General features: G+C 37.5%; 12 protein-coding genes across 20 annotated transcripts; 8 read left to right on the top strand and 4 right to left on the bottom strand.

The window, feature by feature from the left end:
- Positions 1-2,661: 2,661 nt before the first annotated feature.
- Positions 2,662-31,147, top strand: LOC306853692 (endoplasmic reticulum-Golgi intermediate compartment protein 1). 3 transcript variants are annotated; one of them, XR_013782762.1, is made up of 11 exons: positions 2,662-2,796; positions 8,534-8,595; positions 10,365-10,437; positions 11,053-11,147; positions 13,596-13,720; positions 13,941-14,045; positions 14,132-14,192; positions 23,317-23,417; positions 28,591-28,713; positions 28,798-29,416; positions 29,737-31,136. XR_013782762.1 is itself a non-coding variant. In XM_079391286.1 (10 exons), exons 1-10 carry the CDS (start codon positions 2,777-2,779, stop codon positions 28,903-28,905), a joined length of 873 nt encoding a protein of 290 aa, XP_079247412.1. In that variant the 5' UTR covers positions 2,662-2,776; the 3' UTR covers positions 28,906-31,147. The 3 variants fall into 3 exon arrangements, 1 of the variants encoding a protein (XP_079247412.1); XR_013782763.1 differs by having other exon boundaries at positions 28,798-29,533; positions 29,737-30,925; XM_079391286.1 differs by having other exon boundaries at positions 28,798-31,147.
- On the bottom strand, positions 30,949-93,727 carry LOC306853691 (vascular endothelial growth factor receptor 3). Of its 3 annotated transcripts, XM_079391285.1 has the most exons (35): positions 93,612-93,727; positions 92,539-92,842; positions 90,546-90,641; positions 90,227-90,460; positions 89,883-89,902; positions 89,495-89,601; positions 68,511-68,607; positions 66,919-67,193; positions 60,487-60,614; positions 58,984-59,158; positions 56,575-56,717; positions 55,615-55,786; positions 55,397-55,514; positions 54,600-54,775; positions 53,697-53,862; positions 50,441-50,567; positions 49,682-49,790; positions 47,758-48,099; positions 46,685-46,831; positions 40,671-40,802; positions 39,937-40,043; positions 39,486-39,621; positions 38,683-38,787; positions 38,474-38,587; positions 38,046-38,134; positions 37,816-37,933; positions 36,985-37,085; positions 36,582-36,704; positions 35,179-35,290; positions 34,647-34,746; positions 34,419-34,524; positions 33,711-33,823; positions 32,014-32,134; positions 31,840-31,925; positions 30,949-31,584 (listed from the first exon to the last, which is right to left on the bottom strand). In XM_079391285.1, the coding sequence occupies exons 2-35, from the start codon at positions 92,809-92,811 to the stop codon at positions 31,374-31,376; spliced, it is 4,779 nt and encodes a 1,592-aa protein (XP_079247411.1). In that variant the 5' UTR covers positions 92,812-92,842; positions 93,612-93,727; the 3' UTR covers positions 30,949-31,373. The 3 variants fall into 3 exon arrangements, with proteins under 3 accessions (XP_079247411.1, XP_079247410.1, XP_079247409.1); XM_079391284.1 differs by lacking the exons at positions 89,495-89,601; positions 89,883-89,902; positions 90,227-90,460; ... (1 more) ...; positions 92,539-92,842; positions 93,612-93,727 and adding an exon at positions 81,540-82,507; XM_079391283.1 differs by lacking the exons at positions 40,671-40,802; positions 89,495-89,601; positions 89,883-89,902; ... (2 more) ...; positions 92,539-92,842; positions 93,612-93,727 and adding an exon at positions 81,540-81,865 and having other exon boundaries at positions 31,133-31,584.
- A 1,441-nt stretch (positions 93,728-95,168) lies between these two features.
- LOC306853478 (neuropeptide Y receptor type 2-like) lies at positions 95,169-100,105 on the top strand (the record flags this gene model as incomplete). The annotated part of the gene is made up of 2 exons (XM_079390928.1): positions 95,169-95,291; positions 98,964-100,105. Exon 2 carries the CDS (start codon positions 98,975-98,977, stop codon positions 100,103-100,105), a length of 1,131 nt encoding a protein of 376 aa, XP_079247054.1. The 5' UTR covers positions 95,169-95,291; positions 98,964-98,974.
- A 7,364-nt stretch (positions 100,106-107,469) lies between these two features.
- Positions 107,470-110,751, top strand: LOC306853630 (PRELI domain-containing protein 1, mitochondrial-like). Of its 4 annotated transcripts, none has more exons than XM_079391177.1 (7): positions 107,487-107,810; positions 108,257-108,407; positions 108,522-108,643; positions 108,786-109,011; positions 109,379-109,492; positions 109,761-109,839; positions 109,941-110,751. In XM_079391177.1, the coding sequence occupies exons 3-7, from the start codon at positions 108,552-108,554 to the stop codon at positions 110,060-110,062; spliced, it is 633 nt and encodes a 210-aa protein (XP_079247303.1). In that variant the 5' UTR covers positions 107,487-107,810; positions 108,257-108,407; positions 108,522-108,551; the 3' UTR covers positions 110,063-110,751. The 4 variants fall into 4 exon arrangements, with proteins under 4 accessions (XP_079247302.1, XP_079247303.1, XP_079247305.1 ...); XM_079391179.1 differs by having other exon boundaries at positions 107,697-107,957; XM_079391178.1 differs by having other exon boundaries at positions 107,720-107,810; positions 108,275-108,407.
- Positions 110,752-111,018: 267 nt separating this feature from the next.
- Positions 111,019-116,553, bottom strand: LOC306853629 (max dimerization protein 3). Its single transcript, XM_079391175.1, has 6 exons — positions 116,379-116,553; positions 115,639-115,741; positions 114,583-114,612; positions 114,047-114,161; positions 112,749-112,914; positions 111,019-112,455 (listed from the first exon to the last, which is right to left on the bottom strand). Exons 1-6 carry the CDS (start codon positions 116,446-116,448, stop codon positions 112,340-112,342), a joined length of 600 nt encoding a protein of 199 aa, XP_079247301.1. The 5' UTR covers positions 116,449-116,553; the 3' UTR covers positions 111,019-112,339.
- A 1,011-nt stretch (positions 116,554-117,564) lies between these two features.
- LOC306853555 (E3 ubiquitin-protein ligase RNF103-like) lies at positions 117,565-122,488 on the top strand. The gene is made up of 4 exons (XM_079391056.1): positions 117,565-118,197; positions 118,295-118,437; positions 119,473-119,588; positions 120,211-122,488. The coding sequence occupies exons 1-4, from the start codon at positions 117,972-117,974 to the stop codon at positions 121,712-121,714; spliced, it is 1,989 nt and encodes a 662-aa protein (XP_079247182.1). The 5' UTR covers positions 117,565-117,971; the 3' UTR covers positions 121,715-122,488.
- A 754-nt stretch (positions 122,489-123,242) lies between these two features.
- LOC306853477 (MICOS complex subunit MIC60-like) lies at positions 123,243-136,181 on the top strand. Of its 2 annotated transcripts, XM_079390926.1 has the most exons (14): positions 123,243-123,458; positions 124,474-124,547; positions 124,781-124,973; positions 125,117-125,270; positions 127,369-127,473; positions 128,119-128,226; positions 128,406-128,539; positions 130,129-130,232; positions 130,781-130,916; positions 131,091-131,220; positions 133,016-133,239; positions 133,702-133,833; positions 134,517-134,646; positions 135,125-136,181. In XM_079390926.1, the coding sequence occupies exons 1-14, from the start codon at positions 123,417-123,419 to the stop codon at positions 135,730-135,732; spliced, it is 2,274 nt and encodes a 757-aa protein (XP_079247052.1). In that variant the 5' UTR covers positions 123,243-123,416; the 3' UTR covers positions 135,733-136,181. The 2 variants fall into 2 exon arrangements, with proteins under 2 accessions (XP_079247052.1, XP_079247053.1); XM_079390927.1 differs by lacking the exon at positions 127,369-127,473 and having other exon boundaries at positions 123,268-123,458.
- A 1,530-nt stretch (positions 136,182-137,711) lies between these two features.
- On the bottom strand, positions 137,712-144,680 carry LOC306853446 (small ribosomal subunit protein mS39-like). Its single transcript, XM_079390867.1, has 24 exons — positions 144,545-144,680; positions 144,335-144,387; positions 144,185-144,215; positions 144,027-144,072; positions 143,865-143,933; positions 143,511-143,615; positions 143,306-143,429; positions 143,102-143,211; positions 142,608-142,684; positions 141,993-142,080; positions 141,851-141,911; positions 141,681-141,763; positions 141,465-141,609; positions 141,307-141,357; positions 141,091-141,180; positions 140,335-140,363; positions 140,133-140,239; positions 139,668-139,746; positions 139,487-139,577; positions 139,124-139,209; positions 138,742-138,890; positions 138,611-138,652; positions 138,240-138,401; positions 137,712-138,140 (listed from the first exon to the last, which is right to left on the bottom strand). The coding sequence occupies exons 1-24, from the start codon at positions 144,649-144,651 to the stop codon at positions 138,095-138,097; spliced, it is 2,031 nt and encodes a 676-aa protein (XP_079246993.1). The 5' UTR covers positions 144,652-144,680; the 3' UTR covers positions 137,712-138,094.
- A 496-nt stretch (positions 144,681-145,176) lies between these two features.
- Positions 145,177-165,732, top strand: LOC306853097 (DNA-directed RNA polymerase I subunit RPA1-like). Its single transcript, XM_079390283.1, has 34 exons — positions 145,177-145,344; positions 145,647-145,851; positions 146,156-146,305; positions 146,429-146,536; positions 146,652-146,737; positions 146,826-146,911; positions 147,940-148,020; positions 148,112-148,217; positions 148,351-148,513; positions 149,368-149,544; positions 149,645-149,767; positions 150,248-150,475; positions 151,466-151,720; positions 151,812-152,003; positions 152,155-152,304; positions 152,664-152,847; positions 152,936-153,018; positions 154,073-154,231; positions 154,371-154,469; positions 155,701-155,853; positions 155,988-156,070; positions 156,165-156,330; positions 156,720-156,944; positions 157,114-157,328; positions 158,081-158,248; positions 158,402-158,537; positions 159,457-159,617; positions 159,711-159,840; positions 159,924-160,031; positions 161,269-161,532; positions 164,255-164,455; positions 164,909-165,026; positions 165,108-165,272; positions 165,396-165,732. The coding sequence occupies exons 1-34, from the start codon at positions 145,268-145,270 to the stop codon at positions 165,491-165,493; spliced, it is 5,103 nt and encodes a 1,700-aa protein (XP_079246409.1). The 5' UTR covers positions 145,177-145,267; the 3' UTR covers positions 165,494-165,732.
- A 1,032-nt stretch (positions 165,733-166,764) lies between these two features.
- LOC306853678 (pre-mRNA-processing factor 19) lies at positions 166,765-177,692 on the top strand. Its single transcript, XM_079391264.1, has 16 exons — positions 166,765-166,958; positions 167,361-167,510; positions 167,597-167,673; positions 167,751-167,892; positions 167,973-168,046; positions 168,693-168,758; positions 168,839-168,880; positions 168,988-169,062; positions 169,959-170,034; positions 170,234-170,343; positions 170,429-170,584; positions 171,822-171,891; positions 174,753-174,926; positions 175,694-175,776; positions 175,886-175,991; positions 176,187-177,692. The coding sequence occupies exons 1-16, from the start codon at positions 166,940-166,942 to the stop codon at positions 176,282-176,284; spliced, it is 1,518 nt and encodes a 505-aa protein (XP_079247390.1). The 5' UTR covers positions 166,765-166,939; the 3' UTR covers positions 176,285-177,692.
- A 132-nt stretch (positions 177,693-177,824) lies between these two features.
- LOC306853677 (protocadherin-12-like) lies at positions 177,825-189,609 on the bottom strand. Its single transcript, XM_079391263.1, has 4 exons — positions 186,169-189,609; positions 184,869-184,960; positions 183,723-183,856; positions 177,825-178,932 (listed from the first exon to the last, which is right to left on the bottom strand). Exons 1-4 carry the CDS (start codon positions 189,064-189,066, stop codon positions 178,544-178,546), a joined length of 3,513 nt encoding a protein of 1,170 aa, XP_079247389.1. The 5' UTR covers positions 189,067-189,609; the 3' UTR covers positions 177,825-178,543.
- Positions 189,610-195,638: 6,029 nt separating this feature from the next.
- On the top strand, positions 195,639-198,230 carry LOC306853226 (intelectin-like). Its single transcript, XM_079390479.1, has 7 exons — positions 195,639-195,739; positions 196,027-196,173; positions 196,572-196,819; positions 196,906-197,064; positions 197,587-197,707; positions 197,799-197,902; positions 198,001-198,230. Exons 1-7 carry the CDS (start codon positions 195,688-195,690, stop codon positions 198,115-198,117), a joined length of 948 nt encoding a protein of 315 aa, XP_079246605.1. The 5' UTR covers positions 195,639-195,687; the 3' UTR covers positions 198,118-198,230.
- The last annotated feature ends 18,286 nt before the right edge of the window (positions 198,231-216,516 follow it).

The raw sequence follows: 216,516 nt of genomic DNA, 5'->3' as shown, positions 1-216,516 counted from the left end.
TAGTGAACCTGTCATTGTACTCATAAAAGTTTATACTTTGTTTTTATTGTACAGGAGTACATGGTGTGCAATGCCGCGAGAGCAAAGGGAAACCATAAAAGTTAATCACTGTATAGAAACTTGAGGTCTAGTAAATTTCCATCAGCTTGAAACACAAACCAAGCTCAGGTATATGAGGCCATGGTGTAGGACATCTATATTTTCAAGATAATCAACATGTTTCGACCAAAAAGTCAGTGTACTTGGTAACTAGTTTGTCAGAGTTTGGATATTTCACAAGGTAAATTCATTAGAAGTAATAGTCTTTTTTTTCCTGTAATGTGGTGTTTTGTTTTGCTGGTTAACCACCATACCACATTCCTCACAGCAATGAGGATAAATGTGTTGCTATGGAATCGGAGAGCAGTGTGTGCAAGTTTGTTCAGTGGGTCGTTTTCTTTTATCAAAAATATGCAAATCAAATGCTTTTATATCAGTGAATATATGCTTTAATTAAAAGACTCGTCATAGCAGGGAAGTGGCATGAACACTGATGCTTTGTGATCCTTCTAATCCTGTATATTTCAGCATCTACTCACTACTTTAATTTGATAATATTCTATTTCAATGTGACAGCCACAATACTTTACAAGAAGCAAAGTGACATACGTAGGTTATGATGTCAGCACTGCATTTCTGAAACTTGAGTCAGAACTTGTGGAGGATTTCTGAAAACATTTCTGGGGTTGTCGTACAGAAAAAAAACAAGTAACATTATTACTGTTAAAAAACTGATGAGTCAGCCACAAGATGAGACTGTAATGCCCCAGGAAGAACATTGTGTACTGCATCGAAAAGTGACAAACTAGTTTGCATGCATGAGAATGGCACAGCATTGTTCATACTAACTTTGAAAATGTTTTCTGATATATACTTTACATAAACAATTATTATTTATATCTATAATCTGAAAATCATAATATTACATTAAAAAAATACATTAACATTTAAGATTAGCCTGCTCTCTTCTACAAAAAGACACAGACAGACAAGAAAGAATGAGACTCAATTCATCAAAAATAAAAATGAAGCACTTTAAATTCTGTGAATCAAATCTTAAGAACAGGAACGTGAGCTATGTAAAATCATGTAAAACATATATTTCAGGGATTACTCACACTTGCATGTTCTGATTGTTAGAAAGGGAAGTGAAATTGGCATTTCCTTGGTGTAGCAAATAGAATATACCAATGTCATCACAGACCATTTACGGACAGAGGTGCCTCTGGGCAACAGTTGTTAGGCCTGGGAAAATACTCTGTATGTCCTTTTGCCTCTTTTACATAAACCATTAATAGTATTTTTTTTTTCTCGCAGATTCTGTATTAATATCTGACAACTGAAATTTCTAGAATTCACCCAGAAATGACATAGTGAAACACACTGCATGATGCACCACATCATTCAGACGCAACTACTACATAGTTGGGTAAATATGTACAATGTATACCGTATAAAAACGGTAAGATTTAATTGTGTCATATTAACTGTTAAATCTAAGGATCTTGTAATATCTCTGTGTTTGATTTTTACTTGTTCAGCTCTTCAATATTTCATTGGCTAGAAATCGCTCTTTGTATATGCAATTTCTATAACATATTTATAAAATGCATCTCTAGTAATTACAAACAAAAATATTCATTATGTGAAAACTCTTGTGAAGAACCTTATATGCAATTCCTCAAAGTTTAGGTAAGATACAGTGCAGTATCACTGGAACACTGGAGTTTATTTCCAATAATGAATAATGAATAATTTTCGTGTGTAATTTTGGGATAACCCTAACCCTACACTACTTGATACTGTTTGTGATCAGACTCTGTTCCCATTCTGAAATATGCAATTTCTTCCTTTTAAGCCATTGCTGTTGATTCACCCATTTGTCTAGAATCACTGTTATATTGTATGAAACTTGTGTTTCAGCTCACAGACAGTATGTTGTAACAGAACAAGGCTGTAGGTTATACTTTTTGACATCAATTGCAAAAATAACTTGTTTTATGTAGACATGACAGTGTAAACTGACTAATTATCTAAGCCTATTATTATTAAATGAAGATCAGTTTTCAGACAAGTTCCAATAGGTTCTCATTATGACACACCTTTATTCTCAGATTACACTGACACAGATACTGGAAGAACACGACAGAGCCACATTTGCGTTTTTGTTGTTGTAAAAATAGTCGAGGACTGTTGGACCACATAAACGGAAGCAAAAGCAGTTAAATAAACTTGGACCTGAACTATGTGGCCTTTTGAAGGTGTTTTTTGATGATTAAGGCCCTTGTATTATATTACTGTATTATTTATTTTTCTGTATTTTTTTTTTTTATTTCTTGGTTTTCCTGTTATGTTTATTTTGTTTATCTGTATTTTTTGTTATGCTGCTATTTGGACTTTTTTGAATTTTATTAAGAATTTTCTGACTGTTGTTAATTGGTGTTTTTGTATGTTTAAGCAATAATAATAAAAAAAACTCCCCTTGAATAATTAAAAAAATAAAAATAAACTTGGACCTGAATCACCATAGGCAACGCGTTAAGTTTGCATGCCACAACCGGAAACAGAATCACGCTGCTCGCTCCCCTCCGACCAATAGTATTGTGCAAAGCGTCCTAAGCGGATGTCACATCCGGTCTGAACAGCCGGCAGGATTGAAGGAAGAATCTGGAGTATCCCCCTACTTGTGTCGTTTATCTTTAAACACTTTTAACTTGATTTTATTCGTGCAGAGACAATGACTTTCGATGTGCGGAGGTGAGTAGAGGTTTGAAGCGAGTTGGTCGTGGGCATGTGTTTTTTTCTTTAGAGCATGAATCAAATACGTCCACCATAGACACAATGCAAGTGTTTCAAAACCTAGTGAGCTACCTACCTAGTATATTTTTTATTTATTGAACGTTCGGAATGCGTCTGTCATGCTGTCTAAGCGGACAGCGATTCCTTAAACTACAACAGATTGCCCAGTTTGTATTGGGAAAACACTTTTACAAACATTTAATTTTTGTCTGAATGTTCTGCAAACCTCATTTAAGAGCACCAGACCGCTCTTGATAAATATTAATGAAAAACTGAGCAGGATGCTCTCTGCATGCAGCATTTGATTTAGGTGCAGGGGGAAAGTTGTAGATGTGCATGTCTCCTTATTTAGTAGCATCCTAAATTAGTGTTCAAAAGACACATCAAAAGTTGTGTTCTAAGCACGAATTAGGTCAATTTAGCATAAGAAATGACGTTTAATATTGATGTTGCGTAGTTGTCCACTTGTCTGAATGGTTCTTTGTTTTTTAAGCAAGCTAAATTCCTGCTCATACTGGTTACACTGCATGGTTATGCAAATACAAAACAGGACCCACAACATGTGAAAATGACAATCATATGTCACATCATGAGTTCTGCTGCTATTTGGAAACCAAAGAATTTTCTATGAAAGAACATATTCACATTGAATCTGTAACTGTATAGGTTGGTGGCTTGTATAACTTTGGTTGTACATTTGCAGAGACACATTAGGCACTGTCTGCTATTATCCACACTGAATCAATAAAACATGTCTGTAGATCGGAATGCACACAGTACTTGCTTTTTCTTGTATTTTTAATGTAATTATTATTATTCATGACAGAAAGTTTGTGTTGTGCTATGTGGCTTGACAATGATTGACTGATTAATTGGTTGAAGACTTATTTCTAGAAATGATGTACCATTCAAAACTTTGTGGTGTGTAGGTTTTAAAAAAAGAAAAGAGAAATTCTTCTCAAAACTAAAAAAAAAATACTCTTATGTTTAAACTAATTTATTGTTGTGATTAAAAACTGAATTTTCAGCATTATTACCCCAATGATCCTTCAAATTTCATTCTAATGTGCTGATTTGCTGCTCAAGAAATATTTCTTATTATTATCTGTGTTGCTATTATCAGCCGTGATTGATTTTTCAGGTTTCTGTGATGAATCGAACATTAAAAGAACAGCATTTATTTGAAACAGACATGTTTTGTGACATTTTAAGTTACTGTAACTTTTAATCGATTTCATGCATCCTTGCAGAATAAAAGTATTAATTTGTTTACAACAAATTCTTACTGACTCCAAACTTTTGAATAGGTGTGTGTTAAATTTAAACACACTAATTTACTAGTTTAATAGTGTTTTTGCCAGAAGCTGCAATGTAATCCAACTTAATGACTCGCAGGTATTGATGCCGTAATTCGATGTGAAATTTATTATTATATAGTCCCCAAATAAAGTAACAAAAGTAGTTATAAAAATAGAAGAACATCACTATAAAGATCTTGTTTGTCTTGAGACTCAGTGTCAGATGACTGTAGACAGATTGTGAATGAAATGAACTGTAAATATCGGTGGAAGCAGGCGCTAGCATAGTTCCTGTCTTAGTTTGCACTGAAAGTTTTGAGTCTGTTTTGGATCATTTTTTCCCCCATCTATTTAGATGTTTAACGTCCAGCATTTTGGTCTTTGGCTTGCGTTAATGGTGTAAAACAGTGACAGTTACACACAGAATGTGCATATTTTGGGCTGCGGGTGTTGTGCTATTGCATAATAGCACAACATTCAAGATTTTTATTTGTCACATACACAATTATACAGAGTATAACAGCAGTGAAACCTACATTTCACTGCTGGTTATATTCTGTATAATTGTGTATGTGACAAATAAGAATCTTGAATAATACTTAGGTGCTAAGGCATCAACACAACCTTATTTCCTTGTTTCCAATCTTGCTTCCTTTTAGCTCATCTGTAGACTAATCTATTACCCCAATGAAAGTGACAAAGAGGCCTGAAATAAAACCATTAGCTCTTTATATAGCAGACATCACTTCCTCTTTAACAACACACAGAGAATGAGCTGTTTGCCTGAGAATAGACTTATAAACCTCCTGCTGTGGAACACACAATTATACCACAGTTCATTCCAGTCAGCTGATTTTACTATTATACAACTGGCTTGTACACCTGCAACAGCTAATCAATAAAATCAATAATAATTGATTAACAACAACATATTTCATAATGACTTAATCTTGTCTGCGAGTGCTTGTGTGAGTTCAGTGAACAAGCATTGGTGTGTTCACAAAAAACAGACGGAGCACAATAGAACAGAAGTGCAATAATTCCATCTAGTTCTTGGATGTTTGGTGGACAACTTTGAGCCGGATAGGGATAATGGCTTAAAATGAAATAAGTTTCAACAGTTAATCATTGTGGCTTTTTCACCCAGCTAATAAATAAAAGAAATAAAGAAAATTGTTAGTTACTCTATTAAATTTAACGGCACTTAAATGTTTTACTGTTTGTGTTTACTACACAGGCCATAATTGACCCAGCTTTGGAATTGTTTTCATAGACAGAACAAAAATAATATAAAAATTGATTACATGATTGTGATATTGCAAAATGAATCATAATACTGTGTCTGATGTTGCAGTTATGAGGGACATCATTACAGTTTAACGTGTGGATTGGAGTCAAATTTATTTTATTGTATAGTTCACATGTATGCTGGAAATGTGTTGCTGCAATTTTAACTTTCCACTCTAAAGGTCATTGCACACTGAGTCCGAAATTTTCACACGATGTTGTGTCAATCACGTTTACACACTGCCAATGAAACTTTCTCATCTTAAAAAAGTTCGGATCAGGTTCGATTTTCTGCACGAGGAATTCAAAAAAACGGACAAACGCAAGTGAAAATTTCAGACTTAGTGTGCAATGACCTTAAGTCCATCCATTTAGGAATTCTTCATCATTTTAGTTTTCATCGTTAATTTTTATTCAAATTGGCACAATGTATATTTGTCTGCAAAACACTTTTAGTAGAAGCCTTAAGATAAAATGTTTTTCAAGACGATGAAATGGTAAATTCAGTACATTTTTGACTGTTAACTTATTTACACTATCCATTTAGAATTCAGTGTAAATATTCTGGTCTTAAATAACTAACAATTGCACAGTATTATTTGATAAAAATGTTCCTTTGTTGCTGTGTTACAGTCTTGTGCCTGTTCATATTGGCACGTTTGAGCCCTTCGGCGTGTGCTGACGATTTGAATCTCAGAGCAGCTGTGGGTGTTTGTCGCTGTTGTAATTCAGGAAATAAGAAATATCTCTTCAACAGCCTCGGGGAACGTGTAAATTGTGTCTGTTTTTTTTGTGTGTGTACTGAAAACACTTGTGTGTTGTTGCATTTTTTCCTTACATATTTTCTGCTTTACAAGTAAAGAGATAAACAGACTGAAAAGGTTTTGACATTGCTATTAGCTGTAGTTTGAGTTTAGACTTTTCTGTGCATTTTCAAAATCCCTGTTTTCAGTTGTGGTGATATCTGCTTTTGAGATAATCCAACCCGATCTAATAAGAAAATGTAACTCTCTTACCTGGTGGTTAATTTGTATGAATTCATACAATGATGTTCAGGATAGTGCATGTACCAGCAATTCTTGTCCTGTGTGTGGTATTTGGTCCAGAAAGTTCATTAGCCCTAAATGAATGAATGAGTGACTACAGACAGAATTATATTAAACTACAGTTAATGAAAGTGCTGTTCATTTAATTAACTATATGATATCAGAAAATCATACTAGTATGTGTGTGAGCAGTCTCATACAGTGACTCTATAAATGTTTTTAACACAGAATATGATTTTTTTTTTTTTTTTTCATTAGACACAAATTATAAAATCTTCTTTGGGGCCTACTTTGGTATATTCATCAGTCTTGCTTACCAAATCGGGTCTTACACAGTAAATGAAGACATCAACTAGGGATGTCAGTGGTTTAGGAACAGCGCGTCCTTCTCCTGAGTTTCACACAATGGGGTTCCCTTCAACATCCTCTGAGCTCTTCTTTCAGAACACAGTGAACTATATGGTTCCTGTCTCGGGAGGAGGGGTATAGCAGAGAAACCCAGGGTGTTTGGTTTAACAGGAAGTCAGCCCCACTCCCCCCTCCAGCATTGCGTTATCTTGGGTCATTTCACTGCGAGAAATGTTCACAGATGTAAGTCTTTTTGAGGGCAGGCGGCGTAAAGGGTTGGACCAGAGTGTTGATGTAGTTGTGAAAGGTTTCAAAGCCGAAAAAGGGCACAAGACTGGATAGTTTTGCTTTGGAGCAAACACGGTTTGAGAGCTCCTTAAAAAGTCAGGGACTGGACGCATTCCTAAAGGGTGTAATATTACGCATGGACTCGTGGAGAGTTTGCTTCTTTCTTGGTGTCGTCTCAAACGAACCGAGGATTGTTGTTTCTTTTGTTAATAAACATAACTTTGACAATTTGTTGTTTGGTAACTGTCTGCTTATTTAATAGAATTGCAAATATTGCTTCATTGCTCTGTATTGTATTCAAAGAAGGGCCACTAGTTTTTAAGGCATTTTAAGAGCATGCTGTACTTTTGATAACAAATGTAGATGTGCAGTACAGGGGAAATGCATATTACCTGAAGAATAAATCTTATAAGTACGCTGCAAAAAATCGTATTCTTGACCAGTGTCTAGACAAATCATAAATGATGCATTCTTCAATACTGTAAAGAGGTTTTGTTATATTTGTTAACTTGATTATATTTTTTATATTTTTTATTAATTTGTTATATTTTTTGTTATGAGTGTTTTCGTATCAATAACAAATGTCAGTCATGACCTCAACACAGAAAATTATGGAATGTGAAATATTTTTTTGGTGAAGCGGCATATAATTATCATGAAAATAATGTCACAATAAAAAAAAAAAAAAAATTTTTTTGCCCCAAATCTCGATTGTCTGAACATTTGACTAATTTTTATTTATTTAAAATATTGTATGATTTAATTGCTTCCCTAATGGGGGCTGAAATATCACCTTGATTGTTTCTTATTGAGACTGACTATTTTGTCTTGTTTGGTTTGTAGGTATTTTTTCACTTGTTTCAGGCTAAACCAAACTAAATTTAAGTTAAAAGGGGAGAAGTCAAATGACAGTAATGCAGCGAAAACCAAAACAGCAAACTGCAAGTAAATATATCTCATTTTAAAGATGTCTAAAGATTTACAAATTTAGTGTAGCCTGAAGGGCCCTTTTTTAAGCAAGTTTTTAGGTGTGTAGTTTTGAAATGTTCTTTGTTTGCCTTCCCTGACATTCACTCTGGTTTCAGTGATTGACGTGTGTTTAGTCAGTGCTGACAGCCTTTGCTCTGACCTCAGCCACACTGTTGTATGAAGAAATTTGTTGGTGAGGAAGGTTGTGATTGTAAAGCAGGAATGCAGAGGAAGAGGTGTAACTCAAGAAGCGGGGGTGGCTCTAGACTGTTGCGTCTGGGCCGGTGTTCCATGGACAGAGGCCCATAGTTCACATACCTAAACTGCTCCGTAATGCCTTAAACTACGCTGGGAACACAATGTGCTTTCACATGAACTCTTCCCAGGAGTCTGCAATATTTACCTTTCTTTTTTTTTGTCCCCCTTCTCTCTTTTTTCTTCTCTTTCTTTTCCTTCCAGGTTCGATATCTACAGGAAAGTGCCCAAAGATCTTACCCAGCCCACGTATACTGGAGCTTTCAGTGAGTGCAAAAGTTTATAATGTTAATTTGCCATCATAGACCCTCATCCACTCCTGTCAACCAATAGCTTGCTTCATCTGGCACTGACTTTTACTCCCTGTTGCTACTCTGCCACTTTATTTGTGTGCTTCCTTTTTTGTGTGCTCATATCCACATTCCTCCTTTGATCCACAATTGTATTTTTCCAAACCAATTTGCTTAGTCAGTTTTAGTTTCCTAACTCTGCATGGCTCATCGTTCCCTCATGATTCGGAAGTTTGTATGTTTGTAATGCTAGGTGTTTTCGTTTGACTCATGATGAGATGATATGTAGGACTATGTCATCTACACTCATTACTGTGGCTCTTTCCATTGTTGTTTTGGCCTCAGGTGAATTACTTAACGCTTAGTCATGTTTTCAGAAACCTGTGTAGACCAACCCTAAACTCAACCTAAATATTTTGTTCCTAATCGGTTCTGTGATGAAGTTCTCATGTACCCAGGGTAAATATCTATGATTTGTAAGTTGGGTGGTTGTATTAAAGGGATAGTTCACCCATAAATGAAAATTGTCATCATTTACTCCAAAACCTGTATGAGTTTAATTTATTCTGTGGAACATTAAAGAAGATATTTGAAAGAATGGTTAACCAAAGATACTATTAAATATCTTCTGTTGTGTTCAGCAGAAGAAAGAAATTCATACAGGTTTGGAATAACTTGAGTGAGTAAATAGCGAGCTATCCCTTTAAGAGGTTTTCATAATGAACGTCTACTAAGAAAACATCATCTGTTTGATTTTATGGCTTTTTACCGTTTTTCCTTCATAGTTAACAATATAGTTCCTTATAGTCAACAGGAAAAAAAATCAAGATAACTGCATCTGTCTGGTTTTTTTGACTGTTTTTAAAATGTTCTGTATGAAACCAATGAGCAAAACAAAAATCAATGATCTACAAAGATAACAGCTTCTGTTTCATTTAATCAACTTTTCTGGCTTTCTGTTGATTTGACAAAAATATATAAAATAGGAAGGGAAATAGACAATAAACTAAAATCAGTATTCAGTGACGCATCATTTGTATGATTTAATCCATCCTGTTTTTAAAGAAGATAACGTCATCTAATTGAATCAACTCATTTTAGAGCTTTTCAGTGCAGTTATAAATATATCAGTACAGTTGACCAAAAGAAAAAGGAGTCATTTACACGTAATAATAAAATCATCAAAGTGTTAATAATTCTTTCCCAGTATTATCTTCATTAAAGTGGAACAAGTGATATAACCTGTAATGAAGCTGAATCCGTGAGCTATGTGTCATAGCTACACGCCTTACTGTTTGTGTTTTAGCTAAACATTAGCTTAGTAAACTGGAACAAACCAGACTCAGAGTATGACGTGTCAGCCACAAAGTCAGGTGACCACAGTGTCACTGGAGACTGTCTCCATGTAAATATGCACTAGCTTCTGCAGCCAGCCGCTCAGTTTGACTCATTTGGTCACATGTTGAACTTGGTAACAATTATGTTAACAAGAGCCATAAAGTCAAGCACATTTATTCGCCTGATAAACACCCTATGTAATGGCCCTTTGACTTTTAATATATGCTTGACATGTTGTCAGACATAATTTAAAGTAATGAAATCACAGGACCATTTCTGAAAATGAGTTACTTTCAGCAAACACTGACTTAAAAGGTTACTTTGAAAATACCTTCACACAATATAACTCCAGTTTTGTTATAGAAACAGCTCACTAATGTTTTCTTGACCTTTTCTTTTCCCCTCAGTTTCAATATGCTGCTGCGTCTTCATGTTGTTCCTCTTTCTCTCAGAATTGACGGGATTCATCGCTACAGAAATGTACGTATGAATGTTCTCATGAAGACATCAGTCAAACATAGTATTAAATAAAAATAGAAATAATATATATTTAATTGAGTTTACACAGACACTGACAAGCATGTTATGTTGAATGTCTTTAATTTCTGAATTAAATTGTCAATTAATTGGTTTATAATCAAAAATCGTAATGATAGGACAAAAGTCTAGTTTAAAATCTGACGATGGTATCATGAATACAACCTCAAGAACAGGTCAGGATATTTTTGAATCCAAAATGATATTAGTGTACATTGATTTTAGTGCGATGGTTAGACCATATGACATTCTTAGAGTTAGTAAAAATGTTTTGGTTTGTTTAACATGGTAGCATGGCTGTTTTTATCAGAAAATGCAATCACACTGTTGTAACTAAAGTGACAGATCAGTTTCAGACAGGACGTAGACATTGGTGCCTGTTTGTCAACTGCTTTCAAGTGTTCACCATGGGAAGTGAGGAAGAAAAAATTGCACTCGCTGCAGTTTTGTCATTTTACTGTCAAGCTTGCATAATTTTTAGCAGATGACCTTTACAGATGTCTAATGCTTGTCAGTACTATATTTAAAGTTTGTGTTTTCATATATGTGTGTTTACAGAGTAAATGAACTGTATGTGGATGACCCCGATAAGGACAGTGGGGGGAAGATAGATGTGAGTTTAAACATCAGTTTGCCAAACTTACACTGTGATTGTGAGTATATACATAAAATACATAAACACTTTTCTGAATGATGTTTTTTCAATCCACATGTGTATCACATCATCCTTTGTTGACATGTTATGAGTGTTAGCAATGACATTACTGTTAGTATGGGATCTTAATTCATTTAGCAGAGCTCCTGACGTACATCGTGATTGGAAACCATGCACAATGGCGACCTCCCACACAGTTTACCATCACTTGAAAGTCTCAGTTTGAGACATGTCTCACAGAAGGATTATGATAGACCTATCCGTCAGTCAAACCCAATCTTTTGAAACTCACCGGGAAAATGTATGGTCATACTTGAGCAAGCGTATGAGGAAATACTGTTGCATATTTGGTAATGCTGTGTATAAGTATTTGCCAAATAATCCCTAATATGTCATGTTTGCATAAATGAGTCACATGCCTTATTTAACTAGTGATCAACTATTAAGTCACCACTGGGATATTGTGACAATAGTTGATCACTAGTTATTTAGATTAAGGCTGGGCAGTGTATCAAATGACTATAAAATGAGGAAACGTTTAACTGAAAATGGTGACAAATTCTCCAGTGTGGTAATTGATTATATGCAGATTTTTACTGTAGTTTAGATGCATTCAATATGTAAATAGTTACTAAATATTTTGTAAATAATACAATAATATGTAAATAATTACCATTTAGTATCATTGAGCGACGTGTCCAGTGATGAGTTTTGCCAAGCATAACCAATATCTCTTGCTGTTTTTTGACCAAATTAAAATCATGTTGAATTTCATTTGGAAAGTGACTTAAAGATTGTGTTTCTAAATGTCAGCTCCCTCAGAGGAATTGTGGTCACCTCTGATGTCATTTTCGGGCAGATCCTCAAATGTTTGCAAAGACATTTGCAACTGGCTGTTTCACGCACATTACACAGAGCCCAAACTATGTTCAGAACAACATCTTGGGCCGTTCTCATTGGTGAGAAACAGAGGTTATGCCTATTATGGAAGATGCATTTTCTTTTAAATGAGGCACTTCTGACTGAAACCCAAGTTTTCGGATTTTGTTATGAGTCATGGAGACAAGCCTCACTGTGATCTCAGTAATGACCTCATTTAATGTACTCCGTGTTTTCAAACAACTATAAGAAGTACCGGTAGATGTCAAGTTTTACCTTTTCTGAAGAACGCGGTTGGCTGTTTCCCTTGAAAAAGTTGGCTTCATGATGCTAAGGGTGGTTCTTAGGGGATTGATAAGCATGTAATGAATTCTTGAGAGGTTTCTAAGGTGTTGTGGTTGGTTGCTAGGTGGTTAATGCTGGCACTCTGAAGTCAGATGTAAGTCTCTAAATAGGACTTGAGTTATTACTTCATTGCAAATCAATGGGCTTTTTAGTTCATGCTCATTTTATTATCTACCAGATGAAATGTTTATTTGGTTAGAATAATAAGAGCAATAATAGTACGTTGCGAATGAATCAGTAGTCATTAAACATTAAAATTTGTTCAATAATAACTGATACTTTACACATGCCATATGACATGCCACATCATGTTATCCTCAGAAAGGATTTTTTTTTAAACAAAAGTACATGTGGTCTTTCCACGTTGTTACTCTTACCGTGCTAAATTAATTATTTCTAGAGGCATACACATTGTTCCCTTGAAGTAGCAACATGACTTTCGGCACTTGTGTGCTTCTGTGGAAAATGCGGATGCTTTTTCCTTCATGCGCTAAGAAAACGTTGCAAGACTTTTACTGTTCTGGGATTGCAACAGATTGTGCTTAAAAAGGCAATTAAATGTTTCCATTCACACATTTACTCTAATGAGTGGAGATTGCGTGTTTGAAGATTACTGGAATCTAATCCAAAAAAAAAAAAAGATGTGGTTTAAAGCTTTAACTGTCCAAACAGTAATAAGTGACCTGAGCAACGTCAGTAGTTTAGCTCAGTGGAAATAATCAAACACTGAAAAGCATTTAATGGAATCATTCTTCCTTTCATTTGCTGGCTGGCCTTTATTTTTTAGTACTTTGAGATCATGAATAGTAATTATACCTGTCTTCACAAGGGTAAGGTATAATATGTTGCCCTAACAACACCATAGTGTCAGAAGATCTGCTACATCACACTACTGAGGTTTTTTATTTCTTAGCTGTGAAAAGTCAAATAAACAGTTGTGTATAATGATTCCACTGAACTCATAAACATGCTGCATACGTTTGAAGATATTTGTTTGGGATAGTTCACCTAAAAAATTACTTTCCCAGGTACTCTGTCAAGTTCCAAAAAACACCAAGAACAGTTGAGAAAAGGAATATTTTTTCAATTATTATATATTTTTTATTGTTATTGAAAAAGTGTCCTTTTATACAATGTAAATGAAAGTGTTTCAAGATCTCTGTCCTCACCATTTGTCTGTATTTTTCTATTTTCTGTTGTCTATATATTTGTTTACACATAGTGGTGGGCTTGGACATTCAGGATGAGATGGGGCGGCATGAAGTGGGCCACATAGAGAATTCAATGAAAGTGCCTCTAAACAATGGTCACGGGTGCCGCTTTGAAGGGGAGTTCAGTATTAATAAAGTAAGAGACGCTTGACATCAGTTGCGTTCTTTTCTGCTTGTTGGGAGTTGAATGTTTCTTGTGGAACTTCTCATAAGTCTAGAAGCTATCAGGGGTGTCATTAGTGTCCTTGTAGATTCACATGCTAACAGAAGGAAAAAACATTTTTGTCTTCAAATTAAAAGCCTTCTCTCAAGTGAAAGGAGATTGTACTATCCGATGTCTGTATGATTTTCTGTAGGTTCCAGGAAACTTTCATGTGTCAACACATAGTGCGACTGCTCAGCCTCAGAGCCCTGATATGACCCACATCATCCACAAACTCGCCTTTGGGGAGAAGCTTCAGGTCGGTGGTCCACATGCAGTCAATAAGAAATATAGACAATGTAAAAATAAACATGTAGAAATCATTGTCATACCACGCAATTGCAGGTGCAGCATGTCCAGGGGGCTTTTAATGCATTGGGCGGAGCCAACAGACTTCAGTCCAATGGTATGTCTTTTAGTGAGCTTTCTACATTTCTAGCGCTTACTCTATAGCATACGTAAGCAAAGGAAATGTTAAAAAAGTATTTTTGTGTGTGTGGGTATATATATATATATATATATATATATATATATATATATATATATATATATATATATATATGTGTGCACACACACATAGTTTTTTTTGTATGTATAATATATAATATTTTTGTATACTTGGCGTACATGCAAATGAAATGTATGTATGATAGTGTGTGTATGTGTATATGTATATAAATATATATAATAGTGTTTCATATGTACAATACAGTGATTTTGAATATGCCTCTTCAGTGATGAGTGTATTTAATTTGTGTCAGAAATGTCAGGGTGATGTAACCGCCCTGGTATCTATCCTAATGAGGAAGCCTCATTATGGTGGTAACACTTTATAAAAAGGTCACATTATTTCATAATGTTAGTTTAGTTAATGCATTTACTAACAATGCACAATACATTCATTATTAATCACAAGTACTTATTAACTTAAGTACTAACATTACATTTGCAATATATAATGCTAAAAATACAACTGTTCATTGTTATTTCATGTTAGGCCATGTTCCTTAAATAATATTAACAGATACAGCTTTAGTAATGTATTGTAAAGGTTGATATTAACCGCTTTAGAAGTATTTTCCATTGTTAGTTTATGCTATCTAGTATAGTTAACTGATGTTAACAAATAAAACCTTATTGTTAAGTGTTACCATACTAGTTTATTTATTTTTTGTAAAAAATACTGTAACAGAAAAGTGGCCTAGCACGAAGCGAGATGAAAAAGTTGCAGAGTAAGTTTTGAGTTGACAAAACCCGATAAAGCCAACCAGGTTTAGGTCAGGATCAGCAGGCTCACAAAGCTCGATATAAACGTTCTCTGACAACTCTTGAGTTTGAACCTGAAAGCGTGACACGTGCAGCAAACAGCCAATCACACGAAACGTGGAAAGCATCAGCAACGCGTCAGTTTGATTCACTTCTCGCGAGAGTTAGCAATTCACTTTTCTGCTGAAGATTAAGAGATGTCGTTATTAAAAATGTAATAATTTAAATGCATTTACAAGGCAGGAATAAACACTTCTGCAGCAGCAAAAGTTTGGCAGCAGAAAGAAAATATGACTACGCAAAGGAATCAAATGAATTTATTTATATATATATATATATTAGTTTCACACAGAGCTTAAAAGGAAAACATAAGTTTAGTCATTTTAAAAGTTGGATATATTAAAGCTTATCTATATATTTAATTTAAATACAAAGCTTAAAATTAATTGCCACTTTATATAATAATTAAATTAATATATTATATGAATTATAAATAATTACAATTAATATAAAATGTTGCTGCAAAAGTTGGGGCTATTCTGTCTCTAAAATTCTTTGACAGTAAACTGCCTTAATTTGGAGCGTGAGATATGGGGAGTGGCTTCACTGCATCAGATATATGTCGCTTTGCTCACAGCTGATTAGTCCAGTTTGGGTTTGCGATCTCTAACCCAGAATAAAACCTGCTCCGGAGCAGGGTAGCTGTGTAGTGTAAATTACCATGGCAAGAAAACCCGCTCAAAACCAACCAATCTTCTTGAGCCCGAAAACTCAGAGTCTGCTCAAACTAAACGTGAACTTACCCGGGTAAAAACTTAAACCAGCTTTGTGCTACAGGCCACTGCTTCACTGGCTGGTGATATTTGAAAAACTTTTGTCTGCCAAATAAAAGTCATATGGCGCAACCAAAAAAGTCATGAGGTGCAATCAACATGCTGTAAAAAACATAAAACATAAAAAAGGAAATGATATCATATAGAGGACCCTCATGACTGTGTATAAATGGCAATAAATCTTCTATCTGACAAGGCAGGATTAGAGGGACAGTCCGAATGCTCAATCTCTTTAAGGTCGAGTTCTAATTGGCTACCAATGTTTGTGATTCATCAGCTGGAAAAAAACAAACAAAGATATTGATCCTCTGTGCTGTAGTGTGGATTTTGCTATTCAGATAGAAGTAGAACAATAATTATAACATTATAGTTAAAGTTATCTTCCTTGGTGTGAACAGTACCAAAAAATGTATCAAATCTTTTACCCCAGATAGTGCTAAGAATCCTTAAGCCATGTTTTTTGAGTATCATACATGTCTGTCCAGTTCCTTGCTAGGCTACCTGCTATAGCTCAGCAATCTCCCCACTGGAAGGGTGTCAGGACAAGGATGGCAGATACAACTCGAATCTCTTTCGTCAACTTTTATTGTGCACACATTACAATAATCTCCCACATTGATAGGTTTTGTTAGTCAGAATTGTTAGATCAGTTAGATCAGCGGTATCAACTAGATCAGTGGTATCAAGTCATCCCCATCCTGACCATCAACTCAAAACGAAACCTAAAACGTAATACGTTAGCACTCTGTATCCAACTAAGTATATACAGACACACAGAATGGTGGTTAGGAATAATAATAAACAATCCTGTAACCTAGCAAGATTACATCATACATGAAATATAACCTAAATTTTGTCTGCTTTTAGAATAAGGCGATAAATCTAAACAATTACCCCCCAGAACATTATAACAATTTTTACCAACTGGAAAGTTCTACACCTCCCACTTAGTCTACTGATTCTAGAATCCAAGTAGGCTACCATAACTCAATGGTTAAACCTCTAAATATGAACGTTCTATGTCACAATATGAGTAAGTATCTCTTTGAGGTCCATCACCAACATACATTGTCCTCGATAGCATTTTAGCCTCTTTCACCAAAGCACACCACCAGTCTCCAGGAGGAGGTAGTGGGGAGGGTGTTGATCCTTTACCGAAACGCACCATGGTGGGGATCCTTTACTGCTCCTCCACCGGAAGTAGAACCACAAACCTCCTAACAGCTCTGTGGAGGATGGTGTAGGGATAGTTCTCCATACTTTGGTTTCTCTTGGGCTGCCCATCGAAAACTGGACAACTTCGACATGCTTTCACCCTCACATCTCGTACTACGCCTTTCACATCAGGGCATGCCTCGACGACTCGACCCAGCTTGAACTGGCCTCTCAGTGCGTTCTGGTCAGCTAACCACACTAGGTCCCCTGCCGCAACGTTTCTAGCAGGCGCGTGCCACTTCTGACGGATATATAGGCCTGGACCTGCCAGCTGGCTCCATCGCTCCCAGAACTTGTCAACCTCGATCTGGATTGCTCTTAGACGCACGGTTGGGTAAGTTGGGTACTCAAACCCTTGAGAGTCCCCACTGGGTCCTGCCGAGTAGAAGAGAGTTGGGAGTAACGACTTCCACGGTTTCATCTTGTACCTGGGCTCTGGCACCGATTGGTCTCTCATTTGACAAGTTAGCAGCCAGGTACAGAAGAGTCTGGAACTCCAGTGCTGTCAGGTTTTCTTCTTTGCCAACACTGATTAATGCTCTCTTGAGTACGCGAACTGGCTCCTTGGCTTGAGCTCTGGTAAGGACTGCTGAAAAAACCTTTCTCTGGAGTCTACTCACTATCTCTCTAGCATCAGCTGCTACTTCTGAAGCGGACATTATGGGCCAATCCTTGACTGGACTAGACAGAAACTTGGGACCTTTCTGCCACACAGAGTTCTCACCCAGCAGTTCGGGAGAGCACCCCCTCGTGACCAGGTCCAGCCTTCTGAATCTCTCCGACTCGGTTCGCAAAGAATGTCTGGAATCTGTAGCTCTCTTTTTGGATGGCTCCCAGCACCGTCTGACTGTCGATGAAGTGGAACCACTTCTCTACGTCCAATCGCCCATGCTTCAATACGTATCCCTTCAGACGAGTAGCAAAGACAGCCCCACATAACTCAGCTTTGACTGCGTCACCTTTCTGGTTGAGTTGGGTTAATTTGGCCTTCGACTCTACCAGCCGACTGACCACACCATCTGACGTCTCCCATCGCAAATACAGTACGGCGCTGTAGGACTCACAGCTCCCGTCAGAAAACATAATTCCCCAGGGTTTATCCCTCCTGTCAGAGGGTGTGAGGCTTCTGCGGAACGTGATCTTACTTAGATGAGCGTACTCCTTGAACAGCTCAATTGCCTTTCTCCTGAGCTCGTCAGACAGAGGTTTATCCCAGGTGTCTTTAGTCAGCTTACCAGCTTCTTGGAAGGCTCTTCTAACAAGGAACACTCCTTTCTGTTTCACAGGTGTTACCAAACCGATTGGGTCATACAGCCCAGCAATCTGGCTCAGTAGAACACGACGTGTCAGTGGGTTTGGTGTCTTTACTTCCACTTCTCCTTCTGTGAGGTCAGCCTCAGTTCTCATCTTCTTCTTTCTTCTGGAGAAGTTGATGGAGACCATCACAAAGAGTTTGTCCTCCTGCACGAGGTAACCAACCCCCAGGGCTTTGTTATCTTCCTCCCTTAGCTGGTTGGGCAACGTCAAAGTCACAGGCTTAGACTCTATCCCGTCCCGCCTCCCACTTTGGCCGGACCGGACCCAAGGCTTGAGGTAAAAGCCTCCTGCTTTCAGTATATACTCCACTCCCACTAGAATCCCATTCAGACTGTGTAGATCATTGTGGGATGTGAGGAGGTCATCGACGTAGGAGTCCTCTTTGATGACCCTTCTTTCCTCTTCCATATCAGAGAACTGGGGCAACATTGCTGTCTCTCGCATGGCAACTTGGGCAATGCACCCAGCCAGTTTTTCCCCCATGTTCACTCTCACGACCGCATAATCCTCAATTTCATCCTCCGATGAGTCCCTCCACAGGAATCGATGTACATGAACCTCTTGTTCTTCCAACCATATTGAATTATACATTTTGGTGATGTCTCCGATAGCCGCATGTACTCCTTCCCGAAATCTGAGGAGCACCGCCCTGATGGGATTTAGGATATCTGGGCCTTTGAGCAAAATGCTATTCATGCTCACCCCTTTGTACTCCTGGCTGCTATTCCAGACGAGGCGCACTGGCGTAGTCACCGAGTGCGGATTTGGAGCAGTTAGGTGGCTCACCCACCACACAGCACCATCCCAGCTGTCCATCACATCCTTAGTTAGCTTAACAGCCGCTCCCCTCTCTACCATCTCGTGGACTTGCTCCATGTAAGTCTTTTTCCACAGGGAGTCTTTCAGGAGCCGCTTCTCAGCCCTCAGGAATGTTGTCTCCACAGCCTTTCGGTTGTTGGGAAGAGAGGCTAGGTTTTCCTTCCAGGGGTACTTCGCATCACAATGTGGCTGGTCACTGTGGGCATCTCCCTCTCTGTAGGTTAGACCTGCCTTTTATTATCTCTAGCTCTTTCTCCTCAGCAAGAGACATCTCCTTTCCCCCCGGTGTGCACTTACCACAGCGACATCCTCCACAGGTAGGGTTACAGGCAGCACCGATGCTATCCCATTTTAGCCACTCAAGGACCTCTTTATTGCATGCTGCTGTCGTTCGAACTTTCACACTGCTTTCTTGCCTTAAATGGCTTCCTGGCCTTTTCACAAAGTATTCCTCAACTTTGACGGCTACTGTCCTCATTGCGTGAGCGAAGTGCGTCTTCGACTGCCATAAGATCACCTTCACTTCTTCAAAGAGGTTTGGATGCGCACCACTCACGATCTTGCCCAGAGGACCATCCCACAACACCAAGTCGCCGACCCTTTGCAACCTTTGCGGTGCTAAACGGCCTTCCCGAGTACTGATCAATAAATCGATCTTCCGTGGACGGGCCAGTTCACCCGGCTTAGCTTCCGGGAAAAACTGCTCTAATCGCTTCAAACTCACCACATGATCCACTTTGGCAATGTCGGCCATCCCGTAGCAGATCATCTCATGGAGCTTCAGGGTTCCTCGTGATGTCCACACTTTTATTTTCACGAGATACCTTTTTGTCTCAACTTTCACTTTCATCGAGCCAACCCCATGCACGACAAGAATGATTGGCTCACCTGTCAGTCCGAGTCTTTCTGCAGCTTGGTGTGTAATGTAATTCGTGTCAGAAGCAAGATCGACCAAAGCTCCAAGGCTGTCTCCTCTCTTTAACGTGACAGATACAAGCATCATAAGAACCGGATGTTCTTTCAAACCACTCTGTTCTATCAGACCCTTGCCAGAATACACTGTCGACGAAGCCTTGTTAGTACAGGCTCTACGGACAGCCTCCAATTGGTGAGGAGTCAGTCCCAACTCAGCGAACACAGTCTCTTGCTCCTCTGTCGGACCACAAGATTCCCGCTTTTCCTCTGCTTTGTTTTCCCTCTTAGCAGCGTCCTTCTTCGTTGATGCCTTAGGGCAGAGGAAATAGTGGTGATCCGCTGTTTTGTCGCCTTTACTACACTCTTCTTTATGACAGAGGAACCTTGGAGTGCAGCTATCATTGATTTCATGTACAACCAGGCACTTTGAACATACTTTTGCCTTTTTCACCTGAGCTTTCTTCTCTGACAGACTGGCCTTCCTGAAAGTTTTACAGCGAAACAGTTTACCTCCATGTTCTTCATCCCCACACATAGCACATGGTATCTGCTTGGAATCTCTTTTGACTTCCCTTGATGTAGTCTTAGTGAACGACTTCCTCCCTCTCCACCTGTCACCTGGTTTCTCCCGGTAGCTCGGTCTCTCAGGAGCATTAGCAGGTGATGCTTGCTGGGCAGCAACTGCTCCAACCTCACGAGTAACGATTTTTGTTCTTCCAGGAACATCAAAAGTCTGTCGAAACGGTTTCCTGGGTGGACATTGTTAACAGGGTTTCCCACGCACATGAGCCACTCTCTTTTCATAAAATCCGGGAGTTTACTCTCCAAAGACCGAATCACCAGTAGATTCTGTACAGCGTCCGCGCACCCCAGGTCTGTGAGGTCCATTGCAGCTCTCTCCACTGCAAGAATCAACTCTAACATCTCTCGTGGCTGGTGGTTCTTTACAGCAGGCCGTGATTGAAGTTCCAACACGATCTCCTCAGCCGTTTGTGCTTTGTCACCATAACGGTTCTCTAATTGCCTGAAGATATTGCTTACATCTCTGCAACGCAACAGTCTGAGTCCACTTTTCACAGACTCATTAATACTATCCAGCAAGTGAAGTTTCTTGCATTCCCTCGACCCCGTAGGTTCCGCTTGCGCCTGGATACTTCACTGGTCTAATCCACTGAGAGCTATTATCTCCACCGGCGTATGAACCAGGGCTTCTATATGGCATGCTATTACCTCGTCCCATGCTGAGATCGACGGGTAGCGCAGTACGAACACTAGACAGTTGTGGTGTGCTGCCAAGGGTTGGAGGTAGAGCGAAACTGACACCAAGTCCACCATCACACTGTCTGGACTGCAGGGTGGGCTGTAAAGTCTGTTGGGGTCTACAGTTGGTAGCTGACTCATACCTGCTCTGAGGTCGACCAGTGACTGTAGCACCTTGAGCAGCATAAGTCGGGATGTTTACTTTGCCTGTGGCCATGAATGAAGAAGAGCTTGTGACATAAACATTTCCCTGCCCATTAATGGACGGATTGACAACAGCAGACTGGTCGTTAACAGGTGGAGAATCAATAGTAAGGGTTACTGGTTGGGTTAAGATGACGTTATCTTCAGCTGTAAGACTGTCGATAGCGTTGTGATATGCTTGCTCACCGACCGCGACATCGCTCCCATCGTCTTCATCCTTTTCCTCGTCACCTCTGTCGCCATCTCCATCGTCTTTTAGTTCTGTACTATTCCTCTTCATGACCTCATTTTCACGTCGGTATGTCCATCCATCCATCCATCCATCAGTTGCTTCCTATCCTCTCTCAATGATAAAAAGAGCATCCATCTGTCTTTTCCATGAGGCCGATAGTCTCTCCAAGTGTACACAGCCTCCCTGAGTTCACAGAGTTTCCTATTTAATTTACCACTTTCAACTCCTTGCTGTGCCCATGGCACTACTTTCTTTTCCCCGAGCACCTCAGCCCGAGCAAACGCAGACTTGAACTGTTTTACAAGATCGTCTATGTCCGGTGCTGCAAACTTGGACCACAGTAACTCCATGCTCTTACTCTCAGCTTCAAGGAACCTTTGCTCACAGGCTTCCCTTCTCGCTAGGGCATCCCGCTATTCGCTGTTGTCATCAGTAGGATCTATCTGGCTCTGTGCGTCTACGTGTTCTTTTGTGTCTTGTTAGCAGGTGTTCTTTTGTGTCTTGCACTGAGGAGAGGCTTCCATCGGGCCATAAAAGCCCCGACTGGTAGAGGGCTGCAGTGACTTTCTACAACTTTCTCCCATCTCCCGACTGCATCTCTGGAGGTCAGCCACAGTGATCTTTGGGTTCTTCTTTACCTCTCTCACCAAGGCTCTTCTCCCCCGATAGCTCAGTTTGGCCGGACGGCCAGCTCTAAGAAGGGTTCTGGTCATCCCAAACGTCATCCATTTAAGGATTATGGATACCACTGTGCTCTTAGGAACCTTAAGTACAGCAGAAATGTTTTTGTAACCTTGGCCAGATCTGTGCCACAATTCTGTCTCTGAGCTCTTCAGGCAGTTCCTTTGACCTCATGATTCTCATTTGCTCTGACATGCACTGTGAGCTGTAAGGTCTTATATAGACAGGTGTGTGGCTTTCCTAATCAAGTCCAGTCAGTATAATCAAACACAGTTGGACTCAAATGAAGGTGTAGAACCATCTCAAGGATGATCCGAAGAAATGGACAGCACCTGAGTTAAATATACGAGTGTCACAGCAAAGGGTCTGAATACTTAGGACCATGTGATAGTTCAGTTTTTCTTTTTTAATAAATCTTCAAAAATGTCAACAATTCTGTCAATTCATGTTTTTCTGTCAATATGGGGTGCTGTGTGTACATTAATGAGGAAAAAAAATGAACTTAAATGATTTTAGCATGGCTGCAATATAACAAAGAGTGAAAAATTTAAGGGGGTCTGAATACTTTCCGTGCCCACTGTAACTGAGAGACATCGAAGTGCAATGCTTATGAGCGTCCAACCGAACACAAGTCACACAGATTGTATTACAAAACAGCACATAAATATATCATAGTAACAGGAGAAAGAACTACGTCACTCAAATTAAATAAGCCATCATCCTGTTTGTTTATCTGTATCTGTGTATAAATTCTTGAGAAATAAAGCCATGTGTTTCTTTTTCTTCAGCTTTAGCATCACACGATTACATACTCAAGATCGTCCCTACAGTTTATGAGGACCTGGGAGGGAAGCAGAGATTTTCCTACCAGTACACCGTGGCAAACAAGGTAATCTGAGACCGGCGCAGCCACGTTACTGAGAAGCTTGCGTGAAGTTGCGAGTCTAAATATATGAATGCACTTTGCTGATGGCTCTCTATTATTAAGTACCATCAACCGTTTATCACCTCTAAAGACACTTAGCGGGTGTTTGCAGTGACAGCTGGCGGCATTATGTGTGTACGTGACCAGAAGGTCATGTACTGTGAGTTAATATGTAGTCAGGTTGTTCTTATTCAGAGGGTGTAAAAAGTACTCAAAGTATGAATGTAGTGTCAAACCTTTGTTCTGACTCTGCAAGGCTCTAGGAGACACCGTGTGTGAAACAGAAAGTCTGAAAGTGTTCAGCAGCAACTGATTTAATATTCATATGAGTATGTATAGTTGATTATGGAGTTTTTGTCAACGCTGGTCAAATTCGGTATTATTATACGTATTGCTTGTAGGCCAAAGACTGCTTTTTAATGAGTAATGGTGCGGCCATAATTGTGGCCAAATTCCATTTTACATTTAAATGGCTTACATTGGTTTTAAACTGGAGATTTGACTTGACTATGAGTGTTTTATCCTTACTCAATTAGGCTGCTTATAATTTTTCTTTTTTCCTGTGGGTTTTACATACATTTGTTTTTGTATTTTTTTTTTAGGTCTCAATATTTGAACCTAAATAATTATTCATTGAAACCAAATAAAAAGTAATTTATTCATTTCTGTCTTATTAAATTGACACCTGATTTCAGGGGTCACCACTTCTTCACTTATATGTATTTTCTGATTTCACATAAAATTCTGTATTATTTATAATAAGTAATATAAAGGAAAACAACACAACTGTATGCATTTATATTATACAAGCAAAAGCCTGTCTTGCGAAGTTAAAATGTAAGTTATAATATATAATTTTTCTTCTAAGGTTGTGAAATTGATTTCTGAAGTCTTTTCAGTAATTTTCAGTACTGCTACTTACATTATCCAGTAGGCCTACAAAAGAATATCTGAATATAAATACATAACCTGAAATGCATATGTTTGCTTTAGGAGGGGTTTGAGTTTTGGCATAGTGCAACAGTGCTTACTTTTTGAGAGACCTTGGTTCCCTGAGTATTCTTCCCATTATTTTTTGCTATAGGGATTTCTTCAAAGAGTTTTATTTATTTATTTTACTTTTTGAAAGAGTTATAAGCCATAAACCCAAGCCAGCCAGCTACGAAGTGAATCAGTTTTACAAACTTTAATTTGAAGCAAACAATTATTTGAAAATCGGACATAGAGTTGTGTTCAAAATAATAGCAGTCCAACATCACTAACCAGATCAATCACTGTTTTTGGTAGAAATTACATTTCTACATGGCAAATATTTTACTAGTAGGTGTGGTAGAATAATAGAAAACCATCAGACCCAACAGTCACGACATGCTGTTGATTCTGTGTAATTGACTCATTAATTGAAAAGGGCGTGTTCAAAATAATAGCAGTGTGGAGTTTAATTAGAGGTAAATAATTCAGAAAAAAACTGGTGTCAAACAAGTGGCCCTTATTTAAGGACAAAGGCAACAAATGTTGTACTGTGCATTTCTCTCTGAAAATCTGAGTAAAATGGGTCGTTCTAGACATTGTTCAACTGAATAGCGTACTTTGATTAAATACTTGGTTAGAGAGGGGAAAACAGATAAAGAAGTGCAGAAAATTATAGGCTGCTCAGCTAAAATATCAAATGCTTTAAAATGGCAACCAAAACCAGAAAGATGTGGAAGAAAATGGAAAACTACTGTTCGAATGGATCGAAGAATAGCCAAAATGGCAAAAACTCAGCCAATGATCCAGGGTGATCAAAGAAAGTCTAAAGTTACTGTGAGTACTGTAACAATTAGAAGACGCCTATGTGAAGCCAAGCTATCGGCAAGAAGCCCCCGCAAAGTCCCGTTGCTGAAAAAATGAATTTTTCCTGGTTCGTTTCTCATTCAACAAAGGTCAGGCAGGAGAGCAACATCTCCAAATCACTAACATAAACACACTGTGTCGAATAGCTGAACTGCCACAAATATATCAGCACCTGTACAATCGCTCGCAGGGAGACTTTAAAGATTCAGAGAAAACATTTAATTCCTAGAAAGAAATCGCAATGAAGCTTGGTGTGGACAACCCGGAGTTATGCAAAAAGCGACATAGAGAAACATCAGGTGCAAGTTTTCCAAAGCCATGAAAAGAATGAAATGAAAGCGTAAAGATATAAGGTAGCAAGTACCAAATGCATGTTTCAAATAAATGTTACACCATACCCTGTAAAAAAAAAAAAAAAAGGTTGAGCCAACTTAAAATTGGAAGGCAACCAGCTTATTTTTGTAGGAGATTCTCAACTTTTTGTTGTATAAATTTAAAACAACAAGTTGAGAACTCAAAAATCTGCTGAAGCTGGTTTGCCTTCAAATTTTAAGTTGGCTCAACTTTTTTTTTTTTTTGTGTACTGCTGTTGTTCTTTCAATAAGCGAATTTGAAAGGTATACAGTAAATGAAATGCTATAACATATAATAACAAAACTCAAATTATTAAAAATTATTAAAAAAAATACCTGTGAGTCTGTGCGTCTCTTAAAAGTGTTCGGCAGCAATGTCTCTACTTATAGTGAAGCTTAAAGTTAATTTTCTTCACGAACAGCACCGTTGTTGTTACCTCACTTGTGAGAAGTCATGTAGTTTTTAAGTTGTTAAACTATGTTACTGATAAAATTATCAGAGTAGCGCTAACAACATTAGCGCTTATGTTAACATGCAAACTGTGCATCTGTGAGGGAGAGAGACCGGGAGAGATGGGCTATGTGCTTCCATACATAATAAAGCATTATTTTGTGGCAAAAACATGGATATAATCTGTCGATTGTATCCTTTTGTTTACTATATTTATTTGTTTGGCCAGTGTCGTTGTGGGTTTTTGGTTCTTTTGCTGTTGTAGGCTGTAAGGACCTTTGAAATAACGCAAATCATTTGGCGAAGTGATATGGACATGTAATGCGGTGCCTGGAACTACATTCGCCGTGCGTTTCCCTGAAAATAATTGCACGCCTTAGAACGTTCGTCAGCCAATCAGATTCAAGCATTCAACAGCCCCGTAGTATTAAAAAAAAAAATCTGGAATGTTGAAAACAGTATACCGTCTCTGTCTTTTCAAACTTCTTTTTTGCCCCCAAACGAAAACTAAGTTTGTTCGAAGAACAAAGAACACATTGACTGGCCTAAAGAGAAATGGCGCAATATTTTGTGGACTGATGAAGCAAGATTGTTCTTTTTGGGTCTAGGTGCCGCAGACAGTTTGTCAGACGATCCCCAAACACTGAATTCAATACAATGTGAAGACAGTGAAGCATGGTGGCACAAGCATCGTGATATGGGTATGTTTCTCATACCATGTGTTGGGCCTATTTATCGCATTCCAGTGATCGTGGATCAGTTTGAGTACATTAAACTACTTAAAGAGGGTTTGTTGCCTTATGCCGAAGAGAAAATGCCCTTGAAATGGGTGTTTCAACAAGACAACGACACCAAACACACCAGTAAGCCAGCAGCATTTACAAAATTAACATTATGGAGTGGCCAGCCCAATCTCTAGACCAGTGCTTCTCAAACCTGTCCTGGAGGCCCCCTGCCCTGCACATTTTGTATGTCTCCCTTATCAGACACACCCAATTCATGTCTTGCAGTCTCTACTAACGAGGTGATGAGTTGAATCAAGTGTTATAGGGAGACATACAAAATGCACAGGGCTAGGGGTCCTCCAGGACAGGTTTGTGAAGCACTGCTCTAGACCTTAATCCAATAGAAAACTTGTAGGGTGACATCAAAAAAGCTGTTTCTGAGGCAAAACCAAGAAATGGAGAGGAATTGTGGTCTGTAGTGCAATCGTCCAGGGCTGGAATACCTGTTCTCTATGCAACACAGATGTGAAGCAGTTCTCAGAAACCATGGCTATACAACTAAATATTAGTTCAGTGATTCACAGCAAAGGTAAATCTTCAAGCATTTTTCAGTTTATACAGGAAATGTTTGACTTTGTAAAGAAAAATGCAGACACTGCTATTTTTGTGAACAGCCTAATATTCCTTTTTCTTCACTTTCTGTAAAGTAATAACAAATTTGCTAAATTTTTCTTCATGTTTTGATTTATAATTGAATGTGCAATGTTCCCAATGCATTTGTGTGTATTGAAGTAAAAGTTATTATAAGGATTTCGAGCTTTACTTGCTTTTTTAAACACACTTCTATTATTTTGAACACAACTGTACTCTACTTAACTTTGAGGAAGAAGAAATGCAACCCCATGAAGCTTATTAACATGACATAATCAAATGAAAAACAATTGAGTAATATTAAATGTGGAAAAAAAAAAAAAAAATTATATATATATATATATATATATATATATATATATATGTATATATATATGCATATTAAAACAATATATTTTATGTTTATTGCAAAATCTGCATATTCAAATATTTAAGTAGTTTGCAAGAGTAGGGAGAGGGAGTGGGTGTAGCTCTTTTGGCATGGTTTGATCATTTCAGGTCTCTGATTGGTGTAGTTCTCTGCAGAATCATGGGTAATGTAGGAATTCCACTGTAAAAATCTGTTCCCCTATAAAGAAAATGAATTTCCACCTCTTGAATATGAAGAACACATGTATTCAGTTTAAAATTACTGGAATATAGTGCACTGACAGTCCAGTATACTAATGATTTTTGGCATAAAAGAAAAATGGATAATTTTGACCCACACAATGTAATTTTGGCTATTGCTACAAATATTCCCCAGCGATTTAAGACTGGTTTTGTGGTCCAGGGTCACATATATACTATTGTAATGTCAAAGAGTTGATCTTTTATTACGCATGAAAATGGAAAAAGCTTGTTAACACTTTAGTTCAGGGACCAATTCTCGCTATTAACTAGTTTCTTATTGGCTTGTAAATTACTAGCATTTTGGCTGTTTATTAGCGTTTATAAAGCACATGTTAATGTCTTATTCTGCATGACTCTATTTTAGATCACTTAATCTGCCCCATACCTACACTAAACAACTAACTTACTATTAATGAGCAGCAAATTAGGAGTTTATTCGTCGTTAATAGTTAATCAATAGTGAGAATTAGTCCCCAAACTAAAGTTCTATTTGTTGGGTGGTTTTCTAGGAGTATGTGGCATACAGTCATACGGGACGCATCATCCCAGCGATATGGTTTCGCTATGACCTGAGTCCAATCACAGTGAAATACACAGAGAGGAGGCAGCCGTTCTACCGCTTCATCACTACTGTAAGTCGCTCTCTGTGTTTCTCTCTTTCTCTCTCTGTCTCTCGCTTCCTAATGATATATATATATTGACTCTGTCTCGGTCAGATTTGCGCTATCATCGGTGGGACGTTCACGGTGGCTGGCATCATTGACTCCTGCATATTCACGGCCTCTGAAGCCTGGAAGAAAATCCAGATTGGGAAAATGTCATGAGTACTCATAACTACGTACAATGCCTTTTATTTATGCCAGCCAAACCTCTGCACACCCATCATTACACCCTGTTATTATGACCCACATTAACTGGAAAACAGTTAAATTCTCTGTGTGCTCATTTGGATAGACTGGTTTTCATCTCTAAACATTTAATACAATGAATTAAAGGCATTTCATTTGGGGCATGTAGGTGTTTTCCTTACTTCGCTGCCATATTAATTCGCCCACAACTTTCATAGATGTGGAACCTGTCTCACTCATTGGAAGGATGCCAGGGTTTTCTCTTTCAAATACATGTGACTGAGATGTGCAAGTGTATAGTGTTACATACAAGGCATAGTTTCACTTTGATCGGTTATAGTGAAAGAGTTTAAATAGAAAATAATCCTTAAAGAGAAATAATCACTCAATTGATTCAATGTGTACCTTCGTAGGGACTGAGCTTTTTACCAAGTCCTGCTTGATATGATTGGGTTAACCTCATGAAACCCATCAAAGAGCATGTTTTGTTTGATTTTTGGGGTCATATTGCCCCGCGAAATGGGCAAAAATTATTTTTGCATCGAGATTTATTTTCATGACAGTTAAACCCATTTCTCCCGATTCTCATTATGCAAATAATTTTGTATTAATTATACCCCCGGTTTCACAGACAAGGCTGAAGCTAGTCCCAGACTAAAATGCATGTCTGAGCTGTCTCAACTGAAAATATCTTGTGTCATTGTTCTGTGTCAAGATGCACACCTTAATGTTTTCTTCTAAGGCATTTTTGTAAAAGTTGCTTAAATATCTTAATTTAATTAAGGCCTAATCCTGGCTTAAGCTAAGCCTTGTTTGTGAAACCGGGCCATGGTGAGTTTGCACATCAGGGAAGTATTTGTTTTTTTGCCTTTTATATGTGCAGATTTAAATTATTTTACTGTATTTTTACAGAATTGTATTACACTAATGGGAATTATCATTGAGAACTATGTCCAGATGCATTATGGTAATAAGAGTTTGAGGTAAAATGTGATTAATTATCATGAAAATGTCAAGCCAAACTATTTTAATGTTTCTAAAATCGGATTGATTTTCTTATTTCTTTTGATTTGGGGGTGGACTGTGAGCTTTACATATTTCATGAGATGAACCTGTATGTTTTTAAAGAAGCGGATGCTGGTCGTATTTTTTTAATTATGTAATATGTATTCCCAGATTGTCTTTCCATGTTACATTTTGGTTATCTTGCACTCTGATTTCATTCTGGTTGTAGACCTGTATTTTATTTTGAATGTTTGATTGTAGGGAATTTATGAATGTCTTCTTTTTTAACTAAAAGACTCTTGAAGGAATTTTTTTTTGTTTATTTCCGTGTCTCTAAAGGTACTTTGTGGCTTAACGGTACTTTTATTTCCTCAGTCCATAATGGTTAACCTTTTATTGTTTTGAAGATTAGGCTGGAAACGTGTTGTTTACGTCTTGTCAAGCGTTCCCTCTCGACTCAACACTGCTGTAAAGAAGCTGAATAATTTCCTGTCAGTGTTTTGACCATGCTCTAAAATCTGGTCGCAGTGGTTACACAGGACTGTTCTGCATGAAATCAAGCTACGCGTCAAATGCGTCGTTGCCACAAGTTGACATGGCAACAGAAGTGTATTTTCACTACATTTAATGTGAACAGAAACCACAACCTACGTTTCAGCTTCGTGGCTCAAACTACTTGGATATGTCATGATCTTTTAGAACCTTTAAAGTTAACTTTTTAGTCAAACTTTATTCAAACAAACCATGACTGTTGAGTTTCCGTGCTCGTTTCAGCAGATATAATTTAGCCCTACTTAATCAAATGGACGTCATCATCTGGGCTGCGCCACTTTATATTCTGTCTTTGTTTACCATGGTTCGAATAAACCACAGTGACTGCTGGTTTCATTGTTTGTTTGTTTGTTTGTCTTTTCAAAATTCAGGTTAGTTTTTGTTTTAAGGTGTACCATAATGTTGAAAAGAAATCAAAATAAACGTTATGGAGCCATTCAACACAAGACTTGTTTCTTAATTAGGTTATTAAATGAGTGCTTTGAGTTTATTGTCTTTAATAATAATGTCTCCTGATAAAAAAATATAATACATGTTTCCATAAAATTATTTTTAAAATATAACCATATAATTGTTTTATGCAGTTTTGTCAAATTTATAAAAATATTTAACATCAAATGTCACTTAAACAATGAAAAATAAAAATCAGTCAAAAGATGATATATTCCTTTATTTTTTTCTCCATTCTGGTTCTTTTCTCTCATTTTTGTACAAATAAGAAGTTTACTCTTTATGTAAAGATATATGTAATGCGATAAAATACTTTTTGTTTGAAATTGACATAATGGTGCCACCCAGTGGCTGCTAAGAGAACTTTACCAAGCTAGACTTCAGTGCAGTTAGTTGTGAGGGGTCGGGGCCTGGTTACGACTGGCCAATCGGTGCTGTTACAGGTTGGAGGTTGCCGGGCAGGCTCCCTGGTATATGGCCTGATCCGACGAGGAGAAGAAGTCGCTGATGCCCTCCTCCGACAGCTGGCCGTACTCGTTGTTGTAGAAGGTTTGGCCTGAGAGTTGGCTGAAGAAGGGTGGGCGCAGTGTGCTGCTGCTGATGGACGGAGAACTGATGAGGCGCTCTGTGCTGCGGCCTGCCGATGGACTACAGGCCGATGTGAGAGTTCACACAATGACAAAATAATTAATGAAACTCTAGAGTATGAAAACTGATCAATTATAAACGGAGTAAGCAAAGTCATTTTTCTTATGTTAAATCAGGGGTTCCCAAACACTGCACATTTTCATTGTCTGGCACACCCATTTCAGGTCTTAGAGTTGCTACTACTAGACATGCAAAATGTGCAGTGTTGGGGAACGCCTGTGTTAAATGGTGTGCAGAATTTTCAGTATCACCTACTTTTTCAACATGGCCTCTCTGTGCTTGTGTTCAAACCTCTCGAGCTCATCTGATGCCAAAACCATCCCACTGTCTGTCTGGCTGTCCTACAGGCACACAAAAATGTATGAAACAAAATACATTAACATCTTTAGCTTATAAAGACTATACATATACTGGAGGTCTTCGTCGTACATGATGTGTCTTGTGTGATGTCATTTCCAGAGGAAGTTCCTCAAAGGTCTTCACTCGTGAGTGACACGTGCTGGAGGGTCCGACCATGATGCAGCCAGCGAAAGGCACACAGTTGTAATATCTGGTCAGAGAGAAGCATTTATATTCAATAAAGAACAGTGGAAAGTCCATTTAGGTGGCTGTGTCTATAATATTTTGGTCTTGAGAGGCCAAGAAATTCTTTAATGTAAATACATGAGGTTTTTTTTCTGTTTCATTGTCCGTTGTGTAAAAATCTAAGTCTGACTGATTAGAAAGACAATAGCACATCTCTCCTTGATAAGACACATTTATCATAGACATAATGTTTTTCATACTAAGGGTTATAGGCTCATTTGAATTCTTAATCCAGCATACTACAAGACAGTACTAATATTACTTTAACCCTGTTAAACCTACTCTATCATATTTGAGGTACATGAATTTCTAAGGCCTCTAAATTCTTAACATGATCAACTTGAAAACCTGTTGTGCACAATATATTACATGCCTTCTGTCGTTGATAGTTTATACTTGGCAAGTAGAAGCTAGTACTAATAAGCTAATACTAAAAATGCCCCACTTCATGCCCCTTTTTCCTGTAAAATCTTTACTGATTTTATAAAGCAAAGGAAAGAATAATTTTTTATCATTAGTACAATTTCAAGAAGAACACTTACTGATCTGAACTTAATTATACAAAGTAACAAAAACTAGTTTCACCTTAATTTTTTCTGGTTCTTCTGTAGTTCTGTGGTGTAAATTATTATTGTACTATTGCACTACATAATATTTTGTTAAATATTTAGGTCAGGTAAATTTTAGAACTTCTATCATTATAATGTATATAAATATAATTATGAAAAATTGGTTTAGTACAGAAAAGTTTTTGTACTGTTTTGCATGGTCTTTTTTTTAAAGATATTTTGCTTTCACAAAGATGGGAACATTCTAGAAGTTTCTGTAACATTCTGTACTATATTCTGTAAAAATCTAGTGCTTTCTGAATCATTCCAGAACATTGTGGCACTAGTCATAATAGACAAAAATCCTCCAGCGTACATTTCTGAAGTTTTGGATGAGTCTATTTTGGTAACGGGTATATAGAGTGACAACTTGTTGTTAGCTCAGTGTTATGCATGTACCATGTCATTTTTATGCATGAGTAATACTATGCTGTAAGAGTAATAATATCTGTAAGAAGTCTGCTATAGAGCTACAAAGATCTCATTGATTTACCTTCCAAAATATCAGAATTTCGTAAATATCAGCAAGTTACCCGAATTGCATTTTTTCTTTATTTTTTTGGGTGAATAAAATTGAGGTGTTTTATCCTCATTGAGTATGAGCTCCATATTCTCTTGTATCATACTATATGAGCCATAAAAGAATGATGTATCAGTATATATTTATAAAAAAAAAAAAAACAAGTTCAGTCCTGGAGGGCTGGTGTCCTGCAGAGTTTAGCTCCAACCCTAATCAAACACACCTGAAGCAGCTAATCAAGGTCTTACTTGGTATACTAGAAACTTCCATGCAGGTGTGTTGAGGCAAGCTGGAGCTAAACTCTGCAGGACACCGGCCCTCCAGGATCAAGTTTGATGACCCCTGCTTTACAGAGTTAAGAACATTATAAGTCTACATAAGGCCCCCAACACTGATATAAAATGTGTATGTACCGAGTGGACATTGTGTTGCAGGCGAGTCTGATCTCCTCTTGTGATGGTGGTCTAGAGGAAGCTTGTGAGAAGCCATCATCCTCTGAGCTCTGAGACACATTGAACGGGATTTCCTAAAATAAAATAAAAAACCTATTTCACATAATCACTACAATATACACCGTTAGCCATTCTATCAATTTTATAACCAGCTGAGTTGATATATAAAGAAGGTAGTGTGTAATACGCCAATATTATTACTGAATCTACAGAAACATTTGTGACCCTGGACCACAAAACCAGACTTAAGTGTCAATTTTTTTAAATTACGATTTATATATCATCTGAAAGCTGAATAAAAAAAGCTTTCCATTGATGTATGGTTTGTTAGGATCGGACAATATTTGGCCGAGATACAACTATTTGAAAATCTGGAATCTGAGAGTGCAAAAAAAAATCAAAATATTAAGAAAATCGCCTTTAAAGTTCTTAGCAAGGCATATTACTAATCAAAAATGAAGTTTCGATATATTTACGGTAAGAAATTTACAAAATATCTTCATGGAACATCTTTAATCTTAATATCCTAATGATTTTTAGCATAAAAGAAAAATCAATAATTTTGATCCATACGATGTATTTTTGGATATTGCTACAAATATACCCCAGCGACTTAAGACTGTTTTTGTGGTCCAGGGTCACATATGTTTTTTTTGTTTTTTTTCTCACGGGTAGACTGTTTTCCTGAAGTAGATCTCCAAGTATCTCCACCAGAGCTGGAAACATGGGTCTCTCCCTGGGCTCGCCCTGCCAGCAGGCCAGCATGATGCCATATCTAGCAGAACACGGGTCACACGTCAGAGCGCTCAGAGTTTCATCTCAGTATGCTATCATCAGTCTGACTAGCAGCTTGGAGTTGATCAAACACACAGACAGAGTCATCAGGCCAATGCTCACATTTCAGGGGATGCGTTGTCTGGTGCCCTCATCCTGGTACCGTCTTTGAGTCGCTTGCAGAAATCTTCATCGATCTGGATGCCTGGGTATGGAGACGCTCCTAATGGGACATGATACAATCAAGTCTGTGATCAAAGACTTTATACAAGTTTAAGAAAATTTGAACAGAACAGAACAGAATTCATTTGTAGGGTGACACTTTATTTTAAGGACCAATAATTGAACAATTCAAAAAACGTTTCTTGGGCAGCATATCAGCTTATTAGAATGATTTCTGAGGGATCAGGTGACCGTGAAGAATTAAATAATGACTGCAGAAAATTCAGGGGGTTCCATCAAAAGAAGAACTTATATTTTAAAATGTATAAAATAGAAATCAGTTTAAAGTACTACTGTATTTTTTTATGAAGTAAATGCAGCCTCGGTGAGCATAAGAGACTTTCAAAAACAAGAAAATAATTATTACACCATATATATGAGCAGAAAAGGGTTTGAGGAATTGCCAGTGCTCAGGTATCAGGTAGACTCTTACCTAGTGAGAAAATCTCCCAGAGCAGCACTCCAAATGACCATACATCACTCTGAGTGGTGTAAACCTTATCAAAGATGCTCTCTGGAGCCATCCACTTCAGCGGCAGTCTAGCCTGCAAAGACAGATAACATTTCACCTATAATAGTGCCTGTAGGAAAATACACTCTTATGATCCTGGAGCTGATATGATTTGCAGTAGGTCAACCATTCATCAATGCCTCTCAAGGGTACTCTCATAAACCTTCCCTTTCTGCTTCATTATGTTTATGCCATGCAGTAACATGTTCATCTTTTGCTTCGGTATTTAATTTTTTCAAATGATATTTATTATGTATTCAATGTTGCCCCAACATTTCTGACAATTTTCAATAGATTGCTGATATCTTTATATCATGACGCAAAGGCCAGAGAAGTCATTTTTAACCACTGGCCTTTACTGAAATGCATTCATACTGAATCTCATGTGGGGTCACATTTCGCATGTCCAGGTCACATTTTACATAAAAATCAAAATGAAATATAAATAAATGAATAAGAAAACAAACACATCTTGAAGACCTTTTCAAAAAATTTTTGTGAGAATGTTATTTCTGTCAGGATCACTATCGTCAAAGATGATTGAAAATCAGCACATAGTTTGGATTGGTGGTATGGTTCTGTTCTGGGCAAGAGCTCCCTAGCATGGATGAGAGCAGGGAGAGCAGCGATAACCCCCCAGGGTAAACAGAACAGAACCAACAAAAGTATTGCAGATTCGTTAAAGTTCAGTAATTTATTAAATGCTGTACTACAAATACTATAATTATATGTCAAATTAGTGCTGTCAAACGATTAATCATTGAAAAAATGAAATTGATCACGATTAATCGCATCCAAAATAAAAGTTTTCGTTTACATAATATGTGTGTGTACGGTTTATTTATGTATATATATATATATACACACACACACACACACACACACACATACAGTATATATTTTGAAAATATTTACATGTATATACATTTATATTATATTTTAAATTATATATAAATATATTTAATATATAAACAAAACATTTTTCTTAAATATATACATGCATGTGTTTGTATTTATTTATACATAATAAATATACACAGTACACACGCTTATATTTTGTAAACAAAAACTTTTATTTTGGATGTGATAAATCGCGATTTGACAGCACTAATATAAATATTTAAAATATATTATTTTGTATTCTTTTTAAAATACTTTTTACAATATTGAAAATTGAGGAAGTATTTGCATCGAATAAAATTTCCTTTTTTATTTTGGAGTGAAATGTGACCTGGACTTTGTCTTCACAGTTTTCATGAGATGCATACTACAATACTACAAAAGAGAACTTTTGATTATGCTTTTATTTAATGGGTTTCTCTTACATTGCCTTTGCGCACATAGTCAGGGTCTTTGTAGATGTCCCGTGCTAAACCAAAGTCACAGATCTTCACCACGTTGTTCTCGGACAGGAGGATGTTGCGGGCCGCCAGGTCACGATGAATGCACTGTCAGAAAAAAATTCAAGATTACTATATCTATACTTTATTTCACAATAGATGAGCAGATCTAAAATATTTGCTACTTTCTCATCATCAAATATGTGTTTTGTTTTATTATAAGATTTTATTTTTTTGGTATTTGTCCCCATTTGTAAAAATCTGTATTCAGCATAACTTTCCTCCGTTCGATGAGCATAGACAGCTCTAGAAGAGATCTAAAGTTCACCTATTAATAACCTACAACATGCTAAATGTGAGGTCGAGCTTGAATACGTTTGACATGTACCTTACGAGACGCCAGAAACTCCATCCCTCGAGCAACCTGAAAGCTGTAGCAAATCAAATCCTCTATCGTGAGTGGAGTCTTCCAGAGATCATCCACTGCAACTGGGGAAAGAAAAACAAAAGAAAATATCAGAAAAAGCTTAAATGCATTATATAAGAATTTCAATCGGAAAACTGTCAGGAAGACAATTCAATAAAAAGGCTGTTATATAGGCTGTTGTGGGTGATTGCTTGGGTATTGCTATGAAATCGCTCTGTGGTTCTGAGCATGTTGCTATGCTATTATACAGACACTTCATATTTAATGGTATTTGATGATTTGTTAATTACACGTCATGAACTAAACTTTCAACAAAACATTTGCAGCTGGTTTATAACAGGCGTATTGTATGCATTTTTGGGCTGAGGTCTCTTTGCACCAGCAGGTGTCACCAGTTTGTGGCATTTCGAATGCTTCAAAACAGAGAATCATTTTGGGAAGCAGTTGGCTCATTTGATTTAAAGCTTTATTTCACTGTTCAAGTGCTTTGTTGTTACACTGTAAAAAAGAAAAGAAAAGTTGAGCCAACTTAAAATTTTAAGGCAACCAGCTTCAGCAGATTTTTGAGTTCTCTCTCAACTTATTTTTGTAGGAGGAGTATAAACTTAAAACTAAAAAGCTGACTCAACTTTTCTTTTTTTTTTTTTATGCCCCCTGAAGTTGTATTCACAGTCATTCTGATAGCACGTAAAGGCAGCTTTATTATCCACAGGGTAAACATCTGTACATATTCAATATATAATCTTCACATATCTATAGACATTCTGCTCTTTGATTTCTGAGTACTCTTACCACGAGACTGCACTGGAGGGTTGATGTTGGAAGTGGTGGATGGCTGAGGTTCATTCTGGCTGACCTGACCCGCTTCTATCATTCGTCGCACCTGACTCTGGGTTTTAGGAGAACGATCCTGCAAACACAAACACGTTACACCACAACACATATCAGTTATTATTGATTGTAGTGCTGTTGTGAGAGGTTGCATATATGTACTATATCATCATGTTATTTATTTCTCTCACCCTGTACGGTAAGAAGAACTCTCTTTTGGCACGCAGGAAGTTGGAGAGATTTCCATATTTACAATATTCCACTATAACCATGAGAGGACCTGACAATCAGAGATGTTAAACAGAGATGGTAAGTAAGAAGGATGCTGCAGACAAACAGGTTTATGCCAATATTGAGTTACAAGGATACAATCAAACAGTGTTTAAAAGGTTATGGCTTTTTCATAAAATACTGCCATATTGCCCATGTCAACAAAAAAAAAGTAAGTGCATTTTATAAGTGGTATCATTCTGCCGGAACATAAACTTTACATGCTGCAGTGATATACACAACAGCTGAGGATGTAATATTTCTATACGTAGTATTTTATCAAATGAATTGTATTGACCAATTAGCATCCAGGAACAAAGGTATCTATTTTATAATGGTACGTTCATACCATTGGGTTTGGTACATGCTCCAAGAAGGTTGACCACATTGAGATGGTTTCCAATATGAATGAGGATCTTCAGTTCTGACATCAGAGCTTTGTGTTCACTGGCTGTGGCTCCCTCTGTGATATACACACATGCCATTAAGTATATATATATATATATGAAAGTCAATGGACATTTTTGTATCAACTATAGTTTTTCGGTAAGATTGAACCTTTCAACATTTTCACTGCCACTGTATTTGAACAGGCTTTCTTGTCATGCCCAAAGATTGAAGCTTCGATCACTTTCCCAAAAGCTCCATGCCCAAGCACCTTCCCTGCATGAACAAAGAATAAATACATAGCATGCAAGATTAGAGCAAAGACTCTGCTGCTAAAGAAAATAGCATGTTCAAATTTAAGTTCGCTCTTCACAAGAATTACAAATGATAATACAAATATTTATGTCTTAAATTCTTCACTTTCAAACATTCAAATCCTTGAGCTTTTATTTTGGTAAAATGCTATAAACGTCTGTCCACAAAAATGTCGAGAATTATGCAATTGTAAATGTAAAAAAGGGAACCTAGCACACATTACATTCCCGAATCCATGTTAAACTCACAGAGATGGAGTGAGAAGCAGCATTTACTGTGAACTGAGCCACTTTGAAAACGTTATCATCGGCTGTCCACATGTAAATGAGCACAGTGACACAGACTATATACTTCTTTACTTAAACAACAGATATTTAGATATTTCACTGTTTTATTTTGAATACCTGAGCAGCCCCAGTTCTATATTTTAATGTTACATTTGTTTAAAAAAAAAATCTGCTTTTGATCAACTCACAAACCCTCACAAATCCCCCTTAATCATATCATTCCTCACAAGGATTCCTGAGTACGGATCAAGCCTAATGCTGAATTAAAATTCCTAGACCATTTACTTCTGGGATCCAAGCCATGAATGTGCTTCATTTGGACCAATTAAAGCCTGTATCAGAGTTTTTAAAATTCACTATCTGTGAAAGTACCGAGGCGCAGTCTGTCTTGGGATATCTCCCACTGGCTGGAGTCGTAGGGCAGGTATTCACACTGCTCCTCAAGCGGCACTTCCCCCGGGTCCATGATGATTGACAGATAGCCTGTCTTGATATCTGCTGGGTTCACCTGCAGGACAACATCATAACAATTACTGATGGATGATACCGCAGCCTATGAGAACGCAGAAACAGCCCAAGGCGGCTGCGCTCCACATCGTCTCGTAGAATTGCTGACTCCACTACTCTTGTTCAGCGCTGAAGTGCTGATATGGTTTGCACTAATGTTGCACTGAAGGCAAGGCATTGTTGATGTAAGTACATATTATTACTGAAAAGGACATCATGTGCAGATTTCAATAATGTTCCTTGAATCACTATGTTCATGAGTAGAGATGCATTGAAGTGTTATGTTTGTATGTAAAAGGAAACACTTTGTACTGACTCGCTTGACGTTGCAGAAGATAACAAGGAGAAGGACCCAGAAAAAGATGGCGATGACTCCCGTCCCGATGAGAATCACTATTTCTACATTGGTCTTGTCATCAGAGCCTGGCAGACAAAACATGTTATTGTAGTAATGCTTATCATTATAACCAAATATGAAAGTTCACATCTTCTAAACTCATTTAACTTTAATACATGTTGTAGATTCAGTTTGTAGAAGTTTGTTTTGCAAAAATCAAAAGTTTATAATTGCGTGACAAATATGATTTTTGTTTTGACAATTTGCTGCTTGTTTTTTTCTCATATTGTATATTTAAAAAATTATTATATTTTATATACAAATACTAATATGCTGTCATATAACACATTTCATTATGTATACAATGGTAAAGACAAGATGCATGAAGGTTAGAAAGGAGCTATGTCTGTTAGGGTAAGGGTTTGGGGTCGTCACAGCAAACACATCTTCATGAAGGGACAAAAGAAAAATAATAATGTTTTAGTTAGGGTAGAGTAAGGGTGTAGTGATTAAAATTAGCTTGAGAATATTTAAGAACAGACATCAGTGTGTGAAGCACTCACTATGATATAAAAACAAAAGTGTTAATGTATATGGCGTGTTCTCGTCTGTGTATGTATAAGCTTGAACCTGTTGTATATGTTTCACTAAATAATGTCAACTGAAGGGCAAGTATACTACAGCGCCACCTAACGCAAATAAGAGGCTCTCACCGATGACTGACACAGTGGCGGAGGACTGAACGCAGCCCCTCAGGTTGCAGGCCGTGCAGGTGTACAGACCGGCGTCTTCCTCTCGCACTCGCTGAATGCTGAGAGTCCGATTGGAGTCCTGCAGGAGGATCCCTGAACACATCCACAAAACTGTCAAACACACAATCTGCCAGCCAGCCATGGCTTTAAGGCTCAGCATCCTGTTATGGCTTTCTTGCCTTATGTTTTTCGGTTACACTTTAGAATAGGGAACACTTATTTACTATTAACTACGACTTTTCCCTAAAAAAAAATCCTAATTTGCTGCTTATTAATAGTTAGTAAGGTAGTTGTTAAATTTAGGTTTTGGGTAGGATTAGGGTTGTAAAATAAGGTCATGTAGAATAAGGCATTAATATGTGCTTAATTACCAGAGCCGATCCTCCCTATACGCAGAATACGCAAGCCACGTAGGGCCCCCAAAACACCAGGGGGCTCCCTTGCTCTCAAAGTAGATTTCATTTGAGTTTCGTTTTTGAATTTGGCCAGCGGTTGTGAAAACATTAATGATCATTTATTTTTCCAAACTAGGTGGTTTTAAATTTCTTATTAATCTGTAACTATAACATCATGAAAATCCCTGTCAAATTATCTCTTTTTCATAAGCAAATGTTGTTGGCTTGGTCCCTCATTTTTAAACACAATTTTACACCTCATTCGTATCTAATCTGGAATAACAAGAATCTACTGTATAAACACAAATCTCTCCCTTTTTTTTTAATTGGTTTAAAAATGGTAATTATTTTTGTATCTCAACTTTTCAGTCAAAATGGTTCAATCTGAGTTTTTAGCTAAGCATGGAATTCCTGTCCGAAAGAGTTTGCAATTGTTGCTGATGCAGTGCCACATGAGTTCTCCTGCTTTTTAGAGGTCTTTGTTTTCCAGTCTCATGTCACTCAGTGGATCTTTGTAAAACATTTGTTGGAAAACAGTGCCTTTCGTCATCCAAGTAAAAAAAAACAATAAGAAAATGAGAGTTTTGTTTCAGATGGAGTCTATTTCTGTGCCTTATTTAATCTCTTATTGGAATGGTTTAGTAAGTGATATTCCCTGGAAGTAAGTTTGGTCATTACCTCACAAATATTTAATTACTAACAAAACGAGAGAAATTGCATTTAAGTTGATAAATTCATAGAATTTACCCGGATAAGTGCTCTCTTAAAAGACTTAAGAATGATATTAATACCAACTGTTCTTTCTGTTTAGAAAACAATGAAATATCTTTACATTTATTCTGGAATTGCTCTTACACAACATCATGTTGGCGTGACATTCTTGACTTTATCAAAAGTTATGTGAATCCTAATTTTGAGTTTACTTATAGCAATGTCATTTTTGGCTTTCATGAATGTGAAAAAAAGTGATGCTTATTTTATAAACCTTATTTTCCTGTTAGCTAAATATCATATTCATAAATGTAAATTTTCTAAATGCACACCTCATTTTGTAAGATTCAAACTTGAATTGTAAATGTATTTTAAATCTATTGAATTCTCTACGAACTTGAAAGCAATAAGAGCAGTGGACTTCGCACTTCCTCTGGACTGTTGTTGTGATTTGACGATGACTATTGTTATTGTTTTTTAGTTTTTTTTCATGCATTCAATAAAAAAAAAAAAAGATAATTTATTTTAATGTGGTGCGTTGTCGCCCTTTCTACGTCAAAATCTGTCAAATCATGTAACGTGAATGTCGTAAAGTATCTTGCTCGAGACTAAAAATACGAGTTGAAAGCATAGCGAGCCGCGGAAGAGATACTGTTTCTCAAACACTTTCCGCGAGCGCGATTTGAGACAGCGTGAACATGGGCAAATGCGTTTCATCCATTTGTTCATAACCACTCGTAGCCGCGCATACCCCCTTTTTGTGTAGGGCCCCCAGAAGCCTAGGATCGGCTCTGTTAAGTACTGCTAATAAATGGCTAATATTCTAGTAATATGCATGCTAATAAGCAACTAGTTAAGAGACCCTAAAATAAAGTGTTACCAAAATATTTTCATGGAACATGACCTTTACTTGATATCCTAATAATTTTTGGCATAAAAGAAAAATCAATCATTTTGACGCATACAATGTTTTTTTGGCTATTGCTACAAATATACCCCAGCGACTTAAGACTGGTTTTGTGGTCCAGGGTCACATATTAATGTCTTATTCTGCATGACCATATTTTAGATCAATTGATCTAATAAAGAAATTTGTTCAAGGAAAACTCTTAGTTAATAATGAATATGTATTTCCTATTCTAGAGTCTTACCAAAAGTTTATAATTCTTAAAAAAAAACTATCTTTAAGTTTAAAAATCTAAATAAATTTAGAACCTTTTGTATAATGGAAGGTTCCACGGATGTTTGAGGTTCTTGATGGAACAATAAAGAACTTTTAATTTTAAAACTGTGGTGTAAAAATGCGCTTGGATCTTAGTCCACCTTACCAACTTTGCTGTCCTCTGTTCTTTGTTAAATGACTCAAAATCAAATAAAATTTGTGATCCAAGACATCTTATGGGATGTCTACAATTTAATACAATTTAAATCACTCACAGCCATTATAGGCAGATTATACCATTTGGCTGGTATTGGGTGTTCATTACTCTTATTTATATCACAATATAATCCTCACTTTTCTGTCATTTTAATGTGTTGTAATAAAATCGAAGTTCAGCTCAGGTTTAATTTGTGACAGTAAACTGACCTTTTTTCTAGTACTGTTTATTTATGTATTCATGCATTCATATTCACTTCAAAACAGTATGTTTAAGTTCTGATAATACATTTAAAATATAGTCACAAGCAGCAATTCTCAGGGTCCAAGCACCCATGTGGAGTCAAATTTATCTTATGTGTTTTTTAATGCAAAGTCCATCACATATTTTCACTGATAGTTTGATGAAACTGATTGCAGTCACACACTGGTGTCAAAAGGGTCAACAGACTTCCAAAGGAAATTACAGTTAGAGTGAAATTAAAGGGGTCATATGATGCGATTTCAAGTTTTTCTTTGTCTTTGGAGTGTTAAAAGTTACAACTCGTCCACGCCTTCCTAAAACACCTGATTCAAACACGTCCCCACATGTCTACGTCACTGTGTTGGAAGATTTGCATAACACCGCCCAAATGTTTATGCAAAGAAAGAAGGCGTAACCTCTCGCTGTAGTATTGTTGCCGCTGCCTCGATGTCGTGGAGACGCTGTGTGTTTCCAAATGTGTTAAGGGGCGTAACATTTCTGTCACACGCTTGCGGTATTCGGCCAATCACAATGCAATGTTTGTACAAATCGATGCGTTTCAGAAAGGCGGGGCAGAGAGGAGCAACGATAATGTAAAATATGTGGAAAATAATGTGTTTTTTGAACCTTAAACAGCGTAAACATTGCATTACACTAAATGCACAAAATAATGTTACTTTTAGCATCATCATATGACCCCTTTAATTTTTCCTGTCAAAACATATGTAATTAGGCGATATGTGGTGTATTAAATGACACAATTGCGTGTTATAGAATGTCATATAGGTTATCAAGCAGATGTTGACTTGTGCACTATGCTTGCATGTTATTTTAGCTTGCAAAAAGGATTTTAATCATACATTTGTACAAATTATAATGTAGTAATACTGTGATGAAAAAATACTACAGAACAAATTGTCATATTACTGAAAACTACGCATTAGAAAAAACAAATAAACTGAACAGTTCTAGGGCTGCAGATGCTGTTTATATAATAATGTGCTCATGAGAATGTTGTTCATACCACAGTACTAAATAATTGTGTCTTTAAAGAAATGTATATATTATCTTCAAAGAGACAAATAAAAGTGTTTCTTCATTTTAAATGTACAGAAAGATTGGGATATATAAGTTATAATAACACTGAATGATCTATGAGCATTTTATAGATTTCAAGTATATAAAACTATATCACCACTGTGCCATAATTCTACAAATACACTGGTTCTGAGCATTTATTTATCATTGAAACTAATGGAAACTTTGGATAACTTTTTGTCATGGGTGTCTGGGGATGATGTGTGCTATGTTTCATGCCAATCAAAAGGGGTTTGAAAACTGAAATATGGAACTGAAATATTTTTTTATGGCCTAAATCAAGAATTTATAGGAAGCAGGAATTTTGAATCTTGCCCTTTCTATGACACACTTACTGCAGTTTGTAGCAGGAAAAAACAACCCACCAACCCATAATGATCAGATACTTGCTATAGGCGCAGTGCTGAAATTTTAATTAGATCTGTATTGGATCTATAAAATCTATCTAGAAAAACATCTGTGGCTTTGCTATGAACTGAATTAGCTGAGGAAAAAAAGTTTAACTCATATTCCAGTCACACAATGACCTTCTGCTAATAGCTCTTGAACTCAGTTTGTTCCCGATATAATATCCTCCCCATAACACCTATCAACAAACAGCACTGTACATGCACTGCATGTGAATTCACTTACAGCCCACAAGCAACCCACATACATTCCCAGAGCTGTCTTTTTCTGTTCATGATATGCTATTATACCGCATTCCAGAGGGCCATTCAACTTCCAATCCAAAATATCTCCAGTACATTACCATGACTTGAGTGCTTTTTCCAGCATCAGAATTCAATTTTATTGTGTGTTAGTATGTGCTCATGAATAAGTGTGTTCCTATTCAAATGTGCTAAGCTAGAGGGGATTGCTGTGGTGAGTATAATGTAATCTGTAATGGAATTGTTTTGGAATAGCACATTTATGTTAATTTGAAGGGGGCTGAACAACATGCAGAGAAATGGAGACGAAATCAAACTTGACGTATACAGTGTAAATTTAAAGCAGACAATGGTATATCTATATAATGTAATACCTTAAATCTATACATATTACTTAACATATCCTGTCAAACTCACAATTTGCACATTATTACTACCGAACCTCAGTAGGAGTTTACGCAAATGAAACTGGATTTTTATATTTTCTCTGAGATTCTAAACTCACTGCTGCAGTGGTGTCCTGGGTGGTTGCCAGGTCATAGATATGTGATTGCTAGGGTGTTTAGTGCATCACCATGCAGCTGTAATGTTTGGCTTGGTAGCAAGGGTGATGTCAGGTGATTGCAAGGGCATTGCTATGTGGCTGCTTAAGTACAGGAAGTATTTTAGTAAGGACTATTTTTTGGCACATGGCTATGCAGTTGCCAGAATGTTCTAGGTGGTTGCTAGGATTTTCTGTGTGGTTGCCAGGTGGTTTTAGGTTCTGTTGTTATATAATTACTAGGGTTTTATGGGTGAATGCTAAATGTTTTCTACACTGTAAAATGTGGTAACCAGTAATCGTTACCTTAAAAACCTATTTCTACCTGATTTAACTCATAAAATGAGTTTTGTTGGTATATACTGTATCTAATGTGGTATTTATTTAGTGTGATTTAGTGATAAATTCTATTTTTGAAACTTGAATTAAACCAGTTAATATGGATGTGACTGGGTGGCTGCTTATGGCCTAATTCTAAAGAATTCAAAATCAATGTCTCTATGGGTCCCACTTTATATTAGATGTCTTTAACTACTGTGTAATTACAGCAAAAAAAAAAAAAAATATATATATATATAATTTTAATTAATGCAAATGCATTATATATTGCAATATATATTGTTTGGTACAATGTGTTTATTGTGTTCATGTTGTATTGCAAAACACTTTTGCTGCTGTTGAGGGGGGATACAGTTAAGGTTAGAGACAGGTGTCATAGTACAGTTAGGTTTATGGTTGGTTATGGGGTAAGGTAACAGTATAATTATAGATGTAATTACACATATTAATTACAGGTGTACATGCAGGTTTTTTTTTTATATAAGGACAAAGTAAAAACATGTATGTACACAGTAAGTACACTGTTTAAAATGATTAATTTAAATGTTAGGACATAGTAGTTAAAGACACATATAACACCCCTAATAAGTGTGCTGAAGGACAGCCATGGATGACTAACCTGATATCTGATGGAGGGGTTGGTTATCTTTAAACCAGGACAGCTGGGGAGAGGGTGTGCCCTCGACATCGCACTCCATCTGCAGCGACTCGCTCACATTCACCGTCTGATTGGTGGGGTTGTTACGGTATCGAGGTGCCTCCAGTGCTGGAACAGACACAGGAAAATAGAGAATATGCTTTTAGTTTTGGTTAGATCTTCACTGATAAAGCACTTGTAGTGACAGTGACATATAGACACATTATACACACACGGGACATTTTAGCTATTGGGCAATAACAGTTCACGCATGAATAAAAGAGGTGTATCAGTTTCAAAATGTACAAGTGGACAGTGTCTAATTTATAAATAGCTCTGTTCCAAAACTCAGTGGGATAATATATATTTTTAGGAATCCTGAAAATTTCATTCAATAATAATAAGTATTGGTCCCACTTTATATTAGGTGGCCTTAACTACTGTGTACTTACATTAAAATGAATCATCTGATACAATGCACTTATTGAGTACATATTGTGTACATGTTTTTACATTGTACTTATATTTTTAAAAATACCTAAATGTAATTACATCTGTAATTAATTTCTGTAATTACATTTATAATTACACTGTTGAGCCATCCCTTACACCTTAACCCACCCTTAAACCTACCCATACCACCAAACCTGTCCCTAACCTTATCCGTATCCCACCTCAATATCAGCAGAAGTGTTTTGCAATACAATATGAGCACAATAAGTACATTGTACTTATTTTTTGATGCAAGTACATAGTAGTTAAGGCCACCTAATATAAAGTGTGATATTTTAGATTTTAGTGGAATATTCAGTAATTAGCTTAGCAACACTAATGCCAAACTCCATTGGAATCTTGTGTAAGAATTAGAGTCTCTGTGATTTACACAAGTATAGTCTGTAATACAAGTGAGTAACTACTTAGAGCATTCCAGTCACTTTCAAGTTTAGGCTGCTACCTTAAAAGTCAGCTTTGTATGTAAGTAGCAAACAGTAAGCTGACAGCAGGAATGTCCCTGGACTTATAAATAATAAAACTGATAATTGATTGACCTTCACCTTTGACTGGGATGTACTTGCGATGGCAATGTTTCTCCCCACTGCGCCGGTTCTGCACCTCACACACGTAGTTTCCCTCGTCCTGCAGCTGGATGTTGGTAATGGTGAGCTCCAGTACCCAGTTGTTGCTGGTGGTCTGGAATGAAAGCTCCCCCCCCAGAGACTCGGTGTATTGGTGCAAACTCTTGCAGTCCAGCTCTGGAGGAACAGCCTGCGGGTCCAGACGGTACCACCGCAGGTTCTCATAGGTGTAATTATCGGCATTACACTTCAGCCGTACCAGGTCCTGCTCGAGAGGATCTTCAGAGGGCTCCATCTCTATCCCAAATCCCTCTGGGATAGCTGAATAGGAAATGAATGTGAATAATAAGAAAAATAATGGCACGCATCTCCTGGATAAAACACAACTTAGCGTATTCATGTCTCTTTCTGTAGACTGTAAAAATGACAATTTTTAATGATTTTTAAATCATTTTAATGGTAAATAACTGTAATACTACAGTAAAAACCTGTTAAGTGGATGCACAACAGCATTGGCGCTATGTATTGTGATTATTTTTGTGATTTCATGTGCAAGAAAAGCTGTCAGTTTTGCTGCCAGATCTCGATTACCGCATTGTATTATTGTATTTAATATAAAACTAATGCATAAAAGTGTAAAACTGATGTGTATGTGTGTGTGTGGCAACATCTCTACTCCTGAATGAACACCTGCCATGGTGTTTCTCATTCATCATCTCTGATACATTAGATTGCATACCCAGTGAAAGTATGGAAGCCTGGAACCACAATGTGAAAAAAAGAAGAAAAATTAAGTTGGGGTGGAAATAATGTCTTAGATCATTCCCGAGCCTAAGTCCTGAGATTTTTTCTCTTTCTCTCTTTCTGAATTTCTTTTTCTCTCCAAAAAAACCTTTTTTTTTTCCTCTCTTCAAAAACTTTTTTCTCTCCTAACTTTTGTTTTTCCTTGAATTTATCCTTAAATAATGCATTTACCAAAATGTATGTTACAGTAAATTGCCTGGAGATGAGTGCTGTAGTTCTAGGTATAAAGTGCTTTCTTCCAGACCTGAACGGCTACAACATGACTCTAAAAATGGTTCTTTCAGTTGCCTCTTCCTGCATAGACTTTGTCCTTGAGCTGGACTTTGAACATAGATCAGACTATATTCGGAAGGTGCCTTCCTCTATCACCAAACATCAGGAAATGCTCTGGTCTCTTGTCAGGTGTTCTCCTATAACTCAGCAGGCATTATAGGAGAGACTCAGAGCTATTATCTTGGGGTGTCATTAATTTTGGCCAATTTGTATTAGAGAAAGCATTTATTTCATAATGAGATTTTCCCCCTTCTTCAATTGTTTTACTTCAATAAAAGGTTGGGTATTTGTGAATGTTTTGAATAAAAGATCAACAGGATTAACAACCCAGATGTATTTTCACAGGCTTCTTTGTTTATATTTCTATTATACTATTCTATTCTGTCTAATTTATTTATTTATTTTTAATTAATAAAAAAAACACCTTGCAATGTGCTCTGTGCTAGACTAACTGAGACTGGTCACAGCACTTGTATATTGTTGCTCTCTTGTTGGTCTGATTGCTTCTACTTTGGAAGTCGCTTTGGATAAAAGCGTCTGCTAAATGACTAAATATAAATGTAAAATGTAAATATTTATAAAGTGTGTTAATAATTCAGAACACAACTGTATTAGTATTTACCTCAGCTCATGGATACACTTAGATTCATATGTTTTTCTTTTTAACACCTATGTTTTAAAGGTGGTTGTGAGTATATTACAAGGGTAAAATAAACGCTTCAAGAACTGTCAATTTTGATTTCATGGTGATTTAAGCATGCGCTATTGTGATGTTATTGAAAATCCATACAGTTTTGTTTGGCACAAAAGTGTTGCTGAAACTCACTGGTCACGTAAAAATAGATCAATCGTTCATCTCTTCCCACTTTGTTCTCTGCTGAGCACTTGTACATAGCCGACACATTGGCGCTCTGAATAACCAAACGGCTGACAGTCTGTGGAAACAACAGAAGCAATTTCAAAGACTGAATTGTTTTAATTTGGATCACAGGCAAAATAAATCATTGTTAAAGGGATAGTTCACCCCAAAATGAAATGTCTTCATTATTTACTTGTGTTGTTGTTTCAAACCTGTATAGATAGCCTATATAGAAAACCTTCCGTGGAACACAAAAGAAGTTGTTTTGAAAAACAAGTCAGTGAGATTCAATGCCTTTTTGTGCTCAGAAGAAAGATGTTCAGAATGAAATACAGTAAGAGTAAATAAATGATGATTTTTACATTTTGGTGAACTATCCCTTTAAGCTGTATACTGTATTACTCTCTCTTTCCCCTGCCACTATTCCCAGGGTCACGTACAGGAAATGACCTCACAGGTGTGACAGAAAACAGGAAGAGAGTGCTGTGTTAATGTGTGTTTATTCCCTCTCCATCCAGGAAGCAAGAACTGGAAGATGGGTTTAAATATTTCGAAAGTGGAAATTGTAACGCATTCGCACCACCACCTCCCTCACCCTAGATGTCAAGTTTTGGATATCTGGTGTCACATAAAACACTCAGGGTTCAGGTTGCGGGCACATAAATTTGGTTCAGACATTTATGGGAAATTTTCAGGAAATAAGAATAATTCAAACAGGAAGTGAACCTTTTCTTTCCCGTCCACCATCTCAGTCAAAGTTTCAATACTCTCGATAGGATTGACAGCGTGTTCAGGATCCAAACCTATCCAGTTTTGACAGATGGGAATCTTGTCTCGTTGACCCCTTCGACCCCTGTGAAAATGAAAACACAACTATGAAGGCCATAGGACAGATATGGACAAAATGTCTGTGGACAAAACATCAGTCTCACTGCATTTATAAATTACTCCCTAACGTGTGTGTGGGAAAGAGAAAGAGAAAGAGGGAGGGAGAGCGGGAACATCAGATGCAGGATGCGCACATTGACAGTTCCCACACCAGGAAGAGCTTTTAGATGCATCTGCCTTCCTGTGTATGATGAGAGCTAAGCAAGGAACGACAAACGAAGGCCACACATGAGCGTTAGCCTTTGATTCATTTAACAGAATTAACACAATGGGTCTGTTGCAAAACCCAGTAAGCTGTCTACCTAGAAAGCATTTTAAGGGATCATATACAGACATCCTGACAAAAGACTTGGTTGAAAATGGTATTGAATCAGATCATATTACAGGGGGCCCCCAATCTGACCAGGGCCCTTAGAATCATCCCAACCTCTTCAACTGTACACACGCTATAAGGCAGCATTGTATCTATCCTTTCCAAACAAGGCAATCCTACAACACACTGCAATAAGCTCAGTGAAAAAAAATAGAAGAATCTTACAAATTGGCAAGAGATAAATATAGTAATAGTAGATAGAAGAAAAAAATATATAAACAGTTTAATTAAAATAAAAAATAAAAAATGATTAGATTTGTGTGTGCTCAGAATGCACTGCACTGATCTTAATCAAAAATATGTATCCAAGGTATATATATTGGAATTTAATCAAATATGGCCAGTTCACAATATTTAAAAAAAAACGTTTCTTGACTTGTCTTCCTATCTTGGATTTTTTTTTTTTCACTGAGCTTGTTGCAATGCATTCTGGGATTGTCTTCTCTGCCAGGGATACTTGCAGTGCTGTCTTAAAAATGTATCTTAAAAAACAGCATATTTATAATATCTCCTGACCTCTTCACAATCTTCTATGATTTTATTCATTCAGCTTGCAGCAATGCATTATGGGATTGTATTTTTGGTAACACTTTAGTATAGGGACCATTTCTTACTATGAACTAATTGCTTATTAGCATGCCTATTATTAACATACTCTATTGGCTGTTTTTATTAGTACTTATAAAGCACATCTTCTGCATGACCATTTTCTACATCCCTAATCCTACCTTAACACCTAAACCTACTTACTACCTTACAAACTATTAATAAGCAGCAAATTATGAGTTTATTGAGGCAAAAGTCATAGTTAATGGTTTGTTAATAGCGAGAATTGGACCTTAAAATAAAGCGTGATCGTATTTTTCATTAAAGATACGTATATTGCTAACTATATTAATGATAAAAGATAACTATTAGGGCTGCACAATTAATCGAATTTCTAATCGCAATTACAATTACGAATGTCACAATTAGGTAATTGTTCAAAGCAGCAATTAATCGTTCAGAATCCACATATGTTACTCCGTGTGCTTAAGTGTTTTCTTTTCTTTCTACATGTTATCTTAAGGGTTTTTGCATTGTTTTAATTTTAGTTTTAGTATAGCTTTATAATACCATGGATATTTTTACTTTTTTATTTAAAGAAGAAACCAATCCAATATATAGTTCACATTTGAGGCTTAATATAGAAGTTTTTCAGTTAGATTGTTTTCAGTTTGTTTATTTTCATCTAAAAATATGGCATGCAGTTGCTGCAATCAATGGTATAAACATCATTCAATGTAAATTGTGATGATCGTAATTAATAATCGCAATTACAATTTCAAGGGAATAATCGACAATTATGATTTTTGTCATAATCGTGCAGCCCTAATAACTATATTATTATGTTTACACTAACAGATGAAACATTTCTGTTCATTATAAGTGCACACAGCAGTTTTATTTGCCCTAAATGTTCAAGCTCTTAAAAGAGTAGATTCTGACTGGCTGTCAATGTTTGAAAATCATTCTGTAAGCGATTCCAGTGATATCGTTCCTCTGTGTCATTAATGTTATAGTTGTGGTGTGGACTTTGCTATTCTCATAGAATTAGAATGGTTATTTACACATAAATTCCTGAACCTACCCTTTAGCACCAAGCACGATAACTTTCCACTCACGCAAAGTCAGCACGAGTAATGTAGCACTGATTAAAAAAACTGCCTTCGGCACAGATTGCATAGCCAACTTGTACTGAAACCCCATCATGGCAGCGGTGAATTACCCATATAATGCATATAACTGTCTAGGTAGGCAGCTCACTTGGTTTTGGAACGGTGCTAATATCTACAGCCTTAGAGTGGAACTCACAGCCTGATATCGAGAAATAATAACTGCTGATAAATATATAATGCACTCTGAGTGCTGGTTTGAGTGTGATCAGGGACTCTAGGCCTCAGCTGTGTAGAAGTGATGTAAAAGCAGATGGGAATTGTGGTTCGCCTCCGGCTCTCTCTGGACCTGTCTGAATGATGCAGCTGCCGCCCGTAGCTCTATCCCTCCAACCCGGACTCTAGAAGCAACTCAAACCACAGAGAAGATCCAAGCAGTCCTCTTTCAGGGCCAGAGGATGCTTAAATGCCTCTGTCTCTGTGCTTCCTGTTGTTTAGACGACAGGCCTCTGTCCTTCACACTGTGCTCTCTCCATACTATAAATATCCCTAACGCCCTCCTAACCTCCCCACCTTCCCCAGCTGCCTTATCTCCAGTCAACAAGGAAGAAAAGCTGCCACCGCGCCGCCCGCTCAGCCTTTACTGCAGAAAAAATAAACAAGGCTTCTGAAAACACGGGAAAGAGTGTCTCTGACCAGTAAGAGACTGTGGGCATGTCGCCAAAAGCGACAAAGACTATCCACTCTGAACTCAATGTGAACTGCAAGCACTGGCGTTTAACATTCACTGGTGATTTTGACAGCTTCGCCAGATCAACTAATACTCCCATTGATCCAGTGCTGACACTGGGAGCGCAATCCCTTCAGAGCAGCAATATCCTGAGACTTGAGATATTTGGAGAACCTCTTAACCTCTCAACAGTCACTTTGGAAGAAAGCGTCTGCTGAATGCATAAATGCAAATGTAAATTCTCAGCCCAACGACATTAATTCTTGACCGGCAGAGGTTTTCAACATTATTCAGAAAGTGTGTCAGATGTGACGAGTCGATCCCCTGGTTTCTTACAAGGTTCTGCGGGTGCTGTTGAGACCGCAGGGGCTCCACGGCCTCCACTGCCAGGTGATGGTTGCAGGAGGGATCCCGGTGGCAGTGCAGGTAAGCGTCTGTCGACTGCTCCTCCTGTAGGGGTTAGTAGGTGCTGCTGCCTCCTTCTCATGGATCTGAGGAGGAACTGCACATGCAAAGCGAGAAATTTAAGACATATATCATTATTACACTTTCGAATAATTAACATTAACTGAATTACATTAGTTGACAAGAACTAATAATACAACATTGATCAATTAAGCATTTATTAATAATAGTTAATGTTAATTTCAACATTTACTACACATTATTAATTTACTAATACATTATTAAAATCAAAAGTTGGGTAACACTTTAGTATAGGGACCAATCGTCACTATTAACTAGTTGCTTATTAGCATGCATATTACCAGCATATTGGCTATTTATTAGTACTTATAAAGCATACATTCTGAAAAGTTCTAAATTATATTCCAAAGCAAATGTTCTAAAAACTTCTAAAAAACGATATTATAAAAAGCATATATATATATATATATATATATATATATATATATATGTATCTATAGAGGGACCACTGCCATGATTCCGTCTTAAACTTTTAGTCAATTATTTTTAGATTCCACCTGCCATCCTTATGATAGTGCAGAAAAAGAAAACTGCACATACAAGACGATTTTCATGCTTTTTTTTTTCATTTTCATTTATTTGATGAATGATGACCTCTAGCATTTGTACTGCAACTAATCTTTCTGTTTCTAGCTTAGATTTTTAACCACCAAGGTACACCAACCCTGTTTTTTTTTGTTTAAATAATGGATTAACCCAATACAAAATTGCAGATATTTCATATAAACATCTATTACACATTAAGAGCATTACCATTGACTATGAGAGTAATGTTTAGTCTTTTCTCCAGGGCTGCACGTGTGTTTTTCAGGATCAGTGTGTATTCTCCAGCATCCTGCTTACACACGTCTCTGATCTCCAGAGCATGCTGCTGGACCCTAAACCGACTGAACTCTGGCCGTCTGGTGATCAGTCTGCCATTCTTATACCTGCACACATACAGATCATTTAAAACATAATACTGTCTGGTTAAATATATGCACATTCATGACTATTTTTAAAGATGAAATGTGCCCATGATGACATTTTGTTTCCAAAACAGGACATTTAACATGAAGAAAAATATAGGACGGCACTTGATTTTATCCATTAATAACTTATTGAATGGTAAAAATGTCAGTAACACTTTAGCATAGGGACCAATTCTTACTATTAACTAGTTGCTTATTAACATGCCTATTATTAACTTAGCTGTTTATTAGTACTTATAAAGCACATATTCTGCATGACCATATTCTACATCCCTAATACTACCCAATACCTAAAATTAACAACTACCTTACTTAGTATTAATAAGCAGAAAATTAGGACTTTACTGAGGCAAAGGTCATAGTTAATGGTTTGTTATCAGCGAGAATTGAACCTTAAAATAAAGTGTGACTGAAATGTCTCTATGGGGCTTGGTGTTGTCAGGCAAAGCTGTTTCTGATGCAGAGCATGGCAATTTATTTTGATGACAGATTACATGATATAAAAATACATTCAGATTATATGGCAAGCACAGAATTCACAAGTTGCTCATGCATGATTGCAAAAGCTTGACTTTTTACCATTGTGTTTCTGGTAAGGGGTATGCTGACACTTTCACAGGCAGCCGGGCAGATTTTTGTCCCTCTTTTGCCTCTATAACTGATCCATTCCTGTAGTCCAAGCTGATGAAAGGCTTCTCTGTGGAGTTATGGAAGAAGAGCTGTTACATTAGCAGTAACGTGCTGTTTGTGTTTAACTACATATGTATAATAGTACAGGCATAGTTATTTTTACATACCGTGAACTAAGACTACAGTAGTAAGATCTTGCTTCACCTCCACACTACTGGCAGAGCAGGTGTAGTAACCGCTATCATCCACATTAACGCTTCTGATTGTGAGGATACTAGAGACTTCCGTGGCTTTGTCCAGGATGTTACGCACAGACTGTAAACTCGTCAGCCTATTCTCCTGTCCACACAGTGTAAATCTGATTAGTGGCCTTTTATGTTCTTGTTGTGTGCACTTGGTATTTGCAACGTCACCAATTAAAATACTACATACTACCACATAACTAGTGTTTCCCTCATTTTGAAAGGTCACTAGCTACAGAACGACTATACCACAGTCATAGATTAATGTGAGTTATGCTGGCACAGTGAGGTCTATGCAAAATACAAGAAGTATATTAGAAATATAAGTAATATAAGATACGAATATATACAATTATTAGAAATTGGAGGCCTGTTTTTGTTAACATTGAGATTTTTTGCACTGTGCCAATATTTATGGCAATTAAGCATTTTATTTTTAATGCATAAAAAATGTAGTAAAAGAGTAATAAAATTAGGCTTTATTTCATTTAAGCAAAAAATACGTAATAGGCTAAATGTGACCTGAACATGAATTGCATGATTCCAGTACACAAGAGATGCAGGAAACTAACTAAGGCTGATGAAGAAATGAAATCCTGGACTATTGAGACAGTGGAAATAATAACTGGATAGATGTACTGAATGAGTGGCCACAGATAAGCACATGCGTGTGGAAGAATGATGAACAAGACAGTTTGCATATGTTAGCAGAGATTTATTACTAGAGAACGCAATCACGCCAAAGCCACTGCATTTTTGTTCACAGGCCGATACCATTGCAAATGAATTAGTTAAAGGTAATTTATTCTGAATTGGACAGGTCATGTTCTTTCTTGTAGCTGATGATAGTGATAACTGTAATATGCAGTGTGGCCTGGTAATTACCTTTTGGCCCGGGTAGTCCCAGTGGAATTCCACACCGGTGTTGAACTCGACCAGCGCCGTGCAGTTGAGCTCCAGACCCTCCCCCTGCATGAGCTCCACGGGCGAGTCCTCAGGAAACAGCTTGAGCTCATAAAACTTCAGTCCTGTTGGGTGTTGCAAACATGGACTTGTCAGCACTTTTCAAGTTCTTGGAGCCATGGATGAAGTGTTTGTATCATTGCTGTCTCCACCATGATATTAGGGCGTTGTGGGAGGTTGCTATGTGGTTGCTAGATGCTCTGGACAGTTTTTAAAGTACCGCTGTACAGAAACACTTACTGTAAGTGAGATTTTTGGGATAGACTTTGTTTTAAGGTGTCCTTTTTAAAGTTAATTTACATAAATAAGTACTAAGTAATATTAATGAACAACACGCACTTACTATAAGGTTAGTGTTAAGGTTTGGGTTTGGTCTAAAGTTAATTGCTTGTAATTATGCATTGTACTTTACTGTTATTAGTGTAGTAACAAGGACTCTAAAATAAAGTGTTTTTTGGCAATTGTTGTCATCCTCTATGTGAAAATGGCATCTGACTATTTAAAAAAATGAGTTAACATTTTATTTTAAGGTGTCCTTGTTACACCTTACAGGTACTTAATAAATTATGCATAATTACATGCAAGTAACCCTAAGCCTAAACCTAATCAAAACCCTAACCATATAGTAAGTACATGTAGTTAATTAATATTACTCAGTACTTAAATGTATAATTACACTGTAATTACACTTTAAAATAAAGTGTTACCAAAATATGATTACAAATGTTAAAACATGATCTGATCCACATTCTTTACAAGTGACTTTATCAACAAACACCAATCACACTTTCTTGGCAAATTTTGAAATATTGTGAAATTACAGGATCTGGCATTGACTGATGTGTTTCAATGCAAGGTCTTCTTTACTGTGGTCCTTTCTGTGTGTGTGATCAGCGTGATTAGTAATAACCTCATTAATCTAAATTAAACCCAACTGTGACTTTTTGGGTTGTTGGTAATTTGCAAGTTTTAATGGCCCAAATAAAGCAAGTGAAGCAAACAAAGCCATTAGGTGAATTTTATTAGATATGCTAATGTAATATTTATTGTGGGAAGTCGTGGCCTAATGGTTAGAGAGTCGGACTTGTAATCCGAAGGTTGCGGGTTCGAGTCTCCGGCCGGCAGGAATTGTAGGTGGGGGGAGTGAATGTCCAGCGCTCTCTCCACCCTCAATACCACGACTGAGGTGCCCTTGAGCAAGGCACCGAACCCCCAACTGCTCCCCGGGCGCTGCAGCATAAAATGGCTGCCCACTGCTCCGGGTGTGTGTTCACGGTGTGTGTGTGTTCACTGCTGTGTATGTGCACTTTGGATGGGTTAAATGCAGAGCACGAATTCCGAGTATGGATCACCATACTTGGCTGAATGTCACTTCACTCATGTCACTCACTCATGTCACTTCACTCACTCACTCATTCAGGAGGTCAGCTGGTATGCTCTGCTGACTCTACATCACCACTAAGCAAAGTTTTCATTAGTCCCTCTTGAGTAAAAAGGCTATTGATTTTGGCCAGTGTTTTGTATGACCCTCACTTTAGATCGAAAAAAGAAGGACAATGACTTCATTTAGCAGTGTAATGATAAAGCATTTCTGAGAGGTCCCTCAACAGGATGAGAGAAGATCACAGCCAACTCCAGAACCAGCGTACAGTATGGAAAGAAAATCTATTCAACTATCTGGACAAATCCTGCTTTCAATGTGATATCAAATCATCATATTATACTTCAATCAATATACTTCACAACATTCTACATGACATTTAACCAAGGAAAGCATGTTCCTAGATCAGAAACCTCTGTGGGTTCTGGAACAACATTCCTATTAACCAATCACAGCCTTAAACATAATGCAACGGGCAGCAGCGGTTGAGAATGCTGTTTCCACCCCTAACCACAACCGTAAAATACAAAGATGGAAACTGGAATGTGATTGTTGACACTGATTGTTTGATGGATGAATGTTTGTTATTCATGTCGCTCGGCTAGTATCTGCCAAATGGTTTAAATCTAAAACATAAATGATCCTTCTTGGCAATATCACCATTTTGTAAAACAGAATATTCAATTTACTCAATAGCATCTTGATCTATTATTTGTTATTATAGCTATGACCATTACTAATGTGAACTATTAAATTACTGTGTTAGATTTTAGAAGGGCTTCATTACCTACAACTACTTAAAACAGTATGTGTCCACTCGGCAGCATTAACCAAAGTTAAGTTTTTGCTTCTTGAAGAAAGATTCTGAAGAACAGGAATGTACAGTATATGAAAAAACTAAACAGTTTTGATATAAAGGGCATCTATTCTATTGAATATTTAATACTTACCTATTGCCTGCACAATAAATATAGATGATCTGTGCTCGTTGTTGTGGACTGAGGTGGAGCAGAAGAAGCCGAAGAAAGTGGAACTGTTCTTAAAGATGTAGCTGGGAACCAACCAGCCCCTTTTATTATTCCAGGTGATCTCATTGCCTTCAAGAAGCAATGGAGCCTGCTCTACCTGTACCAACAACAACAAACATTCAGCTCAAACATTATCTGAAAGTTTGGAAAAGAAAAAAATTATTCTTTGTATCTTTGAAAAATAAGTTGCATGGTTTTTGAAAAAAATAAGGTGTGGTCACAACAGAGAAATTTTGCAGACAAAAAAGATCCACTTTTTATTGTCAATACCATAGATATGTATGAAGCACAGCTCACACAGAAGTCACTTTTTGACCAAGTAGCTTTCTGGTGGTTAACGCAATGAATTCACAGGACCAATTTAAAAATGAGCAAACACTGCATTGAAAATATGTTTTAGCCTTATGTGAAACTTGCAATCTCGTGGATTCTTGGAGTCATGGATTCACATGACTGGATTTTGCCCATGAAACTTTGCAGAGCAAATGCAACTACACAAACTAACTAACTACTTTAAATAGAAATCTGCCTAAGGCAGAAATCTAGAGACTAAATGGGGCACAATTCAAGTCTATTCAAGTCACACTTACTGCATCTAATTTGCTTTACATTGAAAATTCTGTCATTGTCTTTCCCACCTCATGCCACTCAAAACTCCCCACTGAACCAAATGTCAAAGCTGCTCCTGTCCATGCAATCAAATTCATGGTTATCATAGTGGTCAAAGTCTAGTCATGGTCTGAAAAAAATTAAAACAATTCTGAAGATATTTGAAAATATTATTATTATTATTATTTTGGAATACTTAAATATTATTTGATTTATTGGAAATATTAAGGTGTTGTGAGATATCACACCCGTCTATGTGACAGCCACAGGCTCTGTTTACAAAAGAAAGAGTCGAGGGATCAGGATTAGCACTTTTTAGAAAATGAGCCAGTTACATATATTTTGCATATGTGCAATTGCTGACATTGGTTTGCCTGATATGCAGAGAGGGTGTATGGCTGATGCTAACAAAATGGTTTAAATGCTAACAAAAGGCTTAAATCAGTTACAGCACTTTTAAAGATGTCTAAAGAAGTTTATTTTAACAAAGTATAAACAGGCCCGTATCTTTCTGCCCCATTTCAACACTACAGACTTTTCCCAGTAAACCCAGCCCATAAAGTATGATTATCTGGAGAACAACCAAGTTGCTAAAATTCTGGAGAAAAAAAACAACATTTATTTAAATTACTGTTCATTTCCTTTGGCTTGGAAAGCTTTGTCACCTGAGTCAGTTAAAGGCTGAAGTTACACTGCATATACAGTAACTGTAATTATCCTGGGTTAAATCTCTAAAATAATACATAAACAAACAAGTCCCCTAATCCATTTTTGCAAAAACAAAGAGATCAGGTGAGTTGCTGTTGGAGGACCTACCGAGAAGAGAGAGACTTTCAGGTCAGGATCTGAAACCAGGCATGGCACTTCAATGTGAGTTTGAGAATCCGTTATGAAGATGGTCTCCATGTCGTTCTCATTTCTCTTGATGAATGGATGCTGTGGGTCTGTTTGTTTGAAGAAAAGTGAAATTAGTTTAGTTGTCCATATTTTTCTTAAGTAAAACCTGCCCCAGGAAGTACATTACAACTTTTAGGGCCCTCCGGATTTACAGATTTACCACAAGTTTTGAAAGCAGAAATTTGAAGCTTCTATTTTTTAAACGCTTTTACTTGAATTCTTTATGAAAAAATGTTTGGAGTTTGAGCTGTAATGTAGGTGGATCAACTTCTGGTTATGGACATAATTTCAGTGGGCAAGGGTTCTAACACTCGTAACGTTTAAGGTTAGAATCATACATAAACAAATATGCAAATGCAAGAAAGCAGTCTCAGGCAACACTGCTCTGGTGATAAACGTCCATACTCAAGGGGTGAGAGAGTTTGTCAATCTAAAAAAAGATAGTGACTTTAACTGGTTGAGCAAGATTGTCTTCAGATTGTTGCTCCATCATTATAGTATCTGACCTGAAATAGAAAAAGGACAGTAGAAAGAAACTGTGTATGCTAATGCTTGCTATAGATCCCTTTGCTGTAATGCTGAGAATGCTGCAAGCGCCTGCAATGCGTTATAAATTGTGGCCTGACACCAGCTGCGCTTGTGAAGCTAGAGGCGTTTGTATTCACAGACTTGCATAGAGTAGATGGTAATACTTCAAATTATACTAAATTACACTTGCTTCCTAGACTAATGTACTGTATGTGTGTGACTGAACACACATTTTTCAAAATGATTTTCTGTGCCAATCAACAGCATGTCACAGACCTTGTTGATAAAGCATTAAAGTATTTAACTCAGAATAAAGCCAAGACATCACATTCCACCTCAAGTTCTTTGACTGAATATACACAGTTTTAGTCTGTGAATGATCTGAAATATCTAAGAGTGCAAATTTTTATGACACCGCTCTATCAACAGTCTCTAGAACGCTCCTTAAACCACTCAATAACAGCCTTTTGTCTTGGTCAGCATGCATATGTGTGGGACGCTAAACAAACCTCTCCAGATTTCCCTTTCAGCTGGAGGTCACAGCGCCATTTCTAAGCCTTTCTTTGTACATCACCTGGTGATGCCTGCATCTCTAAAGCCACCATTATTCCAATGAGTGTGATTTTTCCTCACGTAGCTTAAAGCAATCACTCCAAGCTGTCGGAGTCCAAACAAAAGGATTGTATCTTGAGGTTTATGTTTCTGCCCCGCGGTGGTCGGCATGTACAGATGTAATAGGAAAAATATACAACTCCTGCACAGTTATGGTGCATCACCATAAATCATCTTCAGGAGGTGAATTGCTTTTTTGAGGGTGAAGAGACTGGGAGGCACTGGAGGGCATGACATATAGCTATAATGCCGACAACTCCAAGAGGCAGCGGGACCTATAAGCAGTTAACTGAAGCCACATGCCGCGAAATGCCATTCTGCTTTACGGTCACTGCTAATTTATAGCTGTGATTTCAGCTGGCTCTGATCAACCCCCTGGTAAGATCTGTGGAAACTGTTTCGGCATCTTGTCAGGAGAAATCACACATTTCACAAGAGTGAGTGACTCAGCTGACTCTTTGATCAACTGGTCGAAAACCAATTGCTTACAAATACAGAGCTGGATTGTGTCAGGAAGATCAAAAATCCACCTGTGAATAGTTAAAGAAACACATTAAACATCAATTCTTTCATACATCATTCCAAACCTGCACTCTATTGATATTTTCTGTAGTAGAGAAAAATAAATATATTTTTAATATCACTGTAAAAAGTGATATTGACTTAACTTAAAAAAATTGAGGAAACCCGTTAACCTTAAAATGATTAAGTAAATAAAAAATAAATAAAAAAAGTTGACAATTCACTTAATTAATTTTTTTTTATTATAATATACGTAATTGTAATGGGTGCATTCCTTTAAGAAAACGTGATTACGTAGTGGTTACGGGGTTAAGGGCACATGTTGGGTTCTGTGAGTGTGTTCACCACTTTAAGCGAGAATAAAGTGATTCTGTTGCTCTGTCAAGACAAGTGTGTTCATTAGAAATCATTACAGTAATAATTTTAAGGTAACGGGTTTCCTCAATTTTTTTAAGTTAAGTCAACTTATCACTTTTAAAACAAACTGTAACTCTTTAGTTTGGGCAACAGTTCTTACTATTAACTAGTTGCTTACTAGCAGCATATTATTCATATATTTGTTGTTTATAAGTACTTATTACACAGATCTGTGGAATACTCGATTCTGATTGGTCAGTCACCACATTCCAAGGTATGTTTTTCCCCGGTAACAACTGGTTAAAACTAATAACACAGGCTCATCCGGGTCACTGCAGTCAGCACTATTTGCTTACTGGGAACATTTTTGCTTCATGGAAGCTTTGTGTTTGGTTGACTAATAAAATATAAAAATTTATTGATTATAAACAAATATTATAATCAATATTCTCTGTACAAATATTTAATCATGCCATCCTTGGTATTGCGGACTCACTTTCTCGTTTTATACAAACGCAGCTGCTGTCATTTTGTGACGATTGTTTTGCACACTGTATGGATTGAAAGATATCTAACAAACTGTTAAGAAAGTTTCATCTTAAATCATTATCTTTTATCGCCATAATTATTCATGTGGTGAAATTCTGTGTAATAAGTAGTACAGCTGTACCATATTTCCTAATGTCCTTGTAGTTTGAACTTGCCACTTGCTACCACCTGCTTTCTTCAAAGAAGCTTTGCGTTCAAATATTTCAACTCAAACCAATATTTTGTGTCTAATTATTTAGTTTGTGAACAAGTGAGATAATGTACATCCAGACAGTTGTTATCGTAAAATAAAGCCCTTCAGTCTAATATGTTTGTCAAGCTTTGCTCTGCTATAACAACCGGCTGGATGCACATTATCGCTTCCTTATAAAGTACATATTAATATCTTATACTGCATCACCATATTCTACATCCCTTTAATCCTACCCCATAAACTTACCAACTACCTTACTACCTATTAATAATCAGCAAATTAGGAGTTTATTGAGGCAAAATTCATAGTTAATAGTTAATATAGTGAGAATCAAAGAAACTTCTCAAAGTGCTTTACATTAAAAACAACTTTAATAATACAAGCAATAAAAAAGGCCAACCTAAAAAAATCGTTTTAAGATAACATTTAAAAGTATCAAGTGACAATGTCTGTCAAGCTCCAAAATGGCCATAAAGCCTGTCTACTGAAGTCATACACTAGTTTTGTGCAATGCACAGTCCAAAATATAAGTTGTTCTTCAATGATACAATGTTGTTTTGGCATTAATGATGCCCAACTAATCCAAAACAAAGCAACCAGCGTGCTCTTCCAGCTAATCCAGGCGTGCCAACAAACTGTTTTAAAATGTGAACACAGGATAAATGTGAACTTCACTGGATTGTGGGCACTACATTTACAGTCTGTCCAGTTTTTGTTTTTTTTGGTCACCATAACTTGCTGCTTTTGTGGTTGAACTATTCCTTTAATTCAGGCTTCAATGTTGTCTGCTGGAGTGTTTAGATTAAAAACATGGGCAGTTTCATAAAGTTAGTAGGCCTGGATTCAAAAACCTTTTCCAATAAAAAGGTACCAGTGAAATGACTGAGTGTTGAATAAAATATTTTTTTCTGATAAGGCCAATTCATTTATTAAATCAAGCTTGACACAAATATATTAAACTATAGCTGAACTCTTATCCACAATACTGAGGAGATAATAGGAAAACCAAACATGTTTTAAGCGTGTTCATGTGTAATCGTCTCTGACCTTTTGAAGAGGGCTGATGTTTTGAATGAGACGTTTATGATGTCTTTGTCTGTTACCCAAAGAAAATACAAACTTTAGACAAAGATAGCCTGGCCAAGCATTCTTTGAAGGGAGTCAAATAAAAATTGGATTTGTGATTTGGTTTGCCTCAGGAAAATGCCACAAAAGGGACCAGACACTGATATTCAACTAAATTGAACTACTTTCAAAGGTTATGTATTTACACAAATAAGCTAAAGAACAAAGAAGAATTGCAATCCATTTGTTACAAACTTTAACATTAACTGCAGCCTCATTATAACAACAACATTTAAACTCCATTTGAGTCCTCATAGCTTCCTACTGGTATCAATTACTTACAGTACATAATTTACATTACTGTAATGACTGAGCTGTTCTCAGTGTAATGCATGTGCTGAAATGCATATAAAGTAGTGTGATTTTAGAATAAAGTACATTTGTCCTTGCACTTCCATAACATTTCCTCCCTTTAGAAATAACTTTAATGATATCATACAGTGCATACAGAAGTGATATTACTATGTTTTGTTCACACTATCTTTATCAGTATTTCATTATGTTTATGTTTAGTAACTTTAGAAGTACATATCAGCTTATTCTACTAACCCTAAACATAACCTTATGTAAGTCTACTAATAGTCTAATGAGAGTTAGTTGACATGTAGTGGCATAAAGTAACATAATGTTACTTGTAGTTAGTAGAATGTCTAAAGTGGACTATTGAAATAAAGTGTAACCTATTCAGAAATGTATCCGCATTGATACAAAACGTGATTTTACAGTGGGGGAAAAAATACTTTGATCCCCTGCTGATTTTGTACATTTGCCCACTGACAAAGAAATGATCAGTCTATAATTTTAATGGTAGGTTTATTTGAACAGTGAGAGACAGAATAACAACAACAAAATAAAAAAAAACACATTTCTAAAAAGTTAAATTGATTTGCATTTCAATGAGTCAAATAAGTAGTTGATCCCCTATCAATCTGCAAGATTTCTGGTTCCCAGGTGTCTTTTATACTGAGATTAGGAGCACTATTTTAAAGGGAGTGCTCTTAATCTCAGTTTGTTACCTGTATAAAAGACACCTGTCCACAGAAGCAATCAATCAATCAGATTCCAAACCATGACCAAGACCAAAGAGCTGCCCAAGGATGTCAAGGACAAGATTGTAGACCTACACAAGACTGGAATGGACTACAAGACCATCGCCAAGCAGCTTGGTGAGAAGGTGACATCAGTTGGTGCGATTATTCGCAAATGGAATAAACCCTCGGACTGGGGCTCCATGCAAGATCTCACCTCGTGGAGTTTCAATGATCATGAGAACGGTGAGGAATCAGTCCAAAACTACACGGGAGGATCTTGTCAATGATCTCAAGGCAGCTGGGACCATAGTCACCAAGAAAACAATTGGTAACACACTACGCCGTGAAGGACTGAAATCCTGCAGCGCCCGCAAGGTCCCCCTGCTCAAGAAAGCACATGTACAGGCCCGTCTGAAGTTTGCCAGTGAACATCTGAATGATTCAGAGGAGAACTGGGTGAAAGTGTTGTGGTCAGATGAGACCAAAATCCAGCTCTTTGGCATCAACTCAACTCGCCGTGTTTGCAGGAGGAGGAATGCTGCCTATGACCTCAAGAACACCATCCCCACCGTCAAACATGTAGGTGGAAACATTATGCTTTGGGGGTGTTTTTCTGCTAAGGGGACAGGACAACTGCACCACATCAAAGGGACGATGGACGGGGCCATGTACCGTCAGGGCCAGGGCATTGAAAATGGGTCGTGGATGGGTATTCCAGCATGACCATGACCCAAAACACATGGCCAAGGCAACAAAGGAGTGGCTCAAGAAGAAGCACATTAAGGTCCTGGAGTGGCCTAGCCAGTCTCCAGACCTTAATCCCATCTTAATCCAATAGAAAATCTGTGGAGGGAGCTGAAGGTTCGAGTTGCCAAACGTCAGCCTCGAAAACCTTAATGACCTGGAGAGGATTTGCAAAGAGGAGTGAGACAAAATCCCTCCTGAGGTTTGTGCAAACCTGGTGGCCGTCCACAAGAAAAGTCTGACCTTTGCCAACAAGGGTTTTGCCACCAAGTACTAAATCATGTTTTGCGAAGGGGTCAAATACTTATTTGACTCATTAAAATGCAAATCAATTTATAACTTTTTTTAAATGCGTTTTTCTGGATTTTTTTGTTGTTATTCTGTCTCTCGCTGTTCAAATAAACCTACCATTAAAATTATAGACTGATCATTTCTTTGTCAGTGGGCAAACGTACAAAATCAGCAGGGGATCAAAGTATTTTTTCCCCACTGTATATATTACAGCTATATATACAGGCATGTACATACATTTTTGGATTACAAAAGTTCTTTTGGTCACACACCACTTATATGATACAACCTGTATATATATCACAGCTCACCAAAACTGAATGATACAACCAGAATTTATTCTAATAAAACTAATAAATTTTAATCCCAGTAAGAAGTTAGTTTGTTTACAGATCTCACCTCGTACAAAGACAAAAATGCTGGCTGCCGTGGTTCCATCGATGATAGCTTTGATGTCCTGGTAGAAGCAGCGGTAGTATCCCGAGTCATTGGCCTGGGTGTTGGTAAGTATTAAGGTCTTACAGTAAGGTTTCCCAGGCTCCCCTTGACACTCCTTCACCCTGACTGCTCTGTGGCCCGGGGTGTCAACGGGTGACTGCTGATCCTGGCGATCAGTAAACTCTACTTTACTTAGAGACACTTCAGGCCAGCTCCAGTCCAAAATCCGCTGTCCCCTGGTGGAATGGGTCAGATAATCACATTAAACTCAGTGCCATTGCAAATGTTTCACCAAAAACATTGCCCCATAATACACAACCACATGGTATCTGAGAGCTATATAAATTCTGATTGAAAAAGTGGTTTATACTCCAAATGTTCACCTTATAAACAAGACTGACTATCTCTGATTAGATAAAGTTTGAGTCTCCTCTTCCAGGCCTCTTCTTTAGTGTAAATCTGTGCAGATTTCTCATAAGCCGAAAAAATTGAGAAAAGTAACTGCACACCTTTCTCAATATGACATTAAGGTTTGTTGCACAAACGAAGCAGGATGGCTTGCACGGCATAATGTAATACTTAGAGGAGGTTAGAGGAGGGTGGTTGTTTAAATCCTCAATTCTAGGGTTTTAGAAATAATAATAGTAATGCTGTCTTGATTGTTAGCAAAAAAGTTTGTTGAGGAACATAATATGCATGTCTTGAAACCTGTGATCAAGTTTTTTAGATGGCAAAGGAAAAGGCAATGACATTTAAACTGATGTGTTCCTCAATCAGATAACGGAAAACAGTCATTTCTGAATGCCAGCCATGAGTTTGCGTAATACTGTTCATCGATCACACTGTGCGGTGGCCCAAAAATATGCTTTCCTCTCAAAGGTATATGTTTGTAACTGTTGAAAAAACTATTTATTCTGGGAATTCTTGGCAAGAAATGTCGGCAAATTTTGAAGGGATTAGAGCTAGATATATTGGATCGTCTCCCTGCATGTTCATACCACATTTATTTCTAAACTTAACCATCCAATCACTTCCAAATTCAACATTTGCCTTGTTTTTGTAATAGCTCACAGGCTTATCTGATTATTCAATCGAAAATGACCAAATCTGTCTTGATTGTTTATTTAACTAGACATTTTATCCCATTTGGCACCAAGAAGTAATTTAACCTAGATGCAGTAGGGCAGTCAATGTTTCATGTGTCCATGGACTTTTTTTTAATCAACACCAATATTATCAGAAATAATGTAGTCTATATATATATATATATATATATATATATATATATATATATATATATATATATAAATATATAAAGGTTCATTTTAGGTTCTGTAACTAGTCACAATCTTACCGTAACTAATTTAAATACCTCTCTGGTGTGACTAATTAATTTGTAAAAGTACAAATCTTTCATATTTAATATGAGCTGCATGCATAATAATTATTAGAAAAAATAGTTTAAAGTTGTTTATGACAGAACATGTTAAAAAGTTTAAGAAAGAGTTTAGTATTTAAGGTTGAGTACCCAATAAAGGATCATTTGATTGTACCTGCATGTAATGGTCAATGTGTCGTTGGTGTTAATCACGAGCTGGTCTTTGGTGTTGTCAAGGGTGGGTGGACTCATAGAAAACCCAGTCACCAGACCTACAGGAAGAGAAGAGCATCATCATGAGAAACAGTCAAATTCCCTTTATGTTCCAGGCACTAATAATCACACCAGACAGATGCTTGGATGTCGTTTCACCATGCGGTGAACCTCTAACATGAGGTCGAGTCAATTGTGTCCTTTGGGTTTTTAGTCCAATATAATTTACATTGCAGTTTCATTTAAAGTTTACACAATTTCTGTATTAAAAGCATATGGAATACATGCCACACTTCATGAGTTCAGTGACAACTCACTGAGTTTAAGGAAAACATTAACAAAATGTTGTGGGCAGAGAGGGTCCATTGTCAGTAGCGAAGAATCACAGCTCACAAAGAAATCACTTTCAAACCAAGCAGCTTTCTGTTGGTCAGTGCAATGAAGTCACATGACCAATTTGAAACTGGTGAAAATTCCTAATTGTGTAGAATTTTGCTATTGAAATTACTTGGGTTTCGTGTTTTGTAATATTTGTTTTACTTTGTTTTTGTACTGTCACTTATTTTCTCCTCTGAATATTTTTGAAGATGCATTGCCTCCCTGGACAAAATGCACCATGTATCATCGTTTACCTGAGACTGACTTTCCCATCATTAGGTGTTTCATTAGATTACCCAGACAACCATCAACAGATGTGCTTTATCATTTATTACAGAACTTTTTTACTATAAGTTCCTTGAGGACATTAAAAGGTCCTTAATCTGGTTTGTGTTTCACTGACAGTGGGACAGAAAGGTCAAAAGGTCATTGTGCACATGTTAATTGGTCTAGGAGTGCTGATGGTTTAAATGTCTTCTTTTGCTCTCAGAGGGCACAGGCGTATGAACATGCCAAGAGGAGTTATGAGACGCACCTGGATCTAATTAACACCAAAGGATGACAAGCAGAAACACTGAGCATCAAAACTAGCCTCCAGATCACTACACAAATCACATCAACAAGTGTTATTTTATATGACAAGTTTATTAGAAGGAGACTTCAGTGGAAATGAATACACAATATCCCGTCAGAAGAAATACAACCATATATGCAACTGAATATAGAGTCTGAAATTTGTATTTTCCTAATGTGATATATTTCTGAGTATGCAGGATATTTGTTTATTTCTGACAAGGTTTTAGAAAGGCTGAATTACCACGGTTCACTAAAAACAATACTGTAACAAGATACTGATATATGACATTGTGTATTAATTAATTAATTAATTAATTAATTTCTTTATTTGTTTTTGCACATTGTTTAATGTTTAGGTTTAGGTGTAGGGCAATAGCACATACAGTTTGGACAGTATAAAAACCATTACGCCTATGGGATGTCCCCACTTTTACAAAAACAAATGTGTGTGTGTGTGTGTGTGTAGTATAGTAAGGCTGTATATAATATGATAAATGATTTTGTTCTGTTTCAGTCAGATTGAGCTGTCACAGCTATGGCAGAGATTTACATATAGTACAAGACAGGGAGAGTGAGGCACAGTTCAAGTGACATCTCCTCTTTTTCTTTAGACTAGCAGAGCAATATGCTTTTCATGCCTGTCCCTGTGACTCCATAGACACCATAAGCACACATGTCAATCACAAGGAATATTTCTGGACCAGTGCATTTCATGTGCACAATCCATCTGTTTCAGACGCATCCGGCTTCAAACGCAACAATAGAATTTTATAAATATTTGATGGCGAGTCAATGACCTGTTTACAGTTGAACATGAACATCCTGTTGGCTTTTCTACAGCAATATTTTCAGCCCTGAAGATTTATTGTGGGCTATATCACCAGTTAGTGGATAATGTGAAATATAAGAGCTCACATTTATTATTGTTTTTTTGTTTGTTTTGTTTTGTTTTTTCTAAAATCCTATGTGCATTACATCTGCTTTGGTCTTAACTACCAGTTTGAGTGCAATATAATCTAGCTGATTCCCAGCCCAGTAGCCAGAAGGAGAAAAAACAAACATTAATTATTTTGTGAGCTTTAATAAGGTGATTTTTGTTCTGCAGAATTTGAACAGTGGTTGAGCCAATGATTTAAGAATTCAAAGTAAATAACATCCAATAGTAGGTACAGCATTAATTAAACTTACAGTCACAACCAAAAAATGGTCAATAAAAGTGTATCTATTTATTTTATTATTATTATTTATATATTTTTTTATTTTATTTTTATTAAATTTTAACAATTGTGCCCCTTCTAGCACTCAGGCTCTCTGTAGAAAAGCCAGCGCTGCAGTCACAGACCCCAACTTCTCACCCTTAGTCCTCTAATAAATATTAGATGTTTCCAACAACTGTACATCACAGTTGTACTATAGGATTTTCTAATACTGTAGTTAACGTAGAGAAATCTGAAAACAGAAAATGTGCATTATGCTCTGCTTAGGCTGTCTTTACAATTTAGAACCAAAACACTTATAACAATTTGCCAATTTTTCATCCAAAAAGTACAAATCTGTTTAGTAGCAACATCTGTAACCTGAACCTTTGTTTTCAGAACAACAACATTTACGATTATGACTGCATAAACATGACAAGACTTCAGCAAACAAGTAGGCGAAACCGAAGTGAATGATAGGGATCCTCAAATACTAAGAAGGATTGTCCAAATAACACAGAACTACTGCTGCAAAAGTAACAGCAAACCTTATATTCACCTTAAAGGCCCTGTTTCCTTAAAAGATTGACTACAGAGAAATTCACAAAGTCAAAAAAGAGCTGTAACTTTAATCACAGTCACCAATGCTAAAATATGAAAAAGATGAATTCATTATAAAACCTGGAGTGTTGGATCACCAAAATGACCTCCAACATCTGCCCGACTTGAATATTTTCAAACCATTATGGATAGTTTTGGAAAGAAGAGTGAGAAGTCAGTTCCCTTCTTCAACATCTCTAAAGTGACAGATGTTCTGATAGACAACATTCTACAGAAGACCATTTAAAAGCTGTATGAATCTACTCTTAGAAGGTTGAAAGCTGTCGTCACACATCGCACGTCACTGTTTTTAGGTCCAAATGCTCCCACATATCCCATTCATGAAAAAGCATGATCCTATTGTTTATCTCCATACTGAAATCTCAGTTGGCCAGACAGTCATTAATCTTTTCTGAAACATTAAAAATCGGTGTCCAGGATGTGACAAGCCTGGAGACTGCTGCGTACACTATGAGTTGTTAAAAACTTAGGTATGATATACGATGAATAATGTTCATAAATTGTTACTGAGATAGCATTTTCACTTGAAACTAGTAGCAGCTTGGACCCAGAAACAATATTATTGGAACATTGATACGTTGTGACTTAACAGATGTTCACATTAGTTTGTCCAGTTTGTCCTGAATGTTTACATTATATAACTTTAAGGGTTATTACTTTGAAACAAAACTTTGATTTATATATTCATATATTTAGATATGCATGTTTAACAACTAAATTATTTACTAAAGAAAGTCTTTGTAAAAAATGAGACTGACTAATGAATAATTCAAACTGAGAGATTGACATTACAACCCCAGGATAGAAAAAAAAACTTCTAATGGAAACTGCAAATAGGAAAATTAGGAAGCGATACAAACAAACATCAGAATAAAGTCTTGATCTCCTGACACAAAGCCAAACATACATTTGAATGCATTTTTTGTTTGAATGAATATGGACTAAGGCCGATATTATCAGAATCAGAATCAGAATGAGCTTTATTCGCCAAGTATGTTTACACATACGAGGAAATGATGCAGAAAAAGTAAGCATTTTGCTAAACACGTCAAGTTCTGTCTAACTTGTGGTTTAAATATGATCTATCGCCACATGGTTTGCTCACTTTGAACAAGAAAGATTGAGTTGCCTACATGCTGACTTGAAAAGATTTATGACAAACATTAAGCAGCTCACAGTGTGAGTGGTCACTCCTCATCCACAGCGTTTCTCATTTACTCTCCCCAGATGTGATGATGACACGGAAAAAAAAAAGATCCAAACTAGCAGTACTGTGCTCAATGGACCTTGTTTTAACTGTCCACTGCACACAGCAAAAACATTTGTAAGGATGTTTGACTTGTGCAAGCGTATTTTCTGCCAAAACATAGCCCATAGACACAGCTGGACAGCACCAAGGAATGAGCCGAATCAGAAACACTTGGAAGGTATCTGATAGCAGACCTACACGGACCTTACAGATATTAGGGCAGTATTTTTAAATCATCCAGTGTAAACTGAAGATTCAATGATAAATTGGCATGACACGGTGATGTGTGCCAGATCTCTTCCATATGGATATACATTTCTTTCACAAGGATGCTGTGTGTAGCAGTCGTCTGGGGTGCTGACTGTTAACCTGTCAGCGTGATATATGACTTGAGTAATACATAAGCAGTTAGCAGGGGTTAAGTCCTCGGCAGAGACAGTTGAGGGCACATACTGTATCACTTGTTTGTAATTCAAAGCACACTGCAACAGATACCGAATGTGTGCAGTGTTTAGATACCTCTTATTGTTTTGGGTTTTTTCAACTGGAGGCAAAATAAATTCCTGCATTGAATTCTCCACAGTGGCCCTGATCATGTCAACCAAGATGGAATTTCGGACCATGGAATTTAGAATGTAATGGTTCTGCTGTTCAGAGCTAGTTGGATGTGAGCATAGTATAAGTAATGATATTCCCTGAGCTACTGGGAATGATTGGGAAAGGTAGGGTGGGTGGTCAACTGATCATACAACAACTGACTAATTGATTAATGTTGACTATGTATTTTTTAATGAATTTATTATAATAATTATTTGTTTAATAACTGAAAAACAGTTTAAAACCAGCTGTAAGAGTATAGCTAGACCAAGCTGGTTAGATTTTAAGCCAACCAACTAAAACACATTAAACCAGGTTATGCTGGTCCCCTCCCTGTTTACCGTGGCGATGAGATTCATAGCAGACTGTCGTCACTCAATGGCTGGATGTCTAAGTGGTGCCCGCAGAATAACATAGGTTTTATAGACAATTGGACGAGTTTTTGGGGCAGACCTGACCTGTTGAAAAGAGATGGTGTTCATCCCTCTTGGGGTGGTGCCACTCTTCTCTCTAGAAATATGGCACATAGTCTTATAGTTCGTACTTGACTAACTGGGGCCCAGGTCAGGAAGCAGACAGACTGGTTTTTCTACAGAGAAACAATTGATAAAGCTTGGCTTACTGAATATCAGGTCCCTTTATACAAGAGCACTTTTTGTAAATGATTTGATCAATGATCATAACCTAGATTTGCTTTGTTTGACAGAAACATGGCTAAAACCAGATGAATACATTACTTTAAATGAGTTTACCCCTAAGATTACTGCTATAAAAATGAGCCGCGTCCAAAAGGTAAAGGGCGAGGTGTTGCTACAATTTATAGCAATATTCTCAGTATTTCTCAGAGCGCAGGCTTTAAATATAACTCGTTTGAAGTTATGGTGCTGCGTATAACATTATCTAGAGAAACACGTGTTAGTGATAAATCCCCTGTGATGTTTGTACTGGCTACTGTATACAGGCCACCAGGGCACCACACAGACTTTATTAAAAAATTTGCTGATTTTCTATCTGAGTTAGTACTGGCTGCAGATAAAGTCTTCATTGTTGGTGATTTTAATATCCATGTCGATAATGAAAAAGATGCATTAGGATCAGTATTGATAGACATTCTGAACTCTATTGGGTTAGACAACACATTTCAGGACCTACTCATTGTCGAAATCATACTCTAGATTTAATACTGTCACATAGAATTGATGTTAGTGGTGTTGAAATTCTGCAGCAAAGCGATGATATCTCAGATCACTATCTAGTCTTGTGTAAACTCCATATATCTAAAACTGTCAATTCTACTCCTTGTTACAAGTATGGTAGAACCATCACCTCTACCACAAAAGACTGCTTTGTAAGTAATCTTCCTGATTTATCTAAATTCCTCAGCATATCCAACAGCGCAGAAAAACTTGATGATGTAACAGAAACTATGGACTCTCTCTTTTCTAGCACTTTAGATACAGTTGCTCCTTTACGCTTAAGGAAGATCAAAGAAAACAGTCCGACTCCGTGGTATAATGAGCACACTCGCACCTTAAAGAGAGCAGCCTGGAAAATGGAGCGCAGATGGAGGAAAACAAAACTAGAGGTATTTCGTATAGCCTGGCGGGAAAATACCCTATCCTACAGAAAAGCATTAAAAACTGCTAGATCTGATTACTTTTTGTCTCTTCTAGAAGAAAACAAACAAAACCCCCGGTATTTATTCAATACAGTCACTAAATTAACGAAAAATAAAGCATCAACAGGTATTGGCATTCCCCAAGAGTACAGCAGTAATGACTTTATGAACTACTTTACTTCCAAAATCGATACTATCAGAGATAAAATTGTAATCATGTAGCCATCAGCTACAGTATCGCATCAGATCCCCTGAGGAACAATTCCACTCATTCTCTACTATAGGAGAGGAAGAATTGTATAAACTTGTTAAATCATCATTAACCCTATTCCATCTAAACTACTAAAAGAGCTGCTTCCAGAAGTCATAGGTCCTCTTTTGGCTATTATTAATTCATCATTGTCATTAGGATATGTCCCCAAAACCTTCAAATTGGCTGTAATTAAGCCTCTCATTAAAAAAACACAACTTGACCTCAAAGATCTAGTTAATTACAGACCGATCTCAAATCTCCCTTTTCTGTCAAAGATACTAGAAAAGGTAGTATCCTCACAATTATATTCCTTCTTAGAGAAAAATGGTATCTGTGAGGAATTCCAGTCAGGATTTAGACCGTATCATAGTACTGAGACTGCTCTCATTAGAGTTACAAATGACCTGCTTCTATCATCTGATCGTGGTTGTATCTCTTTATTAGTGCTACTGGATCTTAGCGCTGCGTTCGACACTATCGACCCCAACATTCTTTTGAATAGACTAGAACACTTTGTTGGCATTAGTGGAAGTTCATTAGCATGGTTCAAATCATACTTATCTGACTGCCATCAATTCATAGCAGTGAATGAAGAGATATCATATCGATCACAAGTGCAGTATGGAGTACATCAAGGCTCAGTACTAGGGCCGTTACTTTTCACGCTTTACATGTTACCCTTGTAAGAGATATTATCAGGAGACATAGTGTTAGCTTTCACTGTTATGCTGATGATACTCAGTTCTATATTTCTTCACGGCCCGGTGAAACACACCAAATTGAGAAACTAATGGAATGAATGCATAGTCGATATAAAACTGGATGACGAGTAACTTCTTACTGCTAAATTCTGAAAAAACAGAGGTGTTAATTATCGGACCTAAGAACCCCACATGTAATAACCTAGAACACTATCTAACACTTGACTGCTGCTCTTTCAATTCTTCTTCATCAGTTAGGAACCTAGGTGTGCTGTTTGATAGCAATCTTTCATTTGAAAGCCATGTTTCTAGCATCTGTAAAACTGCGTTTTTCCATCTCAAAAACATATCTAAATTGCGACCTATGCCCTCAACGTCAAATGCAGAAATGCTAATTCATGCGTTTATGACCTCAAGATTAGACTATTGTAATGCTTTATTGGGTGGTTGTTCTGTACACTTGATCAACAAAGTGAAGTGAAGTGACATTCAGCCAAGTATGGTGACCCATACTCGGAATTCGTACTCTGCATTTAACCCATCCAACGTGCACACACACAACAGTGAACACACACACACCTTGAACATACACCCGGAGCAGTGGGCAGCCATTTTATGCTGCAGCGCCCGGGGAGCAGTTGGGGGTTCGGTGCCTTGCTCAAGGGCACCTCAGTCGTGGTATTGAGGGTGGAGAGAGCGCTGGACATTCACTCCCCCCACCTACAATTCCTGCCGGCCGGAGACTCGAACCAGCAACCTTTGAATTACAAGTCCGACTCTCTAACCATTAGGCCACGACTTCCCCACTACAGCTGGTCCAAAATGCAGCAGCTAGAGTTCTTACTAGAACCAGGAAGTACGACCATATTAGCCCGGTTCTGTCAACACTGCACTGGCTCCCTATCAAACATCGTATAGATTTTAAAATCTTGTTAACTAGATAAAGCCCTGAATGGCTTAGCTCCTCAGTACCTGAGCGAGCTCTTATAGTCCTCCACGTCTGCTGCGTTCTCAAAACTCTGGCCGTTTGATAATACCTAGAATATCAAAATCAACTGCAGGCGGCAGATCCTTTTCCTATTTAGCACCCAAACTCTGGAACAATCTACCTAACACTGTTCAGGAGGCAGACACACTCTGTCAGTTTAAATATAGATTAAAGACACATTTCTTTAACCTGGCTTACACATAACACACTACTACACTTCTATTATTCAAATCCGTTAAAGGATTGTTAGGCTGCATTGATTAGATCAACCGGAACCGGGAACACTCCTCATAACACACGATGTACTCGTTACATCGTAAGAAGAATGTCATCTACGCTAATATTTGTCTGTTTCTCAGTACGTGTCCGGATCAGATGGTGGATCGGCGCCGGGAGATGATGTCTGATCGTCGGCGGAGGCCAGACACCTGGATTAGCCCCCGGGACATATCCCCAGTGAAGACCTCGACTAAAAATAAACAAAATAACTAAAAATATAATAAAATACATAACTACATAATACTATTATTGTTAGAAATTGCAACAATATAAAAATATAAATATAATACATTTATACATTAAAAATTTTAATTAAATCAATAATTAAACAATACATAAACAATAATATCCTGGCCAGAGGAGAACTGGCCCCCCGACTGAGCCTGGTTTCTCCCAAGGTTTTTTTCTCCATTCTGTCACAGAGGGAGTTTTGGTTCCTTGCCGCTGTCGCCTCTGGCTTGCTCAGTTGGGGACACTTGATTTCTAGCGATTATCGTCAATTTGATTTCATAGACACTATTTAAACTAAACTGAGCTAGACAATGACATCACTGAATTCAATAATGAAATGCCTTTAACTGAAAATTGAGTGTTTAATCTTATTATTATACATTACTGACACTCTATCCTCCAATATGATACTGTTAAGTGCTTTGACACAATCTGTATTGTTAAAAGCGCTATATAAATAAAGGTGACTTGACTTGACTTGACTAAAGAGTTAATGCTCTATTGAGATTAACTGGAATGAGCCAAAAGGAAAATGTTAATAGTGCTGTTACATCTGGGTAGATCTGAGCACAGCAAATCTAGGGGAGTCACATGCTAGATTACATAGGTCTCTCACTGCTGTCAACTGAAAAGCACAATTGTACTCTAGATATAGATATGTGGTTTGCAGAATATTCTGTTTCCTGAGAAAAGTGAGACCTTGGTGTCTCCATTAGTGACAGTTAAGCAACTCTGAATGTGAGCTGCTGGGTATTTTGGGAAGTTGTATGCCTGTGGAAAACAGATAAATCGTGCACTCAGGAGCAAAGAGCAGTTTGGAGCATGCATGCTGGATTGTTATTCACTATGGGACATATAACAGTGAGAAATAAAGCCTTCAAAGTTAGTCATGTGGCAAAAGTCTTTTCCCTTTTGCTCTGAGGACGGAAACATGGGGCCTTTGATAGGCAAATGCATTTTTTGTCTTATCCAGTAAATTTCCTGTTTTTCTGCTTGACTTTTCATTTCACAATTTCCTTTAGTGAAACATAACAGTGAAATGTTAAATTTGTTGTTCTATCTATCTATCTATCTATCTATCTATCTATCTATCTATCTATCTATCTATCTATCTATCTATCTATCTATCTATCTATCTATCTATCTATCTATCATTCTGTCTATTATCAGTGGGGTCAGATCACATCATCCCAATCAGACAGCGGGGCACAGGGCCTGAAATAGCTGTATGTCCGTCCTACAACTGGAGGGCAGCTAGGCCACGGAACAGACCTCCTCCCTGGACTGAGGAGTCAGCATCCCACTGCTCCCCGTGGAGGACGTCGGTCAAGCCCCGGGAGGGGATGTGCATGCACATTAAAGCATGAGTGAAGGAGAAAAAGCTGGATGCAATTCCACTGTCCTCTACAGCCAAGGCCAGGGACACGCTTTGATTCCGCTGTCACCCGTCGGGAGAGGATGAGATCCAAAAATGTGACTGTATGTCCTTTCATGCATGTCTATCTGTCTACTTGTGGCCTTCCTATTTCCTGGCTGGGATTTGGGGTGAGGTCAGGATGTTGTGGGAGGGGAGACATCTGTGTGGGTTTCCTACATGTCACTTTCTCATCCCTTACTAGTATTTCCTGTACCTGTGGAGGCTGCGAACAGGACGCTGTCCTCTTTCCACTGCATCGTTGCATTTTCTGTCATCACTGTCATTCAGAAATGATATTCCCCATTTAGATCTATGGGAAGAACCGTTTCTACCAATACTAAAACAGTAGGAGTCCTTGGTATGAACCAGTATTCAGCTCAGCTGAAAGTACAATCAAATTAGCCAAGATCTTTAGGGTTGTCACAGATTCCACGTGGGCCAGTGTCATTAGCTAACTGCAGCTATATTATAAATCTGCTGATTCAATGATGCAGACACAGAAATGGGTATCATGATATTAAGCATGCGAATATGGAATCACTTAGTGCCAAGGATACACTGGCAGTCCGTTTTCCCATGAAATCTCACTGACCTCCAATGGCAGACCATGCCATATCACTGACCAGAGAAACCTAACACTTCATAGTGCACCATGAAATATTGCCCTAGGCTATGGAGCTCACACCAATTATGGTGACTCTGCGCTTAAATAAGCTTCACATTTTCCTCCACTGAGGCCCCTCAAGAAGGGTCTCAATTTAAAGTGAAAACACAGTATATAACCTGATGACAAGCCCTTTAAACACAAACCAAGAAACAGACTGAAAGTCTGTCAGAGAATTCAGCTTGTATAGTAAGTGATTTAACAGAAGAGATAACATGAAAAAAAATAATGAAAAAGAGAAAATAATCTATGCAGCTCTTAAACCGAAAGAAAATATACTATTAATAAATAATAGTAAAAGGGATGCTGTTTATGTATTTATTTTTATTTCTCTGCTCCCATAGCCAGGAAGATCAGAATATTGGGAAAACATTGAGATTTCAAACCTCAATCTCCATACACAGTAAGGCAATTAGCAATTAGCACCGCTAATGTGAAACACATTGCTAAAAGTCTTGACATAAAAACATTTAAAATCCTATTCAGAGTTTGAAATATGGTTTTACAATTACAGCTTTAAAGAGTTCTGCAGTCATCTTTTATATTAAGAACATCCTGGAGAGCTGACAGATATTTGGAGTTTAATCAGTGGAATCTCTAGACGGTAATTACTTTCTATTATATGAAACACTACAGAGTCAGAGTTGGGGCCAACAAATTTCTCATGCTGTTACATAATAAACCTGTATGTGACACATACATCCTAATGCAAATGACAAGTCTTCAAATGTAACTGATTGATAAAAGGCTATATCAATTTTGCTCTTTAAAGTCAACAAAAAATAAAACGCAGGTTACATGGAAAGCTACGCTGCTTAAAAGGATTTTAGCAGTTTGGACTTTAGCACAGACACAGCACATGTTATGACAAAGCAGTCAAACACAGGGTCACCAATCTGTCATATGGTTTTCATTTGTGCAATGTTTTAATGCAGTCATCTATAAGTGGGGCTCTTATAGCTGTAGATTCCTAGAATTTAGAGAAAGCTCATCCTTCTGCCAAAGTCTTCACCCGAGGTGCTGTTATTTGATGTGTAACCGGCCAACACACTGGATGAGTTTTCCACCCTTCCCGATCTCACTATATGACACCTGCACTCACTAAGGCTCTTGATCTCTTTATTGGGGGATTCACAGCAAAGTGAACCTTTCTTTCTACCACTACTATGAAACACAGAGTTTTGAAACCTGTGCAGAGAATAGCGAGTTTTTGTTGTCTCAAACGGCTCACTATTATGATTGGCTGATACCTTACCCCCTGACTGAGGGTCTGGTTTCAGAGGTGTTCTGTTGGAATAAAACTGTGTACATAAGAAATACCACAGCAAAAAAAAAAATAATATGCAGGATATTGATAACCAGGAAATGCCATGAAGATTAAAGTCAAAATAAAAACATGATCTTGTATCTGTAAGAAGGCACAAAAGAGATAAAGCAATTATCATTGCTCAAAAATAACAGTTTAAAAACATATCCAATGACTCCTTCAAAGTTTCTTTAAAACTGTCTTCTACCAAAACTGCAGCCTGTTTAGCATTAAACTGGAACTGGATCTCATCAAGACCAATTAACAAAAGCCATTGACCAGGCAAGAATAAAGACAAGGCTCCCTCTAGTGATATATCATACACTTTTGACAAAGATAAATGTAATCAAAACTGCAGACACTCCAATGATTGTGAATAACAGAAGCAATGCATTCAAATTGGAATGAATTATGCATAGCCCAACTAATTACTAGTTATGGTCAATTAAAAAAGCAACGAAAACATTACCATAATTAATTAAATTGATTGAATGAATCGTCAATACATGATTTCTGTAAATTATTGTGTACATTTTTACTTGTAGATTTAATCGGCATTAATAAGAGTTTTGTACGAAGTGAATTTAAGGATAATGATGAACAATAATCAGGAAAGAACTGATAACACAAGAAAACTTTGGCAGGAGTAATACAAAACTGAACCAATATTTAACAGCATTAACAAGAAGCGACAAACTATGAAAAGTTTCAGACATTAGTTACATTGATTAGAACGCGACCAAATTTAAACGGTCACTTTATAACTAACTTTTCGCGCGCTCTCAGTTTTGACAGCTTCGTTAATCATAATGTGACCGTTCCACTTTTCCTGCGCTTTTTTTAAACGCAAACTTTCAAATTTTCCGCGTTCTATTATAAGGACAGATTTCGAAGTGTTTACGAAAATGCGTTCTCACCTGAGAAGAAGGGAATCCCAATCCAAATCCGACAGAAAAACGTAAAATCTCTCTTCATTTCCAGGTTTCCAGTCCTCCGGGGTTTTAGATATTCTAGCAAACCCGCGTGTTTTCTGATGTAATTTAATAAAGCGAGCAGAAGCACCTCAGATTCAGGTGAAACCCAAAGAAGCGTCTCTGAAAGAGGATGTGCCACGGGAATAAAACGCTCTTTTTCCTGTTGAAATGAGAATCCTGAAGTTCTGAATGGATTTACAATCATTTCCTTTTCCTCTGACTCACTCATCTGCCGCTTTTCGTTCATAAACGCCCGTGTCCTCCTCAGTGATATTACTCCCCCAGTCTGAAGTGTCACATAAAGTGTCTGGCCCCTGTGCTTTAAAGTTTAAACTGACAATGCATTTGCACACAGCACATATATCCTTCCTAGGACCAGCAGTTCATTTGTGTCCACTGTAGGGGACATTTGTTACTATCACTGACAGCAAAATGCCACTGACTTAAATCTTAAAATCCTGAAATTTTTGACACACCAGTTGATTGAGGGTGTCTAAATATAAATGGTTGGTCTCATGAGTATATTTGCAGTGATCTGAATAGGTAACATCTCAAATGTGAATTGCCCCTATAGGTCCAGGTGTGATATGATCCAAACCATGAATAAGATAAGATCACGATAAATGGGACATTATCCAACAGAACTTCACATCCCATCTGACTATTTAAAAAACATAGCCTACTCAGATCATTTCCACTTCAAGGTTTCAAACATAATCCACGAAAGCATTACACAGTGTCATTATGCATCACCTGGATTGTTTTAAATTATTTAAATTAAATTAACAGCATTTTTTAAATGTAAGGCACCATCTGAAACAATAACTAAATGAAGCAGCAGGCGTGTGATAAAACATAACCAGGGACGGGCAGCAATCAGACCTACAGCATGGACTAAAATTCCAGAAAGTGAGAAATGCAGTCAGTATTTTTGAGTGCATATGGCAAACCTTTTTAACATTTAATTCTTAAAATGTATTATTTTCATACTAGTGCTTATTTTTTAGATACTAGTATCTATTCCATTAGGTATGAGCAGGCCTACTTGTTCATTTGTTATTAGTGCTTATTCTAGGTACTAGAACTTTTTCAAAATATTGGTACTTACTACTTTTTAGACTGAAGATGTCCTGAACTTAATAGGTAATAGTACTTTTTATATTTACATTTCAGCTCAGTATGCTAATGGAACATTGACTATTAGCTGAATGAGATTTTAAGTAGGCTGATTTTTCGGAGAGAGGGATTCTTATTTGACATGCTTTGCATTCTCAGATGCAGATTAATATTCATTACTTTTTTATTTTTAAGATGCAAGCTCCTGTGGTGGATGTCCTGGTTATTGCGGTTGTCTGGCTGGTGTGCATGATCTGGTTTCTGGATCTACTTGTCAGCCGATAATCAAAAGGGTCACATACAAACAAACAAATAAATAGTAAACATATATTTTTCCTTGTGTTTTCATGCTATCCTATTAGCAAGATAAGCTAACATACAAAGCCATTTACAAACAATCAGCTCCATTCAATATGTTAATATATTGTACCATGTGAACTCTGATTGGACAGTTGAAAGGTACTCATGTTTATGTAATGATTAATCCTTAATGTTACCCAGTACTTAAACTTAACTACTACTTAACTAACTATAAGCAGCAAATTAGGAGTTTATTGAGGCCAAAGATGTAGTTAATGATTAGTTAATAGTGAGAATTGATCCTCAAACTAAAGTGTGACTGAACTTATAACACTAGTGTCTTTTGTAATTTGTAAAATGTGTTACTAGCAATAGAATAGGTACTCACCACTATTGAAATAAGTAGTGTCTACGAAATAAGTAGTGTCTACTTAATAGGTACTAGCATCTACTGAATGAGTGCCTGTCTCTAACAAATAAGAACTCCTATTTAATGAATAAGCTCTAGCACTTTTTAAAAAGGCACTACCTAGAGAATAAGCACTAGTACTCAGCTAATGAATAGTACAAGTACCAAATGGAATAGATACTATCTAAAAAAAAAAGGTACTAGTATGAAAATGGGAACCAGTATGTTCTAAGGATTAAATGTTAAAATGGCTTGCCATAGTGTGCATGTGTTTTCCCAGGCATGTTTCATGTTTGAGTTGGCTCTTGAAACATTCATTAGAATGAATGTTATGAAGGGGCGGGGGATTCTCAAGTCATAATGTTACCTGGCACATGTACAAACACTACGCCACTTGCTTATGAACTAACTGAGTTTTTAACAGCCAAAAATAAATAATCAAATGAAAGCATTTATAACTGGCAGCTGGGAGTCTGGGTTAGCTTTATCAGTCAAGCTTAATTATACATACATAAAAAAAGTCACATTATAATTACTGCATTCCATTATTGCAAGTAATCCCTTCAGCAGAACACTCAACTCTGCATCACTCCAGAGGGATTGTTCTTGCAGTTTAAGTGTTGTAAAATGTTTTGCATGGGAAAATATGCTAAATAAATAAGACTTGATTTCTCTTTGAGTGCAGATTGTGTGCACTGGAACAGGTTGCAATTAGTAGTTATGACTCATTGATTTTAACTGCGGTTGTTAGCTGGCGGGTAGCAATCCAAAAATAGATGACAGGTCTGTTATGATTGTCTGACTGGCAGCAGGGAAGAGGTAGGATAGCAAAATCAACATGCTTTTCAACTTTTTGTCACCGAAATGAAAGTCTGTGTGTCCAATCAAACTCTGTATTATTTTGGCATGAATCCACCTGTCACTTGGTGGAAGCTAGACAAATTAGAAAAATGCCAATATGTCGAATAGACTGCTTAAAATCTGGGAACAAAATGTGAAGTAAAATGATGATCCAGACTAAATAAAATATAGGTTATGGGTTTGGTAGTGTTGGATTGGCACTTGAGGTCCAATGGAAATCTGGTCACACTTAAGTTTGGGCATCAGTTCTCACTATTAACTAACTAGTAACTACAACTTTTGCCTCAATAAGCTCTCAATTTGCTGCATATTATTATTATTATTCATTTGAAAGTATGTGACCCTCTGGCTGTAATAAACAAAGAAACATATAGTATATATATATATACTGTATATATATATATATATATATATATAAAACAGTAGCAGAGCAATAACTAAAAGCTTTAACATTATTATTGTATACTAGTAGTAGTTTGTACAGATTAACCTACCAAAGAGAGCTATAAAAGTACTGACATTTATTATTATAATTATAATTATTATTATTATTGATCTTTTCCGGTATGCAGCATGAAAGGCGCAGAATTTCCTCTTGCCGTGTTCTCTAGAGTCCAGCTCAAGGACAAGACCTTGAAGTGCCATGATTTCTTCTTCCACATCCTGGGGTCAGGAAACACATTACTCGGCTCTCCCGCTCATCAGAAGGAAATGAGACTGTGTCACTCACCACCAGGAATTAACAACACTGCCAAGAACTAGTTACAACAAAATGAATGGCTTGCATACATTTGCAAACATTACAACAGTTATGAGCTCTGTGTTCAGACGTCGCGTTTCAGAAAAACGAATCGGATGAACTGTAGAGCTTCAGTTCAAACTAATTCTATTAATGCTAAATGCTTTCCTTGCACTTTTCCGTTTTTGTGGGACACTATTTGTGGACCAATGAAAATGAAACTTTCAGTAACCCATGATAATGTTGTGAAGTGAGAGGCTGTATTTGAGCCTAAGCCACTAGTATGGTAAATTTCATGTTAAATCTTGCAACATTTATCCAAGTTGAAAAGATTTAACTTGTTATCTTTATTATACACTCGTATATGTTCAGCACATAGATGAAAACATTAGCACAAACATGTCCAACTTCAGAAATGAAGGCATTGAGGGCTGAAGCAGCAGCCCTGTGTCAAACACACTGGACAAAGTCAGGAGGCTGGAATGTTAATAGGCTGTTTAAATCATGGCTGTTCTGTGTTTAAAGGCAACCTGACTCTGCGGAGGAGGGCTGAGCATTGACTCTTTTTCCAGCAGCCAAACCCCAGTCCCAAGGCGGCAATAATGTAGTTTGAGGGCACCCGGACTCTTATTCTGTTTGTGTGACCCCTTGCAGGAGGCAGGAGGAAAGAGGATGTTGATGCACTTGCCTGCTCCGACAGATAATGGCAGCCCCATCCTTGCTGTTTTCTGCATCCGGGATGCCACCCCAGGTGCTCTCCCCCACTGGAAAGTCAGACTTTATAACCGGACTGTTTCGTTTACCTTTTAAATGTAAATATGAGAGGTAATTGAGCAGATATTGCATTGTGGTATTTTTTACATGCTGTGTAAGTCATATGCATTCATCAGAAATAAAATATCAAAATTACTGTGATATAACAGAACAGGGTGCTTGTTTTTGTCCATTTAACAGGAAGGAAGAGCTAGACATAAATCAAAACTAAACATCTTCCTGCCCTGCCACTAAGCCTCGACACAATGATGGACAGAGCAAACTAACACATGCTCACATTTATTGAATACCGAGAAAACAAACACTGACTACTGATGTAGCAGGAATTAGAAGCATGCTCAATTTTTTAATGATGAAAGTGAAAACAACTGGACAACCCTCTGATAAGAACAAAGTATTTTAATTCATTTCCAAGTAATATCTATAATTACTTTGCATATCTACAAAGGCAATGATGAAAAGAATATTGTGCAATATGCATGTCAAAGAGTGCTGTTGTAATTTTTTAGAATCACATTAAAAACCTGCACTGATTTAAACCATATAGTATTTATTTACCATTTCTTCAGTATTTGTAATTAACTAAAAAAAAGGAAAGAACCGTAGGTGAAAGGGTAAAGAATTTTGTCCATATTTGTGATAAATATAAAATAAAGATTCTATAGAATTTGATCTAAAACAGATTCTATAATTAAAATAAAATAAAGGTTTATCCGAGGGTAACATGGCAATGTTGTTACTGTCATCAAATAACAACAGTTATACTTGTAAAATCTAATCTGTGTGATCAACAGACATCTGGTACAAAAATCAATTAAGAATTTTGTATGGTCCCTTTTGTCTCTTTGATGAAAAACAAACAAAATAAATTCACCACAGTATGATTGATTAGCATTATGAGAGCAGCACAACTTTAATGTATCAAAAGTGATGCCAAATATGAAAAACCTCAGACTAATACAGACTTGTGAACACAGTTCAGGTTACTAGAGTGTCTACAGGCTTTGTTTTACATCTCTGATGGACACTCAAAGGGGAAGTGGAGGATGCGGATGGCTTGGGCTTTCTGACCGCGTTCACTGAGGCACGTGCTAAAAAAGGGGAATGCTTTTCCTCGTGGCCCGCTGGAGAAGAAACACAGCAGCGCCATGTTATCTGCATTATAAAAAGACACTTTCTTTTCCTCACAGTCCAGGAAAACCCCAATCCTGCAAGGTGGGGTCATCACAGTCAGTGGCGTCCAGGGCTGCGTGCCGGCCGAGTACTGGCTGCCATTGCGCAGCCGGAGGGTCCAGTACCCATTCTCAGGGCACAGCTTGACTCTTACCTGACGATTCACTGATTCCAGAGCAACACCCAGGTCCCATTTAGGATTGTTACTTACATCCACCTCCCAGTAATGCCTGCCTGACTGGAAGCCTTCTGTTGCAAGAATGTTGACACACTGAAGGAAGCGTTTGGCATCACATGTGTAACTGGTCATTTTGTCGCTCTCGATGACTTGGGTTTTGTTCCTGGAAAGCTGTAGACTGGGATGAGCTGTGTCTTCATCAAATATCAACGGTGCTGGGCCTGGGAATAAAAGACACACTATCATAAACGGCATTGACTGCAAAACCTTGGGTTTTGAGAACCATTTTAATTTAAAAAAATAAATGCTTGAATCGATGAAAGGGTTTTTCATGATGTTCAGATCTGTTACTGGTTCTTGATTGCCTACATTCTTCTGCGTGTGCGAGAAAACTGTTTCAGCCGAGTAACGAATGCAATTTAGTTGCCCTCGCTGCTTGAATGCAACACAAAACATACAGCATGATCCAAACTGTGAACAATGACTCTGAAATAAAAGGTATCTTTTCCATGTTTTTGCCCTAACCAGCACTGGTTATCTCTACCCATGTTTTTACAATATTTAAACTGTCTGAATATCATTTTTGCATGACTTTAATAGCCATAATGAAAGCAAAAATGTATAATTTACCTCAGATCTTCAGTTCAGAATTTTTTTTTTAACTATTCAAACTATGAATTTTATGTGAACAAGTGTATTCCCTGACAAAGATCAGTATCAGTCAGGGATAATGTATTTTGAATAATGTTAAAATGGATGGCATCATTTTTATTAATTTGATTATGTTCTTTTTACCATTTCACTGTGAGTGTGAAACAGCACTCTTCTTATTGGCTTTTTTTATTTGTTTTGATTGGTTGATTTTATCTTGTAGTCGGGTCATGTCTGGTGTAGACACGCAAACTGCTTGTCACTGGAACATTATCACATCGCATCTGACATGAGGTGCGTTCCAAATTGCGTACTTATGCACTATTCTATGACGTTTTATAGTATAAATGTGTTCACACTGAAAATTACAAAAAGAAAAAGTGCACTTTAAATACCCGGATGATGCACTTAAATAGCCGAAAAAATTAAGTGTGGAATGTTGAACACTTATTGCACTCAACTGTTGAACCTTTAATTATGTAGCGAAGGGGGAGGGGATATCAGACTCCGATTATTAATGACAAAACATAATTCATATATTACATGGTTGAGTACATAGTGTATAGTGTGTCATTTTGGATGCAGCTATGGTGTTAGGAGCCCAATCTTTTAAAAAAAACGTCAAAAGAACTCACAAATCAGTCTTGAACTGATTTATTGTTTTTTATATCAGTCTAACCACTCATTTAATTGGCTGTAATGGTTCTTCACTTTTTCATTGAACCTCAAGTCATTAGTTATCATGTCAAACTTGATGAGCTCCAACTATTTTATGTAAGGAATAACCGAAGACATATTTCTTACTGAAATTTGACTATCATACTGTACAGGGACATATCAAAGTGCTTGTGCCTTATAAATAGCCAATAACCTTTAGTTTGTGTGATTTGTCTTTAAAGCTAACAGATATTGACTAAAAGCCAAAATAAAAATCCAACTTTAATGAAATGAACCAGTGGAACTGGTATACATATATGTGTGCTATGAAGACATGTGCTAGACGGTATGAAACGTAACAGTCCCTGTGTTTTTATACTATGTGTAAGTTTTAAACCCTGATGTGCAACATGGAAGTGAAATACAATGAAATCAGTAGAATAGACGACTGCAGTTTTTCATCATTTCCTGATAAGGGTGTAACCCTACATTTCTATATAAACTAAAATTTGTGAAGAACTGCTAAAACTGACATCCAAATCATGGTCTAACATGAGCCCACTGCGCCATTCGACAAATCACCGAATCCTTTGCTGCCCCAAGGGGGGCTATTCGTACTGTCACTGTGGCAATAACACCATCTGTTACAGAGGAAAATGAATACCTTGAGCTATTTCTCTACTTTAATACCTCCTATATTGGCTTTGCTTTTTTTAAAACAAATAATGCAAATACAAATATTAAAGATCATGTAGTGACCACCCGGTTTCACAGACGGGGCTTAGAGTAACCCAGGATTAGATCAACGTTCAATTAGGACATTTAGGCATTTTTTATGAACGTGCTTAGAAAAAAAACATTATTGGTGTGCATCTTGAGACAAATCAAAGGCACTGGCATGTTTTAAGATCAGCCAGTGCAAGTTTCTTTCAGCTCAGACTTGCATTTTAGTCTAGGACTAGGCTTAAGCCTTGTCTGTGAAACCGGGAGACAGTGTTTAATGGATAAAGTATTGTGGCAAAATGTAATTGACAAATTACCTGGACTCAAATGTTGAAACATTTTTCGCCACACAGTGTATTGAAGAGGAGCAATGCGTTTACTTCTGAAAGTATTCAGGTTGATATTCAGCTCATGCAGAGGTGATCTGGAGCCATAGAGACATCAAGATTTGAATAATAAAGACATTAAAAGTTTGGTAGAGATAAATGATTACTTTTATCATTAATAACTTTTATTTTCAAATAGTTGAATAAAACAGTTAAATAGTTCCAGTAGTTTATACTATGGTACCGAAACTGGTACCAAAAACTGTGAAATTTTAGTGGTTCAGACTAATAAAGAGTCATAAAAGGAACATTATCAGATATCTACAAGGTGGTAAATACCGGTAATAATAATAAAAATAGCTTTTTAATTGCTTCTCACCTGGAATTCAATTCTGGAAGCTGTGGAAGGAGAAAATGGAATAGACCAGGTTATTTCATTGACTCAACTACAGAAGCTAGCAAGAACACAGAAAAAGCAAACCATCTGTCTGATAATTAACAGCACATGCTCAAATCACTGTAGAATTGATTTTTTCTACAGTTCTGCTGTTGTGTGAAATATATATGAGACTGTGGCTGTAGCTACACTTCAGTAATAACTCATTCTGACAACCAGCACTCTAGATTCTTGTGTAAATATGACATTAATATTCCAAATATTAGTTCTTTGACAAATGGATATGCAGCAGCAGCATTACAAATGGAAACAGTCATTATAATCACCTCTACAAGTACTGATTGGTCTGTGCTGCTGGCAGTCTGTCGTAGCATGTTGATGTTCTGCTCCACGTCTCTGATGGCCACCTGTAGGGCCTCCAGATGTCGCTCCAGCCTCTGCAGCATTTCCTCTTGCTCCCTCTTCAACTGCTCCAACATGGCTTCCTCCTCCACCCGCAGGAAGTGATGCAGAGCCTGGAAGTCGCTGTGCACTCGCCCCTGCAGCTCAGATCCCATTTTCTGAGGGTAGGAAAGGGAGAGTTGTGTGATTCTGTTTAGCAGGAAGTGCCACATTGTGATCTTTCCCTTTTGAAGGTAGACCCACTTTTATTTTCTCCATCTTGTCTTTGTCTTCACGCATCATAGTGGCGTAGGCCTCTTTGATGGAGAATTCCGATTCTAGATGCTCCTTTAATTGCTTCTAGAAAAGAGCAATTGGTAAACAGACACAGTATTAAAGAAAAGTATTAAAGTATTAAAGTTTGCCTTAAGGTCCTTGCACACTGAGTCCGAAATCTTCGTATATGTTTTTTCATATTCGTCATCCTTTTCTATCAAAATGCTTGTTACAGATGCGAAAGCGCAGAAAATCGAACCTGATCCGAATTTTTTTACGACGGACGAAAGTTTCGGAGGCAGTGTGTAAACATGATTGACACAAAGTGAGGTTGTATTTATTTTTAAACGTACAAAAAATTTGGACGAAAATTTCAGACTCAGTGTGCAAAGACGTTAGTCAGCACAGTCCATTTACTGACAAGAGACTAGAGCTTTCCAAAATCACATTTTAACTGGCTTCAAGCAATTCCCAGGATTCAGTATCTACAGAGTCAACAATAAAAAATAAACATTAAAAATGTAAAGTGGAGTTGCAAAACCAGCATGTTAGAGTATAAAAACATTTAATGTCCTAGAATTTTTCTTTTTATCTGAAGAGCACAGTTTATTGAAGTAAGTGGGTCGTCTGAAAAACAAAAACACTCTAAAATCATTTCTCAGTGTGATCAGACTCCGTAATGTGCAGTGAAGTGAAGCGAACCATTTGAAACAGATTCCATAGATTCGCATCCTCGTGCAATAACACTGGGTCTTTAATGATCCAATTATGATTTATTGTGAGGTACTGATTCATATCATTCATGTATAATATTATGAGGTCACTGGTTTATCTGAGATAAAGTTGGAGCAAAATCAAGTGAACAAAACAGGTAAGCAGGTAAACCTACCATAACTGAACTTTACTTTTCATACAAACAGCTTTAGGTTTTGTTTTCTTGTACATTCGTGTTTGTTTAATACTTAATGATAAGTGATTGTTGCAGATCCGTAGTTTTCTTTTAATTTAATTTTAGTAGACCTGTAATTTTAAGGTTATTTTTAAGATGTTGTGATGTAACAATTTCCTTTGTGGGATCAATAAAGTAAATCTAAATCAATAAAGTTTATTTAAGTATAATAAAGTATATCTAAATGTGAAAGTTTTTACCTGTAACTCAGTAAACGTCATTAAATATTTTCAAAATATGGTTTTCTCTTTATTGTTAGTTAGTACATGCCTGATACAACCTAATAATCACTGTAGTAATGAAGAGCTAATCGCTAAGAACTAATCAAATCTTGGAAACTCCAAATTTCCACTATTTTTCTGTGTTTTCAACAACAAGTCACAAACTGGCTCAGCACTGCTGTACATTTAATTCAGATTAATGGCATGTAGACACAAAGATGAACTGTGGTTGGCCTCTTCATGACAATGGAGGGCGTGGACAAGATTGTATGCTGACAGAAAACCTAAATTCCACAAATCTCATAACTGGCTGTGTTATAAAACATAAACAATTAACAAACAGGTGAACTCATGTTTATATTGTATGTAAACCATATTGCTTAAGGTGGTATAAAACATCCTGTATAACATGTCTGAAATGCTTCATTATGAAATTACATATTATAATAAAGCAACAAAATTATAGGAAGGCTACGGAAATAAAACAAGGACCAGCAGCAGATGATACAAAACCCATTTGTGGTGTGTTGGAAATTTACAAGTCACACGACTAAGGCTTGTGATTTTTGAAAAGAAAAACCATGAGGCTTTACAGACCTTTATATCTCAACAAATGAGGAAGGACATTTTCATTTAATGAAAAACAGAACTTGCCATTTAATGCTGACATTGCTCATATGTTCTATTCCTTACTTCTCCTGATGTAGGGCAAAATAAACAGTTGATAAAACTGAAAGACACGCTGCACAAGACACACAAGGTTTACTAAGCTACAGACTTGCCTTTTCCTGACTGTGGAAAGACAACTCACCTCCAGATACTTGACAGATGCAGATGTGGAGCTGGCCCTGACCTTCTCCACAAGGCCAGCTACTAAGTAGTTGGTCTGAAAGCATTTGTTGGGAAACACTTGTCTGCACTGAGGACAGGACACAGGAGCCCTAACTGTCTTCCAGTATGACACGATGCATCTTCTGCAGAAGTGATGCATGCAGCCCAGCATCACAGGGTCTTTGAAGAGCTCAAAGCAGATGGCACATGTCAGATCATCTCTGAGACTCATCTTATGCTTGTTGGTCGCCATATGGAGCAGATTTTCTGTTTCACTTCCGCTTCTGGCACAGTACATGTAATAATGAAAATGAAAAGTGATAACCTGTTCTCATCACTACTCAGTACTTTAAAATGCCCTAAAGGTAAAACAGGTTTGCATATAAAGATTAAAAAAACAACAAATCTGGTGCCTTTTGCAAAAAATGCCCAAGGGTAACCATATTTTGTCAAAATACTATTGTTAATTTCTTATTCTTGCTTATGGGATCTGCATCATGGTACAGTGATGGGCTCAGATCTAGCATGTGAATTATGATATATTTACCATGGTTCTGTCATATTCATGTATTGTACTATGGCACATGGTATTAATGACACACGAAGTCCAATAACCCATGGTTAATGTTTGACGACTGTCAGCAGTTTTACTGTAGTAACTTCCGTGATTAGGAAGAAAATATAAAGTTATTATTGTGATTCCTTGTTGTTGTATTCTGTGCTAGTTAATTTACTTCCGAAACAAATCAATGCATTTATCAGATTCATCGAGAATTTTACGACAGCTTTTCACCATTCACAATAGCTACTAAACGTAAACCTTTTCTTTTTATAATATCAAAATCTATTTTATTAAAGCAAATGCACAAACATAGCATTATCTTACACGTAAAAAAGTCTCAGAATGTGTAGTTGCGCTAGTAGAGAGCGTGTAAACATTAGCTTGCGAGTTAGCTACACAGCTAAACACAGCAACAACACGAATAACACCGAAAATAAAGACGCATAGATTAAACGCGTCATGTTATTTCATAAATAAACAATATAACTTACCTTTTCTGTTTTGGTTTGGTTTCCCGTGGAGTCCCAGACTCAGAGAGACTGTGAATCTCTTTATTCCTGTCTGTGAGTTCTTCAGTTTCTGAAAAGTGCTTTCGGTTTACTTCTATTATAGTGACTCTTATTCAGCACAATGTTTTCCTTTTAAACACATGATTGAACAGAAACATGGATTAACAAATACAAACCCAGAGTTATCCATCTTTTGGGGAAAAAGTTGCATGTTTTGTGCATTCAACTAAAAGCCTTGCAGTAATAATATTTTATATTATTCTTGAATTGAACAGATAATGCCCAGGTGCTACGTACTTACATGAAATGTAGAGGGTTTTTCTCTCTCTCTTAACATACCACACTATTTTCACAATACTCCCACTGAAGGAGACCAGATGTTTTTTATCACAAGATCTGTCAATAATAACTTGAGTCAAAAGTCCAGTACACCAAAGCTTATTTTTAAAGAAGTTGTTGTTAAATATCTATTTTTAAAACACTAAACTAGAATCATTCTGAATTCTGTCCCTCAATGTAATGTCCCACAAATTTCAATATTGCCATATTTTTATAGCTGTTAGATGAAGAACACAATAGGACACTGAATACGATTTCATCTGAAAGGTTGAACTTTGTTCTCAAGATTAGAGTAGTTTTCATAAGGGCAAGTATCCATAAAGGGCAAGGTGTCACATTTTTGTCATTAGTTGTTACATTTCGTTCCTCTTTTTTCTTTTCTTTACCATGTGTTTACTAAAGTAAAAAGTGAGACAGCTAGACTGACTTTAATGAATGTCTTAGAATATTTCGAAGATGTTATTAGCAAAAGATTACATGTTACATGCATTTAAGAAAGGAGATGCAAGTTTGAAAAGAGATAGCTAAATGAACATTCTCCTTGTGCTATTGAAACCTTATGGGCTGTCCATGTCATTTCACATCAGTAAATGCACATCACTCATGACTGTAACAGCTGTAACACATCTGGGTGCATGTTTTTTTTTATAGCAGTATCTCAGGTGTGACTGAGCTCTCCATACAAACCCCTGCAGAAGCAAGCACCTGACTCACTCACCCAAGGCCAATATGAAACGGTGCATTTACACAAAATTTCCCCCTCAGAAACAAAATACTTAGGACTCTAGAAGAAATCATAGCCATCAATTACTGCAATGCATTTGTTCAGTTATTCCCTAGTCAGAGTGATTGTCTCCCTAAAAGGGCCAGGGGGACGTTATAATTAGAAGTTTACTGTGTGACATTCATACTGAAATAGAGCTATGGATGTCATCCCAATTAAACTGTCAAGCAATGTTCCGCAGATCTTAATTCATATCACAATCATATCTCATTTGATTTGATCTGTGTACAGAACAGCGTCACATTGCATAGACAGATCCCTCCACTAGAGCAGTTCCTCCCACAGCCTGCATGCATTCATGCACCTAAAGTTCACTTGCCTACAGCTGGTGGTTTGCTTTAAAAAAGAAAAGTGCATTTATTTTCCCTCTCATGGATATACATTTAGTACGCTATGCTTCTGTGTTTTTTCTGAGGATGAAGCTGATCCTGAAAGGGACAATAGCGTGAAGCTGTCGCGTGCAGTGGGGATGCGCGAACTTTACCGCGCGTGCTGCGCTATCATCCCGGTTATTATAGGGGTGATGTCTGACAAATAAGGTGAGTGGATTGTTCTCCGTTTTTAGGTGTCCTGTAATATTCAATAGGATGGAGAAATACGTGTTTTCAATTAAATATGGCACGTGGCAGGTGTCTCTATCAAGGTTGTGCACATCAGAATATTAATTCGAATTTGCTTTTAATTCAAAGAAATTCATGTAAAAGCTTTAAGTACATTTTTAAATAATACATTAAATTTTCAGTGTGAATTACCATCGACATATGAGATATTGCAAGCAATATTATGATATTAATACATGAGATGCCACCATATGTTTTGTGTAAGAAATTACCATACATTTTAAGCAACATTTCATTTTCCAGACTTACCTCAAGGCGATTAAAATATAGCCATCAGTATACAGTATACGTAAATAAATTCACATTTGATGTCAGTATTTATTAAATGTTGCACAGTTGACATATTTAATGAAACATTAAGTTTTTTTAACATATTTAATGTTACATGTTTGATGAAATATGAATAGCCTATTAACGTAATATTTAATATATTAATATAATAAAAAATAAAACGTATATTAAATATATTGCATTTTTGCAATGCAGCATGCCATAATATATATATATATATATAAATATATATATATATATATATATATATATTTGGCTGTGTTAACTGTTTTAACATTATCTAGTTTAGAGAAATACAGAATGACTAATGTATTTTGAAAAATCAGAGAATAGACATCATTACTCAAAATGAATGAAGTGAATTTCTTTGCAATGCATTTCAGTAAATTTCTCTTCCTGTCATTCCAATTCAACATTCTGTGGGACGTGGCCAATTCAATTCAAACTCCAACTCATGAACTGAAAGGGAGCCAGTTCCTAAATTCTGAACTTTATAAGCCTTTTTGCAGTTGATTGTTGAGATATCTTATGTGTTTCCAAAACCCCAGAGTATCTAGGATAGTCTTTATTATTTGCATTATGTACAGTTCCTCCAATGTTGTTTTTAGTTGCAGAGATGCAGTCATAAAGCATTTGATTACATCAGTTGGACGAGTATCTGGTACACTTAGAGCAGTCCTCATGATCAGTTAGCACATCATTAATGGGGCTTCCAAGAGCTCTTGATGTGCAGGAAGAGCATCCCCAGCAGAACGTCATAATGACAGTAAAGCTGAATCATGGGGGACGTTTGAGGGAGACAATCAACAGACCCTGTAGCCTTTTATTTGTGTTGATTCCTCTTTACACGTACACACACAAACAAGAGAGCAGTCAACAACAACAAAAAAAAGTAGTGGCAATTCTGGGCTGAAGTGTTTTTCCATTGGTTTCCATCTCAAAATGCAGTTTTCGAGCTTGATATTCATTAACGTAACACTTTGTATTATATGAAACACAGAATGCCTTCTGGAAAGAGTCCATACAAATGCAGAGAGAAAACAACATTCCTATTTCTAGTCTTGATCTATTAGAAGTAAGTGAATGGACTGTCATATTCTGCACATAGTCGATGACTTGTCCAAATGAATGAACATTGAAAGGAAAGGCCATGTGTCTTAAGGGATATAACCTTTTGATGAATAGCGTCTTACATGTGTCTCTGGAGGACAAACTCAAAAAATCTGCAGAAAGTGAACAGAAATAACAAAAGCACATCCTATTGTAAATTAACAATGTCCTCTTTTGTCACTTGAAGTCAACACGAAATTAAGATTGACCTTGTTTTCTTATTACATGTTCACAGTGCATGTTCTGTAATATTACTCAATAGCCACACAACTCTTTAGGCTGTATTTTAGCCTTTATTTTGGCTTTTTCAAGTTGATTTTAAAGTGTTAAAGCCTGGTGCCAAATTGGTTATATTATAAATCCAAGCAGAAAAAGACATTTATTTTTATGGCCAAAACCCTTTTGTACACACCTTCAAAGCTCTTAGCTGCTCAGTAAAAAATGGAGGCAATACTTTTTGTAAGAAACAATAGAAATATGCCCATCAGCTAAAAACAATGTTACAACCTAGTTTGCTTTTTTTAATTCAATGCACCCTGAAAGATTGAGTGTCCTGCAAAAACTGTGTCATCTTTGGTGGAGGGAAGACCGTATTAGAGCAGTGTTTTTGTTTTCAATTACTGAATGACCTAAGATGCCAAAGTCTTTATTGGCAATTTTCCTTTTCCCTTGAGCAAAAGGCTGTCCATAGAGTTTGTCGTATAATCAGCTTAAATGACAATATAGGCACTTCTAAATCTGCTCATGAGCTCAAATCGTTCTTATAAATAAAGCTCTGCATCGTCTTGCTTTGAGGAGCCTGTAAATTGGATTTTAATGAAGCTCTATCCATCTCTTATGAGCAAGAGAGGGCCTCGTTAACCTTTTTGTAATTAAATATGGTTCAGTATTCTGGTAGCAAAATCATGATGATAGCTAAGTATTAAATGGATATTATATTAGTCGTTTTTCAATAATAGCTTTAATTGAACATGATAAAAAGTAATAACATAGATGTCTGTGTTTGTGTAAAATGTGTGCGTCTCAAATACAATTCCATTTTTCAGGCTAATGATATCGTTATCTAACTCTCAGTTATATGCCTTGCAGTGCTGTAATGATATATTATGATTTACTTCCTTCAGTAGATGCGTATGCTACATATTTCATCAGGTGTGCATGTCTCATCCAGAGCATGCATCACTCACTTCTACTCCAACTGAGCATACAAAAAGAAAAGAAGACATCATTCAGCTTCCCTGCTGAGAATGAGATCTCTGGCGTACATTTATAATTGAACATGTGCAATGAAATGTGAACCACTGAAAGGAGTAGAATAACAGCTGGCATATATGTACCAATATATAATGACATAAAATATAATGGTACAAATAACATACTATTCATATACTGACTAAACATCGCCTTCACACAGGTTGCTTAAAAATGGCTATAATGAAAAGGCTAACTCCATCGCCCACCATTGTTTGGTTGACCCAGACACAATTACAAAAGAAACCCATATAACAACAGAAACAGTGCTGTGGATACTTAATTTGGCATTTGACGCATCAGGACCAGAGTTTGAAATTCCAGTCCCATTCTTCTCTCTTTTTCTATCATATATAGAAAATATTAGAAAAGTGGAAATAGCATGCCTAACCTGCCTTAACAGGCATTAACATTGGCTGTGTTGTTGTTAAGTCAACAACTAAATCAGAGGTGTCAAACTCCTGGAGAGCCACAGCCCTGCAGAGTTTAGTTCCAACCCTGCTCCAACACACAAACCATGTATTTTTCAAACAAGCCTGAAGGAAATGATTAGCTGGATCAGGTATGTTTAATAGGGGTTGGAGCTAAACTCTGCAGGGCTCTGGCCCTCCAGGAATTGAGTTTGACACCCCTGTACTAAATAATATGTTGTTATCTTCCACAATTTGCAGTAAGTTCAACTAGCTTCTAGTACTATTTCCACTTAGAGCATGGATATTATTGCTATTTTCACATGGCCTCAGCCAAATTTAATGTATTTTCTTGTGGTATTGTTATTTTATTACAATTTAAATTCAGAAATCAAAAACAAATTCTTCAGAAGAGGTACATTCAAATGAGCAGATGGTATGCATCTTTTGAATAGCAAAATTAAAATTGCCATGTCGGTGCCAACTGTTTGTACTGTAAGAAGCAAAAATGTTCTTGTCTGTTTGACAGGTTGGTGTTGTATGTCCTTGGTTAAAATGGGCCAATCAGATCTAGCCAATGGAACGGAGGACACGGTCTATGATGGAAGTGAAGAGACCAGCCTGGGAAACGACAGCATGAACACTTACAAACCAGCTTTTGTGGATGACGTCACCAAGCAACTGAGTGTCCAAATATCTCTCATCTTTGCATATTCACTCATAATCCTGCTAGGATTTGTGGGTAACACCCTGGTGATTTACATGATCATTCTGTACAGAAACATGCGCACAGTCACCAACTTCTTCATTGCGAACCTGGCCTTGGCTGACCTGATGGTGGACACAGTCTGTTTGCCTTTCACGCTGGTTTACACGTTGTTGGACGAATGGAAATTTGGAGCAGTGATGTGTCATATGGTGCCTTACAGTCAAGCTCTCAGCGTCCACGTGTCCATTCTCACCCTAACGGTCATTGCTCTAGAGCGCTACAGGTGTATCGTCTTCCACCTTGGCCAGCGCCTCAACAGGTGTACCAGCTTCATCATCATCGGCCTGACCTGGGCATTTGCTGCTATACTGGCTGGCCCGCTGGCTATTTTCCGAGAGTATCGCCATGAGGAAATCCCATACATTGACTTGCGGATCGCAGTTTGCTCTGAGAAATGGCCTAACGCCACCAATCGGGATGCTGTCATCTACAGTTTATCGATGATTCTCCTGCAGTATGTGGTCCCTTTGGCGATCATCAGCTACACTTATGTGTGCATCTGGATCAAACTGAAGAACCACGTCAGCCCTTCCAACCGCAGCGACGGCATTGGCCGCCGGAAGAAGACCACGAAGATGCTGGCGCTGGTGGTCGTGGTCTTCGCTGTTTGCTGGCTTCCCTTCCATATATTTCAGCTGGCTAGCGATCTCGACTTGATTCTCAAGTTCAAAGAATACAAACTCATTTACACCTTGTTTCACATCGTGGCGATGTGCTCTACTTTTGTCAACCCATTGCTCTACGGCTGGATGAACCAAAATTACAGGAATGGCTTTCTCATGTTCTTCCGCTGTGAACACAAGCCGGACACCATCTACCCTGATGGGTCCTTCAGGACTCGATCTTTGAGGGGGATGATTGTGAATGGCTACAATGATGGTCAGCCCGCAACTGCTGTCTAATCATGAAGACGGAGTCTTCCTCTGTCAGGAGGAGCCTGCTTAATGCACAGTATATACAGTAGGGTTCAATGGAGCTAAAGGTGCATTGGGGTAAAATAATAAGATAATAATTGGGGTAAGATCATAAATAGATGACTGACTTTTCCCTTTGATGACATGACGTGGTTGAGTAATCACCATATTTATAATGAAAGCATGACATAATAAAATATAATATTTATTGTTACTGCTGAAAACCATATTAAATTATTATGAGGATCTCTTTCAAGAATCATTTATTTATTTATTTAGTCATTTAGCAGACGCTTTTATCCAAAGCGACTTACAAATGAGGCCATAAGAAGCAATCAAAACCAATAAAAGAGCAACAATGTGCAAGTGCTATTACAAGTCTTGGTTAGCCTAACGTAGTACAGATAATTATTATTATTATTATTCATTTTTTTTTTATTTTTTTTTAAATAAAAAGACATATAGATAAAATAAAATTAGAATAGAGAGTGCTAAAGTTAGAGGGTCAAGTAAAGATGGAACAGATGAGTTTTTAGCCGTTTCTTGAAGATGGGTAAGGATTCGGCTACTCGGATTGAGTTGGGCAGGTCATTCCACCAGATGGGAACAGTTAATGAAAAAGTCTGTGAAAGTGTTTTTGTGTGTCTTTGGGATGGTACAATAATGTGTCGTTCACTTGAAGAACGCAAGCTTCTAGAGGGCATATAAGTCTGAAGTAATGAATTTAGGTAAAGGGGTGCAGAGCCAGTGGTGGTTCTGTAGGCAAACATTAATGCCTTGAATTTAATGCGAGCAGCTATTGGTAGCCAGTGCAAATTGATGAACCGAGGCGTGACATGCGTTCTTTTCAGCTCATTAAAGATTAATCTTGCAGCGGCATTTTGGATTAATTGTAGAGGTTTAATAGAATTGGCTGGAAGACCTGCCAAGAGAGCATTGCAATAGTCAAGTCTGGACAGAACAAGAGCCTGAACAAGGAGTTGTGTTGCATGTTCCGAGAGAAAGGGCCTGATCTTCTTAATATTGTATAATGCAAACCTGCAGGACCGGGCAGTTTTAGCAATGTGGTCTGAGAAATTCAGCTTATCATCAATCACAACTCCAAGGTTTTTGACTGTTTTTGAAAGAGTTATGGTAGAGGAGCTTAACTGGAAGGTGAGATTGTGATGAAGCGATGGGTTAGCTGACATAACAAGCAGTTCTGTCTTAGCTAGGTTGAGTTGAAGGTGATGGTCCATCATCCAGCAAGAAATGTCTGTTAGACACGCTGAGATGCGAGCAGCTATCGTTGGATCATCAGGATGGAATGAGAGGTAGAGTTGAGTGTCATCAGCATAGCAGTGATATGAAAAGCCATGTTTCTGAATGACAGAACCTAGTGATGCCATGAAGACAGAAAAGAGAATTGGTCCAAGAACTGAGCCCTGAGGCACCCCAGTAGCTAGATGTTGAGACTTGGATACCTCACCTCTCCAAGATACTTTGAAGGACCTATCAGAGAGGTAAGACTCAAACCACTGGAGATCTGATGGTTGACCGTATCAAAAGCAGCAGACAGATCTAGCAAGATAAGTAATGAAGATCTGGAAGCCGCTCTTGCAAGTCTTAGGGCTTCAACAACAGAAAGCAAGGCAGTTTCGGTCGAATGTCCACTTCTGAAGCCAGATTGGTTACTGTCCAGGAGGTTGTTCTGTGTGAGAATTAACATATTAAACTAGCATTATATTTATTGAACAAAAATACATTTTATTTATCAAAACATAGTACAAGTATTGATCGTTTTAAACAAGTATTAACATGTGAAATGCAAAATATTACTTCAGCTAAAGTATTTGTATCATTACTGGTTGCTTTTGCCCCATGCTGGTGAGCCTTTTACTCCAAGTGGAGAAAAAAACCCTCATGCATTTGCATTATGTTTAAACAAAACAAAACTTTTTCATGATTTATTTTACCACAAAAATGTGTTGCTCCATAAATGAGCAATAAAACTGATTTTTTTCTGCAATCATACATTATGGGAGTAGAGAAAAGCAGATTTTCCTTATGGTGTGCCTTTAGCCCTGTGTGGACACAAGTGGTGTCCATTTATTATCAGCCTTGTGCAAAACTCTTATTGATAATGTGAGGAGACAGCCTGGATGCTGCTGATAGGCATTCAGCTCTGGAAACACTTTAGAGCCAATCACCTAAGCTGTAAATGGCATGTGATTGATCACACTTAGGATTTGGAGAAAGCGATTCATTGGCTTTCCCATAAATCTGGCATTTGCACGGAGGGCACAGGACCTACTGGAAGGACATTATTTTAAATCTGCCATCATTGCTCATGGGGCCACAGAACTTTTTGAGTCAAATCACCAGAGCCATAAACATCATGCGACTCATGTCAAGTCAAGTCACCTTTATTTATATAGCGCATTATACAATACAGATTGTCAAAGCAGCTTCACAGTATTAAACAGGAAAACAGTCAGTTTCCCAGTTAAAACACTCAGCTTTCCAGTTAAAGTCAGTATCTGTCATTCATTGACGTCATTGTCCAGCTAAGTTCAGTTCAAATCACTCAGAGGCCATATGAAATGGTCTCATGACAACTCTGATTGGCAGATAGCGGAACAAAGGGGGCACATAATTGCATACCCTTCACTAGTAACTATTTTGAGCTGTTACATAAAGTCCGATTCATGCTTTGAGAGCCCTTCAAAACAGAATCTTGCACTGGTGAAATACTGGTGATATATTGGTGAAATATGTTGTTTTTTTTATGTTTTCAGAGTACACAGCAAATGTGAAATTGCCATTGCTTTGTAGAAATCTGGTGCCAAAGCTGACTGATCCTACCATGATCGTGGTTAAAAATGTGTTCATACATTGCATTACATGGGATACAGTATCCACATAGTGTGCTCTGTTTTATTTTGCACATTTTGGCAGATGTTGTTCTAGGTGTTAATGTACAAGCATACAGGAAATTAGCATAATATGCATATGCATAGGTTGTGTCTCAATCAGCTCTATAGTTACCGAACTCATAAATCAGCACTGGTAAGGACTCTGGTTCCATACTCATTAGGACAATGGTACTCAATTTCTTTCGACATGACTACGTACAACGTAACATACATTGGCGTAGAGCATAACCACTGGTATGAATGAACAACTGGCGGGACCCATATTGTATTGATATTATTTTTTATATTTTATATACATGTACTTACAACATTTCAGCTGAATATATAATGCTATATGTGTTCATTTGATATGTGTTTATGCTGAAATATACAAAAAAAATGGAATGCCATTAAAGTTACTGAGTTGATTGTGCATTTTATGTTTGACGCTTCAAAAATGTTAGGGTTAGGGAGGTAGGGTAAGGGAGCATAGTGAGCATGATGCTCCCTGGTTTTCGCGGTGCATTGTGGGGGGTTTTCAGGGTGCAAAATTTTGAATGCACTGGAAGGATTTCAAGATGGTCCTCACTGCAGAACACAAGATCCAGGGGGCGTGGTTGATCTAGATCCAACTCCTCCCACCTTACATATACCTAAACCTACCCGTCTCCACATCCTGATCCCTAAACCCACCCATCTCCACCCCCTAGATGTGGATCCAACCCTGTCCCCTGGATCTTTGTTCTGCAGTGAGGAGCTACAGAGGATTTTGCGATTGAGACAGCCCTTCAAATTGGCAGACTCCCTGATCAGTGCTCTGACTATTGAACTATAGGGAGCTGATTGAAACGCACCAATACTATACACTACATGAATGGCAAGACTAGCATAACAGCATTTAGAACATAATGTTTTTGTAAAGCACTCTAAGCATTGATATGCAATCAGTGAATTGTCCATCTCAACATTTAACTAATGAATGTCTTTGTTATTCAGTTATATTAACAGTTTGGTTGGTTGTGAGTTAAAATATTCAAGTAAATTGTATGACTTTGATGAATTCAATTTTGTGATTTGTCAAAGATGGAAATATCTTGCACGTGTGGTTTTGTGTGAACTTGCATAAGGCCGAAACATCAAGTAAATAAACTGCTGTATGCTACTGATTGTATTTATACTGTATGGTTTGAAGGTTTTAATGTACTTTGTATGCAAAGAATTAATGTAATTTATGGAATCATGTTCTTGGCATATTTAATATCTATGCTGTGAGATGAAATAAAAAGTCTTCATTGAATATCACTTATTTTACAAATAGGATGTGTGAGAAAACTAAAATGCAGTGGAGGAAGTGAGTGAAAGGAAAATAAAACTATATCTGTATTTTTTTTCTGTTCGTTGCCTTATCAAATTGAAAAGTATTTCGTGAAAGACAAAACCATGGCAACACAACATATAACAAAAAAGATTTAAAACGATTTGCTTCACAGCAACATTTGGATGAAGTGATTATGAAAACAAAACAATAAATCCACATTGCAGCTGCTGCATTATTCATCTCCGCTACACTACTCAGGCTGTAATCACTTTTTTCTTCTGTGTGTTACACAAAGAGCATAAGGGGGGAGAAACTTCAGAGAATATAATAAACCATGGCACAAACCTCTCGTTCTACATTCAGTAAGCCATTAGATGAAGATCTGCACACAGATGAATAAAACAGATACCAGACAACGGTTCTTAGTGTGTTTATAACATTCATTTGTCTTATCTGGGGTTTATTTAGTTATTTTAATATTATGGGGTGTTTTTTGGAAATATGGCTATTTAAAAAAGCTATTTTTCCAGGAGAGTAAATAGGAAACTAAATGACTAAATTTGCTCTAAAAACAGCAATGAACAAATCCTGTGTGCAAATGGGGGTTTGCTAGTGTGTACTAGCAACTAATTGTAATCTGTATAATGTGTAAGTTTTGTTTTTCACCAAAACAAAGCATAGATATTGTGCAGCTGAATGACTTATTTGATAAGAAATAAGGTACACAGACCAATGTTTGGCTGTTATTTTTCTGTCAAGCTTAGAATAAATCTAATCAGTTTCTGTCCTCTGTTGGACAGAAGGTATTTTTCCAGAATCAAGATGAAGAAATCATCTAAAGAAACTGAAACATAGGTCAAATTGAAAAATAATTTTACAAACCAATCAAACACAAGTTTTTCTCTCATTATGTATTATTTAAAAAATTACATTTCAAAGCAAAATTTCTAATTTAGGAATTTAGGATTTATTATTTTATGCAGAAAATATTTATTGTTTAACAGCATAATCTATACTAAATTAAATAACGAATGACATCCTTTTAGGAAAAGTAAATACATTACACCTTTAGGCTAAACAAGAGAATAAACAGCTAAATGAACAAGATAAATAGTAAAAAATAAATAAATAAAAAGTTTATCTTTTGAATCACCCTGACAGAAGATGGAACACAAACAAATGATTAAACAGAGAAAATTATACATCATGTTATATAACATATTAATATGGGTCTGCATACATAAACAAAATCTTCTATTGCAAATAAACATAATCCATTGACACATGGATCTATTCCATATAACATTTATTGTGTTTTACGGTTCTATATCTATACACTCTTGCGAGGACTGTGGTGGCATATTGCAGTGACGCTTTCAGAAGGAAATGCTATGTCATTTTGATATTAAACCTTTGGCATTTCTCAGTTAGAGAGCTCAAAACAGACCAAAGAGACATCTTTTAATAAAATGAATGCGTGTTTCAGTAAAAATTGAGAAAAGGTGTTTTAAAAACAATCAATGTAAGGAAAGCAGAGTGGTTTCATCTGGTGGGAGAAATAAAGAAAATCATATGTAAATAATATTATGGTCTAGGGCTGTGTTTTCGCAAGTTGATTATATGAGTATTTTCAGACTTTTAGGTTTGGCCATTTTTTATATTTAGACATTATCAGAAACTACTTTGTAGATTGTACCCCCCAAAATTTCAAATTGCCTGTTCATTTCCTACGGCAGTCATTTTTGACCATGAAGATGGCAGGTGTGACTATTTTTTATATTTTTTATAATTTTATATTTTGCCTAATCATGTCCAATGTTTTTAACTGTGTGTGAAATTCGCTGTGTTGTGGGGCCAAATGTCCCTACAAGGATAGTAAAACCAGATTTTTTTTTTTGATGTTATGAGGACAAAATTTCGACCCCCATGAGGATAGAACGTCCTCATAAACCCCAACAATGTAGCCTGTGTGTGTGTGTGTGTGTGTGTGTGAGTATTCCCTACATTATGGGGACCAAATGTGACCCTGGAGCACAAACCAGTCTTAAGTCGCTGGGGTATATTTGTAGTAATAGCCAAAAAATATATTGTATGCATCAAAATGATCCATTTTTCTTTTATGCCAAAATCATTAGAAAATTAAGTAAAGATCATGTTCCATGAAGATATTTTGTAAATTTCCTACCATAAATATATCAAAACTTAATTTTTTATCAGTAATATGCATTGCTAAGAACTTCACTTGGACAACTTTAAAGGAGATTTTCTAAAAGTATTTTGATTATTTTGCTCCCTCAGATTCCAGATTTTCAAATAGGTGTATCTCGGCCAAATATTGTCCTATCCTAACATCCTAACATAATTTCGAAAAATTTACATTTATGACTGGTTTTGTCATACACTTTTGACTCAAAGATAATAATACCATTAATATTTGACCTTGTGGGGTCTTATTTTGACCACTATGAGGAAAACAGCTTATAAATACTGAATGAAGCTTTTTGAAAACCTAAAATAGAATAAAATGTGTGAGGGGTATGGTTTAGGGTTAGTGTTAGAGTAAGGAGATACAGTTTGTACAGTATAAAAACCATTATGCCCATGGGGGGTCCCCCTAAAACATGGTACCCTGTGTGTGTGTGTGTGTGTGTGTGTGTGTAGTTGCTGCCACAAAAGTCAGCAAGTTCTGTACCATTCTGATAATATAAACACTTAACAAATTCAAACTTTTTGGCCTAGATGACCTCCAAAAGGGTTGTATATGATAGGCCTATTCAAGGTGACCAGATTTATGAAATGGAAATGGGGGCATTTACATGTCAAAACATAATTTAAATCTCACTTCTCACTTATTTCTAACTTATTTGTATTAATTAAAAAGGGAGAGAATACATTTTAGAACGTTTTTGTTGTTTAATTGTTGTGGGTTCCTTGTTTTGTTATTGATATAGAGTGCTTTTTTGGGGGGTAAATTGTATTTAAACCTAGTTAGGTTCCGTTTGTGATCCTAACTAGGTTAAACTTATTCACCAAAAATCACTCTATGATAATGCTCCAGGTCCACGAGCTCCAGGTCCACGAGTCCAGGTCACGCTCTTCACTGTTAACTTAATTTAGCGGCGCAGCTCCCTCTGTCGGTCACAATAATTACTACAGAGTGCTCTGTAAGCGACGGCAGGCTACTAAGGTCGTTTTGCAGTGCATTTGTGGACTGTTTTGGACGTGCTGCAAAAAAATGGGACATTTTCATGGACAGATCGCGGGCAGGACACCAAAAACATAATATTAATAATATTATGGTTAGGGTAAGCTACATAAACCAGTGCAGTAACGTGCGTGGTCTTCCGGAAGTGGCGTAAGTGACCATGACCTTCCTCGCTTTAGTCACGTACAGTCATGTAGACGAGACACACGGATGGTCGCGAAATGTAGGAGTAGAGAAAAATCACTTCGCAAAGCGCCCCATAATCAGTTTACGCTGGTAAGTCCTCATTCATGTTAATTATAGTTTTCGTTCATTCATTCATTCAGAAAGAGAGTAGACATGTGATAGCCGCGAGCTAACGTTAGCAACACGAGCAGATGTGCATGACATTCATCCAACGCTTCGGGTTTAGCTGAAGTAAAGGTGAGAGGCATAGCTTACATTTGTAATACTTGTGACCACTACTGCTTCTAAAATATTAATAATAAAATGATCTAGTCATATATAGCCGTGCAACTTGTAATTCTATGGCTGTCTAGGATTTTTAGGCACCATCTTGTTAAACCCCAGCGTTTTTGGGCATCATATCGTCAAAATCTAGTCAGTTGCCTACTATTTCGGGCATAATAGTCTCAACACATAGTAAGCATGTTGTCTTGATGGCTGATTTGAACGTTGTGGTCTCAAAGTGAAATTCTTATCTGGATCTGTTTTCTGAACAGCTTTTGTTAACATTATAGTCTGAAAACCAGAGGGCTGTCATAGTATAAAAACCTGCAAAAGATTTTGGGCACGACTAGCATATTCCAGGTCAGCTGACATGTAGGTGTGCAGCTCATGCTTTTTCTTATCTGTCAGTCCATTGCTAAAGTTGTAAGTACTCATTACATTAAGTCTTATTCATTATATCACAATTAAGGCTCTGTCTTCCAAGATATTATGTAATTTAGCTTGTATTCTAGTTGCTGTTTTTGTGCTTTGTTACAGTTTTTAGCACAGGCAGGTTGAGAGGGAACAATGGTGAAGTATTTCAGCTGTGCAGGCTTTCTGAAGAGCTCATGGGACCAAGTGTTTTTGGCTTTCTGGCAGAGATACCCCAACCCCTACAGGTACTACAAATATGTATATTTGTCTTTTAAGATACCCTCCTGCAGCTCCCACAGTCTTTTTTCTATATTCTTATAGGCTACTTTTAATTTTATAACCACTTTATATTTGATTTTATATCATTTCTGTATTTGTATTCCTCAGTAATCATGTTTTAACCGAAGACATCATATTTCGGGAAGTCACTCCGGACAACTGTCTGATTTCCAGACGTCTCTTGACCAAAACGAGCAGAGCTCCTCGCTGGGCGGAGAAGTATCTGCCTGCTCACATGGCACAGAAGGCTTACATCATTGAGGACTCTGTAGTGGATCCTCAGGGCAGGACCATGACCACTCTCACCTGGAACATCAGCCACGCACGTGTGATGGTGGGCCGCCATCCCTCCTCCTGTCTCACAGAGCTGACAAGAACATGTCAGAGTGATACTGCACCCCAAAATCTATAAAACATAAGGATTTATATTTTTCACAAAAATAGCATGATGTTGGATTGCACTAATTAAAAAAAAAATAATGCATGGCATTAACGGTGCTTGCATTTTAATGCATTGTATTTTCAGGGCTTGCATTTTTAGTGCAATTCAACATGCTTTTTGTTTCAAATACAGTTGCCATTATTTTACTTCTAGTTATTTTGTATGATTTCCTGGACTGCTGTGACTGTAATGATTAATTATCAACTGGCCTGACTAGACATGAACTATGAGAGGTTAACTATGTGTTTTCTGTGTGTAGAGTGTTGAAGAGCGTTGTGTGTACAGAGTGAACCCTGACAACAACAGCTGGACCGAGATCAAGAGAGAGGCCTGGATTTCTTCCAACCTGTACGGTCTCTCTAGAGCTATTCAGGTCAGTGGATGACAGGATGTCTAAACAACAAGTGGTTATGTTGATCTCAAAGAAAGTTTTATTACAGTAGTGTGTGTGTGATCTGTTTAAATACATTTGAATAATATTCTGCAGCCTGGATCATTGCGTTGATGCAGAAGATCATGCGGGGTGTTTATAGCTAACAGCTGTTTAGTCTGCAGTTACATTACCTCACTGGAACTTCCACAACACTTGGCAGCAAGGAGTGTTTTTCAAAGCGCTTTACATCTTTCTATCCCATTTTCAGGAATTTGGTCTTGCCCGGTTTAAGAGCAGCGTTACAAAGACCATGAAAGGCTTTGAGTACATCCTGGCCAAGATGCAAGGTAAGATGCCAGCTGGAGTTCAAGCATGCAGTAGCAGCTTAATGGTTTAATTCATTTTGTTGTAAACCTGGTCGGCTAAGCTGGATCTCATTACTGCACAGGTGAACTGCCCACACGCACTCTGGCAGAAACCGCAACTGTGAAGGCACGTGAAACCGCACACGCCGCCAAGGAGAAGGCCAAAGATTTAGCCTCTCAAGCTCAAAAGAAGCAGTATGTATGATGAGTGCAGACGCCTGGAGGCGGCGCAGTGTCCCAACTCCTCCCAGCACTTCTGAAAAGGGCCGTGCCATTCCATCTCACAGCGCACAGCCGTGAACATGAGATGCATTTAGCCAGGAGCTGAGATGATCAAGCTGTGCCTGTCTGGATTCTCAGAATGCATTTAGTGAAGCCCATGTGCTCTTCGACTGAAATTCTCCAGTAAACTTTATTTAATACAGCACCATCCTCCACCTGCTCCTGATTTTACATGAAATGTTTGCATTTTTTTGATTGCTAATTTAATTTCTCTGATTGTTGATGTATTTCAAACATGGCCTCTGAATCTTCATATTCACACTTACTGAGGTCTGTAGTCTGCCTTGTTTAGCAATGTGATTTGTTCCTTCAAATTGAAGTTCTATCTGCATTGATGGGTCCACGGTTCCAGCAGTCATTGCCTGCTTCATATCTAGAGTTCTGCAGAGGAGTCTGATCTTTGGCACGTGAGAGCATATGCCAGAAAGGTTTGCAGCAGATGGATGGCAGTGTCCAATTACAAGTGTGAAAGTTGTAAAAAAATGTGTAATGTTGAGTGTCTGAAAGAAGAAATGCATTAATTTAATGAAATGGTATGATAGAATATGTAATGTTTTATAGCTCTTAATTGTTTGTGATCAAAAGGTATTACCAATAAATATTTTCTATCTGAGATTGTCTCTTGTCATTTCATTTGCATGCTGATCACTGTTTAATAGGAGATAACACCATTTTAAGCAGATCAAGAAAATCTCATACCACTTATATTTTCTAGAGAAATTAAACCAAGCATGGCATTTAAATAGGCCCACGTTCTCACTAGTTCTGATGTGACTGAATATTAGGCTGTTGGGTCAAAATGTCTAGACTAAAATATTACAATCAAGCTACCGAGTTGCAAATAAATAACGTATACAAAATCATAGTGACAAGTAAGATTAAATACATAAAATATTTATTTGTACAAAAGGCTTATGTTGGTAAAAAATAATAAAATGCTACATATGAATACAAGGAGAGACATAAATACAAAGGTGTTCCTGATCCAATGACATACGAATAGTTCATAAGGCATTTGGTGTTCAGAACTGTATATACAGTGTACACTTTGTTGTGTACATTAACACAATTACTGTACAAACATCTAAAAACAAAGGCATGTTCATAATAGTTTGCATAAAAGCCTGATATGAGCAGATACTGAACAGTTTGCAAATACAGCCCATGTATTTTGTCAATACTACCAACATACTGAATTGCAGTCTAAAAGGTATGCATAAAAATAAAAGTAAAAATTCACATGAGGAGACTAACACACCGTTGGGGAAAATGGATTAAACTGCTGAAAATCCACTCTACAAAAATAACAATTTATAAAGAAAACGCTTAACTATGTTCTGTTTTTCAGGCTTCTTGCTTAGGCCTCAACATAATAGCTTGTTGGGTGTTTTAATAGCACCAACTTTGATTCTCTGGAGTGAACCAAAGCACAGGACCAAAACAAAGTAAAGAAATACATAAAAATGAAATGTCACGATGATGCTGATAGCTGTTCAATTACAATCATTTCAAACCCAACTGTACCTTTAACCAGTAGCAAATGATAAACGCATGGCTGTAAAGGAAAGCATTCTTTCCCTATGAATTGCAGCACCACAACCTTTGAATTAGCCTCCCCAGGTTTCAAATAGGAAAAAATGTAAAATTAAATTATTAAAAGTGAAAAAAAATAAATGCATTGACATAATCTGCAATTTCACACATTAGCAAACTTGAAAGAAATAACACACCTAAAGAGACATCACAAGTGCTCATGCGTATGCTTTGTGCAATGTATCAAAACTCAACTTTTAATACAGAATTAAATAAGCTGGATATTAAACATAAGTGCAAGCCATGTGTACTGCAGGCTGACCCTAAAGTTAAGCTCATTAGCCAGATAGAAGACGACTAACGGGAACAATGTGATCATAACTAATCCAGGAAAAACAATCATTCTGTGGAAATAAAGCATCACCAAAATTGTTACACTTGAATCTCACGAGTGTATAGCATACTAGAGCACCATAATGGCATTAGTGTAAAGAATACACTGCACAAAATAAATTCCAGTCATGCTTAGAAGTTGTTTGCGGCTGATGGTTTCAGTGTGGCAGCAACATAAGGCTGTTCTGTGATGACGATGGTAAAGCCCATCAAACGTTTTCAGAGTCCCCCATCCACTTTATACCGTTCTGTGATGTTTGTAGATCTGTGACAGTCATAACCAGGTGTGATCAGAGGTAGAATAACTGTGGTCCACCCCAGCATGTGATGAGCCCAGACCATCTGACTCCAGAGTCCACACCATGCTCTCCACATCAATCTCAACGTCCTCTGCAATTTTCAAGCAAATATGATCAATAACAATATTTACTCTACCACCCATTACATAAGGCTTGCAAACAAAAACTCTGTATTAACCCTGTAAAGCCTGACATATAATAAATGAAAGATATTAAAAATTTAAGTTTATTAAAGTTTTCATTTAAAAAGTATTTGCATGTGTGTTTATGATCAGTTAGTAACTGATCATAATAATAACAGAACTATTATTAAAGCTCATATTAAGCTCATAGAAACCCTAACACTATTTAGATATATTAACATCTCGGCCGTCTGATGATCACCTCTCTCAGAGTCGGATCGCTCAGAGGACACAGCCGAGCCAAGGCTGTCGTTACGCATTCTCTCTGAACCGCCCTGCAGTTTCTCCAGCCGTGTGCGCAGTTCTCTCTGCTCCCAGCGCAGACGACCCTTCAGCAGCTCTGCACGCTCATCCTGTTGCTGCAGCTTCTGCAAGCGCACATGAAGATCCACCTTTAAACCTTCTGCTGTGCATCTCATCAAATCTTACTGAATCACCAGGATCACAACGACTTGCTTCACATCTCTCTGATTGATTGATTAATTAGGTTAGCTCCTTTCTTTGCTGACAGACAAAAACATTTGTAAACCATTTACAGTAAATGTCGCAATTTATGCATTGAACATGCAAGCATTTTTCTAAAATTGGACACCAAATGGCGGCATCTTGTGGGTGCTGCAAGAATTGCATGTAAGGCTGCCATTATAGCACTGCATATGAGGGAAATCAACAGTATTCATGCAGTAACTTGCTTTGATTTGAATAAACGTTATTCAATCTAACAGCCATTCATACATAAATGAGATGTGTTACATAAATGCTTGATATAGTTTAAGTTATTAAGACACAAACAAACTCACTAACACAGTAGAAATCAAATCCAACAAAATCCCGAAGATGTAACTTTACATTAATAAAGCAAAAGGGCCTTGAATGCATGTTGAGAATAAAACTGTTTAATTGAGATCTATGTATAATGTCTATGCTTAGCATTATTTTCATAAAGCTGACATTCAATGGGTTAATGCTCAGGGATGTTCCACCAGAATGACCACTGTATATATATTTTTTAACCAGATCCATCAAAAGTCCCTATATTATATGAACTATATTTCCCATTTATTTAACTAATAATCATCATTTACTTACTTAAAACTCTGTGGAAATTAATTTGCTGTCTCCTTTTTTGCCTAAAAGCATAGAATTTCAAAAGGCAAAATACACATATTACACAATAAACGTTTAATCATTTGTTGGGTAACAAACACTAAGAGTGTTGATGAGATGTGCATGCCATTTGCTGCCAGATACTCTAAAACACTAAACATAGCCCTGTCAGCAGGTGTTTCACAACCTATTCTAGACTGCAACAAAAACACAAATTCTGATAGCATGCCTTTTTATTTTGAATTTCCAGACCTTTCCATACATTACTCTGTTGAAATAGTTCTTTATTCTATAGACTAATAAACAACAAATAATCTGATCTCTATTTATTTATTTTTACTTCTGTATTATCACCAATCTTAATATTTTGGTAATATGGTCAATCTTGCTCACCTTGATGTGCAGCTGTGCTTGTCTGAGCAGACTGAGGGTTGTGTTTCTAGCTGAATCCGAGGACAGAGGAACCTGCTGCTTCAGCTGCTCCAGACAATGTTTTAACTGAGCTCTCCTACAATCACAAACACATGCAGCAACATAACATTTAACTACATGCAAAACCACAAAGACACACTTTATCTCACTCCAGCTTAAATTTGTAAAAGCATGAATTATACAACCTAGTACTGAAATTTGATTGGCTAAACAGAGTTCCAATAGCACTGGGACTTTTCCCCATGTTGTTAATGTTCATGCATTACAGACCAGAGTATGTGAGCATAGCATTTTAAAGCTTGATGCTTTTTTAATTTGGCAAAATCTGTCTAAACATTACTCAACAGCAATGGTTTATTGAACTGTTACAGAAAGCAATATCACACTCCAACACTGATGGAACTGAATTACTGAAAAACTGTACTAATATGTAGAACAATAGCACAACTGCAATATTGCAGAATTGAAGGACAGAACGCAAAATAAAACTTAGTTACCTGTGTTTCTCCAACTCATTGTGAACAGACCTAAAACAAAGAACAAATAGCTTTATTTAGCCATAATATTTGTTTGTATTAAATTCTTACTCATTTTTTTTTTGCATATGATCTGTGTGGATAAGCATTTTGTAGACATTACCATCTAGTTAAAAGTACTTAATATAATCAATTCAGCTCTTAATATTTGGGGACACTTAATATTTGGCAATATTATTGACTTGATTACAGACACTACTGATGAGAACTGGGGGCGGCATAAAGTGTTTAGACTAGTCTTAAAAAGTTAGTCATCTAATTTTTTTTTTCCTTCAAGACTGGTCATAACTTTTTTAATTTGGTTATGAAAAGGTAGACTACCCCTTGGGAACTGCTAGTTGGTCAAACTAGCTCTTAAGACACACCCTGCATCCCAGTGTGCACACTATCCACCCTATCTGCCCTAAATAGTATTGAAAATGACTAATATCACATAGAATTGAGGATGGATAGTATGCAGATTGGGACGCAGGCACAGTCTATGCAACTGGCTCCTGGACTGAGCTGGATGATGGCATCACTGTTTTCTCCAGAGCTGCTTCATAGAAAAAAAATTAACTCATTCCATAACTGATGAACGTTAAGTCAAGTCATCTTTATTTATATAGCGCTTTTAACAATACAGATTGTGTCAAAGCAACTTTCCAATATCAAAATAGGAAAATAGTGTCAATAATGTAAAATGACTAGATTAAACACTCAATTCTCAGTTAAAGGCATTTCATTAACATTACAGTTATTAAACAGAACTGAATCAAGAATGAACTGACTTTAACTGAAAAATTGACAGTTTACTATAGTGTGTAAATAATGATCATTTTTGGATGAACTAACACTTCAAGCAGTCTAAATGGAAGCAAATGCCTTTCATTCATTTGCATAAAAAACATCAAAATCGTTGTAGAATAAAATTAAATATGTTCTGAATAACAAGAATCTCGTTAATCAGTGTTTTAGAAGATGAACAGAGTTGTACAAAAGAAGAGGACATCATTTGTCTGTGCACCTTACACTCACCTGCTGTTCCCAGGAGAATGACTCTTTGATTTCTGCTTTTTTCTCTTATCTGTATCTCCTTTACTGTAGAATGGAAGCACTGAGGCATAACCGTGCTCGGCCTCTGAAAATATAGAATCCATAACATGAGTGATTAATAGCCCAGCCTACTTCCTTTTACATACGGTCCTCATATACAAGCTGATCAAATAATTATTTTGGACATCTACAGAAACATCGGACTTATGACCGTTGCCTGATTACAAATCTATAAAGACAGTCAAATATTATGATTCTACTATCCCGGATACAGGAAATATCTGCCATATGTCAGCATCTCATCAAATCAGCTGTATGCGAGACCGCTTTCTGGTTTTGGCGCCATCGAACGATTTGACTATTTTGAAATCAATGAGTTCCACTGTAACAATGTATCCGGTGGTTTACTCTGAAGCGATGGAACTGTAGCAGAATAACGGCAGCGCTGCTACATTTTCAAATCTATGACGATTTCGCGCCTTTGTGTACAATACAGAACTGAAATGTAGGTCACCGAGGCAAACACAATAATATCAACAACAAACGCTCTGTTTACCACTCTACAAATACACAAACAAACCTCTGCAAAGAAGAAAACACACCCAGTGCCCACATGAGGAAATAAATAGTGTAAACATTAATGAATGTGTGCAAAACAGCAGCAGACTGTCCGAAACCGCTTCGGTTTCAGTACAAAGTGAAAGAAATAACGCGTCTAATACCTCTTTCCCTCCGCTCCAAATATTCAGCTGCCTGCAGAAGCACTTGAATGTTGCATATGTTTACCTCCATTTCTGACAAACAATGTTATTTTGAAAGCGCCAAGAGCGACAGTGATCTGTTGAAGTGTAGAGGAGAGTTACTGATCCTGCTCGCCGCGTCAGACGCGTCAGACGCATCAGGCCACGCCCTCCTCCGCGCCGACGCGACCGCTCCCTTCAGCAGACACAAAAACAACTCGCGTTATACTAGCATTTGCGCTTACCCATTGATGGGAGCTTTAATTAAAGACGAGGACAACTTACACTATATGAGATTTAAATATGATTTTATCCAAGCCTATAAAGTGAGTTCAATTAATCGAAACTTATTGGACCTGGACAAAATGCGGACTTTTATTTTGTGACACTTTTTGATTCTCATGAACATTACCAAAACAGGCACAAAACGTTCAAAACTGTAGACGTATTTTAAACAATTATATTTTAATAAGAACATTAATTTACTGAATACAGATTTAAACATATTTAATTAACTATGGAATTCTGATATGTCATATGTTTGATGGTTGGCAAATTTACAAAACAAATATACTGCACTTAAGTCTTCAATTGCTAAAATGCAGATTCATTAACATATTCATTATAATACAATATTTTACATATAACGATAAATCCACCATGATAGTAATACCTTGATATTTTTATCATGTGCACTTGAGCTTAGAATAAAGGTGCTGCAAACAGATGAGTTTCAAAATATTGAATTTGACAAGTGAGATTATATATATATATAATTATATAATGATATATATAATAAATTTATATATCATAGAGATATATATTTTTATTTTATTTTGTGACACTTTTATTGATGCAAATAAAACAGGTAACGTATTCAAATAAGTCTCTCATGACAATTCAAAATACACAATTTAATAAAAATCATAAATATAAGTACTAAAACAATGTAATTAAAAGTATGTAAATTAAAAACCTGCAAAAGGAAACCATTAAACAAAAGCAGGTACAAAGCTCTTAATTCGCTTTCTTTAATAACTATATAAAAAATATATTTGAACGAACAGATATTAATAAAACATAATATTAATATTAACACTGAATACATCTTTACGAGGCCTGCACGCGCCTTTTTCACTTTAGAACTCATTTTTGCACCGGAAGTAACAGTGTGACGTCAGTTTGTTATGTGCACCAGCTGATCATCAGCCAGAGCCTACAGAAAACACTACTCATACGCAGAAATATTACTGTTCTCGAGAATCGCAAACGCAAATCGTTTTTGTAGTATTTGGAGGGAAGCGCGACGGTGCAGTAAATGAAGACAGTCGCGCGAGCTCTTGAGGGACAAAACACACTGGCCTGCTGCTGAAGGACCCTTCTCTGAAGCTGTTGTTTTGACGCTCTGCCTCCATAATTATATAATACGATGGAAACGATTTTTATCTGCTTAAGAAGTCGTTTGTTGGACGGTTTCGCTGGAGACATATAAAAAACGCCAGTGCCACATCATAACACTGTACTTTCAATGCAAATCAGCTAGAGCACAACGACAGCTCTTCCGTCTGCGAGAAAATGTGGTGGAAACTCTTCTTTTTGCTCCTGTATTTTTTCATGTTGTTCATCCTGGCTCGGTTTTTTGAAGCCATCGTCTGGTATGAGACGGGGATTTTCGCCACCCAGCTGGTGGATCCGGTGACATTGAGTTTCAAGAAACTCAAAACCATTCTGGAGTGTCGTGGTCTGGGATACTCCGGCCTGGCAGAGAAGAGGGATGTGAGGGAACTGGTGGAAAACTCGGGTAATTGTCTCCAAACAAGCTGTTCACTTTCATTGACACGTGTACGCTGATGTAAACATTCAGTTTGATTATGATCATGCAATGTTTGCTTTTGAAGGGGAGCTGATGCAAGGAGAGCTCTACTCCGCTCTCAAGAATGAGAAGGAGCAAGTGGGATCTGACTCAAGCACCACTTTCAATGGAGAAATGCACTTCTATGAATTAGTGGAAGACACTAAAGATGGCATCTGGCTAGTTCAGGTTAGTATTAATCCTATATCAATCTAAATGTGAATGTCAAACCTGTGATAAACTCTTATATTAATGACATGTGGCAGATGGGATATATGTGACACCGGACCACAAAACCAGTCATAAGTGTCAATTTTTCTAAATTGATTCATATCATCTGAAAGCTGAATAAATAAGCATTGATGTATGGTTTGTTAGGATAATATTTGACTGAGATACGGCTATTTGAAAATCTGGAATCTTAGGTTGCAAAAAAATTTAAATATTGAGAAAGTCGCCTTTAAAGTTGTCCAAATTAAGTTCTTTGCAATGCATATTACTAATCAAAAATTAACTTTTAATATATTTACAAAATATCTTCATGGAACATGATCTTTACTTAATATTCTAATGATTTTTGGCATAAAAAACACATTCAATGTATTTTGGACTATTGCTACAAATATACCCCAGCGACTTAAGACTGGTTTTGTGGTCACAGATGTCATGAAAATAAGTTATATGAAACATCCTAGTGTAAGAATTTTTTTTTTTTTTTTTTACAAATTTAAAATCTAGGTATGACCAAGTTGTTTTTACTGAAGTTGTTGTCTCTTAGGTCATACAAGATTTATACATGGATATTTATTAAAAGATGAAGAACCACCATCATGCCTTACTTGCCAAACTAAAATGACTGTGAAACGTATTGTACGGTTTTTAATGTAAATAGACAATGGTTTTATTCAGAGGTGTGTCTAACTGATTTATTTAAAAATGTATCACACACATTAAGATGTCTGCTTGTGTAAGCATAGAACCCAACAGGATTTAGTATCAGTTGCTGCAGCAAAATGATCCATTATCATTATTAGTCATTATCCTGAATTTATGCATCCTAAATGTATTGTACACAAAATAGACATGTGTAGTACTTTTGGAGACACATGTTTTTGTTTACATAATATATATATATATATATATATATATATATATATATATATATATATATATATATTAAATACTTTTACTTGTTATAAAAATACTTCATTTTCTACTTCTTAGGTAATAGCCCAAGATAGAAATCCACTGTTGAGCACTGCCAACTGGGGCAAAATGGTACAGAAAGTTTCTCAGTTTGGCATTCGAACAGGCACTTTCAACTGCTCAAGTGACTCGAGGTAAGAAAGAGTCATCTTATGTTCAGCAGTACACTTATAACAACTGAAAGTAGGCTGATATTCACATTCCTGTGAGCTGATCAACCAAGAATGGCATGTTTGAAATGTGCTGTATGGTAAACAGCTGACCCAAATGTGTTTTTTTTTTTTTTAAATATATTTTATTATAAATGTTATATCATTCTCCATATACATTTCTAAAAAAATAATAATAATTACATTATATTCATTAAATTACATCATATATTCAGGGTCTGCAGAGGTTCTCTTTGTAATATAATTTAATAATTCATTTCTTTTCATTGAAAAAAAAATCCTACATTTACACCACCCTCACTTTTATGTAATGGACAAAAGTTTTTCAAATAGGAATTATAATTCCAATCCAAATAGCTTCACTAATTAATGTTTAAATAAGCAATTAAGAGATTTTGCAAAATGCTAAATTTAATCAGATGTTCTTTCTTCATTCTGACCTCATTTTTTCTTTTACTTTAAACCACTCAAGAAATATGTAAACAAATTTAAATGAATGAATTAAAAATATTTCAAATCAAATTCAAACCATAGAAGATGTATCACTGTCTAAAAAAAAAAAATTGTTTTCATTCTCCATTGTCAGGTATTGCCATAAACGGGGCTGGATGAAGTCCACCCTCATCATGTCTGTCCCACAGACCAATGCATCCAAAGGGAAGGTCATGTTGAAGGAGTACAATGGCAGACGCATCGAAACAGAGCACATCTTTAAATGGATGACTGCGCACGTTGCTTCGCGCATTAAAACCATACATTTCTCTGAGCAATTAATGGATGACTGGTATCAGATGGAAAAGCAACCAGTGAAGATGTTCTTGTTCGCCAGATTGCTTCAGCCCCCGGCGTTTTTCTCCGCTCTCAGCATCAAATTCACGGGGCGCATCGAGTTCATCTTTGTCGATGTGCGCAACTGGGACAACACCACCTGTCTGGACGAGATCGGAGTGCAGCAAATGCCCTCATACATCCTCAAAACACCAGAAGGCATCTACAGATACGGCAATAGCACCGGGGAATTCATTTCCTTGCATGCCATGGATGCATTTCTTCGGTCCGTACAACCAGAAGTCAATGACTTGTTCATTTTAAGCTTGGTTATGGTCAATCTGATGGCTTGGATGGACCTATTCATTACACAGGGAGCCACCATAAAACGCTTTGTGGTTTTAATCAGTACACTAGGGACTTATAATTCCTTACTCATCATTTCCTGGCTGCCCATCCTTGGTTTTCTTCAGCTTCCATACCTGGATAACTTTTATGAGTACAGCCTGAAATTTTTGCGTTACGCAGACACCACTACTATTGCCTCTTGGGTCCGGGCCGACTGGACCTTCTATTCTTCTCATCCAGCTCTCTTCCTCAGCACTTATCTAGCCCATGGCCTTCTCATCGACTACTTTGAGAAGAAAAGAAGATGTAGCCACGAAGACCAAAATGCAAACAACCTAGAATGGTTGTCAAGTCTCTGGGATTGGTACACCAGCTACTTAGTACATCCCATTGCCTCGTTCCAGAACTTTGATTCAGACTGGGACGATGATCCCAATTTCCTTTTGGAAAGATTGGCATTCCCAGACCTCTGGCTTCGCCCACTTGTTCCAATAGACTACATCAAGAACCTGCCCACCTGGAAATTCAGACTCGCTCAGTCTGAGGGGCCCAAGCGAGTGGACCGTGACAACCGACAAAAAGCTATGACGAACCTAAATGGCGGCTCCAGCAGGGACCAGGAAGTGCATCACTGCAGTTCACAAGTTCTTCACGATAATAATGACGGATGTTCGACTGCAACGAAGTCAGAAGAGTCGTGGTCTGGTGGAGAGGAACAGGACACTGATTGGTCTCATTGGCCTTGTGGCATGCTACACTGCACCGAGTGTGTTGTATGTCTCGAGAACTTTGAAACAGATGGCCTTGTAATGGGTTTACCGTGCGGTCATGTTTTCCACCAGAAGTGCATCGTGGTCTGGCTAGCTGGTGGGCGGCACTGCTGCCCTGTGTGCCGGTGGCCATCGTACAAGAAAAGACCCACAAGACAACATGCAGCTGAACAGCTTGAACCGGAACAGCCCTTGTCCAGTTAGTTTACGTCTTGCATCCTGCACTTATTTAAAAAAAAAGAAAAGAAAAAAAACGACAACTTGATGTGTTCATCTTTAGTCTTTAGATTCATAACATTGGCTCCTGGGTTTTTGTTGGTGCTTTTAACTTGCACAGTTATTAATTAAATTCATACTTCCCAATATTTTTTCAATCTTTTTTTTAATGGGAAAAACTTGGTTTGGGTCATATACCTTGTACTTAGATAAAAAATAATAGATTTTAAATGCTAAATTATACAAATGATAATATATTGAATGGTAAATTCAATGCATTTGGTTGAAAAATGTCTGTTGTAGCACTCATCATACATCTCGATCAGACAGAAGAGAATCCATTTGTTCCTGTACTTGAGAATTACATCTTGTGTTCAGTGTGTCTCCAGATGTGAATTATCTGTCATAAATTGAGCTACACTGCTAAGTCATTGGGGAATTGAAGACTTAATATAAAGGATTAACTGTCTGAGCATGTCATTATGATTTTTATTTTTTTAAGAAGAATATCTTTACATAAAACTGCCCCTGTGCACAACTGAAAATGGCTTAGGCATTGACATGCAATTCTTAATAGCTCAATCTGCAATTTAAGTTATTGTCTTGTTGGAGCATGTTAGTTTGGTTATTTCTGAACAGCATTTTGCCAATAACACTAATAAAGAATTTACCCCCTTGACTTTAGCTGTTTGTCAGAGTTTAAAAGTGATATGGGAACTTAAACCTGTAATTGCCTTCAATTCAATAAAGTCCATTATTTTCACCAGTGGTACATGTGAATCACTAACATTTTAAACCAAAAGGGAAAGTAAACATGAGTTACCCCACACATAATCAACACAAAAGAAGTTATTACATGTTAAAGATGCAGGAGTCTTCCTTGCACTTTCGCCATTATTTATTATTGTTATATTGCTTTATTGATTATTATTACTGTTATTGATTTTTCTTTTATGCCAAAAATCATTAGGGTATTAAGTAAAAATCATATTGCATGAAGATATGTAGTAAATTTCCTGTTGTAAAAAGAAAAGACCATTAAGACTGGTTTTGTGGTCCAGCAGGGTCACATCTATTTTTTCATATTACAGCAACGCGAATGTGGCTACAGTATTTTGCATAATTTGCGGGAAATGTGCTTATTTGTGCTGAAAATAAATTATTTGAGAAAAAAAATTATTTGAGATATGCACAATATATTTTTACTTTCGATTTATGGGGGGGTTTGAGGGAAAATCGATCTCACGTGACATTTGCCTTAACATTTACCACTGTCATCGAAATAAAAATTAATATTAATACAATTAATACAATAAAATAACATGACGAGAAAAATTAACACGACACATTAGTAACCTCAGCAGCTCTGTCTCAACCATGCTTTCTATTATTTGAGCAAAAAAAAAAAGTATTAATAGAAGAATAAGGATCATTGCATAAGAGTGTACAAGGACCAAATCAATGAAAGAAATCATTTTAAAACCGAAAATGTATTTTCTATGAATTTGTGACGTATGTATCACGTTGGGCGTGCGTACCGCGCGTGCGTTGCGTTGCTCTGTCACTGCGTGCACCAGCGCTGGAGCTAATCTACACTGCTGTCGAGGTTGATCACATTTATAATGTTTTGCTGAAACCGGTGGCATTTCTGTAGTCTTAAATTCAACACCCATAATCAGAAGAGGCAAGCATGCTGCGCGTCTGTTGGAAAGGGGCTCACGCAGCAGCGCGGGTGAGTTTTATTCTGCTGGATCTGTCTGTCATTCAGTGACCCACAGCGAGGCCCGACGTTTCTTACGCGTATCGTAAAATTACGGATTATAATAGGCACTGTTGTGTTTGTTTAATTAACCGGTGATTATGTTCAACTAAACTTCTTAATGAGTGGATAGTTTCATTTGTTGAGGATTGTTATTTGCAGTTTAAGTGGTACACCAGGATAGTATGCCGCTTTACGTCAACGACGTACGTGTGGTCGAAAGGGGCGGTCACAGTGTGATTGGCAGATTCTTCGAACCAATCATATTTCACATTTAAGAGAGTGACGCCTCCCTCCACAAATAAAAATCCAGCATGTGCGCCTGCGTAAAAATGGGCGGGCTGTGCATGATTCATATTTTCTGTCACCCGGATAACCAACCTAGCTAACTGCTGTCTGAAAATCTTTTATTTTAATGTATTCACCTTTATTTATATTTAATAGTATTTAACTGAAATCTTGCTCACGTAAAACATTGCATCAAAGAGCTACACCCTGTGCACCCCGTGAACGATGTATTGGTTTTGTTCAATGGAAGGACGTGACCTTGCCGGTGAAAGTTCAGAAAGTTTCCTCACAAACACTGCCTTCATGTCTGCTGTGGTGCTAATGAATAATCCATGCTATGAATAACAGCTGCTACACTTTAAACCGTCTTATTATAGGCACTGACTACTGTTTAACTAATGTTTAGGGTCATTCATTCATTGTTGTTTATTGTGTTTTACTGGATGCTTGATCCACAGTGATGATAATCATGTTTTTTTGTTTTTTAAAGTCACAAAAAGTGCTACAATGGAAACCTGTTTTCGCTGAACAGTATTTACATCTGAAATGAATGGCTGTTTATTATTGATTAATGTAAAACAGTGGTTGTGGTCAGTGTAAAAAGAAAGTATCACTTTTATTACTGTAGCTTGTGATGCATTGCAGTCTGTTTTTCTGTAATGCACATGTGATGATGATTTGTTTGTTTGTTTCTCTGCAGCAATGTGTGTGTGGGAAAGTGAAGGCCCAGCCGTTGCAGCACTGCCACAGATACACCACGGCTGGAGGCTCTGGGTACGGCATCAAACTGTGAATTTAACCTTAAACACACATGCTTACAATCATATTGCTGATTTGTTTATTTACAAAAGGTGTGTTTTTGCATCATTTTGTTTTACCACATAATGCATTAGACATCATTAAATGAATGTTAGGTTGACCTTGGTCTGGTGTGTGTGGAAGAAAATAAAAAACCCTGTCAAATCACACTCGACTGCATCTTATATTTGGATCTTTTTATTCTGCAGATCTACTGCTGGGAAAATAGTGGCGGCTAGCCTTTTAACAGTCGGTGGTGGTGTTGGCGGTACAATCCTTTATGCCAAATGGGACCCGAAGTTTCGTTCAAATATAGAGAAGAGCGTTCCGTACTCAGATCAACTGTTTGAGATGGCACTTGGGCTGCCCCCTCCTCCACTTGTCCCTTTACAGAAGAAACCAGTAAGAGTTACAATCACTTTCACTTTTCCTTTGTCTGTCTTTGATTCTTTGACCAGATTCATCCATGCAGCTGTCTGTGCTTCTGTTATACAGATGTATGCCTTCAGTGATGTCAAGTAATTTAAGATTTTTTTTATATATAGGGAAAGATCGAACCCCTGCAAATCTCTTCATTGTCAGAAGCATCTAAGGAGTCCAAGCAGCCTAAAGCTAAAGCCAAGAAGTCTGATCCAGCACCTGTGGAGGCTCCACCTGCTGTAGAGGAAGCACCGGCACCAACCCCACAGACACTCAAAGGTGAGTGAGACTCACAAACATCTTCACATGCATTCAGATATCAGATGTTCAACGGCTACACTTCACAGTTGCAGACATATTAGTGAAATTTCACGTGCAAAAAAAGATGCATTGTCTGTTGTCAGTAGTGTAGTGATGTTTGAAGCACAGCTTACACGGACATTTTTCTGAACGACAGAAATTGTGACTGCACCTCAAGGCTCTCAGATCTGTATATAATACATGAGCGTTAAAATTAAAAAACAACTTCTTGTACTACTGACCTTCATAGAAATTTAGTAGGTAAACGTTTAAGGGACTGGTGTTGTCACAAAGACAGTTTTTTTTATTTTTGTCATAGTTTTATTTTCAGATCTAATGTGAAACAAAACATATATTGTATATTTAGCTGTCTTAATTATTAATATCAGATCAAATCTAAAAATAATGTACATTCTTGCAATTATTTTGCAATAAGAGAAGGTAAATGCTCCAAAAAAAGAGCCCCAAATTTTTTCAAAAGATTCTGCTGATTTCCTAACATTGAAAAGGATTTTCTCAGGGGTGCGATATGAAATGAGTTTGTTGATCCAATGTTTTCTAGATGGAGAATGAGTCGACTTCCAATTAACTAATATACATTTTTTCTGAATGATGATACTTTTTATGATGAGACAAATCTAATAATTCAGTATCCCGTAATATCCAAACTCTTGGATAAGACAGACACATTTAATCAAGAATGATAATTTTTCCAAGAACACACGTGATCCTAACCTTGTCCGGATGCCATTGTATTAGAACTGTTTTAGTTAGTTGATCTTCATGGAAGTAGTGTTACCTCTTTACATGGATTAAGGCCTGTTCACGCCAGAATGAAACACAACACACTCAGGAACTTGATAATGCAAATTTTACTCGCTTTAATGCACTGATATAAGATTATAATCAATTGTAGCATTATGCCAATAATTGAGGTATATTATTAGCAATAATATTTCAGATGTTGTAATAAAATGTTTCTGTATCTGTAAAATTAAAAAAAAAATGTTCAACACATTTCATGTGATTTTTATTTATTTATTTATTTTCATCTGATTGGTATTGGTCCTCTTTTTTGGTTTTATTATTATTGTTTTATATGATTATGTTGAAGACTTTATTGTCAGCTACAGTTACAGCTTTCTACCTGTCTGGACACAAGCACCAAAACCTATTGGTTATTTTTTATTTTTTTAAACATTGTAAAAAAAACAACATCCTAATGCATTGGTTAAATTAAAAGTGTTGTTTAGTGGTCCACTAATACAGTTTTTCATCATAATACTATCATTCATAATAATAATGTAATACCACATTGTAAATATTAATACATATTAATTTGTCTTTGACATGTAGGTCGGTTTGACATTTGTCGGTAGATTTTCAGAACCAACACATCTCTTAAGCATCCGACTGGTCGTGGTTATCAACCACTGCTAAGTTAAAAATAATTCACTATCAGTCGAGCCCGTATATCTGTCTGTCATAAGTCTTAGTCAGATAGTATTTGCTCTTGGTCTGAATCAGCCTCTGTCCTAACATTACAGTCAATTATGAAACCAAATAAAAACTGGAGATAGTTAAAAAGTATCAGTATAGTTTGAATGTGTGTAATATGAATGAAATCTGGACTTACTTTTGTACATCTGCCATGTTATCATTGTCATGTGACATACCAGCATCAGTTGCATTGATACACTGCAATTCATGACTCCTCTACCATGGCCCGATGGGATGGTAAAGTGATCTCGCCGTAAGTAGTAGGTCATCTGGGTGCTTTTTACTTGCTGTTAATTCAGACATACTTCTCAGTTCATATACCAGCTGATTCATTTTTCACCTACTCTATAGTAGGGAAGTATGAATATTCAGACACCGAATGCATCATTTCACTGTTGAAGCAGATACACAACCATCAGGTGAATGTCTAATCATATCCTGAACCTATATATGCAAATGATCAAAGGATCACAGGCAGTACTAGTTAATTTACTGTAAGTTGCATCACTTTTGATCACTGATGCACTGTGGCTGATCTGTGATCTATATTTCTCATGGAGTCCTACTGTTGTTGCAGAAGCCTCAGCAGAGGCAGCTCATATTATTTCGGCTATCAGCGAGGTGCCGTCTGTGCCCGCTCCGGGTACAAGTGACGAAAGCCCACCTGGCCACACGGCGGCAGGTCAGCACTGGATCCTTCACACAGCCTTCTGCTTCTAACAACTGATCCAGAGCCTGTTTGCCTTCATCACATCAGTTGTTGTGCAGATGGCATCTGTGTCTCTTCCTCTTTGCATGCTCTCAAAATTCACACCCTCTGGTTCCCTGTCCATGCTTTCTGCACAGTTTTATCATGTGACCCACGCTAACATGTTCTGTTCATTGTGTGTTTGTTGAGTTCTTTACTAACAAAGTGTTGCTAATCAGTACTCTTTCCCAATATCTAACAAATTGTGTATCCTCATTTGTAATGATCTGTGCCAAATATGCTAGATTGCTAGTCTGATGAGAATATCAGAGAAATATATCAGGCCATGCGTCAGTTTGGCTTGTTCAAAACTGATTGTGATCATTGACCACTAAGTTTGGTTTCTTTCTTTTTTTTTACGTATTCACTAAAAAAAGACCTGATCAGTCGATCATTGTTCACAGATGATGTTGTTTACGTTGTGCATGCAACCAGCGAAGACAATGCACTACAAAGGCATATTTATCGTTTCACATCGCCCAGTGTTTGTTTTGGTTCAGACGGCAAACTTACAGCTCAAGTAAAATATAATATTATTTCCCATGGCGCTGGAATAGCTCAGTGTGTTTGTGTGTGTAGGTAAAGACAGCAAGGATCATCATGAGCCTGCACTGAAGGAGAGGCCAGCGGAGGAAGTGTCAGCTCGACTGACTCAACAGGATAAAGCTGAGCAGGATGCTTTAGCAGGTGGGTGACCACACAATTTGCACATGAAACAGTTAATATAGAACCACTCTACAGGTTTATAGGTTGCCTTATCCTAATTAGGCTCTCGATGTTTTCCCCAAGAAGTTCCGGTCTCATTTTTTTTTTTAAGTGCATAACAACATGTATTTGTATGTACTGTGAGTGTTTGTGTGTCTCAGCTCTGACTGCTGGACTGGAGGAAAGTCTAGGCAGCTCCGCTAAGATCACCCTGCAGGCCATCGGAGCCCAAGAGGCTGCACTGACAGCCATCGCTGCACATACAAACAAACTCAAAGAAGCCATGGACTCACAGGTGAACACAAACACACACAATCATTTGAACCTCCACTATGCTGATGAGTTAAATCCGGTGTATTAGATAAGAGAGAGACATCCAAAATATGCAGTGGTGGTAGGCTTCAGTTTTGGGATACACTGCTGTAGCAATGTGCTAAAACACCTTAGCACCAGCAACCACCAAGAATGCTCTAGCATTGGCATGGTGACCTCTGACATTTTGGAGGGCAGGTGCTCAAGTAAAAAAAAAAGGCACCGCACTGCAATTACACTGCAATTACAGTTGCAATTTTCTGAGATTGGATTAAATATAACATTTTGAATATATAAATATGAAATGCTGTAAAAAAAAAAAACCTCTATATAAAACTATTATTTATGAAACTTAAACTGACAGTAGGTGGCGGGAAGGCTTAATGTGAATCACAGAATCATTCATTCAACCAATTAATTTATATCAGCTGATTCATTCAAGGAAAAAATGCCACTCTGTTGCTGAGAAACGCAACACTTCTGCTCTGTTTGGAGCTATTTAGTTGGTGAATCTGAGCAAAAACAGTCAAAATTTACAATTTTGTTTCTAAAATTGTCAGTTAATTTAGTTAATTTATTGTTTATTGAACATTGTATACAATGAATGTTGGATTTACAATCGTGCTGATATTCAGGAAAATGGCACTCTTGCTTGTTTGATGCTGCTTAACTATATTATGTTATAAACATAAAAACAAAAACTCCTAAAATGGGTAATTTATGTCTTAAAGGAACACTCCACTTTTTTTTGGAAATAGGGTCATTTTACAACTCCCCAAGAGTTAAAAGCTAGCTGGGGACTACTTTCAGGCGCTGCGTAATATCATTGCGCCTGCTGCACCCACGGTACGGCAACAAAGTTCCTTGATTATTACGCCGGAACAAGAGTATAGTTCCTAGCCATATGAGCCTAGAAAATCGCAACTTTTCATTTTCCGTCGGTCTTAGTGCATGATGTAACTACAGAAGCCTCGAGCTTTAAATAGGAAAATTATCCAAACTCTTTAGTCATTTTTGTGCGAGATGTTAATGGTCTAATCCGATTCAAAGATCTATGCTAAGCTAAAAGTGCTACTGCCAGACCCGGAGATAAGCTGAATGTATTCAAAAATGGTAAAACTCAACTGTTTAACTCTTGGGAAGTTGTAAAATGAGCCTATTTCCAAAAAAAGTGGAGTGTTCCTTTAAGCAATTGAGGTGCTTTTATTATTTTGGCTGACATTTCTGACCTTGCACGATGGTATTTTATGTCGATGCCAGACTAGCTTGCTTGTTGTTAAGTGTAATGGAGAGCTGTTGCCTAAGTTAGGCAGGCTGTATTTAGTTGTTTTAATAATGGTTTAAATCCACAGCATTGACAAACTGCCAAAGTTTAGGGCAAACACAACTGTTACTGAGCCATCACCAATGATGACTGGTCAGGGAGGCATGGATGAAAGAAGTGCAGGTGTTCTAGCACCTCTTGTCTGTTTGTGCACGTGCCTGAACTTATTGCAAATGACTGAATTGAGATTTCAGGTTTTATGCACTGTTTTTCTGCTGCTTGTGACATTGTGATGTGTTTGTGTTCAGACTCCTCCAGATGAGAAGTCCGCTCAGTGGAAAGCACTGAATGAGGCTCTGAGTGACAGGGCCAGAGCCATGGAAGAGGCTGAAGAAGCCCTGCTCAAAGCCAAGTGAGACCTGTTTCTGATAGATCTTAAATTACAGTTTCGAGACGCATTCCAACCAGTGTCCATTAAACTAATTTGGGGTCTGTAAGATTGAAAGAAGTCTCTTATGCTCACCAGTTCTGCATTTATTTGATCAAAACACAATTTAGATCATGATTACAATTTCAAATAACTTTTCTATTTGAATATATTTTAAAATGTAATTTTATTTCTGTGATGCAAAGCAAATTTTTAGCATCATTACTCCAGTCTTCAATGTCACATGATCTTCCAGAAGTCATTTTAAAATGATGAATTGGTGCCTAAGACACATTTCTTATTGATATCAATTTTTTTTTTCATGATTCCTTGATAAACAGAAGGTTCAAATTAAGAGCATTAATTTCAGATAAATATATTTACTGTCACTTTTGATCCATTTAATGCATGCTTAATAAAAGTATGAATTTAATTTGTACAAAAATCTTACTGACCCCTAACTATGATTTTTCTGTGTTTTTTCCAGTCCTCAACTGTACCGTTTTGTTGATTTTTGTTTTGTGTGTATTTAGAGGAGAGCTTAAAAAATTGCGTGACGTGATCAACAGTGCAAAACAATCCAAGATTGACACAGCGAGACCCCAAATCCTGGCAGCTGAGGAGAACTTGCACAGCATGATTGTGGATCTGGACAAAGTAGTAACCAAGGTAAGTATCTTAATCTGACTGTGTTAATGTGCTTTGGAGGAACCCAGTACATATAAATGAGAATTGAGCCTGTAATCTATTTAGCTTTATACTCCTAGAGACTCTGGAGACATATCACTGTGTCCCATCTGGAGTCTGTAACTCACACCTGGGTATTGTCTGTCTCTTCTGCAGGTGCAGACGGCACAGACAGAGGCGAAGGTCGTGTCTCAGTACAGTGAGCTGGTGAATGAAGCCAAAGCTCAGTTCCAGCAGGAGCTCGCCAACATCACACCTGAGATCCAGGCCAGCTGGAAGGGGCTCTGTAAGATCTCACACACTCATGTCACTCTCCAAACCGCATGTTTGTCATTTATCTCAAGTTTTATGACTACATGTTTGTTTGTTTTTTCCTCCCTTGAGTGTTTGTCAGATTTAACTGGTTAAAATCTGGTATATTTTTAGTAGGATTGTCAAAGTTAATGTATACAAATTGTTACAATGTTCATTTTTTTTAACATGGGTAAAACTTTTGTGACCCTGGACCACAAAACCAGTCTTAATAAAATAATGACCATTAGGCCACGACTGGGGAAGTCGTGGCCTAATGGTCAGAGAGTTGGACTCGTAATCCAAAGGTTGCGGGTTCGAGTCTCCGGCCGGCAGGGATTGTAGGTGGGGGGAGTGAATGTCCAGCGCTCTCTCCACCCTCAATACCACGACTGAGGTGCCCTTGAGCAAGGCACCGAACCCCCAACTGCTCCCCGGGCGCCGCAGCATAAATGGCTGCCCACTGCTCCGGGTGTGTGTTCACGGCGTGTGTGTGTTCACGGCGTGTGTGTGCACGTTGGATGGGTTAAATGCAGAGCACGAATTCCGAGTATGGGTCACCATACTTGGCTGAATGTCACTTCACTTCACTTAAAGGATTAGTTCACTTTTAAAAAACACTTTTGCTGATAATTTACTCACCCCCATGTCATCCAAGATGTCCATGTCTTTCTTCAGTCGAAAAGAAATTAAGGTTTTTGATGAAAACATTTCTCCATAAAATGGACTTCAATGGGACCCAAACGGTTCAAGGTCCAAATGACAGTTTCAGTGCAGCTTCAAAGGGCTTTAAACGATACCAGACGATGAATAAGGGTATTATCTAGCGAAACGATCGGTCATTTCAAAAATAAATAAAAAAGTTCTAAGTTTTATAAGCACAAATGCTCGCCTTGCTCTGTTCTGTGATGCGCGTTCGTGACGTCACGTAATACGCAATTACGTGGAAAAGGTCACGGTTGAAGTAGGCGGAAGTACCGAGTCAGTAGGCTTTTTAATATTAAAACACCCAGGATACGCACACGAAATGGGCATTTTAAACGATAAACTGACACAAAGACATTTGAATGTGTGTATATGGTCCTCCTTCCGCACATTTGTAAACACTGACTCGGTACTTCCGCCTAAGTCAACCGTGACCTTTTCAACGTCATTGCGTATTACGTGACGTCACTTAAGGAAACGTGACGTTTTCCTTTTCTTTACTTAAAAAAGGAACTGAATGTTAATTGGCAACAAAAATGATTAATTGTGATAAAATTTTCATCGACTTGCATCTCTACTTCCAGTTTACACATTTATTTCAGTGTAGCACAATAAATTTAGAAGGCCATCTATTCTTCAGAGTTCAGATGAATTTTTCAATCTTGTTTGTCTTTAGATTTGCATTTATGTTTTCTTTTATTTAACTGTATAAACCATGTGTTTTAATATCAAAGCAGTTATAAAGGTCACATATAAAATGTCATTGCATTAGATAACGACATATTAAAGCAAGTGAAATAAATTTTAATGAAAGATAGCATAAACACACTTCTAGCAAAAGATTTCACACAAATTTAAAAATGTAAAAAAACATCCGCTTTGTCAGGTTTACATTTCAGACCAACTAATTAAATAGGGCTTCCTCAAGACCAAATGATTAAGGCACCCCACCTATTAGTCATTTTATCATATTACAGTTTCCGCATATTAAAATAATAATAAGCTGCTGCAGTCATTACGTGCATCACAGTGCTGTCTCTACTCCTGTCATTCTTCCTGTAATGCTGCTCTGTGCTCTTTCTCAGCGGGAAAGCTGAGCGCAGATGATCTGAACTCTCTGATCGCCCACGCCCACCGGCGCATCGACCAGCTGAACCGTGAGCTGGCAGAGCAGCGGGTGAGGGAGCAGATCCACATGGAGGCGGCTTTGGAGCAACAGAAGCTGGAGGATCAGAAAGCACTGGAGAGAGCCGTGGCTTCTGCCTTGGAGCACAGACGAGAGGACATGAGACTCGAGCAGGAGAAGAAGGTGTGTGATTCTGATTATGAATTTATGCCTGTCTTGGAGGTTCTTAATTATATAACCATATACAGTCATTTCCATCTATTATTGCTGATTTTATTTGTGAAGAACACTTAATTTTATTTAAGAGTATGTAAATATGTACAATATTTTAAAAAAAATTATATTAATTTATAAAATTTATAAATTTTTAAAATTGTATATTTACATTTATCATTTTAAATCTCTAATGTAAATAAATGTAAATTAATATACCTCTAGATAAAATAAATAAACTTTTGAAAATATATAATGAATGTGTGTTTGTATATACATAATAAATAAACACAGTACACATACATATATAAACAAAAACTTTAATTTTGCATGTGATTAATCGTGATTTGACAGCTCTAATAAAAATACATTTCCTAAGAAGTTTATTGCACATTGCACTGTGATGCTGAGAGCTTTCTGTGTTTGTGTCAGGCTCAGGAGGTGCGTGAGGTGATGGAGGCTGAGATGAGGACACAGCTGCGTCGTCAGGCCGCTGCACACACGGATCACCTGCGGGACGTGCTGAAGGTTCAGGAGCAGGAGCTGCGCGAGGAGGCCCAGGAGGTACCAACACTGCCTCTTTACATGCACTAACAACTACATAGAATTTGTGATAGAATTGAACAGTTAAAGGACTTGTTAAAAAAAAGATGGTGCTACCAATTTGACTGACCGGTTTGGTAATGGTACAGAAACTAAAAATGATGCACCACAATTTTTCAAACAGAAATGCATTTTCGGTTTCAGCCAAAACCATTTTGGAGAGCCGAAGTCATTGACACAAAATGTAACTTTTAATTAGCGCTTCCCTGCATTTTACTAAATATATGCACTATTTTACATATTATGTATATTTTTTTACTTAAACTGTTATCTTTATTAATAATCTTTGTATTGAATAAAGCTGTCATGGAAACAGGTTTTTGTTACAGCCTGCATTTAAATATAAATTTAACAACGAATTGGAATAGAAACATTATTATATAATCAAAAATTGATACAAAGACTGCCTTATGTGCAATTTATAAGTTGACATACAACTTAAGATTTTTATTTGAGTGTATGATTGTTAAATACATTTGATTAGTTCATTAATTAAATTTATTTTCGGTTTTGGTTAGAATGAATTTTGGTGCATCAGTATAACTTTTTTGCCTAACACTGGTGCTGTCTGTTTCTACTAAAATAATCAATATTGAAAAAAGATTATAAAGTCTATCTAAATGGATTATATTCTTTCTTTGTAGATTCTAAACAGTAAGATTATGGAGCAAGAAACTCATTACCGCAGACTAACTCAAGAACAGCTGGACACCTTCACTTTGGACATGAACGCCGCTTATGCCCGTCTAAAGGGCATCGAAGAGGCCATAGACAGTAAGTCTCAAACTACTTAAACTCTGCCAACAGTGTTGCCACATTCAACAGAAATGAAAAAAAGGAGGATCTTGCGCTTGGTTCCATTCACATGTAATACATTTTCAAGTCAACAATAGAATCCATCAAAGAGCAAAAAAACTAAATTCTTGAAATTCGTTTGCCATGTATCCAAATAAAAGGATTACATGCCGACATAATATCAGTCTTGTCTTATTCTTATAAAGTGCAAAAAAAGTCATTTTAAAATCATCAGACGTTTCGGTCATGCAGGACCTTCCTCAGTGTTCACATACTATTGAAACAGTTCATTTTTCAATTCAGTTCCTCACATATTAACATGCGTGTATCTAATCAATTCAATTAATGAATCAGTGACAGACCAATTACTTCATTGTCAATTTACAAATATATCCAGAGGAGATACAGAATAAAAGAAAATTTAATGTTTAATATTAAATGTTTGTCTTGTCTCCAGGTCACGTGATTGCTGAGGAGGAGGCCCGTAAGGCTCACAAGTTGTGGCTTTCTGTAGAGGCTCTGAACTACACGCTCAAGTCCGCTGGAGCCGATTCCCCCACCGAGCCTCTAGAGGGCGCTGTGCGAGCCATCAAAGAGAACTGTGCAGAAAACGAGTTCGCTCAGGCCTTGGCCACCGCCATTCCCGAAGAGTCTCTGAGCCGAGGCATCTACAGCGAAGCTTCCCTTCGCGCGCGTTTCTACGACATCCGCCAGCTCGCGCGACGCGTGGCGCTTATTGATGAGACCCGCAACAGCCTGTACCAGTACTTCCTGTCCTACCTGCAGTCCGTCCTCTTGTTTGAAAGTGAGCAAGTGGTGCCTCCTGCTAAACTAGCACCCGAAGATCTCGACACATTCAGGCTGCTCGCCTACGCCACTTACAGCATTGAGCGCGGCGACCTGGAACTAGCCGCCAAGTTTGTCAACCAACTTCGTGGCGAGTCACAGCGCGTGGCGCAGGACTGGCTTAAGGAAGCCCGACTCACTTTAGAAACAAAGCAGGTGCTTAGCCTGCTATCGGCATATGCTAATGCCGTGGGGTTGGGCACCACACAGGCCCCTTAGCCACACCCACTCTGTCAAGATGATGTAAATTACGAGGAGTGTTACTTGCCCGCTATTACCAGAACCTTCTGCTAATGTTTAATTTATAAATAGGTTGTGTGCTAGCCAAAAATTTGTTTTTCTTATCTGTCCAAAGCACTTTTGCAGGGAGTCTTTGCCCTTAAAAGAATTCTTAAGTGGCCTACCATCCAGAACGACCAGTAGTTGTTAAGCAGGAAACTGTGGCACTCCTCAGTGTATATGGCGCACATGTCACTGGTTAGCATTTAATGTGCATTTAGCAGGTTGAAGGGCCTCATGGTTGGCAGTGTGATGCTAAACCTGTTCACTGTTTCAGAATTCACATGTAATGCTTCAGTTATATATACTGGTTGTTTATTAACCCAAACTATTGAGAATAATCAGTCCTCTCATTCAGGATTGGAGATCAATAAATCATGGTTGTTGACAAGAATGGTATTTCAGTTATTTGCATGACTGCTTTGTTGTAAAAAGGGTTACATCTGGTTTAGGTGGGGTACATTTGATTTTTTTTGGACCCAGATTTATTGAATTGGTCACAATGTAATGAAGATTTTGAACAAAGATGCTGTTATTGAAAGATGGAGCCGCACATGCTATATTGGATCTAACAGCAAACCTGTAATGCACAGGTAAGTTGCCCATCCCAGGTCTAAATTGCAGAAATGTACGGTTCTAAGATTATCATGCAGTTAATGTCATGTATTTTTGCCTTTTGGCAAAGTGCATCTCAGGAACCACACCAGTAGTTTGTCTTACCTCTCAGATAGGTCCTTCGAGGTATCCAAATAGCACGTCACACCTCTGTTCATCAATTTGCAATAGGTACCAAGAGCCGATTGCATAAAATTAAAATCATTAATGTTTGCCTACAAAACCACCCGACTGCACTCCTTTACTTAAATTCACTACTTCAGACTTATGTGCCTCTAGAAGCTTGCGTTCTGTAAGTGAACGGCGCCAATCCAAAGAGGCACAAAATCACTTTCAGACTTTTACATTAAATGTCCCCTCCTGGAGGAATCTTCTAGAAACTGCTAAAAACACTTCTCTTCCATCTTTATTTTACCCTCCATCTCTAGCACTCTCTTCTAATTTATCTACTTTTTTTGTTAAAAAAACACTTGACCCTCCAACACTTGCTCTATTCTAACTACTTTTGTAGATATTATAAAAAATGACCCTTTAAATCTAGCATTCTCTATTCTTTTGGCTTTTTATTTTTATTCAAACAATTGCCCTCTACGACTAGTGTTCCCTGTTCTTTTTCTATTCCATTTACTTTTCTTTTTCTTTTTATTTATTATATATATATATATATAAAAATCTAAGAAAAAAAACCTTTCTACGTGTACTGCATTAGGCCAAATGATTAGCTAAACGATTTGGGGCGTAAGTAATTTGCTATATTTTCTAATCAATATAGGTAGGGTAGAATGATGGAAGATGCTCTGCTGAAGAACAATGTGGATTTTCTTTAACATATTTGGATATGTTTAGCATGTGCATGAGGATGATGATGCAACAGAATGTGTTCTTATAGGAAATCAATTGAAACATTTGCTAATTTAGTTGTTCCAGTGCAAAATATAAAATATTAAAAGAGGGGCCTTTTACAGAATGTATAAATTATTTTTGATATCAGTTCAATTTAATGTATTGAACTTTAATACTGTTGCTTTGACAAAACATTTTGAGCTTAGTGCATATAACCCTTCTTTACTAGCATGGCCAGCAGTTCTTCAGACATAATGAACAACAGAGGCGAAGTCCCACCTTTAATAGCAACAGTTATTACAAGAAGTAATTTGTAATCAGTATTGAGAAGTGTGATATGTTATCTGAAATCCTTTTGTCCTTTCCAGCTTTTGGAATCAAAACAACTAGACCCTGCTATAGAAGGAAATAGATCACTCAGTACTCTTGGGGGGAGAGACCTGCCCATTTACCTTTATTCATTTGTTAAACTACCTGTAGTAATTTTCCTGACTTTTTTTAAGATAAAAAGTATAAGGTATCCCCCCCCCCCCATCTGTGTATTCTTTGAACATTGATTATTCTTGCTTACAGCGCTATTCTTTATTTAAAGGTGAACAAATAGCTGCATGAGAATTCTGTAGAAAAGGTGAAACTATCCTGAAGTACCAGTCCAGAATCCATTAGGAAATGGGAGAAAACATTTTCTTTTCTTAAAGTTCTTTTACTTTCCATCTGAATGAAGACTGAAATCTGTGCATGTGACAAACATGTCTAAGTACACAATTATTAATGAATGAACACACTGACATTTCCCCAGATATTTAGCTGCATCCACGCTGCAGAACGTCTCTCAGCCTGAGATTTAATCGCTGTTAAAGGTCTGAATCTCCAGATCAGACAAGATGTTCCTGCAAGATGAAAAAAAGACCACAGAGGACCAGATTATAATTTGATTCTTGAATTAATTCAACTAAAATCTCTACGGTTGCCCAAAAAGCAACACTTACCTCTGCTGCTCTGTGAGCTCAAACTCCTGCTGGACCCTCTGGATGAGTTTTGGGGTCTCGGGCAAACAGAAGCCAGCTGAGATCTGCACCAGCTCCACCGCCTGATTCACATCACCACCACCCTCCTTTATACACGTCAAGAACTTGTTCAACAGCTCCTCACTGAGAGAACAACACAGCCGTGTGAACATTCAGACTCTTAAGACATGAAATATAATCATTATTTAATTTAGATTCTTTGGTGAAAAAAAGTGAAACTTAAATTTCTACAGTTTAGACATTTTTTTAGCTATGCCTAAATGTAAAACACCAAAAAAAAATAATAATAATAATAATTCGCTTGTCAAAGTTTCTGAGACTCCTGATCGTACCTTGGAACTCTGTTGTGTGTTTTGAAGAGTTTCAGCATTTCCCTGAATGAAGAGAAGAGAAAGAAAATCTGTGAGGTGCTTTAACTCGAATTGATCTGGATCACATTACAGATGTCCATTAAGGATGTTACCAGGCGTCCTGTCTCCTCTGAGCTGCTAGTAATACAGAGATGATGTCACTGAGAGAACCGGCCGTCCAGCTCAGCAAAACTTTGCCCCGGTCACCCGTGTCGTATATTTTCTTGATGTCCAGTGCACACTCAGCAAACGACTCCTGCACCTGTCCAGAAAATATAAAGTGAAAGTGGCCAAGTATGGTGACCCATACTCGGAATTTGTGCTCTGCATTTCATCTATCCAAGTGTGCACACACACACACACACACGTTTTATAATTTCAATGCCACGACACAGACACAGAATTGAAAAGAAAATGAATCAAAGGAGGAAGACTTGTAGAGGGCACAAGTATCAACCAATATAGATGTCCATGCAGATGAGGTAGAGGTAATACCTCCTGATTGTGCTTCTCTCTTGCCATAAGTGTCAGCAGCTCTTCCACCAGATTCTGCCTGTTGGCATGGCCCAACTGTTTCATATCTGTGGAAATGGACATTAAAGACCGTCATCTAAATGTGATGCCAGAATAAAACATGATACTACTAAGTCTAGTAAGTAACACAAATAACACCTCTTCAATTGCATATGTGGTTTACAGGAGCCCTCCATAGACGTACTGTACAACCTGTATTTTCTATCCCCTTACCCTAGCCCTAACCTACCCCCACACAAAACTTTGTTTTTTTACATTTTCAGAAAAACACGATTTGGTGTGTTTTAAGCCATCTGGTTTATGAGGACCCAATCAATCAATCACCTTTCCATATTTGTGGGATGAGGTCTAATCTGTTGTCGGTATCAAGCGCTTGGAGCAGATCTCTCATGACGTTAGAACTGGGGTAGTACACCTGTGAACCGGATCACATCAACCCACATCAATGCACTTCACCATTCTGCTTGCGTTCACATGAAGCAACATATGATCATGTTTTACTCACTGAGGGAACAAGGTCTCTGTACCACTTCAGCATCACGTCAATGTTCTCCATCATAGAGAGCAGACTGAAGAACCGCGCACTGAAAGACAGACAGAAGAAACCTGATATTAAAGAGATCAGCCAATTATTATTGCTGATTTTGCCCTATTATAGGGTCCCAACCAACTAATTTTTTATTAATGGTTATTTTTCCCAATCACATAATTCTAATGATCTTTTAAGTACTTTATATGAAATGCTACCATGCTTTGGTCATCTTGGCCCATGTATACATTTCCCCTCAATGCAGGTCACAGTTTTTTACATAAAAATGTGTTTTTCTATCACAGTTTTTAATGCCACAATGCACAGAGCCAACAAATCAATTCATTGGATTAGTTGCAGCAGCCCTGTGCTGAGTGTCACGTTAAAGGGTTGACGGGAACAGCTCTTAAATAATGAATTATTTCGCTGGATTATACTTACTAGTAAATGTTCTGTTGGAAATCAGTTCCCAGAAGTCTCCAGTTCTCTCCAACCCCCAGCAGCTCATGGACCCTATATGCCTGCTCTATGTCCTTAGTGTCAAGACACTGTAAATACAGATGCCAACAGGGTCACATGCCATCCTAACGTGACATTTACCATGAAGCGGTGTTGTAGAAAGGACGCGTTTAACTGCACTTACGATTCTCATAGCAGTAATGAAGAACTGTGCTGAAAAACAAAAGCAATGCAGGTGTGATTCAACTATGTAGATACTTCTATCTGCAGAAATCAATACATGTATCCTGTCCCAACACCCACAATTGCAGTCTTGGCCCCTTGATAGTGTGTGCAAGCGGCAGGAAGTAAGTGCACAAAACTGTCTCAGGTCTGAAATATGCCAAGTTTCTTTAAGGCACACCAAATTCACACTCTCTCTAATGCTGAGGTGAGGGGCGGGACGTTCAGACACACACTAGAGGCGGTTTAGCGAATCACAACACACTGGACCAGCTAACCAATCAGAGCCCATCACGTATTTATGAGGAAGGGGCTTCATAAAAGCAGGAAATTATCAGCGTGTTATCAGAGAAGGGACAGAGCGGTGAAGAATAAAGGTAAATTATGTGAATAAAATGCGTTTAAAAACGAAGCATTAACATGTTAGACTGCACCCCATAAATACAATCAAGCCTAAGTCAACCACCCTTTTAAAGTGCAAAGTATTGAAAAAGTCAAAACAAGTAAAAGTTCTGTATAAACTTTTCTTGCAGTGTCCCCATGAGCTAATCAAATGTTTTTGTGACACGCTTGTGATCTTTAAACCCACTTGAACACTTGGGCCAAAAACCGCAAATATGTAAGTAGAGTGAAGAACTGCAGAGAGCACTTGTGTGGGTACCGGGTACAAAGCTAAGTTAATAAACACCGCTGTAACAATATGCAGATAGCCAGATACCATCATCAGGGTCCTGTGGAGTGAAGCTCTTCCCTGACACCTCGTTCATCACTTCCTGCAGAATGTCCGTTTGGCCCTGAATTGGGGCACCTGTAGAGCAAAGCATGATGGGAAATGCATGCATAATCGGTGCATGTGTACGCACATTTAACATGGTTATTTACTTAAGAACTTAAAGAATTGCCTTTGTTTTATTTTTTATTAAAGAGTTATGACCTGGTTTATAAAATATGAAAAGCAAGTGATTGTAAGAGGCCAGACTGAGATCTGAAATCAAAGAAAAACAATCGATTATACACCAAAACAGGCATCAAAATATCAAAAATCAATTCTTTCCTGTAGAAGCAGGAATAAGTAATGATCACTCAACAGACCGATGGAGAGAGCCTTCATCTCACTGATCACAGGAAAGGCCTGAGATTTGCCCAGATGGCCACAGCGTCTCAAAGCCTTCAGGACAGCGTTCAGCGTCAGGAGGTTCGGCTTGACCTTCTGCTCTGCCATCTGCTTCAAAAGATCCTACAAAACACACAGACTGAGGCAGAGACTACTTAAAACAGCAGCTTCACAACAAAATCTCAATCGCATACCACGATCAGCTCCCATTTTTCATTATATTTCTCTTTTACTTCCGGGGCGGCTGTGATCAGGGCATTGAAGGTGTGCACATCAGCTAGAGGAACAAAACAAGGCATCTCAGCTTAGGAAACACTTCAATTCTTAAATTTTTCAAGAATCTCATAAACCGTAAAGCACATACCTTTCAGTCGGTTGTTGAGCAGGTCAGTGTAGGTGCTGAACGCTTTAGAATAAGCACCATACTGTGAAATCAAACACACCTGCAGTCATCTTCTGCTATCAAACTAGAAATGAAACGTATGAGAAGTTCCCACAGACGTTACCTTCACCAAGCCTCGTATCAGAGCGCTGTATGAATGCGTGTTTGGCTCTGACAGCAGCGCAAAAATCCTCTCTGCATTATTCTCCTCTCTAAAGGGGAAAAACAAGACAAAGCGACCCCTTATGATATTGACTTTTTATTGTTATGCAGATACACCACCAGTCAAACGTTTAGTATAAATATGATTTGAGAGAATTTACAATTACTCAATTTACAGTGTTTCTAATTATCAATGTAGGAAACTTTTGCTGCTCAGCATTTTTGTGGAAGATGTTTTACATTTAAAAGAATAGCATTCATTTGAAACAAATCTAACATTATGTATATATATATATATATATATTACGTAACATTATAAATGTCTACTTTAGTTTTTAATGAATTTAATGAGTCCTTGCTGGATAAAAGTACTTTTTTCTTTAAATCTTACACTACCACTCAAAATTTAGGGGTGTATCACAGTTTCTACAAAAATATTAAGCAGAAAACAGTTTTTAACACTGATAATAATAATAAAAATAGCTATTTTAAATTGTAATCTTTATTCCATACTTTGTGTGTGTTTTATTAGAAAAAAAAAAAAAAACACTTTGTTTCCCAAATTTTAAGCACTCACTTCCAGGAGGCCTTCAGTAAATCACTAGCTTTAGATGCTCTTCCTTTTTTAGTCTGCGGTTCATCCTGAACGTCCTCCTGGGGTTTTATCATGGGTAAAGAGTGTTGTTATATGGAGTTAAAAAAACAAAAACATAACGCATAGTCTCAGGTGACTTATTGGTTATTATAAGTACCCATTTTTATCAAGAGCTGATAAAATGTAGAAACTGTAACTTGAATGCAATGTAAGTCGCTTTGGATAAAAGCGTCTGCTAAATGCATAAGTAAAAATGTTATAAAATTACATGTAAATTTATTATAAAATGAAGCAGTATCACTGGTTTAATATTCACATTTTGTATATATTAACGGATTATTTGCATTATCTAAACATATTTTCAAGCTGAAAATACTTTATATTTAAAAAAAACATGCTGCACATTCAACTTTCATCTCATCAATGATCTGACGTGTGCAAACAAAGCCGCAGAGCATCTTGAACATTGATTCTACCGTCTCCTCATTCTTCTGTTCTGGAACGTTCTCTTGTGCAGGATCATGATCTCCATAGAAACAAATCAGATCTAACAACTGATTGGTCACATCCAATGACACTGACGTACCTGCGCAAAATACACTGATCAGCCATTCAGTTACACAGTTAAACTAACATCTGCCATAATATTAGATGCAATGCCTCGTCTTGCTCGTTCTTACCGGCCTGCAGCAGTTGGTCGTACAGATCCACAGCAGCTTTGACTTTTCTCATCTGAATTCTCTCTATGAGAGCAGCTTCAGACACCTCCTCTATCTGAGCCTCGAGAGTTTCCGGCATCAGACACTTCCAACAGAAGTAAAGAAGTATTTCACATTCATAAGCACAAGCTCTCATATGCAAATCATACAAATACTGGACACTCACGGGAATATGAGGCTGTGCGTAGTCTTTCTGGAAGTACTTTGGATATGTACTGATGAAATATTTGGCAGTATTTCTGCCTGACTCCTGGGACAAGGAAAATAATTTCTGTGCGGGAGAAAAAGAAGCTGTTAGAAAAGTCATGTTATGTGCAACTATGTTCAAATTATTACAACTTGCAATACACACTCATTTATTTGAATGTTTAAATAAACACTCATTCTATTAATGCAAAGTGTATGTTTGTAGAAATGTTGTCCTTACTGGTCTTCGCAGCAATCATAACACTGCCGATTGAGAACCTGTCTAATAGTCTGAACTGAAAACCTGAAATGGTTTGATAGCCAAAAAACTCACAAACTCTGATGATGTTTTTGGAGTGAGATATGAATCATCTTGAAATCTGTAATCTGAGGCTGTAGGATCCTAGAAGAAACATATGCACACACAGTAACTCTGCTTACGTGATATTTGATCATGTATTTTATCATGGTTGTTAGTTTGATCTGATGAACATACCCTGTTCACAGTGGATGCCAGTGCCTGTAAGACAGCCTCTTTACTCCTGATAACAGTAAAACATTATTATAATGAATATTTTAAAAATATGAAACTCATAATTTTAGAACTATATATTTATTGCTCATGTGAATTGTTCAGATCTGACCAGCACATACCATGCTTTCTTCTTTGGAATGACTATTTCTTCTGAAAAAATAAAGGAAAAGGAAACAAAATTATTTTTTTAGGATTTATTTCTAATGAGAAAGCATCTTAATTTAAGAAAGCATATGAATATTCCTATTAAAAAGCCATAATTATCAGACCTGGTGAAGAAACGGCAGGTTGTTGATCTGCAGCAGAATTCAGAGCAAAACTCCTGTAAAACACATAATGAGCCTGATAAAACTTGAGCTGACACAACCCCTTCAAATGACCTACAGACAACCAGTCGTTTCTTTACAAACATAAAAATGACAGAAAATCTCATCTGATAAAACGGGCCAAATAAGCCTGTCCTTGTGCGTGTAACTTACCTATTAGGCCATGACTTCTGCAGGTGAATGCGCAATATTTTGCTGCTCTTACACACATGATGCCTGAGAGCTTGCGAACAGGAGGACGCCATGACACCGAAGTGCATGCTCAAAAATCACTCGGTGGCTCCTCTCTGACGCGTTCCATGAAATCATAGAGACTCCTGCAGGGGGCGCTTGGCGGCTCAGAAAGCTGAATTCTCCGCAGCACCACCACGGTCAGTTGTGATTGGTCTATCTTGTTTTGCGTTGAGAAAGGTCACAAGTATCATGTGACCAAATCATCTACATATTTATTTTTTATTATTGTCTGGACAATAATTTATGTCTAGATAATGAACGCAGAAAGTTTAATAACTAATTGAATTCTAATACATAATTGAATAATTAAAAAAGAATAACTATTATTTTTACTCATTGTTTTCTACGGTCGGGTTATACCATCTCAAAACACAATATAAATAAACTATTCTTCATACGACCCTGTAGAATATTCATTTTCAGAGTATTATACTAGTTTATAATTATTATCTGATATTGTTTTAAATGCCAATGTCTCTACTTCTCTCACTTTTTGACATATTTCAGTTTAATGTACCCGTGCGTGTTATTTGGTTTCGTCCGCTCTCTCGGTACACGCTCCCACGTGTTACAGCTCCACATGACGCACATGGGAAATACGGAGAGTTTTCTCTTCTAATTTATGTAATTGTTATTAGGAAAATGCTGTTTTCAAAAGAAACGCCATGGAGGCGATTAGAGGGCATGTCCTTTGGCTTGTTCTCCGTCGATGAAATAAGGTAATAATACACTTGCACAACTCACACCCAACAAAGTTAAAGAACTAGCCGGAGCTCATTTGACTATTACTGTCTGTAAAGAGACATAAAGAGACACAAATAATCGTCAATACCTATTAAAAGCATACAGTTTATTTAACACATGCTGAACTTTGTGGCAACATATGCTGTCACGCTAAGTTGTCACGGTGTTTGCCACAAAATGTCTGTTTTAAATAATCCTTTACGTTTGAGTGAAACCCAAGCATAATTCCTTTATATATAGACCTTCTGACAACTAACCCGTGCTATCTGTCTCACAGGAAACTGAGTATGAAAAATATCACTAATTCCCAGCTGTTGGATAGTATGGGCAATGCCGCTGTAAACGGACTGTATGACCTGGCGCTGGGTCCAGCTGATAACAAGGAGATCTGCTCCACCTGCATGCAAGACTTCAGCAGCTGTCCTGGACACTTTGGTCACGTAGATCTGCCCCTTCCCGTCTACAACCCTGTGTTTTTTGATGTAAGTGTCATTGTGCCGATGCATGACCTCCGTTGCAAACACTTTTTCACACAGGGCCATGTGGGTTTGGATTTCGTTTTCTCATCATAAAAAAACCCTTCATTTAAAAGCTGCATGTTGTGTTTACTTGTGTTATCTTTGATTTAATATTTAAATTTGTTTGATGATCTGAAACATTAAAGTGTGACAAATATGCAAAAAAATCAGGAAGGGGGCCAACACTTTTTCACACCACTGTGTGTATATATATATATATATATATATATGTGTGTGTGTGTAACCCCTAAAGTCAATGTCTTTACAGAAATTATATTTGCTCATCCGGGGTTCATGCTTGGCATGCCATACGTTGAAGTGTCCGAGAACGGCTGTTCATTTACTGCTGGGCCAGCTGAAGCTCCTGGAAGTGGGTGCGATGAATGAGGTGTATGAGCTTGAGCACGTTCTCAATCAGGTCAGAAAATACTGAAGAGCTTGTCATTGAGGTCAACGCAAGTTATCTTGTAGAGAGAAGCTGCAGCATCTTTCACTGGACTGAAGTGCTTGTGTATATTGCATTTTTTTCGTCCTCTCTAAGTTTATGGAGGTCAATGCTAAGCCGTCTGGAATAGAAATCCAAGAAGCTCTGGAGGCGTTTATCACACCCATCCTAAAAGCCAATGAAGACGAGCAGCACACTGCCCCTGTGAGTCTGAAACGCATCCATCTCTCTATTTTTGTCTTTTACATATATTTTGCTGTAGTCATATTATTGCCTCTGCACTTTCTAGTTGCATTTTATAAATTTGCTTTGATTTCAGATCAAACATATCTGTGAGAAAAAGTCCAGTCTCATTAACAGTTTCTGGAGAGTGTACATGGGCCCAAGGAAATGTCCGAATTGCAGGTGAGCTCAACTTCTTCCACCTTCTCTAATTGTTAAGTGAATCATACATGCGTTCTGACATGAGAATGTGTATGTGTGTGCGTTTCAGAACCGGTAGAGTGACTGTGCGCAGAGAACACAACTGCAAACTCATCATCACACACGGATCATCCACAGCAAGCACAGAAAAGGAAGGTAAGTTTACATTTCATGCTTGTGCACTATTTTTATAATCAGCCATCAAAACATTAGGCTTCCTATGGAGAAGTATGGAGAAGTATGGAATTTGAAAACAGTGTGGGGGGAAAAAATTCTAAAATATAAAATCAAAAAATTCAAGAATCCAAGTAAAAATAAGGATCCAAGCAAAGGGTTTTTGGAGCTGGAAGACAGTGCAGCCAAAGGTTTAGTGATTGTTTGACATGACTGAATGAAATCAATGCGAGTGTGTTAATTTTTCAGAACTGTTTGTCTTTACCACTTTAGTTCTTGTGAACTTCACCAAATGAATGAGCACATCACTCAAACAAGCAATAGATAACGGGAGAGCATGATCATTTAAATAAGACTGTACTTTGCTGTTTGGTGATCATGAAACATCAAAAAAACATTACTGTATCAATGTATCAATTATAAAGTGTTTTAGGTTTCTTCTCATCACTTAAGGGCATGTTATCACTTCAAGAACATCAGTGTATGTGATAAACTGAATATAACACAGAAAATAATGTAAATTAATGCTATAATGTTGAATTCTTTATGGGCGAGGACTTGAATAGAATGATAATGCCTGATAATAAAGGATTTCAGCAGCAAATTTATAGTAGAGCAAACTCTTATTATACTGGATAGCATATTTTGCCATTATTTTATCTAACTAAATGCAGCCAGTCATTGACAATATTTTAAAAACTTCTAAATAATTTAAAAATATTTAAAATGTATGTAGTCTATGAAAGTAAGATTCCGTATTAAATGTAATGCTGTATTTTAGCAGTTTAAATGCAAATTATGGTTTGTGAGTATCTATAGTATTTTGCTTTTTTTTTTTGTTGCTTTTTTACTTAAATAATTGCCTTTTAAAGGATGATACAGTTATGTAGACAGCAGTTTACATGCAACACAACACTCATAAAACACACATTTATAATAAGTCATTTAAAAACATGATTGCAGCAGGTACAAAGGAATTCTTGAATCTTGTATCCATATCTTGCTTCCAGATGATTCGCTGATTACCAAACGTGGATTCTTGACTCCAAGTTTGGCACGGGAACACGTCATCAAAATCTGGGAGAAAGAAGGTAAGATGGGTTGAGTTTAATTCACGTTTTCTTTCTAGGTTTCGTAATGCAAAAAAAAGGTTTTTTGAATGTTTCGTTTTGAATTGTCTAGGTTTCTTCCTGAAGTGCCTGTTCCCAGGGTTTGACATGAACAACTCAGAGAAAGGCTTCAGTCCTGAAGTTTTCTTTTTGGAGTTGCTTGTGGTTCCTCCATGCAGGTAAGTTTATCACTGTATGTGGCATGTGCAATGTCCTGCACACAACAACCTGTTAGATCATTATGTAATTTCTTGTTTTTACAGAGAGATTTTTGACTGAATGATTTGTGTTTGTGTGTGTGGTGTTTTGTAGGTTCAGGCCTGTTAACCGTTTGGGAGACCAGATGTTCACCAACGGACAGACTGTGAACCTGCAGGCCGTGTTAAAGGATGGTTTCATGATTCAGAAACTGCTCGCACTGATCGCTGCAGAGAAGACCAACGCTATTGAAGACACACAGACAGAGATGGAGCAGGTGGGGAGAATTTATGTTAACAATAAACTTAATACACTAATACATAATTGTTTTTGTTTGTCACTGTAAATCAGAGGGATTTAGTGTGTTGCATGAATCTTTCTTCATGTATCTGGTAGTTTCCATTAAGCATATAAGGCTAGAAAACTAATTTCAACATGAGGGTCAAGTGCTTTACCTTCAAATGTTGTTCATGAGGAGCTCCAACTGAATATTATATGAGCTGTTTTAAATAGAATAGTATTTTTATAGAATGGTTGCACCCTATTAATTTGGCACATAGATGTTAATTAAATGTATAACTAATTAAAATGTAAACAGGATTGCAAAATTACCCCAAATTAATCTGCTACTGAGTGGGGGCTAAGTAGTTTGGGACTAAATGTTTGTTTGTAAAAAAAAAATTAAATGAAAACAATTTCCGTAAATGAATGTAAGAGAGAATTTTTCTGTCAATAAGTTTGGTACCAAGGTTGAATGACACATACAGTCAACACAAACCAATTTATAAAAACTAAGACAATTTGACTTTGTTTCAACAAGTTGTAGACAGGTGCAAAAGATGTTACTCCCTAAAGTATACATGTTATTGAATGCTTTTATGTTTAACTGGGGAACTCCATAAAATCATGTGAATTTAAGGAAGTACATTGTTGATCACTTTAAATAATCATAAATAATTTTCTGTAAATTGAGGAAGTATTGAGTTCTGTTGATTTAATTTCAGCAGTTGTATGTGTATATTAGTTAAATCAGTATTTGCCTTTGAAAATCCCATGATGGAAAAGAATCCAACTATTTGCACCTCTTTTATGAGAAGTGCCATGTGTATTCATGATCTGTCCTTTCTTCAGTCCAGTGAATTCACAGAGATCAGTCAGATAGATCAGACCTTCTTAATGGGCATCCAAGGACTGACTCTCACGGACAAGCTCTATAACATGTGGATCCAACTGCAGAGTCACGTCAACATCGTGTTTGACAGCGACATGGACAAACTGATGACTGGGAAGTACCCAGGCGTCCGTCAGGTCAGTGTGTGACAAATCTCAAGACCACAACCGATCATGCACTAAAAAAGGTGGGAAATAATGTTTTGAATTGGTTGTCTCTTTTGAATGTGTTTCTCAGCTCTTGGAGAAGAAAGACGGTTTGTTCCGGAAGCACATGATGGGAAAGCGTGTGGATTATGCTGCACGCTCCGTCATTTGTCCTGATATGTACATCGGAACCAATGAGATTGGAATACCAATGGTAAGACATTGGATTTTACCTTTTAATAGGGTTTTTGTATGATACGTAAGGGATAATGTATGGTCAACTGGTTTTTATCGCAAAATAAACCCACATTGGGTGATTGGGCTGATTGTTTTTTTAATTCTGCTTACTGATTTTTTCATTATTTTGCTTATTGAACAACTATTTGTCAAGTAAAGAAATGCATGGACATGACATTCACCGTATATTTCATACTAAAGTCCAGGAGCTGTAGTAACTGTCTCTGTACTTGCTTTGATACAATCTGTATTGTTAAAAGTGCTATATAAATAAAGGTGACTTGACTTGACTTTGATATGGAAAGAAAGCGAGTTCAGAGTCATACGAGAGGCATGAAAATAGCATTCATTTGTTGTCATTGTTAGCAGTGAAATATCCAGTTTAGCAGCCATTGTACAAAAGTGTTTAATAGTGATTATTTGGGGTTTTGAAAGTCATTTGATATGGTTCATTCAGGTTTTTGCTACCAAGTTGACGTACCCTCAGCCAGTGACACCCTGGAACGTGAAGGAACTCAGGCAGGCAGTGCTGAATGGACCCAACGTCCACCCTGGAGCCTCCATGGTCATTAATGAAGATGGGTCCCGAACCATCCTCAGCAGCATCAACCTGACCCAGAGAGAAGCCGTGGCCAAACAGCTCCTGACCCCCAGTACCGGCCAGCACAAGATACCCATGAAGATCGTGAGTCAATTCTCTCGACAAAGACGCACTGCTGTTTGAATAGATTTTGAATATTATATCTGGTGCATGAGTCACACTGTAAAATAACTGGTAAACGCACACTGTGAAACATGACCATATTAGATGTATGCATTAGTGTTTGTGACATTCAATCAAAATTCAATTAGAATAAACACCCTATAGTCTGTTAAAATGAATAACACGTTTTCAATAAAATGAAAACCCAGTCGACAAAATAAATTGTTTCACTGCAAGTGGTGCCAAAGCTGCAAATAAAGCAGCATTTAAGTGTTTTTACACTGCAATTAAAATTGCATAAATCATTCTATGAGATTGGTTTTGAAAAAAATAATATTTTGAATATTGAAATATGGAATGATATTTAATGAAATCAAAACCATCCTGTCAGTAGGTGGCAGTGAGCCATTGAGTTAATTATTCACCCAGTTGTTCAAACTGATTAATTCAGGAAAAAAGCAGTAGATTGCTGTATGATTGATTTGTTCAAAAATGGAATGAGACGATGTGTGTTGCTTAGAGATGCACAAGAGTACTGCTGTGGCTTTGTTTGGAGCTATTTTTGTTAGTGAAAAACACTATGTACAATATTGTGTCTAAAATGTCACTCAAAATATCACTTGTGTGATATTGATTATCTATAGCGAAAGGTTTTTATTGTCTAGAAAGACAAAAAGTCAAACATAAGTATTTATCTTCTCATATCTTGGAATTTTTGGAGTCAACCTAACTGCATTCTAGTAGGCTACACCATGCAGTGAACTCCTGCACTGTCAGTTCGTCTTTGTGTTTGCAAAGTGAGTGACAAGCTCGGTAATATCAGCTTCCACATCGTTAAAACAACTGCATAGCCAATATATTGGACGCTGTGAAAATATTAATATAGTAGTTTTAAATTAAGCTTACTGTACATTCAAAGTCAGCATTAATATTTGTTGATCCAGTCCTTTGACATTTGATTCTCTTTCTTAGGTAAATCGGCACATCAAGAACGGGGATGTGCTGCTGTTAAACCGTCAGCCCACTCTCCACAGACCGTCAATTCAGGCCCACTGTGCTCGCATCCTGCCCGGAGAGAAAGTGCTCAGATTACATTATGCCAACTGTAAGGCCTACAACGCTGACTTTGACGGTGACGAGATGAACGCTCACTTCCCTCAGAGTGAGCTGGGCAGAGCTGAGGCCTACACGCTAGTGAGCACAGACCAGCAGTACTTGGTGCCTAAAGTGAGTCTTCATCTAGAAAATTGAAACCGCTTCAAACGTGAATTGTCTGCCATTTTGGAAAACATTTCACTGGTCTCTGCACCTTTTGTAGGATGGGAAGCCATTGGCCGGCCTGATTCAGGACCACATGGTGTCTGGCACCAGAATGACCGCCCGTGGCTGTTTTTTCACACGGGATCAGTACACTGCGCTTGTCTACAGAGGCCTGACTGACAAGATGGGCAGAGTGAAGCTCCTGCCTCCTGCGCTCTTTAAGCCCGTGCCTCTCTGGACAGGAAAGCAGGTAATCTTCATGCATGTTGATTTGTATTGTCATACGTGTCAGACATCAGAGATGCTTCAACCTGCAATGTATCCTAAATACATTCTTACAGATACCTTCCAAAAACAAATGTGGACTTGCATAAATACCAAGTTTTTGCTGTATTTTCAAGGTGGTGTCGACCCTTTTGCTGAATGTCATCCCAGAAAACAACATCCCTTTAAACTTGATGGGAAAAGCAAAGATTCCCAGTAAAGCCTGGGTGAAGGAACCGCCCAGAGCTGTTCCAGGATACAGGCCGGAAACTATGTGTGAATCTCAGGTAATTCAGGAATATTCTCTATAACAGTGCCTGCGTTTCTGGATGTCAATAATTTAAATCCCCCTGTCAGAGCTTTACAGCCCAGGCATTTACTTGGGAGTGTTGTGTGTTTTTATAAGAGCACATTGTTTTGCACCATGAAAATTCTCATTCTTAATTTTGATTATTGTAATGCAATGATCTTTTATTTCAGTCAGCAGTTCAGATAATACAAATTTTAAGTGGTAAATGCTTACAGTTCCAGTAATTACATGTTTGTTTGTTTTTGTCTTGGAGTAATGTCATGAAAATAGTTATGACATAGCATCTTATTTGGTCAAATAAGGCCACATAAAGCTGTAATGTACTGTGTTTTTCAGGTGGTCATCCGTCAGGGAGAGCTCTTGATGGGAGTTCTGGATAAAGCTCACTATGGCAGCTCAGCGTACGGTTTGGTCCACTGCTGCTACGAGCTCTACGGAGGAGAGACCAGCGGCAAACTGCTCAGCTGCCTGGCACGACTCTTCACTGCCTACCTGCAGCTTTACCGCGGTTTCACCTTGGGTAAGATCACATGTCAATACCAGCCTATCTTGTTGAACAGACAAGGTAGAATGGTATTTTGAATCGAACTATGTATTTTATCTGACAGGTGTGGAAGACATTCTAGTAAAAGATGGAGCCAACAAACAGAGAAGGAAAATTATCCAGAAGTCAGTCAAGTGTGGCTCTAAGGTAAATCCCTGAGATTGACCACCTCATTCCTGTTACATAGTACCATTTGAACTGTGTAGCTTTCTGGAAAAGAATACACTTGTGCTGTCATTTATGGATATATTATACCAAACTTTCAGAAATATGCTCTGGTCAAGCTTTAATTGATGAATTATCTGTAAAATGTATTAATCATAACATGATTATTTACACGCTACAAAATTTAAAGGAGATGGACTCATTGAGAGAAATGACTTGGTTTAGTGAAGTAATATTACAAAAGACCTTTTTTTTTTTAACCCTCATAATGAAACAAAAATGGGTCACATAGAGTATTTCTGTTCATTTTTGATTGGGAACAGTAAAAGTACAACTTTAAAAAAATAATTTGATTAGTGCTGTCAAACGATTAAGTGCGATTAATTGCATTCAAAATAAAAGTTTTTGTTTGCATAATATATGTATGTGTACTCTGTATCTTTCTTATGCATATATAAATACACACACACACACACAGTATGTATTTTGAAGATATTTACATGTAAAATATTTAAATGTATACATGCATGTGTGTGTATTTATATAAACATAATAAATTAACTTTTAATTTGGATGTGATAAATCGGCACTAAATTTGACAGCACTAAATTTGATTAAAAAAAAATTTCACTGGAGTAGTAACAAATAAATATATATATATATATATATATATATATATATATATATATATATATATATATATATATATATATATATATATATATATATATACATGCATACATACATACATACATTTGGGTATTTATTTAGAAATTATCCAAAGATTATTTGTGTCAGTTTGATATGGAGTTTTTTTTATTATTAATTTTGAAGCATAATATTTGTCACATTTGTGACAGTCACAGTCTATACTCCCACTCCATCTGTGTAAGAGTGTGTGGGTGGCTGTGGATCTTTTGCCCTCTGGTTGTTTTTTTTGTCCCACCCCTTCATTTCCTCTTGTGTTCATTCAACATTGTGCTTGGTTTGTCTTCAAGCAGAGGTCGTATTCTTTTACTTTCTTGCTTGAAAACAGGCTCTCCAGGCAGCGTTTAACCTGCCCGCAGCTGCTGGAGACACCGAAGCCAGAGAACGCTGGCAAGACGCTCATCTGAACACAGACCAGAGAGATTTCAACATGGTGGACCTGAAGTTTAAAGAGGAGGTCAATCAAGTGAACAACAACATCAACAAGGTGCACATCTAAACAGGACAACTTGAAAATGCTGAGCTTGTGTCTTCATGTCTTTTATATTGTTTCTCACTGTGTGGAGTCAAAATCATTCTTTGTCTCAATGGTTTTCATCACATTCCATGTGATCTGTTGTTATCAGGTTTGCATGCCGCTGGGTCTCCACCGCTCCTTCCCAGAAAACAACCTACAGCTGATGGTGCAGTCAGGAGCCAAGGGTTCAACTGTTAATACTATGCAGGTAATGTTTCCTCCATTGACTGAATTCAGCCGCTGAATATAGCAGCTTTTTTATTACTATTACAGGGTTCCTGCACGCCTTTAAAAAGTCTTAAAATAGAACAAATTTAGGATCATAAGTCTTTAATTGTATAACAAAAGCTTTCACTATTATTGTAAGCGGTCTTAAATTTGGGGAAAGAAAATCAGGAATGTGATAGTCAAACTTATATAAAAATTGAGCGTTGCACAAGTCAAATTGTGGAGCTTTTGCGCATTCTGCATGCTTGTGGTTCAGAGCAGTCCACAATCAGTGATGGCCACTTTTGAAACTGCTTTGTGGAGATCACAAGTTATGTGATTGCAGTTCACGAGGCTTGTTACATCAACGGTTTTGAAATGTTTTGCCACTAGTGTGCGGATATCTGTGTGAACTAATGAATTAGTGTTTGTTATACCTATATACTTGATCTTGGATCAGTTTTATACATTTGACCAGCAGACGACACCATTGTGTGATGTTTTGTTTCACTACTGCACATTTATGCCAAATGATTGTTAATGATCTACTGTTGTTAAATTATAACGATGTTTAGGTCAGGTTAAAGGGATAGTTCACCCAAAAATGAAAATTCGGTCACTAATTACTCACCCTCATGTCGTTCCAAACCCGTAAATCCTCCGTTCATCTTCAGAACACAAGATATTTATGATGAAATCCGAGAGCTCTCTGACTCTGCATAGACAGCAAGGGTACTAACACCATCAAGGCCCAGAAACGTAGCAAGGACATCAGTAAAATGGTCCATGTGACATCAGGGGTTCAACTGTAATCTTACGAAGCTACGATATTACTTTTTGTATGCAAAGAAAACAGAAATAACGACTTTATTCAACAATTCGTCCATTTCCATTTTGGAGAGTATCCGCTGAACATAAACGGCGTATGCTGTTCGGTGTGAACCCCTGATGTCACATGGACTATTTTACCAATGTCCTTGCTACGTTTCTGGACGTTGATTGTGTTAATTACATTACTGTCTATGGAGGGTCAGAGAGCTCTCAGATTTCATCAGAAATATCTTAAATTGTGTTCCGAAGATGAAGGTCTTACAGGTTTGGAACGACATGAGGGTGAGTAATTAATGACAGAATTTTCATTTTTGGGTGAACTATCCCTTTAAGCCAGATGTTAGCATGGCATGTTATTCAGCTGTGATCTTCCTATAAACCAAGTTCCTCTGTATGTGCAGATCTCCTGTTTATTGGGTCAGATTGAGCTGGAGGGCCGCCGACCGCCACTGATGCCTTCTGGGAAGTCCCTGCCCTGCTTTCAGCCCTATGAACCTCAGCCGCGATCCGGAGGATTCGTAACTGGCAGATTCTTGACGGGAATCAAACCTCCTGTACGTTCAGACTGAACTCTTCTTGATTTATTTATTTTTTCTTTCAGAAAGTCTCAGTGTTATTTTTAGGAGTAATATTCATTTAATATAGAAAATTTGATTATATTTAACTGGAGGCTCTCTTTATATTTTAGGAGTTCTTTTTCCATTGTATGGCTGGTCGTGAAGGTCTTGTGGACACTGCTGTCAAAACCAGTCGATCTGGTTATTTGCAGAGGTAGATCTGGTTCTAACTGCAGTCTAAAATCCCTGTGAGATTCTTGTATTTAGGTTCATTGTATAGTGACATAAACTGTGATTGGGTGTTTCAGGTGTGTGATCAAGCATCTAGAAGGTCTGGTGGTCCAGTACGATCTGACTGTGCGAGACAGTGATGGAAGTGTGGTCCAGTTTCTTTATGGAGAGGACGGGTTGGACATCCCCAAGACCCAGTTCCTACAGCCGCAGCAGTTCCCTTTCATCAAAGACAACTATGAGGTAACCTTGCATTAGGGCTGCAAGCTAATGGGTAAATTGATAACAAATATTTTGCTCAAAAATTATAATTGTGACTACTGGTCACGGTTGTTGTCATTTTTATTAGGAAATTTCTCTTTGCATTTCAGCAGAATGATTGCACTTTCACAAATTAAGAGAATGTCAACTCATAGACGGGGTTTATTGTGACTGAATTGTTATGAATGCATGAAAATGCAAATCTGAAATGACAGAAAGATCATTAAAATAACCAACAGACTATTGCAGACCGTTATTAATAATTAATTGAGAGAAGATCATGATTAAAATAAGATTACATAGACATGTCTGTTCAAAATTGCGCTGATGGAAGAGGACATTTAACATTTTATTAATGCACTATTTTCTAGGTTATCAGAAAGTCAAAGTGTTTGGATGAAGTTCTGGGTAAACTGGAAACAGGGGCGGCAGCATTTAGTCACTTTAAGGCCATCAAGAAATGGAAAGCCAAACATGAGCGTGTTTCTCCCCGAGACGGTGCCTTCCTGCTCTACTCGCAGAAGAAACAGAGCAATCTGAAGTCTCAAGTAGAAAACCAGACACTGGCCAATGGGAGAGAGCCGGCCACTCTACAGGTACTGAAGCATTTGTAGATGCGTTTCAGTTTGCAAATGCCTTACAATGGCATCCTGTGAAGTACTTTGTTAGAAAGATGATTCAATTCCCCAAACCTTGTCAAGTTAACACAGAGTATGCCTTGCACTTGTGCCTACGTTACATGACAAGGAGATTTTGTGTGTTTAGCTCTTGGAGAACTGGAGAGCTCTGGACGAGTCTCGCCGTATGAAGTATTTAAAGAAGACATCTCATTGTCCAGACCCGTGTCTGGCTGTTTACCGGCCGGACATCTGCTTCGGTTCAGTGTCTGAGACATTTGACTCCATTGTTGAGTCCTACCTGGATCAGTTCGATGTCAAGCAGGAATTTCAGACCTCGTCTGAAATCATTGACACAGATAGGTAAGACCTCTATGTTGACTATTAAACATTAAACATTAGTATATCTGGATTAAAGGGACATTTCTAGACTTCTAGATTTTGAATTTGGAAAATTGATGTCGGAGTAAAATGGTTCTCCACTGTCCACAATAATATTTAATGCAGACTAATAGGTTTCCTATGGTACATATGCTAAAATAACAGGGTTTTTTGTTTTGTTTTGTTTTACATAAACTGGGAGTGTTTTTAAGTAACCAGAATAATTTAAATTAAAATAGGTTTCAGAATTCCAGAACTTTAAGAGCTGAATGTTCTTCAGGGATCCTACTATTTTGAACAAATGAATTTTACGTGATTTTTTTCATCCATTCGTGATTTACTGTGAAATGTATTTTTGACTTGAAATTGACTTTGATTTCTACCTGATAAATTTTTTCAGAGCTTGCTGTAACTAAAAAAATATTCTTTAAAAAATGTCCCTGGTGTTTTAAGATTTGATTAATTTACATAACATTTACAGGTCTAGAAATAATTTTTAAAATTAGGGTACCTCAGATAATAAGCTTGTGGAAAGCTTGGTTCTTCTTAGAAAAAAAAGGGGGTTGATGAGGGGGGTGAATTAAAATGAGAAATACCTTGATTTTTATTTGTTTTAGCTTATTTTAATGCTTATTTTGGCTTGTTTTTAATCATTTAAATTAATCTCGAGTCCCCGTTGGAATTTTTCCCCTGGTTGAGAAGCACTGCAGTAAAGAAGTGCTTTGCTCTGACAGATTGAAGCATCTCCTGCAGCTGAAGTGGCAGCGCTCTCTGTGTGACCCCGGAGAGGCCGTGGGGCTGCTGGCAGCTCAGAGCATTGGTGAACCGTCCACACAAATGACCCTCAACACCTTCCACTTTGCCGGCAGAGGAGAGATGAATGTCACCCTGGGTATACCAAGGTCAGATTTCATTTAGTAGTCAATAGTTGTTTAGCACTCTCCTTCATTTAAAACATTAAATGTTAATGTAAACTACATTGATACAGTTGCATGCAGACTTCAAAAATGGTTTTTGTGTTGTGATTCACCTAAAAAAAAAAAAATCTTCCATAGATTAAGAGAAATACTCATGGTTGCGAGCTCTAAGATCAAAACCCCTATGATGAGCATTCCTGTTCTGATGAGCAAGAAAGCCTTGAAACGTGTTAAGATGCTGCGGAAGAAGATAACGCGTGTGTGTTTGTCAGAGGTGAGCACAACTTGTTTCAGTGTTTACATGTGTCAGTGTGCTGTTATTCGGTAATCTTTTTCCTCTCCAATATAGATCTCAAATCTTATTCATGGTCATGTGTTTAAATATGGCAACTTAAAGGACTAGTTCAACTAAAGATGAAAATAGACATTATTTACTCAACCTCAGGCTGATTTTTTGAAACAAGAATATTTTAATGAAACGTGTAAGGTTTTTTGGTCTCTCCATTCCAAGTCCATGAAACCAAAACCCAAAATGGTATATAAAGACATCATATAAGTAATCCATAAGAACTGAGACTGTGTGGTTCTCACACAGCAAGTAAGCATATGTGAATAAAATCTTAAATTAAATCTGTTAATAATATAAAGCAAATACTTTTTTTAGCAATTTGTTTTTAGATGTTTGTGTAGCTTTTCTCATTCACTTTCCTCATTGAATTATGGATAAACTAAAACATCTCAAATAAAAAAAACTAGTGCTGTCAAACGATTAATCAAATCCAAAATAAAAGTTTTTGTTTACATAATATATATGTGTGTACTGTGCATATTTATTATGCATATATAAATACAAACACATGCATGTATATATTTAAGAAAAATGTTTTTATATTAAATAGTTATATAACATAAAATATATAAATGTTTATACATGTGAATATTTTAAAAATATATACTGTATGTGTGTGTATTTATATATACATAATAGATATACACAGTATACATATATTATGTAAACAAAAACTTTTATTTTGGATGCGATTAATCGTTTGACAGCACTAAACAAAACATCTTTTTGATTTACAGTAAAAAGAAAGTCAAACAGGTTCAGAAAGTAATGATGAAGGTCTGTGAGGTCAACTATTATTATAAATGTATAAACTTCCATGTGCTCTTGATCTTTCTGAATAAAGGTGCTTCACAAAGTGGATGTGATAGAAAATTTCCGCTTGGTAGAGAAACGGAGCCAGAAGTCACGAGTTTTCAAACTCTCTTTCCACTTCCTGCCCCCAGAGCGATACCAGCAAGACAAGCTACTCACCCCTAATGAGATTCTTCATTTCGTGGAGCAGAAGTACGCTTAAAACCATTCAGCCGCTCTTCAGTCTCAGCTGTTTCACCGCAAAGGATTTCCCCAATATCTCATAGCCTTGTTTGTACATTACAGATTCTTTCGCATGCTGCTGGAGGCCATTAAGAAGCTGAGTGCTAAACTGGCGGCTGTCAATGTGGTGGATACACGCAAAGCCACGACAAATGACAATGATCGAGATGCCGGTGGCGTCGCGGACAAAGAGGTAGACAGTCACAACAAGCCACAGGTGTGCTGTTGCCATGCCATAAACGTGTAACGACTGCAATACGCTTGACTTCTCCACAGGATGATGGTGATGAGGAAGCAGAAAACAAAAGGATTGTGGATGATGAGGCGAATGAAGGTGATGCTGATGCCACAGATTCCAAGAGAAAAGAAAAACAAGAAGAGGAGGTATCAGTCTCTATCTCTAAATATATTCATGGTTTTTGCTGTCCAGAATTCCTTTGAGTGGGCATGTGCTTCTGCGTCTTAATCGTGACCTTTTCTGAACAAGCCAATTTGCTGTTTCATTTCAGTAAATGCTCTGCTTGTTCTAGGTAGCAGCATTGTATTTAGTGGCCTATGAAATCCTTTTTTAAATTTTTTATAAGCTTTTCACATTTTTGAGAACAATCCCCCAACCCCCATGCCAGCAAATCAAAGTGGAGAGAAAAAAAAACAATTGAATGAAAAATTCACAACTGTAATGACATTGTAATCAATGTACTGATGTACATATGCATACACCCACATATAATATACATATACACCTCCATAAACATACATTGATCATACTCGTGTACCTATACAAAAGCATATACCGCCGTCTCTACATATACACATACTGTCATTTTGAAATCCATTTTTCCCAAATTTAGTTTTATATTTTCCCAAATTCCCATTCCACTTTAATGGTTTAGTTAAATTTGAATAAAAACACGATTTGATCAGTTGAATTCAAATCTTTAACAGTTATAGTGCCCTCTGAAGTGTATTTATTCAGAAATTCTGTGTTGGATTTTGTCAATTTTTTCTGTATTCTGTTTTCTATGATTTAATACAAATGTATTATCAAAAACGGTGGTAATCAAAAATATGCATAATACTTTAAACATTTAATTTATGTTTTAAAGTGGATTCAAATACAATTTGAACAATTCCTTTCAGGCTTGCACAACAGAGGTTCATAATTTAAACATGAATGAAAAATTTTGTTATAGTCATTAAATATAATGTTGTAACATTATCAAGTTAAGACCTTTTTTTGTGTGTTTATATATGAGGATAATTTTTACGTAAAATGCTGGTCAAGTGATGAAAATGAAGTTAATGTGTTCATGTCCTCATATAGTGAGACAGTAGACGCAGAGCATATGTATATATGTAGCAGACGAAACTGCACTGCTCATTCACAAAAAAACATGCACAACATGTAGACTTCATATTTAAATAGTCTTTTTGCGGTTTAATATTCATAGAGAGTAGTCCATATCATGATTTGATTGTTGTACAAGCTTTTAATTTATTCATCCAAAATTTGGCCAAATTCCATAATATTTATACAGCAGATTCTACTTTCATGACTGTGTTCTGCAATTCCATCTGCGTGACGAAAGTAAAATCCTGTGTCTGTGATATGACCCTTCAGGTGGACTACGAGAGTGAGGAGGGAGAGGAGGCCATTGATGAGGAGCTGGAGGATGTAGCTGAGGACAGACAGGAAGAGGAAGATACTCAGGAGAACTCTGAGGAAGGGTCTGGTGAAAGCCAACCAGCAGACCAGACCCAGAGACTTAACAGATCTGAAGAGCTGCAGGGAGATTCACAGGACTCCATGAGGATCAGCTCTGTGCTTCGGTTGAGCTCCGCCATTGAGGACTACAAATATGATAAAAATGGGCTATGGTGTGAGGTGTGTACAAATCAGTTGATCTTAAATCATTTAAACATTTTGTGATCTTGAGGGATGCAATGAAACCATTTTTACACTTTGATGCAATACTCTAAAAAATTATTGTATACCAATTTCTGTGTTATCATACCTATACTAAAAATGATGGAAACTAATAGAAACTAATATATCGGTCAGATGCCTTAATCTGCCAGTATTTAACTAGTAACTATACTCAGTTTAATATGGTGAAATAAGCTTCATAATTTCATCACAATTCCAAGGTTTGGTGTCAGTAAGATTTTTTCCAAGACAAAGGCACATTTAATCAAATTAAAAACTGCATCACTGGTTTCCACAAAAATATGAAGCGGCACAGCTGTTTACAGCATTGATGATAATAAGATGTGCACAAAATCAACATAATAGAATGATTCCTGAAGGATTATGTAATATTGTAATGACTGAAAATTTAGTCATCAGAGGAATAAAGTACATTTTTAAATGTATACAAAAGTATGGTGGCCGAGAGAGCTCAATGTGCTGCAAATGAAAAAACACCTGCAAATTTAAGGGGTCATATGACGTTGCTAAAAAGAACATTATTTGGTGTAATGCAATGTGTTTATGCGGTTTAAAGTTCAAAAAACGCATTATTTTCCACATGCTCTACATTATTGTTGCTCCTCTATGCACCGCCTTTCTGAAACGCGATTTTTACAAAGCTCATCGTTCTGAGAAGCGAGGCGTGCTCTGATTGGCCAGCTATCCAGTGCGTTGTGATTGGCCGAATACCTCAAGTGTGAGACGGAAATGTTACGCTCCTTACCGTATAGTGAGGCCGTGTCCCGGCGCGACGACACAAAAACAATAAAACCCATTATAAACGAGGCATTTGTTGCATCCAGTGGAGACATAATTACTGATTATAATGACTTTTATTTTTTTTATGCTTTGCATCGCGTTGCATAAACATTTGTGATCGGTGAAACGATCACAAATGATTTATAAAAACAAGCACTACTCTACACTGCTCAATACTCCCAGTGGCAAATTCTTTAAATATGAAAACATACTTACAGGCTGAGAGTCAGAAACGCCAGACTGTCCTTGCAAAGTTGGAATCGCCCCACTTTATAGAAACAGTCTTTGTGCAAACCAGCATTGTAGGCTACTCTTCCAGGTTCAGGAAATAGTCCTCCGTAAAATGCGCTGCACACACTCTAATATTTGGTTTGAACTGTTCTGGAACAGTGCTGTATTCTAGTTGTGTCCTCTTTTGGAAGCCCAAACAAAGTACTTTCGCTTTCACAACGAAACACAGCGTCTCCAGGACATGGCACCAGCAGCAGTAACAATACTACAGCGAGAATGATAGTTCCTCCTTTCATTGCATATACATTTGGGCAGCGTTTTGAAAATCTCCACACACCGTGACATAGACGTGTGAGGGCGTGTTTCAGGCCCGGCGTTCTGAAGCCCGTCCTGCAGTGATCCACGCAAACACGACTATTGCGACCAGGAGCTGGGTTACAAAAAAACTACCCAAACACTAAAATATGTTTAAATAAATGTTGAAATAAAATAACCATTATTTTTTAGAGTAGCCTACAATCTGCACACTATAAAAGCAACTGGTGCAAGCTGGTAATCACTTAAGTTGGTCGAGGTCCACCAATTGCGCAAATGCTCTGTTACCTCTCCCTCCTCTGATCATTTGATCAGTCACCCCACTTTGTTCCAGGACCTCGTAACGTACAAATTAAGCACTGCCTCCAAGAAGCCGAAACGTGTTGATTTTAACCATTTGATGCAGACGGTCACCGGTGTATTTATAACAGTCACAAATTCAAACGTGTTTTTTTGCTTTGTCTGGCGCTGAGCCAGAAATGGATGCGCTCAGTGCTTTTAGCCTTATATCACAACGATTCACTGTTTTCAACCACATACAATTTGGTTTCAGACATGATGTTTGTAGGTTTGCTAAATGTGGTGTGTAAGGAAAGCGACAATAATAATCAATTCAATTAAAATCTGACAGCTTTTTTTTTAAAATATAAAATAGCCCCCCCCCCCCGAATCATACAAGCCCCCCCCAGGTGGAGTGTCCTGGCGCCGGGACTGGCGTGTTTGAATGAGCCGTTTTAGGAGGGCATGGTCGAGTCTTAACTTTTATAAAATATCTTTGGTTTTGAGACTTTAATCTTTGCAACTGCAGGGATGTTATCTACGCACAAACATCTTGTAACTCTCCAAAGAGAAAGGAAAACTTGAAATCGCATCAGATGACCCCATTAAAGAAAACATTCATCAATTTGACAACACAGGAGCTGCACATGCTCACAACACAAACAGAAACGCACTGCAAATATAAATTTAACAAATAATCTTTAATTTTGTTGTGGTCTTGAAGTCCACATTTCTGTATTTGTTTGTGTTGTGAGTATTTGCAGCACATGTGCTGTCAAATTGATGGCGATGTTTTCTTAATTTGCTGGTGCCTTTCTATTTGCATGTGTTTTCTGAAGTTGCAGCAATGAGCTCTCTCAGCCACTGTACAAATGACCACCAAAAAAAAAGAGAATAAAAATAAATATATGTATGTATGCCCCAAACTTTTGAATTGCAGTGGATATATATTTATATATGTATGTTATATGTAATACAAAGAAAAACAGCAATTTTACAACAAATGGTATTGGTGCTTTCCTATTCATAATCCGTTGCCACTTTGATTTGACAGCTAACCCTGGTCCTACCCCTCACTAAAGTGCACTTTGACCTCACATCAGTGGTGGTGAAGCAGGCTCAGAACGCTGTCATCATGGAGACCAAGGGTATCACACGCTGCTTATTAAATGAAGTCACCACAAAGGAGGGCAAAAAAGAGATGGTGCTCAACACAGAGGGCATCAACATGCATGAGATGTTCAAGCATGCTGATGTGAGTCTAATACAGTCCAACATTGTGTTCTGTCTTCGACTTTAATTATACATGTATACATTGCAACTAGTGGAGAACTGGCCCCCCGACTGAGGCTGGTTTCTCCCAAGGTTTTCCTCTCCATTCTGTCACAGAGGGAGTTTAGGTTCCTTGCCGCTGTCGCCTCTGGCTTGCTCAGTTGGGGACACTTGATTTCTAGCGATTATCATCAATTTGATTTCACAGATACTATTTAAACTAAACTGAGCTAGACAATGACATCACTGAATTCAATAATGAAATGCCTTTAACTGAAAATTGAGTGTTTAATCTTATTATTATACATTACTGACACTCTATCCTCCAATGTGATACTGTTAACAATCTGTATTGTTAAAAGCACTATATAAATAAAGGTGACTTGACTTAGCAGTCCAAATATGGCATGTGATACAATCTGTTTTGTTGTACTAGATCCTGGACTTGAACCGGTTATACTCCAACCAGGTTCATGCTATGGCCAGCACGTATGGTATTGAGGTGGCCCTCAGAGTCATTGAGAAGGAGATTAAAGATGTGTTTGCTGTCTATGGTAATTAAGCAAAACAGGATTGTTTGACACTCATAGCTGTGTGTGTTTCATTGGAGATCTGACTGGTTCCTCTGTTCACAGGTATTGAGGTGGACCCACGCCATCTCTCTCTAGTGGCTGACTACATGTGTTTTGAGGGGGTGTACAAGCCTCTCAACAGATTTGGCATTCAGTCCAACAGCTCCCCGCTGCAACAGATGACCTTTGAGACCAGTTACAAGTTCTTAAAGCAAGCAACGATGCTGGGTATAATACAATAGTCTTTCCTAATTTAATAATGCATGTTGTTGATAATGATTAGTAGTATAGTTAAGTAGTTGTTCAGTAATATAATATGCACGCATGTCTCAATTCTTTCTTTTTTTTTAGGTTCTTGTGACAAACTCAATTCGCCCTCAGCTTGCTTGGTTGCAGGAAAAGTTGTGAAAGGAGGAACCGGCCTCTTCGATCTGAAACAGCCGTTATAGTAATGGACTAGGATTGGAGAATTAGTTTGCTCACTGCTATGGATCCCAGAATTACAAACAGCAATATGTCTGGTCCATAACATCAATAAATATTTTTTTCCTTTTGACTTCTTGTAATTTTATGATTGTCATTATTATTGTTGTTTTTGTTATTATAATGCAAAATAAAAGGTCTGGTTAAGGATAGTAAGGATCCATTTCCAAAAGCACAAAAATAAAAATGACATTTGAGAAGTTTCAAAGTTGTAATTACTTTATACAGCACATTCACAGTTGAAAGAAAATATTAAATACAATTAGTTAAAATTGCATGGTTTTATTCACATTTGGTTTAAAACTAGATTAACCCACAGCCTGTAATTACAGTTTGTAATTATATAGATGTAATAGGCAGCTACTGTTACACATATGTAACAGACCGAGTCTGTAACACAGCTACTAGTACACTTAAGTACAATCTTGATGCACTTTATTTTAAGTAGCTTATGCCTGTGTAATATTCTGTAATTTTAATGTAATTATAAAGGTATTACATGCATTTAAGCTGAGTACTGGTGGGTTAAATCAAACTAAGGTGCAGCTAGATAAGGTGTACAGTACAGATACACATGAAGTACACTTAAGTACAATATTGATACACTTTAAGTAGCTTATGTGTGTCTACTTACATTTATAATTACTTTGTATAAAGTCTGCAACACATATGTAACAATCTTTTGGTTACACAAGTAGCTTCTGTTACATACGTGTAACAGTAGCTGCTTATTACATCTACATAAGTACAGGCTGTTCCATAACTTAGTTACATTGTAAGTACATTTAGTTAAATGTAAGTATAACGGCTACTACTAAGTACTTAACTAGGTAATTACTCTGTATTATGGACACCTTAAAATAAAGTGTTACCGTGTTTCTGTAGTCTTTGGCGGTACACAGGTGACAAAAGTATGTAGTATTTACTTAAAATCCATTAAAACAAACCCTACAAAAATGTAGCCACTTTTAAACCTGTTAGGGACCCTGTGCAAGAAAGGTCCCTGTTGTCCAATAAAGCAAAATAATGTTAGGCCAGTATATACAGTACATGATCACGTGGCTTTGACAGGATGAGACAATCAAGCCGCTTATGATTATTAAGGTGATAATTACCTTAATATAAAAATATTACCTTAATAATAATATATTTTAAAGATTATACTTTCAGGCTGCAAAGCCGTGCGCCCCCTGGAGGAAGACCCTCGGTTTGGGCTTCCGCTCTTTCTGGAGGAATCAGTATCCCGACATGCACCGGGGTTTGAGCGGCACGGCACATCAACGTGTTCTGATCAGGACATGCTGCACCTTCATTGATTTTAAAAATCATCAACTCTGTGTCGATTTTAAAGTTTATGAATTGATTTTGTTTAATCTTTGCTTGAAAAGCGGCAGCGCGTCTGTTTGAGCGAGATGTCTTTGGTTTGTGCGAGTAAGTGAGTTTGTTTCTGTTAGCATGAGTGATTAGCAGTTAGCCATTGTTGTGCTATATTAGCAGAAACTTTGTATATGAGAAACTACGCTTAAATTTCTATGCTTTTTGGTGGTTTTGCTGCATTTCATTAAAGTAGAAACGAATTAATGCAATGCTTTTGTCTGCAGCTGGAGCAGTCTCTTAACTTTATAGTTCAACAAGCAAATCATACTCGCAAGGGGAAAGAAACGTGAATATCAAGTCTAGACTAGAGATTATTGAATAACGTATTGTGAGAAACATTTGATTAACCGTGGTGTACTTGTAATGAAGTATTTGTACTGAAGGAGACTTGTATTTGATTTGAATGCATCTTATTTATTGAAATTCTTAAAAATATCAATCTTGTTCTCTCCCCAGTTTCAAACGAGGTGCCGGAGCACCCCTGTGTCTCTCCTGTTTCCAATCAAGTGTTTGAGAGACGTCTGATCGAGAAATACATAGCGGAGAATGGAGCTGACCCCATCAATGGACAGCCATTGTCTGAGGAGCAGCTCATTGATATCAAAGGTACAGGGGCACAGATGACACTGTTTTCATGAGAAGTTCAAATGCTCTATGGCCACTTCAAAATGCATCCATTTCTTTACTTTTAGTGTCTCACCCCATTCGACCGAAGGCTCCCTCTGCCACTAGTATTCCTGCGATCCTCAAATCTCTGCAAGATGAGTGGGTGAGTTCTTTGGCCTGACTGTGTGAAGAAGAAATGCATGATGTCTTTCTCCATCATTGAGTTTGTCTGTCCTCCAGGATGCCGTAATGCTGCACAGTTTTACTCTGAGGCAACAGCTGCAGACCACTCGACAGGAGCTGTCTCACGCTCTCTACCAGCACGATGCGGCCTGCAGAGTCATTGCTCGTCTCACGAAAGAGGTCACTGCCGCCAGAGAGGGTAAGAGTGGCAGAATTGTGCTTTCTGGATGTGCTGATGATACTGTGCCTTTACCGACATGTTCATTATTCTGCTTGCAGCTTTGGCTACACTCAAACCTCAAGCCGGACTGATCACTCAACAAGCCACTCCTGCTTCTCAGCCTGCAGCTGTGGTCAGTAATTGCGCCAGACAATTTATGCATTCATTAGAGGTGGGAGGAAAAAGAATATTTGCCCTGAGAGCGTACACTTTGACTACGTGATGTAGCAGCCAGTGAAATTTCTGAACAAATCCGCAACAGAAACGTTGTGCGTCTCCGAGCAACACTGTTCACAAACTGATTCATTTGCCAACAAAATACCGCTGATCATTTGACTGAATGATTCGCTGACACATTCATAAAGATCAGCCATTTAGAATGAATCGTTTAAAACAATGATTTTGTGCCAACCGACTAGCTGCCACATTTTTTTTTTTGTACATTTCAATATTTATATTTAAACCCAAAATCTTTCATTATTTATAAAATTCTAAATGCATTCATAACACATCTGTGCTGCAATAAGCAGGCTGTGTAAATGGCATCTAAACTCTGGTTATAATGATGTTGAGTTGGTTGTCTGTCGTTTTTCATTACCACTTTATCGAAACGCTTGTTTTTGGGGTTTTTTTAAGATTCAGTGAACTTGTCATGAAAATAGCAATAAAAACAAACTATATCAAAATTGAGTCCAAATGATTGCCTCCACTAGCATTTATGGAACAATCTATTTAAACATATATATTTTTAATATCTTTAAACTGATTTGATCTCTTAGGGTGCTGGCGGTGAGGCCATGGAGATCAGTGAGCAGGTTGGAATGACTCCAGAGATCATACAGAAGGTGTGTTGAAGTACAAGTACCACATGGTTGAATGTGCAGCAATGATTTTCATAGCTAATGAAATTGATCTTTTTTTACAGCTCCAAGATAAGGCCACCGTCTTAACCACCGAGAGAAAGAAGGTGAGGATTTTATTTGCAGTGCTGCATTGTGGGGTTTTTTGTCACTGTGTGGAGCATTGTGTACTTTCATGAATGTACTTAGCCTTTTATATGGCTTTGTTTTTCAGAGAGGAAAGACCGTGCCGGAGGAGCTGGTCAGAGCAGAAGATCTCGGCAAGTACCGCCAAGTGGCGTCGCATGCTGTAAGTAGCCAATAAGTTTCCCATTATGCACTCAAGGGATGCTAATTTATATAAAATGATCAATCATCCTTTAAATCAGGGGTCACCACACTCGGTCCTGGAGGGTCCTGCAGAGTTTAGCTCCAACTTGCCTCAACACACCTGCCTTGAAGTTTCAAGTATACCAAGCAAGACCTTGATTATCTGGTTCAGGTGTGTTTGATTAGGGTTGGAGCTAAACTCTGCTGGACACCGGCCCTCGAGGACCAAGTTTGGTGACCCCTGTTTTAAATTAACGATCAATTAATCGATTATCCTTAATCTCTTAAACCTGAGCTTTTTAGTGATAAGGGGAGCGGTCTTTGCGTACTTTCTGGTCTATAATCCATTCAGAATTTGAATGCATTCATGCACTCATGCACTATGATTATAACTGAAATTTGGCCTTGAGACATGATCAGGCCAGGACTCATCAAGCATCAACCATGTGATGTTTGGGGCAGATCGGACATGTTAAAGTTGGTGTAAAACAAGTAATTTCCTGTTGCCAGCAGTTGGCGCTATCACTATAAATGAATATTGCTTAAAATACCTTTTAAAATCTTTAACTGATGGTATTAATCAATCAAAATTCTTACTTCTGGTTAATGGTTAAATGATTGTTGTCAATTAAATTGTTAATTCTTATATAGTAATATCTGTTACATCCAATGTTTGTGTGTGCTATGCATTTGTCCATAAAACACCACGCTAACAAGTTGATATTGTTATGAGTCAGTCAATCATGATCTTCAATGTCATTTAGCGTCTTATTAGGCAGCATCCTACGTAGACAGCAGGCAGCTTCTGTTCCAGGCAGTGTTTGGAACAAAACTCATCTCAGATTAACCTTTATTTTTCCTCTTCCTGCTTAACAGGGTCTTCACAGTGCCAGTGTACCAGGAATCCTCTCGCTGGATCTCTGCCCAACAGACACCAACAAAGTCCTCACTGGTACCATTACAACACGATTACACAAACACGATTTGATCACAAGTCATCAGATTCACATAATTCAAACGTGTGTCTCCTAGGAGAGCTTGTGGTCAGATATACATCACTTACTATCCCTCGTGTTACTGCACTTTGTTCCTAAAAACAGACTCGCATATAAATTGCCACAACGATAGTTTTTTTGACATGCGCTCCTCAGGTGGTGCGGATAAGAACGTGGTGGTGTTTGACCGTCGGGAGGAGCAGATTGTTGCCACCCTCAAAGGGCACACCAAAAAGGTCTCGTCTGTCATCTACCACCCTGGTCAGGTAGGCCATCGCTCCCGTGCTTCATTCATAAACTCATTTCTGGTGTATCTTCAGCTCTCACATCTCTTCACATGTTCTCTGTCAGTCGGTGGTGTTCTCAGCATCTCCAGACAGCACTATCCGTGTGTGGTCGGTCAGCGGGGGCAACTGCGTGCAGGTGATCAGGGCCCACGAGGCCAGTGTTACCGGCCTCTCTCTGCACGCTACCGGAGACTACTTACTGAGCTCATCTGAGGACCAGGTAACACACAGGCTGATGGTTGAGGAACAGTACGCAAGCAACTAGTGATGTAATGATATTATCAGTATCGTGATGTCACAATAGCAAAACTGTCTCGATATTATCATGGTCACATGACGATATGAAACGGTTTTTAAACATGACGATTTTTAAACTTCCTATTCTAACATAAAAGGTGTTTTTAAAGTTGTGTTTGGGTCATTATACTTTGGCACAGTATCTGTCAAACGAACTAAAACCGAAAGCACAATATGGTTTAATCCCTTCAAGTCTGTTTCAAAGTGGAGAGCGCACTTCGTTCATGCGATCAGCTCGTGATCTGTTTTCCGCGGCTCTGTTCACAGTGAATGAATCCAGTGAACTTGTTGCACATGCTGAGTTTTGCTGAGAAATAAAGCAGTTGTGCTTTGTTTTCATGGCATATGATTACAGCATTTCACTAAATTTGTAGTGAGATGCATTTTTGTGAGCATGTTTGCAAGTTTTCCGTCTAAATAAAAGTTTAAAATTGCAGTATGAATTGCTGAAAGCTAGCGGTTTAAATGCAGTCCAAATTCAAAATATTTTAAGTGTAGAAATTAGGAAAGTATTGTAATTTCCCTACTGTAGTGTAAAGCTTATATAATATACCTATGAAATGTTCATTTTCATTTATTTTACAGTTCAATTGTTTTAAAATATATGCTATTACTGTTGTTGTTATTTTTATTATCATTCTAATTTGTTTGGCTTCTTAAAACACCAGTGTGAATGTAATTTAGACAGACAGTTTTTCACAAATAAAAAGGGTGGAGTCCCCTTTAAAGATTAGGTACTTTAGGACTTTTTTTTCTTACTTAAGTTTTCTTAGTTAAGGACACGGGTTGGAGCTCTTAATTTTGAAGTGCATTAGATTAACATTTGATGCATTAGAAAGTGCATTAGATTAAGAAAAAATTAACATTTGTACATTTTAAAAGTAAAATTATTCTGATTCTTCATTTGTCTTTGTTTTTTAATTATTGTAATATCAAATCATGGACTTCATATTGCAATATTATCGTATCGGAAGATTTAGATATTTTTACATCCCAACAAGCAATGCTTAAACGTGATTTTTACTAAATTATAGTTTGCTCTTATAATAAATAGTTGTTTTGCGGTTTAACTACTTTTTAGAAAATAATTTTTTTTAATTTTTTTTTTTAAAGCAGTTTTCTACCTCTGTTATAATGCATTAAAATGTGTTGTGTTGTAGTACTGGGCCTTCTCGGATATCCAGACTGGACGTGTCCTGACTAAAGTGACCGATGAGACCGCTGGATGTGGTAAGTATTCCTCTCTGTCGACTAGGACTGGCAGTCTATCAGATATTAAGAAAATATTCACTATTGTGTTGGCATTATAAAAATTTTCTGCATTATTTAAGCTTGGGAATTGAAAACTGGCTGTAATTCAGGGAATTGGTTGTTCTCTGTGTATTCTAAAATATTTGTTGAATTTCTGATGTATTGGTTCTGTCTTTGTGAGGGCAATGAAAACAAATTGCATTTACGTTTTCTTCAAAAGTACTAAAATCATTAATGTAACTGTGAAGGAGAGTTTTTAATGGGAAAATGCCATAAAATAAACAAGAAAACAACAATAATGTAATATAATAGGAAACAACTGTATAATTATAATTTCTTGATCTGTAATGTTGTGATGATATTAATGTGCTTTCTATTGCCTCGTTTCCACTGAGCAGTACGGTACAGTACAGTATGATTCGGTACGGGTAACCCTGATCAGGCTTGCGTTTCCACTGCCAACAGTACCTTTTACTAGATAGGCGTGGTGTATGCCGGAAAGTAGCGATCGACAATGAAGCATGACAATAAGCACAACTCTGCTTTATTTATTTATTTTTTTGTCAATTTTAATGAACAATAATAGCCATTATAAAAGTATAAGTACAAAGTATAAGAGGCTTATATAAGAGGAAATAAAGACAAAAGCAAACAATTCACAGTCAAACGTTTGCTACAATGTCAGTGCTGTAATTTACTACGGTAAAGTTCAAAGTAAATATAAAGTTAAACTTTGTGTTCAGTCAAAACGATATGACCAGGAACAAATAATAGATTCATGAGACCACAAATGCCTGTTAAATATACATAAAACGAATTGATTAGTTTAATCACTACCGAGACCTCAGAGGCAAATGTCGGAAGGACTAGCCGAGCGTAAGGCTGCTCGAGGCGGATACATGAGCACGGAGCGCCCGCTGATCGCCTGGAGCTCCGAAATCGGCATAGCATATTTTCAAATAGGTCTAGATCTTTAGAAATAAACCGCAGATTTGAGTTTTAAATAACTACATTCTCACCTGAAAAACTCTTAAAACTACATTTCATGACAGAATAACAATAATATTTTGAAAATTACGTGGGTTTTTGGGCAATGATGTTTCAATGATAGGGGGAAGTCGTGGTTAGAGAGTCGGACTCGTAATCCAAAGGTCGTTGGTTCGAGTCCCCAGCCGGCAGGAATTGTAGGTGGGGGGAGTGAATGTCCAGCGCTCTCTCCACCCTCAATACCACGACTGAGGTGCCCTTGAGCAAGGCACCGACTGCTCGGTGCCGCAGCATAAATGGCTGCCCACTGCTCCGGGTGTGTGTTCACTGCTGTGTGTGTGTGTGTTTACAGTGTGTGTGTGTGTGTGTGTGTTTACTGTGTGTGTGTGTTTACAGTGTGTGTTTACTGTGTGTGTGTGTTTACTGTGTGTGTGTGTTTACTGTGTGTGTGTGTTTACTGTGTGTGTGTTTACTGTGTGTGTGTGTGTGTGTTTACTGTGTGTGTGTGTGTGTGTGTGTGTTTACAGTGTGTGTGTTTACAGTGTGTGTGTTTACTGTGTGTGTGTTTACTGTGTGTGTGTGTGTTTACTGTGTGTGTGTGTGTTTACGGTGTGTGTGTGTGTTTACGGTGTGTGTGTGTGTTTACGGTGTGTGTGTGTGTTTACGGTGTGTGTGTGTGTTTACGGTGTGCGTGTGTTTACTGTGTGTGCGTGTGTTTACTGTGTGTAAACACAGTGTTTACTGTGTGTGTGTGTGTGTGTGTGTGTGTGTGTGTGTGTGTTTACTGTGTGTGTGTGTGTGTTTACTGTGTGTGTGTGTGTGTTTACGGTGTGTGTGTGTGTGTGTTTACGGTGTGTGTGTGTGTTTACGGTGTGTGTGTGTGTGTTTACGGTGTGTGTGTGTGTGTGTGTTTACGGTGTGTGTGTGTGTGTTTACGGTGTGTGTGTGTTTACGGTGTGTGTGTGTGTGTTTACGTTGTGTGTGTGTGTTCACGGTGTGTGTGTGTTCACTGCTGTGTGTGTGTTCACGGTGTGTGTGTGTTCACTGCTGTGTGTGTGTGTGCACGTTGGATGGGTTAAATCCAGAGCACAAATTCCGAGTATGGGTCACCATACTTGGCTGTATGTCACTTCACTTCACAAGTCCACAAGAACACATATTGAGAAACGCTTATTGTCTGTGAGAAAATATAAAAGTATAAAATACACTGTTATTATATTTTTTTTAATGTGTTTTTGCGCACACTGATGTAATAAGCAGAACACGGAACGAGTGAAGGAGAAGCTTTATCCCCTAGTATCACGCACAAGTGACGATTCTAGTAAACCAATCAACTTCTGTAGTGAGTTTAGCCTTTGCTGTGCTAGGTACCCCAACGAAAGGGTACCAAAAAAGTGGTACGGTATGGTTCGTTATTTTGGTACCATTCACAACTTCTGACAATGGAAACGGACATAATTGCGTACTGTACCGCTCAGTGGAAACGAGCCATATGTGTATCGCTAACAGCCTACAAATACAGAGAAACGTTTTGGTCCATATAGCCCAGTAGACTAACTAAATCTGAACTGTGCGTGTGGAACTAATGGAAAATGTCTCATTTTTAACTAGATTTTTACTGTAATATAATACAAAAATGGCTTTGGATGAAATGCTGCCGCCGTTGCTTGAATGAAGACAATGTTCATTTGAGCAAATCAATATGTACAACATTAAAGTAAAACGGTTAATATCGTCGAAGGACAAAAAATATCAAAGTTCATGTTTTTTTTTGTATTGTATTGCACAGCGCTTACATTTGATAATTACTGCTCAGATGTGGAAAATGTAAAGCCCTCCTCCTTTCCCTTCAGCTCTGACCTGTGCTCAGTTCCATCCTGACGGTCTGATTTTTGGCACTGGCACGGCAGATTCTCAGATTAAGATCTGGGATCTGAAGGAACGGACCAATGTAGCCAACTTTCCCGGACATTCAGGTCCTGTGACATCCATCGCCTTCTCTGAGAATGGATACTATCTGGCCACTGGTAAGTCACGTGACCCTGACTTGAGAAATCCAGTAGGAACACATTCCTTTTCCTCCCAAGTCAAATCACATTCGTTTTAGTGCCGTCAAACGATTAATGACAGTTTTTGTTTACACAATATATGTGTGGGTACTGTGTATATTTTAATTTGGATATAAAGAGACACACATACAGTATATATTTTGAAAATATTTATATAGTTTATATTATATATAAATATAATGTTTTTCTTAAATATGCACATGCATGTCTTTTTATATACTAGTGCTGTCAAACGATTAATTGCATTCATAATAAAAGTTTTTGTTTACATAGTATGTGTGTACTGTGTATATTTATTATGCATATATAAATACACACATGCATGTATATATTTAAGAAAAATGTTATGTTTATATATTAAATATATGCAAATATTTTCAAAATATATACTGTATGTGTGTGAATATATATATATATATATATATATATATATATATATATATATATATATATAATATACACAGTACACACACATATTATATAAATAAAAACTTATTTTGTATGCGATTAATTACAATTAATCGTTTGACAGCACTAATTTATTTATATAGTAATTAACAGATAAGTGACGGTTAATGTTGCAAAATAATGAAACTGTAAAGCAGCTCTACAGAAGGCAATAATGTTCAGCTCAGTTTAGTTCTTATCCAAAAGAGTTGATCTTCGCTGATTTAAAGTAAATCGTCTTTTAAAGTCTGTTTCTACCTGTTGTGTTTGACCTGTAGGTGCTCAGGACAGTTCACTCAAACTGTGGGATTTGAGGAAGCTAAAGAACTTCAAGACAATCACTTTGGACAACAATTATGAGGTCTTCTTGCATAGGCCACAGATATGACTGCCATGTGTTCTTCATCTGTTTGACGCTGTTTACTACATTCACTGAAAACTTGGCTAATTTTTCTGACTTTCTCTTGTAGGTAAAGTCTTTGGTCTTTGACCAGAGTGGAACATATCTGGCTGTTGGTGGATCAGACATAAGAGTTTATATCTGCAAACAGTGGTCTGAGGTCCTCAACTTCTCTGGTGAGTTGAGCCAAGAAATGTTGGGTTTTGTCTAGTAATATTATGCATGAAGTGAAATACCATTCTGTGTGTGCTTTTAAGCTGTGTGAGGTTTGCTGTCGTCTTTGTCAAGAATGTTCTGTTCTGAGCTATCAAACGGACTTTTTTCTTAGCTATGCGTTCTTATGTTTTAACTTCTCCTGCGTTCTCCTGCAGATCACTCTGGTCTGGTGACCGGTGTGGCTTTCGGTGAACATGCTCAGTTCCTGGCTTCCACAGGCATGGACAGAAGTCTCAAATTCTACAGCCTGTAATAGAAATGGAGAACCTTCAGGAGAGATGTGAAAGAGGATGTGATCATTTTCCCACAGCAAACATGTCAGTAACAAATTGTGCATGTGTATACATAGATATACATTCACTGTCATATACATTATTGTAGTGATGAATTCCTTGGACACATACAGTATACCTGACTTTGAATTCAGTAACTTCTTTTGTCAGCTATTGCTTTAAGACAGATTTTGGCAGATTTGGGTTGATTCAAGCTCTTCTTTTTATTTTTTTCCTTTTAAGCTTTGATTGTAGACTGGCAAACTTTGTTAGTGTCCCACGACTTTTTCTTTTTTCTTTTTTTTTTATCCTTTTTGTCTACAATAACAGCAAATGTGAAATAGATTCCAAATAAAGTTTAAATTGTTTTTATTTATTGTTTTTTTATTTAATTTATTCATTGAATATGCACTTGCAAGAACTGACCAGGAGTTTTTGATCCACTCAATGTCTAGTTTTACAATGCAGATGCCTTGCAATGTTTGACAGAAGCCTTACAGAGAACAGTGCCTTAATATCTGTGAGCTGGACAATAGCAGCCGTTGCCAGGAAGATTTTGGGAGAAACCATTACCATGTAGGGGGATCATCATCCGTCTGTTGTCTTGGAACCTTTTATCACACATTACTAAAGCCTGTTCAAACATGATCCCTCAGGTTTTTGAGCTGCATTTTGAAGGAAACTTTAATTAAAATATATAGAGGTATGTCCAAGATGAGCCAATAATGTTTTCATCCACTTTGGCAGAAGATTTAAAAAAAATTGATTTGAGTGTTAAAAATCAACTTTTTGGAGTACTGTCGTGATGTATCATGCATTTTTAAGGTTTCTAAATTTGGCTAAACTGCTGAAAAACCTGTTGCACATAATCTACTACATGTCTTTGGTTACCTAATTGGTAGTTTATTGTGCTTTTGTAGCAAGTAAAAGGCTGTTTAGTAAAATTTAAAAAAAAGAATAAAAACCCATGTAGTATGCTTTTTGCTGTGAAATATCTTATAAAACAATAATATTAGTTAATATTTTGACAGAAGCCATTTATGTTTGCTTTATCCATAAATCGTTTTTAGAAACATTAAGTCAAATAGTATCAAATGATACATTAGGCTTTTAAAGAATGTTTCTTTTTTCACAATTTTGTTTTGCCCCCCACATCAAAAACTAGAGCTTTGATAATACATCTGACCCATGTAAGTTACTAAGACTTGAAATTATAGTAGAAATATCTTGAAGTAATTATGAAAATAAAAATGATTGTGCGATATAGGATGACTGATATATGCATTTTATGTAAGTAATGTTTTACTGCTATAAAAAATCTCATTGTCAAGCTATCAGAATTTTTTGAAAATATAAATGTGCAGCATCTGCACCAAACTGCTGATAATCAGACCGACTGCAACGTGCTTTTATATATTCTCAATCGTATTGATATATTTTTTTCTCCGTTTTGAATTCATGGGAGCTTCAGAATTAAGATGCGTTTTCACTAACCCTCAAAAAGAGATGCATTTATAAGTTTTAGAAATAGTTTATTTTACTTATACAGTTTACAAAAAGAAAACGTGATGTCAATTATGAATACAAAAGCAGCACTACACACAAAATGACACTGGAAAAAAATATACATCTTTGTTTTGATATCAATAACTTACAGCATTCAAAGAAAAAAAAAACGTTACAATTCAGAACAATAACTGAATTTTGTCACGAGTGCTTGCATATACAGTGTTAGGCTTACTTCTAAATTCTTCGACTATTACCCTGTAACTATTACAAAATATTTACATTAGAATAAAAAATAATAATAATCAGCCAGCAGTGGGCGCTGTGAGACCTGGTCGAAATTCTGCCAGCTGTGAATGACTGGCAGAGGATTTAGTGTTTTTTTCTGAGTGAAAAGACTTGTTTAGGAGTTGTTTGTGCTTCAGAGGATATAAACAGCTACTTCCTAAAGAGGAGACAGGCTCATTTCCCCAAACATGCACTGTGTGAATTGCAGCAGTTCACAGAGTTCAATAATTTACCTTCTTGCGAAAGGATATATGAAAGAAAAAAAACACATCAGTTATAATGGACTGCCAATATGATCTGTGTTCTTTTTTTATTATTATAAAAAGTTTTTATGGGCATAGCCTGTTCCAGCCAGACCAGGTTGAAAAAAAATATGCTTCTAGTGTTCCTGGGGCTTGTTTGGACCCCAAAATGAAATGGCACCAGAAATGAAACGTTCTTTGCTGTTATGGCATAGGGTTGGCATATTGCTGACGTGTGTGGGCAGCACCTCCATTAGCAGGTGTGTCTAAGCCCAGCGAGCGTCTATAAGCTGCGGATAGTCTGTAGAGCACGTCAGCAGGTGGACACGACTGGCCATCGGCTTTCTGTGTCAACAGCATCTCAAACAGGGAGCTCACTTCTGAAATCAGAGCTCTGCCACCCAGAGGGGCCTTCTCTGGGGTTTTACCAAACGTAGAGAAGGAACTGGAATCATCAGGACCGGCCATGGGACAGTGGGTATCAGGGGAGGGTGGCCCATCCGGGACAAACAGGTTTTCATGGTAGTCAGTCGTCAGAGGAAGAGAAAGACGAGCCATCCATGCCGGATCGGGAATGTCTGAGAACACATCATCTACACAAAAAGAGGAATAAAATATGAAAAACTGTATGTAAAATATGTAAATAAGCATTACTAATAAATAATTAATAAATATATTCTGGCCTTAAATGTAATGAAATATGTACAAACATCTGAAAAAAGGCTACAAAACCTGTCTGAATCTTCATTTGTTTGCTTGTTTGAGTTTGTGAGGATGAAAAACAGGATGACAGGAAATACCGAGAGGAGGTGTGCATTTATCTTTAATTCAGTAAACACGCATTTCCTTCGCCTGACATTTCATGGACATGTGCTGAGTTTTAACACAGATGAGTATTGCTAGTACAACACAGCATGCCCTAAAATGACACCCTTAGCCAGTTTTTATGGCAAAGGAAGTGATACAGTGTAACAATAAACAAGGAAATTACCTTCACTAAGCCCGAAAAATTCCAGAAATGCTTGGTTAAATGAATAAGCTTAAATTCTGGTATAACTTGATTTTTCTTTCGCATATTATCTGAGCTTGTGTGTGAAGCAGCCTCTTAAAAATAAAGACATCTATGTTTCCATGGAGAACCTTTAACATCCATGCAACCTTTCCATTGCACAAACAATTCTTCAAATTATTGAATGATCTTCGCATTGAGAAAGAAAGAAAAAAGATCTGTTCACGGAAAGGTTCTTCACAAAAATGGTTCCTTTATGCTCTTTTTGAACCTTTAGGCTAGTATCTGGATTACTACTTCCCTCACTAGCTTCACATAACACAAGTTCAGTCTCAGTTTGCTGGAGTGGCTAAAGCAGAAATATTAGTTTTTGAATGAGCGAGGAGAAGCCAGAATGTGATGGTGGAGACTACAAAACCACAACCACACATGAATCCTCAAATATAGTGAGGCATGACAAACAACCTCCATGAAACCGACAGCTTTATAGCCTTTTTTAAGTGTTTTTTTTTTCTTTTCTTGTCTGTGGATCAGAGATTTCAAGCTCTTAATTAAAGGCGGAGGAGAAACAAAAGGGCTCAGCTTGTACAGGAGCTTTTGGAGAGAGTGTGTGAGTCAAGATGTGATCAAACGACCCACGCTGGCCACATCAGAGAGCTCAGACAGAGCCTCCAAACCTCGCTTTCATGACTTCCTCTCTCCACAGCCCTTGCAAATCTCTAAATTCACCCTTTTGCATTATTATCAGTTAATAATTATACGCCCCATCATACTTTCTTACTTTTATTCCACAAATCTCCTTCATACAGCCTCTCAATTAATGATGGAGGAAATGGTGGCAGTGCCTTTCAATCAGCAATTTCTCTAAAGCAGTTAAACCCATTAACTCACAGACATGGTAAAAATGCCATAAAGAATCCAACCACATCCATACAACCAAAGGCAGACTACAGTGACGTGTGTAACATTCGATTGCACACTTTCTCAAACAAGCCCAGACAGTCCTTCAGATCAGTTCAAACTCAGAAAACTCGACTATAACTCACCATCACAATGTTAAGCTGCTCTGAATAGTTGCCAGGGCATTCATATGCATATGCTAAGGTGTTCAGAGAGGCTTTTAGCTTGTTGCTTGCTTTATGGTTGCTTCAGTTTGGTTCAACAATCTTTCAAACCAAGCAGGTCTTTGTTGGTCAACACAATTGCAAATCTCTTGTGAAATCTGCATGGGGAAATCTTTAGCCCTGACACAAAATTACCCATTAATTGAAATGACTGGCTTTCGCTCTCAAAAATGTGCCAAAAAATGGTAAATGTGAACACACCTTGAACACCTGTTGACACCAAAAATGACTATATTAGCATTCACACCAACGCACGATAACGTTCGGTTTATTATATGTGCTGTGGTTTAAATGCTCAAGTTTGTTAAATGTGGATTCTGATGGGCTCTCCTAGTTTTTGTAGTTCGTCAGTTGGAATCATTTTTTCTGAAAGGGATTTCAACAATATTGTGTCTTAAAGCTGTGGTTCTCATAGAATTAGAACGATTATTAAAACTTCATAGACATTTTTTTGCCTGACAAAGTATCACCTTCTAGCTTGGAAAAGTGATAGTACACCTTTAGTATGTCATTCATGTCGGCAGCACAAACAAGATGATTTACACACTCAAGATGAACAAACCTAAGCATGAACACAAGCGACAGTAATAGTGATGCTTGCCTTAACAAGCACCATTATTAATCAAGCACCTAACTAATGTAAAGTATGTAAACCTGCATTTAAATCACATATAATACACCAAAGTGTCACATGTGTCACCTCTGGCCCTTGAAAAACAGTGTGAGAAGAATGCAGTAGAGAAACAGCAGCCTGAGGGCAGTGTGTCCTTCAAAGGAAGAGCGTAGAGACAGAACAATGTCTTGTACTTGCGCACACACGCAAACACATTTCACACACTCTCACCTTCTCTGTCCCTAGGGTATGCATAACACATACACATCATCTGCATTGTGCTGAAGTGTTAACACAATTATGGCATGACGTGAAGAGCCCGAGGACATGTGAATATTGATGTGACCCTTGAATCTGCTGAAAGGGTTACCATCATTCAAAGGTATGAATAAGTGGTTAAAACTGAGATGACTCTGGAAGTAGAGAGGGAATATGTACCTGCATGCATCAGAAAGAAAACCCCTGATAGTGAACTCAAAACCGTCTGTCTTCAGTAGCATGACTAACACCATAACCAGATGAATATCGGGGCAATGCTGACTCAACCAAACCACAAAACCACACACTCCGTTCCAAAACTAACTGAGCTGCCTTGTTGACTTCTAAGGTTCCTAACAGCAATGGGCACATCTGTACTGCAGTATTGAGCAGTATTCATTAGATTCTTTTGAAAATACTGATGGTATATTGAAAAGGACATTAGTACAAATCTTGGCTTTCTGTATCACTTTGAAATGTTTTCAGTACTTTTGTTCGATGTTTATGCCAAAACAACCCTGATATAATTTAGCTGGATCGTGTCACATGACTGTGAGAAGCACTTCCTCATTAAACAGAGAGATGGAGAGAATGGCAAAAAAGACATATATTTAGCCATTTAAGAAATAATCAGTATCCAGTGCTGGGTAGATTATTTACAAATTGCAGTCTGTTAGTGATTATAAATTACATGATGAAAATTGTAGTCAGTAATGTGATTTAGATTACTTATTTTAGATAATGTATTCTGATTACTTTTAGATTACTAAATTTTTACATTTGAAATATTTTAAATGTTTACCTGCATGCCAGTGTGACCATTATCCAACATCAGAGAATTGTGAACAAGCAAATGTGTCGTTAAATGACTGCAATATTAATTTTAAATTGGAAAGGGATTTCAAGTAATTATTTTATGTCAAAGAGGTTTGACTGACAAAAAAAGTTTGGGAATCATCACACAGACAAAAAAAGCATTAAACATGAAAACAACAATGGACAAAGACTTCCAGGTTTGAAATATTTTTGTCAGTTATACATCAGCAGTGTTTACTAATTTAATTATTATTTCTTGTACAATTAGTGTAATTATTTGTCTCATGCATGGTGCAATTGACTGAGAGGTGCAAATTCACAAGCATGGATCAGAAATCAATTCACATGACATTTACATGGCTATTCTATTGTGAATATTCAAAGCTAAACAATATGACAAAATTTCAGAGAAAAAAATAAAGGAGAATCAGTAAGATATGAGTAATTTGCTGCCATTTTGTGAATTATCTGTAATCACATAGTCCATAAAAATGTAACTGTAGTCTGATTCGGAGTATTTTAAAACATAAAATGTTAGGGTTAGGGTTAGGGTTAACCCTAACCCTAACCCTAACCTAACCCTAACCCTAACCCTAATTACTAGTACCAAATTTTTGGAATCTGATTAAGTAATCCAGATTACATGTAATCAGTTACTACCCAGCACTGTCTGTATCAGCAGCATGTTCACAGTGTAACTTTGATTTGGTGGAAATCAACACTGACATGGCTAAAACTGCTCAGACATCAGAGAGATCAAACAAAACAAACTAGACCTTTCATTCAAGACAGTGTGCTAAATCTCAGAATAATAGAGGGAAGGAACTGCACACAAACATTTACTCCATACACAGACAAAGGAAACACAGCAGCGAGAATCTAAATGCATTTTAGTACGTCCGGATCAACAAACTTTAAATATTAATGTTTCCAGATTACGATTTCAGTGTTTGGAAAATTAATAACAATGTCAATTTCAAAATGAAAACTAAATAATTATGCTTTTTTCTGTCTGATTTGTTGACTTGCTAGGCTATATGTGGAAAACAGGATAAATGCGAGGTATCTGGAAATCACCTCCAAAAATAACAAATCCTGTATTGTACTCAGAATCAGGAAACCATTTCACATCACCTTACTTCACTTAACCCAGATTACACAGTTAGTTCTGGTCCTCTAATTTCATTAAAATTCCTCCAATTATGCAGCGTTACAAAGAGGACTGGTATTTAGTTCAACAGCTTTGAGACGTTTCAGTGTTTGTGTCACTCAGCTTGTCGCACACTTGATATTCAGCACAACAACACTTTTGCTTGTGTGGCACGACTTAAATAATAGTTCACCCAAAAATAAAAGTTCTATCATAATTTCCTCTTTTGCATTTTCTTTAGGAAATTTCGGATGTGTGAAAGTTTTGCTTGCATGGACTTTCAAAGGATGGACAAAAATATCTTCTCAGTAAATGATGGCAGAATTTTTATTTTTGGGTCAACTACCCCTTTTAATTAAACATAACAGTGGACACAAATCAAAATAATTGCTTTTAAAAGTATGGACATTTACCAGAAGTCAGCAGATTATTGAGGCCTTCTTCATACACGGGGTCCACAGGTGAGTCCCAGTCCATATCACCCATTTCACTCTCTCCATGACCACTGTCTTTAGTGCTCAGCCAATCAGCATCCTGAACCCCTGACCTACAATACACAACGAAAGCAGTGAGAACGTTTCCGAACATGTGCCGACGTCTCAGAGCTCTGAATGATCAAATAAGTTAACATAAGTAAAATATAATTAAAATAAATAAAACATAATGCAACTAAACTGAAGCATATGGGAAATGTTGGAGGACTGACAAATGGGGCAAATTTTTGTTGTGGAACACTTAAAAAAAATCTAACCATATTTACTAGAATTAATTCAAATAAAATTATTGCTTTTTGAAGAAAAGTACAATGCCATTACCTTTTTTTAATGGTAAAGGATAATATGATTTAGACAAAACCATAATGGAATAGTGTGGTATTCGTTGTAGTAGTATTTAAATACTATGAATATGATATTCAGTACCATGCTATATTGAAGTATGTACTGTAACCAATCACTGAACCACAGTCCCTGGCACAATACCTTTTTGTAAGGGAATATCAGGGGAAATACCTATGTGATTATCCTTAATATCAGTTTAACAATGTTCTCAAAACTGGGATTTTACTGTAAGCTAAAATGATCTCAACACTGAAACTAAAACAATACAATACTCAGAAGGAAGTGTGACTGCGCTGTCTTTGGTTTAAACAAGCCCTGTCTCGCACAGATGAGTCACAGTCTATGCTTTCTCTTTTTTATTCTAGATGAACATAATTTAAGTTTATAGAAACAGTGTTGCGTTCTGCCTGATACCAATCTCTCTCTGTGTGTGTGTGTGTGTGTGTGTGTGTGTGTGTGTGAGTAAGGCAGACAGCGGCTGATCACAGCTATGATATGCCTCATTCTGTACTCACTGACTGACGGATACTTCCTTTTTACAAGAAACCTACCTGATAAAATAATTACCAACTTCTAAGATTGTTGTTGTGATTGTGAGTCTATTGTGGTATGTTTGTATCCTGTGTGTTCGTGTAGGAATGAGTATACAGGACCACATTTCTTGTCTGTTTGGTCAAGAGCTTGTATAAATAAAATCAAAATGAGGATAAAATGGTTTACCGGCCAGTTCTGTGGGAATACTTGTTGCCACGAAAATTTGGTCGAGGCTGAAGTTGCCCTTGATGCAACAGAGACAGGAGCTGAGACACCTGCTGTAGAATTAAAATGATGCAAAATTAATAACCTCATATACAGGGGAATTTACCACATAACTCACTTTAATCTATTATATATATGTGTGTTATATACAGTATATAATACAAATCTCCTGATTATGAATTCACAATTAATCATGTTTCCAAACTATAGAAATTCTACAAGATGCCTGAATAACCATATACAACTTGCAGGCAGTTTGCTCTTCTAATATCATAATTTCATAATTCAATATATAATTTTGGTCTGTTACCGAATGAGCTACAACATAATAACATAATGAGCTTTCTGGGGTTGTGGAGTTTGAGCTGGGTGAGAGGGAGACGGGAAGCTGTTTCTACACAGGGTCTATTCTTCTAGAGGCTATTTCCTTCCAGGATGCACATAAGAAACCCAGCCTTGGCTGTGAGGACAGGCACCGGTGACATTTCGGCCCCTTTCCTTTGCAGTCGCCATAGGTCTAGTTTGCCAACTGGGCCAAGTGAGTAAGGGAGGGTGGACTTGGGAGGAGGAAAAGAGAAGAGGGTGGGGGTCAGGATCCACGCTCTTCCTGACTGGCCGCAGTATTCACGTGAGGGTTCAAACACATGCCAGGACCTTTTGTTCTGCTAATCATTTTGGTAGAGGTAAGCATTTGGGTGGACCCAGATCCAGAGGATACACAGTTTGACTAGCACAGCACTTTTGGGCTGTTAGTCTTTGAAATACTAGCTGATGAAAAGCTGTTATTCTCACTTTATTTAATGAGAATCAGATCAGTACCAGCAACTTGTTGCTGACTACCACCAGCCCATACACGTCTGAGAACTATAATCTTACTGTTCAGAAATATCTGTGTTTGGTTTAAGCACCTTCCCCCCTCATAGGACAAACAAGGAATGAATCTGCTTTTTCTTCCCACATTCAGTATGAGTCTGTAATGTGATAACATTGAGGATCGGCAGCGTTTTCTCCTGAGGCATATTAAAGGTTTAAGTTACTGTGTGACACTTCAGTGTCTTCATCATCTGTCAACTGCCCCCTTAGGCTGCTAAAGATATGGGCCAGTCCTGCAGTATAACTGCAGAGTGGGAAAGCTATCGTGTACTTGAGCTATTATGAACTGGGATACCTTGAAATCAAAGTCAATACCTTTCAAAATAGTTTGATCTAATGCATTTTCGTATATCTGAAATGTTAAGATTGTAATAAAAAAATCCCTTACTTGCACCTCGGGTGAGGCAGAGGACAGTTCAATTGAACCGTTCTCTGCAAAGGCTGCCATAGAGAGTCGAACAAGGTTCCTCAGGATCTGCCTGTGGTCTGACTCTTCCATCTTTCCTCTTCTTTCTGTGGTCTTTGGTCTCCGTAAGGTGGCCTGATTACTGGGAACTGAAGCCATAGTTTCTGAGAGGTCCGTGGTAGTAAGCTTGACCTCCTCGTTTTTGTTTCGTCTGAGTGTGCTGGTCTGTGAATTTGCGAAAGACGAGGAGGAAGAATTTCTGGTCTTTTGCAGGGGTCGAGATAGAGTTCCTGGGTTAAAAGGAAGTGCTCCATTCCACTCTATGCTCCCAGGCTTTCTGAGTATCTTACTCTGAGTGAGTGGTGGGTTCCCATCCATTTCTGTATATGCTTGATTTTGAGCCATGCGAGCAAGGGTTGGTGTAAGTGTAAACTGGCCATGTGGATGCTGCCTATCCACTAAAGGTGGTGTACATGACAACGCCTCTGCTTCATCTTCTTGTGGAGTTTCTTTACGACCCCGAAGCACTGGTACCAACTGGATGTCAGTCTTGTGAATGTGCTTCTGTGGCCGTCGTGGGTGACGGGTGTAGGTTGACTCAGCTTGTCTACAATTATATGCACGGTTGTCCCGTTTGTCAGGATGACAGAAAGTCTTGGCCAAAGCAATGGCTATAAATAATACCAGGCAGGTTGATCCAAGGCAGATGGCCAAAAGCATTGTAAAACTGTACTGGGCCTGGTTATCATGAGACAAGTTCTTTAGGTGGTCACGAAAGTTGATGAATGTCACCTCCAAAGTGATTCTTGTGGTTAGCACAGGTGTTCCCATATCAGATACTGCAATGCCCAGTTTAAAAGTACTGCCGATCAATTCAGTGGCATTGGTTGTGTTAACATAGAGCTGCCCAGTAGTTTTGTCCAGAAAAAATTGATTAGAAGGCTTGCCATCTGTTATTCCAAAACTGAGTCTTCCATTGAAACCAGAATCTGGATCACTGGCCCGAATGGTGGTGGCCAGAAAACCTTCGGGTTTGTTGAGGGAAGAGTAATTTCTTGGTTTGTAGAAGTTATCCTCCAGAGCTTTATTCCCAAGTTCAGTCACAATCTCGCCTTTGTCCACATTCACTGGGACACTTAGCAATGCAATTCCCTTCTTGGGTAGTGGCTCATGGATTACGGGATAATTGTCATTAACATCCTGTATCTCAACCAGCACTGTCGCAGTACTGGTCATTGGTGGGTATCCTTGATCTACAGCCTCCACAATAAATGAGTAGGAGTGGGTTTCCTCATAGTCTAATGATTGTTGGACAGTAACAGCCCCACTGCTGGGGTGGACTGAGAAAAATGCTGTTGGTGTCCCCAGTTCATTCGATTCTCTAATGGAGAATGAAACCCTTCCACTGAGGTCCATGTCAACATCATGTGCCTCCACGGTCAAAAAATGTAACCCAGGAATGTTGTTCTCTTTGAGGACGCTCCGATAGTGACTTTTGGCAAACATTGGTGCGTTATCGTTTTCATCCAAAACATGAACAGTCAGGTGCTTAATACAGGATAGAGAAGGATCACCACGGTCCTGAGCTAGAAGAGTGAGGTTATATTCCATTTGTCTCTCACGATCCAGTGTATCATTGGTTACAATCATGTAATTGTCTCCATGGATCTGTTTGAGTCTGAAGGGGCTAGATCCACTGAGAATGTGCACTTGTACCTGCCCATTTGCCCCAGAATCGGCATCAGACACCATCACAAGAGCGAGGAAAGTTTCATTTGGTGCTCCTTCAGAGACGGTTGCAACAGGGGAGTCTGGTGGAGTCCATGTTATATGTATCCGAGGAGCATTATCATTGACGTCTCGCAATTTGACCTGCAGCTTGTGGTGAGAAGGGATAGCATTGGGCCCCAGATCTCGAGCTTGGATGTCTACCTCATACACATTCTTTTCTTCAAAATCTAAAGGGCCTTGTAAAGTCACAGCACCTGTTTTGGGATGGATGCTGAATAGTCTTTGCACTTCCAGTGGGACGTGTTTACTGAGAGAGTACTCAACCTCCCCATTAGCACCTTGATCAGGGTCTGTAGCACGGAGATTAATGACAGTAGTCCCACGAACAGTGTCCTCTGCTAGATCGATAACTGCCGGGGCCTCCTCAAATACAGGGCTATTGTCATTGGAGTCAAGAATTGTGACTATAACTTTTGTGCTGCCTGATTTTGGTGGGTTCCCTTTGTCCCAGGCTGTTAAAGCCAGTTCTAAAGTTGGCTGAAACTCCCTATCCAGTTCTTTGATGACCACTAATTCAGCCTGCTTGGCCCCTCCAGAAGTACGGATATCCAAAGCAAAGTGCTGGTTGGAAGACAGGGAGTAGGTCTGCAGGCCATTTGGTCCCGCATCTGGATCTATAGCCCGGTCCAGAGGGATGCGCATTCTCAGTGAGGCTGTCTCAGAGATCTCCACCTCCTGCACTAGGCTGGGAAAGACTGGGCTGTGGTCATTTTGGTCCATCACCTCCACACGAACTGAAAGGAAATGCATAGCACCACCCTTTCTGTAGAGAACACTGAAAGCCAGTTCACAAAATTCTGCTCCCCAGCATAGCTCTTCTCGGTCCAGCCTGCCTAGTGTTGACACGGTACCATCCCTTGAATCAACTGTGACTGGTAGAGTATGCCCATGCGGCACGACCTGGAAGTTTTCCAGTGATCCTGTTTCCCCACGTTCACGTAGGTCATCCAGGAGGCGACCCACCCTTGTCCCTGAGGGCTGTTCTTCCCAGACATGATACTGGATAATGAGGGGAGCAGAGCCCATATTGTGGGCATGACAGGGTGGACACTCAATAAGAGCTGCCAGAAGGAGCAAAACCTGGAGCATGACTGTGTGTGAGGTTTCCTATTTCCTTTTACGTAGAGTCAGATGTGCTAAGCAACTAGATAGGCATTCTAATACAGCTACAGTTCACAACAGATATACACATGTGCCTACTCTATAGTTTAAAAAAAAAGAAATACTAAAAAGTAGAAAACTGCTGTTTTAGAGTCAAAAATTAATGACATTACCACCACAACAAGGTGCTTTGTAAATTGCCATTTACAGTAAATATAAAAGTCAGAAAAAATTAGAAAATGATAATTGTCATCATAAAGTTTCACAGTTCTAACTATAGTAGTGTTAGCCTATATTAACACTGAGGTTTACTGATATACCTCACCACAATAATTAAACAGTAAACAGTCATGGAAAATATTGATCACTATTCAGACAACAAAGTCACTTTTATAAAAGTATAGTTCCAAACCATTCTTATTTATAAATAAAGTTATCATCTCCCTTAGCCAAATCAGTGTTATTCCACAGCTCTACTCACTCACACACAGCTGCTGCTTCCCAGCCCAGGACTCCAGTCAGCATTAAAGTGAGGAGCTGAGGAACTTAGGGGGCTGCGACGGCACATTCAAGGGGGATGGCCTAAGAGCCAATAACAGATAGAGAGGGAGGAGTGTACAGCGCTGCTTAACTCCACCCGTCTCCAGCAAGGAGCGGATTTAGAAGAAATGAGGCTGGAATCAACGGTGTGCTTTTAACGAAACATGATCCCACTTCTTTCATTCACTGCCTCTAGCTCTTTACACATTTGACTTTACTCCTTTTCCAAACTGTCTAAATAAACACAGTAAGAGTCATGGTCTATGGCATCTGTCATCAGAGCTGAAGCAAACCTAAGATGAGACCTTTAGGATCCCTGAAAACAAAAACAAGGCCTGGAGCTGAACTCTGAGAGTGCTGATGTAAAACTGCATTTATTTCAGTGTGAAGCATCTAATGTTTTTCTGAAATGGTCATCAGTATTCAACAAACATTTATAACAAAACTGCTGATAAAAATGCTGATATTTGTGTTTATTTTTTAGTACATCTTTTACTCAAATTGTTATGCTGCATATAATCTATGATGAAAAGAAAAAGGTTCTGATTAAAAAAATTGAGAGTTATACTAGTGGTACAAACAGATACATTCCTCATTATATATTTTTAATATTTTATGTATAAATTAATGTCAGTTAAAGTATTATGAATAAAAATGAATTAACATTCACCTTAATAAATGTTAAAAAAAAATCATTGTAGAAATGTGTTAGCATTTACAGTACATAAATGTTTATATATAATTTCGGTCCCGCTTTATATCAGGTGGCCTTAGCTACTATGTACTTACATTTAAATTAATCACTGGGTACAATGCACTTATTGTGTACATACATGTTTTTACATTGTACTCATATTTTTAAAACACCTGTATGTAATTACATCTGTAATTAATTTCTGTAATTACATTTATAATTACACTGTTGACCCACCCTTAAACCTAACCATACCACCAAACCTGTCCCTAACCTTACCCGTATCCCACCTCAATAGCAGCAGAAGTGTTTTGCAATACAATATGAGCACAATACGTACATTGTACTTATTTTTTGATGCAAGTACATAGTAGTTTAGGCCACTTAATATAAAGTGGGACCATAATTTCAACTATTCCCAGTGGTTTTGGTTATACAAGCAAGAGGATAATATATGTTATTGAAGGCTTGTAGTCAATGAAAAGAGGATGGTGAAAGGGGAAAAGTGCAGACCCCCACTTCCCCTTTACATGGGTGTCTCCTAACACAAATGATCCTATTACCTGAAAGCCAATAAAAGCTTTTCCCAGAGTGATAACACAGAGCTGCGTGATAACAGAGAGGTGACGTGACATGTTACTGCAGCCCTGTGCTGTTCAGAGACAGCGGGTGGGAGATCAGAGGCCTGAACTCTTAAATGCACATTTAAGTTTGATCTGATGCTTGTGAATTGGGCAGTAGGGAGTTTTCCTTCTCTAAGAGCTAGAGTGCATGTGTTTCTCAGGGGTCAGAGGTCACTCCATGTGATTGGTGTCTACCTCTAAAATAAACAGGCTTGGCCTTCACACATAATCCTCTCTCCATTTTCTAATTAACTCCATCTGGAACAAATACTGACCATCAGTTTGTCTACTCATGTTCTCTTACTTCTTTTCTCTCCATTTGCTTTCTTTAACTTACTCCCCTTTACCTTCTTTCTGCAGTTCACAAAGGATATAGATTGCAATTTTTTTTTGTGTGTATTTTGTTTCATTTGAAAAGAAACAGACACCACAAATAATTGAAGAACATGTTCACGTCATATTTCACTTTGAATTAAAAAAAAAAAGAATGTAAAGAAACCTATTTTAAACCATTAAGTGAAACTGTATCTGTTTTAATGCAAAAAAAAAAAAAAAAAAAAAAAGAAACTATAGTTTTAAGACTTGAAATGTGCATGAATCGTATTCAACTTATTTATTTTTAAAAAGATTAAATCTAAATCTCTTTTTTTTTCACTTTTGTTTTTTGGGGTGAAATATGACCTGGGCATGTTCTTGGAAGGTTTCATAAGATTCATTAATATGGATATATTTTTCAATAATAATGAAGTTAAATGGTGAGAAACATCAAAGCTAAACAGTAAAAAGTTTAGCAAAGCACATCTTCCTCACTCATGCATCACACACTTGCATGTGTACAAAAAATATAACGCAATTATTTCTGAGGTTTTCCAAATGAAAAGCAGAAAAACAAAAGTCCCAGAATATCCTGTATCTGGCTGCCACATTGCTTCGCTGAGGTTTTCTTCAACACAGCATATGTGAATTAAATTAGACCGCAGTCCTGACACACTCTGTGTGTGCGTTTCACACTGACCTCCCCCAGTGCCCGGGTTTTCCCCCTTCCCATTTCCACTACCTCCACCTTCCCTTATCACAGGAGGATGAGGGATCTAAACATCATTGTACTGCTTTAACAATAGACGGTGACACAGTAAAGCAGCCGGCAGAGATGAACTTCTGCTGCTTGTTGTTGATGTTTTCAGCAGACGGAGAGGAAATGGTGAAGACGCACATAAACAGAAGTTTCACTGGCTTGAGGTCAGTGTGTTTCATCTGAGGGCTGGAAGGAATGCCCAACAATCTCACAACACATTCCTGACAGACGACAGCCTCTTATCTCCAGATGGATATTTGAATAAACTATGTCCATCTGACAAACAAGCTGTCCAGTCAAGTACTTTGTCTCGCAGCATATAGCGACAAAAGACATACAACAACAATCCCAAATTCTGTCGAACCATATCACAAAGTCTCATCTCAGAGGGAGATAAAGATAAGACAGGAGCGAGACCTTTTGAGACTGAAAGATTGAGAGTGAAAGAAGAGGGGAATGATAAAAAAAGCATTAAATTAGGCTGAAATAGAAATATGGGCTGCAGGGCACATTAGAGACTCTTTATGCCTTCTAAACAGCTAAGCACTAATTTAACCAAAGATATTACAGTCGGTCTGTTTTGCTCTCTTTCATATCCATTCATTGTTTCAGATTTTTTTTTTTTTTTAAACAAGATGCACAAAAACAAAGATTATAGAGTAGTCGGTAATTTGTTTCAGAATGCTACTGTCTTATTCATACTTTTGGCAGAGAAAGTGGTGTTTTCACACTAGAATGAGTCTTCAGTCATTCACGAAAACCTCGGGCATTTATATGTGACCCTGGACCAATAAACCAGTCATAAGGGTCAATTTTTTTTAAATTGAGATTTATACATTTGAAAGCTGAATAAATAATGTTTCCATTGATTTATGGTTTGTTAGGACAGGACAATATTTAGCTGAGATACAACTATTTGAAAATCTGGAATCTGAGGGTGAAAAAAATTAAAATATTGAGAAAATCACCTTTAAAGTTGTCCAAATGAAGTTCTTAGCAATGCATATTACTAATCAAAAATTAAGCTTTGATACATTTATGGTAGGACATTTTCTAAATATCTTCATGGAACATGATCTTTACTTAATATCCTAATGATTTTTGGCATAAAAGAAAATTGATCATTTTGATCCATACAATGTATTTTTGGCTATTGCTACAAATATACCCCAGTGACTTAAGACTGGTTTGTGCTCCAGGGTCACATATATAAATAAGACAGAAAACATTAAGATGAAGATAAAGAGAGACACAATCTAACAGTAAATCTAAAGCAAGAATGAAAGTCACAGTTTACTCATGCAGCTTCAATTGGCTTAAAGATATTTCACCCAGAAATTAAAATTATGTCATCATTTACTCACCTTCCACGCTCTCAGAAAAAAAGTACAAAAGCTGTCACTGGGGCAGTACTTTTTCAAAAGGCACACCTTTATTTACCCCTAAAGGTACATATTAGCACCAAAAATGTAAATTTTAGTACCTAAATGCGTGTATTATTTACATTATATTATACATATATATGTGTATATTTGTATCTTTTGAATAGCTACCACCCCAGCGACAGCTTTTGTACCTTTTGTACCTTGTTCCAAACCTGTAAGAGTTTCTTACTTCTGCTGAACACAAAAGAAGATACGGTAGCCATTGACTTTCATACTAAGGCAAATATACTATGGAAGTCAATGGCTGCCATTTGTGATGAAAGAATGAATGTAAATGATTAAGCCATGCTTTACAATACTATTTTATTTTACAACAGATAAGCACAGTAAACCTTCACTTCACTCATTATAATCATCAGTGTGAGCTCTGTGAGCATTCATGTGCCCAAAAAACGTTTTTTAATACTGTCAGTTGAGCCAAACCTGCTTTACCATCTTTCAAAGATTATGTTATGTAGGCGAACTCTTGAAATAATAAAGGGAAGTGTGGTATTACTAAGATTGCTGACCAGTTGCTGACCTTCACATCGCCTCGGAGGATGAAGAGAGACTGACACTCAACACATCACCTTTGTGTGTTTAGAAGCCTGTCGAGACAAGAGCACCCTCTTAAACACTCCACCGCTCACATGATTCAGACCTGATAAAACGATCTGGACCTCATCCTGAAGACAGAGCCTTCAGACAAATCTGCCATGGCTGATCCATAAACAGAGATAAGAGTGAGGAGGACTTCCAATTATCCTTATAGGTGGAGTGTGTTTCAGGGCAGGATCTAGCTGACGTGATCGCCAAAGACAGAATTAAAAGATAGAGCAAATATGCTTATGCTGGTTTATTAAAGAGAGAAGAAAACACAATATTTCGAACACATGCAAAACTCCTGCTCTGTCATCAACTATACAGAATCAGATTCTGACTTTAATCAAATCAACTCACAGTGCACATGAATAAATTGTGCACTTTAACTGGATCATTTTATCTTTCAGTGAAAACACTTTAGAAAGATGCAAAGAAAGAGCAATGGCTGGTTAGTGTATCAGTACTGTCAATACAGAAGTTACAGTACTTTGTTCAAATGAGTGTCAAATTATTAGTAATCATTTTTAAACAGTGAATAATAATTGTTCTGTGATCAAAGCAGACTAGGTAGAAAAATAATAATAACAAAAATAGTCTCTTTTTGCAGTTAATAATAAGCCAATTTTAAATTATTTCCAAATATTTCACAAACGGGATTGCCCAACTATTAATGTTGTGATGAGTTAAATTCCCCAAAACACGTAATGGAAATGATAAGACACTGTTTTGGGGAATTTAGCACATTACTGTCATTATCAGCAATTGGGAAATGCCTCAAATAAAACATATTGAAACCAATGGGCAGACTGTAACATTTCAGTGCACATTGGCCTTGGTCTGGTTTACTTGGTGGGCATTTATGGCACAGTGTGTTTCCAAGACTTGTGCAAGCGAATGTCATGTTCGTCATGGAGGAAGGAGGTGCTTTAATTGTTTCTGATGAAAAATGTATCATTGTGCACACTGGACATGTGCAAGGGGTGAAAAGCTAAATAAAGGACAAAGGCAAAAGCTAGCATGAGAAAGAAACATTCACAGTATAAAAAGTGGTAACCTGCAACTGTTGCTATTAAAGAGCTTTTTTTTTTTACCTGATTTAAACCATAAAATTGTATTTTCTTGGTATGAATGAATGTAGGTTGATCAGTAACTTATGTAGATGTCACCATTAGGTTACCATTTATTTTTACCATTCAATTCAGTGTAGAAATTAGGGTGTATAAAGTCACAAGACCATTTTTCACATGTTCAGAATCGATTGAATACACTGCTTTTGGCCTGAGGCTCAGACCCCCGCTACCCACAATCCACTGCATTCATCACTTTCACAAATACATGCACATTCCCGTAATTTGTTGTGGCGAAAGCACGTGCCGAGAACAAAAATATGGATGTAATGTTCCATAACATCGCTGATAAGTTGCTGAAAAAGTAAACAAAGCACATGATAATGTATTGGCGTTTCAGTAATGGGCATTTCCCTGATTCAAGTCCAGCCCTGGGCTGACTGCATGTTTAATAATTACACACTGACACACTGGTGCACAATAAGTCAGTTTTACTCCAGATATAAGCTCGGATGAGAGATACAGAACAGAAGAGAGAAATCTTCATCAGACTTCATCAACGAACAGCTGAAAGCTCAGAGCCATGCTGCGCTTCATTTTCTTCCTGATGTGTCTTTTGCAGTTAAGGCACACAAGTGGGCTATGATTATGAATATTGATATTCTTTTTTTCCCCTGAAATGTGGAACTGCATTTAATTCTAATTTTAATTTGAACACTCATGATTAGCTGATTAGCTGCTAAATGTCGAAGTTGCAAATGAATCAAAGATAGGCTAAGTATTTACAAGAAAATACTATTTCAGTCTTTTTACTTCAAAAATTCACATTTTATACTTGTGCCATTTCTTTGCACTTATTTGTGAAATTTACTAGCCATTTCTGAGAGACAGTTGTTTCAGTTTATCTGTGTCTTGTCTGCAGTGCTGAGTGTTATGGGAGCTGTCACCCCAAAGCCAATTATCATAAATGGCACCTACATAAACCCAGAATTAGGCAAGTATCATGCTAGGTTGAGGACCCTCGCTCGCAGCTGCCTGGATATCAAAGAGAAATACGGCGGTTCGCAGGGTAAGCACTCTGGAAGTTTCATTAGTTAGGTTTTATTTTTAAAGCCATTCTGAAACACAGCACTAATCAAATGTTTAGACACACTTAATTTATGTCTCTTATGATCTTGAAAACCTTTTCATTGAAAAGCTTGTGCTTCAGTGCTTGAAATTAGGTTTGTAGACAAGTACAATTACACTATCGGTCAAAAGTTTGGAATAATCAAGATTTTTCAGTTTTTGAAAGAAGTCTTTTATGTTCACCAAGGCTGCATTCATTTGATAAACTATACAGTAAAAAGAGTAATATGGTGAAATATTATTTCAATTTAAGATGTCAAAATGTAAAGACATTAGCAAACTTTCAGTCAAGTTCTTCTCTTTATTAAAGTGAAATCTGGGGTCTCTGTTTCTCCTCAGATGGCATGTATATCCTGACAACAGAGAGCGGTACATACTACCAGACTTTCTGTGACATGACCACAGCCGGCGGTGGCTGGACTCTGGTGGCCAGTGTTCATGAGAACAACATCAATGGGAAGTGCTCTCTTGGTGATCGCTGGTCGAGCCAGCAGGGAAACGACCAAAACCTGCCTGAAGGAGATGAAACATGGGCAAACACTGTTACATTCGGCAGCACGGAGGCCTCTACTAGTGACGACTACAAGGTACATTACCATACAAAACCTCAGCCCACCACTGAGAGGATAATAATGCCTTAAATCTGACGACCCAATACTGTCATATCCCACAGAATCCTGGATACTACGACATCTCTGCACAAGACGTGTCAGTGTGGCATGTTCCCAACAATGAGCAGCTGAAGAACTGGACGTCTTCTGCTGTCCTGCGCTACCATACAGAAAGCAAGTTCCTCACAGAGCATGGTGGAAACCTTTACCACTTATTCAAGGTGAAACACATGACTTTTACATAAAATGTAACATGCACACATGCACTTCTACTTTAAAGAGGATGTGCATACTAATAAAAGTGCAGATAGTTACAATCTCAATAAACTGAGATATATAAAAAAACATCACTGGTCACTGACCAGAAATGAACTAGTATCTTGTGGACAGTTGGACTGGATGACACAAATCAAGAAACTGCAAAAATGCCAGCAAACTGCCTTTATATATAATGCATTATAAAAGTAGTTTTAATGCACTTTATAATGCATTGTATGATCACAAGAATAATTGTAACCACAGTTATATAATACATTATAATTATTATTCATTGTTTCACCTTTAGAATGCATAAAGGCTTTAAGTATTACCAAATATTCTAACGATCAAATCTTGTTTCACAAAAAACAAATGAATAAGGTTTTGTTTGTTTTACTTTGATAAAATCACAAAAATGAAACTTTAAATTGAACACTTTAATTAAAAATGAAATGTTTTGCAATTTTGCATGCCTATTTGAACAGAAATACCCCGTGAAGTTTGGAGCAGGACAGTGTAAGAGCGATATGGGACCCAGCAGTCTAGTGGTGTATGATACTGGAGACAAAGATTCAACTGCAAACTTATATGGACCGTCTGCTGGAAGTATACAACTATATATTGCATTAAAGAAATTCATGTAGAGAACGTGCATATGCAAACTGGGTACAAACCATGTTTGCTCTGTTTACCTCAGAGGAGTTTGAGTCCGGCTTCATCGCCTTCAGAGTGTTTAAAGTCGATCAAGCAGCCGTGGCCATGTGCTCTGGAGTTAAACCTACTGAATGCAATCCTCAACTTGTAAGTCATGCTTTTTTCAGCATCTGTCAGTGATTTTTTTTTTTGTCTAAACAAATCATATTACAAAGGTATCAGACTGATGTAAGAGTGTTTTGCAGTATTGCATTGGTGGAGGAGGATATTTCCCGGATCGTCAGCAGTGTGGAGACTTCACCGGTCTGGAGCGAGCATCTAAACCTCTTTCTCAATCTGCCGTGCTGCTCTTCTATCGTTAATGCCAAACATCAAACATCAGCACGAGCATCTCTCAATGTTATTTACAGTAAATCACATGCTGAGCTGAACTGGGCATGTACAAATGTGAATATTTATATCAATAAACCTCTGCAAAAATATGCTTCCATAGTTACGTTTTAATACAACTATTTTAGCACTAAATGTGCAAGAGGAGTTTCAAATGAAATATGAGCAATTCGTTCAGATGTTCGGATGTTGTTAGGTTAGATGAGTTCAGTTTAACTGCCAAACTTTTGAAAATCAAAATAATAATTTCCACTTTTTAATGTGCTGTAATTTTGGCATGTCCTGTGGGATCCTCCAGTGTTTGGCTGACAACCTGCTGATAGATGCTGTAACTATTATTAAGGAAATTCATTATTTTATAAACACTGTTCTTTATTGACAGAAATTAAAAAGTAGCTATGTACTAAAAAGTTGCAGCAGCTAAACACCAGAGATGGGCACAAATACATCAAAATGTATTTAAAATAAAAATACAAAATACTGTGTGGAAAAATGTATTTAAATACAAATACACAAAATATATTTGAAATTGGCCATCCAGTGAAGTAACACTAAGGCCTGTTTACACCAAGAGCAATAATTATAAAGGTAACTATGTTAGTGTATTCTAAGTATACAATGCAGTTGTGTCATCTGTCACTAAATGCTCAAGCTTTTTAAAGTAGAAATGATTCCGACTGGCTGTCAATGTTTTTATCATTCATATAAATTCATGTTTTATTCACTTAGATTTAGGATGTACTCACACTAGGGGATCTGATCCATGCTTGAGCACGACTGACCACCAAAGTGCAGTTCATTTCACAAGTGTGTCTGCTCTGTACTGTGTCCAGTGTGGTTCGTTTAACCATGCCCTGGCCCGCTTGAAGAGGTGGCTCGGGTGCGGTAGGCATAGTGTGACCACTAACCACACTGCAGCATGGAACAGTTAAAGGTGGGGTATGTAATTTTTCAAAAACTTATTACAAAACTGAGTCGGGGCTGAGTACCAAAACAAACTTGTATTAAGGGGCGTGTCTACTCATGATATGGAGGAGAGAGCGTTCAGTGAACAGCCGAGCCGAGTGACAGAAAGAGATGGCCGATAAAAAACAAAAGCGGAAAACATCTGCAGAATGAAAAGGCGAGAAGTAGGACCCGTGTAAATATCGGATCAGCTTTCCAGCGCTGGAGAGAACTCAAGGAGAGGAAGGCCTGCGATCGGCGCCAGGGTTGCTTTGTTTCTTCTCGATAAGTGAGTAACACCGTGTCTACACCGGACACGGCACGTCACAACAGCTAAAGTCATACACTGGATGCGATAAAGCGACTGTTGAAATTCATTTGAAATTTGTGTCAGCACGCCATAAACAGAACGCTGCAGCAGTTTTCTGTCAGGGATTTGTCGAGCCGCACAGCATCCAGTGTAGACAGCATCACTGATTGTAATGACTTCTATATTATTTTGTCACGCCACTCGCATCCAGTGTAGACACGGTGTAACATTGGTTTTGCTTTGTTTCACAGAACTAATCATTGCATGGGTTTCGTAGGCTATGTATGTGTGGGGCAGAGCTATCAAAATAGGGGCGAGACCCTATAAGGGTAGGGGCGTGTTTGTTTTGGTGATTTCAAATATCAACATTGGCTACCAGAAATAGCTTACCCCACCTTTAATGTACTATTTTTGTATGCACTATTTTTATCATTATGACAGCAAAAATCTTTATAACTACTTGGATATCACACTTTCAATTAATTTAATTCGAGTACATTTAGATGTATAATGGGTCTGGTTCTCATCTTATTGATGAACAGGTAATGTAGTTTTTTGTGAGTAAAGCTGCAAATTCCACCATTATCCTCAGCTGCCTCTGTAATAATCCTGTGATATCTGTCTGTTAGCGAAAGTTAAGTTAGTGCAAGTATGCCCTTAGAACAATTAAAAAAATTTTTTTTCGTTATTATTAGCATTATAGTTATCTTTGTCTTGGGATACACACACACACAGAAAGCTGCTTATTACTCATTTATCCATGTTTATTTATCGCTCTGACATGTCAATAGCTCCTGCCCACTAAAAGCTCCACAGATATATTTACACACCACGACGATATATAAACGATATAGAACAAGTTCAATCGATTTACACTTTATATCATCGCCGACATTTATATTGTCATATCGCCATAGCAAGCAGTAAGGATTAAAGTTTAATGAACACATTTGACTAGCTAGTTGATAAAACCAAAATCTAACCAAAAAAAAAAAAACCTAACAAGACTGACTAGTGCTAATGCTATGCTCCCCTTGCTAGGGTTTTTTTTTTTACCTGCTGAGACAGGTTTTTTTTCCCCCACAAAAGCAGATCACTGTGTTTTAATGTTAAAGTCATGCACATAGTAGTGCAATAACCATTTCAAGCATTTTGTATGATTTATACACAGCAAAACAGCATGTATTTAACTGAAAATCCAGAATCATCAACAAGTTAACTGTAAAGATAGCACTGTGAATTATGGTATAGTTGTCAACAAATGGGATGCTCCATTTTATTCAAAATTAAATATCTTAAATATCTACGATTTTGACTTTAATAAGATTTTCCCAGGAAAAGCATGAAAGTGGCATGTTTGAGCGAGTTGATACAGGAAACCAGCAGTCTAATAAAGAGGTTGATTGGCAAAAAGTATTTTATGTATTTTGAAAATACAAAAATACTAAGATTAAATGTATTTAAATAGAAAATACATTTGATTTTTTCCCAAAGGTATTAAAATACAAAATAGTATTTTGTATTTCAAATACGTATTTTAAATACATGTATTTGAAATACTGCCCATCCCTGCTAAACACGTGGATCAGACCTTTATCAAAAAAAGGTGATTTTAGTAAACCATCTCTAAAACTTCACTCATACATGGGCAATACTTTAATATCATGTTCAGAAAAAAAATCAGTAAAATTGTTATCCACGTCGGCGCTAATGATGTTCGACTTCGCCAGTCGGAGATCACTAAAAATAATGTTAAAGAGGTGTGTGAACTTGCAAGTATGATGTCAGACACTGTAATATGCTCTGGCCCGCTCCCTGCTTACCGTGGCGATTCATAGCAGACTGTCGTCACTCAATGGCTGGGGAAGTCGTGGCCTAATGGTTAGAGAGTCGGACTTGTAATCCGAAGGTTGCGGGTTCGAGTCTCCGGCCGGCAGGGATTGTAGGTGGGGGGAGTGAATGTCCAGCGCTCTCTCCACCCTCAATACCACGACTGAGGTGCCCTTGAGCAAGGCACCTGACCCCCAACTGCTCCCCGGGCGCCGCAGCATAAAATGGCTGCCCACTGCTCCGGGTGTGTGTTCACTGCTGTGTGTGTGTGTGTGTGTGTGTTCACTGCTGTGTGTGTGCACGTTGGATGGGTTAAATGCAGAGCACGAATTCCGAGTATGGGTCACCATACTTGGCTGAATGTCACTTCACTTTTTCACTTCACTAAGTGGTGCCCGCAGAATAACATAGGTTTTATGGACAATTGGACAAGTTTTTGAATGTCTCAATGTATCAATGATCATAACCTAGATTTGCTCTGTTTGACAGAAACATGGCTAAATTAATACATTACTTTAAATGAGTCTACCCCCCCCAAGATTACTGCTATAAAAATGAGCCACGTCCAAAAGGTAAAGGAGGAGGTGTTGCTACAATTTATAACAATATTCTCAGTATTTCTCGGAGGGCAGGCTTCAAGTATAACTCGTTTGAAGTTATGGTGCTGCGTATAACATTATCTAGAGAAACACGTGTTAGTGATAAATCCCCTGTGATGTTTGTACTGGCTACTGTATACAGGCCACCAGGCACCACACAGACTTTATTAAAGAATTTGCTGATTTTCTATCTGAGTTAGTACTGGCTGCAGATAAAGTCTTCATTGTTGGCGATTTTAATATCCATGTCGATAATGAAAAAGATGCATTAGGATCAGTATTGATAGACATTCTGAATTCTATTGGGTTAGACAACACGTTTCAGGACCTACTCATTGTCGAAATCATACTCTAGATTTAATACTGTCACATAGAATTGATGTTAGTGGTGTTGAAATTCTGCAGCAAAGCGATGATATCTCAGATCACTATCTAGTCTTGTGTAAACTCCATATATCTAAAACTGTCAATTCTACTCCTTGTTACAAGTATGGTAGAACCATCACTTCTACCACAAAAGACTGCTTTGTAAGTAATCTTCCTGATTTATCTAAATTCCTCAGCATATCCAAAAGCACAGAAAAACTTGATGATGTAACAGAAACTATGGACTCTCTCTTTTCTAGCACTTTAGATACAGTTGCTCCTTTACGCTTATGGAAGATCAAAGAAAACAGTCTGACTCCGTGGTATAATGAGTACACTCGCACCTTAACGAGAGCAGCCTGGAAAATGGAGCGCAGATGGAGGAAAACAAAACTAGAGGTATTTCGTATAGCCTGGCGGGAAAATACCCTATCCTACAGAAAAGCATTAAAAACTGCTAGATCTGATTACTTTTCGTCTCTTCTAGAAGAAAACAAACAAAACCCACGGTATTTATTCAATACAGTCACTAAATTAATGAAAAATAAAGCATCAACAGGTATTGGCATTCCCCAAGAGTACAGCAGTAATGACTTTATGAACTACTTTACTTCCAAGATCGATTCTATCAGAGATAAAATTGTAACCTTGCAGCCATCAGCTACAGTATCGCATCAGATCCCCTGAGGAACAATTCCACTCATTCTCTAATATAGGAGAGGAAGAATTGTATAAATTTGGTAAATCATCTAAACCAACAACATGTATGTTAGACCCTATTCCATCTAAACTACTAAAAGAACTGCTTCCAGAAGTCATAGATCCTCTTTTGGCTATTATTAATTAATCATTGTCATTAGGATATGTCCCCAAAACCTTCAAATTGGCGGGTATTAAGCCTCTCATTAAAAAAACAAAACTTGACCCCAAAGATCTAATTAAATTACAGACCGATCTCAAATCTCCCTTTTCTGTCAAAGATACTAGAAAAGGTGGTATCCTCACAATTATATTCCTTCTTGGAGAAAAATGGTATCTGTGAGGAATTCCAGTCAGGATTTAGACCATATCATAGTACTGAGACTGCTCTCGTTAGAGTTACAAATTACCTGCTTCTATCATCTGATCGTGGCTGTATCTCTTTATTAGTTCTACTGGATCTTAGCGCTGCGTTCGACACTATTGACCACAACATTCTTTTAAATAGACTAGAACACTTTGTTGGCATTAGTGGAAGTTCATTAGCATGGTTCAAATCGTACTTATCTGAATGCGATCAGTTTGTAGCAGTGAATGAAGAGGTATCATATCAGACAAGTGCAGTATGGAGTACCTCAAGGCTCAGTACTAGGGCCGTTACTTTTCACGCTTTACATGTTACCCTTGGGAGATATTATCAGGAGACATGGGCTGTGTTCAAAATGCCATACTATCATACTACTCTTACTATTTCTGCAGCATCCAGTATGTATGCTGCTCATAGTATGCACATTTGCTGTATGCATGAAATGCCCGGATGACCTACTATACTTGCCAGAATCTGCTAAGTATAACTCAAGTATACTGAAATCGGTACAGAAGCTGTGTTCTAAATGGCATGCTATCATACAACTCCTACTATACTGCAGTATGCTGTGTGAATACTGTGAATAGTATGTGAATTTTCTGTATGCATGGAATGCCCGGATTACGTGCTACATTTGCTGAAATACAAATGCTCTACTATTTGAGCTACAGGAAAGCCATACATATACATGTAATCTACAAACTATCGCTGTGCATTTAAAAACAATATCATTTGTAGGACATAAATTGTACTTTAATCACTTTTCCGATCAAGTCAAATGACGTCACCTTTATCTCTATAGCGCTTTATACATTGTTTCAAAGATATTACATAATAATATTAATAATACAGTAATATAATATATAAATAAATTATATATATAACTAGAATTAATATTTCAATTAAGCAAACAGAATTAATTTCCGATGCAAACAGCTCTAAAAAGAAATGGAGTGTATTTACTCTAAGAACAAATAGACCAATTTGCTGTCAGAGGCTATTTACATTAACTCCGCCCACCAATGCCTGCCTGTGATAAACAGCTCTGCAGAAGACGTGTATTTCTGTAGAATCAGTGGCGGAGAGAGTAACAGATACGAGCTGCTGTTGATACGAGCGATCCGATTTCGATTCGGCTTTTGTCAAACTCGTGCAACTCCTTTTCCCATCACATACCAGATTAGAAAGGCATTTATTTTCAATAAAAAATTAAGTAAATATTTGAAAAGTGGAGATTAAACACCTCATTAATAATACAGTGTGCTTAGCTGTTAGTAGGTTTTTGTCCCAATGCGTTCATCAAATAAAATTTATGATAATTTACACTAAAATGTTGTTGTCTAATATGTTATTGCATACTGTTTTATAATGTACTACAGTATAAATATCTGCCACCTAACTACTATTTGCACACCTGTTGCTAAAGAAAATGCTGCTATTTTATTGTAAACATAATTTATCATTATTTGCACTTAGTGTAATTAGATTATATCACTTTTTCCACTTAGTGTAACTGCCAAAAATATTGTTCAGTTAAAGACAACTCATTCAGTTCAGTCTATAGCCTATGTAAAGTTATTCAATTATGAAATTAGTTCAGTTGGCAATATTGTTTACTAGTATGAAGCCTTAATAACAAGCCTTTGTAAAAAGAATAGTTAGCACATTTGTTTGTAAGGCAACAACCTTCACAGCTGTGCAGAATTAATGTTTGTGTTTGTCATGTGACAATTAAGCATACTACTCTGAAACATTTGTTGCTTACTGTATACTGTTTCACACACTATTCTTTAAAAAATAGTAGGCAGTATACACTGTGTACTGGGCAGTAAGCAGTATGCAGTAAGCAAGTATGCCATTTCGAACACAGCCATGGTGTTAGTTTTCACTGTTATGCTGATGATACTCAGCTCTATATTTCTTCACGGCCCGGTGAAACACACCAAATTGAGAAACTAACGGAAAGCATAGTCGATATAAAACTGGATGACGAGTAACTTCTTACTGCTAAATTCTGAAAAAACAGAGGTGTTAAATTTCAGACCTAAAAACCCCACATGTAATAACCTAGAACACTATCTAACACTTGACTGCTGCTGTCATTTCTTCATCATCAGTTAGGAACCTAGATGTGCTGTTTGATAGCAATCTTTCATTTGAAAGCCATGTTTCTAGCATCTGTAAAACTGTGTTTTTCCATCTCAAAAACATATCTAAATTGCAACCTATGCTCTCAACGTCAAATGCAGAAATACTAATTCATGCGTTTATGACCTCAAGGTTAGACTATTGTAAAGCTTTATTGGGTGGTTGCTCTGCACGCTTGATCAACAAACTACAGCTGGTCCAAAATGCAGCAGCTAGAGTCCTTACTAGAACCAGGAAGTATGACCATATTAGCCCGGTTCTGTCAACACTGCACTGGCTCCCCATCAAACATCGTATAGATTTTAAAATCTTGTTAATTACTTATAAAGCCCTGAATGGCTTAGCTCCTCAGTACCTGAGCGAGCTCTTATCACATTATAGTCCTCCACGTCTGCTGCGTTCTCAAAGCTCTGTCCGTTTGATAAACGTCAGCGGAGACCAGGACACCGAGATGAGCGCCAGAGACAGATCCCCAGTGAGGACCCCGCCACTTAGACAGCCATCAGGAAAGACCACTGGAACCAGTTGAGCCCTTACAATCTGACTTTGCTGCAGTTGGAATTGAACTGCTGGTTCGTCTGGCCAGAGGAGAACTGGGCCCCGACTGAGCCTGGTTTCTCCCAAGGTTTTTTTCTCCATTCTGTCACCGATGGAGTTTTGGTTCCTTGCCGCTGTCGCCTCTGGCTTGCTTAGTTGGGGACACTTCATTTCCAGCGATATCATCGACCTGATTGCAAAGACACTATTTAAACTGAACTGAGCTGGATTATGACATCACTGAATTCAATAATGAAATGCCTTTAACTGAAAATCTTTTTTTAATCTTTTCATTTTACATTATTGACACACTATTTTCCTTTTTTGATATTGTGCAGTTGCTTTGACACAATTTACATTATTAAAAGCGCTATATAAATAAAGGTGACTTGACACCTGTTTATCAATTAGCACTGGCTACCAACAGCTGCTCACATAAAATTCAAGGCATTAATGTTTGCCTACAAAACCACCACTGGCTCTGCATCCCTTTACCTTAATTCATTACTTCAGACCTATGTACCTTGCGTTCTGCAAGTGAACGACGCATCATTGTTTATCCCAAAGAGGCTCAAAATCACTTTCACAGACTTTTACATTAATTGTTCCCTCCTGGTACATATGGACTGACCTGCCCAACTCAATCCGAGCAGCTGAGTCCTTAGCCATCTTCAACAATCGGCTAAAAACACATCTCTTCCATCTTTATTTGACCCTCTAACTCTAGCACTCTCTATTCCAATTCTATTCTTTAAAAAAACAACTAACACTAGCTTTTCTAATCTTTTTCTATTATATCGGTTTTCTTTTTATTTATTATACAATTAACAAAAGCAAAAAAGGCCTCTAACACTAGCTTACTCTATTTTATCTGTTTTCTTTTTATTTATTATATAATAAAAAAAACTTGCTATGTGTACTACATTAAGCTACCTGATACTTGTCATAGCACTTGCATATCATTGCTCTTTTGTTGATTTTGATTGCTTCTATTGTCCTCATTTGTAAGTCGCTTTGGATAAAAGCATCTGCTAAATGACTAAATGTAAATGTAAATGTAATGTAATGTAAATGTAAATGTGTTTTACAGCTAATTTATACTTCATCCCTGTAGGAAGTTTTTGCTCTGTCCTTGTAATACAGATGTATATTCTCTTTCACTGACTCACACACACACACACACACACACACACACACAAACCCCCCCCCCCCCCTCCCTTCTGCATCCTTGAACGCGTTTCCTGCAACAGGAAGCAGCAAAAATCCCATATGATTTTTTTCCTGTTGGCCAAAACACAACTTCCTCTCCAAGCGGCCAGGTCAGTTGAAATCAGCGTGAAGCTGGAGAACGTGCACCTGTGTGTTCAAGCGAAAGCGAGGGAGAAACAGAGAGACAATGAAGTATGAATGGCTCCTCTGGGGCTGCTGAGATTATCACCCTATTGGTTCTCACACAGTACTGTAAAAACCTCACATCGGTGAGTAAAATAAATAAACCAGAGACTGTATAAAATGATTGAATTATGTTTTACAAGTAAAACAGTCTTTCTACTTAAAGATTTCACATTTAATTAACCATGTTACTTTGTAATTATTTGTGAAATTTACTAAAAGCCATTTATCAGTGTGCAGCATTGCAGTCTGTTCAGTGGTTTGCATCAGATTAATTCACAATTACATATTATTCCATTAATATAAGGACATTTGGGTCTTATAGTGTCACACAGTATAGAAAACCTATTTGATTTAGGCATTCGCTCACTTGGGTCACACTGGGCCGCAGCTGAGGACAGCTACAGGAAATGAGAGCTTTCAGCGTCACCGAGTGGCAACATGACACCTTTAACAAGCCGCTCTCTGCATCCTGTTGCTGATAAGTCCGAGCCAAGAGAAACAATAATTACACTAAACCACATCTCTACACACACTGGCACTGGAGGGTGTGTGTTAGCTTCTTTAAGAGCAATTTGGTCAAGCTAAACTACTAATAATTTCAAGGACACTAGTCAACATTTAAAGTGGATCAAAACCTTTCATTAAAGTTGTCCTAAAACCAAATGCGTTCTTTTCTTAAGACAACTTTAATTAACTTTTTTGATCCAATCCAAATGTTGACAACTATAGTTTAACCACCTAGTGCATAGACATCATAATTGCATGAACTAGTTTTTCTGAATCAGAAATAAATGACGTGTTTCGTAACTTTGCAATGTTGCTAAGATGGAAGAAGGCCTGAAACCTGAATGCAATTCTTTATAGATACAAAATATCTGCAAAAAGGAGCATGGTTGATAGGTAGGTGGCCAATTCACTATGATCCAGTTGGGATTTCCATAGTTTTTTGGGACATGACCTATAGATAAGTAGGAATTTTTAAGAGATTTTCCTGCTATAGGAAGCAACTCTTAACTCAATAGCTTAGTTGCATTCCAAATGATGCACTACACTATGTACTTATGCATGCACTGTGTACTCAACCACGTAGTGCATGAATTATATAAGTTTATTTTGTCAATAATTAAGTGCACCATCCAGATTTTTTTCTCTTTTTGAATTTTCAGTTTGAATACATTAGGCTACTATTTATACACCACAGAATATGTGTGCATAAGTATGTGAATTGGGGCGCACCTTAAGAGAGAAAAATCCTATATACCACTTATGCCATTTAAGATTTTTATGCCTTTGAGAACTAAGTTACCTTAAACGGATGTGATGAAAGACAAAATTTGAAATCCACTATAACATTTATAAAGACAGCCAGCCTTTGTGCTTTTAGTGTGGAACTAGACACAGCTAGACAGACCTTCTCAAACCTTATAAACAGTAACTTAAACAACACACACTCTTTTTGCTACTGTTAAGAGACTAACAACCCCCCCAGGTCAGATTCACAGTGAAATGCTCTCTGACAGCAAATGCAAAAAGTTTGCTTCCCTCTTTTCTGAGAAGAGCAATAATATCAGAAAGGCGATCAGCACATCCTCAAGTTGTGCAAAGGACAGATAGATCCGGCCACAATTTCAGAAAGCAGTTACTATGTCTGATTTCCAAGCAACTGAAACAGCACAGCATCTGAAAACATCAGCCTGCTGCCTTAACACACTTCCCACATGTTTTTTCCAAAGTGTGTTTAACTGTTTAGAAGCTGATCTCTTATAGAAGTGGTAAATGCCTGCTCCAAATTCCCTGAAAACTGCAGTTGTTAAGCCCCGTCTGAAAAGAGCAATCTGGATAACACCATGGCAACTATAGACCATTCTCCAAGTCTTGGAGAAACTAGATCATGCCTTTATCACCAGCAGGATGGACTATTGTAATGGTGTCCTCACCCTTCCCAAAAAGACCATTAGACAGCTGCAGATCATACAAAGCACTGCTTTGCTTTCAGCTCGCACAGTTGGGCTTGTTACTCGCGGTTCCATTCGTGTTTCTATTCGTGCCTATTATAGTTTTCTTTTTTCTCGCTCCGTTTTCATTTCTCTCTCGCTCTGTTTTTCACGAGTTCATCAAACAACAGTGGTAAGTGGTAAGTTAAGTTGGTATCATTCATCAGTCACGGTTAGTAATGGCTTCTTCTCCTGCTATTGTTGTTTGCACTTCATGTCAAATGTATAGTTTATCTCTCTCTGTCGGCGACGAGGGATTCACATGTGATAAATGCAGGGAAATAGCTAGGCTGACAGAGAAGGTTTCAGAATTAGAGACACGCATCCAAACTTCAGTTGAGGATAGTAAGAACGTGAGGGCTGTAGATACTGCTTTGGATGCGACTAGCTCAGGGAGTCCTGTACATTGTTCGGTTCCAGTAGAGCCCGTGCAGCAGGGCAGCTGGGTGACTGTGAGGCGGCATAGTCACGGGTCAAAACACCGCTCTTCCGTTCCGATCAGAGCATCAAACAGGTTCTCCCCACTACGTGATGCACCCACTGAGAAACCTGATGTAAGTGCTCTAGTTATTGGCGATTCTATTGTACGGAACGTGAAAATAGAGACACCAGCCACCATAGTCCATTGTTTAGAGCACCTGACATCTTGGCAAATTTAAAAGTACTGACTAATGCTAAACGTAAATTCAGTAAGATTGTTATCCACGTTGGCGCTAATGATGTTCGACTTCGCCAGTCGGAGATCGCTAAAAATAATGTTAAAGAGGTGTGTGAACTTGCAAGTATGATGTCAGACAATGTAATATGCTTTGGTCCGCTCCCTGCTTACCGTGGCGATGAGATTCATAGCAGGCTGTCCTCACTCATTGGCTGGATGTCTAAGTGGTGCCCGCAGAATAGCATAGACTCAAAAAAATAAATAATTTTAAATAATAAATAAAATGAGCTCATACAACATAACTCTTGGTAAAAATGGTCCCAACTTAATTGTATTAAATATATACAATGTAATTTCAAAAAATTAGATTTACAATTTTTTTTTTAAATTGAGTCAACAAGAATATTTTTCGTTCGTCTTAACCAGATGTACACTCAAAAAAATGATTTTCCAACACTGTTCAGTTTATTTAAAAAAAATTATTTTCATTTAACACAATTATGTTAGGTTTCCCATTTATACAATTGCATTGTGCTAAACTGACTTGAAACAGTTGCGTTTTGACTCAACTCAATATTTTCAATTTGAAGGAACATAAATTATTTTACTTTTGTAACTAGGAAGTGGATTTCCCCTTCCCATCATGCTTTGCACGGCTGGATAAGGAGAATAAATCTTGAAATAAAATGTTATTTCAGGCATTTTTATTAAGATGATAACATTGTGAGACTTGTTAATGTTTAATGCTCTTTTATATTTGTATTTAAAAGAGTTTCTGGTATGTTAGTGTTTTGGGGGGTTACCATTGTGGTAAAGTGTAGAGCATGTGCTTGGGTTGAGGACCTGCTAACATGAAGTAAAGTTGGTTTAAAAATAAATAAACCAACTGCAGGCATACCACAGATGTAACGATACCATGTCATACAATGACTAGCAAGTCGAATAATGCCTGAAATTAAATAAATTCAGCAATAATTTATTTGTGTAGAAGAATCTCTGCCTGGTTGTCATTAAACTTCATCAATGTATCAATTTCATTTAAACTATATTTGATCATATTGAGTTGGCCCAACTCAATTACATTTTATAGCATGAATTAGTTTTTTATGAGTTGGTGCTACACATATTTATTAGAAATCCTGCCCTTAATTAAATTGAGTTCATTCAATGAATTATTTTTTAGTAGGAATGACAAAAAAATGTTTTTGTAGTCTTCACTGAAGGAATTTAAGTTTATACAACGAGATTACAACAAATAATTTCAAACAAATTAGATTTTGTTGGCATTTCCCAAGAGTACAGCAGTAATGACTTTATGAACTACTTTACTTCCAAGATCGATTCTATCAGAGATAAAATTGTAATCATGTAGCCATCAGCTACAATATCGCATCAGATCCCCTGAGGAACAATTCCACTCATTCTCTACAATAGGAGAGGAAGAATTGTATAAACTTGTTAAATCATCTAAACCAACAACATGTATGTTAGACCCTATTCCATCTAAACTACTAAAAGAGCTGCTTCCAGAAGTCATAGATCCTCTGTTGGCTATTATTAATTAATCATTGTCATTAGGATATGTCCCCAAAACCTTCAAATTGGCTGTAATTAAGCCTCTCATTAAAAAAACACAACTTGACCCCAAAGATTTAGTTAATTACAGACCGATCTCAAATCTCCCTTTTCTGTTAAAGATACTAGAAAAGGTAGTATCCTCACAATTATATTCCTTCTTAGAGAAAAATGGTATCTGTGAGGAATTCCAGTCAGGATTTAGACCATATCATAGTACTGAGACTGCTCTCATTATTTTATTTTTTTTTTTTTTTAGCGCTTTTTACAATGCAAATTGTGACAAAGCACTGCACAATATCAAAAAAGGAAAATAATGTGTCAATAAGTTTAAATAGTGTCTTTGCAATCAGGTCGACGATATCGCTGGAAATGAAGTGTCCCCAACTAAGCAAGCCAGAGGCGACAGCGGCAAGGAACCAAAACTCCATCGGTGACAGAATAGAGAAAAAACCTTGGGAGAAACCAGGCTCAGTCGGGGGGCCAATTCTCCTCTGGCCAAACAAACCAGCAGTTCAGTTCCAAACTGCAGCAAGTCAGATTGAATGGGCTCAGGGTCCTCAATGGGGATCTGTCTCTGGCGTTCATCCAGGTGTCTGGCCTCTGCCTATGATCAGGGACACATACGTCATCTCCCGGCGCCGATCCTCCATCTCAGGTGTTCGGTCATCTCAGATCATGTAATGGTTAGATCCAGACTGAAGTTCTGGCTACCACGGGATGTTAGAAACGGAGAGACAAGCAGAGACATGATTAGCGTAGCTGCTTTTCCATCTAAGCAAAAATAAATTGTTCAACCCAAGCTAAAGAATAATAATAATGTACATTTGATCAGATATAACTGCAGTACAAGATTATAAAATGCATTATTTGAATGCTTGGCTAAAGAGATGTGTCTTTAATCTAGATTTAAACAGAGAGAGTGTATCTGAACCCCGAATGTTATCAGGAAGGCTATTCCAGAGTTTGGGAGCCAAATGTGAAAAAGCTCTACCTCCTTTAGTGGACTTTGTTATCCTAGGTACTACCAAAAGTCCAGAGTTTTGCGACCTTAGAGAGCGGGTTGGATTATAGCGTGGTAGAAGACAAGTTAGGTACGCAGGTGCTAAACCATTTAGGGCCTTATAGGCAAGTAATAATAATTTGTAAATGATACAGAACTTAATAGGTAGCCAGTGCAGAGACTGTAAAATTTGGGTAATATGATCATATTTTCTTGATCTGGTAAGAACTCTAGCCGCTGCATTTTGGACTATCTGTAGCTTGTTTATTGAAGATGCAGGACAACCAGCTAACAGTGCATTACAATAGTCCAGTCTAGAGGTCATGAATGCATGGACTAGCTTTTCTGCATCAGAAACAGGTAGCATGCTTCGAAGCTTGGCAATGTTTCTAAGATGGAAGAATGCTGTTTTTGTAACATGGGAAATATGATTTTCAAAGGACAAGTTGCTGTCTAATATAACACCCAGATTTTTGACTTTAGAGGACGTAACAGTGCATCCGTCTAGTTGCAAATTATAATCCACGAGATTCTGTGTACTGTTTTTTGGTCCAATAAGTAATATCTCTCATTAGAGTTACAAATGACCTGCTTCTATCATCTGATCGTGGTTGTATCTCTTTATTATTCCTACTGGATCTTAGCGCTGTGTTCGACACTATTGACCACAACATTCTTTTAAACGCTTTACATGTTACCCTTGGAAGATATTATCAGGAGACATAGTGTTAGCTTCCACTGTTATGCTGATGATACTCAGTTCTATATTTCTTCACGGCCCGGTGAAACACACCAAATTGAGAAACTAACGGAAAGCATAGTCGATATAAAACTGGATGACGAGTATCTTCTTACTGCTAAATTCTGAAAAAACAGAGGTGTTAATTATCGGACCTAAAAACCCCACATGTAATAACCTAGAACACTATCTAACACTTGATTGCTGCTCTGTCATTTCTTCTTCATCAGTTAGGAACCTAGATGTGCTGTTTGATAGCAATCTTTCATTTGAAAGCCATGTTTCTAGCATCTGTAAAACTGTGTTTTTCCATCTCAAAAACATATCTAAATTGCGACCTATGCTCTCAACGTCAAATGCAGAAATGCTAATTCATGCGTTTATGACCTCAAGGTTAGACTATTGTAAAGCTTTATTGGGTGGTTGTTCTGCACGCTTGATCAACAAACTACAGCTGGTCCAAAATGCAGCAGCTACAGTTCTTACTAGAACCAGGAAGTACGACCATATTAGCCCGGTTCTGTCAACACTGCACTGGCTCCCTATCAAACATCGTATAGATTTTAAAATCTTGTTAACTAGATAAAGCCCTGAATGGCTTAGCTCCTCAGTACCTGAGCGAGCTCTTATCACATTATAGTCCTCCACGTCTGCTGCGTTCTCAAAGCTCTGGCCGTTTGATAATACCTAGAATATCAAAATCAACTGCAGGCGGCAGATCATTTTCCTATTTAGCACCCAAACTCTGGAACAATCTACCTAACACTGTTCGGGAGGCAGACACACTCTGTCAGTTTAAATCTAGATTAAAGACATTTCTTTAACCTGGCTTACACATAACACACTACTACACTTCTATTATTCAAATACGTTAAAGGATTGTTAGGCTGCATTAATTAGATCAACCGGAACCGGGAACACTCCTCATAACACACGATGTACTCGTTACATCATAAGAAGAATGGCATCTACGCTAATATTTGTCTGTTTCTATTCTGTTTCACAGTCCGTGTCCGGATCAGACGGTGGATCGGCGCCGGGAGATGTTGTATGTGGCCCTGATCGTCGGCGGAGGCCGGACAGATGGATGAGCCCCGGGGACATATCCCCAGTCACCGTAGCCACCCGATCCGGTCCGTATCCAGCCCAGATGGTCACTGCAGTCACCAGATCCAGTCCGTATCCAGATCAGATGGTGGATCAGCACCCAGAGATGACCTCTACAGCCCTGAATGTCAGCGGAGACCAGGACACCGAGATGAGCGCCAGAGACAGATCCCCAGTGAGGACCCCGGCACTTAGACAGCCATCAGGAAAGACCACTGGAACCAGCTGAGCCCTTACAATCTGACTTTGCTGCAGTTGGAACTGAACTGCTGGTTCGTCTGGTCAGAGGAGAACTGGGCCCCGACTGAGCCTGGTTTCTCCCAAGGTTTTTTTCTCCATTCTGTCTCTGATGGAGTTTTGGTTCCTTGCTGCTGTCGCCTCTGGCTTGCTTAGTTGGAGACACTTCATTTCCAGCGATATCGTCGACCTGATTGCAAAGACACTATTTAAACTGAACTGAGCTGGATGATGACATCACTGAATTCAATAATGAAATGCATTTAACTGAAAATCTTTTTTTTAATCTTTTCATTTTACATTATTGACACACTATTTTCCTTTTTTGATATTGTGCAGTTGCTTTGACACAATTTACATTATTAAAAGCGCTATATAAATAAAGGTGACTTGACTTAAAAAATATCCTGCTTAACAAAACTTTAAAAAAAAAGTCAAAAGTTTTAACAGAGCTAGTGCTGTTTCTAAATATGAGTACAGTGTAATTGGGTTGAAGGCACAGGACTGCAGGTAATCACAGTCATGCAGACATTCAGATCAACAGCACAATTTTGAGTGTCATATTGTATCTGTTCAATAAACAAAAAGTTAATTAAGCAAAAAATTTTGTATTTTGTCTCCATCAGCGGACACCACTAGATGAGCCCCAGAGACTGATCCCCAGTGAAGACCCTGTCTCCTAAACGGCCATCGGGACAAGACCACAGGAACCAGATGACACAATTTGCATTGTTAAAAGCGCTATACAAATACTAGTGACTTGACTTGTGAATAGTCATGACTGTTTATATATGTCATATTTAATGACACAATTTTGTATAGTTCTGCCTCATCCTTGACAAGTGCCTTGGAAGATCTGCAATTTGCTTTTAACATTATTCAGAAGGATCTTTATAATTTGAGACTTGTATTAAATTCAGACAAAACCAAAATGATGTGTTTTTCTAAATCAAGGAAAATAGACGATGCTTGTCAAATTGTTACTTTAGATGAGAAGGAAATTGAACGAGATCTGTCTATAAATATCTTGGTTTCCTTGTAGAAGAAAGTTTGTCCTTCAAGCAGCATATAGAGTGTTTAACAAAAAAACAGAGTAAAATTGGGTTTCTATTATAGAAATAAAGGCTGTTTCTCTTTTGGTGCGAGAAAAATACTTATACAAGCAACTTTTCTGTCAATGCTGGATTATGGTGATATTTTATATATGCATGCAAATCAATATTCATTGAAAATGCTGGATTCAGTATATCATGCAGCACTAAGATTTGTAACTAATTCTAGTTTTCGTACTCATCACTGTAGCCTGTACGAGAGTGTTGGTTGGCTATCTTTGCACAATCGCAGGCTGGAACACTGATATACTTTTCTTTTTAAGGCCATACTGTATAAACTGCCAACTTATCTATGTTCTCTTCTGACTCTTAAAGTCACTTCCAGGAAATGTAATCTTCGATCATATGGGCAAATCATATATGACTTTCCACAAACGAGAACTGTCTTTGGTGAAAGTGCCTTTAAAGTTTTTGCACCTTTATCTTGGTATAAATTGCAGAACCAGCTAAAATTGGACTATTTACCAACAATGACACAGTTTAAAATTAGGATAAAGTACTAAATGCACATGTGGTGTTACTGAGCGCAACTGGTAATTATGTTGAGATGATGTTGGATTGCAAATTGTTCTTTTTTTCTGTTAAATGTTTTTTGTCTTTGTTTTTAATGTATATGTTAATATGGAACTATTATTCTGCTGTCTTGGCCAGGACTCCCTTGAAAAAGAGATTCTGAATCTCAATGGGATTATTTCCTGGTAAAATAAAAATATTCACACCCACAGCTTTCAAGAAGCAGATGAAGACCCG

The sequence above is a fragment of the Barbus barbus genome (assembly GCF_936440315.1).
Source record: "Barbus barbus genome assembly, chromosome: 33".
Classification (NCBI taxonomy): domain Eukaryota; kingdom Metazoa; phylum Chordata; class Actinopteri; order Cypriniformes; family Cyprinidae; genus Barbus; species Barbus barbus.
Note: the sequence above shows the minus strand (reverse complement) of the source record. Positions and strands in the feature narration are given on the sequence as shown.

Coding starts and splice junctions, on each gene's coding strand:
- LOC306853692 (XM_079391286.1), top strand. CDS start 2,777: ATGACTTTCGATGTGCGGAG. Junction 14,193..23,316: donor CAACAGACTTCAGTCCAATG/GTATGTCTTTTA, acceptor CTTTTTCTTCAG/CTTTAGCATCACACGATTAC. Junction 28,714..28,797: donor TCTACCGCTTCATCACTACT/GTAAGTCGCTCT, acceptor TGTCTCGGTCAG/ATTTGCGCTATCATCGGTGG.
- LOC306853691 (XM_079391285.1), bottom strand. CDS start 92,811: ATGGCGACCAACAAGCATAAGATGAGTCTCAGAGATGATCTGACATGT. Junction 67,194..68,510: donor ACATTGACCATTACATGCAG/GTACAATCAAAT, acceptor CCATTCCACCAG/GGGACAGCGGATTTTGGACT. Junction 31,926..32,013: donor CATCACACAAGACACATCAT/GTACGACGAAGA, acceptor GTGTGCCTGTAG/GACAGCCAGACAGACAGTGG.
- LOC306853630 (XM_079391176.1), top strand. CDS start 108,552: ATGGTGAAGTATTTCAGCTGTGCAGGCTTTCTGAAGAGCTCATGGGAC. Junction 108,644..108,785: donor AGATACCCCAACCCCTACAG/GTACTACAAATA, acceptor TGTATTCCTCAG/TAATCATGTTTTAACCGAAG. Junction 109,493..109,760: donor GTCTCTCTAGAGCTATTCAG/GTCAGTGGATGA, acceptor TCCCATTTTCAG/GAATTTGGTCTTGCCCGGTT.
- LOC306853629 (XM_079391175.1), bottom strand. CDS start 116,448: ATGGAGGTAAACATATGCAACATTCAAGTGCTTCTGCAGGCAGCTGAA. Junction 112,915..114,046: donor AAGCACAGCTGCACATCAAG/GTGAGCAAGATT, acceptor GTGCGCTTGCAG/AAGCTGCAGCAACAGGATGA. Junction 112,456..112,748: donor GCGATCCGACTCTGAGAGAG/GTGATCATCAGA, acceptor TGAAAATTGCAG/AGGACGTTGAGATTGATGTG.
- LOC306853555 (XM_079391056.1), top strand. CDS start 117,972: ATGTGGTGGAAACTCTTCTTTTTGCTCCTGTATTTTTTCATGTTGTTC. Junction 118,198..118,294: donor GGAACTGGTGGAAAACTCGG/GTAATTGTCTCC, acceptor TTGCTTTTGAAG/GGGAGCTGATGCAAGGAGAG. Junction 118,438..119,472: donor ATGGCATCTGGCTAGTTCAG/GTTAGTATTAAT, acceptor TCTACTTCTTAG/GTAATAGCCCAAGATAGAAA.
- LOC306853477 (XM_079390926.1), top strand. CDS start 123,417: ATGCTGCGCGTCTGTTGGAAAGGGGCTCACGCAGCAGCGCGG. Junction 128,540..130,128: donor AAGAAGCCATGGACTCACAG/GTGAACACAAAC, acceptor GTTTGTGTTCAG/ACTCCTCCAGATGAGAAGTC. Junction 133,240..133,701: donor GACTCGAGCAGGAGAAGAAG/GTGTGTGATTCT, acceptor TGTTTGTGTCAG/GCTCAGGAGGTGCGTGAGGT.
- LOC306853446 (XM_079390867.1), bottom strand. CDS start 144,651: ATGCACTTCGGTGTCATGGCGTCCTCCTGTTCGCAAGCTCTCAGGCAT. Junction 144,388..144,544: donor CAGAAGTCATGGCCTAATAG/GTAAGTTACACG, acceptor TGTGTTTTACAG/GAGTTTTGCTCTGAATTCTG. Junction 143,212..143,305: donor CGACCAACTGCTGCAGGCCG/GTAAGAACGAGC, acceptor TATTTTGCGCAG/GTACGTCAGTGTCATTGGAT.
- LOC306853097 (XM_079390283.1), top strand. CDS start 145,268: ATGCTGTTTTCAAAAGAAACGCCATGGAGGCGATTAGAGGGCATGTCC. Junction 148,218..148,350: donor CTTGTGGTTCCTCCATGCAG/GTAAGTTTATCA, acceptor GGTGTTTTGTAG/GTTCAGGCCTGTTAACCGTT. Junction 159,618..159,710: donor CTTCATTTCGTGGAGCAGAA/GTACGCTTAAAA, acceptor TGTACATTACAG/ATTCTTTCGCATGCTGCTGG.
- LOC306853678 (XM_079391264.1), top strand. Junction 167,511..167,596: donor GCAGCTCATTGATATCAAAG/GTACAGGGGCAC, acceptor CTTTACTTTTAG/TGTCTCACCCCATTCGACCG. Junction 175,777..175,885: donor CTTTGGACAACAATTATGAG/GTCTTCTTGCAT, acceptor TTTCTCTTGTAG/GTAAAGTCTTTGGTCTTTGA.
- LOC306853677 (XM_079391263.1), bottom strand. CDS start 189,066: ATGCTCCAGGTTTTGCTCCTTCTGGCAGCTCTTATTGAGTGTCCACCC. Junction 184,961..186,168: donor CTGCCTCACCCGAGGTGCAA/GTAAGGGATTTT, acceptor TTAATTCTACAG/CAGGTGTCTCAGCTCCTGTC. Junction 183,857..184,868: donor TATTCCCACAGAACTGGCCG/GTAAACCATTTT, acceptor TGTGTATTGTAG/GTCAGGGGTTCAGGATGCTG.
- LOC306853226 (XM_079390479.1), top strand. CDS start 195,688: ATGCTGCGCTTCATTTTCTTCCTGATGTGTCTTTTGCAGTTAAGGCAC. Junction 196,174..196,571: donor GAAATACGGCGGTTCGCAGG/GTAAGCACTCTG, acceptor GTTTCTCCTCAG/ATGGCATGTATATCCTGACA. Junction 197,903..198,000: donor CTGAATGCAATCCTCAACTT/GTAAGTCATGCT, acceptor AGTGTTTTGCAG/TATTGCATTGGTGGAGGAGG.